General features: G+C 39.5%; 6 protein-coding genes across 8 annotated transcripts; 4 read left to right on the plus strand and 2 right to left on the minus strand.

Annotated features, from left to right (window-relative positions):
• Positions 1 to 59,151: 59,151 nt before the first annotated feature.
• RANBP3L (RAN binding protein 3 like) lies at positions 59,152 to 102,571 on the plus strand. The gene is made up of 15 exons (XM_088152738.1): positions 59,152 to 59,630; positions 73,225 to 73,280; positions 74,473 to 74,509; positions 76,068 to 76,145; positions 76,481 to 76,555; positions 77,304 to 77,375; positions 78,291 to 78,427; positions 80,653 to 80,735; positions 81,776 to 81,860; positions 83,866 to 83,968; positions 85,334 to 85,467; positions 86,946 to 87,066; positions 88,497 to 88,639; positions 89,820 to 90,006; positions 101,891 to 102,571. The coding sequence occupies exons 1-15, from the start codon at positions 59,402 to 59,404 to the stop codon at positions 101,932 to 101,934; spliced, it is 1,584 nt and encodes a 527-aa protein (XP_088008864.1). The 5' UTR covers positions 59,152 to 59,401; the 3' UTR covers positions 101,935 to 102,571.
• Positions 102,572 to 109,957: 7,386 nt separating this feature from the next.
• Positions 109,958 to 156,088, plus strand: NADK2 (NAD kinase 2, mitochondrial). 3 transcript variants are annotated; one of them, XM_088152787.1, is made up of 12 exons: positions 109,960 to 110,641; positions 125,723 to 125,811; positions 126,728 to 126,816; positions 129,572 to 129,653; positions 137,461 to 137,544; positions 139,858 to 139,994; positions 140,326 to 140,404; positions 141,866 to 142,009; positions 144,464 to 144,519; positions 145,277 to 145,330; positions 145,771 to 145,894; positions 151,675 to 156,088. In XM_088152787.1, exons 1-12 carry the CDS (start codon positions 110,222 to 110,224, stop codon positions 151,811 to 151,813), a joined length of 1,497 nt encoding a protein of 498 aa, XP_088008913.1. In that variant the 5' UTR covers positions 109,960 to 110,221; the 3' UTR covers positions 151,814 to 156,088. The 3 variants fall into 3 exon arrangements, with proteins under 3 accessions (XP_088008915.1, XP_088008913.1, XP_088008914.1); XM_088152788.1 differs by having other exon boundaries at positions 109,962 to 110,641; positions 141,914 to 142,009; XM_088152789.1 differs by lacking the exon at positions 129,572 to 129,653 and having other exon boundaries at positions 109,958 to 110,641; positions 126,728 to 126,826.
• On the minus strand, positions 156,088 to 173,945 carry SKP2 (S-phase kinase associated protein 2). The gene is made up of 10 exons (XM_007444306.4): positions 173,233 to 173,945; positions 171,428 to 171,678; positions 169,903 to 170,011; positions 168,371 to 168,514; positions 166,249 to 166,383; positions 163,826 to 163,924; positions 162,778 to 162,905; positions 160,608 to 160,659; positions 159,264 to 159,371; positions 156,088 to 157,700 (listed from the first exon to the last, which is right to left on the minus strand). Exons 1-10 carry the CDS (start codon positions 173,238 to 173,240, stop codon positions 157,487 to 157,489), a joined length of 1,248 nt encoding a protein of 415 aa, XP_007444368.1. The 5' UTR covers positions 173,241 to 173,945; the 3' UTR covers positions 156,088 to 157,486.
• Positions 173,946 to 174,089: 144 nt separating this feature from the next.
• LMBRD2 (LMBR1 domain containing 2) lies at positions 174,090 to 206,968 on the plus strand. The gene is made up of 18 exons (XM_088152786.1): positions 174,090 to 174,448; positions 177,483 to 177,707; positions 180,656 to 180,756; positions 185,753 to 185,848; positions 186,462 to 186,629; positions 187,833 to 188,043; positions 188,765 to 188,839; positions 189,555 to 189,668; positions 191,948 to 192,131; positions 192,448 to 192,629; positions 193,098 to 193,231; positions 193,854 to 193,962; positions 195,209 to 195,306; positions 195,829 to 195,932; positions 197,105 to 197,151; positions 197,881 to 197,986; positions 199,356 to 199,485; positions 202,374 to 206,968. The coding sequence occupies exons 2-18, from the start codon at positions 177,534 to 177,536 to the stop codon at positions 202,432 to 202,434; spliced, it is 2,094 nt and encodes a 697-aa protein (XP_088008912.1). The 5' UTR covers positions 174,090 to 174,448; positions 177,483 to 177,533; the 3' UTR covers positions 202,435 to 206,968.
• A 2,629-nt stretch (positions 206,969 to 209,597) lies between these two features.
• Positions 209,598 to 221,070, plus strand: CAPSL (calcyphosine like). The gene is made up of 5 exons (XM_007440044.3): positions 209,598 to 210,085; positions 215,009 to 215,145; positions 217,822 to 217,999; positions 219,858 to 220,067; positions 220,844 to 221,070. The coding sequence occupies exons 2-5, from the start codon at positions 215,009 to 215,011 to the stop codon at positions 220,943 to 220,945; spliced, it is 627 nt and encodes a 208-aa protein (XP_007440106.1). The 5' UTR covers positions 209,598 to 210,085; the 3' UTR covers positions 220,946 to 221,070.
• A 1,066-nt stretch (positions 221,071 to 222,136) lies between these two features.
• On the minus strand, positions 222,137 to 240,694 carry IL7R (interleukin 7 receptor). The gene is made up of 8 exons (XM_007440045.3): positions 240,505 to 240,694; positions 235,781 to 235,916; positions 233,846 to 234,003; positions 232,765 to 232,919; positions 231,085 to 231,259; positions 228,081 to 228,168; positions 226,760 to 226,835; positions 222,137 to 225,570 (listed from the first exon to the last, which is right to left on the minus strand). The coding sequence occupies exons 1-8, from the start codon at positions 240,602 to 240,604 to the stop codon at positions 225,076 to 225,078; spliced, it is 1,383 nt and encodes a 460-aa protein (XP_007440107.3). The 5' UTR covers positions 240,605 to 240,694; the 3' UTR covers positions 222,137 to 225,075.
• Positions 240,695 to 243,793: the final 3,099 nt, after the last annotated feature.

The raw sequence follows: 243,793 nt of genomic DNA on the forward strand, positions 1-243,793 counted from the left end.
TACTATATTTAAAATTGTTACTAAACAAAGATTCTAGTTGCTGCAATTCTAAGGTTAAAACTAACCCTCACTTTATCTCTCTTTATTGGTTGAGTGGTTAAGCAGTCAGTAAACTGTGTTGTTGCTTTTATAGACCAGAACAGGCACTGCTTTGCAACACATTTTTGCAAATGGTCCCACCCATTTGGCTGTGCATGTCATAACAGACAACTTGTAGCACAACTATGTACTCATCATGTCATGTTTCCTTTTGTTTTCATTCTTTGATGCTTTTTTCATCCATTTCTGCAGGCTATTGGCTGTATTGGCTAAATGCCTACCTTTGTTTCACAATGCAGCCCAATCTGTCTCAAGGTTGACCCATGGTAAGTCTGCTGCCCTATCCGGCAGCTGTTTATTCTGGCAGATATTAGATGATGGCCAAGAAGACTGCTAATTCCTTGAAGTTCTGGAACTTTAGCAGATGCTGCAACACACAGGTAAAACATCCATGTGAGGTAAAAAGACCCATGGTTATAATAAGCCCTTTTCAGGAGATAAGGCTGTATTACATTTTATCCTTCACACAGCATTCATGTGCATGGGGGTTCTGGAACAAGAACTGAATTCCTTCTTTCCAAGTACAGATGACTAAGAGCAGGGAACGCATTCTATCCTTTTCATGGAAGTTTCCTTCTAGCATCTTCTAGGGGGGGTGACCTTACTGATATGGTGGGAGTGTTCAATAACCAAGGATTTTGGGAGTGATCCTAGTGGGAACAAGAGCTCCTGGATGATAGGATCTCCTTTGCTATGGAGACATAGCATCTGAAGATAAGGTCAGCACATAAGGAACAGTTTCAACATGCTTAAGTTATGTGAAATAGAACCTATAGGTAAGAGACAAGGTGAAAATCAAAGCAGAAAAAAGGAAAAGATCCAAGTAGCTGTCAGAACAGGCTATCATGGTAGCCCAAGAAAGACAGAGGATGAATGTCTTGGGCCACAAGAAGTACATACTAGAAATGAATGAAGATTCTCAATAGCAAGCAAGAAAGAATTAAAAAGATACTCAGGGAGAAAAAAATAAATATATAAAACAATTAAACAAGAAAAGGAAAAGTTTGGAGAAAACACAGAAAATTTACTGCTAAGGTAGTAATAACAGTAATTGCAAAAGAGATCTCAAAGCAAATGAAGTGACTGAAAGATTTTTCAAATGGGGTACAGAGTGACAGAAAAAAAATCATGTCTTTTGGAACTGATTCTACTAGAACTATGAATAAAGTAAAGGGAATAAAGTAAAGATACGTATTATCACTGTATCTGTTTAACTGACATGACAAATATATTAAAAGTATAACTGGTTTACAAGAGATGACAGCTGGAACCAAATTTGGAAGCTGAAACACTCACAATTTGAGATATACGGATGCAACTTTTGTTAGCTAAGGGTAACTAAGGTTTAGAAGAGCTCATTATGAAAATAAAAATAGAAAATGAAAAATCCATTATCTTAGATTTTGATAATGTCAGCCTACATATTTACAGAATGAATAGCTAAAGTTCAAGGAATGAAGACACTAGGTAGTTTTGTTTCCTGGAGCTTCAAAATAGATAATGGGATGCAGAAGTAAAGAAGAGATTTCTCCTAGGAAGAAAGACACTAGAAGAGACTTAGACAATGTCATGAAGAATAAAAACATCTTGATGAAAATAAACATCAGTACTTTTAAAACAATGGTCTTTCCAATGGTAAGGCATGGCTGGGAAGCTGGACACTGGGGAAGAGTGATGGAAAGAAGGTGAACATATTTGAATTATAATTTAGAGATGATTACAAAGAATACCATGAAGTGCAAGAAAACTTGTTACTCATCCCTGGACCAAGTAAAAGACTCCTGCTAACAATTTGGGCCTGTGATGTGAGTGGCTGATAAATTGGAAAAAAGGATTGTGTTTGGCAAGGCTGGGGGGAACAGAAGAAAGTTTCAGTGCTTACAGCCATTGTTAAATGAGCTGTTGTAGTCCACCTAGATCAGGGGTTCTCAAAGTACGGCCCGCGGGCTGGATACGGCCCACCAGGGTCATTTATCTGCCCCACCCGCCTGATTGGCCGCCACCGCTGTCTATCAGAAGCGGAAGTGTTGGGGCTGCGTTGGGAGCTGCAGGCGATGCACGAGGAGGGAGATCGCAGAGCTGGACTATTCTACATGACAGGTATGCCGGGTCCGGCGGCTCTCCTCCTCTCATGTTTTTTTCAAACTATAGTCCCGCCGCTCAACATTCTGAGGGACCGTGAACTGGCCCCCTGTTTAAAAAGTTTGAGGACCCCTGACCTAGATGAGTCTGGGTATTTCCATTCTGCATATTTATATCTGTTTGTTTTTACACACAATGAGCTTTAAATGCAGAAGAGCTGCGTCTGTAATGTGGTCGATTCCAGGCCACGATAACAACAAAAGCACTACTGTGTGTCATTCAATGGCAATGCCAGAGCTTTAGCACATGACAGTGTCAGATTTCTAAAGGTGGATAATAAGAGTGAATAAGTGGTCACTGTGTACTACCTGATAGTTGGATGTGCCTGTTGCATTTTGCAGTCTATAAACCCTCACACACACATACTTTGCACTAGCCCAGCTCTCAGCTGTGAACCTGGATAAGAAATACCAGTCAAATTTTTGATGATATATGTTCCTTATGTTAGTTACTTAAAATCACAGCACGGTTCAAAAGGAACAATGTAAACATCTGCCACCAAATAAATGAAAAGAAACTGAAGCATTTGTATTGCACTGAAGACTGATGTTACTTAATGACGAGCCATGCCAACATCTGCAGTGGTATTCAAAAATAAGCCATGTTGTGCTCAGCTAAGCTTACACTGAACAGTATGCCGAAAACTGTTGACTAGTAGCTTGATTTAAGAATGAAGCTATTTTGGATTTTAGGCTAACCCTTTCTCTTCCCTTTGCACTATGGAGAGATAGTAATAGTAATACTACTAATAGTAATGGCTGTGAATACTGCAAAAAGATGAGATTTGTCATATGTTTACAATAGTAGAAATCCTATAAAAATGATTAATCGATCAGTTCTAAGAATCTGCTTAGTTGCAAGTCCAAGCTGACACATACATTGTTTTCCCCCATATTTAAGCAGCTTCCATTTTAAAGAGTATTGTAGAACAATAGTTTAACAAGTTGTTTCTCAAATAAAGCAGGTTAAGGCTGCCAGCTTACTACAGAAGAATTTCATAACTTTCCTGTTTTGTTAATAAATATATATCCATTGGAACAAAATTCTTTTGCAGAAACTGTACTTCAAAAATGCGTGTTTCGTGCCCCACTTGGTCTCAGATTCCATTCTAGCTGTTTAAAGTTCAACCAGCAATAAAATATTCCATTCTTACAGTCACCATTGAATTAAAGTTTTAAAACAATCACCATTTGTGCTTAGTATGCAGATCAGATGAATGCAAACTCCAAAAAACAGCATTAGGATTCTGGACACCTAGTCTTGCCTGGCTGTGAATAGAGAATAGGGTTGAATGTTGAAGTCCAGTTCCTCAATTCTGGTAGTTAATCCTCTTTGTAAGTCAATTTACATGTTAGGAAAAAAAAAAATCTAAAAGACAGGAAGTACAGAGCTTGGCTTTGAATTTTTGTCTTTAGCATTTCTCTTTTTATTTATTTATTTTGGTGACAAGGTTCCAAATTTGTGAAAATGAGTGTAAGTGATGCTGATTTGGCTATGAACTTTTTAAATCCCCCAAATGGGCACAATTAGTTAAAATTAAACAGTTTAAAGTCACATAGCCTTCCACAGAAGATTTAAACATGTGTTTTGATTACTCATCATGAAATTAATGGGATAATTAATACAATTAATGCCTATTTGATTGAGTGGTCCAGTCAAAAGAGGTTCCAAAGTATAATTTCTTTATTAAATAAATAAACCTACAGAAAATTGCACAAAATTTTAAAAATTACAGAATCTCAAGCTGACTCTCAACGTATACCTTGAAATGCAGAATGTCACCTCAGGCTATGATTGAATGCCTCTAGAAGAGCCACAGCTGTCAAAAAATAGCCCTTGCCCTTAGAAAGTATCTCTTAATGTTCAGCCAAAATCTGCTTCTCTAACTTCCACCCATCAGTTATATTCTTGTCTTCAGGCCTTCCTTGGTTGCAATGCAAATCCACCCCCACCCCAACTTCATAAACAGATTTCCTAGGATACAAAAGCTCCAATAAGCCAGTTTATTGGAGAGAAATTATGAAATTGTTATGAAAGAATTCCAGGGAACTGCCAAGCCCAGCCAAAGAACAACAGGGAAACAGTCCAACCAAATTCAGTTCTTTTATTGCTTACACCATATTGCCAGACTAAATGTTACATCTGTACTATACTAACCAAATAGATATATCCTGGGAGATTCTAGGGAGTGGCTATCTTAAGTTTCTTCTGTGGAGTCCTTGGGGTTCTCTGAGGTTGGTTGTTTTCTTGCAAACGTTTTGTTACCCACCTAGGTAACATCTTCAGTGCACTGAAGATGTTACCTAGCTGGGTAATGAAACATTTGCAAAAAAAACAACCAAGTTCAGAGAACCCCAAGGACTCCACAATTCAACCCTGAGCTACACATATTAGCTTCTATTGGTAAGTTTCTTCTTCCCACGCTCCTGCTTTGGACTGTGTTGTCTCTTGTCCCACCCTTCTTCCTGGGAACCTAGATCTCTAGTGCATTCCATCACAGGAACATTGCGTACCAAATGCAAATTCTTTTTACACTCGAATCAAAAGTTTAAAATTCTGGTGCCTCTTTCTCCTGTCTGAGTAATGCAGTGGGCTAGACAGCCCAGTTTCCACCTGTCCATATCACTCTGTTTACTTTTGACCATGTAAGATACAGCTCTCACGTTGTCTTCTGGAGACCAAATACAACATGATAGTCCATGACTATTTGGTAGGTTGTGTAATTCCATTGCCTTGGGAACCATAGAAATGTGTGGTACTGCAAGTATTCAGCAGCAACTTTTAAGAACACACACAGCACCATGTACAACTAACTCTTATAGTGGCTGAGAAATAGAATCAAATTTTGTGGTCCACTGGGAAAAAAACTGTAGAGAAAGTAATATAAGGCAAGAACTCATGCATGAACATGGACTCTTGCAGAAAGCTTTAATTACATTTAACAGGAAATTTAACAAAATGTTACTTTTAAAAATATCACACACTGTCAGCCTTTCAAGGTTGTCCAGATCAGGAAACAGACTCCATAAGAAGAGTAGAACTAAGCTTTACTGAAATAGGCTATAGTAACAGAATCTCACAAGTCTGATTGTGTTTTTCCTCCCCTCTCTCTTATACCCAGTGAGTCAAACAGGAGCCAGTCTCTTCCTAATACTATCTCCTTTCCCAGGGCTCAAGCCATGCTTCCGCCCTTTGGGTTTTTGTAATGACTTCTGAATATTTCCTTCAAGGCCATCTCCATGGCTGTCTGTAGAAGCCTCACACACACACACACACACACACACACACACACACCCCTGTGTCTGTTTTCATAACTCAGTGGAAATAGGATTACAAGGCTCAGTCCCTGTAGATCACTCCTAACAGCCCTATATGTGTGCGGAGTTACCATTCCAAAGACATAGATTTATTTATTTATATTTTGTCCAAAGCCTCGCAATCAATTAACCATCTTGCCAATTTGCTTGTTTTGTTTCTGCCATTACAAGAGAAGGGGGGGGGGGACAGCTAGAAAGTGAACCGTTAGGCGCAGATGGACTGTTATCTGTTTCTCAGGAATGCCCAAGGTCATACCAGCGTGAGACCAGGAGAGACCCAGTAGCATGCATGAGAAGGACTACGGGATGGAAGGGGGGAGGTGAAAGGAAAAGGGGGTAAAATAGAGTTTGGCGCACGCGGGCTTTTAGTCTCAGCAATGGCCTATAACTGTACACTAATCCTCAATAAATGAATTCTTCTTTGAACCTTAATAGGTTTCAATGGGAGTTGCTTTCATTGGGAACTGAGCCTTGCAGCCTCTTACATACTTATTTATATTTCAAATTTGTCACCGCCCATCTCACTGGAGAGTGACTCTGGATGGTTTACAGCAAAAACAGAATAAACATGAATTAAAATAGATAAATATTAATTAATTAATTAAAACTTGCTACAGTAACAAACTTCCTATATAATACTTCCAAGAGGCTGGTGTTAATTAGGTGTTAATAAACTCAGGGAGCGTCTTCAAAGCGCCAGCCATCCCCAGGATTGGTTTATTTTTCCTCGCCCCAGTCAAGTTGGCAGAGCCAAGCCTTCAATTCCCTCTGGAAAATTGGGAGAGTAGGGGCCCGCCTCACCTCTGGGGGGAGAGTATTCCATAGGCTGGGGGCAATGGCAGAGAAGGCTCTCCTCCTAGGACCCATCAGTCAGCATTCTCTCACTGACAGGATCCGCAGCATGCCTTCTCTGTTGGACCAGGTAGGACGGGTCAATGTAATGGGGGTGAGACGGTCCCTCAGGTAACCTGGACCCATGCCATGTAGGGCTTTAAAGGTGATAACCAACATCTTGAACTGGACCCGGAAACAAACTGGAACCCAATGAGGTCCCTCAGCAAAGGTGTTACATGTGCCATCCTTGGGGCACCCAAGATTGCCTGCATGGCCACATTTTGAACCAGCTGTAGCTTCTGTATACTCTTCAAGGGTAGCCCCATGTACAGTGCATTGCAACAGTCTAAATGAGAGATGACCGGGGTGTGAGTGACAGACTGGAGGGACTCCTGATCCAGGAAGGAGCATAACTGGCGCACAACACAAAGTGGCCCTCCTGGCCACAAAATACCAAGCTTCCAGGAATTCCCTTGCATAGGGATACCATAGTTTCAATTGGGAAACCATCAGTATCTTAGACCAAACTAAATCCAAAAATGCAAGGGAATTCCTGGAAGCTTGGTATTCGGACAAGTCAGCCATCAACAGGCACATAGAGATAAACATCATCTACATACTATTCAAAAGAGACAATAAAAAGGAAACAAAAAGACCAGACCATCTCCTTGGCAGCAATCAACACCCAGATAATCAGAGATTAACACCAAGATTAACACCAGACAAACAATCAAGCAGTAAACAATACCCTAATCAAGGAACTACCAAGGGGGGGGGGGAAGCCCACCCCCACCAACATTGGCAGGGCAAGCTACTGTATATAAACAGAGAGCAAACCCCACTCCCTTCTAGCACTGAAGATGCTACCTACCCAGGTAACAAAACATTTGCAAGAAAACAACCAAGCTCAGAGAATCCCAAGGACTCCTCAGTTCAACCCTCAGCTACATACATTCTCTTCTATAGGTATCAGTGAGTTAAATAGAATATTAAAAGTGTAAAAGTAAACAATTATTAATAGCAATAATATAGACATAAATTATATAACTTTATGAAATATAAATATGTATGGAATTTAAAATAAGGGCCTCGTCTCAGTCTCCCAGGTTCCTGGAATATTGGATCATGGAAGCAAGTTGACTTACGCTCCTTCCATTCACACTAATTGTGACTATCTGGGATCAGTATTGTAGCCTTGTATCCTCTTGGTGCCATCAAGTTTTGAGTCTTTGGAAAACTTCTGTCCTTGAACTAATTAACTTGTGGAGACAGTAGTGCACCATTTCCTCTGGAATTGCTGGATGAGCAATTACTTATTTTTGTAGCTTACATGCCATTCTGTTCCAAAAAAGGGCTCAGAGTAGCTCACAACAATATAAAAGTAAAATAGAAGGGAGAAGGTGAAGGAGAAGGAGAAGAAGGAGAAGGAGAAGGAGAAGGAGGAGAAGCAAAACTTAACCCTATAATTGCCTACTGTAGGGAGGGAACCTACCATACCATCAATCTTTCCAAAACAATATTTCCAAGGTCTTGGTGGCTTTCCTGAATGCCAACAGGGTTGATGCTGACTTGTCCTCAGGTGGAGCTCTATTCTAAAGGGTACAGAAAAGGCTGTCCTTTGGTAAGAATTCTTGCATCATCATACTCTGAGTTCCTTGGACCTTCCCCATTCCTGTAGAAATCAAGGACTGTTGAGCTTGTGGCATTTCCCCATGAATTTATCTTGAATGGTAGGATAGCGCTATGGCTTCTTCCCAGCTCAGTTATTCTTTCCCCCCTTTTTCTTCACCACCAAAAACACAGGTAAAAATGATGACAGATGGTAGAGAACTGGCTTGCTGCTGTTTGTGCACCTTACCATGGACCTGCTGGAGTCAGTGCTGGTTGGCTCATGGAGAGCTCTATGCAAGATAAGGAAAGTAAGGGCACTGATGGAGTCACATCAGGTACTTTAGAGGGTTGGAGAGAAGAAACCAGTGGCTGTATTAAAGTGCCCATTGTGATCAATGGCAAGAATTCTGTCTGTCTGTCTGTCTGTCTGTCTGTCTGTCTATATCTATCTATCTATCTATCTATCTATCTATCTATCTATCTATCTATCTATCTATCTATCTATCTATCTATCTAAACTATGGCTGCCATCAAGAAGTGTTGAAGTATAATGTCTGTCATCATCCAGCAGTACAGCCATTATCCATATCAGTTGTGGATGGTGAGACTCATAGTCCAACACCTTGGGTTGCTAAAGATCCCCCCCCCACACTTTTTTTATTTTTTGAGATAGAACTTAAGCATTCAGAATGGAGGTCTGAGCTATTCCAAAAGGGTTTCATGCCCCAAAGATTTTTCTCTTCCTATAAATTTTCAGTTTTCTATAAGAGGTCATCCATAGTTCATCAGTCAATTACTGATTTGCTGCAAATGTAAATCTTGGACTGGAAAACTGCTTCTGCCATTAGGAGAAAGTTCTTCTAGTGATCACCTGGTGATAGGCATCACCCATTTGCAAGTCTTGAAATACCCAAACCAGAAAGGACTTCGAAAGTGATATATCCTAAAGAAACCGCTAATGTACAATCTAAGATCAAGGGGCACACATGTCCCTCAAAAGTCTTGGAAATGGTTCCTGCAAAACCTGCCATTGAATCTCATGTCAATTTTTACTGTCACCAAAGGAGAAAATTATTAAATATAAAGGGAGTGAAATTAAATGCGATTTTTATCCTAACTTCACCCAGTTCTTTATCCTGCCCCTTCTCATTTCAGAATGCAGCCCTAACATACAGTACTATTTAAAAACCGACTGTGATCTTACTCTACCCCCCGCCCCCCACAAGTTGTGAGCCCTGATATAAGCAGATGTATGATTTAGCCTGGAAAGGTTTCTCCCCCATCTTCTGCCTCCTGCCTCAGACCAATGCCATCTTTTCCTGAAACGGATGATTTAAATTACATCATTCTAACTGCTGTTGTAGAGGCTGATGTTTGGCAAGACCTTTTGAACCATGCGATGCAGAAATACAAACCTGCAGAATCCCACATGGCCTGTAAATAAATCTTGCATCTTTTATTTAATCTCGCTGGTTTCCTGAAGATAGGTTAGGGAGTTTCCATCCCCTCGGGACAGAGTTGCATTGATACCGAGATGGAGAATTGGAACCATGTGGGGTCACTGTGAGGACAGACAACAATGCCCACACACTGGGGCTGAATGATTCTCATGGATTAAACTTCAAATGAGCCAAGCCTCTTCAATTATTGTTGAATGGAAAATGACTTCAGTTTGTTCTTACATCTGAGAACAAGAGATCACTTTGGCGAAGCATCCAGATCAGTGACATACATTGTCTTGAGATTATCTTTCTTTTTCTCTGCATACTTAGTCCACAAAATGGGCATTTATTACCATTTTAAATATTTTGTGTGGGGTGGGAGTAGGGGTGGGGAGTATATTTGGCATTGCCGTAGACCCGGGCAACAGAGAGGCTTATCCTCTGCTTTGAGACAGAAAAGACTTGATGTTTTAGAAGTAATTCAAGGCCTGGAATTGGAATTTTTGAAGATCCATTTTGGTGAATTGCTGCAATGAGGAAACCTGATAGCAAGATAAATGAGGTAGGAGACAGTGTGTAATTGCAGCAACTCCCTCATTCCCAACCACTGGTCCTGTTGGGTGGGGCTGATGGGATTTGTGATCCAACTATACTGAAACCCACTTTTTAAATCAACCTTCAGCCAGGCTTCTAAATTTTGCATTCATTCTAAAGCTGGATGTAGACCTCCTACAAAAGAAGTTAAGACTCAAAGATTCCAGGCTCTTAAAGTGGCAGTGCCAGAAACAGGGAAAAGGAAACAAACCCCAAAGCCTAAGGGGACAGCAAAGGAGAGCAGCCAGGACAAGGGGAGAAGGATGACCATTATCATTGAGCTAAAGCATGCCACACCAAAGGATCCAAACTTGCCATCTACCTTAGCTCTCCAGCTCACCTATGTATAGGAGGAGTGCCAATTCAGGAATGTCCCTGTGTGCTTCATCTTCTCTGCCACCCGGAATAGAGTTTTCAGCCAATTCCACTGCTCTGTTTGGTGAGTTGAGTCAGTTTTCGTGAACCAAGAACCTAAGTGTACCTGAAGGAACTTGCAAGAATTGTTCAAAGACTATTTCCTCCAGTGTTCCAACAGAAGTTCAAGCCTCAGGCTCTAGCCCAGCATTTCTCGACCTTGGCAACTTTAAGATGTGTAGACTTCAGCTCCCAGAATTCCCCAGCCAGCTGGCTGGGGAATTCTGGGAATTGAAGTCCACACATCTTAAAGTTGCCAAGGTCGAGAAACACTGCTCTAGCCATTTGGTCGATAAGTCCCATGGCCTACCTCATAACTCCCTAATGCTTTCCTCAAAGTCATAACCTATGCCAATAAACCTTTGTAGGCTGTGTGATTCAAAATATTGTCTCTTTCCAAAATCATTGTTACTTCCTCTATTCTGGGAGAAAGAAAAAAATAAGAATGATTGACAGCTGGAAATCGAATAGAACAAGAAACTACTGAAGAGTGACATGGTTAAGATATCAGGGACACAATTTAGATGTATGCACAAAGGTATCTCTGCCTTCTTAGATATTATCTCTTCCCATTATTATCCACTAATATTATTGTATCTTTACAGTGATCACACAGTGGACTCATGAATGATTAATTAGAAGGATTAAAGGAGATTTACTGTGCTACTGGGGTTAATATGGTCAGTGTTTGAAGGTTAAAAAAAAAAGAAAGTGTCAAGTAAATTGCTGCTTATTAAGATTATCTGATAAGCAAAGAATAAATAGTAACTCCAAATTCTTCTCTGGAATCAGGATTCTCTGAAAATAGCAAACTGTGCAAGTTGCTAAATTCTGTACAAAACTAGGAAACATCTGAATGTACAAATAAAATCCTGTACATGTAATGGAAGGCATGTGCGAGGAGGATACTGGAATGGAGGATCAAGGTTATCAGGAGGGAGGGGGAGCATTCCTGGAGAGGTTACAGAGCAAGCGCTTCCTCAGCCCACAGCAGGACTGTGAGAATAGGAAGAAGCTGAGACTGGCCCCTACCTAGAGTCTCACGGGGTATATCCACTAGTTACTTTAGCATAGGTTTAGTCTGGTGAGATTCTGTCTATTAGGTGCAAGCTAATAAAGGAACTATACTGGACTGGACCGCCCTGTCGTTTTTGGGCTGGGCCTGGCAGTACAAGACAATCTGTTTTCTTTTCAGAATTGATCCTTATTTCTGGCCCACAATAGCTAGAAAATATAATTGTTTGACTTTAGAAGTAGCATCGGTATGCACTTTCCCTGAGATTGGCTTTGATTTTGGTGGCCAATATTTATTTTCATTGGCCACCTTAATTCAACATCTTTGGGGACATCAACACATGGAAGTTTTGCTTGTGTTGTTTGCTTGTCATCCATACTCAGCAAAAACTGTCAAAAAACATGTATGTGGAAAGGACTCCAGTCTGTCTTGTGTGTACAGGAAGGGTCCAACTGCCATGTCTAACATGTTTAAAGGAAAAATGGTGTTAGAGGTAGATGGTGGGAAAGATATATATCTGGGATCTGGGAAAGATGCTACTAACCAGACAGGGGACTACTGAACTGGGTAAACAAAGAGGTTGACATTCTTGGTATAACATGGGAATCCTGGTAGAACAAAATTTTGTTATGTTTCTACACACATAGAGGCTTTGTGGACAGATTCCCATTGATGTCAGTCTTGGAAAATTACTGTGGATAGTTTGCACCTAATACAATCTCAATCAATCCCTAGATATCAAGCATGCACACTACTTGGTTCAGCTAGCAAAAATATAGTTTGATGTTTAAATGCATTAAACATCAGCAAACTTAAAAAAAAAGTTAACTGGCAAAGCAGGACAAGAGGCAGGTAAAAGCAGGGAGAAAGAGACATAAATAACAAACATGAATTACTCTTTTTATCTACATCAAATGGCACAAACTTTTCCAGAGCTAATAGAAGAGAATATATGTTGCTCAGGATTGAACTGTGGAGTCCTTGAGGTTCTCTGAGCTTGGTTGTTTTCTTGCAGACATTTTGTTACTGAATATGAAGATGTTACCTAGATGGGTAACGAAACACCTGCAAGAAAACAACCAACTCAGAGAACCACAATTAGAGCTTTTGGAAATAATCTTGTGGGTAATTAGAATGGGCAGTTGCAATGGGAGCGGCCTTTGGTTATTCCAGCTCTAACCCATTTATGTACGCAACAGCAGCAGAATAGAGATGGGAAGTAAGATACCAGGTGATCCCTACATCAATTGACACAGTTCCTGAAAATTGGTGGCATAATTTCCTGCCCTTTTGAAGTGGGAAATATTAAAAAATGATAGCGTAAGCCCTGAATTTACTTAACATGGTTTCAGAAAGCAAGGGAACCCCCGAACGTCTCCAAAAACAAGGACACAATTCAGAAAATCCCATTTCTATTCAGTTTGTTACATCACTTGCCTATCATAGCCTCCAGCCACCCTGAAAAAATTAATATGCAGCCTCACAGCTGTCACAATGTAGCCCAACCTTATATGACATAAACAAACCTCAGTGCCTGGATGTATTTTACAAGTGAAGCTGAGGCCAAATAAATTATGTAATGTTTTTGTGGTGCAACCTGTAAACTCAGTGCTGCATTTAGGCAGGATCATAAGCACAAACCTCAAAGAAATATGTGACTGGTCCTGTATGTTGCAGCGCTAGGCTTTTATAATCCTGCTGCCTAATGTGACTTCTAGTTTACTGATTTTCCGATATCTGTTTGTTAAATCCTGTTTTTTGTGATGGCTTAGAAATGGTTTTGTAGTAATTTATATATTACTTGATTGTGTTTTTCCTATTTTTTTCCAATTTTAAAATGTTCACAAAGTTACATTTGAAAGACGTATACGTTATATTCTGCTGGAACATAGATATTAGTGAAGTTGAATGGAAATGATTTGGAAAAATAGTCGTAATTATAATAGTAATGTCTAAGAAGAGAAATAGTAATGTCTAAGAAGAGAAATAATAGCTTTCTCCTTCTAACTTTTGTGTGTAAGGACACATCCAAGATAACAAGCAAAAGCCTTCTCATGTAGTCAAAGAAGCAGAGTTATATTTTACATGTACATGTTTCTTTTAATGAAATTCCTTAATTTTTTATCCCATTCTCCAGAGCCAGTTAATAAAACTGTACATCATCATTAAGTATTAATATCTTATCGCTCACATCGCAGCTCAGCTCAATTTGTGTCCCATCACTTACTTTTCAGTAGTTCTCATCTTTTATGTGTGAAGTACTAATGTGTACTTATTCACACATAAGCATATTAGCAACATCCTAATGGGCATTTTATTTTGCTGTGCATCTTCAGGCAAGATTTTGCTGGCCTCTGTTTTGAAAAATCTGACCCTGGTGACCAAAAATCTCACCTTCTCTGTAGGAAACACATGATTCACTTCTTATGTCGGCCAGGTTCAAGGGCTGTCTTCCCCAAGAGAGCTGTCAGAATTATAAATATAGCAAGTGATTATTATTTTGTTAAGGGTTTTCAGCCTGGTAATCCTGTTATTTTTGTCCAGCATGATGGTAAACAGGACTGGTTTAGCAGCACATTGGTGCCACCTTTAGGTAGGATATAAATTTAAATATATTTTTAAGACTGGGGGATGGTATGGGCAGAATTTGGGAAATGGAAACCAGAGACTTGTATTTCAGTACTCATTTTGCCCTGATGCTTATGCCGGACATACCTGGGAAACTGCTGAACTTACTATGAAGCAGTCCTGTTATGCAATGCTCTTATAAAGGCAACATAGGAGCCAGGCACATTCCACCAGAAATATGTTATGCTTAGTAGTTCGGTGATGGGTTCATTGATATGCCTGAATGCTCAGCATGCTTCATATTCTCCCATGCAGACATGACAGTTTTCATTATTTTCAATAAAGTTCAGTGGTAGGAGACTTTTCTGATTCATCTTTCTCTCTTCGAGAAATCTTTAAGGGAAAACTCTGTAACTTCATCTCCTTGGAGAGAAAGTGAGAATAAATTCTGACCATGCTCAGATGGAAATAAATAGTTAACTGTACTAAGCAGAAACCCCATATTTCAATGATATATTTTCAGTAGAATTTTCTGCGTCTTAGGAATACAAAATAATATGCAGTTATAATTACTTACCAAATACTGTGTCTTGCTGCGAAATGTCTTTGAACTGTGAACAAGCAAAGTATACTTGGCAAAACAAAAGAGGCTTTACATATTTCAGCAAACAGGCACACAACAGGGAGCAGATTCTGAAGAACAACAGCCGTTAATGAAGCAGGCAGCTAGATCGCCTCCATCCAAAATACGCCAAGATCCGCCATGTTTTTTTATGAGAAATGTTTCCTTTCATTCCATACTTTTTGCCTGCAAAGAACAGCTGCTCCAGATCAGTGGGACACCACTTTGTTATTCATGCTTTAGCAGGTGGAAGAAAATAAGCAAGGTTTCCAGACAGAGCTAAAGAAAGAAGATTTGGCTTTTTTGAGTAAGATTGGGTAGTCTGTTGAATGTTAATTTCAAGAAAACATTAATGAGTGAGCTTGTACACAAGGATGATCCATTCAACAGTTGTGTCGGCTTTAACACTCTTAGTTACATCATTCCCTTCTATTTCTTTTTGTGCTGATAAATTCTTTTTTCTTGGAAACCTGAAAGCAATTTTTGTTGATTTCCCATGTGTCTCCCATCTAGAGCCTAAACAGCTCCTCCCTTGCAACAGGTTCAACAATACCTAGACCACTGGTTCTTCTTAGGCTATTTTTTGGATGAGTTATATCTGCTAATTTGTTGTCTGAATTTTCTTCTGCAGTGTTTCTCTTTTGTCTGGCTTTCCCTTTCTTTATGTGTCTCTGATTTTCTTTCTCTATTTTCTCTGCATCAAAAATAAAACAAGTTCTTCTCTGTGTGTCCAGAGAAGGAAATTATTGGGGTATGATTGGCTCCATCCTCTCTGGTACAGAAAGCACTTCTACTAGTATAGCTTATACAAAAAGTACCTGGGCATTTACCTTGAGAGATGAACTGAATTGTTACATTAGTTAGGACAGTCTTTTCCCCCCATTTCCTTTACATTAATACATTATTTTTGTTCAGAAAACTCAAAGTAACTTTTGTTGGTCCTCCAGTGGTTGATGTCAGTAGGTTGGCCAGAGCTTGTCCCTTCCTCAGAAGCATTTCTTCAGCCTTTTGATATCAGGTGGCTTCCCAAGAGTCTTCTGAGATCCATCATAAGATAAAGGATCTAAAAGCCTGGGAGATTCTACGTCAAAATGCTTGAAGTGACAGCTCCTGGAGAATTGATTGCTCTGACTTCAGCTTTCCCATTGGTGCTCCAGGGGAAGGATTTAAACCTCACTTGTGACCCTGCATGTTGGATGGAAAGGACTAGTTGTCCAGATCTGGCCTGCAGACCAGAATTTCCCTATCCCTTCTGTATCAGATAAAAAAAATACAAATACAGTGGAACCTCAGGTTACGAACGCTGTTAACGAACTTTTCAGGTTATGACCAGCTCCGGCCGCAAAAATTTACCTCGGTTTGCGAACTCCGCCTCGGGGTACGAGCAGGATACGTGGCCATTCTCCCTCCTGTGACACGGTCCGCGGCCATTTTCCGCCCTGACACGTGGTCCGTGGCCATTTTTCCGCCCCTGACACGTGGTCCGTGGCCATTTTTCCGCCCCTGACACGTGGTCCGCAGCCATTTTTCCGCCCCTGACACGTGGTCCGCAGCCATTTTCCGCCCCTGACACGTGGTCGTAAGGAGGGGGACTCTCCCTCCAAGCAACAGCCGCCTCCCTGTCCTCCATGCCAGAATGGATTAACGGTAATTACATTGAACCTTATGGGGAAATTTGCTTCGGGGTGCGACCAATTCGGGGTGCGACCAGAGTCACGGAACGAATTAAGTTCGTAAACCAAGGTTCCACTGTAGCTTTATTTATTTACTTTATTTTATACTGCCACATCCCCAAGTGATTCTTTGTGGTATACTAAATAAAATATATAATAAAATTACTGTACAGAGTAGCAAGATGAGCTTGATGGAAATATGCAAGAACCATTCCCTAGGCAAAAGGGGCTGAAACTTTTTTTAAGTCCAGAGAGTCAAGATAATATTTGGAAGTGACTCAGGCAGATGCTGCCCTGATTCACTGGAGTAAAAGAAGAAAGAGGAGCTACAGCACAATCCAACTTGCAAGATTCTGTTATTGTAGCCCATCTCAATAAAAGTAGTTTTAGCCTTCCTGTGGAGTTGAGTTTCTGGTCTGGTCCAGCTAGTGGGGCTGACAATTATGTACATTCTTAAGTTACCAGGTTTATATTAATACAGGTGTCTCCCAACCTAACCATCAAAAGCTTTCCTGAACAGCTCTCTTTTGATCATGTCCTTAAATACAGTGGTACCTCGGGATACGAACTCGCCTCGACTTACGAACTGGATCTGCGGCCATTTTTCCTGCTGCCACGCAGCCGCGGCTTCCTGTGGGCAAGGTCGCAGTAGCAAGGAGACGTTCGGTGAGGCTTGTGGTGTGTTTTGCGGTGTTTTGCGAAGGTTTTTGGTGTGCGTGTTAGACTTTAGACTTTAGACAGGTTTTTCCCCAGAACTGAGCCTGCAGCTAAGAGGCAAAGAAGAGGGGAAACCCCTGAAGGGCACTCTCCCTCCAACTAATAACTGCCTCCCACCCCATTCTCCCTCTTCATGCTGTGCCAGTTGCACTGTTTTTCATGTTTTTGTGGTGTAAAAATAAAATGCATATGTTTCAGAACGGATTGTACTTTACATTGAACCTTATGGGGAAATTTGCCTCGGGTTGCGACCAAATTCGGAGGGCGGAACGGATTAACCGGATTTACATTGAACCCTATGGGTACATTTGCTTCGGGTTACGATCAACTCGGGATACGTCCAGAGTCACGGAACAGATTAAGTTCGTATCCCGAGGTACCACTGTACTGATGGGGAGAGGGGCACCATATGCATTTCTAGGGTGAGGCTGATCCCAAATGTTGGGTACTGAGAAGGCTCTCTCCCCATGTATTTCATGGGAAGCTTCAGCTTCTTCACCTAGGATGTGTGAACTAGATGGGCAGGTTGTATAAATTTTCCACATTTTATGAAAAGGCCTCTGGCAGGCATTTTACAGACACTCAAAGCTTATAACTTTGATTATACTTTTCAAAATCAAAGCCATACCTCTGTGTAGGATCGACAACAACAATCATGTTTTGCAGCACTCAGTAGCCAGAAGATGTCAGCATTTTCCTTCAGAGTCTATGAGATTTGTTAAAACACTCCTAAGTCTTAACTGCTAGCACAGAATTGTTATAAACAGATTTTGCTTTGTTAAAAATTTAATCATGCCCTTTGAATAAAAGCATAACATTCCTCTCTTCTCTTCAAATTCAGTTTGGCAACTTTCCAGCAAAGAGTCTGGCAAGTATTTAAACTGTTGTGTGTAGAAGTATTACATTTTCATGTCCGACAGTTTCTGCAGCCAAATTGTGTTCTGTTGCTAAAGCACTAGAAATTTGGACAGTTTAACCTATTGAGTATAATAAAGTAGAGAGAGAATAGGATCACTAATAACTAAAATTAGTATTTCTATTTATTTGTGTCTATTTGGCACAAGTGCATTCTGTGCTACTCTGTAATATAAATACAGCCTACAATAATACCTAAAAAAAGAAAGAAAGAAAATCTATTTAGGTACAAATAGAGCATGAAATTGTAACATCAAAATAGGAGGTGGGTGGGGAAAGAAGGCCGAAAAAAGCCAGGGGTCAGTGCATATGATGAGATGCGGTAGTTTTTGCCAGTGCTGGGAATGGAGCCCATGATAAAAATAGCCCACATAACACAGAAATAAAGTATTTATTTAACAAATAAATGTAAAAAAAAAAAAAATTAAGAAAAAGTGAAGGATTAAGGAAAAAGTGGCTGGATTACTTTCTCTTACTGTACTTGACTCTTTGATTTCCTGATACAGTATTGTCATGAACGTGGTGACATTTTTTTTTCTCCCTGGTAGATTGGCAATCCTTGGAAGAAAGAAAAGGGAAGGGAAAAATAAGACAGATGAAAAACAAAGATGTTTTGGAGAGCCACACAGCTTGTAACCACCCCCCACTTGCAGATCACAGTCGTTCAACTGTATTGGCTGCTTGGTTGGGCTGCTGGTTGCCTGTTGAAGGAAAATACTCAGTTCAAATTCATACCTAGTGGAGAAGTCTGCTGGGGATATTAAAGATACTTCACAGAAAGAGTTGTTTTGAAAAAAAAAAAAAAAGTGTGGTGGGGAGAAGAGCAGTAAAACAAATTCCTTTGAAAAGAGTGAGACATAGCTGTAGCCATAAACACTATGAACAATCCCAAAATAAAGTCCTACTTGCAGCTTTACAAACCAAATTATAATGTGGAATAGAAAATGACAAGAAACTGGTTGCATGACCAAACTTTCAATTCACCAGGTGGAAATTTCTTTACTCTCCACGAACCTTGCAAGTCCTCTTTCACCCAACTGGATCTGCTCCAGAAAGTCTTCAAGTTTCTAGGCAGATCTGAGGGGGAACACATGGCTCCAGGTAGTAAGGGTTATCTGGTCCACTGACAGTTGCCCTACTCTCCAGGGAAAAGGGAGGGTTAATATTGCTCAGGTTGGCTGAGAACTCTGGGACCGTAGACCCAACAGATTTAGAGAGCAACAGCTTGGGAAAGGCTGTGTATATTAATAGAGTATATTACATTCCTATTTAAATTACTGAAGCAATGAGCATGAAACTGAGCAAACTCAGGGAGGCAGTGAAGGACAGGAAGGCCTGGCGCAATATGGTTCATGGGGTCACGAAGAGTCGGACACGACTTAACGACTGAACAACAACAACAAATTTAAATTACAGGGATCATGGCTCAATATACCACCATCTAACTTGGAATCCATCTGTAAGCCCTCACAGGGAAATTTCATCAACCATATGTATGAGTGACATATATGCAATTTCAAAATAGCAGTTTCTCCTCCAGATATCAAACAGACTCTGTTTTGTTTCATTAATTATGCTCCTATAGTGGACCTTCTATACTGATTCTTTAATATAATGGCAGTAAATTTGGGGCCCCTATCAACTCCATTGCTTGAAACCATGTCCTGGGAAACAGGAAAGGGCATGTGTATTGAAGCAGTGCTTTGCAGGGACACCAAAGACTATTCCTGTATTTCATGCTATCCCCTGTGCAGGCTGAATCAGTGGAGGCCAGACGAATATATTTATTTAAGTTCTGCAGCAGAGATTAAAAAGATAAACTATGAAGAAGAAGTGATGGATCATGCATGTCTAGCATTAGTTCCCAGTGAATGCTATCAAGCAAAATAAATAGGCAGTCCTTTCAAAAAGAAAAGCTAAAGTTGAAAGATGGATCTGACCAGCAGTACAAAAAATCAGCTAAAATTAAGCTTCAGTTCTAAGCAGACTTACAAAGAAACACGGTCCTTCTTAATAATAAGAGCAGGTCACCATTACCAAGAGAGTAATGATCTCTCCTTACCTGGATGTCCATGCAAAATCTGGATGTGTTTTCTAGGGTGCTCCCCACTTCATCCTAGGCCTCTTCTCAGCTTGCAACTCATCAGCCAAACTATTTTTGTACACAAGTTTAGCTTTCTTTCAAAACAGCACTAGACTTTATTCAGAATTAGCCCCAAGAACCAAGTCACCAAGATGCTCTCCACTTGTGATCTACTAGACAGGCTACTTGATAGCTGGCTAAACCACCATTCAAAGCTTTCACCTGCACTCACTCAACCCCACCTTACCACACACTGAGGAGAATATTGGTAGTTGTTTTTTTCTGTCAGTAGATGTAGCTTGGTGAGAAGGGAATCCACCAATCACTTTCCTTATTTTATTCTGCATTCAAGTGGTAATTACAGGGCCACTCACTTACTAAGGCAGAGTATGGCTTGCAAATTTGATGCTAGCATACTTTTTTGCCAGATCAAGGATTGCAGTTTAACCCGGCCACCTGACTGTGCTCTTTGTTAATACAACATGTTTCCCATGTTTACCAAATTAACCCCATGTTCTGGATTTGCACAACAGACTAATCCATAAATTAGCCACCCAGATTGGGTTTGTATAACATGCTAGCATAAATGCGGTTGGCTGCTTTGCAGTTCAGAACGTCACATGTTCACATCTTTAATGGTTTTTGGGTCAGGGATCTGTTTTCTTATGATCTCTATAACATGTCAGTGATAGTAAGCTTGTCAGAGAATCCATTGGTATAGAAAGAAGACAAGGCCACCTCAGAAAGAGGGAGGTTTCTTGGATTTTCAGACATATGTAACTTAGGGAAGGATATTATTTTTTAAAAAAGGTCCAGCATGGAACTGTTTTCTTTAAACTGGTCCACTTGCATGCTAAGCCATGTGATTGTTACTCAGCAAGTTATCCAAATCTGCAGCGTGATTCTGGTTAAAGTGAAGAGCCCTAACTACTGTTGAAACCATAACTAATACAGTGAATTATGGCTCTGCATGTCATCAGCACTCAAACAAAGGGTTAATATCCCCTGCCAGTCTTTGGAGACAGAGCTAGATGGAACAGTGGTTGCATAGCAGCATCACAGTTGTTTCGAACAGTGGGGTGTGTGGGAGGATTGCTCAGTGAACAAGGAGACTGGGATAACATTTAACCTTTCAGCATCCCCTACATGAGGCCTAAAGTCACAATCAGACCACAGTGTATCTGTATTTTTCCTTTATTGTTTAGAAAAGAAAATGTGAGCTACTACACCAAGGTGGGGAAGAGGTTAAAAAAAAAAGTTAAAAACTGCCTTGTGGAACAAACTCTTTTCTTACCATTGTTAAAGGGATATTTTAAGAGGAAGTGGAGGAAAGAACACATCAGTACATTTCTCCTCTTCTACATTCCAGGATTCCCTTCCATTCAGACTACTATTTAGCCATAAATGTCCTGCTCAGGGTTATGAGAACCGAACTCATTACAAATGGAGGACATCTGCTTGGTCTTCTGTCCTGTGAAGATGCAGAGAGAGGCTGAGGATGCAGCTAACCAAGGCTGAAAGCTTGTAATTCAGCTCTGCTGTGATATTATAGTCAAAGTATGATCCAAACCAATTCAAAGCCAATAAATGCACAAGCTACAAGAAGAGTCAGACAAGTCAAGTCATGGTCCAGACAAAGGTTGATATATCTAGGGAAACAGGTTATTCTCTCAATGTGGAGTATAACTCCCAACAATCAGCCCCTCCCAGGCTCACCTGGAACACCAACCTCATCAGGGTTCTGATGCCCAAATAAGTGATTTCTCCTAGGGAAGTCCGGGAGCCTGACCATGCAACCTGGTACCTCTTCACCATTCATCCTTTTATGTCCCTGGCTGGCATCAACAGCAGTGCTTAGGGCTCAGAGGTGGGTGATCTGAGTTTGTGGCTTAAGGAGTTAGAGGGACCAGTTCTCCTTCCACCTCTACCTCCACTTCCTGGCCTGAGCTCTGGATCACACTGGGGCCCCTGGGTCCTCATTCTCATCAGTTGGCATCTCCTGTTTTTTCTAAGAAAGTCCATGTTCTGCTACCCAACAGCATAGCATTCGTGCCAAAGTTCATTTTTGTTCTAGCACCTTATAGCACGTTCTAGAACCATCGTTCTGGTTCATCAAATCATCATAATGCCAATGTAAAAGTAAGGCAGGCAGGCTTTACATTACTTTGGAGATGAATGGATAAAGTATAAGTCACTAGTAGGATCAATAACTCCCTTTCCCATCACCTAGTAATCTGTAGCACATTGCCTCTGAACGTAAAGCTCCTTTTAACAGTTTTTGATAAGTCTTCCTAAGGACTATTTATATAAAATGCCACTTAGTTCTATAAAAGAACACAGTAATTGTATTGTAATATCTGTGAACAATATAGCAGCATTCCTGTTTATGAGGCAGTCTGTCTAAGGTTTTTGCTGCATTTATTCCTACCAGCTTTTCCTGGGAATAAGATTTACATAAAGTATCCTTTTGTGGGTGGGAAAATAGCAAAAGAAATGTGAAAAGTAGCTAAACTGGTTCAGATTACTACAGCCAAGTATGCTTCAGTTAAAAAAAGTTGTCAAAAAATTATTTTATTATTAGTCATCTGCAGAAATCAAGTGAAGCCCATTATAAATCATTATCTTTGCTGAAGACAGGGCATTTTAACAACCAACAAAGGATCACAAAATCTTGGGATATTTAGGGTTAAAAGCTAGAGTTGGATAGAGAGTACAGTAACAGTGGAAATTTCCACCGTATACTGTATTGTAAGTGGAACAAACCACATTCATCAAGCAAAGGTGTATAGCATAAGTTATGTGATTTCTTTATAAACACCCTGGAATGTGGTGTCACATTATTTTCCCCAGCTTTTTCATAACTTTTGTGTTTTGTCCTTTCCTGCATTTTTATGAGAGTCACCAAATATCCTGCAGCCTGTGCCCATCTAACACTCCTTTCGCTCTGTTGTTTACTCTGAGTATTGTCTTCCATTCTATAAAGTGTGGAATATCTTTCATGTATAAATATTTTAGTTCTACAGTTTGTTGCTGAACATGAACGACCGCATCATAAATGGGAGAGGTTCAGTGAGCTAGGAAGGGAGTTGATAGAGTTGAATATGCACATACCTCAGGATCTAGAAACTCGGATATTCCATCTGAGGATTGAATGGTTTACAAAACAGATCTGGGACCAGTACATTCAAAAGTAGTAAGGAACTTAAAATAGAACATGTGCCAAGGTCTGCACTGCACTACATTTGGAGCATACTGGTTTCTCTGCACATGTCCTAAGTAGACTGTGAGTCAATGTTCCCTATTACTGTATTGTCGAAGGCTTTCACGGCTGGCATACGATGGCTGGTGCGGGTCTCTTGGGCTGGGTGGCCATGTTCTAGAAGTTTTGTTTCCTAACGTTTCGCCAGCACCTGTGACCGGCATCTTCAGAGTGCAGGAGCACAGACAGGAGCAGTTCTCTCTGTGCCCAGGGTGATGTGACCCTTTTGTGGGTATTTATAGAGATCTGGGGGGAAGGGGAGGATTGGGGGTTGGGTTACTGACACCAAAACAAGCAGCCACTCAGTAACCCAACCCCCCATCCCCCTTCCCCCTCAGATCTCTATAAATACCCACAAAAGGGTCACATCACCCTGGGCACAGAGAGAACTGCTCCTGTCTGTGCTCCTGCACTCTGAAGATGCCAGTCACAGGTGCTGGCGAAACGTTAGGAAACAAAACTTCTAGAACACGGCCACACAGCTTGGAAGACCCACACCAGCCTTCCCTATTACTGTTTGGCACATTTTTCCTTGTGCTGAATGACATGGACACAAGAATGAAGGCAAGAAGTTACATTCTCACTACCAGGCACACAATCAAGCAGTGAACAATACCCTAATCAAGGAACTACCAGAGGAACAAAACAAAACCCCCACCCCCACCAACACCAACACTGGCAGGGCATGCCACAGTATATAACCAGAGAGCAAACCCCATCCCATTCTAACACTGAAGATATTACCTAGCCAGGTAATGAAACGTTTGCAAGAAGACAACCAAGCTCAGAGAACCCCAAGGACTCCACATTCTCACTTTGATTGCCAATAGTTATCTAAGCCTTGGGTACATCTTGACTATTGGCGGTATGTGGAGTTATCCTTGAGAAATGTCCCTAAACTTCAATTATTGCCAAATGTGACAGGGACAATAACTAATGTGCATTATCAGGATCACACAATGTCTGTATTAAAGATCTGCCCTGACTGCCAATTTGGAGGGTGGGGGGCTCTCTGCTCATTTTAAAACCCTGAATTGCTTAGGACTTGATTGTTACATTGCCTGACCATCAAGATCTGCAGAAGAGGCACTAGCCCAGGGTTTCTCAACCTCAGCAATTTTAAGATATGTGGACTTCAACTCCCAGAATTCCCCAGCCAGCATGGCTGGCTGGGGAATTCTGGGAGTTGAAGTCCACACATTTTAAAGTTGATAAGGTTGCGAAACCCTGCTCTAGCCTATCACAGAGACTAATGAGGAAAATCTGCCCATTTTCAGCCATTCTTCTCCAGCATTGCCTTAGGAGTTGCATTTGAACCCACTAGCTCTGCTTTCAAAAATCACTTTCCCTGGGCTTTTTATTGTTAATCATGTTAACACTGGCTATAGTTGCTTACAGAAGAAGAAAACAGCTATTGCCTCTTTGACTATGCACTGCTCATGGAAAGATAGAATTTAAACTAAACAAATAAATAAATTGATGCTAGATACAGTAACCATAAGGCTATGTGACTATATGACTGTGTGACGTCATGAAGCCAAATAAGAGCAAGGGCAATGTTTTGTGGCTGTTACTTTGTCCAGCTGGTGTTGGAAAATAAAGGATGCTAAGTAGGAATGCGAATAGAGTACCCACCATGATCATAAGCAGATGATTAAAAGGGGTCAAGCAAGATGAAAATGGGGAGAGGAACAGTTTTCTAAGAACTTTTCAACTTTAATCTTACTTTTTGTACCTCTTGATATGTAGATTAATCCTCTCTTATACACAAAATGTTTTATGCCATTGCCTTGCATAACTTCTACTCGTATCCCTTGCCATACATTATACATTAACTACAAATATAAGAGCTTCTAAGGAGTAACAACATGGGGCTCTCCTAAACAGCGCATCTAAATGTTCATTTGTGTATTGATTCCATTTACATTCCATCTTTTCTCCAAGGATGTTAGGAAGGCATGCAAGCTTTTCCTGTCCTTCATGTTCTCTTTGCCATTCTGTGCGATAGGTTCGGTTGCAAGCAGATAAACAGCCTCTCTCTAGTTAAAAATCAGAAAAAGTATGTAGCGCCTTTTAAAGACTAACAACTATTATTATAAGTTTCTGTGAGCTGTAAAAGCTCACAAAAGCTTATGTCTTGTAATAAAAACTGTTAGCCTTAAAATGTGCTGCCAGGCTTTTTCTGACTTTTGGCTACCATAAATTAATATGGCTGTCTTACAATGCCTACCTAGTGAGTGGTCCTAAGTTCACACTGAGGAGTGTCACTGAGTTAATGGGACTTTGTATTGTCGAAGGCTTTCACGGCCGGCATACGATGGCTGGTGTGGGTCTTCCGGGCTGTGTGGCCATGTTCTGGAAGTTTTGTTTCCTAACGTTTCGCCAGCATCTGTGACCAGCATCTTCAGAGTGCAGGAGCACAGACAGGAGCAGTTCTCTCTGTGCCCAGGATGATGTGACTCTTTTGTGGGTATTTATAGAGATCTGGGGGGGGGGAAGGGGGGGATTGGGGGGGGGTTGGGAACATGTGAACAGTTCACACAATGAACTTGCTAATCACCCCCAGCAGCCCCTCGTTAACAATTCAATAGAAGAAAAAACCCTGCCTATTCCCCAGGAAGATACACACAGATTCTGACACCAAAAAAGCAGCCACTCAGTAACCCAACCCCCCCCCAGATCTCTATAAATACCCACAAAAGGGTCACATCACCCTGGGCACAGAGAGAACTGCTCCTGTCTGTGCTCCTGCACTCTGAAGATGCCGGTCACAGGTGCTGGCGAAACGTTAGGAAACAAAACTTCCAGAACACGGCCACACAGCCTGGAAGACCCACACCAGCCATTAATGGGACTTGTTTCTCAGTAGAAACTGTATAGGATTGTGCTGTTAAAATATTTATGCAGGATTTTTATTATTTATTTATGGGGTGCCATTGCCTGCTTCTAGGGTGGAGAGAGAGTGAGACACCCAGCTTTGTGCCTAAGGTGGGACTAGACCCCACAGCCTCCTCGTTTCTAGCCTGATGCCTTAAGCACCACACCAGACTGGCTCTCTTTATACACATACACACTATTTCTAGCACTTATATTGTATCCTTCAGCCACATGGGCATTTGGTTTCTGCTTTGACTTAATCCATCTTCTGCTCTCTATTGTAATCTATTGCTAGAATGGGGGAGAATGTTGGAAACTGAGACTCTCTTTCTGCAGAGATGGACTTCCAACCAAATATGCCTAGGATTGCAGTGTTGATAACTTCTTAGACCAAAAAGCATATATTGAGTTTTGTAAGCACTGGCATTATCCCTAAAGAATATGATAGTAATAGGAGTTTTCCACTTCACCCATTAATTAAAGTTACTGGATACCTTTATGTGATATTAATTTTCCCTTAAATATGGTAATTGCAGATGCAATTTACTTTAGCTGGATTCCTGTTGTAAAGTGGAAAGTTACAGGTATGCCGAACTCTATAAACCATGCAAGGGAGGTCAGAGAAATTGAATGCATAACTCTTCTTATAAACTAGAACAAACAAAGCTTTAGCTTGTAAATGTTTAGAAGTGATTTAAAGTTTTCAACTGGCCAGCAGCAGCGTGATTTTTCCCCTCCCTCTCTCATGTTGTTTGCTAAGAATTAAAAAATAAATTGGATAAACAACCCAAACCACTTCAAAAGTTTGGAACTTTTTCCAGACAAAAGCTTTTAACATGACTAGGGTTGACTCAAACTTGTAGAAGAGAAGCAAACCTTTTAGAAAATAAATCTTTGTTTTCACTGAAATTCCACCTGCAGGCAGAGGATTTTTCTGTGTCAATTCTCTCAATGAAACACTTTTGGGTGGTTCTGTCCCCCACCTTGTAACTGCTGGATCCTTTAAGAGCCTAACACTGTAAGTGAAGAATGTTTGTGTGCGCCTTTGAGTAAGTCTTGACTCCTGGTGACAAGCCCCTGCAGTTTCTCTGGCAACATTTTCAGAAGTGGCTTGCCATTGCCTGCTTCCTAGGGCCAAGAGGCAGCAGGTGGCCCAAAGTCACCCAGCTGACTTTTATGCCTAAGGTAGAACTAGAACTTAGGTCTTCCCGATCCTACATATAGGAGCAGTGTTCCTCAACCTTGGAAACTTTATGATGGGTGGACTTCAACTCCCAGAATTCCCCAGCCAGCCATGCTGGCTGGGGAATTCTGGGAGTTGAAGTCCACCCATCATAAAGTTGCCATGGTTGAGGAACACTGTATAGGAGCATAGCAGCAAGCAGTATTTATATCAGGGAGACTCTGAATCTATTAGGTGAATATGTCAGTTGGTGGTTCCCCATCTGGATGATTAAATATTTTCCTGGGATTCTTTGATTCCTTCCCCCCTTCCTTCCCCTCTCATTCTCTCTCTTCCCACCCCCAGACCATGATCTTTTCTCTTACTCTACAGGGAGTACAAAAGGGATTAAGTTCCCAATTCCTGGCTCACAAGTGTGACTAACTGATGGTTAAGACACAGTCCATATCTTTCACAGTAAAGATAACCCCAAATTGTCGAAGGAGAGCTGTGTTAGTCCTTCACATTTCCCCAATTTAAACCCTACATCAGTCTAGCCAGTCTATGCATGCGATGAAGTGAGCTGCGGCTCATGAAAGCTTATGCCTTTTAATAAAAGGTGTTAGTCGAAAAAAGTGCTACCAGATTTCTCCAAATCAAGGGGTTACTAGAAATCCAAATTAAGGGGTTATTAGAAATACAACACATTCCTCTTTGGTTTCTGGCAGAGAAACTGCTATTTGGATGCAACTCCAGAGCTCTTTAAAGCCCATTGTGCCTAAATATTATTGTAAAACTGTGCTTGAAGGCCATGAATTTTCCAAAAAATAAACCCCTAATGTGAGTTCTAGCCTTCAGCATGGGAGAAACCCCAGACTGCTGCACTGAAATACATCACATTATTCCAAATTCATGTTTTCATGACATGACCTTATTCCTTTCCTTTCCTTTCCTTTCCTTTCCTTTCCTTTCCTTTCCTTTCCTTTCCTTTCCTTTCCTTTCCTTTCCTTTCCTTTCCTTTCCTTTCCTTTCCTTTCCTTTCCTTTTTCTGGTAAACATTTCCTGGAATGTTGGCTAAGAAAAAGAAAGTTGCAAAAACATGTGATGTGTACATGTGCATTCCAGGTCTATTATTTGCACTTTCTTATTTCTACCAAAAAAAAAAGTATCTAATAATAAGTATAAAAAGGTAAAAATAAAAAGTATCTAATAATCTCCCTGGAGACATGCTACAGTTGTCAGAGGAAAGGCAAGGGTATTGTCACCTCTAATCAAAGGTGCATTCACTCCTACTGCTCAACTCGTTTCTTACTCTTCATCCCCATTTTAACTCAGGCAGTTTCTCCCCCAGGTTGGGCCCCTTTGCCATACCCACTTCTCCTCAGCTGGAGTCTCCCACGGTATCTCTCCCACGCCTCCGGCTTTCTGCAGGCTGCCTTCGTTGCCCGATGAGTTGCTGTGAAACATTCCCATACAAAATTTCCATCGTCCCTTCTGGAATGTGGAAAGAGGAAACATGGGGCCTAGTAATCTTGTGCATGGAAGCAAATACAAAGAAGTCAGTACAGACTTGACAGAGAAGGGCCAGACAGATGGGGAGTGGCATTTGGCCTGGCCTTCAAGATCAAAGGGGGTCTCCGATTAAGACACTTGATTTTTTTTACCTCAAAAATATTCAAATGATGTCTCACTCTGAGGTACATTATCTTGTTTAAATATATTTTTTTTCCCCTCATGCAGCTAAGACTGGACATATTCTAGCCTCTCTAGACCTCTGAGAAAGCCTGGATGGAGGCATGGGTGGCTCTATCGTTTAGGCAGAGCAACTCAACTGCCCAAGGCAGAAGAGTTGTGGCTATCACAATAGTTACAGTGGATGGCATGACCTCCACCAATCCAGAGGTAAAATTCCTATCAAGTCAGTGTTTGTATGTTGAACTGGGGAAGGGGAAAGTACCTTTCTTTCTTTTATCATAGGAAGGACATTCCTGAGGGTATGATAAAGTGGTTTGCTCCATTCTTAGCTTGGGATTTAATTAGTTGGAATGGAACGCAGAGACCAGTAAGAACCAATTTAGGGCTTTTAAAGAATGAAGGAACTAATTGATGGATTTTTTATGTAAGAGTTTCATTCATTGGAAGTACTACTCACTCACTCTTGTAAGACTCACCTATAAGATGGAGGTCTGGAGTCTTGTGCGATGTACCTGGGATTCTCCACTGTAATTAAGAGTCCTGGTTGATTGACCAGAGTGACCTTTTCCATGTGATCATTCTCAAAATAGCAGTGCAACGAGAGAAACTTTCATAGCAGGTCAAAACCTTGTGTATGTACGATTACATCACATGTACATAACTTGAATTCATTACAGGAACATATTATTCTGTCCTGAGTCAGGATTAGCCGTGGTAAATGTGTGTTACACAGATTGAGGTCAAATTCCCCAAAAGGTTACTGATGGCCAGAGAGGCACACAGAAAAACAGGCAATAAATCAGTCCAGAAATCAAAAGCCAAACCACTTGGAATCAAGTCTCCAGATGGCTGAGATAGGAGAGACAAGATCAGGGTCCAGGCAGAGAAGAATTAGAATGTCAGGCTGGCCTGAAGGGTCGCTGTAGTTCAAAGTACAAGGGAACCCATCACAGCAATAAACATTACTGCTGAGAATTAGTTACTCCAAACCAAGAGCTTTATACTATGAGATATAGCTACTTTTCCTTTAATCAGCTGCTTGTTAAGCCTGATCTGCAAGGTTTTCCATGTGTACTGAGTGAACAGCCAAAGTTAATTGGTGGTCCTGAAGTATGCTTTGCTCTGTATTTCCAAGGCAATTTCCATGCCACATGTGCCCTTGGGGCCAGGACATTTAGGGTTTCCTGCTTTTAGGAATAGTTTAAGGGGTTCGACATGTGTGTGTTTTGCTAAGATAACCCTACTTTAGGGCTTTTGTGTATTTCTTTCCTCAAAATGGAAAAATCTGTAACATCAGTCTTCAGCAATCAAGGTTTGTGGGAAGCTTCATGTGCAAATGCACACAGAACATGCATGCTCAATAATTCAGGAGCAACATGTGATCCTAGGGTATCCAACTGCTCAGACCATGGGAGATCCACATTATTAAGTTAGGTGTTTGGAATAGTGGGCTAGATTAAGAAAAAATTGTGGGGACTCAAGAGAGGTCAGCGCAGCAGTGGGTTTTTTGGGGAGCTAGAGCTTCATATGGTGTTGATTGTGACCCTGTCTAGTTCTTTTGTTACTCTCCCTCAGTGATAAAAAATAGCTAAGCTAAGGATCTTGCTTGAAAAATCACAGGAAAAAAAGGGACAGCTTGCCCTTTCCCATATTTTCTTCCCCCACTCAGATATAGCTAGTCCACATTGACTTTGGCTGGAAAATAATAGCAATAGGAAAGGCCTGGAGAACTTTGTGGACCAATAGCTTGAGACTGAAGATCCCATTAATCAGTTGGCTGTGCAGCTCCTCGGACAGAAGGATCCCATTGTATTTTGCTGAATTAAGCTTTTAGCAAGGAAATCATGGGAAAAAATCTAGGCCATAATCCATTATGCTGCATCTTATATTAAATGTAGATTTTGTCTGAATTAAAATACAAAACAAAAATAAATGCAGTAATTGGATGAATCTCAGATAATCTGAGGATGGAGACAGTTATACAAAAATATTGTATGCAAGAATGTGTGTGCATCAGAGAAGTGTGGCTGTGGTGCCATGTTTTTCTGTCCCCCCCCCCCCCCCCGTTTTTAGTAATATTGCTGTTAGGTTTTTTTACTGTTTTATTGGTTTTAAGCTGCCCAGAGTTGTTTGGGTGGCTATATAAATGTTTTAAATAAATAAATACATTTGCAGAATTATTTCTCATATTCAACTTCAGTGAATAAAATAAGGAAAACTCACCAAATATCTGTGTGTATAATTAATTACTCACTGTGGGGGAAAGGACACGTATGCATTTGGTCCAGACTAGAATTCAGAACTTTTCCCAAAGCTGAAAATTGCACCTGCTCCAGTTTTAGATGACACATTCAGTATCCATCCCTCTTCTTGTGCAAAACAGTTGTGCAAGAGTTGTGGGAAACGAGTTAACATGACAGCACGTATACACTTGTTAACCCATGACAGTGGCTTAGCTTGGAATACAAACACCGACCTTCTCAAGACAGGTGTAGAGGGCTGGGCTGGCCTTTTGAGAATGTGTTTGCAGTCATATCCTTAAAAGAGGGCAGGGCCAAGAGAAAAAACTAAATTTGATTTAGTATAAAATTAAGTTTCGATTAAATCAAATTAAATTTACGTAAATAACTCTGATTGTTTCCCATCAGGGCTGTGCCGCACTTGAATTCAAAGGGAAAAAGATACAGTGCAGCACACGTGGTTATGGACCAAGCACCAGTCTGCAGCTCCTGAAACCAGTGTTTCTTAAAGGGTGGTCTGAGGACCCCTGGGGTCCCCCAAGTTCCTCTCAGGGGTCTGCCAGTTTGGTCTAGTGGTGAAGGCACCAGGCTAGAAAGCAGGAGACGGTGAGTTCTAGTCCCGCCTGAGGCACAAAAGCTGGCTGCGTGACCTTGGGCCAGTCCCTCTCTTTCAGCCCAACTCACTCACCTCACAGGGTTGTTGTTGTGGGGAAAATAGGAGGAGGAAGGAGCTTTAGGTATGTTTGCCACCTTGAGTTATTTATAAAAATAATAAAGGCGGGATAAAAAAACTAAACAAAAAAACTATTTGCCAAATATTGAAGATATTTGTAAACATTTAAAACAATGTCACTCTTCTTCTTCTTATTTATTTGTTAACAAACTATAAGGTTTTTCATGAAAAAGATTTTATGTTAATATCTAATGCGTTTAATATTGTGATTTTTACATGATTCAATACATAAATATCTATGAATGTGTCGATTTTAATTTTTAATATGCTAAACATTGATAAATATAACCCATGCAGACAAAAGCTCTTTTGGGGTCCTCCATAATTTTTTAAAGTGGGAAGGGGTCCTGAGAGCAACAAATTTAAGAAACATTGCCTTAAACCAACATTTCTTTTCCCTGGATTGTGCTGTGGCTGCAGAGGGCAGTTTTGCAATCCCAGGAAAAGACACAGCTGCTTTAAGGAGCTGCTGACAGGCGTTCCATGTGAGCTGTCTCACACACTGAAGCATCTTTTTGCCTTCATATCTGGAATGCGGTATAGTCCATCCCTCTACACATTTAATTATTTTCCCTTTAAAATGTATAATTTGGTGGCACCTTTTGTGAGGCCTTTGGAGAATATGTTAGGATTGCAACTTGAATATTTCCTCACCTCTTCATAATAAGCTGAATTTATTGAAATGTCTTCTTTCATTCTTAAGGATATACCACTCTGCGTTTTTTGCTATCTGCAGGCTTCAATGATAAATAAATCTGCCCCTCTTTTTCTATTGTTAGAACAACTATGTTGCTATAAAACAGGCATGACTTAAGCAAACCTATGACCTGGTTTTACACATAGTATTATAAGAACATGACTAAATGAAGTTTAAAAGGCGCAGTGGCTTAATGTCGCTGAAAGTTGCCGGCCAGAAATGGTCGACACTTCAGCAGTTCGAGCCCAGCTCCACGCAGCAGAGTGAGCTCCTGCTTCCTCCCCAGCTCCTGTCAACCCAACAGATCGAAAACTTACGTGAGTAGAGAAATGGGGACTCTCACTCCGGTGCTGGCAGCGCCTTGCAAAAGGAGTCGGGAGCAGTTGCCGGTAGCGTGGAAGCCGCGCACACCCAAAAAAGCCGCGAAGCAATGGAACCCCGCCTCCTGTGCTCGCCAGCTGGACTCTGCTCTAGGAAGGAGGCAATAGCAAACCACTTCCAAAAACACCTTGCCTTGAAAACAGCAAGGACTCGTCCAAGCAGTCACCGTAGAGTCGGTAATGACTGAGTGTGGATAAAAAAAAAAAAAAATGAAGTTTTCTGCCTGTGTCATGCTATAATTTTAACATTTGCATTTAGGAATTCTGCTTGATGACTTATGGGGGCCAAATTGCCTCCAATTTAGCAGATTAATTAGTTGACCTTAAAATACTTTGATACCATAATAGCAAGATGGTTGGAAAGAACAGAAGACGTTTGTGTGTGTGTATTTCTTCCTAACATTTTCCTGCAGGTACAAGGTCCACTTTTGTTTTTGTTGGATCAACCAAATGTTGATCCATTGGTTGTGACAGGAATTGACTGACTGGCTTGTCACCCAAGCCTGATGTTGTGGGCTGAGAGAAAGTGACTGGCCCGAAGTCACCCAGCCAGCTTTCACGCCTAAGACAGAACTAGAACTCACCGTCTCCCGGTTTCTAGCCTGGAGCCTTAACCACTAGACCAGACTAGCTCTCTAGTAGAAGACACACGCACACAATAATACAGTGGTACCTCGGGTTACGAACGCCTCTGTTAACGAACTTTTCGGGTTATGACCAGCTCCAGCCGCAAAAATTTACCTCGGTTTGCGAACTCCGCCTCGGGGTACGAACAGGATACGTGGCCATTTTCCCTCCCGAGACATGGTCCGCGGCCATTTTTCCCCCCTGACACGTGGTCCGCGGCCATTTTTCCGCCCCTGACACATGGTCTGCGGCCATTTTTCCGCCCCTGACACGTGGTCCGCGGCCATTTTTCCGCCCCTGACACGTGGTCCGCGGCCATTTTTCCGCCCCTGACACGTGGTCCGCGGCCATTTTTCCGCCCTGACACGTGGTCGTAGGGAGGGGGACTCTCCCTCCAAGCAATAGCTGCCTCCCTGTCCTCCACGACAGAATGGATTAACAGGAATTACATTGAACCTTATGGGGAAATTTGCTTCGGGTTGCAACCAATTCGGGGTACAACCAGAGTCATGGAACGAATTAAGTTCGTAAACCGAGGTTCCACTGTACATAATATATATGTGTATGTGTGTATACACACACACACACACACACACATAATATATATATCTATTATATATACACACATATATATAATAGGTATATATAAATATAGTAAATATATATTTATATAAATATATTTATATAAATATAAATATAGTAGAAGACATATATATTTAAATATAAAACATATGTTTATGCTAAAATATGGTAGAGATTTTATCCTTAAAAGGGGTCACTGTCCTCATTTACACAGCCTATTCGGCTACATCTTGTGGCTATCCTGCTCTCAGTGTTAAAAAACAAACTGCTCTCCTCTCTTCTGTATTTGGCTGAGCAACAGCTTGTCGGATTCTTCCGAACAAGTCTGAAAAAAGCTTCCATCGGTTGAAACGGAGCCAAAATATCCATCCAGAGAGAAGCAACTCTCCAGTTACGCTTTTTGCCAGAAGCCTCCTTAGCCAAGCAAATCAAGTGCCACTATTATCAGCTCTAGAATCAGTCCGCTGGAGATTCTGCTACGCTCTGAAAAAATTTCCCTCAGCTATGACACTGTGGTGGAAAATCCCCAGAACTCTTAGATGGTTTGAGGAGAGAAGTAATAATTTACTGGTTGCTGAGTGTTTGCATGGAAGCCTTTCAACCCCGACTTTCCAGGTATGTAAGCTTTCTATGGGACAGAGTGAGGGAAAAAGTAACCTCCTGTCAAAAAACCTAAAATGCCCTCATGCAAATTCACACCTTGTTCATGCTCAGGGGCTCATCAATCGTATTCTTTGGTTAGAGGACAAGAAGGAATTGTCTCTAAGGCAGTGTTTCTCAACCTCAGCAACTTTAAGATGTGTGGACTTCAGCTCCCAGAATTCCCCAGCCAGCATGCTGGCTGGGGAATTCTGGGAGCTGAAGTCCACACATCTTAAAGCTGCTGAGGTTGAGAAATACTGCTGTAAGGAAATAATCCCATTTAAGCAACTGTAGACAATGAATCAAATCTGTATAACAACATGTAGGAATAAAGCAATTCTGCTGAAAAGCACACCCCATCCTCTGCAGGAAGGGATGATCACTTTTAACCCACTACATACGTCTTTGTATTAAAATAATATTTATAAAAACACTTGCCTGGTGTCAGCCTTCCCAGGTAGACCAGACAGGAAACACAACCAGATGAGCTAATTTATTGTAAGGCTACGTTAACAGAATCTTGGAAGTCTGAAAGTACAGATTTCCCACTGTCTCCTTTACAGCCGGAGAAACTAGGGAGGGTCCCTTCTGAGCCTCTTGTCCCACCCACTATACAGCTGCGGGCTGTGCTGTCTCGTAACTGACCATTCCCTAGGCAGCATCTCTTCATCCCATCTCCCAAGGTCTTTTCCACATGCCATTACACCTGGTTAATATGGGAGGGGGGCTCTTTTAAATCTGTAAGAAGTTGGATTGATGAATGCAATCAATTAATCAATGAAATGATTTTATCTTCATTTTTCTGATGTTATATTGGCCAGGTGTTGCAGACCAAAGTTATGTCAGTGTCCTTGATACTTGCTGACACTTGGTAGAATGACCTTGGGCTTCACCAATGGTTTTCCAGTTCCCACTCCTCTTTTTCCCAAGTTCAACTCCTTCTTACAAATTTAAGTTGTAGGCTGTCACCTTCTCAGGTCTTCCCTCTTGACCTCTGAAGAAACTGTGGGCAATTTATTGGCAAGTAGGAGGATGCCATGTTAACTCTTGGGCAATCAGAAAGATACAATCTTCCCGAACTGATTCAAGGCATTGCAGCCAAGTTATCAACTGGGATCTGTTCACTGCAGGTGTTGGAAATCAATCTCCCTATCCCATATGGAACAAAGGTGTGTGGGAAATGGATTCAGTGAGATCTTCAATGACATCAGTCATAACAATCTAGAGACCACCTAGAAATAAAAAATCTACGCATACTTTGATTTACAGTCTAGGACTGGGGACCCAGCGTGATGTCTGTACTCAGCAATATTTTCATAGTCCCCACTGTTGGCTCCTGTCAGGCTCCCTATTCTACCTAACTTTGATGTTTTTAAAAATGGTTTCAAACAAAATAAATAGGGAGCTGGGACAAAACACCATGCTCTAGGACAGTGTTTTTTTCAAATTTGTCCACTTTAAGTTGTGTGGACTTCAACTCCCAGAACTGGGAGCGACCACAGTCCAATACTTTGTTTGCCTACTTGCTGAAGTGATAAACCGAGGATTGTTACAAAGAACACTCCATATTAGTTTGCTTTCATACCATTTTGGACAAGCTTCTCTCTTGGCAGCTGTTTTGGCTGAGCATCCACAACATAGTCTCCTAATTGCAGGTGTTCTGCCTGGCCTTGAAATTTGGGGGTGGGACACAGAGCCTAACTTTGCAAATTTACTGCTAAACATGCAATAAATATTTCACAGATTACATTGCATATAGACTGTTCTATTTGAATACCTGGAATAAACGTAACAAGGCAGTCACTTTGATATTAGGTGGCTTCAACTGTCCGACTGTATCATCAAAAGCAATTGGTCCTTTAGACACTATCAGCAGCAAAGGAGCTTTTGAAGTCAGTTTTATTCGATGCTTTTGCAGAGATACGGAAGTCTGACCAAACAGTGGTTAAGGATCCAAGCCCGGTGTCTCTGCCAATGTCCTACTTGGACTGAAAATGCATTTTAGAATATGACCCAGAATCCTCTGAGATACATAGGAGTCTTGTGGCAAATTATGATTGAAAACCTGTGACAGGTGCCATCTTAATTTGCTTTGCCTTTCTCCTTTATAGCAGAGAAATCAGAGAACTAGTTCACCCATGTCAAATGTCATCACCTAAACACTCCTTCAGAGCTTTATTAGGTTAGTAAATTGTGTCCCCGTAGTCTGTTGAGCTGATTAGCTTAAAGCAGTGTTTTTCAAACTTGGCAACTTTGAGATGTGTGGACTTCAACTCCCAGAATTCTGGGAATTGAAGTCCACACATCTTAAAGTTGCCAAGTTTGAAAAACACTGGCTTAAAGAATTAAGACAGACTGAGTCAGATTAGTTCATTGCATTTATTTGCTGTTACTATAAATGTGAAGTAACTAGATACCAAGGCCTTCTAGCGTAAGAAGAAGACCTGTTCACATTTAGCAAACTGCAATTTATAACAAACAGTTCTATGTAGAAAATATAGCATTGTATCAAACACCTTTGAGTTTCCATTGGTATGGGTTTTTCAAAAATTTAAAATAATGAATTTGTTGAGACTGGTTTGGTTTTTCTATGCAAATAATAGAGCTTGTTCTCTCCTTTTCAACTGCATTCTTCTTCTGGCTACAACTAAATGAGCATCATTTCTCTCTTAGCTGCTGCCTCTTTCTTTTTTATATAGGTTCTAGCCAATGGATGGATAGAGTGAATGGAGATGTCATCCCACGACAAAGCCATGATATCACTGAAGTAATTAAGGGCAGTCAAGAGGAAGGCAATACTATCTGATAATTCACACGCATGAGCCATCCCATGAGACATGGGACATTTCTTCTGGTTTTGCTAGTGAATGGAACAATGTCAGTTCTTGGTATCCTGTGGTATCCATGTTTTTCAGTTGTGCTAGATGACACTGCTTCTCCAAGGATACCCAGAGTATACCCACTTGCCAGATCTGGTAGGATGGACAAACAACATGGCATAGGGTGGTCCCACAAGTAACCTGGCCCTATGCCATGTTAGGCTTCAAAGATGTCAACTCAGAAGCCTACTGAGAGCCAGTGCAGCTCATGTAGCAGCCGTATTATGCCCCAAATTGCACATGCTGCTGCATTCTGGACCAGCTGAAGCTTTTGAATGCTCTTCAAGGGCAGCCCCATGTAGAATGTGTCACAATAGTCCAATTAAGAGGTAGCTAAGTCATAAGCAATGCCTCCCAATTTAGAGACAGGTGCAATTAGCACACGAGATGTATTTGTGCAATGGCTCTCCTGGCCATGGCTGCCACCTACTTGAGCAGGAGCTGTGAGTGCTGCAGGTGATCCCATGCACACCCTTCCTCCCTACGGCTTGGATGATTCCCTAGAGAGGGGGAATGACTATTAAAATAATTCATGTGGTGTTTTTCAAGTATAGTCTGTATCAGGGTTCCTCAATCTTGGCAATTTTAAGACAGGTGGACTTCAACTCCCAGAATTCTGGGAGTTGAAGTCCACCTGTCTTAAAGTTGCCAAGGTTGAGGAACCCTGGTCTATATCATCAGATTACACACAGTACAATTTGTGGATGGTGTTGTTATCACACATGGCAATCTATATGCTGTTTCTCCAATTTTATTCCTGATGTTTTCCACCCTTCCCCTGCTGCTGAAGGCACCATCAAGGGGTCTCCTCCATGGCTGATTCTCACAAGAACCTTGTCTCATGTTGCTATCAGCCAGTGAGCTTTATAGTTCTCTAGTGATATAAACATGGATCTTCCTCAGCATGGTCTCAACGCCTATGTTTTATACCTGGAAATGCCATTCTAGCAGAAAACATGTCAAGAGGTCAGTGTTTTATTAAAAAAAACAAAACAAGGGTTTCTCTTTCCATGGAGACACTTGAAATATTATCCTAGCTGGGAAAGGAATTCAAAATATGTCACATGTTCATTCACACCCTGGGAAGAAAAAAATAGCTTAAAAAGGCAAAGAGAAGCCTCAGTAAACAAACATGTCATCATGCAGGGATACATCAAAAGAAAGTTTTGTTTTAAGGGCTGCAGGCATGGGGTAAGTTTACTGATCTAGCTAAATATTTGCAGCGATCCTAGGTAAGAAAATGATCAGGTTAATGAAAGAAACACCTGAATAAAAATAACACAGATTGCTTTATCAAGCAAAAATGAATGTTTTCATCATCCAGAGAATGTGCATCTGATTTGTCCAGAATGCTGGATTAAATAGGCCCTGGTTTGACCTTCTTACGTTCTTAAAATCAGTGTCTACAGTGCTGCAGTTTTTTTCTTCACATAAAAATGTTGGGCTTGGATTGTTCTGTGATCCAAAAGCATGCAGCCTATTTGCAAAGGATTGGGTGATAAAAAGAACCATACCGCATCTTTTATGAAATAAAGGAATAATTGTTTAGTTCACATTTGAATATGAACTAGGCCTGTGCAAAACATTTGGGTCTTCACTTGCTAGACCAACAGAAGTGTCTTCTGAGCATACACAGACATGCCCAGAAGACCTTGTGAGGGCTTCTCAAAGCAGCCACATTGATGTCACATCCATAGAGTTTCCTTGCCCAATTGTGAGTTCAGCCTACTCACCATTTGCCCCACATATATCTGCACAGCTTTGCTTGGTTCCTGGACAAGCCTGAGAAAGTATTCCATTGTTCCACTGTAGACGTGTTTTCCTCCTTATGCCAGGTCAAGATGCTCCATGCTGGCAACACGGCCCACATCAATGCACATGGGGGAGATGGCTTCAGTTGTTTTCCTACAATTCCCACAGGCATATTGGTTCCTGCACTGCTTCACTGCTCCTTCTCCAGAGTGGTCCCCGGCTGTTCCACCTGCTATGCATTCCTCCTCTGGTAGTGGGGTCACATGGTTCATGAACCAAAGTGGAACATATCCCTGGAATGGCCTCAGCAATGGGGAATGGCTGTTCCCCCAAGGGCTGAGCTGGTTCAGCCCTTTCATAATGGCCCAGTTAATGCCAACAGCTTTCCTACTTTCAAGGTTTTGATTCCTGTACTGATTAGGTAACCAAGCGGACACAGTGCTGTTGTGTGTAGGAACAAGTGGCTGAGAGCTTGATGAAAGGCCATCCAAACAAATCCAAAAACAAAAGGGTCTCTGTGCACTTATTGGCCAACTGGAGCAGCAGGAATTGATACTGCCATAGAGCGGTGGACCTTTAGCTATAGAAAGCACCAGTTAGGAGGCTCCATCGCTACATTTTCTCCAGATGCAGAGTGGAGTTTCCCCATGCAGGGAGCTGCAATTTAAAGGCAATGTGGACTGCCGTCAACATTGGCATGGAAGAAAGCATGCAGCGGGTGGTGTCTAAATCTGCCCTGAGACTTTGAAATGCTGAAGTTATCATTGCTTTAGGGCTTCCCTTATAAGCAGAACCCCTTGTCAAATCATTTGCAAAGATCAAATGCCAATGTCCCTAATTTTGCATTTTTGAATTAATACATGAAGTGTAACATGCCTATCAACCAAAGGTCTCATCTTTCTGAACTGGCAATATAGTTTACCTACAATAAAAACTATGCAATGGAAAAATCTGTACAAAAATTATATATTTAATGAAAACAATGTATGCAATAAGGGAAATCATTTGCCCAAACTGTATTCATTAGGTAAAATTGCAAAAAAAAAAAAAAAAGCAAATGTTTCACAAAATGCGCACCCAAATATGTTGTTTTTAATACCATCTTTTTTTTTAAAAATCAAGTTTATCCCAAACATAATGTATTTAGGAAAATGAATACTTGAACTTGACAGATTCGCCCATCACTATCATCTGCATAAGAAGAGAGATCCCTGTTCCAAGTAGCATAGGATCTAAAGTTTGATCATGAGGACTGAACAAGGAGAAGGAAAAATGTTGAAGTTTGCAGTGTTCTTTCTCTGTGAGTGTTCTTGTGAGCAGGAATCTGACCTGAGCAATGATTAGTGAAGCAGGTTTTATTACTGTAACGGAAAGGAGATTTGTTTATTTATTTATTTATTTAATAAATGTATATGGCTGCATATATCTCATATACATTACTCTGGGCAGCTAACAATTTAAAAAATTGAAATTATAGGGACAGACAAAACTTTTTACCCAGCTAACGACATCGTACCAGAAGGAAAGTTAAAGAGCATGTAGTCTGTGAAAAAAAGGCAGAAGGAAGCGACCTCAGATTACCAACTTTTTGACAAAAAGCAGGCAGAATGATAAAGAGGGGATACAGAGTAAATCCTTAATTTTCTAACTACATCTTATTGCCGGTGTTATGTCATGAGGTTCTGATGAGTCTCTGCCACTGGGTTCACACCTCCAACAAAGAGGAGGGCTGGAAAAAGTAAAACTGATGAGGCAGAAGAAGTAATGGCATTTGAGAGAAATCATGCCTTATTGGTGAAGCAAATATTTTTGATGCAGAAGTTTTAAAATTTAGTTCCATTTATCTCTGGTTTTTTTAAATGATGGTATTGGGAATCAGAAAGTTCCTCCAGAAATGTTGTACTTCAAGATCCGTAATTCCTGGACAGCATGGAAACTAGGGACGGTTCCATACCGTACATATCCCTGTAGCCAGTAGACCAATCATCCATAACTTCACATCCTCTAAATATTTTGGAACTGCAGTTCCCATACATTTTGGAAGTGGTAGTACCCATTCAACTGGAGGATAGCAGGTTGGCTACCACTGCCATAAACCTATGCAAGTCTCAGATTCAAGTTGTATTTCTATACTTATAGGGCATTGTTACTACCTTTTGAGAACTACATATAGGGCAACTTTGATGTTTTGAGAGACCAATATCAGATTGCTACATTTGTTGTCCACCTCAGTTGGCCTGTCCTGTCCTTTGATGATGATCTTTTCAATTTCTCCTCAGTTGACACTGATACCTTTCTATAAACTGGGAAACAGCTGCACCTTAAAAGATCAGGAGGATACTGAGAACAGCTGCCAAAGACCTGTTGTGGATACTAAAGCCTCAGAAAAAAGATCAGGAAGATTGGAGGAGAGTCACGTTCTAAGCTAATGCCACTGAAGGATGGAGACAACTTGCACAGATCTTAGGACTATTGAAAAGTAACCCTTCAATTTCTTTTGAGTTCAAAATAAAACTATTCCCAAAATTGTCCTGGTACAATTTGACAACATTATGCTTTATGCAAACCATAAGTACATTTCTACCACTTTCTGAACAAATTTAAGAGCTCTACCCATTGATCATCCTGGTTAATACTTATCATAATAATGATTGCCCAAAGCATGCATTTAGTAGCTATCCTAATTCTGTTTCAAGTACAGAATCATTTCTCTACTTCAAGTCCCCCTATAGAATAAAATGTGTTGTACAAATTCCATCACATTAAACATGCATTTTCAAATGCCATCTGAATACCTCAATACAGTCTTGGGTGAATAAAATGTCCTGGAATATAAAAATATATATTTTATGAATGATAGTGAGATGAATAGCAGTGCAGAAATAAAACTTGAAATAACCACTGTTCATCCAGAAACCCCATTTTACATTTAATATTCACATCAACAAACTATTGTCTAAACACCATCTATTGAATGACATTTCCATCTACCATATTTCAAAAAAGAGAATAAAACATTGGCTACATTCATGCCATAGCACTATATCTCTCTGAAATATCAGTTAATGAAAGCACACATTGGCAAGATGTATTTAAATGAGTACGGTTGCCATATTACTTGTCCTGAAGTTATTCTTTGAGCATTTTTTTTTTGCTAAAATCTCCGCATGAGAGCATTTAATGCAGTCTGTGTAAATAATCAATGAAGGTGAATTAATCAATGAAGCACAATGTATTTCAGTACTGAGAGATGAGTGGACAAATGCACAGTGAGAAGGCGTAGTGCTGACTGTCACCTTTAAAACTCTTCATGGTTTAGGATCTGGCTATCTTCAGGACCACCTGCTTCCAGTGGGATTCATCCATCCCTCTCTTGTGGTCCCTTCTGTAAGGGAATGATGCCATCAGGGACCTTTTGGAATTCGGAAAAGTCATCAAAACCTGGTCATTCCAGGAAGCCTTTGGAGGTTAAAGTGGAGATGGTCCCCTGCAGGTAATGGCTATTTATGTGGGAGATAGTTTTGGTGATACATTAAGACGTTGGTTGTTAACACTGTTCTGTACATTTTTTTCATCTCTGTGACAAAGATGAAGTGTTTGCTGCTTAGGGTTAGCAACAACTGAAGCAGCCTACAAAGCGTAAGTAATAAAATTAATAAAATGATGACATTTCTTTTAAATATTTTTACAAATGTATTGTAGTAGGAGGTGATAGATACACTGCAGATATTATATTGATAATAAAATATGTGAAAACCTGGAAGAGATTGGGACAGGTATGCTAATTCTTTTGTTAGCAATTAAAGTTCAGTTGACTATCAACTAATTATTAGGGCTGAGTCTCAATTTCGTCATTCTAATCCTCCACTGCGTCTAGTCAGTGATTTAAGATTTCCACTGCTTCCTTGACATGATGGAAAAAGATTGATGGGCTTAGCAGTGTATTGATACAATCAACCTCCAAACTATGAATGATCTCCCTAATGGCCTTATATAATTATTAAAAAGCATAGAGAGCAAAACTGAGCCCTGAAAAACCAACACTGTGTGAAAACGACTGTCTTGGACAAGTCAAAGAGATCTGGTGTAAAGGAATATGGAGACGGCTCTGAAGAAAGTATTCAACAGCTGTTCCTTAGCCACGGAAAGAAGGAGAGAGTGAGAAAGAAACTCAAGATTGTCCTGCCTTGATTCTCTTTAGTATAAATGGGGATGGGGAGAGAGAGACAGAAAGAGAGAGAGAGAGAATCTCTATCAGGCTTTCAGGGTAGAGTTCCAGTAATCCTCATGGAGTCTGTTTCCTGACCTGGTCTATCTCAAAGGGCTGATATCTGGAATCTCTATAAAATGTGTCAGGATGATGCTGTATGGCCCCCAAATCTCATGTTGGTTTCGTGTCTTCTGATGATATCTTGGTTAATGGGATAGCATGCTAGATCCATCAAAGCAACCAAGATGCATTTCCCCATTTAGTTTCCAGTGTGAATAATGTTTTAAGGCAACATAGGTTTCTTTTGCCCTCAAATCAAGCCCCAAATCATGTTGAAAGGGATCCAAATAATATTGAATGAATTTCTCCCTTCATCCAAGAAAATCCATAGTTATGACACCATTGTTCCTCCAGGACCTTACTCAAAAACCCATTTGGCCAACACTCTTCTAATAACTTTTATAAAAATGGTCTTGGCTCGAAGGCATGTATAGATGACCTGAGTCCCCCACCCCACCATAACTTGTCCACTTATTCAGGTAATAAATACGAAAATTGGTATGTTTTCAGGTTCAAACAGAAATTGAGATGAGCAACTTTTTTGATGGCAAATCAAAGATATGCTTATTATTTGCATCTTACTTTTTTGTGCAATTGAAAACGTGTCCCACTGGCTTTTATGGAATTTAATCCTATGTCAAGGCATATGGTATTACAGTATAAGAGTTCAATGTTTTAATTGCTCTTATGCAGTTTAATTTAATAACCCAATATGGTCCTTCTTTTTTAGATTGTGACTATATTTTGTCCAAGGAATACACTTTATTTTACTTATTATGTTTGTGAATTCTTTTTTCAGCTTTTGCTTTGGTACTTGTTAGACGGACAAGATTCATGAGTTTCGATAGCAAAGATATATATTGCAGCTCTCTATTGGATGTCTTGCCAAAATTAAAGCAATTTATAATGTTTAGATTGCAATTATGCCTTTTCTTTGATATACCTAATGCTAAATAATACAAATTAAACTATAAGCAGGCATTTTGTGTTGTGGAAATAGTAAAATAAGGTTGAGTATTTTAAATATTTAGGTTTTTTTCAAAATCACCATTTGGGGAAAGGGTTTTCAGGAAAAAAATTTTTTTTTCCACAGTTGCACATCTTTAAGAAATGAGACTTCTGTATGGAGCACTGAGTGAAAATATGGGCAACCTGGTGCCTTAAGAATTAAGGGGCTTGGACGACATTCCCCAAACTTTTTTCTCACCAAAGAGTTCAGATTCTAACCTTGGTTTTTTTCATATGGGTCAAAGCACAGTAAATCTTTTGCAAGCGTGAGATATAGCTTCATGCTCTTCTGCTTGTTCTGAGCTTTTACAGAGCTCTTCAGATGCTGTCCCTTCTGGTTTCAACAGGCATCCTCAAGTCACTGAGCAGCTTCAGGCATGACCCAAGGTTCAGAATGCGTCCCTCTCTACGTGACATAATACACATAAGAAGCAAGTTCCTGTTGACAAAGCCGAAGGCAGCCATAAAAACTCTCCCTTTACGCTCAAGCTGTAACTGGAGAAGCTAGTAGCATGCCAGTATTTGCTACTAATCATCTTCCCCTCCTGTGGGTTGGTGATATACTGTACTACTTGGGTGCCTCTCTAGAGAAATAGCCTTAGTAAATCCCCATTTATATTTGACTGACACTGTTAACACTGAATTGCTTGGGTGAGCTTTTTGATTTCTCCAGCTGCAATTGAAGTAAATTTTCTTAATAGATAAGCAATGCAAAATGTTAATACTAGGTCCTGATCTGTATCTTTTTCTGATCAAGTTCAGAACAAAATGAAAAGTAAATACAGGAAAATGTACTAAATTTGGCCCAGTATAGATAGAAATGCAGGTGACTTGAACTAAAATACATAATTTCTTTAAGTTCTACTTTTCTTGATTTTTCTCATTCTTCTACCTTGTAAATTATTAGATGTTCACAGATGTCTGTACTTTTACTTTCTTGGCAAATTAAAATAGGAAGATGCTTTGGAATTTTAGTTGCAGATGATATGGACTATTCCACTAACAGACAAGACAAAACAATGTGTTTAATTCATGTGGTTTGTTGAAAGCCCATTCCCAGCCCAACTGTATTTCCTTCCTTCCTTCCTTCCAAAATTGACATTTCCTTCAAATGCAAATTTAAACTTGTTGAAAAAAATAATCTACAATGCAGTGTGTCCATTCAGAATCCATAATGGGATTCTGAAGCAGGTCCATACTCATTTGCTCTCAGAGGTTTGGGTGAACAGGACTGTTTTAGCCCAATATATACTCTATCCTGAGTTGTTGGGAGTCGGGCAGTATATACATTTAAATCATCATCATCATCATCATCATCATCATCATCATCATCATCATCATCATCACCATCATCTTCAGAAATGCACTACAGACTAACACTTTGTAGAGTAACCAAGAAGGCCTTGGAAGACATATTCAGATGCTGTGTCTATATTTACAATGATCAGAACACTGCAAGCCGTGGTATTCCCTGTGACATTCTATGAAAACAAAAGTGGACTTTGAAGAAGCAGGATAGAAAGAGTATTGATGCTTTTGATACTTGGTTTTGGAGAAAACTCTTGAAAATACCATGGACAACCAAGAAAACAAACAAATGCATCACTGAACAAATCAACCCAGAGTTATCACTTGAGGCTCAAATAACCAGAGTCAAATTATGCTACTTTGGACACATTATATGAAAACTTAGCTCTCTAGAGAAGGCTCTAGTGCTGGGAAAGGTAGAAGGAAAAAGAAGAAGAGGACAACCAGCAGCAAGGTGGATGGACTTAGTTACAGGTAGTCCTTGGGTTACAATCATTCATTCAGCAACCATTCAAAGTTACTACAGCACTGAACAAATGGTATTTATGACCAGTCCTCAGAGTTCTGGCAGTCACAGCATCCCTGCGGTCACATGATTGCAGTTTCCAATATTCTCTGCTGGCTTCCCACAAGTAAAGTCAATAGGGAAGCCAGCAGGAAGCTGGAAGTTGCGATCATGTGAGGCCCTCGCTTAATGACCCGCGTGGTCCTCATTTAATGACAGCAACCAGGACTGCCGGAATTGCTATCGCTAAGCTGTGTGGTCACATGACATTGCATTTTACAACTGCATCACTTAGCAGCAAAAATTCTGGTCCCAATTGCCATCGTAACCTGAGGACTACCTGTACAGTGGCAATGGGTGCACCGTTAGAAGACCTGAAAGACCACGTTAGGGACAGATCATCATGGAGAAAATTTATGTGATTGCTAAGATTTGACTGAAAAGGGTGTTAAAACCTAACCCCTCTATTTCAAGGTATCTTGTGTGGTGCAAAACCATCCTGAGGATAAGATTCACAGTATAAGAGAGCAGAGCTATAAAGTTTCTCATTTGTGCTTTCCTCCGTGACTGTGATCCATGAGTATTGATGCTTCGGCTAGCAGGCATGAAGCTGGAGGATGCAGCCAATAAGGAATGAACTCTGTCCACAACTAATGTTGCAAAGGAACAGCAATATTAGTTATGAGTGGCTGGAAATAACCCATGGAATATGCAAAACAATGTACAAGTGGGCAAAATGGCACTGGACATGCCCAAAGTAGTAAAAACTGTACAAATATACAGTAGCAATGCAAAACTCCTTGCTGGCAGAACCATCAATCTTCCTTCCTTCCTTCCTTCCTTCCTTCCTTCCTTCCTTCCTTCCTTCCTTCCTTCCTTCCTTCCTTCCTTCCTTCCTTCCTTCCTTTCAATCTTTGGTGTAGGACAGGATTAGCACTATCTCACAAGAGATTTAATGCATCTCTCTCTTTGTGTTTTAAAAATGTTGAGCACTCTTTCAAAAGAATGCTAAACCCATGTACATAAGGACCCTGTGTAAGTCCTGAGAAATGCTTTGAAAAGCACCAATCAGACATATGAGGGCAGATGCTCCTGAGAAAACCAGGTGTCCAGTCTCTCTCTCCTGCAGACCAAGCCCAAATGGCCACCGATGATCATGCCTAGTACATGAGGGCATATCACTAGCAGTCTAGAGTGGGCAGGAGAAACTAGGTGGATTCCAGCCCCTATATACATCATCATCATGATGTTAATGATAAATCATACCTATATCAACCTTTGTTGGGAGGAGAAATAAAACATTACTTTGAAGCTGAGTAGCTAAAAACTATATTAAGTTGTCTCATCAATAGACGAGGGATGAGACAAAGGCAACACATGAGGACCTGTCACATAAAAATGGTTACTGGGCATGATAAGGCTGGAGTTAGGGGACATGAGGTTAAGTTCTCTGACTCAAGCATATATATATATAAAATTCCCCTCTCACCCCTATGGGTGGTACGTGTCTTCCTCAATCTTGGGTCCTCTACCAGAGGCCTGGGAGTTTGAGGGTTCTCCGCAGTATCTGAGCTGTTCCTAGCACTGCACTCTTCTGCACAGAGAGCTCTGAGGTTGTTCCTGGGATCTGTTGGAGCCACTCTCCCAGCTTAGGAGTCACAGCCCCAAGAGATCTTACCACCACTGGGACCCCTTTGGCCTTTACTTTCCACATCCTCTCTAGTTCCTCCTTCAGGCCCTGGTACTTCTCCAGCTTCTCATGCTCCTTCTTCCTGATGTTGCTGTCACTTGGCACTGCTACATCTATCACTACCACTGTTTTCTGGTCTTTGTCTACTACCACAATGTCTGGTTGATTAGCCAGCACCTGCCTGTCCGTCTGGATCTGGAAGTCCCACAGGATCTTAGCCCTGTTATTCTCCACGATCTTCTGTGGAATTTCCCATCTGGACTTGGGGGGGGGGTCTAGCCCATACGCTGTGCAGATGTTCCTGTACACAATGCCAGCTACTTGTTTGTGCCGTTCAGTGTATGCTGTTCCTGCCTGCATCTTACACCCTGCCACTATGTGTTGGACTGTCTCTGAGGCCTCTTTGCACAATCTGTACCTTGGGTCCTGTCTAGTGTGGTAGACCCTGCTTCTATGGATCTGGTGCTTAGTGCCTGTTCTTGTGCTGCTATGATCAGTGCCTCAGTGCTGTCTTTTAGTCCGGCCCTTTCCAGCCACTGATAGGATTTCCCAATGTCAGCCACCTCAGCTATCTGTCGATGGTACATCCCATGCAAGGGCTTGTCTTGCCATGGCACTTCCTCTGCTTGAACCTCCTGCCTTGTCTCCTGCTGCCTGAGGCATTCTCTCAGCAGCTCATCTTTGGGTGCCATTTTACTGATGTACTCCTGGATACTCCAGGTTTCGTCCAGGATAGTGGCTTTGACACTCATCAGACCCCGCCCGCCCTCTTTGCGGCTGGTGTACAGTCTCTGGGTGTTGGACTTGGGGTGGAAACCTCTGTACATTGTGAGGAGCTTCTGGGTCTTCACATCGGCAGCCTCCATGTCTTCCTTTGGCCAGCTCACTATACCGGCAGGGTATCTGATGACTGGCAGGGTGTACATGTTGATGGCGTGGATCTTGTTCCTCCCATTGAGCTGGCTCTTCAGGACCTGTCTGATCCTTTGGTGGTACTTGGATGTTGCTGTCTTCCTTGCCTCCTTCTCATGGTTCCCGTGTGACTGTGGGACACCAAGGTATTTATAGCTGGTCTCTATGTCTGCTATGTGGCCCACTGATAGTTCCACTCCATCGGTCTTAACTACCTTCCCTCTCTTTACTATCATCCTGCCACACTTCTCCAGTCCGAATGACATCCCAATGTCCTCACTGTAGATCCGTGTCAGGTGGATCAGTGAGTCGATGTCTCGTTCACTCTTAGCATACAGCTTGATGTCATCCATGTAGAGGAGGTGGCTGATGGTGATTCCACTCTTGAACTTGTACCCATATCCAGATCTTGTGATTATCTGGCTGAGGGGGTTTAAGCCTATGCAGAACAGCAGTGGGGACAGTGCATCACCTTGGTATATGCCACACTTGATGGCCACTTGTGTGAGCTGCCTTGAGTTGACTTCCAATGTTGTCTTCCACAGTCCTACTGAGTTCTTGAGGAAGGTCCTTAGTGTCCTGTTGACTTTGTATAGCACCAGGCATTCACAGTTCCATGTGTGTGGCATTGAGTCATAGGCTTTCCTGTAGTCAGTCCAGGCTGTGCTCAGACTGGTCTGCCTAGACCTTGAGTCTCGAGCGACTGCCCTATCTATGAGTAACTGGTGTTTTGAGCCTCTGGTGTTGTTCCCAATGCCCTTCTGAGCTGTGCTCATGTACTGGCCCATATGGTCATGTAGCTTGGCAGCTATGATGCCTGATAGAACTTTCCATGTTGTGGGGAGGCAGGTTATTGGCCGGTAGTTAGATGGTGCTGTTCCTTTGTGAGGGTCTTTCATGATCAGCACTGCCCTTCCTTGTGTTAGCCAGTCTGGGTGGGAGCCTGCTGCTAGCAGTTGGTTCATCTGTGCTGCTAGGCGTTCGTGCACTGCTGTTAGTTTCTTTAGCCAGTAGGCGTGGATCATGTCTGGGCCAGGTGCTGTCCAGCTTTTATGTTCTTGACCCACTGTTGGATGTCTGCTACTGTGATGGGGACTGGTTCCTGTTCTGGGAGATTGCTGTGGTCTGCTTTCAGGTCCTGCAACCACTTTGCACTGGTGTTATGCGTCTTCTCTTTCTCCCATATGTTCTTCCAGGATTACAGCGGCTATAGCATATACCAATTCATTGGTTTCAGTTATGGTGGTAGTAGGGATTGTCTGGAGGGCTCTGTTGGCATCTTCTAGCATACTGTCTGATGGTACTTCTCAACTGAGCCTTGGTAATCGGACTCGAGGGTTGACTGTAGCTAGTTTATCCATGATCTTATGCCTCATATCAGCTGCTGTGCTCTGTAATGGAAGGGGTGGCAGTGACATTCCAGCTTCAGGTATTGGCTGCACATCTGCTTGTTCTTCCAGGTCTGCTTGAGTCCGGGTTGTAATGTGGAGTTGGTCTATCTCAAGTTGTGAGAGCAGCTTCCTCTTCACTATGTTGAAGCGCTGGGTAACTAGTTGTTTCTCAGTTAGTGTGGATATATATATATATATATATATGCGTGCCAGTTTGGTCTAGCAGTTAAGGCACCAGGCTGGAAAGCAGGAGACTTTGAGTTCTAGTCCCACCTTAGGCATGAAAGCCGGCTGGGTGACTTTGGGCCATTCACTCTCTCTCTCAACCCAACTCACCTCACAGGGTAGTTGTTGTGGGGAAAATAGGAGGAGGAAGGAGTATTAGGTATGTCCACCGCCTTGAGTTATTTATAAAAACAATAAAAGCAGGATTAAAAAAATCTTTTAAAAATGTGCTGAATAATACATAGAATTGCAACTTTTGTGTATGGTCAACAATAGACAGACCACTATGGGCTGAGAATGGCTGTAAACATTAAGACAGATTGAATTAGTTTAGAGATGGGAAATAAGGAACTACAGGTGGGCAGCTAACTTTCTCTCACCCCACTAGGTAGACCAGATCAGGAAATCAACTCCACAGGAAGGCTACAATTACTTCTATTGAGACTGGCTCTAATAATAGAATCTTGCAAGTGTGATTGTGCTGAACCTCCTTCTGCTTCTTATATTCCAGTGAATTAGGAAGACATCTGTCTGAACTACTTCCAAATATTATCTTCTTGTTCTGGACTTAAAAAACGTTTCAGCTTCTAAAACGATTCCTACATATTTCCGTCAAGATCATCTTCCTTACTTTCTACGCTTTCTTAATATGAACACTTCCTTTAGGATCAGTGGCCAATTTTGGATGAAGCAGCACCTGATATATCATCTCACATTGTTAATATCATATTTTATTGAATGTATTATGAATGTATGTATTGGAAGGGCCAGTAAAGAAAAGGGAGGTGAAATGGATATGTAGTACACATGTTGAGATAAAATTAGTCACAACTTTTTTGTTTACAGCATACAGAAGGTTTGGCATAGCAGAAGATGTAGATCCATCAACTGATGCTAATCTCCTCCCTCCAGATCACATGCTCGTAACTCCAGGAATGGCAAGAACCTGTGCCCTGTATAGGCTCTCTCCTGTCTACTATGGGAACTTCCAGGCCTGAATAATGGTGTGTCCCTGAAAATAGATCTGCAATAGCTAAATACCATGCCAGTGAGTAGTGATTGTGTAATATTGTTGTAAAACAAGCCCAAGAAATATGAAATAGTATAATTGCATATTCACAACAAATATATCTTCATTGTTAAGGGGGGAGGCAACTCCTTTTTGCATGCTTAGACCAGCTGTTCACATGGACAGAACTCTTTCCCAGAGTAAGTGATAGTATACAATAATATAGGAAGGGTAGGTGGAGACGTTTATTGGCAGACTGGACCATATGGAGAACCATATTTAAAAGTCAGAGACAGAAAAACCTTATTCCATTTAGTCCATTTTCTCTAACTAGTTCCCCAAATGGTTTCTGTCAGCCCAACTAGGTAGACCAGACTAAGAAACCAAAGCCATATAAGTCAGGACTATTTTTATTGTAACAGCTCTAGTAACCGAATTTTGCAAGTCTGAATGTGCTTTCCCCTCCCTGACTTTAACTTCATATGAACTAGGGAAGGGCTTGTCTGAGATGTTTTCTCAAGTTATTTTCTTGGCCCAGGCTCAAGCCCTACTTATCTGACAGTTGCCTTGGCAGCATCTCTTCCTCCTGTCCTTCAAGATCATCCCCTCTTCCCTCCACAGTTTCTTGCCCATGAAGCACAGCAACCATTTCTAGATCCCCAAAAACTCAAAAGGCTATCTGCCCAATTAACAGGCCTCCCAATGCTCTTAACAAGATTAGGATATATAACTTTTATCTAAATTAGTAGGTTTATGATACCACTGGTGTGAAATATATGTTTTGTTGTGTATCTTTACATAGATCCTGGTGTTGTTTCATCCTGCTTGACTTACATACCTATAATACCCAATCATTTGATAAAGTTAACTAGGATTTATAAAGATCAGAACTAATTGGGGAAGGGTGTTTATATAGTAACTGTAACGTTCAGGACAAGATATGAACTGCCACCAATGCAGGAACAATATGTTCCACTGCAAAAGTTGACCTCAGATGATCCCAAATCTCTGCAGGGTACAGACTCACTTGCTTTTCCGAGTCTAGAATGGAAAAAAGAAAAAAAAAGTAGCAATTAAGAAGCCCTGTAGAGACTCTTTACTGGATTCTTAAAAATAAAGTGACTAATATTCCACAATATTATTATGAACAGAACTTATAAAACTCAATTCCTGAAATTTAGCAATACGTATATTACCCATTATAAGTACAATAATAATGTAGCCAAATTTAAGTATGTAAAACGTGTTGCTTTAAATCGGAAGCTACATAGCAAGATTTCATGTGGGTTTATTCCAAGCAAATAATACAACATTTTATGGATTATCTTTTTTCTAAGAGTACAGATGTGATATAATGACTAGGGGTTGAGACTTGGTCCACAGATACCTAAGATAAAATTCTTATTCAGCTATGAGCCCTTGAGAATAGAGAATAGTAATTTAACAAGGCCATAGCATGTGCCTTTCAGCTATGCATTACCAGCAAGGTATGAGTTGTCTGCTCATAACATACCTATTCTGCAAAATAACATTTAGAACAGTATTATCAGATAGGGAGGTGTTTGGAGTGCCTTAAAATTTTGTTAGGAATGTGGTTGTTACAGAAATGGAAAACATAGCAAATAGTCTTACAAGAAGTCATACTGGTCTATCTCTTTCAATATTAACTACTCTGACTTGGACACAGCTTTCCAGAGTTTTAGATGAAAATCTTTCCCAGCCCATCTAGGAAATGTTGGCTTCTGTGTGCTGAATCTGGAATCTTTTGCACTGAGGTCAAACACTTTGTCCCATATTCTACAGATGAGGCTCTCAGATCTTGGACAGCAGTGACATGTCAGCACCCTTTTCGTTGTAGACAAGGAACTGAGGAACAAGAAAACATTGACTTCTCTCTGTCCACTTCTTTAAAAAAAACAAACAAACCTTTCTACTGCTCCTTTCAGCTTGGAATGAGAAGAAAGAGAGCTAGGAGATTATGGGGTCCTTTGGATCTGATGCTTCTTCCACCCTATCCACTGGCCAAGATCCATCATCCCCCTTTCAGATCTTTCTGAGGTCAGAATTTCTTGATCATAAACACTGGAGAGACACAAGGGGGAAATGAATGTCAGATTTCCCACACCAAGGTCATATTTTCTATCTGAGCTTGAAGGCATCTTATTGTCCTGTGTGGGAGCCCGGGACCACAAAACTTCAGTCTAAAAGACTTTATGAAATAAATATATTTAGTGCTCGCTGGGGAAAAAAAATCACATATAGAAACTGTAAAGTCTGGAGTGAATATATATGAAATGCCTATATAATTAAGTAGACCCATAGCTATATTTTTTTCTTCTTGCAACTTGCCTTTCTACTGAACTGGCAAGCCACCTCCAGCTGTTCCCAGTAGAGGATAAATCCAGCCTGCTTTTTCTCCAGGATGTTTTCACTAACAGCATTTGCAAACTGCTTTCCCATGCTGGCAGCTGATTGTCCAACTGAAAAAGAAAAGTCAGGAGTAATGCACAAGCAGCCATGTTGCCTCTGGATGCAAGGCACATGGGGGAAAAGCGTTTTCACTTATCTAGTATGCTACAATGCATGAGCTATGAGACTCTGAAGAGTAGATCACTTGAATGCATTTCTGGATATGCTCTCTTAGAAATTTCCTTCTGCTACCTTGGCTAAATTAATTTTATACACACACACACAGACACATATATATATATGCAGTAGTAAGAAAAAATGTTTATGGGCAAATAAGATCCTGGATTTTCAATTAAATATACTTCTTGCTCAGATAATAAGAAGTTGTTGCAGTACACTGGCAATTCTATAATAAGATTTAAGTGAAAGCTAGATATATAAAGTACTCTTTCTCTTCCAGATACATAGAGATCTCTGTCTGTTTATGGAATCCACCCTGGCCAACAGTGGCTGTCATAAATTCTTCAACTCAGCAGGCTTTATATGCTATCATATAGCAGCCAAATGTTTGCTAAGAAACATCAGCTCTCTTTGATGTGATTTGCTTTTGCTTTCTTCTATTGTGTTGAACAAATAGCATCAATGCCCTGTGTTGTGAAAACTGCCTCCTTCCTATTCTGAATAACTTTCTGAAATCTGCTGTCTTCTTTAAAAGGTATTTATATAGCCCCTTGAGTATATAAGATCTCAGGGTTAGGTTTGTTTTTCTGTCCTTGGTGTCCTTCTTTCTCTTCTTTCATCCTCTCCATAATATCTGATGTTCTGTTCGAAGAGCTCATTGATTCAGGGATTGCCTGCCATTTGTACCTAAACACTTCCTTGAAATTCTGACACACCAAAAGTACAGGAAAAGTTTATTTTCCCTGATTTGAACCCCATTGGCTGCAGGGGGGTAGTGTAGTAATCTGTTACTCTCCTGTCATGTAGAATATGCCATAGGCTTGCATGGCAGGGAGTCATGAGCCAGTTATAGAAGTTCCAGAAGTAGACCTAAAATTCCCCATTGTGTGCTGGGAGATGGCATGTCACCATTGGAAACTACTCCTATGAACAGACTCATCATCTTTGACACATCTCCAAATTTTGAATGGAGTACAGCAATGAACTATCTAAATGATGCTTCTGAACCCATTGAACTGGACAGAACTATTTGGCTCATTACCAGCTAGCATATGTGTGTGTGTGTGTTTAATCCCATAGATCAAATAGAATAGCTGAGTTCCTGCAACATGCTAGCCTAGCCTACATGGGGTTGGGTATTTGTAGTTCAGTATTATGTGAACAGGCCACAATTTAAACCCATAATATAAGTTATGTACTTGGGCATCAATATTATGTGAACCCAGATTGTTTTTTTCAACCCAGATTTAAACATGTTGTGGGAATCCAGCCAGTATGTCCTTTGAAGATGCACTGTTTCTGTTGATCTCTGAAGCCACACACTACATCCAATATGTAAAATAATTCAACTGCTTAATTCAATTATTGTAATGGGATATTGATTTTATTGACAAAATCTATAGAGAAAACATATGCTAACTCACATTAGTCTTCTCCAGAAAAGAAGTAATAGGTTATTGGGGATGGCATTAACAATTATTCCCAACTGAAGATGCTAGATAGCTTGTTTTATATGCCAAAACTTTCTTGTAAATTCCAGTCAACTTACAGTAGTAGGAGCTTACATATTTTAATGCTTGCATAGAGAAAGAGGGACCTTTTGTGGAAGGAAAATTTACTGTGCTAAAGAACAAGGGATTAATGTAGACTTTTTTTCTGATGGACTAAATTTCAACATGAAAGGAGATATTTTACTAGTGAGAGAATCCGAGCATACGTTCACCCCACTGCATTTGAAAACTGAGGTGGCTTTTCCAAAGGAATCATATTGTGTAGTATATTTGCGTGCCGTAACTGACCACTTCACAACAACACCAATGCGGATCCTTTTTTCACGCTTCACAAAATAAGAGAAACATTGATAAAATGAAATAAAGTCCTTCGACATTGCTTCTTAATAGTAAAGCAAGATGGATTCAAGTGGGAAGGTAGCTGATTTGATAACAGTATCATTTTTTAATTTTGGTTCTGTTCCAGCATGGTCCAGATTTCCTGGATTACTCCAGCCAGATTACATGCCGATTCCCTGATTGCAACCTAGGAAACCCTTTGAGTGGCTGGCCTGCATAATTAGACAGTCTTCAGTTTCACCGTAGATTGATCTTTATAATTTTGAATTTTTATTTAAATACATCCTAAGCTACGTTAGTAGGTGTAATTGTGAATGCTTGTGCCTCATTAAGAAGCCTTTTCTCTTTCTTCTTTCTCTTCTCGCACTTTGCTGTCTCTCACATTTGGCCAGGGTTCTAGAAAGATAGCTCTTACATTATGAATAGACTGTTAATTCATTCTGCTCCTTTCAAATGGACTTCTTTTCTGTAGTCACAAGAAACATGAAAGAATCATTCTTTTTATTTTGCAGGCAGGCTGAGCTAAACTGAGCAAATGTGGTAACAAGAGTACCCTTCATCATATATAAGTGAACCTCACTGGCTCTGATTTAAGAGTAATGAATATGGTGTTGAAAATCAGATACCTTAACTGGCATCTCTAAAATCTACATGCTTAGGTGGCCCAGTTCACAGTAACAAGTCTTTCATGGGCTCTTATGGATCTCTAAACTCAAACTGGTATTGATTAACTTTAATTTTTATGTTCTACCTTCTTGCCCTAAGATTGCTATGATTTCAGAGTCACCTAAACTTTATCATTATTGCATTAATCATTATTTTTAAGATTATAGTTTTTTTTACATTTTTTTCCTCTGGACCCAAGTGGATATTTCATAATGCTAGCAGAAGATAGTATTTCATGCATCTGATAGCAAAACATGTCAGGCTGCCTTAATGAACTCATCGAACTATGAACAAATCTGTTCCAAGTATAGGATGCTATTGAATCTTCAGAAGGAACCTCCCACTTGAACTTAACCACAGTTGACAGACACAGGGGCAGTTGCAAGGCAAGGTGGGAGGGGGCACTCCCATTATCCCATTAGCTGTTAGTTGGTCTACTTTTAAATAAGACTCAGTGTTCTAAAAAGAGTCTCAACCCAAGGGTCTAACCAAAACTTATTTCCTCCCTTAGCCCCGTCCTATGGTAGCTAAGGGTTACTTATTTATTTGTTAAATTAATATGGCTGTCCACTCACTCTGCGTGGCTAATATCCATTTAAAAACAACAAAAAGATCACGAGAACAAAATTAAAACACTTCACCTAAGACCACTCATATATCTACATAAACTGTGTGTGTGCCTTCGAGTAAGTGCTTGGATCCTGGCAACTGCCTGGACCAGTCCCTGCAGTTTTCCTGGCAAGATTTTGGAAGTGGTTTGCCAATGCCTCCTTCCTAGGGCTGAGAGAGAAGGACTGGCCCAAGGGTACCCAGTTGGCTTTTGCCTAAGGTGGGACAAGATCTTATGGTCTCCCAGCTTCTAGCCTGATGCCTTAACCACTACACCAAACTGTCTCATATCTACATAAATCAGCCCCCTGAAAACTGGCACACCTAGCATCCTTCTCTGATGCCTGAGGGAAATGCCAGGTCCTCAGTGCCTTATGAAATGCCAGAAGAGTTGTCAGAAGGTGTGCTGTTCCACAAGGTAGATGCAGTGACAGAGAAAGCATGCCTCCTCAGTCCCATCACATTATGTAGTTTAACAGAAGCAAGCTGGAACATGCCCATCCTGTCAGAACTTGTGGGGCTGGCCAAGATAATTGGAAACAAGTGACCCCACCAATAACCCGGCCCTGTGCTATAAAGGGCTTTACAGGTGACAACCAACACCTTGAATTGCACCTGGAAGCTTAGTGGAAGCTAGTGCAGCTCCCAAAGTAGTAGTGCTATCAAGGTGTGCCTGTAATTATCTGTGTTGCCTCATTCTGGAGGCAGCTGCAGCTTCAGAGTAGTCTTTAAGGGCAGCCCCATGTACAGCATGTTATAATCCAGACAAGAGACATGAGTGACCATGAGCAGGGCCTCCTGACCCAGGAATGTGCCCAGTTGGCCAAAGCTGGATTTGTGTAAAGGATCTCCTAGCCATGGCTAACATCTGCTCTTTGAGCAGAAGCAGAGAGTCGAGGAGCACCCCAGGTTGCATACCAGCTCCATTGGGGGTGGGGGGTGGGTTCTACTCCATACAGAATTCATGGTAGAAAACATATCAAAACTGGGGATCCTTAAAACCCACAGCCACTTGGTCTTAACAAGGTCAAGCCTACTCCTGTTCTTCCTCATCCAGACCCCTCAACCTAAGAAAAAATCTTGATGGCATCACAGCACCAGGGTTAAAGAGTTATTTTTTTTGCTAATGAGTACTTCAGTCTTTCTACTCTTAACAGTTATGGTTATATAAATGCACATGAATGATCAGATCATCCCTTTTCAATTTAAGAAATTATTTTGCTGTAGAAATTCCAAGCAAGACACTGGAGAAGCGCATGCTGTCATAACTTTGTTAAAAGTTTCCAATCAGAAATGCTTAGTTGTTTCTGAACGAAGATCTTGCTTCCAACCCATCTGCAGCCCGGGGAACATGAAACTTACTATCCCAGATTCTTGTTGATAAATCCCATGAAAGGAAAACGAAACATTGTTCATTGGCCGCGTTCCCTCTTTATGTTAATCTGGGAGGCTTTACATATCCCCTCCCAGGAGGCCTCTCTTAAGTGACTCTCCAGCTTGAGCTGTCAGAAACAGAGTGGGCAAACTTTACAGGGAAAAGTGTTTCTTTCCACAGGAGCTGCTACAGTTTTTTAGAAAGTGTTTTTGTGCACAGCTTCAATTCAGAAGAAACTGCTTTGGGCTTCTGAAAAAAATTGTGGCATGACTAATATGAAGAGGAGTAAAGTTACGCTTGCCCTGCTGTTAGGACATTTTTGTAACTGCTGTTGGTCTTTCAGAGTCTGCACAGACAAAAAAAAATAAGTATCAATATTGCAGAATTCTGTTGTATGTTTGGATAACTCTATGGACCTTGATTATGAGAATTCAGCAAACCATTGCTGGAAGAATAAATGATGTGCTTTCAGTTATAAGTGTTTTCTGCACAAGGAGTACCTCTTCTCTGGCTATTAGCTTTGAACATCAGATGAAGGACAGACCTCATTTCACAAGAAGAAGAAGCACATGGACCATGGACCAAGCTGGAAGCCCCAGGACAGACATCTATGTGTTCCACAGCTTTGACTGTGACAGGCACAAAGATGAAGGTAAGTTCATTATTTCCTGAAGTTAATGTAAGTGTTATAAAAGCATAACTAAAAAAAATACCAAGTGATGTTAGGGTTATTTTATTACCTGAAGTCAATTTCCAGTCCATGTCAGGCTGATTAAATGTTCCTAAAGAAATCTATGTCCTAGTTCATCCAAGGCCCTGAAGTCTATTTCCTGGGTTCAGCTTAAAAATCCCTGTTACACTGTCTGGGAGAAAAAAATTGCCAGAGACTAAAATCAATAGACTTCTTGGAATTTCTTTTAAATCATAGAATCTTTCTTTAGTTTAAGAAAAAAAACAACAGCTTCTGAATGTGTCCTCAACCCTGCTTCCATTGATCAGTTTTTCTGGGGAAAATGTTATCTGACAAGTTACTTAGGTTGTGAGAAGTCAAAGAAAAAAATTTGCAGGACAGTTGAAGTTTGGTGGAACGTTTTTGTCACAAGCATATTTTATGCACACACAGAACATTTCAAATGCAGGTTGCTGAGATATGGGGACATTGCTTGCTATTGTTTGGATGACAGTGTCTTGGAAAAGACCTCTGAAAATGTCTGTGATAATGGAAGACGGACTGTAACAATCTGGAAGGGGTGAGGATAGGGAACCCTATGTTACCATGGTCCTTTGGGCATAAATTCTGCAATGAAAAATGCACCTGGAGTAGAATTTTGCCCCATCCTTGGTCAAGAATTTTGTCTGTAGATTAAACCTTATATTCTCATGGGAGGTAATTACACTGGAATATTCATAATAAACTCTCTAGACATAGGTGTCTATTACAAGCCATGAAGATGTCATGACCATCATAACATCATGTGCTTTTGTATCCAAACTAAATATAATAATAAGAACACAGTGCCAGTCAGTATATTCCAGAGACAGGTAACTCCCATGATACCTTCCAGATGTTACTCCCACCAGGATGGACAGTTGCATAGGAAGTTTGGAATTGCAGTCCTGAGCATCTGTAAGGCACCAGGGTCTGTCTTTGATAAATCAATTTCCTAAAGATTGTTCACCAAGACTATAGAGCTGTATTCAGCACTCTTAAAAACTAAAAAAAAAAAACCTTTGAAAACATACCTTATGAATAATGCAAATGGCATTAGGAAGTAACAATTATCAGTGTATAATGCTTGATAAAATATTGAGAAATCTAACCTCAGAAGTTTGCCATCTAGTGGCATTTATTGAAAATTAAAGAAAGACTGGATGATCTTGTATATGTTTTAAGATGGTTTTCTCTCTGGGTAGAGATATAAAGGTTTTATATTGTGAGTTTATATTTATAGAGTGAAATCCAAACATGGCATTACTCAGTGTGGACTCATTGAAATCCCTGGGATTTAAATCAAGTCATAGAACCATTTAACATGTTGATTTCAATGGACCTGCTACAATGTAGGACTGAGTTTGGATTCACTCAACATGTAGTATAATTGTGGGAGGGCAGAATGGGGGGAGAACATTATGGCCTTGAATGTAAAGATGGGAGGTGACTACTTGTGCTAAAGCCCTAAGCATATTTTAGTAGAAGAAATGTTGAACATATTTTATTTTATTCATTTGTATATTTATTACTGTTTTTTGGGTGCTGCTCTATTTCAAAATGCCTCTAAGCAGCATATGACAAAAATAAAGTTTTAAAACTTCTGAATAGTGCTAAATAATATATATTACAATAGCTCCACCCTCCTCCCAAAGTTGAGCAACTAGTTATTGCTAGGTCACACAGATTATATTACCCCATAATGTGTGTTTCATTCATTCATTTTTAAATCATATTTACTCCAGAATATATACAAATCCACTCTTTATAGATTAGTAGTATATATGGAGGATGCCAGTATGGCTTGCTCAACAAACTACACTTGAAAAAATCCTGGCTTAAGATGATGCCAAACCAAGCCAATATTGATGGATTCTGTCAGTCAAGCAGAGCTGAAATGAACATACTGCTGTTTACTGCAATGAGAAATTAGTAATTGCATGACTGTAGCTTAATTCTTGATGGCTTCTCCAAAGGTTTGGTGATTGGTGACCGCTGAGCCTGTGCTGAGAGCATTAGACTCTGATTTGGAACATCTGAGACCAACCTAGCCATGGACATCTGAGAAGTTACACTAACCCATTCAAGATGACTGTGCTTGTTGCAGGAAAGATTCATTAGGTTGTTTATTTATGATTTTCTGCTGAGTTGGGGGATATTAGATTTAACATCACCTTTCAGCTAACCTCTTCAGTGGTTTGACAATGTTCATACATTCAAGTAGGAAAAGCTGCTTTCTCATCAAATGTGGAAACTCAGAAGCAAAAATAAAAGATTGCAGCAAATGACAAATGTCAACTTGTTCCATATATTGCAATGCAGTTTTAATTCTGGAGAAGTCTGTGCAATGCTTCAGACTCAGTTTGGAAGAGGTGTTTCAGAACGCACAGGAGTAGTCCCCTCAAACTCAGAGCATTACACAGCTCTCAAACTGAGCTTTTTGTAGGCCCTTCAGACAACTTCAGGGATTTTGAACATGAGCTTTCACCACTAATAAACTGATCCATCAGCCACAACTTGTTACGTATATTTACTTACTTGATGCAGCTTCTGGTAAGATTTTTTTTTAAGCCAGAGAAAGGATTTCATACTTTAAAAAAAATTAACAATAGAAAGAAAAGTTCGCTAATAAAATTATCAGTTTAAGTCACTTGCCATATAATTCCAACTTTTTTATACGAGGACTAGAATCTTTTAAACATTAAAACTCAGCAATATTCTGATACTGAACAGAATATCCCAAAATTTGTTTTATCCTTCTGACCAATTGTTAAAAATAATTTGTTAAGAAACTGTTTTCTCCCAACCTAGCACTAATCCAAATGTGTTGGGAGTGTTGGGAGTAACAATCTGTTACTGTTACAGAGTACTTCGGCTCCTCTTATCACTTTGACTGTATCAGGGATATTTTGAGATAAAACAGAAATTACAATTCAGAATTTCAGAGTGGGGAATCATTTGAAATAGATTTCTAATTTAAGATCTCGGTAGAAGAAAATATTTTTTTATGTCAGAAGTCAGCAATACAGCACTTGCAGGCAATAGGATATCTGTGACACCCCTAAATAATATCTAGGAATCCCCGAAGTTCAGTTTTCTTTAATATTAACTTTTAAAATGGCAAAAATACATGAGATTGCTAAACCTTACAGAACCTCATGAGCTCTCATATGAAACCATCAAGTTCATAAGATGTTGTGCAAGAATGACAAAATCTCATAAGATTTCTCAAGGGTGAATGTGTCACAATCTTATCCGACTTGATGATTTGGGGTATTAATATATGAGGAGGGAAGGGAGGGCTGTCTAGGATTTGTTCAAGCTTTTCTGATGGTACTTATTGCCTAAAACCTGCCCCAAGCAGAATTCTCTTCATGGTTCTATTCTTTTGTTATTACCAATCATTGCAGTCAGTTAAAGGTTGTAGATATCTTGAACATTTGTGGTCGCGCTAATTCATTTACTTTAAAACTTGCATTGCCCTTCTTCCCAAGAGTGGGGGCAATGCTTATATTTTATAATTAAAACTAAGGAGGAGGTTAGTTTGAGACTGCCCAAAGAGATCCACTAAGCTTTTTAATTAACTCAGAATTTAGACCTGAGTGACTTTGATCATTATCCACATCGCAGGTGGGCAACCTAAAACCACCAAACCTCATGTGGTCCATGAAATTCAATTGTTACAGATAATGGACCTCCCTCAAATTGCTTTACTGGATTTTAGAGTATGGTTGCCTAAAATTAGTAGCATGGATCCTTGGTCTGTTGAGTCAAGAAGCGTACAAAAATTGCAGTGCAATCCCTAAAATTGGCTAAAATAAATTTAGAAGGGAAAAAAATATCCAACTCTCCTAAAAAAACAAAACAAAAAAAACCTTGAAAATTGAAAATATGATTCCCCATACATAACTGGCATAACCTTAAATCAGTATCCCCTACTCTCCACTATGGTTCTCTCCCCCGGTCTTCTGCACAAAGTTTGTCTTAGTGTACATTATAGTTTAATACATTCTTGAAATCCTGCTCAGTGTAATTGGAATGACTATAGGGTTTTTGCACTTCCCAGTCTTCAGTGTTTGCTGAAGCTTGGCACCAATAATATAGCGCTATAATGGCAATTCTGGGTGGATATCCGGTTGGAGAAAGATGGCCTCACAGCATCTTCTCTTTTTAGAACATGTTAACAATCTCCTTTGTTCCATATCAGCTCCACGTTTCTATTGAGTCCCCAAATTTTTAATTTAAATTTAATTTAGTTCTTTAAATGAACGTAGATGATGCCATCAACAGCATAGTCACACTTTGAGGAGAAATAACACTTTCTTTAGAGCATGATACTTTTTGGCTGTTTCTAAAATGAAACACATTGTTTAAGTTTCAACAGGTTTAGGCAAGTCCTGTTTTTAGCTCTAAGGCTTTAGTGCTTCTTGGCAATAATACAGGTGTCAGGGGATCAAGCTAAGCATCTCCTATTTCACAAACTATCAACAAGTAGGGCACTGATGGCATGGAAAAGCCATTATATATAAAAGTAATTAGAGATCTTACAAAAGATTTCTATAGATTGATAAGTCATTATGCTAGTTATGGAATTCAGGTGGCTGTAGTCCCAAGAGTATAAACGAACAGGAAATTGTAGTTGACACATCTAAACATTTCAGATTTAAAATAGGGATGGGTGAATCAGTTTTATTCCATTTCTATTTTTTTTGCCCTTTTCTTATGTTCATTTCATCTTCTTTCCATATTAGTTTAGATTTTAAGGCTGCAAAGAATGTTTAATCTATTTGATATGTATATATATACACACAAAAAACCCCACATACATATACATACATGCATGCATGATTTTTTCACTAATATAATGCATTTTTGTGTGTACATTTCCCTATTTTATTAAAAACAACTGCATTGCAAAATTTAGAAAATGCAAATATTAGCATACTATATACAACATTCAGAAAGTGCAAACCTCGTAAGTTGACAGTAAAATATGAGCCAAACCAATTTCTCACTCAAATCTAACTGGATATTAGTTATTACCCTGATACATTATCTACCAACTGTTCACTGTGTGATGACTTTTAGATAAACTCATAAAAACATCAATTTATGCCAAAGATATAAAACAGAGAAAGGAAAAGCCTGCCCTTCTAAAATGCTGAGCAACTCCCAGCATCCCCTATCACTGACCTATCAACTGGGGCTGTGGGAATCGTAGCTCTGCAGCATCTGGAGGGTTGAATGGTTCCTTCTCTGTAATAAAACTGCAAGGACAGCAAAGTGATAACGAAGCACATCACAAGTAAATCATCAAAACACACCATGAGTAGAAAACAGCCGTCAGGAAAACAGCTTAAAAAAGAAAAGAGAAGGTTTGAATGATTGACTGATCCATGTCAATGCTTGACTTCTGTAAGCAGAGGATGGTGGTGGGTTATCCTGGAACGAAGCACTTATGGGTCTCCATCGCTGCACTGTCTCTAGATCAAGTTCTTTATAAACCAGATCAGTTTCACAAACAATGGCTTCATTTTAACAAACCCTTGGGATGGTTAAATCCTGAAGTGTTCTCATAGTTGTTGTTTTTTTCCTTATATGTATAATTTTTCCTCACATTCAGCTGAAACCTGCCATCCTGTAACTTAAGTTCATCACACCTTTTGAGTGGCCTCTTTCAGGTACCTGGAGAGCTGTCATATCCTGGTCTACTCATTAGGTTGCTATATATATTATCAAGGATGATATGAAGGAGGTTAGTGGTCAGAAGGAGGCTGCTGCAGCCATAAGAGTTAAATGAGGAAAAATCAATTTCTCATCAGAAATGAGTCAGTATCCCTTCCCCTGAATTGTTTCAGAAGCATAATCAGAGCAAAGTTGCAAGTTGACTTTATCTACTGTATAGAGGTTACAACTTTCTCTCTGGAGGAGTGGGTCAGTCTGTTTTCAGTCTGCATCAGATTCACACCTACTTATTTGTGGGTCCATTTAATCTATTTTTTTAAATTGCACCCAAAGTTGTATTTATTTAATGAACGTTTAAAGAAATGTTTCAAAATGGTTTAAATTAAATCTTGTTTCATTTTAATTCTGAACTTAAATTATTTAAAGTATTTGTTTCCAAAATAGGCTAAGGCTTAGGCCCTGGGAGGAGAGCCTTGGTCTCGAAATTCGTAAGATTATCGGGCTCACCCTTCTGAGTGTACAGTGAGGGCTCCAACCTCAGACCCTCTTCCTGGCTTCTCCCCTGGAGCATGCTCATGTATTACTTTTCTTCCATTTGTTTCTCCCAATGAAGCAAATGTCGACCCCTTCTCGTTTCTGCTAGAAATGGTGGCTTGTCTCCCTTCTCCCAGAATCAATGGGGCAATTGTTCCGTGCAAGAAACATACTTAGCCATATCCTTATAAAGCTAAAAACACTTGAGCTAGTATTTAACTATGTTAAAATAGCTAAAGGAAGTTGCTTGATGGGCCTCTTTTGGGCAGAGAGAACTACAATCAGGGAAATAAATGTGGGGGAAGGAGGAGGGGAGAGTGGGACATAATGTAAAGATGGAAATTGTGCACTGCTTAAATTATACCTAACAGAAAGTGACAAATTGGTTTCTGCTGCAGTCCCAGAGTGTTCTGTACATACCTAGAAAGTGAGGAGGGAAAAAGAAAATAAGAGGTTTGGTCTGCAGTCATTATTTATGAGACTGGCAGACAAATTTATTGCCCAGTCTCCTTTTGGCAGAAATGCTGGATTATTCCTGTTCTGCTGGCCAGAAGCAGCGCGCTTGGCAGGCTTCGCTAGTGACTTGTCCAGCAGCCTCTTAGTCACAACACAGACCGAGCTGCCCCAGACCAGTGCAACCTAGTTGTAACTAGTTCCTGCCACATCAGCCGGTCAGAGCATGTGTCCTGCTGTTGCTCCTGAAGAGGAGAGGCAAGGAGAGGAGGCTGCTGCCTCAGGTTATTCCACCCTTCCTCTGCCTCGGTTCCCTGTGCTGCCTCTGCCTCTCCATGTGCCTCCCCCCCAAAAAACTGCAGGAGGATGCCATCAAGGGCTGTCATTATGATACCGGTGGGTGCTTTTGGATGAAACTCACAGAGGCTGCTGCCTCAAATGCAGAGTTGTGCAAAGCTCCAGACAATGTGGCTTTCCTTTGAAACTTTCCTCTGTTTTTGTATCTTTTTCTTATTGTGATAAAAGTGGTTGTGAAGGAAAAGACAGAATAGCTGCACATTGACTTTGGCTGGATGTAGGAGAACAGCCCATGGGTAATGGTATGTGGGAATGACCCTGGGAGACGGGAGGATGAGCTGCAGACTAGGCAATGGTCAGAGAAGAGGCAGCTGAGTCCACAGAAGCAATGGGGCCATGGCAAAGGTCTCAGAAGGGACTCTCCCTAGTTTCTTGTAAAGGCAAGGGGGGAAAGAGGCACTTTCAGACTTGCAATACAATAAAGTTTGAGCTAGGACTTCTGGGTGTACTTCTTGTCTGGACTACCTTGCAAGGCCAACGCCGTGTGAGAATGCGTCCATTTGCAGAGGCCACTGACCCCTACCTTTACTTTAACCAAGCTGACAACAATCAATTATATGAACAAGCTCATACCCATAGAAAGACATTAATAATTTCTGAATACATCTACCCAATCCAGATTAATCTGCTTTCCTTCTTGCATCTCATTAAGATGACTTCAAGATGACCAGTTTTTCTATCACTGAATTCTTCTGAATGTGTTTTAAGACACAGCTGTGATTGATCCAGTCTACTTTCATGTTTGTGCATGTCACAGTGTTATGTGCACAAGCATTTTAAATGTTTGCAAGCCCACAGAGCTTACAGAGAACCAGCAGCCAATCAGCAACTGCCTATCTTGACCAGTAGCTGAGCACAAGGAACTGTTAGTGTTTGCTATTGTCCACATATGCCTTCTGCCATTGCTGTGAACTATGGTCATTTCTGCAGTGGCCCTTGTTGCTTGAAACAAGATTTCTTCATAAGAAGAGAGGTCATGACTGGTACAGTGGGAATCCAGGAAATCTGACACTCATAAGGATCCAGTCACAGCATCACCTCATGAACAGGAGGCATATCTCAATCCTTTGCTGGAACCGCATCCTGTCTGGAAGAGCCCTTAATGTTTACATTTCTTTCCTTGCATTTTTTTTCCTGAAATAAAATGCTTCTCCAAATTCAAGGCGTGGGATCGTGTTTTCTGCAGTAAAGAATAAGCTTTCTCAAGCTTGAATATAATTGGCTCTGAAGAAGCTGAACTGCTGCTCCCTAAAATAAGAAATATTGTGGGGTGTTACTATGCCAATTGCCGACAGTTCTCAAGCCCAGGCTTTGGAATCTCTCCTTCTGCCTCAGCAATAATCCTTCAAACTTCTCACTCCTTCTTTCTCAACTTCTTACTGAACTGCTACTGGTGCTCCATCAGCAGGGCACGAAGAAAGGGACAGGCACCCCATCTTTCACATGCCAGTAGTAGCTAATCAAGTAGGTAGAAATAATGCAGGGAGAAGGGAAGATCTGGGCTATTTAAATATGAGCCAGAGAAGGATTTGGGGAATGTAAATGCTCACGAATAATTAGAAGTGAACATGATGAATTCCAAAAGTGCATTTATGAACCAAGTTCTCACCAACTGCTTTAGTTTTGCATGCCAACAACACAAGGCAAGCTTACCGAAAGCCATTGTAGGCTGTCCTACAGTCAGAATAGTTGCTCCTTGAATTTAAGGTGTACAGAACCATTTGTTCCCTATGAATGTGTGTGTGAGTGTAATAAATGGCCTTCACTGAAATGATTTTCATCTGAAAAACAGTTTGGAGCTGATGTGGAACTATATGTTCTGAAGAAATACAGGGAGGTTCTTAAGTCCATGTTTTTCTAATAATGCTGCTATGAGGTTGAAAGAGTTGACTGAGGAGAAATGCATGCTGTTCACACTTTAAGGCTTCCCTTGTTTTGTACTTCTGGACCAATATTGTTCAAAACTAATCTCTACTGTCAAGAAGGCGCCCAAACATTCATATCTAAGTGAGAATAACATGGAAAAATTATATGAAGGAAACACTGCTAATCAAAAAGATGTATGTACAGCCAAGTTGTTTGGATAAGGAAGATGTGCAAGAAAATATCTAAAAATATTATTTTTTAAAATTTTGCATGACAAACTGATGCAGAAATCAGAGGAACAAGATGTACATTTGGAATGATGAGAATCCATGAGAACTGAAATAAACAGTGTCATCACCATTACTGATTCCCTCTCCAAATTTCTCCTGGTCTAGTAATTTTTTCCCCCTTCACCCAGGCTTCAAAACAAGAAGGATGGCTGATGGGAGAGGAAATGGTTGAAGAAGTGGATATTTGCAGGAAAGACTCTATTGGCAGCACCAGGCATGTAGATCTATAAGACGTACTAGGCTCGCGGTCTTGGCTGTGGCTTGCCAACCTCACTGTGTTTGTGATCTGGAGTTATTGCTTTGCATGGACGGTTGGTCCAAGACACTTGGCTTCTGGAGACAGGGCAGCAAATGGCATCCTCTCCAGGCTGAAATCATACAGAACAATGAGCCATGATAGAATTTGTTTAATTCTGGCTTAGCACGTTGTAGAAATGCAGCTACTGCATGTTGTGTATGGACACAATAAAATGTGTGCATCTCATTTCAACACCAAAGGACACAGTTTTTATCATCATCAACATCATTGTCATCATCATCATCAGATGGGGTTCCCATATTTCCTATGCAAATCTGATTGGGTTTAAAGATTGTGATTCCCCCAAATTGTTTGCAACTCCCCCAAATTGCTTGCAACATCCCACAGTTTGAGAACATCTGACCTGAACAAAGGTTCCCACTGAAGGTGTATCTGTATTTCCATGTTGCTTTTGACTTATGACTCATTTAGATCTGGGTGGCCAGAGCTCCACCCATCATTTTTTATGTGGGAAGATTCAAGTTGCCCATGGAAAAAGCCATAAGAAAATCAACATCATCAGGGAAATGTGATGTTCTTGATTTGAATCTCTCACTAAGTAATGCATGGAAACCTGGTACTGAATGAGAGGCCAGTGGCTTCCAGTCAAAGGTTGTGGAATTATTCTGCCTATTCCACAGAATCCTGTTGAGAGGGAACTCAAAGGTTGCTCATTGTTTTTACAAAGTTTTTTTCTTGCCACAGAAAATCTGTTATGGACAGGAAAAAGAGAATGCCTTCTTTGCTGAATAGTGAACGACAAGGACCTCCTGAAAACTCTTGGCATAGAGCCATGTTTTTCAAATTTGGCAACTTAAGATGTGGGGACTTCAACTCCCAGAACATCTTACACTTCTGGGGAACACCTTACAGTTGCCAAGTTTGAAAAACCCTGGTATAGAGCTTTAATCAATGGATTGGTACAGATGTATTGAGCCACAACTCCCAGGATTCCTAACCACCTTGGCCAAAAAAATCAGTCTGTGGCTCTTTAATTTAACACACTGATGCCCCCTGATGTTCATTGCCATTCAGAAATCAGCCAATCAGGGTGACTTCCTCAGTTCCTCCCAACTCAGAGTTTTAGGTATTTAAAAAAATGCTTCTAATTTTGGCATAGAAAAATACTTGACTCTTGCCAATTTTCAGTGGCCTTGAAGCTCTGGTACATAGTAATTCATCAATATCTGACCACACTGAGTCAGGGGTGTTGTTTTTCAAAATCTTTTCTCCTTCCTCCCTCCTCCTCCTCTCCCGCATTTTTTTCAGAAGCATAAGGTCATACCTCTTCTCCACTTTCATTCCCAGTAGAACAATTCTGCAAGGGAGGTTAGGCTGAGATATAATGAGCATCAGGTCATCCAGTTTGGTGTCCTGGCTGAGTGTAGATTTGAACCTGGATTATTCTAATTCCAGCCCAACGTCATAATCACTACCCCATCACTGCTTAGACTTGTTCAAAAGCCAGCACACAGCTTACTCAACTAGAGTCATCTTCTCCATTGTACTGAAACATTATGCACTGGTATTAAAATTATACTAATTAATTTTAATAATTAAATCATACTGTTAATTTTTAAATCTTGTAACTATGTTTATAAATTAGTTCAAGAAGGACAGGGACACCCTGGAGCAAATTAAGATGAGGCTTACTAAAATGGTGAAGCATCCTTGAAGCCAAGTTCCATGAAGAACAGCTAAAGGATCTAAGTACATTTAGCTTGCAGAAAAGACTAACAGATACAAAAGCAGTCTTCAAATATCTGAAGCGTTGTTTCCGAGAAGGGGGAGTGCGCTTAATCTCTATTGCCCCACAGGGCAGGACTTGAACCAGTGGATTAAAATTACAAGGAAGAAAGTTCAGGCTGCACTTCAGGAAGAATTTCCTGATTATACAAGCTGTCAGCCAGGAGAACAGGCTGCCAACATGATGGGGTGGGTTCTCCTTCACTAGAGGTCTTGAAACAGAGCTGGATTTTTATCTCTCAGAGGTGCTCTAGTAGATCCTGTACTGAGCAGGTGGGGGTGGATTACATTATGATCTTTCCAACAGATTTGCATAAATTCACAAGGACTAGAATCCCAGAATGATAGATTCTAGTCCATGTGAATGTATGCAAACCCCTTTCTCCCTCTCTCTTGGTGATGCACAAGGGAAACCACTTTAACTTTCTCCTTTTAGGTAGAAAGGGATGAGGAAGTTGTGGAAATGCCACTTCGGGAAATGTCATTTCTTTGGCTAAGATGGAGTCTCAGAGAAGAGCAAAAAGGTGTTGAAATAAAGTCCTGTTATTGCCCTCTGGTGACCTTGAGTGGCATTACAACTGCTCAAGAATTTATCAGAATCCAGCCCTGAGTCTAGACATTCATCTTGGGAGATCCAGAGAAAGAGTTCAGAATTGATAAAATGTGCAGCTTCTGACATCAAAGGTGCTTCCAGATGCATCACTTATGGGGAGGGGGTTCCAGAAAATGTTATCTTTCATCTGTAATTGTCCAGAAAAGTGCCATACTTTGATTATCATAATGACAGGAAGCCCAACAATTTTCCCCCTTGTATAATTCTTTTCCCAGACCTTCTCAACCAGTTCTGTACATTTTTACCCACAGTGGGATGAAAACTGGAAATATCTGTGTATGATATGTAATTATGATATTTTCAAACGTTTTGGAGGATATGTATACACACACACACACAAAGTGCACTCTTTAAAGTGCCAGTTTGGCACTTGGCAACTGTTTCAGAATATTCTAGCATTAATTAATATACTAGTTAAGCCAAGTTGTATATAAATATCTTAAATGTAAGTGTGATGAATCAGTGAACATATTAATATGTTTTCCTTGAGGTATACTCAGACATGTTATTCAAGTCTTGAGGGATGATGAAATTGAAACTGAGCTCAAATTATACCTTTGTGAGCTATGTTAATCTATATCTCCTGCTTTAAATATGCAGTTCAATTATCAATAACTCCCTCAATCAATAGAATTCTGCCTGTGTTTCTGTAGTTCAGGGCTACAATTATTAATAATTTGGGATGTTTTATTATGTTCTTTTAAATTGAGTTCTATGTACTAGCAAACAGAATGTTTTTTTTAAAAAAAAATGGTATATGGATTACACATACATTTTTATTGGATTTTAACCCTGAAATTACTTCTAGTAAATGTCAAAGGGTAATCCTTTGATTTTAAGATGAGCAGCCAATGGTTTATTGAATACTATGGTCTCCTTCTCTGCTGAAAAAGGGGATGTCTTCTACTGGTGTAGGGATGAAAGTGTTGAGCTAGGACCAGGGAAACCCTGTACTAGTCCACCCTCATCCATGGAATCTCACTGGGTGGCTCTGGGTCTCTCTCAGTCCACCGGGTTGTCTGGAGGGAAAATGGAGTGGGGAATACTATGAATACTACTGGAGGAAAGGGAGGATATCAATTAAACAAACAAATAAATATTAGGTAAATTGGATATCAATCAATCAATTTTATTTAGGTCATAGACAAGCTTATGCACCTGGATAGATTTTGCCTAATCTGTGATAGGCAATAGCTTCCTGACATACAGAAACTAGATGTAATAATAAAAATTGATTTGATCTGATCTGATCACAGTGTGTCTGTGGGACACACTTGTAGACTGAAGCCAGGAGTAGCAGTAACTATATTCTTGGGTTCAAGTGCAGGGAGAAGCAGCCAGCTAAACCAGTAGATGAGATGATGCCACAGTTATAAGGGGGAGCATAGTGGAATTCTGTTTTCATATTTCTTCAAGTTGGAAGCCTATAGAAAGTGCACATATGCATTTTTGTACACATCATCTGAATTATTTAGAAAATTCTGCATGCTCATTAAGTATAGCTGCATCCCTAAAAGGAAAAGGAGACCTTTGCAGATTTGAAGAGGATACAGTTTTGAAGGCCAAATAATTGCCTTCCAAGAAAAAAGAATTACATAGAAATCTGCAGTCAACAAACTGATCTACAGAATAAGATGAACTCTGAGTTCTGTTTGCCCATGACTTAATGTTGGGGCTTCTTTTTTCTTCTTCCAGGCAGTTCAGTGATTGCACAGCCCATGTTTGTTTTCAAGAAGGAACAACCGTACAAAGTAAGAACTGAAACTCCTCCCATTCTTCTGGCATTTGTTCAAGACAACTTACTCAGCATGTGTGGATCCACATAGTGGGGGAAGTGGGATTGCAGCAGCAGGTCTGTGCATGTTTCGTTGAAAGTCTGCATAAAAACAGTGCCTTCAGAGATAGAAATACCAACTGACACAGACCCTTTATGTCTCAGTGAGTCATCTGCACACATATAAACTGTTTATGGTAGGCTCTCTGTGTGATTGAGAAACCATGAATAAATGCAATCTCCTATGTATGTACATGCAATTTGTATGTGCACAGATTTTTTTTCCAGATGTTATTCTACATAAACACAAGGAAGGTATTAGCAGGTTTGATTTCTCTGTCTCCTTTAATTGTGTTCAGAATAATGTCTGAATGGAGCTACTGCTAGTTCATATGCCACACTAACTCAGGGATCCCATTCTGCAGCCAGAAGAAAGTTTTCGCTGAATTCTGGTATGAATGGAAAAAACAAATTCAAAATTATTCAGGATGTTATGTAAACTAGCAATAAGATTAATTAAGTTGGTAGTGTGTGTGGTGGACTGTTGTTCCTTTTGGCTCAAGGGGAGAAGGTATGATTACAGTTCCAAAAATGGTAGAGTTGTCTTCCCCAGGGAGGTACTCTCCAGATGTGTAGGAATTCAACTTCCAACCTAGCCTTTCTAACTGGGAATTAGGGCAACTGAAGCCCACATATCTAGGGAACAGAAGATTATCTGCATTTTGCTGTGAATTGGGGAATCTGGGATAATCTCCAGTGTACTTTCAAAAACTTTGAATGATATGGATATAAACATTCAACAGCCCCACTGTGCAAAGCCTCAACAACTGCTTGGCTCAAGGCTACCAAGTGTTGTGCAGAGACTATTAATTCATGGGAAGGCAGGAAGAGAAAGCTATGGATTTGAACCACTAAAAAAGGCACTTGCAACTTCATGCTGACAGCCGCCAATTAATTTCTTTCTTTGGCTTCCGTCTTGTTTGCAATAGTTAAACTTACATAACCAAATTGTGTCTAGCCTAGGAAACTAGTTTAGCTGCCTTGGGTCAGGAAATCAGTGACAGGTCCTGACAGGAGTCTGACAGTTTGGATGTCCACTCTATCTTTTAAAAAAACTTGACATCCAGTACTTTTCAGTCAAGGACTAACCAATCCTTCTTTTTGTTCAGAGGTCTGCAGAGGATCCAGTGTACAAGACTGAAAATGGTAATCATGATTTTTGTTCATAAATCTTTGTGGAGGGGGTAGGTTTGAGCATTAGAACTCGGCTTTGAAATCCAAATAACCATTTGGTGACAGCAAAGCGATGCAGAAAATTCTAACCTAATTTTTGCAGCCCAGATCTGGCAGCCTAAGTTGAGGTGACTATATTTAGGGCTGGATATTCCCTATGTCACAGGCAACTCCTTGTCACGTGAAACAGGTTTACCATGCTAAGTTGCTGTGCAGTCTTCTCCTACCTTGGCACAAAACCCAAGGATCAGTTATTGGAGAGCTGGTCCTAAAATTAGTTGCATTGAAGTGGATGTTTCAGAGGGGTGGCCTTGGGCAGATAGCAAACCGAGCTTGGTGTCCTGCTGTACTCCCAGAGCAGTCCCTTCATTGCAGCTAAGGCACACAACTTGGGAAGTAGTTGCTGCAGCCACCTCCACACGCTTCTCTCTGGGGATTCTCCCAGAGCAATGCATACACAGTGGGTGTTTTTGTCTGGCTGATGAGGGAGGGGCAGGGCTGTTGTTGCTGCTGGGATGGGAAAATCCATGGGACAGCATGTGTACCCTGCAACTCAAGTGGCAGATTCTCCTAGGCCCCAAGCTCTTTTGGAGCTCCTGTGTAGCTCCTGTGTTCTTCTTCTTTTAAACAGTTTCCATATAGACAGGTGTCTCATATCACTTCATATGAGTGCTTCGCTTTTTCAGGAATGAATAAAGAAGTACTAGCTTCAATTACAAAGTTGGTCCTCCTATATACAAGAAGGTTGGGAACTGCATGATGTTGGAGAAGCTGGCAGTCATATCAGTTTGCCAACATGTTCCCCTGTGTTAGCCCTGCAAGATGGCCAGATAAGAAACATAGCCAGGAGTACTAGCTCTATCTTTATTGTAAGCTTACATTAACAGAATCTTGCATGACTGAAAGTATTTCTTCCCTCTTTTACTGTCCGGAATGCGAGGGAGTATCCCATCTGAAATGTTTTCCCATTCTCTTTCAGTGGGCTGAGATACCTTTTACACGCTGATTGCTCAGTCTGCGGCTCTCCCCCCTGTCTCCCAAGGTCATTCCCACATACCATTATACCCTGCTACTGTCACCAACCCTTCTGCTTAGAACTCATATAATGGAAGAGCTCAGTCCTCATTTTGGGATTAGGAAGAGCTGACAAAGACTTTAGCCCCATCTAGTCCTAGTGCTGCCAAGCTTAGAGTAATTCATACTGCTTCATACAGTTGAACAAGTGATGTTCCTTTCTAACCTCCCTTGATATTTGATATTCCCAAATTTACACACATGCTTTTGCCCTTTATAGCCTTGTGTCGGATTCTTGCATTGCTTTAATGTAGTATTTCTCAACCTTGGCAACTCTAAGACGAGTGGACGTCAACTCCCAGAATTCCCCAGCCAGCCATGCTGGCTGGGGAATTCTGGGAGTTGACGTCCACTCATCTTAGAGTTGCCAAGGTTGAGAAACACTGCTTTAATGTAACACATTACTGGAATTGACAGTCTGATATGATTATCATGTACTGTGTTTTTCCCCCTTTAGTTCCCAGCGGATGCTCCAGAAAACGTGCAAGAGTTTCATATTCTTCTTTTCAGTCCTCTGACTCACAGTCGTATAGAGGTATGGCTTCTCTGTTAAGCCTTTGTCAATTTCTATGTTATACTGTATTTACATTGACAAGTAAAGCCTTCTAAAAGTTGGTTTGGAATGTTACATCCTGAACTCATGTGAAGTTAAGTGCTGGACATCATGCTTTAGTTTTTAACCATTTCAAAATGTGGCTTGACAGTAAGAGGAAATTATATGAATGACAATATACCTAGTATCTGCCTTGTTTGTTAGCAAAAATAGATACTTCTATAACTATGTCAGCATTCAAATATAAATAGCTTTCTTAAGATTATGAAATGTAAAATGCTATCGGGGAAAAAAACCCTTAATTCTTACATTTTCAGAAATGGTATGTTCCAAGAAACAAGCAAGAACGTCATCCTTTATCGTCATTCCAACATTTCCACCTTCCCAGCCAGGTAAGTTAAAGGTTGACCTAAAAAGTGAATACATAAAATTGTTATAGGGACCTATACATTGTTTCTTCTCTCTTTGGCCAGCCAGCCAGCCAGCCAGCCAGCCAGCCAGCCAGCCAGCCGTCCCTCCCTCCCTCCCTCCCTCCCTCCCTCCCTCCCTCCCTCCCTTCCTTCCTTCCTTCCTTCCTTCCTTCCTTCCTTCCTTCCTTCCTTCCCTTTTTCTTTTTCTTTTTTCTCCGTCTTTGAGAGACTGCATTTTTTAAATTATGCTCATTCAGATTAGTTTTCTTCTTGTGCCAGTTTATTGTTCTGACAGAAAATAGGATATCAGTATTAGACTACTGCTAAGATAAATTAAATTATTGTACCACAATTAGTCTCTGGCTGGCTCCAGCTTCCCTGTCATCTGTTATCCCCATCAGCTTGCTGGCTTCAGAGACTGCTTTTGACAAGGGTACTCCATATGTTCAGGCCAGTCCCTTCGGTCAATTATCTCTGTAAGAGAGTTCTGATGAGTTTAAATGGACTGGATGCCAACCTTGCCAAAAAATATTAAAAGTGTTGGAAAAGTTTGAGAAGATGAAGCTTACAGTACAGCAGTCTGGTGCCTTCTGGGCATCCGTTGAGGAGTTTGGGAACTGAAGCATGATATAACTGAAGGGCATCAGGCTAGAGAAGGCTGGTATAATGAAACACATGGGAACAGAACATAAATTTTGTTGAACATTTTGGACAAACATTTGCTTTATAGTAAAGAAGAACAATGTATTCATGACTTCAGGCCTATTAGAAGAGTGTGTTGATGTGAAAGCAACAGAACAAGGTAAGAAGAATTATTTAAATGTAACAATTCTCTCCCCATTCCATGTGTAAAACTGGTAGAGAAGGAAATAGAAAAGGTAAAAGATTGGGAAAAACTGGCAATGCTCAGATATCAATCCATGACCATCCACAGCTCTGGCTGTTTTCATCAAGATGATGGAAGTAGCATTGTACCATTGTGCCATACTGTACACTCTACCTCTTTTGGATGAGTTTGACTTCACAACGCATGTATAAAAGAGCAGGGCTTGTGGTGACACTATGCTGCTTTTATCAGAGTGAGCATTTTGTTTCCTTGGTGAATGCTGCTGTCAACCACTCTTCCCACAGAGAAACAACCAGCTCTTGGTCTGTCACAAACAACCAGGAGAAAGAGACGTAAGATTTCAACTTTGTGTATGGCTTAAATCTTATAGCTTTCAGCTGCTGGTTTTCTATTCCAATTACAGCTTTTTTAATATCTGTCATAAGACTAGCTTATCAAGAACTGTGTCCTTGAATCCTTGCCTGCAAGCCTTCTAGACTGTGTAGCAGGCTGGTGATTCTGATACATGATGCATGAAAGTTCAGTCCTCCTTAAATATCCATGTAGGCATGTGCCATACTTTATTTAAGCAGGTGCTTATTTAAGCACTTGTCTCCTATATATTTACATCTTCAAATAGGGTATAAAAGATGTTACAATGGTGCACATAGGCAAGGAAAAAGAGGACTGCAAAATATTTGCAAAACATGAAGGAAATCCAGCTGCCATGGTCCTAGAGGGAGAATAATAGAGAAATCCAGGTACTACTGCAATCATGAAATTCTATTTTTCACTTGGAAGAGCAATGTTTAAGAAACCCAAGTATAAGAAGACTATACATCAGGAAAGAATGGCATAAATTCAAATCCCTTTTGCTTTCTATTTTTCAAGGTCTTCCAACAAGCACCAGACAAAGAGATGTGTTAAGGCCTGCCCTATTGCAACTGCCACAAGTGACTACATGCCGAATGGAAAAAAAGAGAACTGCTGAAAATCCTCTAGAGGAGAATCATGAAGCAGACAATCAGGTAAAAGATAATACACCATCAAGAGTACATGTTCTTGTTGTCCCATCCATGAAGGATCCAGTTCATGGCAGAAGGCTCTGAAAGATTCTATATTGTCGTTTTTATATGAGCTTTGCCATACGAAAATACTTGGCCCACATTTTTAAGCTGAGATAACATTTCTTTGTTTGCTTATTTATTGGATTTGTTAAGGTTGCCCAATTTTAAAAAGACACTGGGTAGCTTACAACATATCCAACACATAAAGGTAAAAAACACAGCTAAAACAACATGAGTCCCTGGATTGAAACAGCATTCCCCAATGTTCAGAAAAAACAGTCCTCCCCAAACACCCTAACCTCAGGGCTGAGAATAGAACCAGGTCTTAAGGAACTTGTACTTCATCAACTACTGTACAAATCAGAGCAGTAGTTGTTCTTCAGATAATGTACTTTTTTTTTTTTTTTACATTCTCCAGTGCAATTCTTGGGTCAAACAATGCTTATAGCAGTATGTCGATTTGGGATAATAACATGCAAGAATGTGCATCCTTAGGAAAGAGGTGTATAAAAGGTGCATGGTCAGTAGAATAGTATGTGAAAAACGGAACTCTTTTTTTTACACTGAATGATAGGCCGGTTTGAAGGAATGATCACATTTCTGCATACTTGGAAAAGCAGAACAGTCTATGGAACTAGCAAAAATTAGAGAGAAACACTGAATGCTAACTGTGGGAACTCTGATGACCTTGGTAATACAGTATGTCTTTAGTTGGAATGGATTCTGCCAGTTTGAGTGAGACTTCTGGTGATTTCACAGACATATCCATGTAATTTTCTTGGCACTGATACAGAATGAGTTCGTCATTGCCTTCCAGGTGGGAGATCACTGGGAATCTCTAGATACAGCCTAGTCTAAGAAGTAAAAAAACAAAAATTCCAGAAGAGAACAATGGCGAACCACTTCCATATTCTTGAGATATATCTATATATAGATATACAGATATGAGAATGAATGTGACCATGAAATCACTAGGCACAGAAGTAAAGTTTCAAGCTAAAGCTTTGGGTGGAGTTTTTACCTATTCAGGAAATATTACCAAAATATATATATTATCTTAGAGAAGACTTCCTTAGTATTTCTTTAAATTTGCCGTTTTTTCTGTAACAAGTTTGTTTTGCCTTTAGTAATCACATGAATGATCAGCACATGATCAAGAAATATTCAACAAGAGAAATGCATTTAAATAAATAAACTCACTGAAATAAACACCATTCATTAATTATTTTATTATTTACTACTAACATGAAGCATCACTTTCTTCAATTCCAGGAGGGCAAACAGCTATTTAAAACAGTGGGGGGGGGGGGGAAATGCCCCAAAATGTATAAATGAAGCAGCCCAGAAAGTCTCAACGAATGGGCTGGCTGAGTAGAAAGGTTTTCATCTGACACTGGTTGTCAGGCTGAACATGAACTGCATTTGTCTGTGGAAGACATTCCAGAGGCAGAAACAGAATATTCTAGTCAAGAGTAAGAAATTAAAGATGCCCTGTCCTGTTCACAAAAGAGAAGAAAACTGGAAAACATGTGGGGCCACTTCTCTCTGAGGGTATCTGCCCATCCTACTAAGTTAGAAAGGGTGGGTGTGCTCCAGGTCCCCTCCCTTAAATGTCACATGATGGGACCTTGGAGGCACACCTTCTTGGTGACCACCCCAGCTCTTTGGAATAGTCTCCCACCTGAGATCGGAGAGATCCCTACCCTTTTAACTTTCTAAAAGACCACTCTCTTTCCCCCAAGCATTTGGCTAGGATGGGGGTTGAGCTGGGAGGCTCTTTGGTCTGGCACCTGGTGGGGAGGGTAGTTTTGTTTTTATCTCTGTTTTTATTGATTGTTGTGAGCTGCCTAGAATCATTATATGAGATAGGCAGCCATATAAGTTCTATAATTAATTGATTATTAAGTTAAACATTAATTAAAATGGGTTCATGGGGGAACTGAAATTGTTGAAAGCACCTGGAGATCTAAAAAAATATCCAGTCCAAATATTTCCTGGGTTTCCTTCTTTTTGAGGAAAAACAGTTCCATGAAGAGGGCCAATTTGTGCACTTGTGATATGGGTCTCTTTCTTTGGGAAGCCAATGCTCTTGTGGGCAGAATAAAACAGACGGGGAGGTTATCCTAATACGTATTTGTGTTTTAGAGTGCAAGTAGAACAAAGCTGATTTAATGAATTGTTTTTAGATGTCTGAAGATGCTTATTCATGTATTGATATCTCCAAAAAGCCTCCTCTCCCACTTCAGATGTCAAGCTCTAGCACAACACAGTAAGTTAATTGAAATCTATTTAGATGATGATGATGATGATGATGATGATGATGATGATGATGATGATGATTGAAAGAAATATATATTCAATCATTTGGTCTTTTCAATTATTTCTGAATTATAATCTGGGATTGCCTCCTTACCACCTGGAAAATTGGGGCATACTTTCAGATTTTGAAGTGGAAGCAAGGGAATTTCAGAAGGATGCTACCATAAAGAACAAAAGCCAATCCTTGGATATTTAATAGAATTATTATAAAGAGAATTTCATGAGCCTTTTTCTGGTTGTTTTTCTTTTAAAGATTTCATTATAAACAGAATAATTATTTGTGGTCTGTAGTATGACATGGTATGAATCAATGTGTCAGGCCCAATTTAATCACTAGTCCTGTTGTGCCTCCTATCAAATATTTAGATGGGGAAAATAGGGAAGGAAGGAAGGAAGGAAGGAAGGAAGGAAGGAAGGAAGGAAGGAAGGAAGGAAGGAAGGAGGGAGGGAGGGAGGGAAGGAAGGAAGGAAGGAAGGAAGGAAGGAAGGAAGGAAGGAAGGAAGGAAGGAAGGAAGGAAGGAAGGAAGGAAGGAAGGAAGGAAGGAAGGAAGGAAGGAAGGAAGGAAGGAAGGAAGGAAGGAAGGAGTTTACAAAGTTTAGTTATAGTAGTAACAGGTTTACAAGGTAAAGGGTAGCATATACTGTTATTTTTTAAATTATTTACGAAGTACAGTGTAGTAGCTCAGAGTTACAAAATAGAATGTGCAGGTTGAAATGGGGTCAAAAATGTCCCTGTGAGAGAAAGTGGGTGATGTCTTTTTGTGTGTGTGCACGTGTGTGTGTGTGTGTGTGTGTGTGTCTGTCTCTATCATCTATCTATCTATCTATCTATCTATCTATCTATCTATCTATCTATCTATCTATCTATCTAATCTTCACTGTTCATAATATTTTGTAAGCCATTTAGAGCCTTGTTTGGATTAGAGCAGTGTATATATTGTGGTAATTAAGTAGGTAAACAAATATATCTTCCTTTTTTTTAATTCAAGCAATCCATTACCCAAAGACAGAACTTTCTCAGACAGTGAGCATTCTAACTTTGTGTTTGGAGAAAATATAGTAGAAAGAGTTTTGGTAAGTATTAATGAATGCTTCAATACTAATGATTTTATTCATAAATTTAAGTTTGAAGGGTGTATTTATTCATATTTCTTGTTCTGTTGATTTTGAATCTAGATGATCAGGAAACAACAGTTAAAAAGAGATTTTACTCATTTTAGACATATACCTTATAATATTTGCAATACACTTAGTGACAATAAATGATGAATTTAAAACTGACTACTTATGAGTTTGCCTCTTTCCTGGGCTACAAAAACTCATTTTTTTCCTAAAATATTATCTAAACAGCCCTTGATCCAATAATGCAATTTGTGTGAATGCCAGATTTCTTTCAAAGACTTCTGAATAACTGTGGAATTGGGTCGTGTGCTGGTCTTTGATAATCATTTGAGCTGCGTCAGTCAGCAGGTAATAGTCCAACTCAATTCATTAAATATTTCACCTGCTATTTCCTGCATATCTAGTTGCTTTTAAAGTTAACAAATCAAATCTTCAACATGGTTGGAGGTTGAACTGTTCTGTGGAGGTTTTAGTGTCCCTCAGAGAGGGAATCTCACCGGGGCAATCATTAGTGAAGCAGGTTTTTATAACAGAAATAATGTTTATTTCCAAGAAATGGATTTTAAGGATTGAAAGCCTAGCTCCTAGCCAATTATATTCTGCCACAAGGAGAATCAAAGAGCATGTGCTCTACACAGCTGAGCCTTGGAAGAAAGGCAGAATGAGGTGCTTTAAGATTAGCAATTAAAAAAAAAACAAAAGGGGAGGGACACACAATACATCCTTAACTTTTTATCTACACCTATTGCCCCCTTGTGGTCAGTAGGTCCATGAGGTGCTGAAAAGTCAGAGCCATTCAATTCATATCTCCAACAAAGAGGAACCAGATCTGCAGGAAACGAGGCACCATTCATCCATTGGGTAACCCTATAACTGGAAACGAATCACATCACAAATTCAGGATCATTTAATACAGCATGGTTAAAATGCTTTTATTCTCTGTATCCTAAAAATACATAATGGGATATGCACATTTCTATATACCATGCAAGCAGAATGCTGATAAATGTGATATTTAATGGCTTCTTCCAATCCAATGTTCTGTGACAATAGCTCCTGCCTTGACAAATGAGGATTTATGAACCTCAGAATAAGTGTTGGGACCATGTACTTTCCCCTTACCCAATTTGGCACAAAGATCCTGTGCTGCATTAAGTGTGAATTTCATGCTGCTTCTGATCCATGCATTTTAGGCCATAGTATTGAATAAATCAGAAAAATGAACTAGGATCTTGGTATATGAAGTCAAGAATGTCCGTCTAAACCGGGCCAATTATGACAACTTTGGATTTCATCACAGATACTTACAACACAATAAGATTTTGGTAGTTTTAGTCCTCAATCTGTATTAAAGCAGTATACGCTACCTAATTTATGCACAAATATTTATTTTAGATATGTTTTATTACAATAGGCAAAATAAATAATAAATTTAGCATCAAAGAGCACTAGAATCTATTTACTATGGATAAAATCTGGATCAAAATTAATCTTTGAAAGAGAACTTCCACTTGACTTATACAATATTGCAAGGTATTTGTAAAAACTTCACATTAACTTGCTCTATTAAAGACAAGGTATTAATTTATATATCTCTTACCGTGAGACCTTCGGGGCTTGACACTTACTAGCTAAGTTCATACAACAGACTAAACCTTAAGCACAGGTTAAACAAACTTCAGTCATGTGTTCACACAACATGCTAATCCAAAACAAATAAATCATATTATAGCCTAATAATGATGACCTGCACATTGTATAATAATACAATGTCTGGATTCTCACACATACTAAACCACAAACTACCTATTGCTATCTTAGCCTAGCCTAGCTTAGTCTATGCCATTGTGTATATTACAATGCCATTCACATTTTTAAATGTCCGCTCTCAATATCTGATATCTTTCCATACCTAATTGTAATTTATTCAAATCAGATCTTTCTCCAATTTTCCTAGAAGCCTGAGAAATCCCCAGAGCTGCTGTCCAAAGATGGGCAGCATATCAGTGAAAAAGAACCCCTCTGTACCCCAGATTTCCATACCATTTCCCCGTGGGCAGGTAGGTGCTGTTTCTTAGCTAACAATGGCATAAAACTGATGTTGCTCTTTCATGACATTGTGTATGTGGTCATTATGTTGAGCACTGAGAATTGAGCCTTCCCCAACCAGAACTAGGTGGCAGTTCCATAATCCTCTGCCAAAATACCCCCCTCATTCCCAGATGGTGATGGGAGTTGTAGGCCCCAGATCTAGAGGATGCCAGAATGAGGATGGCTGATTTAAGACAAAAGCCAGACTCCAGTAGGAACAAGCCTTATATCATATTAGACTACTTTGTCTTTCCAGCCTGATATATTCTACTCTGACTAACAGTGTGTTGTCATTTATTTGCCCCTCAGAGATGTCCACAGGCTATGGTCAAAAAAGTCAAGGGGGTGTCTGCAACTGTGTGATCAAAGTAGGCACAACTCATATAAAAAACAGGTGGAGTGTCAATCACACAGTTGTGCCCACCATCTCGACATTTTGACCACACCCTGTAGATACCCCTATTCCCAATCTTTCCCCAGGATTGAGTTCATACTCTGCTACCATGTCATCCTTAGCCGTGCCCCAACATAAACCAAAATTTTAAGCAATGTCAGATGTGAAATCAGGTTAAACACCTGATGACAGGTGAAAAGGTGAAATGACCATATAATGACTTAGAAACCATTGATTTCTCTAACATGGTGCTTTCTAGCAGTTGAGTATTAAGATAACATTTGAGATGGTAAGAGCAATTAGCAGTGAGAATGTTTACAGAGGTGGTGGAGGACCTTATTTCTCATAGCTTTGATAGCTTCTGGGGATTTCTTCAAATAAATGGGGATAGACTAGACAGTGGATTAGACTACATAGCCTATAATAGTCTCCTCCAACTCTCAAAGGCAACCTTTGTGCAGTCAAATGAAGACAAGCAACCATTTTTAGAGGGTGAAGGCAATATTGGAGAGGTGCAATAATGGGTCAGTGATGCAAAATAGAGCAGGCCCACAAGAGATCAGCTATGCAGACCGAGCTGGACGTTTGTTTATTTATTTATTTATTTATTTTTAGTTAAGTTGGTTTTAAGGCTCATATTAACTTTCTGTTTTGTTTCTTGCCACAAAATGGCAGAAAACCACACTGCCAAGTTTTGAGAGTTATAATGATGGAGCTAGTGAGTTTGGAAGGATTTAGCATGTATATATGGTAAATTCAGAAAGCACAGATGTGCCTAACTCCATTGTTAATAATATCTATAATAATTATAATAGCTAATTTTGAATCAAAGTTAATTTGAAGAGAATGTATTTAACATCCATAACATTCATTAATTTTGTATGACCTTCCTCCCATAGTAATTTCATCATTTTCTCTTCCTCTCTTTCTTATGAAATAGCACCATTTTTTGCTAAGGGTTCAACGCTAGCAGAATCAGCAGCTGCTTACCTATCAAGCAAAACAGCACAAAGATATTTATTGGAGAAAATAGAAATTACAACAGGAGAAGAAGCAGAACACAACGTATTGCAGGTATATCTTTCTCTGAACAATTGCTGATTTACTGATTTAGCACAGTGGCTTTATGGTTCTCAACTTATACCAATATCTCAATGGAAGTTAGGAACACTGCTGGTTTTTCTGGATTGGAGCTAATTACTGAATCAGGAATATCATCTTCTCATTTTGGTGTCAGTAATTTATTTTAGTTCAGCTGGTAACCAGTTAGTGTGCAAGGTATCTGCCATCTGTTCTTTTTCTTGACCGTAGCTTCTTCAAAAGTTATTTAATTGTAATGATCAATATTCATAGTCATCCGAATTCCAGAACAGTTTCTCAGATGTTGCCAGACTAGCCACAGTAAAAATGGAAACACAGCTGGGAGCGCTAAAAAGCATCAAAGCTACTCCATTTCACACAGAGTCTTAAACTGCCTGAATTGCACAAGACAAATGATACCGTCACTTGTTTCTGTCTTGTGTGTATGTGTTGTTTTAGAAAAATCAAGTGGAAATAAAAGCAGTTAGTCTGATGTTGGGCAAGCTGCTGTTCAAGAAACACATTTTCATTATCCATGTAAATCCTTTTGTAATCTGTCTAAATCAGTGTTTCTCAACCTTGGCAACTTTAAGTTATGTGGACTTCAACTTCCAGAATTCCCCAGCCAGCATGGCTGGCTGGGGAATTCTGGGAGTTGAAGTCCACATATCTTAAAGTTGCTAAGGTTGAGAAACACTAGTCTAAATCATAAAACTAATCCAGTTGTGTACAAGTGCAGCAGCTAAGACTGCTCAAACCAGAAATTCTTGTCAAAGAGCAATTGTCATGTTGACCAATTGTCTGAGACAGCAGGGAGGGGGCTCAGTATAACTGCCCATCTCATCCCTTTGACAGTAGATAAGCACAATCACTGATTGTTATAGACAGTCCTATACACACAAGGCTGCAGCTGGATATGTGCAGAAACCCTTAGCGGAATATGCATACATGTTCCAATCTGGGTATAATTTGTCTTTCAGTTAGGGATCTGCATAGTGAAATTTGCTTTTTCACACACTGGATTAGAATAATCATTCATACCTTGCTAAGTAAGCACACCCTTAGAATAGAGGCCCATTTTTTAAAAGCAAAATCACTTTATACAGCAGGATCTTTCTAATATTGCCATAAGAACAAGAGCTGAAGAGAGTTTTGCAAGTTCACTAACAGCCATCTTCTCCCAAGAAGAGGAGATAACTTTATTTCAAATTCTGAGAAGAAATTCTGTTCTTCCCTTCTGTTTAGGTGTCTAAGTAAATAACACACAGAGCATTCAGTTCAGATCATTTAGCTACCATTTCCTTTTTTTTAATTGATAGCAATGATAGAAATAACATAGAAGCCTGTAGATCATTGTTATTAAACAATTGCTCTAGTAGGTGTCATAGAAATGATGATGATGATGATGATGATGATGATGATGATGATGATGATGATGATGATGATGATGATGATGATTTCTTCTATCTTAGATCAACTGCAGGCTTTTTTTGTTTAATAAAGTATTGTTGTCCTGGACTGAAAGAGGCAGTGGGTCTTTGAGACTTAATGATACCTCCAGCAATCAGCATGGAATGCTGCAGTCAAGACTGGGTAAAAATTAATTTTGCAATTCTGTATTTAAATATAAAGTCTGCTTGACACCTAGGAATCACATGGACACAGCTATACAGTTTTTTTTTTTTGCAACAAGATAGAATTGGCTTATCACTGCCTTTTTCTAGGATTTGCTTTGACTTCTCAGTCTAGCCTACAGCCTTGGCATTCTCTGGTGGTCTTCCATGTACACATAACCCATTATTAGAAAAATATGCAAATACAACCAATCTGTTTAAATTGAACATTTAAAAATCACATTTAAGCAGGGCTTTCACCCCATGAAAAAGATGTTTGACAATTAATCAAATAAGTTTTAATTATTCAGTTTGTATATGACTAAAACCATAGTTCTGAACAAGAGTACAAAGACTAAAAAGTCAAGATATGGATGAACAGTAGCCTCTTGGAAGCCATAAGTTGAGTATTAGGGAGCCCTTCCAGACTATTAGTTTTTCCTCTGTCAATCCTTCTCAACATAGTTAAACCCATTTGACATGGATCTGGATTGTCATCATTCTTTGTAGGTTTATTCTGACATTAAAATGGTTGGTCAGGTTTGCACAGAATCATTGGCCAAGTCAATGCTAGAGAAGAATCAACCAATCAGGGTTCATTCGCTCTCCTTTCAGCTTGACTAATGACTGTCTCTCCTGCCCTTGAGATTCCATTAGATCCATGATTAAACTAACATCCCTTTTTTACCTCCATAGAAAAAACCAAAACCAAAAGAAATGGCTATTCCCCATATTCTGTGCATTTTGGTACGTGTATTTATGTAAATTTCTCCATCATTCTGCAGAAAATTTCAGAGGCAGTTTGAAGGGAAGCTCTGTAAAGATGATTGATTTTAATATATATATAACCCCCCCCCCCCAAAAGCTTTCTATGTACCATAGCACCAAACCTCCAAGGCACGAGTATCCACAATGGGGTTAAAAAAAAGTAAATTTGGTGGCCATATTAGTGCAACTGAAGTTCTGCTTGTGACATGCATAAAAAAGCAGGCAGAGCTTTGATGGTTGCCATTTTGACTTTTTTACCATACCCTGTGGACACCCATGCTCTATTGCATTCCAAGACCCCATGACTCATAGTATATTTGGGCATCTTTCACAACAGCTATATGCATGTTACTATGACTGATCAATCCAGGTATGTACATCTATGGAGAATGAAGGAAGATATGTTCTCTGCAACTACTTTGGAGGCTGGTATATCCCAATTCATACAGAAAAGCGTTTTTCTCTCGTTTGGGAAAAGGGAACCCCTTCAGCATCATCAGAATGAGTAGCAAGTCACATGTTACTCTGCTGGATTAATACCAGTATGTGGAAATTCCAAGAGTTGCTAGGAAAATCTGCTTCAAGACTGGAATGTTTCAATTTCCTTGCCTTCCTTTTTGATAATGTTTCTCATGCTTGCAGTCATGCGAAATCAAGGAAGCATGAGGCTTATTCTTAACACCAAACTGTGGGCTCAGATGGTTATAGAAAGATCAAACCGGAAGAGCGTGTGTATCACAGCAACAGACCTGGAGGATGGTTCCGTCAAAGTTTTCCTAATACAAGTAAGAATGAGAGTAAGAATTCCACGATTCCTAGGCTCTTGGATAAAGCCTGAATTGTTGAAAAATACCTAATGTAAAGACTGTGATGTTCATTGAATGGGTGATGATGATGATGATCATCATCATCATGCTTCACTGTATGATCCTAGAAAAGATGTTTAAGTTTTCCATTTTAATTGATTTACACTGTGATTTGCAAGGGTTTTTTTTAACCATCACTTGAACCAAAAGATATTCCCTGGATTTTGTCAATATTCCATTTCTGCCGCATTCGCTTGCACCCTATTCCAAGATATTCTAGGGAGTCTACTGACCCTTCTTTTTGGACAGCAAGATACTGCAGGAGCAAGGAGGCAAGTTCATGTGAAACCCCAGTGAAAATTGTAGACGTTCTACTTGTTACCCAATTTGTATTTCATAAAACTGCTTTTTGGAAAACCTGAATGGTGATAATTAGTATACTAAATACATAAATAAATAGTAGATCCTTGTCTTTAAAATACGTTGTTGGACTAAGGGTTGGTTGACATGTTCACTACCTGAGGATATTCGATTGCTCTAAGTCAGTGTTTCTTAAAGTGTGCTCCTTGAACCTCTGGGAGTCCCCCAAGACCCTCTCCGGGGTCTGCAAAATCAAAATTATTTGCCAGCCTCTGTTGAAAAGTAATGCAATACTGAAATCCCATCAAACAACATGAGAAACTACGCTAGCAGCCAATGTGTCGATTTTAATTTTTAATAGGGTAAATGTCAATAAATACAACCCATACAAACAAAAGCTCTTTGGGGTCTTCCATAATTTTTAAAAGTGGGAAGGGGTCCTGAGAAACACTGCTCTAAGTTACCCAAATAAAGCTGGTTTTGAGGGCAGCACATCCATTTTAAAAATAAAAAATAAAGTAAAATGGAGCAAATAGCGCATGATATTTTGTTTCATGTGTCAAAAAAAGTGGGAGGAAATGCCAGGCACAGCTGATGTACAGGCATATGTACGAATCTGAGTATCACCTTTATGACATATTTCTTTGAAGCTATGATGGTACCACTCAGGAATCAGTCGCTCTCTCTTCTTGCTATATGGCTCTTTCTTCTTTTTTACTTTCCTGTGGCTTGTTCTCTTTTTCATTGGTGCTCTGGAACACAATACCTCATGGATCCATGCATTCTGTCTATTACATAGGCCAGCACAAAGGACACTGACTCACTCTATGCAGCCATTCATCACCGCCTTGTGGCTCTGAGAAACTTTATGAAGCAGGAATGTGGTATAAATCAAGTCGAATACAAGCTTGATGTTCAGCCAGTATCCTGTGACAGCGATGATGAAGAGAATGAAAAAAGAGCTCCAGGGAGCAACAACAGATCAGGTAAAAAGAGCTTTCATGAGATTGATGCCAACCCTGATTTTTGCAAGTCATGATTCAATATTTACTTTCCCAGAATACAGCAGGCTAAGTTCACTGCAACGTAGATTGGGGAAAATATTTCTGCTGCTGCTTAGTTTGCAAATTTGGTTGGATAATATAATGTCTAAGGAGAAAGTGCATGCATCAAAAGTTAAACCTTCTGCAGCATTTTTTCCACAGCTATGTGAGTATACACACACACACAAGACATGAGATTCACAAGATGGCACAGTGAAGTTGGCAAAGGAATTTCTATGTGCTTGTCTACATTATTGTTAAATATACCCGCATACACAGACACAGACATATATAGGTTTACAAATGCACCACAAGAAAAAGACAGCATGGTGAGATGGGAAGGGAAGCAAAATTATACTTCAGGTTTAGGGACTGGACAGTAGAAAAACTTAACATTGGGCAAACCTGCTGGACAGGTTTGCCTTGGTACCTCCCAGCTGATAGGCAAACACTGATATTATGCTGATATGAAAATTCAGTACATTAATTTTCAAATTATCTCAATATCGTTTTGAGAGATGTTCTGCATAGATCTTTCTCCACCACCTCCAGAAGCAGTTAGGGATTTATCTTTCCATTCTCAGGGCTCTTCCACATGGGCAGCAGCTTCACCTTTCATACCTTCTGCAGCATTTTTTCCACAGCTATGTGAGTATTCTCACTGCTGCCCTCTACACGTTGCTCAGTTCCCTCCAGCTAGTCCATGGGGATGGTGGGGAGCAAAAAAATGGTAGCTAGCTAGAACGTTGCAACCATCTTGGAGCCTCTTGCAATGAGAAGAAAAAGGGAAAATAACTCTTCCTCCAACCAGTTGCTAAGCAAGGGAGTGGCAACCATACTACCCAAGACAATAGGGAGGACAGTGGGAACATACCAATATGTTCTGCTGCCTTGGCTTTAGGAGTGAGGGAGGAACTCTAAGGAGCCAGAAGGTAGGATGAAGTGGGAGTTTCCCTCCATGGTTGCAGAGAAAAAGATTGTAAACTCTTTTCACAATGTTTCTCTGAAGCAGTGGTTCAAGCAAGAATTAATTGTTCCACTTCTGAAAACCTAGGCTAGTCCCTCAGTGTTGGTAGGACATGAGTGTGTACACATGCATATGGAAAGAGTCTCATTGAGCCCTAAAGTGTCTTTGATGTTCTACCATCTCTAGAAATCTGATACAAGAGCATCAATTTTAGCTACCTGTTTTAACATCTGGCTGTGGGCTCCTCCCACTATGTTCAGTTGCTGTGTTTGCAAACAAATATAAATATTACAAAATGGCATGACATCTGCAAGGATCCCCTTGTAAAAGAAACCAGACTTGGATATGTGCTCTATCCTGGAACTGCTTGTCTTTCAATAATTGGGTTGTGTATAACAAAATTACAACAGGTATTTAACTAGTATTTATTTTTTAAATACTCTTGGCAAGAAACTTATATAGTACCAGAATTGTTTAGATTGTTGATCCCTATTAAATCAGGACTTTTAGAAGAGATTCCACAACTTCAGGACCTGTTTTTTGTTCCCATGCACCTTAACCCGAAGTTTGCTTTTTTAAATGCAATGTTCAGTTAATACCCACTTTTTAATTCCCATAATTTTATTTTAAAGGTCAAGTCTATCAGAATCTATTACATATTCTTGGCTATATTGATTTGCTCTAGGCATTATCAATAGTTATAAGTTATAAATAGTACTCATGGATATCAAAACTGTTTGCTAACATGAAAAATTGGCTGCTCACAGAATACTGTTTTTAAAACAATGGAGGGAAAAAGGTTATGATAGCAAGTTGGACGGCTGCAGAGGACAGAGGGGAGCCCAGAAGATGGTACCAAGTCATCCATCACATAGAGCAGAAAGGAAAACAAATCATAAGAGGTGTGAACCTTATTTCATTATGGAGGATACATTCTTGAATCACTGTAGTTGAAGAAATGCTTGGGTTATGGCTTCCTGCTATCTTCCATAAATCCTACTTACCTATTGTTCTTCAATTTCTTGGGAGCTTTCCCAAATGGGGTGAAGCCTGACATTCGGAACACTTGTAAGGGAAATTTGTACTGTGGTTCCAATTAGACTTTGCAGCAGAATCCTACTCTTTGTAATGCATTATCTTCTTACAACTGCTTGTAGTGAAGCTGTCTTATGAACAATGTGATCATCAATCAAGCTGCCACACTAAATCCACTGTACAATTCCATGGCTTGAATCATGATAATGCAATATATTTGATAAGTGGATGGAGAACAGGGAAACTGAGCAAATAGTTAAGTTGTAGTGTTTGAAGGAAATACTTACAAAATCTCATATGTCAAAATATTTCCCTATAATAGTGGCCTCAGTTTTCCTTGCAGACTGAGAATTTCCAGAGATTAATTCAATTAAGCCTTCTTCTTCCTTGGCACAAGACGCACTAGTACGTTCTTCCCTAATCTGATATCCTAGATTTAGTGGGACTGCAAAAGAATGCTTAAACAATTAGAAGAGCACCAGGTTGAGGAACACTGCACCAGGATATGCATAGAATAATAGTAATAATAGTAATATCAATATAACTATGATCAGATGGAAGGAAAGATTATGATGATCATGATGATCATGATCATGATGATAAACTTTCATCCCCTAGTTTGCTGACTCTCATGGTATTGGTAATTTGTTTGTTAGTCATCTTTTAATGCTTCAATTAATATTTGCATTGGTATATAGAGGAAATATGTAGGATTTTCATGTAGGACAATGGTGTGTTCACACAACTGAGACACTAATGTTTGTCTTCCATTTCAAAGTAAGCCTATAGTGATTGAGGAAGAGATAATGTTCCAATGAATCTCTGCAGAAAGCATTTCTGATGCTTTCTAGACACAGGGCTAATGAAGCAGTATTTCCTTACAGAAAAGTAGGGCCATTCAGTTCATCACCAGCACAGGAATCCAGATTAAAGGCTCTCTGATAGATGGCTGTCCAACCTCTCCCTGAACACATCCTTTGAAGAGGAGCCTACTAGCTCTCTGAGCAGCTGATTTCCCTGCAAACTGCTCTCATTATTAGAAAGCTTTTTAAAAAAATCTGCAGTCCAAATATGCATTTCTGTACCCTAAATCAATTAGTGTAGTGAGTGTAGAGGATGGCCTTGAAGGACAGAAGGAAGATCCATTACCAAAGCCATCCTCCGGACCAAAGCAAAGATCAGATAAATGAGGCTTGAGCCCAGGCCAAGAAGGTGGTTTACGAAAATGAGATTGATGTATAAGGTAGACCAGTCTAAGGAACAGACACTGTGCAGACCTAAGCTACTTTTACTAGAACAGTTATAGTAACTGATGTACTTCCCTTCCTTCTTTTATCTTCATGTGAATTGGGGTGGGGTGGGGGCTGTGTGAGATGTTTTCGTAAACCACCATCTTGGTCTGGGTTCAAGCGTTCTTTATTTGATTGCTGCCTTGGTAACAGATCTTCCCTCTCTCCTTCAAGGCTATCCTCTACACTCGCTACAGTTAGTCTGTGTCCTGAACTCTGGGATGATAGAAAATGGGTCTTAGCATTTATCTGTGTGACTTCCTTTCAGGTATTTAAAGATTGCTATCATTTCCCTCTTCAGTTTTCTCAAAGTTCCTTCCCTCTTTTTGTCCATCTCTGAACCTGTTCCAGAGTTTTGAATCCTTAAGAGATAGTGGGGCCCAGAACTAGACACAGTCTTTGAGGTAGGATTTGACCAAAGCAGAATAAAATGCATCGATTGCTGTACTACTGTGATATGGTCTAAAACTGCATTTGCCCTGTTTGCAGCTACAACACTGCTGACACATATTTACTTTGTAATCAGCTACAATTCCAAGACCTTTTTTACAAGTACTGTTGCCAAGCCATGTATCCCTCATCCTCCATGTGTATTTGATTTCTGTCTCCTAAGAAAAGAACTTTGCAGTCGTCTCTGTCAACTTTCTTTCTCTTATTCACAATCCAATTCTCAAACCTATCACGATTGTTTTGAATTTTATTTCTGTCTTCTAGAGTATTAGCTAACCCACCAATTTTGTGACATCTGCAAGTTTGATATCCATTCCCATAATCTTCTCACCCAAATAATTAATACAAATGTTAATCTGACCTCACTTGTATTTAATTTACACCTTCATTGTACAGCTCTTGTATGTTAACTTAAAAGCTGAAATCACTGGAATTTTCTCCCATGTAAGTGTTCACTGCATTACAACCCTGGCTATCTTGGCATGTTGTAATTTTTTTTTCATTTATGCTGAATGTAATGCAACTGAACTTTGTGTCGATTTCTTTTACTTTGAGAAATGCTACACAAATGAAATAAAAAGAACTGTGTCCCAGTGCTAAAGTTTAGCATCCTTTTCATTCTCTGTGCATATACATCTCATTGACTTTGGTCTGATCACATTGGAGACAATCTACTGGAACGTTCTTTGGCATCAGCCCCATTGAAACATCTGGGAGCTGCTCAAGAACAGGAATAAAAAGCTTTCATTTAATAAAGACCTTTGTCCCCTTTTTCTTTTTAACAGCATTGTAGAAATCTTTTTCTTTTCTCTAAACATAATGTGATGTTAGTAGAATAGGACAGAGAGCATTTTTTATGAAATTTCTGTCATAAACATCCTTTGTCTTAAATAATGTGTGAAATAATAATCCTTTCGCATTTGGAGAAGAGAAAATCTATGCAAACAACCAATTGATTTAAACAATATTTTATTTACTGAACTACTTAATTAATTTTAATGGCTTAGGCTTCAATCCTAATAGACTTGAATAGAGATCCACTCATTCGATTGAAAAGAAGTCTTGTCATGGTGGTGGAGGGCTGGTTGGCTGGCTGGAATGTGTTCTGCATATACGTCCAAATGCAAATTTCTGCTCTCCCCTCCCCCCAAAAAGTGAGTGTGCAAGAGGTGGAGATGTTTTGAATCAATATTCCTGAATTTAAATCCTAGAGGTTTTAAAAAATCAGATAGGATGGGGTAGCTACCTTTTGGAGTTGGGATCACACTTAGCAGTTTTTGGAAGAGGGGGCATTTTAAAGTTTTTTGGGGGAGGAAATTGGGGGGTCTGTTCTTTGTTTTTTAACTGTGTTAAGTCTAATTTAAAGCGTTGAGGTCCACATGCAGTCATGCCTCCTATTTATGTAATTTTCAAAGGAAAACAAGCAGCAACTGGAGATTCTGGAACACTTCTAAATATTTTTGACTTATGGACATATTTTTAGGAGTGAATTGTATTGACCATGGTAGAATTTACTTCAACATAAACATGAAGATAATTGTTCTGGCATTGTTGTGTCAGTAAGCATAGAGAATTAGGCATTAGATTTTCAAGCTGTAGAGACAGACTTCCCCAAACTCGTGCCCTTCACATAGATCGGACTAAAGCTTGCATTATTCCCAAGCCTTTGCCATCCTTGTAGAAAAATATGAGGGCTGTAATCCAACATTCTGTGAGGATATCAGGTTGGGAAACTTACTCTTTTCTTTAATCCATGTCCACTTCAATCAGTGTTCATACAGAATCATTCCTCTGAAACTTCTGTGTGACTTTGCAGAAGAACGTAATAAAAGGCTCAAATCTGTTTATCGAGTTGAATGCAATATCCAATCTGTGTGCTGATTTGCAAGTTAAACAATCCTGTGACAAGCAAAGGCCCTTGACCCACATTTGGGAAAAACAGATAAGGGTTACTGGGCAATGATTACTAAGGTTACAGTCCTTGGGAATCTTCCATGCTGTGGTGCAACTTCTTTTCAGTTGATGGGCTTCATAAGTATGTACACATGTGTGTAAATGCACTCATAGGCATGCTCATTTGCATTTGGTGTTCGAGATAAAATAACGGAATAATAGAAAACCTGTGGATTCCTTGAAGCCTGTCAGCTAAACTCTTCTTTCATTTGTCTCCAGGATCTTGCTGACATCATCCTAGCCCCATCTCTTATGAACAAACCTTGGCAGGAGTTCTGACAGTTCCTGCTTCATTTTATTTACTTTGACTCAGTCCACTTCATTCTACTTATCTTCCATGTTAGCTGATCCTGCTCTGATCCCTGCAAGATTTGCAGTTCAATCTTGCTGTTCTTGCTCCCAAACTCATCATTTGCAACATTCTTTCCTGCCATTCTGAACGGCCAATTTGGGGGTTATGGTCTGTGACTTTTGCAGTGGTGTGACAGGTAGAAATGGGTAGGAGCTCCTCTTCCCACCATGCATTTCCTCAACATTTCTTGAATTTGTTCTGTTTGCTGTTTGTTTCTGAATGGCATGAAGCCTTTGTAGTTTTTTCTTTTCTTTTTTTCAGAAAACTCCACACTGCACTGGGTTATGGTAGGCACAAATTGGAGGAAGAGGGCCTATGCATGCCACTTGGAGCTCCTAAATTAAAGTCAGGATATAAATCCAACAGATAAACAAATATTTCTAGCATTAGGACACATCTACTTATTTATTGAATTGACTGTGTACTCATTTTGTATTTTGAAAGGGGCCTGGATATTAGATAATGTTTGAGCCTCCCTTCTTTCTCAGTGTGTTTTCTTTTTAGAAGCCTGAAATGATCCATTGTTTACCTAATCGTACATTAGCAGTGGCTTTGGAAAATGGCCCTACATCTTATTCAAGCACATGTTATTGTTGCTGGCCGTGCATCAGCTGATTTGATCGATTAGCACTTAGAGGATTTTGCCTAAACAGCTTCCATTGGAATGGATGCATCAGACTATTGCAAGCAAAAGGAAGACATCCTACAGACTAGCTGATTTATTATGGCATAACCTATATCAGACTAGAAGTTAATTTTATCAGATGAATAGCATACCCTCTTCACATGATCATCAACAATTACTTTTTGCCTAAAAGTTATTTTCAAATGCTAATATATGAATGGACATCTTTGAGAAACTCGCAGGAGAGCATCTTCACAATATCCTCCAAGTCTTCAAGAATTATTTTCTTCCCGCTGGAAAGTTTTGAGTCACCTCCAGGGATCAATTCAGAAATGCCTACATTCCAGAAGGAACTGCTTTCTCTGTTAAAATCCTCTTTGAAGGCATCACCGTCTTTCTTATTTCTTTTATAAAATATACATATGGTTGTAGTGTAGTCATCATTTATAGGAATGAGCTAGTGGAGAAGAGAATAAAGCCTATAGACTCTCTCCCAAAGTGGCATGAATGTGCCAACCACAGATTCTTTATTGCCATGCATCGTATCTACCACAGAGGAAGGCAAGATTACACGTTTCAGCTTTTCTGTGTTATTCAGTGTGTCAGTCAACCTTGCCTTCCAGACTTAGTTTAAAAAAAACTTGCTTGATTTGTAAAAAAAAATGGTTTGCCGGGCATTTTTAGACAATAGAAGTCATAAGTGGCTCAAATCTAGAAATGACATAGTAGAAACATAGCCATACTCCTTAAAAGACTGAGGTCACCATTTGTGAACATGGGTTCGAGCTAGGCTTTCTGACTAGAGTTCATAACTTGTGAGAATAAAAATCCTAGTGGCTGGTGATGTCAGCCCCACCAGGTAGACCAGACCAGGAAAGATGGGAACCAGAGATGGAATCTAGAAGTTAGGTCCACAACAGAGCTGCTGAATAGATTCTTATTGTTTCTGCTAGTACTGCAGCAAAACATTACAGTTTCTGGCAATTAGCAAATTCCCACCAGCCCCATTCTCAACCCTTTGATTGGAATCTCATTCTGGCCCAAGTAAGCTAAATCTATACCCCTAACTTATACAGTAACATTGCATAGTGTGGGACCTCAGGACAGGAAAGAGTTATACATTTCTTTGAATTTAATGCAGCCATTTTCAATGGGAATTTATTAAGACTAATTTTAATTAAAAAGTGACGATTTCATTGACACAAGGTCAACTGTGTTGACTATATGGAGATATCCATCTTGGCAGCAGTATGGAAATGGATCATTGCTGCCTTCCTTTGGGATATTTTTAACTTCTCAGTTGAGCCAGGGCCCTGTAATTTCTTGATAGTTTTCCATCCAAGCACTAACCACATCCAACTGTTTAGCTTTTTGAGATTAGCTAGGTTGCCTAGGTGCTGTCAGGGCTAATGAACCAATTCTCTCAATCTAGAGTCAATCGTGTATTCTGGTTCCTAGATATTAACTACATGTTAAAATTCAGTATGTTTTTCTCTCATTGTTAGAAGTTCCCACAGAAAAATCAGCCAGCCACTCAGCTGCAAAACACTCTTCCTAAACATGTATAAACAATCATCCTTCACTTCATTTAATGCTAGTGGCATTCAGAAGTCAAATTTTCCTATAGATAAAAAACCAGTTGTGCTGTGAACTTGAAAAAGATTGTGGCTGTTTCTCTGTAACTATAATTTATAGAATTATGAGAATAAGCATAGCTTCACCTTTGGCTGGCATGCTTCTCTTTCCTCCTCTGAAAATCTTCCTCCTTCCAAAATCTGAATGTTTTGTTTCCCTGTTGGATTAAACACACTTTAGTATGTTGTCTGAAGCCTAACCTGAGATCTTACCTAATGTTAGTAAAAAGCTATTCCAAAAAACATGGCACAGCATTGCTTTGTTTCATAGTTATAATTAACCATCATTTGGCTGGGTTTGCACATTTCACCAGGATATGGTTAATTGATTAAGCCATTTTTGTTTGGGTTTGCATAAATATTGCATAGAAAACAGTAATTTACAAAGTGCAATGCCTATGTTCATATTATATCTATCTGTAATATGCTAAGCCAGGAACAAACACACTACATCTTGGCTTGGTGTCTTTGTCTGGCACTTGATTCCCGTCAATCAAGAACAGAAATGGAATCTCCCAAACCTTTCACAGCTGAGCCAGAGATATGGTACTCTTGACCTCATTTTGCAATACTAGATGTTTGCAATGCTTCCTGGTGCCTCAGGAATTTTTTTTTTCATTTTTACTTTTTAATCATCAGAAATGAAGCATGGGATATAAAAGTCTTATCTCTCTCATGCCAGGATTAAGTGGGTGGGCACCAGGTGAGATACCTCTGGAAGATGGATGCTACAGTAGGAAGCACATGTTGCTTTCCCAAAGCAGGAGGCAGGGCTAGGATGCAAAGACCTAGAGGGCTTCTGGGGGAGGAGTTTGAGACTTCCAACTTCTACCCAATGAACTTAACCAAGCTATTTGCTACTGCACCAGCTGCTATACTTCATTGGGTACAGAGAGAATGTGCTTAAAGACCAAGCAATTATCTTGATAAGCACCAAGTAATTCTCTAAGGCAGTGTTTCTTAACCTTAGCAACTTCATGATGGGTGAACTTCAACTCCCAGAATTCCCCAGCCAGAATGCTAGCTGGGGAATTCTGGGAGTTGAAGTCCACCTGTTTTAAAGTTGTCAAGGCTGAGAAACACCGCTCCAAGGAATGCATTCTTTTCAATAAAATGAGCCTTAAGCTTAGGAAAAAGTTGTGTCTGCTCCTACTGCTAAAGATGGCCCCAGTTTCATCTCAAGACCAGCAGGCAGAGAAGTTTTTAACATCTGGTTGAAAAGTTCTTAAGATTAAGAAAACTGAGTTTGGAGGAAGCTCTCTAAGAAAACTGCAGTGGAGAGGTGTAGCTACTCTGGAAATAGACTCCTTGTGTTCTGCACAAATCCACTTTTCTCTCCAGATTCAAGCACAGGGAAAACCAGTTCATGAGTTAGCAGTCCACAACCTGTGCTTCCCAGGCCCTCACCCTAATTGTAACCTACCTGGCCTGATGCAGGTGGTCTATCCTAGACTTAGAATTGCCAAATGTATAACAAGCGAGTTTGTGTATGTTGTAATGAAGAATGGCATTTAATTTTGTAAAAATCATGCAGTGAAAAAGATAGACAGCCGTTCTGAAAGAAAGTGGGAGATCAGGACTGAATGCTCAGTCAATATTTAGACTGTGCACATTTAGCCTGCCAGTTACAGTGCCAAGGTGGGAGGAGACCAGACTCAGCCTGTGGATGTAAATCTGATGTTTTCAGAGGCTGCATTCTCATATCACACTAAGCTAATTGTGGGGTTCACAAATCATGCTAAGGCATGTTGGAATGTTTCCTTTGGCTTTTGCGTGATTTGCAAACACAGTTTATGGCTTAGAATTATGTCTAAACCAGGCCACTGTGGCTTGCTTTAACAACCTTTGATTAAAACAATTCATACCAACAATACAATATGTAAAAATATTTTTGTTGATATGTGTTTTACTGTGATTTTACTTGTGTTTTTCATTAGTTTATAAATGGGTAATTGTTTATTTTATAAACAAATACCCTTTTACTGGAAGCTAATATGGTATAGTGGTTAAAGAACAGAATTTTAGCACGGAGGCCCAGGTTCAAGTCCATCCAGCAATGGAAGCTCACTGGATGACTAAGCCAGCTGTTCTTCAGCCCAGCCTATCTCACAAGGTTGTTACTGGGGGACAAAATGGAGATGTCCATGAACTTCTGGAGAAAAAGCAAGATCCAAATCTCACAAACAAATAAATTAAAAATATTTTATTGCTGTTAATTGTCACAAGCGCTATTTTTGATTGTGGAATCAAAATGCAAAATAATCAAGGCTTCACTGCAGTGTTTATTGAGCAGTACGTACTGCAGGGGGACCCCACCAAAGGTTAGTGGGAGATACTCCCCTAAAGGCAAAATGGGTGCCCTGATATTTATACAGGTCTACAAGAAAGGGGAAGGGAAAAGAACGCATACGTATACATATTCATTTGATGATGCAGGCATACCTAAATGCGCAACGCTTCTCAAGTTACTGTCTGTCCCTGTTCTTGTCTGCTATCTACAAGGACGGAACAACTGCTATCTATAAGGAAAGCAATAGTGTTATTGGTTCAAATTGGTTCAAGGTGCCAACTGCCAGGAAGAAGGCATCCTCTCTTACGTTGCTATGGGGATGTTTGTGATAAGGGGTTTACAATCAGCCTAGTTCATACCAGCTTCAAGGGTGCTGCACATTCCTTTACGTTTCAATTTTATTAAGGCAATCCCATTCATCTGAGACCTCTAAAAACTTGCTTCTTTTACCCAAAGATTCACCCCAAGATATATTTTCTTCATTTTCTTCATAATATAAATATAAATATAACCCAATTCCAACCATCTTTCTTCTCCAAGAAGCTACTTTGTCAGTGGGCAGTTTGCAAAGGAAAAAGTAATGAAGGAGGATGATTCTCCGCTTCAAATTATCCCAGTGAACAGCCACTTCTGGGAGAAAAACACAAGTGGAATTAGGCTGCTTACATATATAGATTTCTATTAAATTAAATAAAATTAAAATTTTACCTTTCTGACCCAAAATAGGTTCCCAAACAGCTAATAATAATAATTTTAAAAAACAATAAAATGATTATTTGGGGCATGCTTTTAAAAAAAGCGTATTGGGGAAAAGGGAAGCCAGAGAGGTTTGGCTATGTAAATGATATTACTTAGACTGTAAAATAAAAACCTGCTGGTAAAAATTTAGCGGCAATGACTTCTGTCCCATTGTTTGTAAATTAATCATTCTATCACAATGATATTGAGAACAAAGGAAAAGAAACTGCTCTTGTTCCCAAAAGTATTTAATTCTTTATTAATTTATATCCTCCCTTTCTACTCAAAGCAAAACTTAAAAAGACCAGAAGAAGCATTTAAAAAATAGCTAGGTGGTTTAACAAACAATCATGTCATCTATCATTCATGATCCACAAATGATGGCTGAATGTGATGAGTGTAATAGTCTGAATTTGAATAGGAGCATTTTTGAAGCTTAAGGAATGTTGATCATCTTCATCCAATTAAGTAACGTTTTACATTCTCTCTTCCAGAGCATTCCCCATGGATTCGCAGACAGCCAGTGGTCTGTTCATGACAACTCACTACCTCCAATGAAAGGGACTTTAGGGACAACACACCATGTTGGAATGAAGATTTGCTACACAGGATGTGGTACAGGAGCAAAGTGGAAAGTCAGTAAAAGAAGCACTTTAAAGGTTCCAGACATTAGTACCTGAAACTAATGTCCGTCCAACAACGGCCTCAGTTCTTTTAAGAGTTATTTAGAAGAATTCGTTTTCAGGTTTTGGATGAACATCTTTAAGGACAACGTTAAAGAAAAGGATAATTCTGATCCGTGATTTTTCATCATACTGATGGCATTCGTCCTTTATGAATTATTGCTCTCTCTACTTAGACAGAGCAATAATTATTTACCAAGTGTGTGCTCGTATGTATGTGGGGGTCTGAAATATTAATCTATTTTGAGGGCTGTTATTAAATTTGCATGAACCTTCAAAGCCTGATATTCTAAGCTGATATTGCCCCCCACCCCCATTAATGCAGTCTTGAATGCAAACAAAAAAATTTTGCAGGCAGATAAGTAATACAGGTCTTCCCAAGCTGGCTGTTTGTGTGTGAGTTTGATTCATAAATGCAAACAACTCCACAGAAAAGCAGAGTTTTATATCATCCCAGGGAAGTACACCAAGAGTCATTACTTCATTCCTGTCCCTTCCCCTAGGACAGTGTTCCTCAACCTTGGCAGCTTTCAGTTGGGTGGACTCCAATTCCCAGAATTCCCCAGCCAGCCATGTTGGCTGGGGAATTCTGGGAGTTGGAGTCCACCCACCTGAAAGCTGCCAAGGTTGAGGAACACTGCACTGGGGGTTGCACTGATCTGGGAGTAGCACACTTCTTTCAATCTCTACTGCACTGTCTGGCTGCAAAGCTAGCATTTCTTCTGGAGTGGTGGTTAGACCGTTTCTCATTGGCAGCGGCTGGTTTTTATGATTAGCTCGCTGGAGGAAATGCTAGACAGTTTGTGGAGAGCTCTGAGGAAGGAGCAGCGTGAGACTATTTCAGAGCATTTGGGGGGAAAAGCCAGTGGTTGTGTAGAAGTAGTGCCTTCTTAGGCAAAGACTGGATTGGTGTGTTTTGTTTTTTGATGCCTTCAAGTCAGTGTTGACTCCTGGCAACTGCCTGTAGTTTTCTTGGCAAGATTTTGGAAGTGGCTTGCCATTGCCTCCTTCCTAGGGCTGAAAGAGAGTGACTGGCCCAAGGTCACCCAGCTGAGTTCATGCCTAAGGGGGGACTAGAACTCACGGTCCACTATGCCTCATAAATTATAGTTTACCATTATATATGAGTCACAGTTCCTTGTCTTATTAAAAAAAAAATGGTTAAAATGTCATGGCACCATATTATCACGAAGCTCACAAAATAATGAGACAGGATCTATGTGTGCAGACGCAACACTGATTCAGAATAATCTTCTATCCATTTTTGAAATGAGTATCTATTTCATATCTTTCAAACTAAAGATTAAGCCAAAGAATTCATTCATTTTCTTTGTAATCTCATCTTCCTTTAGTATATCTTTAACTTCCTCATCATCCAATAGTCTGTCTGCCTCCTTTGGTGGTTTCCTGTTCATAATATTTTGAAAGAATAGATTTCTTCATCCTAATTATTGTGGTACTGTAATGTTTCTCAAATGTTAGTACCATTTTGCCTCTTCTATTTTGCCTCTTTTATTTTGCCAAGTTCATGTTTTTTTTTAATCTTTTCATTTGAGCAAACAATCATCCATTATGTCAGGATTATGTCTCAAGCAGATACTAAGTCTATATTGAAGATTTATCCCTCTTGCATGCCTTAAGAGGTGCGACCGAAATGTTTCTGAGATCTTGCTAAAAATTTTGTTGTGACATATCTTACTGCCAGAGATAATAGCTTCATTATTAACTACTAAAAGCTACTATGTTTGCTAAGATTATGTCTCTCAATCCAGTACACACAGCAGTCCAAAGAGTATTTCCAAAGTTAGCAGGTAATATCAATAAAACCATTAATTGTGGATGCAGGAGAAGTGTTTTTAAAGGAGAAAAACATGCTGTTGCTTCCCAAATAAATAGGTATGACTGTATAGAATTGGTTTCTGTGGGTTGTACAATGTAATCCTCTGAATGTTTATTTGGAACTAAATCCTACTGTGTTCAACAGTTCTTAGCCAACTATTAAGTACACGTAGGATTAAGCCTATTAATATCATATTAAGCCTATTAATATCATACAGCTTCAGATGTCCCCTACGTCACTTTTGTCTCCGCTTTTTTTTCATGGACTGTTCCTACAACCCATTTATCACTCTGCAGTCCCAGAAGAAGGCAATGGCAACACTTCTGTGTTACTTCCAAGAAAACTACATGGATCTGCCCGTGTAATCATCAGGAGCTAAGCTTGTCTTGTCTTGTCTTGACCTTTTGAAAAAAATCCTATTAAAATTGTGTCTTTTCTTGAAAGGGACACGCTTGCATTCTTTAGCCTCCAACTTGGGTTCTTTCGCCCAAGACGTAATGCCTGAATACTAGGCACATGCCTCACCCCTCCCTCCTCTTGCTGCTAAGAGATGTTGGTGCTAGGCCAATGAGGATTATTGTGAATCTATGAGGCCCAATTTCTCTCCAGATCTACAGGATACTGGCACAAAACTGTTCAAATCTGCCTAAAGGTCCATAAATATACCCTCATGTGGAACGTGGCTCCTGTTAAGTGCATCCATGTAGCTTTCTTGGCAATGCTATGGAAGTGATTTGCCATTAATCACTTCTGGGATATTTTTTTTCCAACTTCCTAGTCTAGCCAACAGTTCTAGAAGCCTCTGTTGATGCCCCATCCAAGTATGAACCGGGGCTGATCTGACTTAGGTTTCAAGATCGATAGGTGCTGCTATCTGCTGAGGCTAAATTGGTCCAGAAAATTCATACATTTGCTCTGCCAAGAGCAACACTTTGGATTTATTCAGAAGAGGTACTTCAGGATACTCAGGACCATTTATCTGCAACTTGTGAAAGTAGCTTCTTCATCCTACCTGAACGTTCTTATTGTTAAGGTTATAACAAGTTATAGCAGATTACAGAAAAGGTGTGCTTTAAAGCTGGGGTCTCATAACTACATATAATTCCACCAAAACTAATGGGAGCTCTGTTAGAAGTTGCTTAATCAGTGGTCTTTGCAGGATCTTGCTGCTTTCATTAGAATGATAAAAGCAGCATTGTAGCATCAGGCTGCAAGCTCCGTCCCTTTTGGCTTGCATGCCCAATGTCACAGCACAGGCAGGAAAAGGGCTGAGCTTGTATCACAACTTCACAATGATGCTTTTGTCAGTCTGACCCACTTGGACCCCATGGACAATGTTGTTCCCATTCACACTCAAAGATATACATGTAAACTAATGAAATATTTGAGAGACAACGCTGTGACAATGATCATGAAGTTACAAAAGTTTTCAGAACAAGAGTTAGTGTTCCTATAAAGAAGATTTGACCAAAATGGATGTTTGGCAACAATGAAATAATGTTTTTAGCCTAAGTTGCTGAAAGGATTCAACTCCAGTGATAATCTCCAGCTAACAAAGAACAGTGTCATCAGATTGTAAAAATAAACCCAGAGCCAATCAATGAAATGTGCCAGATCATACAATTATGCTCTTTCCTCCCTGCTTCCAGGATGACACTAGCTTCCTGTTTGTTTGTTTTAAGTATAAAATGGGTGCATTAAGTTGGAGGCACCTATTTTACTAATTCTCCCCACAACATAAAAGGAGGTTTGAAAAGGGCTGAATGCTGTGCTCCTTCCAGGGGAATCACTGTTACACCCCCTGCCATCCTTGGAAGCTGAACAAGTTTTTTTTTGTCTTTAAAGTCCCTGGCTGCAAAAATCAACTTCTTCAAACCTGCCATCCTCTAAATCAGTGTTTTTCAAACTTGGCAAGTTTAAGATGCATGGACCAACTCCCAGAATTCCCCAGCCAGCATGCTGGCTGGGGAATTCTGGGAGTTGAAGTCTACACATTTAAACTTGCCAAGTTTGAAAAAGACTGCTCTAAATGTACTGGACTTCAACTCTCATAATTTTGCCATCCATGCTGGTTGAGAATGCTCCCATAATAGGCAAGGGAGTTCCAGATCAATATTTGAACACTTTTTCCAAAGTTGCAAGTCATTAAATACTTTTGTTTGTAAAGTGCAACAGTGAATTATTTAGCAACTGGTCATACTGTGAATGAGTCCCACTGATTCTCTTTCTTTTTGATCTATTGCTCCACTGTAATCTAGTCCAATTTAAGGCCTTTTAGCCCAGCAAAATGTCTTAAAATAAATGTTTTAAAAACCTAGTGAAGTTACAAATTCCAGCTGCTCCAGTTATAATGATGCTCCATAACAGATGCAGGTTTCGTTGCTGCTAATTATAAGTGCTAATAAGATGACGGTAGGAGTCATCTTTTTCTAAAATTGACATAATAGTATTTATTCCCATGGGAGGAAATGCAGTAACACCCAATATCCAGTGTAATCTTGCTTTAAATTACCGAATGCAGGATCCAAAGTACTGTGGACAATGTATTTCTGATGGTCTTGGGCTGTATGTATAATAAGTTTTTTTTTAAATGGAAGTGGTTTTTCTAAAAATAGCACATTGGCTTACTACTGAAAGAGAGAAAAGTTTTTAAAATCCCACTTTTTTCTGCACTTTAAGCATGAGCAGTGTTGTGGTTAAAGGGTTGGACTTGGGAGACCAGGTTTAAATCTTCATTCAATTAGGGTGTTTACTCAGTAACATTGGGCCAATCAATCTCTGTCACACCATCCCCAAGGGGTTATTGTGGAGATCCCTTGCAAGTCCCTTCAAGCTCTCAGAGAAAAGGCAGGATATGAATAATGATGATGATGATGATGATGATGATGATGATGATGTAAATCTTTAGGTATAAAATGTGTACAGTGATCTAAATTTGGCCTTATAGATTTCAAAAGACTTTATTTCCAGATATATGTCAAATATTTCTATTTAAAAATAATTTTAGCTATTGAAGGATATACGAATAAGCTATTTCTGTTGCCTGTGAATACAAATATTTTATTATTATTTTATTAAATGGGGAAAAACATTTTGCTGAAGAGGACATGTGACTTTGCTAAGATAAATGGAATTTATCCTTTATATCCTTGTTTTATACAATATGCTGTTTAATATTATTATTGCAACATCATGCAGATTAAAAAAACCCTAAAGTGTATTGTTCTCATATAACAACTTAGATATGTATTCCATATACAGGGTTTTAGATATTATTGTACACTAAATAGAGCAAGAAATAAAATTTCCTATATTTGTTAGCTTTTAATCTTAGTGGATCATCTTCTTTTTCTTCTTTAGTGCATGTTTACCAAATATATTTAATCAGAAATAAATCTCTCCTAAATATGCTTAGGTTTGTTGTCCTTCCCCTAGTAAATGTATCAGAAGATCTTCAACATTTTTCTATGAATTACCATGATTTAACATCAAACTATGCATGTTTCCTTTCCTCTCTATAATTGTATTTTAGTCTTTATGTGTGGCAACATTTCAACGATGCCTCAAAATCTGTAAGATGTATACATGTGTAAACTGAAACTAGAAAATATTTATTTTATATTGCAGACTTTAAATTAAATGGGTACGTACACGAGGCCCTGGTTCAACTGTTATTATGCACTAATTAGGAGCAACTCAACATTTACCTGCTGGCAATCCTAAATCTTACATTTTTGCAATTGGGTAATGTACACTTTTGAATTTGCTTTAACAAGTACAAAGGGTTGCCAATCACAGCCATCTGTTAAACAGTCTCCTGGGACTAGTGAGTTAATGTTTAGGGCAGTGTTTCTTAACCGTGACAACTTGAAGATGTGAGGACTTCAACTCCCAGAATTCCCCAGCCAGTATGGGTATTCTGGGGAATTCTGGGAGTTGAAGTCCACACATCTTCAAGTTGCCAAGACTGAGAAATACTGGTTTAGTGTATAGCATGGAAGCTAAAGGCAGCACTTATTTTCTGGAACTTATCAAATTTCTAGAGAAACATTATGCATCTTCTACAATGTTTATGCAGTAAGTAGAAGGCATATAATGAAACTATTGCTCATAAATAGAGTGTTTGGCTGTTGCATACATTATAATACAGGTATTGGGTTATCCAGTTAGTGCCCCTCTGCCAGGGCCCTGTAGGAGGAGAGCCATATTAGTCTGTTATAGCCAAAAATCAGAAAGAATTTGGTACAGTTTTTCCAACTAAGGAATATCAAAGTGTTTCAGCCTCCAAGGACATTCTATTGCAGATCTCAAAGGGGCCATTTTGGAAAAAAAAAAAGAAAGGCAGCACGATTGAGCAACAGATTGCTGAACTCACATACATCAAAGGGTTTTCGGCTATCTCAAAAGGTTTCAACAAACACAATGGGTTTTTAACCAATTTCAGTCCTTGTAATCTGTCTCATACGTAACCTGCATCTGTGTAACCAACCAGTCTTCCCCTCCCTTTCTCCTCCCACTGCCTAATCCCCATTTAAATCCTAAATCAGTCTAGCCACTCTATGTATCTGTTTTAGCTCATAAAAGCGTATACTTTTAAAGAAAATTTGCTAGGCTGAAAAGGAAAAGAAGTCTGTGAAAAGAGGAGATGATTTTAGCAATGCAGTGGCAGGGTGGGGATGCAGTGGGAAAGCAAATGCATTGCACATTTAAATTTTAATTTCCTGCATTTCTCACTCCAAGTGCACCAGCAGAAAGTCTTCTATGAAATCCTAAAGGCACACTTGCCAGCCAGCATATACTAAGAAGATATATCCATGGCCAGATTCTATATAAACCAGTTTCCTCCATTCCTACAGAATCCAAAGTTGGCATTATCAGTGTATATCTGGTTTGTATGCATATACTGTACTATACTAATAGAAGTATAACAGATCTAAAAATCTGCACGTGTTTTTTGTATAGCGGACGGCTTCTTGAGGAAATGAATGGGGCATTTTGCTAGACTCCTCTGTGCTCCATGCTATCTTCCAGAATACATTCCAATTCAATACCTCTATGGGAAACATTTAAAAAACCTTCCCACACAAAGAGTTCATCTGCGGCAGAAGAGCAACATGTTTCAGTGGAACATCAAACATAAAAACATAAAAAGAGCCAGTTTGGTCTAGTGGAAGCTCCAGGCTAGAAAGCAGGAGACGTTCGAGTCCCGCCTCAGGCATGAAAGCTGGCTGGGTGACTTTGGGCAGTCACTCTCTCGGCCCAACTCACCTCACAAGGTTGTTGTTGCGGGGAAAATAGGAGGAGGAAGGAGTATTAGATACGTTCGCTACCTTGAGTTATTTATAATAATAATAAAGGCGGGATCATTTTTTTAAAAAAAACATCCGACAAAGAGCTTGGTAGCTCCATATAGCAGTGCAAATATTAAACTACGAACAGAAAGGGATTTTAATTGACTCACGCAAAAAGCAAACGAGTTCTAATTTGGGGGGTGATCTAATTTTTGGGATACTTGGCAATCAACTGCCTTGGGAAGACCGGTGCGCTTAACATGCACTGTATAGGCTATGCATTTAATTAGCCGCATAAAAATTGAATTCCAAATAAAGCTAGGTGAATCCGGGCAGCATACACAGGCTCAGCCTTTCCTCAAGCTCTCCAAAGCTGGATCTCACGGAATTAAGATTGCATTCCACGCAATTCCTTCCCTAGAAACGCTCGGAGTTGCAGTTCAGTACAAATAAACGGCTGAAGGCTGAGCCACGCATTAAAAGAGTTGCAACCCTCCCGCTCGCGCACAAGCGCAGGAGAAAAAGGCGGCGCTCCATTGTAGAAAGCCGTGGGCCCGCCGTCCACTCAGGTCGTTCTCCTTCCGAATCTCGGAAGGGCAGCTCTCCGCTGATTGGTCAATGCGCGCCCAGACGCAGAAGACAAAATGACGTTCCACGGCAGGCTGAGAACGCGTAGGAGCGGGATGCTCCGAGGGAAGGCGAAAGGAAGGGTTGGTGGGGGGCGGGCCCTTGCGCCGCGCGTGCGCGGAGCCTTCCCTGCTGTTCCTCGCCCCCTCGCGGGTTCGGAGCGTCCTAAGTCGGGCGCGCACGCAGCCACCTGTGCGCGCGTGTGTCAAGTGGCACGCACGAGTGAACGACTGTGCGCGTAGGGGACGCCGCCGCCGCGGGAGCTCGAGCTGCGCCGTTGAGGCGCAAACGTGAGGGAAGGTCGCCGCTCCGCTCCTTCGCGTTCCCCTCCAGGCAGCCTTTGGCTGCGGCGGCGACTCCTGAGGAGCGTCCCGAGCCCGGGCTATGACCTGCCTCCCGAGCTACCTGAGTGGCGGCAACCCCGGTGCCAGCCTCCGCGCCTTGCTCAAATCTTTACGGCGGCAGCCGCCGCCGCCACAGAGGCGGCTCGCCGTCCCGCCCCCCCGCGCCCGCCCGGCTGAGCCCGCGGCTTCCTGTGCCGCCGCCACGGCTGGGCTCCCTCTGCGGTCCCCGGCGTTGGCGGGAGCGGCGTCTTCGCCTTCGCCGCCGCCCTCCTGCCCCCTGCCCTCGCCTTCCCCTTCGCGGCGGTGCCTCGGCTCGGGCGGTTGCTCGAGCCTGTCCTCCAAGGCCGGCAGCGGCTTCCGCCCATCCCGGGTGGTGGTGGTGGCCAAGACGACCCGGTACGAGTTCGAGCAGCAGCGGTACCGTTACGCGGGGCTCTCCGAGGAGGACCTCAAGCAGCTGGTAGGCGGCGCCGCGCCGGGTCGGTTCTCCCTGAGGGAAGGGCGGCGGTGGAGCCCAGAGGTGGGGTGGGGGGGTGCCCTTCTGATGGCTCCCCCCGCCGTGTCCCAGACGGCGAGTTGGGGGGCCGAGGGAGTTGTCCTCCTGGCCGGCCTCGGGCTGGGAAAGCTTCCTTAGGGACATTTAGAGGCTTTGCAGACATACTCGTGCGGAGTAGAAAACTTGGAGAACTTTTACCTCTGGTTGGAGACTCTCCCCCCCCTTTTTTTAATGGCAGGGAACTTGATAATACTGTATCCAGGAGCAGAAAAAAGAAGGGTTTTATAAGGTGTGCCTATGCACATGGTGCAGCTGTTTTTAATGAAGGTTTGATTTCAGCTTGGAAATTTTTATTGACACGGCCTTGAGTTCCGTGATGGAAGAAAGGTGGATTATTGGAGAGGAAGAGTTGCATGAAAAACAAAGGGGAGTTGTTTGATATCCTAGAGTCAGATTCAGTTATTGTGGAATTAACAGTCCTGGGTTGCATTTGAAGAAGTGCAGCTCTGTCTATGAAAAGTTATACCAGAGTTAATCTCCACGTTGGTCTAAGATGTTTTCTCTTTGCAGTCATACATCCAGAGCTTGATTTTCTACAGGCCTTGATATACGCTTAGATATGATTGGAAAGCATAGCAGTAAAGCAAAGAAATCTATTTCATGTATGAGACTGCCTTGTGGTTGAGGAGTATACAGGTAGTCCTTGACTTACGATCACAATTGGGACCGGAACGCCTGTTGCTAAGCAATGTGGTTGTTAAGTGAGTTGCCTCTGATTTTACTACCTTTTTGCCATGGTTGTTAAGCAAATCACACAGTTAAGCAAATCTGGCTTCCTCCATTGATTTAGCTTCTCGGAAGCCCCCTGGGAAGATTGTAGATGGCAATCACATGACCCTAGGATGCTGCAACCCTCGTAAATGCATGCCAGTTGCCAAGTGCCCAAATTTTGATCACATGACCTGGGGATGCTGCAATGGCATAAGTTTGAGGCCAGTCATAAATCACTTGTTTCAGCGCTGTTGTAACTTTGAACGGCCATTAAATGGTCATAAGTCGAGGGCTACCTGTGCAGGCTGATCAAGTAGACCTTGGACAACCAGCTTGAAGAAAGTTATGCCACATGCTCTTCCCAATATTCACTTTCCTTAAATAACCTTACAATTAAGAAAATTGATGTTTTAATCAATATATTGTAGCCAGCACTTAAATCAGATGACTTTACAGTATAATTACTTAATTCAGGGAAGAGACAACTATAATTTATCTGTTCTCTGCTGATGTAGAAGCACCAGTCCCTTGATTACTCTAAGGTTTGAATACTAAATTCATATTTACAAAGAAATACCAATTAGAAGCAGCACCTACTCATTCTCAAGCAGCCTATTGGTCTTACTACAGATGCTACAGTATAGTCTTCTGATGTTTTGGAATCCCAGATTTCAGACTTCAACTATGGTGATTGATACAGTAATTCTGAGATTGTAGTGCAGAGTGTCAGGGAAGACTGTTGAAGCACATCAGTTTCACTGATACGTATTCACAGTTGTATGCTGCAATTATTTCAGCAATATTTAGAACATTCTCACAGGATCAAACTAAAGTCCTGTCTAGTTGGGCATTATGTTCCTGTAAGCAGAACATTATCTCAATAGCATTAACTTGTTCCAGAACAACTGGTATTTAAAGGCGTACAGCTTTTGATATTGGAGATAGCTCTCATGACTGGTACCGATAAGCATACTTGCTCTCCAATATCTTGTTGAATTCTTTTTGAAAGACATCCATTTAGCCATCAGTACATCTTCTAAGAAATTACATTGTTCATGGTATTAGAATTATGCAATATAAGAGGAAGAGCTAAAGGGAATCAGTTAAGTAGTAACATGGAACATTACATTGTTCAAATGTTCATGTTTCAGGCTGGTTCAGTCTTTACCAATCTGGAGGCTTAGAAATGTGTTTGAATTTCAACTTCTATCACTTCCAGGCAGTACACTAGACTGGAGAGCCTTGGCTAGATACGTCAATTGTTAATTCTTTGTTTCCTAAACATGGTACAATTAATTTCAAAAAATACTAATGTGAAATTTAGTTTGCCAGCCACTCTGATTAATTTTAAATATATACATATAGAAAATATATATGAATGAGAAAATAATAACTATCAAATAAATAAAAGATAAAAGAACTTCAAGTGGGTGATATATTGCCATGTGAGTAATTTTCCACGTGTGTGTGTGTGTATAAATATAAATATAAATATAAATATAAATATATATATATATATATATATATATATATATATGAAATTCCATAGCTTTTCAGTTATTTTGTGTCTCCCAGTTCTGTTCTGGGTATCCTCTAATCCTTTGAAGTGGACTGGATGAATGCAGATAGGAGGGAAAATATATTCTATCAAAAGCATTTGTTTTGTTACTGGGTAGGCATTGTTTTTGCAGCCCTGTCCCCATTCAGTCCAGCTTGCTTTTTCTTGGCAGCTGTTTTTCAGAGCCATGTGGATGTATTGTTTACAGTTGCTAGACTACTGTTTTTTCTAAACTTCAAAACAGCTTCTCCAGAATAAGTGGTTTACTGTAGAGCAGTACTTTCACACAATCATCAGTGATTTGTTGTTGGGGAATAGAGTAGAGCCAGATTTTGTGCATGGACATAGTGCTGTTAAGCTCTTGCTTATAATTCAAGTCTTGCTCTCTTTTTCAGATGGCAGCAGAAGAGACTGTAGTGGCAGTTCCTTAAAGTGGTGTAACTGTGCTGATTCTGCTCTTTGTGCTTTGGTTGTGGAAGCAGTGCTTCCTGATCAATTATATTCATTCTGTACATTGGCAAAACCTTCAGTCTTTCTTTTCCCACAGCTTTAGAAATGTTTGTACTCATGTGAAATACTTCTGTCTATTCAGTGCAGGTAAAATAATTACTAAATAACTTCTTTGAACAGTGTTATAGTTTTTGCATCTTTCTACTGTATTTATCCTAAAGGAAGATGACCCTGAATTTGAAACAGTCCCCAAAAGAAAGATTAGATAGAAAAAAATTATAAGCACAGAGAGAATTGTTTTGCGGTGCTCCCACTTCCCTAATTTGTCAATCTAATTTGCCAACTCCTCTGAAATTCTAGAAATTTTCCTGACCCCAACTAATGCACGTGTGACACTTTTGTATATATGTGTTTGTGTATGTGTGTATATATGTATGTATGTATCTGCCAAAATACACCCTCCCAAAAAGAGCAGAGACAAGTAAAAAAAAATGAGTTACTGTATTGACAACTAAATAAAATTAATTGCTATTAAAATAAGATAGCTTATTTATAAAATGAGTTGATTCCCCCATATGCACATACGAACTATTCTGTTTCACACACACACAAGGTCACAAGTGTGTACATTCTCCTCCCTCCTTCTAGCAGTCAGGGTGGAAATGGTATATAAGAGGAAATGGTAGTTGCAGTGGGAGGGAAAGAAAAGGGAATTAATCTAGGTGGAGATGGGGGAAAGGTAACTAGAATAGGAAAAACAAGAAAAAAAGAGGCAAACTCAAAAAGAGGCAAACTCTTTAGCTAATTTCCAAAGTAGGTTTTTTTTTTTTTTACAGGAATCCTTGCAGCCATTTACACATCTCCCATTCACATGTGTTCCACAGCCTCTTATACTTTTGGCTGGCCTAAGACTTCCACCCTAACTCCCCTTCTTAATGAATTATTTGGAGAAAAAACTCAGTTTAGCAGGGAAGTAAGATTGCTTCATGTGCATAGTTTCATAAGTCAATATGGTATTGACCATTTTCACTAGTTCTGCCTTTTCACACTTTATTAATTTTGCATCATACTAGCAGATAATACACTTAATATGTTCCTCATATAATTAGTTTCACTCCTTTCAGAGATGTACTGCTTCAAATATGTGGCCTCATTACTCTACCATACCAAATTTCAGTTTTAGGTTAACTTATTCTTGCTCCACACATACATGAGCAGTCCACTCTGCTTTTGTAAAGAGGAAAATATGCAAATATGTGTATAACTAACTGAAGCAAATACTTGTTTGCAGCCTCAAGTTTTTAAAATGCTTTTTCTCTTTTTACTTCCCACTATTAAAACACCTTGCTTTGAAAAGATGGTACAGGGCTGGCCATTCAGTGCTGTGCATCTGGTTGCAGATTCCATAGTAGCACTCAAGTAGCATTAGTGGCCTTGAGGTTCTGCTGATTTGTAAGCTGCAGTCCTATCTAGAAACAGTAGACATTGTTATATTTTTTCATACCCTTGTTCCTTCTTTATTGAACAACTGACAAGTTGCAACTAACTGAACTTTAGTTTTGTGACTTTACTATTACATTACTACATACTACAATTCTAGTATGGTACTATTCTATTTGTACTTTTAAATGTCTAAATATATTTTTGATGATGGAATAGTGTAGAAAATACTAAAATATATATGGCAGCTTTTAAATATGTTTTGTAAAGTTCATCTACTACAGAACATAATGGTTTGTATTATCAGACTATGTAGTATTAATTCTTCCTGGCTGTAATGTTTGCCATGACCTTTCTAGGCCCTTTTCAGGATTCAGAAATAGGAAGGTATAGCATTATTTGAAGAATGACCACCTGTAAGAAGCTTATGCTTTCCAGTTGGCCCAGTTTTGCTGAAATGTTCATTTTGTGTCTCTAAATTCAATGAGAAACAAGAGGTTGAAACCTCATGTATCTTTTGGATATGGTTGATAATCTAGCAGAGATGACAGAATTGTTTCTGGCAGTCATAGAAATCAAATCCATCTTTTTTCTTGCAGCTCCTTGGACACCCTCAGTATCTATTCAGGGATGTAAATAAAATGTTTGGGGGGTGGGGGGGATAAATAGTGGGCCCTCAAAAAAAGATAAGTCCTTCATGCACAGGAGTGAAGAGACCGGAATCTTCTTGTTTATACTGTTTAATTTGACTATATATAATGTATAGTAGTAGGCTAATAATAAATTTGAATTTTTACTCAGAATAAACATATAAGGGTTTTTTGTAACTCTTCCAGTCATGACTCCATTTCAACATCGTTAAAAAAATAAATCACAGGCTAGAATATAAAAGGACTGAGACACTTATATAGTATCTTTTCAGTCTTTTTTTTTTTTCCTGGAATGTAGTTTTGCTAGGACATTCTTGACCCTATGAGATTGCCTTTGTTGACACATGCAGAGTTCCTGAAAAAGACACTGATAGTGAGTGTTTACATCATGTTCTGATAGCATTATCCAAAGGTCAGACATTTTGGGCACATGAGCTTCAGTTGAAGAAACATTTTCAGTGAACCAAGTTGGTTTCATTGTACAGTTGGATTGAAACACTGTCTTTTGATACATGGAGTTAATAGATGTTAATAGAATATATATATATATATATATATATATATACACACACACACACACACACACACACAGTATATATATATATATATATACAGTATATATATATGATTTTAATTACAGTAATACAAACTAATACAAAGTAAACTCAGAGAAAGAAAGGAAAATAAAAAGAGTAAAAAATGCAAAGCAGGAAAAAGTAAAAGAAAAAAGTGAGATAAGAAAGAAAAATATATAAAGAAGTGACTTCAGTCTTCATCACAAGTATTAACAAATTTGGTAGCTCTTCACCCCCTATAGGGTTACAGACATTTCTATCTCTTCTTCCCATAACCCATCCCTCTTCTATAAGCAAATCCATAAAATATCAACTTTTTAATAATTATATTTTTTTTAAGGATGTCACATATCAAGCTTTAGAATCATGTCAGGTTAACATTTCTTATTAAACTATGTTGTCATTAAACAGCAGAGTTGAACATTTCAGTTAGCTTGGATAAGGATTGCAGTTGCAACATGACTTAGTTTTGTAATAAACTCATATGTACCTAAGATATAGCAGTTGTGTCATTCTAGTTAAGTATGACTTGGTGTGGGGGTCTTTTTCTTTAGAATTCTGATATATAAAAATTTTAAATGTCTAATGTCTTGATTTTTTTTTTTAAATTACATGGTATTTCATAATTCCTAGGGGAAAATACACACGCAGCATTCACAATGTAATATGTAAGTTACATTCATTGGGATGTGCTCTAAGGAAGGATTAACATAGAAATGTATTGTTTTCACATGGTCTCATTTCGTTCTTGGTTGTTTTTTTATAATGCACTACTGTGTAGCTTTTTTGTTATTTCCTGTTCAAACATAGTCAGATATATTGAGTGGATTTGTGTAAATAGTTGATGTTCTAATTCCTTTTTTGATGCATCATTGCATTAACTTGACTATTTAATTAAAATGAAATGTGGCATTGTTCCTCTAGCTTTTTGTGGGCCATATACAAACTGTGCTGTGAATTTATAATGCACATGCCTTGTATATTAAGAATCTAGTTTATCTCTACACCTGCAGAATTGACAATATTCAGACAGTACTTTCAGTTTAGTTAAATACATGTAATTCTGTGCATCCTTCAAAATACTTCCAATCAGCTGAATAGTCTGACCAGCCAAAATTTTGAGGGCTGTAGAGAATTGTAATGAAGTGGTTACTTAAAATGATATGGTTAATTATGTTAAAAATATGGTTGATTCTGTTTTCCCTTTTGTTCTATATTTTCACTGATTTATTTGGATTATTTGAAATTCTATTTTCCTATTGTTTACAAGCATATACAGTGGTACCTCGGGATACAAACGCCTCTACTAACGAACTTTTCGGGTTACAACCAGCTCCGGCCGCAAAAATTTACCTCGATGTGCGAACTCTGCCTCAGGGTACGGCCATTTTTCCGCCCCTGACACGTGGTCCGCGGCCATTTTCCCGCCCCTGACACGTGGTCCGCGGCCGTTTTCCCGCCGTGCTGCGCAGCGCCCAGCCGTTTTCCCGCCGCGCCCGGCCGTTTTCCCGCCGCGCCACACCGGCCGTTTTCCCGCCCGGGGTCTGCGGACGCCAGAACGGATTAATGGTAATTACATTGGACCTTATGGGAAAATTTGCTTCAGGGTGCGACCAAATTCAGAGGGTGGAACGGATTAACCGGATTTACATTGAACCTTATGGGGAAATTTGCGTCGGGTTACGACCAACTCGGGATACGCCCAGAGTCACGGAACGGATTAAGTTCATATCCCGAGGTACCACTGTAGTTTAAAATGTACCCAGAACCCGCAAATGTTCTTCAATTCTTCACATATGTGAAAGGCTTACTAGTAATATATGGCTTACTAGCAATATGTTTGAATGTCTGAACTGAACTAATAGCTAATCTTACATCTATAACTGTGCCTAAAGTTTAAAACTGTAAGGCATCCCCCTTCCAGAGTGCTATACATAGTTGCCTCATAATATTTCATTAATTAGTTAGAAATTGGAAATTGAAAAGTAGTCCTCAATTAATGACCACAATAGGGACCAAAAATTTGTTAAGCAGGGCTGTCATTAAGCGAAGCATCATGTGACCATACCTGATTTTAGTTTTTGTGGTGGTTGTTAAGCGAATCACCGTGGTCATTAAGGGAATCACATGGTTGCTAAGTGAATCACTCAGTTCTTCATTGATTTTGCTCGCCAGAAGCTGGCTGGGAAGGTCGCAAATGGCGATCACATAACTCTAGGACTCTGCAACTGTTGTAAGTGCAAGCTGGTTACCAAGCATCCGGATCGCAATCATGTGACAGCAGGAGTGTTGCGATAGTAATAAGTGTAAGGATCGGTCATACATAGCTTAGCACCAACATAACTTTGAATGGTCTTTAAACCAATGGCTGTTAAGCAAGGACTACCTATATAATGAATATAGCAGAATTACAGGGAATTGTAAGTCGTACTGATATCTGATTCTGTGATGGAATGTGAGGGTAGCCTTGGAAGATAGGGACAAGAGATGCCACCAAGGGAACGATCAGATGGAAGAGAAAGGAGTCCTCAACGGGTTAACGGTCATAAAAAGAAACCTAGGAAAGATCCTCCCTAACTACTGAGGCAGTAAACAGGGAGGGCGAGAGATTTGTGCTTTCAGACTTGCAATATTCTGTTAATGTAGCCTTACAATAATTAATCTAGTCTTGTATCCTGCCTGGTTTACCTGGGAGGGCTGACAGATTGGTTAGGTGTAACTTCAGTAGGTAGGCAGATATCAAAATCATATAGTAGAGATGTATTCATTTTTTTTCTCATCAGCTAAGGGGAAAAGCTAATTATGCAGGTAGTCCTCAGTTAATGACCACATGTTCAGTGACTGTTCAAAGTTGCGATGGAGCTGAACTGTACGTGTGGTACTTATGACTGGTCCTCAAGGTTCCAGCCATTGCAGTGTTACAATCCAGATGCTTGGCAGCTGGCTCACACTTACAATGGTTGCAGTGTCCTGTGGTCACATTGCCATTTGCAGCCTTCCCTGCTGGCTTCCCACAAGCAAAGTCAATGGGAAACCATCAGGGAAAGTTGCAAGTTGCTCCCGCTGCTTTTTCTTCAGAGAAGTCCCCTACAGAGTATGAGATCCCAGAGATTTCACAGTCCATAGTGTGCTTGTACTGCAGCACACCCTCCCCAGCCCACACACACTCACCACAGCACCTGTCAAGTTCAGCCCAAGAATCACACGAGACAGTCCAGAAATCAGCTCAGCTTCTTTATTAGCTTGCACCTAATAGACAGAATCTCATCAAACTAACTCTAACCCTCAAGAACAGCAACTATAACCAGTGTGCTCTTATGGAGGAGCCAATCTCTTTCTCTTGACCTCCACACAGTCCAGCCGGGGGCTGAGGAGATGCTTTCCTTGGAATGTCTCTCCCCTCTCCCTGTAACCTTGAAGCTCCATTCCAGAATCCTCCCCGTTCATGCCTTCCATCACAGCACCCTACCCTGCCTCCCTCCATACTATTCACCCGCAATTGACTTTGCTTGTGAGAAGCCGGCAGCAAATCACAGTCGTGAGGTCCTTGCTTAATATCCCACAACTTTCTCTTAATGACGGCAACGGGGACTGCCAGGATTGCCGTCGCTAAGCAATGCGGTCATGTGATGTGTGCTTTATGACCTTATCATTTAGTGAGAAATTCCAATCCCAACTACCATCGTTAAGCAAGGACTACCTGTAATATACAACAGCAAATCATATGGTACTTCATGGACCGCAGTCAACTTCATAGAGATCACACTCTCTCTCTGGAGGTGAATAGATGATGAGATCAGATGGAAAAAGTCAAGAGATGATAGTTTTCTTCATAGTTTTACTTCACAAAACAATTGTTGCTGGTGTAATATCCATTGTCCATCCTCCCCTATCCCACGTGGTGTATATATTTTATAACAAGAAAATATTCTGTACATCATCTCTGATAAAGTGGGCTCTAATATGTCAATAATAAATTTTGTTAACATTTACAATAATATGACTATTTTTGCTGAAATTGGATAATGCATATTTAGTGAAACTTTAACCACAGAATGCCTTTGGGACTGCTTAAGGTGTATAATATTGACTAGGTCATTGGTCCTTAAAATGCTGCACTAGTTGCATGTTACTAAGCCCAATCTAAGGTTTTGGTTTTAATGCATGAAGCCTGCTCTGTGAATCAATTAATTCAGGCTCTGAATAGGTGTAGAGAGTAAGGAAGATGACCTTCATGGAGATATGCAGGTGCTGTTGCCTAGGCAAAATGGGCTAAAGGATTTTTAAGTCAAGATAACATTCAGAAGCCACTCAGATAGACGCTTCCCTAATTCAATGAACTATAAGGAGGAGGAGGTATATAGCACAATCAATCTTGCAAGATTCTGTTATTATAGCCAATCTCAATAAAAGTAGTTTTAGCCATCCAGTGGAATTGATTTCATGGTCTTGTCTATCTAGTGGGGCTGACAACAGGTATCCAAACACAGGTACAGTGGAAGATGGCCCATAGGCAGAAACTGAATCTGTCAAGTGGCATGGATAGGTAGATACTATGTCTGGGAATTAGAGAAATTACTGCTTTGGACAGGTTTTCACAATCCTTGTAGGAGCAGGCATATAATGGAGGATGTTCTTAGAGTCACGATGATGAAGGCATAAATGTCTGGCAAGGAGTTCTGCTTTCCAGATTTGGCTGGTTTGTTATCTAAAGCCATTCTTGGATATCTTGGTCATTGTGACTGATACACTGGTAACCTCCAGATTGGACAACTGTAATATGAAAAGGTGCTGCATCATAGATAACATGCATCAGATGGTATTGTTGCTATTGTACCAACTTTCCTGCTGCACAGCAACTTCCATGCCTGAGTTGCTTTATGCAACTGGGTTGGTGGTAGAGTCCCCCAGTTTTATGGTACTGGAAGACTTTAATCTGCTTTCCCTAGGTGCAGGTTCATAGGTTCTTCAGGAGTTCATGGCCACCATGGCAACCATGGACGTGACACAGATTATTGAGGACTCAGTACATAGTGGAGATTGCACATTAGACCTGGTTTTTGTCTTGGGGAGGTGGCAATGTGATCTGGAGTTGTAGGGTGTTATGATCAGATCATTCTCTGCTAGCCTTGGAGCTCTCTGCAGCTGCTCCCCACTGGAGGGAGGGAGGACCTATTTGATTGGTCCACCTCAGGTGTTTGATGAACCCTGTTGAGTTTAAGATGGAACTTCTGAGGCTTTAATGTATGGTTCAGTGGAAGCTTAGCAGGTGCTTGGAATGAGAGGCTGACAATTACATTGCACCTGTGTGAGCTCCCTGGTTTTCAGAGCAGGTCCACAAAATAAAATGGCAGAAGAAACACCTAGAGCACTGTTAGAAGAATACAAAGAGCAAATGGATAGGGGGCTTTATTGAGGATTACCTTGTGGGAAAAGAGCAGTAAAATATTATTTTTCTGCCTTTATTACATCCATAGAGAGCTGGCTGGTAGCCCTCTTCAAGGTAGGCAGGGAGGTACCAGAGGAATATTTACAGGGCTGCTGTGAGGATTCTTTGAGGCATCTGTTAGAGAAAGTCTTGTAGATCTGCTTGGAGCTAGATTCTGGATATGCAGCTTTTGTGAAGTTGGCTGAGATATGATCTGGCTTGGTCACTGGAGAAGAGTTTGAGCCTGTTAGTCCTGATGGTGTGGATATGATGTGTGGTTGACTCCAGGCAGTGGTGAGTGCATCCTTGATGTATGGGACGGTCCCACTAGCACTTAGGGAGTGATCTGTCATGAAACCATTGCTGGATTTAATGGTGCTGGAGAATTTTCATCCTATCAACAACCTTCCCATTGTTGAGAAGATTATTGGGTTACAGCTTCGGAGGGCCCTGGAGCGTGTGGATTATTTGGACCCTTTTCAGTTGGGTTTCAAACCTGGATATAATACTGAGACTGCATTAGTCGATGTTCTCTGGTGGGACCAGGATGGATCTCCTTGTGTATTGTTCTATCCCCAGCCCAGCAGAATTGGGTCACAAGTGTTTTTGGATTTAGAAGCAATGACCACGCTAGTATGAGTACTTAAGGCTTTATTCCAAGACCGTAAGGGAAAGAGATACACACCTTTCATTTCTTCCTTGCCAGTCTTCTAGTGAAACTACCATTATTACATCTTGATCTCTCAGCGATTGTGATTAAATGCTTAGCAGGTCTTGGCAATACAAGGGAAGCAGCAAGTTAAGAGAAGAAACAGGGCTGTTAAAGAAGAAATGATTGACTTCTGGGGAGGGGGGTCATGTCAGGAAAAGAGAGTAATTCCACCTTAATTACTCTAGGTATAGTTGTGCGGGAGAATGCATTTGGTAGGCTTTCAAAATTCTGTTAATTAATCCTACTTTCAAAAGTCAGTTAATTAACCCTACTAGCAATGAAGATCTTTCCAGAAATCCAAGTGGTTCTTATTTCCTGAGCTTGTCAGCCTCACAGGGCTTGATATTTACCTTGAATGTCAGTCAGTCTTGCTGCCTCTTCTATGTTCCCAAGATCTATAAATCATTCCATCACAGGGACTTTCAATATCGTCAATAATTTGTTCTCCTGGACCAGTTTCAGGCTGGAAGTGGGAGCCACAGTATTGCAGCAGTTCTCCTCCTTCCTCTAGGCTCTGTTTCACTTGTGGGGGGAGGGGGGAGAAATCTAGTCCTAAGCCTTTGCTTTGTGGACTTCTTCAAGGTACTACTCTTTTCCCACTCCTGTTTAACATCTATGGGAAACTGCTGGATGAAGTCATTGGTCAACACAGCATTAGGTATCATCAATATGTTGATGATACTCAGTATATGTCTCTACCTGTGGCTGCCCAAGTGAGGCTATCAAGGTTCTTTCCCAGTGTCCAGAGGCTGTGGGAGTCTGAATGGGGAAGAACAGACTTTGACTTAATCCTAGTAAGACCAAATGACTGTGGGTTTTAGTCCCTTATCCCAATCTGGGGACTTCCCATATTTTGTCCTGGATGAGGTAACATTCCCTCAGATAGAGCTGGTAGACAATTTGGGAGTCTTCTTGAACTTTCAGTTCCAGTTCAAAGAGCAGGTAGCTCCTGTGGCCAGGAGGCCCTTTGCACAAATCCATCTTGTGCATCACCTGTGCCCATTCTTGGATCAGGAAGCCTTGTTTATGGTCACTCGTGCCTCCTAGTTGAACTATTACCTCTCATCTGGATTACTGCAATGTGCTATATATGAGGCTGACCTTGAAGACCATACAGAAGCTACAATTGGCCCAGAATGTTGCAGCCCAAGTAGTTACAAGTGCACCACCTTGTAGCAATTGACACCACTACTTCACAAGTTTTATTGGCTTTCAATAGGCTTCTGGGTACAATTCAAGGTGTTGGTTACCATCTGTAAAGCTCTTCATGGGGCAAGACTGGATTATATTCAGGACTGCCAATGATTACTGCCCATCTTACAACATCCGAAAGGGTATGCATGCTCCAGTTCTCCTTTGTGAAACAATGGCATCCAATAAGATCCAGGAGGTATGTCTTCTCTGTTGCAACACCTGCCCTATGGAGTAGCATACCCCTTGAGATTTGAATGGCCCTGAAATCTGTTTCTTCCCCTAGGCATTGGGCCAGAGTGTTAGATGTGCCTGTTTGCTTTGCTTTTTTAAGGGTTATGTGAATTGTTCTGGTTGGTCTGTATTGTACTGTAAACTTTTGTTTCTGGTTTTGGTTAATTTTTGTTTATCTGTTTTCAAGCTGATGTTAGCCACCCAGAATCACAATATGCGAATTTGATTCTAAGCCAAAGTTGTTTAAAGTAGAAGTTTGTATGGTAATAATTGAAGTTCTCTGTTATTACAAGAACGTCTCCTTTTTAGGCCTTTGTGATTGTTTTCACCATTTCAGAGTCACCCTTAGCACTGTGATGGGGTGAGTGATAGCATATTCCTTGATCTGATCTACATTTGTGACTAGACATTACCACCAATGGTGATTTTGTAGATGAATTTTGTCTTCCAGTGTTTTCTAGTATGTTAAATTTTCTACCTTTCTTGATATAAAAAGCAGCATCTCCTCTAATATAGCCTTCCCTCTTTTTTTCTATAAAGTTTGTATCCAAGAATGATAATATCCCACTGATCTGTTCCATCAGGTTTCTGTTATACTCACTATATTTATATGCTCTGCAACCAGATTGCTAGATATATAACTTAGCTTAATTCAGGAGCTCAAGTCATATATCACATTCCTTTCTCTCGTTGTTCCACACAATGCAGATAGTAGATGAGAATGTTGACCTGATGTGGGTGTAACTGATGCCCAGATTGGAGAGTTCCTCTTGCCCAAGCATGTATCTCTGTGTACTCAGTACAGTATTAAAATAGACCACAGGTCAAAGGAGTACCAAGTGCTGTAATGTGTAGGAGTTCTCTCCTATGACATCTATCTTGATTTAAAAAAAAAAACATGCTTGGTATTTGGGAGTGATTGGGGATTTTGTTGATTTAGACTGCTGCCTAAGCTGAGTGAAGTTATGTTGAAATTGTGTTGAGGAATAGTGGTTTGGGGAAACTAATATCCCAATGGAGCTACAGTGATTGAAACAAACATGCATGGTTCCATAACAGCTTTGGAGCTGTTCCCATTTGTTAACAGCCATATTCTGTAATTGGGTCACATGTGATTTTGTGTACTAGGTACTACATAGTAGGAAGTTTTTGCAACTATGCCCTTGTAATGATCAAACTATTTCCTGCTGAGGTTTAGACTTAAGCCACTACTCTTCTCTGCAGGATGGGAAGTCTATCAGAATGGTCCATCCAGGAGATTAATAGATTGTTCTCAGAGAGATTTTTCATACTAGTATTAAAAGCCTGGTCATCTGGAATATGGAGATGATCCAGGCAACTGACATGATTGTTCTAGGTTGTGTTTTTCTACTTTGCAAAGCTCATTTACAGTAATGTCATATTCACTAAAACTGAGGAAAAATGAAGAAATCAGAAGATAACTAGAATGCAGATAGAGAAAATTTCATCTTTAACTGGGAAACTATAGATGATGGCTTCCTAATAAGCAAGATATAAAGCCCACTTGAAATCATAGTTTCACATTCTATCTTGCTTTGAAGTTATTAACTATAGTTTCCTGGTTTGAGCATGATGGGAAGCTTATACGATGGACATGTGGTGAGGCAGCTATATGTAGATGCATAGTGTTCAGTTCATACAGTTTATTAAGGTGAAATTTAATTAACTGAACATAATTATTGCTTATATATAAAGTTTATAGTATAGGCTTATAGTTTTAGTCAAATTGACTGGTCTTAATACATTTGCTTATATTAAATATCTAATTTGTTATGTTAGAGTCCACGTGAATGGGATTCAACAGAATTACTTGTAAATTGAAACCTTTTACTGAAATGGTAATGTGTTGCAGATTCTTAGACTGTTTCTTAATTTTAAAATATTTTTACAGGTGTACTTGCTTCAATTAGTTTGAATTAGTTCAAAATCATTTTCAAGTTTTTAATATTCTGTATTCTGTCTTTTTAAAATGCCCAAGTTATTTCAATTTGTTTTGCCAATTTTCTCTTTCACAGCTTGCACTAAAAGGATCTAATTATAGTGGTCTATTAGAGCGGCATCGGATTCATACAAAAAATGTGGAACATATTGTAAATAGTCTAAGGTAAGGGTATGTATTAAGAATTGTGATTATAGCTGAATAGATGTCAGTGAGCAGCGGCTCTGAACATTTGTACATTCACCTAATGTTCCCTGTTTTAAATGTACTATATAATGGCTCTGACCCAGTAGTATGTCATAGAGCTATGAAGCACATTGGATTCACCATCAAAAGGTAGTTCGGAATCCACGGGAACATAAATGTAGCACCTCTCTGCAATATCTTAAAGAAGTTTCTTTGCTGGGATCCTGCATGCACTGAAACACCTTTTGGAAATAAAATCTGAAGCTCTAATATGTAACTTTGCTCTTTGTTTCATGTTCTGTATAGTGGTCTATTATTATTATTATTATTATTATTATTATTATTATTATTATTATTATTACTACTATTATTCCTTTGAGTCAGTGTTGACTCCTGGTGACTGCCTGGACAAGTCCCTGCAGTTTTCTTGGCAAGGTTTTTAGAAGTGGTTTGCCATTGCCTCGTTCCCAAGGTCACACAGCTGGCTTCATGCCTAAGGCAGGACTAGAACTCATGGTCTCCCTGTTTCTAGCCTGCTGCCTTAACCACTACACCAAACTGGCTCCCAATATATCAGTTGGTACTTCTGAAATCTAAAATGCTGAGTTTCAGAGGAGCCTTACTTTCTTTTAGTTTAGAAAAAGTTACATTGCATGTTATTTCTTAACATAAGCTATATATAACACGCAGACTATGATAGACTACTGTTTTCACTCCAAGTTTCAGAATAAATTTTTCTGATTCCAAGTGGGTTCAATTTAATAAAGAATAAACAAAATTCTGACGCTGTTATTTAATGCTTGCTCATGCATGGATTACATGGATTTAACATGGGAGAGAGATGAAAGTAGTAAGTGGATTTTTTAACCATTTACTTTTCAATGCCTGTCTTTAGAAATGAGAAGATTGAAGTTCGACTTGTGAAACGGAGAGAATATGATGAAGAGACTGTCCGATGGGCAGATGCCGTTATAGCAGCAGGAGGTATTAACTTGTGAGTGGGGAAATGTATTCTGAGTTATTGGAAACTTAAGTAAATACTTTTGTAGCAATATGGAAGTCAGATTTGCCATTCCACAAATAAGTCTAAGCTTAAATGTTGATGTGCAATTAAATACATGCTAGTTGCTAAGTGTTGATTTGATCCTAATCAGTGTTTGCTTTGGAGCTCTATTGGTGTAATTTCCAGAAAACTTTAAAAAATGGATTTCACTATTTAAAAATATGGGTTATCCTTCCAAAGGTGCAGCCATTGCCACTGTAATTGAGTTCATCCATCTAACTGCTAGCCATCCTCTTTTTCCATTTCCTTCTGTCTTTCCCAGCATCATACACTTTTCAAGAGAACTAGGTCTTCGTGTATTCTATCCAAAATATGATAATTTGAGCCTGGCCATTTGTGCCTTGTGTGAGAACTCTGGATTGATTTATTCTATGATTTGTTTGCTGTCTTGGCTATCCATGGTATTCTCAGGATCTTCTCCAATACCAATATTCAAAAGTACAGTGACACCTCAGGTTACGAACTTAATCCGTTCCGTGACTCTGGTCGCAACCCGAATTGGTCGCAACCCAAAGCAAATTTCCCCATAAGGTTCAATGTAAATACGGTTAATCCGTTCCGCCCTCCGAACCTTCCAAAACGCCACAAAACACACCACAAGCCTCACTGAACGTCTCCTTGCTACCGCGATCTCGCCCACAGGAAGCCGCGACCGCGTGGCAGCAGGGAAAATGGCCGCGGATCCGGTTCGTAACCCGAGGCGGAGTTCGCAAACCGAGGTAAATTTTTGCGGCCGGAGCTGGTCGTAACCCGAAAAGTTCATTAACAAAGGCATTCGTAACCCGAGGTACCACTGTATCAATACTCATTCTATGCTGTTTCTTCAGAGTCCAACTTTTGCTTCCATAGACTGTCACAGGGAAAGCCACTGACTGAACAATTTTGAACTTTGTATGTATAGACACATACTGGCATCTGAATATATTTTCCAAGGCATTCACTGCTACTGTACAAAGTTGTAGTCTGTGGAGGGTTTCTTGACTGCTGGTTCCTTTACTGTTGTTGTTCATCCTAAAAGGCAGATGTTATCTACCATTTCAGTATCTTCATTGTCAGTTCAAACGCTGATTGCTGTACCTGTTGTCATCAGTTTGTCTTTATAAATTACAGGTGGTTCTCAACTTATGATAATTCATTCAGTGACCGTTCAAAGTTACAGTGGTGCTGAATGAATGGTGGTTACGACTGGTCCTCAGAGTTCTGGCCATCCCAGCCTCCCCTGGTCATATGATTGTGACCTGGACAGTTGGCAACCAATTTGCACTTAGATTGGTTGCAGCACCCTGCAATCACATGATTGCCATTTGCGATATTTCCTGCCTGCTTCCCCAGAAAGTCAATGGGGAAAGCTGGCAGGGAAGGTCGCAAGTCACTCTCCCCAACCCATACATCCTCCCCCAGCCCCTCTGCGCTCATGCCATGCCTCTCACACACCCTCCCTGACTCACACCACACTCTTGGGTATCCTTCCCAACCCTTGCTGTGCCTCTCATGCACCTTCCCTGACCCTTGCTGCACTCTCCCCAACCCAGCAGCAGCCACTTAACTGCCTGCTGGCCTGGGACTTCCAACTTCCTGCCAGCTTCCCCACTGACTTTGGTTGTGGGAAGCCGACTGGAAGTTGCCTCACCTAACAACTGTAGGATTCAGTTAACGATGGCAACCAGGATTGTAGGGACTATTTAGTGATGATGCCTTAACCCAAACCAGCAATTTGATATAGAAATTGATTATAATAGTTACTATATTAAGAAAGCCATAATCTGTTATTGTTCTTACTGTAATTTCTTTTTGTCTATTGTTGTTGTTATACTATGATTTTCATCAGCTGTAAACCACTTAGAATTCCACTGATCACATAAATAAAATATGGATGGATGGATGGATGGATGGATGGGGTGAGAGGACTGTCAGTTCCTCCATATTGGAGTAATCACAGACTTGATGACTTTCCCTCATAATTATTGACTCGAGTTGCCTGCTCAAATAGGAATGGAAACATTGTAAAATAGAACCTCTGACTTCCAAACCTTGTGTGCAGTGAGAAAGATACTATGGTTAATGCTGTGAAACACTGTTGAGAGATCTAATAGGACCATGAGACACATATTCCCCTATCCAAGGGAATACAAAGGTCATCAGAATATTTTCCCAAATGAAGGTTATTCATCGGCACGACTGGGCCTGAATCGAGAAATGGCCTCTTAAAGAGAACATGCACCACCCCCTCTTTCAAGGCAGACTGCCCTCAAAGATGTAATAACAGCCTTCAGATTCAAGCCAGACACACAGAGACATGTATCAGTCCACATTAGTCTTTCTTTTTTCTTAAGATGTTTTTAAATGTAATACAGGTAGTCCCCCAATTAAGAACGCCTGGGTTACAGATGACCCATAGTTAAGAACAGAGCCTATTGTAGCAAAATTTGAGTTAAATACACAATGATTTGAGTTAAATACACAATGGCTCAAGTTCATTATACAATACTACTTATACGGTATTATATACAATAATACTGTTCCAGCTTACATACAAATTCAACTTAAGGACAAACCTTGGAAATGGAACTCATTCTTAAACTGGGGACTACTTGTACCTGTCTAATACTTCATTTTGGAATGTTAAAAAATTATTATATAAACATGCTCTGATACCAAACCATATATTTTGCCTAGGTGATGGAACTATGCTTCTGGCAGCCAGTAAGGTGCTGGATCAGTTAAAACCAGTTATTGGAATAAATACAGATCCAGATAGGTGAGCCTAAGATTTGCTGGCTTCTTGTGTTATAACTTGTGATGGAGTTGGGTGGCCAAATAAATAACACATTACTATATGTGTAATAGCAATTTGACCCCATAGATACTTATGGTGCATTATCTTGTACTCAGCTTTTTCCCCCCCACATTTGATTTAACTTATTGTATGAAAATATCCTGAGAAATATAAATGGTCAGAGCTTGATTCAACAGCAGTATCATGTTAATCTAGGAAAAAATGGAATTGTTATGTAAGTATGCAATCTAAGTATTACTGTAGGTTCATAAATGTAACTGTTTTAAAATCTTTGATGGCAAATATATGCCTAAATAAATCAGATGTTCTGATTTAAGTTCTACAATTCCCAGTATCTATGAATGTATTTTATTTATTTATTTAGAGTTATATCCTGCTTTTTTCCCCCAAATTTTCTCCACAATTACCCTGTAAGTTAGGTTGAGGTAAGAGATGGTAACTGGCCCAAAATGGTTGAAGATGGGCTAGAATATTGGTTTTCCTGATCCAAATCCAACACTTTAAGTCCAATGCTACACTGGTATACATTGGCATCAAAGGGAATTTTTGTCTGATAGCTAATATTATCATTAGAAGTGCATTGATTGGCATTTTTAGCTCATGAGTTATATCCTGAGTCCATTCATAATCTAAATATTGCATTGTCATCTTTTGGGAGTCTTCTGATTAAGATAAACATCCCTATTGCCTTTTTTCCCCATTTTCTTCTTTTAATGCTAAAGCTTTTATAATTTTTTCATTGTAATAGCTGAATCCTCATTGCAGATTTCAGGGATATTGGAGTTAGTATATGGCCTTGAAGCTTGTTTTTCCCTAAGTCTTGTGGTTCTAAGAGTAAATGAGTGTTACTTGATAGTAGCATTTGTTTATCTTGAAGTAGCGGTACTTTCCACTTGGCTGTATGTCTTATCTTGCCTAATGTACTGCAGTTCATTGATTATATATTAAAATGACATCTCATTTTAAGCAAGAAGTGAATTCTGTCTCGTATGTGTAGCTACATTAGACTATACAAACTTCACTTACAAATATCATTTACTACTTTTTCTCCCTTCCTTTGTCTCTAAAGCTGTAATGAGCAGCTTTTTTTTTTTTTTTGCCTTCAAGTCAGTCTTGACTTCTGGTGATTGCCTGGACAAGTCCCTGCAGTTTTCTTGGCAAGATTTTAGAAGTGATTTGCCGTGGCCTTCTTTCCAGGGCTGAGAGAGAGTGACTGGCCGAAAGTCACCCAGCTGGCTTTTTGCCTTAAGGCAGGACTAGAACTCCTGGTCGCCCAGTTTTTAGCCGGGTGCCTTAACCATTACACCAAATAATATAAATAAAATAAATTAATTAAAATAAAATAAATTATTTAATTAAATACAGTGGTACCTTGGTTCACGAACTTAATTTGTTCCATGATTCTGGTCGTGAGCCGAATTGGTCATGAACCGAATCAAATTTTCCCATAAGGTTCAATGTAAATAAGGTTAATCCGTTCTGAACCATATGTTGTTTTTTTTTAACCACAAAAATATGAAACAAAGTATAGTACAGTACAGTATGAAGAGAGAACACTAACCTTGCTTGAGGCGACTTCGGGTGTGGAGGACAGGAAGGTGGGTGGGGAGGCGGTTATTGTTTGGAGGGAGAGTCCCCCTCCATAAGGACATCAGGGAGATCTCCTTCAGGGGTTTCCTCTCTTCATTGTCTCTTAGCTGCAGGCTGTTTTGGTGAAAAATCTGTCTAATGTCATTTGTTTTTTCCTGTGCTGCATAACCCTTCGGAAATGAGAGACCACATTATCGTTCATCAGATTCAACATTCTGTTTGTTACAGTTATGTTGGGGTGGTGCTTCTCAAAGAAATCCTGGCACTCATTCCATTTTTCCCTAATGGATTTTATCACATCACTGCTAACCTCCTCCCTGTCTTCCTCTTCCTCAGTGGAATGCTCCTTGACATTTTGTTTGTCAACAGGTTTTTCCACCTCTTCCAGCACTTGTGTCCTCTGCTTGGTTAACATCGTTACTCCTTTTGCCACATCAGCAACTTTGATGGCATATTTATTCTTCAAAATAGTCGAGATTGTCGACTTTGCCATCTTGTACTCCGAGGCCAGATCAGTCACATGAATACCACACTCATGCTTTTCTGCAATTTCCTTCTTCAATTCAATGGTTATTTTCTTCAAAACCTTCTTCTTACCATTCTTGCTCTGCACTTTCTTGTTACCTTCATTATTGCTCTGCACGTTCTTGTCACCTTCATTACCATTCTGCACGTTCTTGTCACCTTCATTACTCTGCACTTCCTTTTTACCATCATGCTTGCTCTGCACTTCCTTTGGAGCCATGCTGGATGTACTGTATGTGCTAAAAAGCACATCAAAAATCTTCACAGCAAGTGTCTGTCTGCGACCGCGATCTCACCTAGAGGAAGCCACGACCACGTGTCAGAGCAGGGAAGATGGTCACAGGTCGTGTTCGTCACCTGATGCGGAGTTGGCAAACGGAAGCAAAATTTTGCGAACGCTGCTGTTTGCGAACCAAATTGTTCGTGAACAGAATTGTTCATGAGCCAAGGTACAGTGGGGCAAAAAAGTATTTAGTCAACCACCAATTGTGCAAGTTCTCCCACTTAAAAAGATGAGAGAGGCCTGTAATTTTCATCATAGGTATACCTCAATTATGAGAGACAAAATGGGGGGGAAAATCCAGAAAATCACATTGTCTGATTTTTAAAGAATTTATTTGCAAATCATGGTGGAAAATAAGTATTTGGTCAATATCAAAAGTTCATCTCAATACTTTGTTATATATCCTTTGTTGGCAATGACAGAGGTCAAACGTTTTCTGTAAGTCTTCACAAGGTTTTCACACACTGTTGCTGGTATTTTGGCCCATTCCTCCATGCAGATCTCCTCTAGAGCAGTGATGTTTTGGGGCTGTCACTGGGCAACACGGACTTTCAACTCCCTCCAAAGGTTTTCCATGGGGTTGAGATCTGGAGACTGGCTAGGCCGCTCCAGGACCTTGAAATGCTTCTTACGAAGCCACTCCTTCGTTGCCCGGGCAGTGTGTTTGGGATCATTGTCATGCTGAAAGACCCAGCCACGTTTCATCTTCAATGCCCTTGCTGATGGAAGGAGGTGTTCACTCAAAATCTCACGATACATGGCCCCATTCATTCTTTCCTTTACACGGATCAGTCGTCCTGGTCCCTTTGCAGAAAAACAGCCCCAAAGCATGATGTTTCCACCCCCATGCTTCACAGTAGGTATGGTGTTCTTTGGATGCAACTCAGCATTCTCTCTCCTCCAAACACAACGAGTTGAGTTTAGACCAAAATGTTCTACTTTGGTTTCATCTGACCATATGACATTCTCCCAATCCTCTTCTGGATCATCCAAATGCTCTCTAGCAAACTTCAGACGGGCCCGGACATGTACTGGCTTAAGCAGGGGGACACATCTGGCACTGCAGGATTTGAGTCCCTGGCGGCGTAGTGTGTTACTGATGGTAGCCTTTGTTACTTTGGTCCCAGCTCTCTGCAGGTCATTCACTAGGTCCCCCCGTGTGGTTCTGGGATTTTTGCTCACCGTTCTTGTGATCATTTTGACCCCACGGGGTGAGATCTTGCATGGAGCCCCAGATCGAGGGAGATTATCAGTGGTCTTGTATGTCTTCCATTTTCTAATTATTGCTCCCACAGTTGATTTCTTCACACCAAGCTGCTTGCCTATTGCAGATTCAGTCTTCCCAGCCTGGTGCAGGTCTACAATTTTGTTTCTGGTGTCCTTCAACAGCTCTTTGGTCTTGGCCATAGTGGAGTTTGGATTGTGACTGTTTGAGGTTGTGGACAAGTGTCTTTTATACTGATAACAAGGTCAAACAGGTACCATTACTACAGGTAATGAGTGGAGGACAGAGGAGCCTCTTAAAGAAGTAGTTACAGGTCTGTGAGAGCCAGACATCTTGCTTGTTTGTAGGTGACCAAATACTTATTTTCCACCATGATTTGCAAATAAATTCTTTAAAAATCAGACAATGTGATTTTCTGGATTTTTTTCCTCATTTTGTCTCTCATAGTTGAGGTATACCTATGATGAAAACTACAGGCCTCTCTCATCTTTTTAAGTGGGAGAACTTGCACAATTGGTGGGTGACTAAATACTTTTTTGCCCCACTGTATTACTGTAAATAAAAAATAAATAAAATAAAATAAAATAAATGGAGAGCCAGTTTGGTCTAGTGGTTAAGGCACCAGGCTAGAAACCAGGAGACACTGAGTTCTAGTTCCGCCTTAGGCATGAAAGCCAGCTGGGTGACTTTGGGCCAGTCGCGTGCTCTCAGCCCAACTCACCTCACAGGGTGGTGGTTGTGGGGAAAATAGGAGGAAGAAGGAGTATTAGATATATTTGCTACCTTGAGTTATTTATAAAAATAAAGGCGGAATAAAAAAAAATCTAAAAAAAAATTGGCTCTCTTAATCTGCAACCCCTAATCTGAAAATAGCAAAATTAATCTATTTTAAACTGTATTTTAATACCCTGAGTTGATGAGAGGTGGGCAACAGTATGTTGGCTTGCAAAACAGTCTCTATATAAGTTTGCATAGAATAGCATGAGAATGCTGCAGGCAAAACTGGGTATTGATTGCTGGTGATATTCTACCCAAAATGTGTCAAAATTGACTGATATTGTTACCATTAGCAGGAAATGTGGCATAGATATAACTAAGCTGGTAATTTAGTGTCAGCTTGTCTATATTATTAAAAGCATTATGTGAAAGGCCTGATTGACTAAAGTCATGGTGGGTGGTGGATATCAATATCTTTGAGCCAATGTGGTGATAACCATGGCATATGAAGAAGCAAGTGGCAAATAGTGTGAATTATATTTTTTCTTTTTATTCTGTTTGTAAAGAGTTAATTTAGTTGACTTTGGCTACAGTAAAAATGAACTTAAACATGTCATGCATGTCTGTGAAACTAAGAGAAAAGGGGCTGATGTAATAGTACTGAGTGAAGGTGGTCTGATTTTATGCAGTTGATAAATACATGCAGAGAAACATGGTGTAAGTTTAATTGCAAAAGCTCGAATTAAGAATCCACAGATTGATGACAGTGGCATGATGATAATAGAAGAACCAGAGATGAATTTGGGGGGAAATTGTGCAACATTCTGAATAAAGGCCATTCAGGAAAAAAATACTTCGTTAAATGATATGGATAAATAGGAATGAGAGAAGAAAGTACAGAAAAAGGGCAATTTTAAGAATGGTAACATTCGTGATTATCTGCTTGGGCTCTTGGTTTCAAGTAAGTGGTGGGAGCATAAGTTCTTTCATATGTAAACATGGCAAAGAAATTGATTTGCATGTAAAATTGTTGATCATTTATGATGAAAATTAAGAGGATTGGTGCAGGATGCTTGGGGGATGAGGTGTTGGGAATGTAGGACAGACCATTCTTCAGTAGTGTCAGGAGTGAATCTTGGGGAAAAAGTGGACATGGAGGAAGAGGAAAGAAGTAAAAGAAATGAGAGGGAAAGAACAACTACTGCAGGAAGAGAAAGTTCTGTATGAATAATAAAGAAGAAAATAAATAATGAAGAAAATAAATTAATCTCCAAACAGAATGAGTGAAAAGTGGATGTAAGGAAAGGTGATGAAATAAAATGAAAAGAATTAGATTACAAGGTCCCACTGAAGTGTGTGAAGAAGTATTAATAGTAATATTGAAAATGGATGCTTGGTGGAATGGTGACCCTGTGTATGGGGTAAAATACATATAAGCAAATAATTGCTGCAAAAGTTAGGAAGAGACAAAGATTGAATGGCATGTATAGAAAAAAAGTTGTAAAAATGTAGTCAGAGAGCAATTTAATCTGGGGGAAATCTTGGGGAAAAGTGGACATGGAGGAAGAGGAAAGAAGTAAAAGAAATGAGAGGGAAAGAACAACTACTGCAGGAAGAGAAAGTTCTGTATGAATAATAAAGAAGAAAATAAATAATGAAGAAAATAAATTAATCTCCAAACAGAATGAGTGAAAAGTGGATGTAAGGAAAGGTGATGAAATAAAATGAAAAGAATTAGATTACAAGGTCCCACTGAAGTGTGTGAAGAAGTATTAATAGTAATATTGAGATATTTAAGATGAAAAGGCCAAGAGAACATACAAGGCAATTTTGACAGAAATTTAAAAAATGCTTTGAAAGGGGAGGAAGAGAGATAAACAAAGAACCTCCAACAAAATTAATCGAGTTAAAAATAAAAATGATTAAATTATTTGGCATGAAACCAAAGTGAGGAAATGCTAGATGGAGTATTTTAGGGATTTGTACAGAAATGATAGTGGTAAGTCAAAGCCTGGAATTGAACAAATGCTATAAATACTAATGCAGGTCTGGGCAAGATGTCTGGTCTTGCCAAAGATGTAGAAAATCCTTATTTTTGCTCCTGTCCTCTGACCTTCTCTTGCTAAATCTGAACCTTCATTTTTATTAGTTTGGCCTAATTTACCAACTATCTCTCCCATATCTTTAGCTTGCATCCTCGCTTCTGCCTTTTTCTGGGCCTCCCTCTCCCTTGGGTCCTTCCCAATGCTTATTAGGCCTTGGTGTGCCTCCTCAACCTTCCAAACAGCCAAATCTAGGTAGCACTTTTGCATCCAGAAGCATCCTGGCACCAGTAGGATTTGCAGGATTTGCCCCATCATACCTTCCACAGTTCCCTCACCTGTTGTTGTTGTGGGGGTTTTTTTTGGTTTGGGGTAATTTCTTGCCTATGTTGAGGAGCCTAGCCCACAGCTCCCTTACTCCACTATGGATATCATACATGTGTTTCCTGAACTGCTGTTGTTACAAAAATGTGTCTTTTTGCAAGGAATGAATATTTGTCAAATAAAACAAAACTGCTTGTGTATAGGAGCATGCTTCTACCCACTTTGCTACATGGAAATAGGGGCGGAGTATGTCCAGAGAAATATAAAAGTAAGTTGAATGCAGTCAGAATGGGATACTGAAGTGGGGTAGAACAGAAGGAGAAGTGGCCATGCAAGTGCAGGAAAATATGTGATTGAGTTAGATGCTTACAGCGTGTCTATACTTGCTCCAAAGCACCTTGTGACATTCAGTTGGTACCTTAATTCAAACATGTATTACTTTGGACCACATGCATTCTATGTATTTCTTTTCTACTGGTCACTCACTTTGTATTCAGTGTGCATCTGTTCATTCTAGGCCCTGGAGCATCTTTAGCACTGACAGGTGCAACATTATGGAGAGAGATACTGAATGAATGGTATTGGTGTATTTCGCTGTTTTCTTTTAGAAATGTCTCATGCCTTTAATTTCTTTAGCTTGTTATTTCTTATTCCCATTCTGTTCCTTGCTAGCACTGCATACCCCAGAAGGGAACAGTGTGATGGGTATGTTTGTTGTTTGAGAGTTGTTATTTCTGTCCACAGTTTTAAATTTTGGGAGCTGTTACTTCTGTCCACAGTTTAAATTTAAATATTTAAACTTAAGCTGTGAACAAGAATTGTTATGAAATAAAAGGCTTTATCTTATTTGGCAGTCTTTGTGAAATATTTGATAAGTTGTTCAGCGTCTCATATTTGCCTTTTGAAATGAATGAGTATTCAGTTAGTTACAGTAATGTAATCCATTATTATGTGACACATTCCTCTTTTAGAACAGATGAGAGGGAATAAATCTTTGCCTGAAAAATGTAGCAGAGTTCTCTGATACAATGTCTTATTTTTCTGTTGTTATTTTATATACAGATCTGAAGGCCACTTGTGTTTACCTGTACGATATACGCACTCATTTCCAGATGCTCTGCAGAAACTTTACAGTGGTGAATTCAGGTAATATAAGTTTAAATACCTAAAGAATTTTGTCTTTAAAAATAATTTTAGGTTTTAGACAAATATCATTGACATGTACTGGGGACAAAACCTAATGACTATTTTTTTCCATCCCTATATTAATGTAGGAATGTAGGAATCACTGAATACAAAACAGTGCTTAATTTGCACCTACCGTATTTTTCCGTTAATAAGATGCCCCCATGTATAAGATGACCCCCACTTTTCCAACCCCAAATTAAGAAATCAATATTTTAAAGATAAAGCAGAACACATTTTTATTTAGTAATTAGGTAACATTTCCATGATACACTCAGTGGGAGGAGGTCCAAACTGTCTCTCTCCAGCTCTATTTCCATGCTCTTTTGCATAACTGATTACATTCAGTATGAATTTTGCAGAGTAAGACATTCGCTTATTTATTTTTTTATTTTCCGACATCTTTATGGGCTCAGAATGCTCTGACGTTACCGGTCCCTGTCGCATCTGCGCACTGTCTACACGTTCTCCACCTCCAATGGGATGTGTTCCAATTGGTTTTTTCAGCATCAGCTGACGTCAGTTACATAAGGCTCATGATTGGAGGAAGTCTGTCTGCAGAGACAAAGTATGGGCAGTTTCGCTCATGATTGGAGGCTCATAATTGGAGGAAGCCTGTTTGCAGAAACAAAGTATGGGCAGTTTCGCAACCGCACGGTTCTCTCCTCGGCTTACTTCCTTGCATAAGATGCCCTTCAATTTTTAGGGTAACGATTTTAGAAAAAAGTATCGTCTTATAGATGGAAAAATACAGTATATACACATTTTGAAATCTGTTTTAAATGAACTAAAAATATTGTCAAGAAATGACCAGGAATTATGAATATGATTGATTAATGTAACTTGGGAGAAATCGTTGTACTACACCTTGAGAAAGGAAAGTGCAACAGTGTAATCCAATAGTGTAATCAAGTTTAATGTAAGCTATTCCATACACTTAATGATGAAAATCACTATTTTTTTAATGGAGAGTGCCAGCAATACTAGCATTAAAACAAGGCCACTGAGAGATAAAAGGGTGATAATAATTTGTCTGATGAAGCTGCAGCAGGTGCAGAAATACAAAGTATCTTAATGGACAAAGACCTAATGGGATATACACACTTCTCACAGCAGCCAGAGGGCACTGAATGTACTCAATAGACACAACATGCTCAAAGCCTGCTAGAGCAGGAAAATGGTGGGAGGAATGGGCTTGGTGGAAACTTCAGTAGGAACAGTTTGTACAGTTAGGTTAAGGCAAGTTTTAATTATAAATAACTTGAAAATAACGGTGAGTCGTTCCTTCTCTGTTTCATATGACAGCACCCACCACATGTTCCTCCGTGGAATGCAAGTCACTTAGCTTGGAAAAAGGGGAATTGGAAAGAAAACCCTTATTTTTCACTGACTTCCTTATTTTGAAAAGTATGATAAGGAGAGAAGGCTCTAAAATCTTGGAAGAGAATAATCAAAATACCTCTTTTAAAAAAAATGATCAATCTTGTTTATTTTGGGCAGGCTGATCATATACTGTAGCTCAAGCAGAAATTTAATCCTCTTGATGAGATGATAATAATAATTGTGATCACTGTGTGCAATAGTTATCAAACCTACCAGCTATTCTTTGGTAATATATCATCATTCTGCTTAATACTTGTTAGTATTTTTCAGTATTAATTTCTAATTATTCTTAATTAGAGAGGCTAAACCAGTATTTTAAAAAAGAAAGAAAATAAGGGAATGTATAGAATTAGTTATTTTTGATTTTGGTAACATGCCTACAGATTATCTTCTAAATACTGTACATGTGTGTGGCAGTGAGTCTTGCAAGAATAATGAAGGAATTCAGCAAGTCATAGTTTGATTGCAGTAGGAATATACTCATTAAGGATATTTCAAGGAATATCAAAGCAATAATTGCATTTTGCTTTTCCCTTAAATAGATGGTGTAACATTTAGATTGTTTGGTTTCACATTAAATCATCTTGTACAGTTGTTCTGAAAATCCATCTCTTCCAACATCAGAAAACCAGGAAAAGAACATCTTATCTTTTGGATACTTGAAGTTAAATTGCCCCAGTATTTGCAGAGATCATTTAATAATTTGGATAGTGAATAAGAGTATGAATTTCATTTCTATCAACTAAATTTATTTGTGAGTTAAGTAATGTTTATATGAAATACTTAATGATTTTCTGAATGCTGTATAGGTCAGTTGTAGTGCTGATTAATGGAAAAAATTGCCATCTGTTTCAGTTGCTTTAATTTTTGTGTTATCCTTCTCCTTTAAAGATGGCAGTGGAGGCAGCGAATCCGGTTGTACCTTGAAGGAACTGGTATTAACCCTGTCCCTGTAGATTTACATGAACAGCAGCTGAGTCAAGAACAGCATAGTAGGGCCCATGTTAATGGAAGATTTCAGGATCAAAGTAAGTACTGTTTTTCTCCAAAAATGTATTCAACTCTGACTGATGATTAATAGTACCAGTGCTCTCTTAAAACCATCATCTTCAGCTCTTAATTTACCATCTCAACTGAATAGGAGAAACATATTCAGAATAGAAACCAAATGTTTTCATTAAGTGCAGAGCTCTTATGAATTGATGCAGCCAGGTTTGTATAAAATGAATATTTTCATATCAGTCTGAAAATAAGGATCTTCTTAATTTTAGTTTAGAGACATTTTCATATGTTTGAGTGTGTTTTTAGAGACATCTGCTTGGCCTATATTTCACCCATGTAATTTGCCCGTGATTGCAGGATCTCAGATTTCTGAACCACACCTCTTGCCTGTAAGATCATTAAATGAAGTCTTTATTGGAGAGTCTCTCTCATCCAGGTATGCTAAACATCTACTTGGAAGCATTACTGTTTGGCATAGCCTGTAAACATAATACTTAGTATTTACATAATATACATAATATTTACGTAATACATAATATTTATCTTAAAACATTTCTAAACTACTTTATCATTCAGATAATCTCTACAATCAATCTTAATATTCTTTTGCTTTCCTACTGATTAATCTATGGAATTGTATTCACACTTGATTACTGAATCCAAATGATACATTTTTTGCTTCTGAAACCTGTGAGAAAGCAGTTAAGTCCTATTTTTTTTCTTACTGGCATGTTCATTTTATTGTGAGTTGTTGAAAGAAAAATAATTAGCTGGTCTTTAATGCATTTAATTTGCAGCTTGCACATTATGTATTGGTATTGGATCTTCCTTATCACCGATCCACTTACCAGGGTATATTATAGCTTATTAGCTATGTAAAAACTTCTTTTCCAGCATTGTCTGAGAGAACTTCATATTGCAATTAAAAAAAAAAATAAGAGCAATCTTGTTTTAAGGATTTACAGAATTTTTTTTTTCTTAGTGGATTCTAGTGCTATGCAAAACATTCAGAAGTTGCATTTTGCGAAGTGTATCAGTATTAGTGAAGCGCTCCTCAATGAAGTTCTAAAGCAGCCACATGTTTTGGAAAGCTTGAGTGGCTGCTTTGAAAGTAATCTGTACATTGGATTTGATGTGGTCCCCGCAGAAGTGTTGCATGCACATAGAGCTGAAGAGCCTTTGGAGCAGATGCACAAGCATTAGTGTAGGATGTAAGGAAACTGGAAGTTGGTGGAAATGGTTTATTTCCGAAAGTTGAATGGAGCTGTGAGTGAGGTGCTTGGTGAAATAGTAGATCAGAGGACTGAAAAGCGGAATTTTGTTATGTCATATCATGGATTAGGGAATTGGAATGTATTATGTAATAGTAGGAAACATGAAATCATAAACTAAATAGCTGTAGTTGAAGCTGAGTATTTAAGAAAATAGTTCTGACAAGTTAAACTTATTTTGTGTATGCATTCTGCTAGCAATATGATCTGAAAGAGGAAATATTTTTTACAGATTGGAGTGGCAGGGGGATTTCTTCCACTTGCAGCTTAAATTCAGAATTCCATTTTGATCTTAATGACACTAGGGACAAGTATGTAGAGGGAAAAATTGTATGTATTTCTGTTGTGCTGTGTTCAATATTAGTAGACTTCCTGCTAATTGCAAATAAACCCACTAGAAAATTCTAAAAGGCTTTCAAAATGGCTTGCTCTTGTACTAACAACATGCTGGAGTTTTGAAAACTGATCTAAAAAAACTATCCATCAAAAGTATATATATTTTTTTTTAAATCTGCTTTTTAAAACTGCTGTATACAAATTCAGTAGTAAAATTTTCAGCCATGTTTGAAATTAGCCCTTTTAGACTGGTACATGCCTGATGTCGGGCTGTGTTCTGTCTTATTCAGGGTGAACTATAAGTCCTGCAAACCCAGTTTTAAATTCTCCCTTCATAGGGCTTCTTATTATGAAATATCAGTGGATGATGGTCCATGGGAGAAACAAAAGAGCTCAGGTCTCAATATATGCACTGGAACTGGATCAAAAGCTTGGTAAGTTTGGTTTGCTTCTGTTGTATCACTTATTCCTGGAGGTCTTCTAAAAGGAATAATACATAGCACATTTATTTTGATAAAATATGCAATATAGCTGTTATAAGAAATAGGTTCTAGAAGGATTATGTTTACTGAGTTATTTTAAGCCATACTTATTTTATATATGATTCTATACCCAATATTTTTGGGGAAAAAAGCTCTGTTGAACTTATTTGAATGCTTTTTGGACTTTTTTTCTGAGAAATGTTCATTTAAGGTGATTTGCAACAATACAGGTAAAACTCGAAAAATTAGAATATCGTGCAAATGTTCATTTATGTCAGTATGGCAACTCAAAAAGGTGAAACCAATATATGAGATAGACGCATTACATGCAAAGTGAGATATGTCAAGCCTTTCTTTGGTATAATTGTGATGATTATGGCATACAGCTTATGAAAACCCCAAATTCAGAATCTCAGAAAATTAGAATAGTGTGAAAAGGTTCAATATTCTAGGCTCAAAGTGTCCCACTCTAATCAGCTAATGAATCCATAACACCTGCAAAGGGTTCCTGAGCCTTTAAATGGTCTCTCAGGCTGGTTCAGTAGGAATCACAAGCATAGGAAAGACTGCTGACCTGACAGTTGTGCAGAAAACCATCATTGACACCCTCCATAAGGAGGGAAAGCCCCAAAAGGTAATTGCAAAAGAAGTTGGATGTTCCCAAAGTGCTGTATCAAAGCACATCAATAGAAGGTTAAGTAGAAGGGAAAAGTGTGGTAGAAAAAGGTGCACAAGCAGCAGGGATGACCGCAGCCTGGAGAGGATTATCAGGAAAAGGCCATTCAAAAGTGTTGGGGGCTTTCACAAGGAGTGGACTGAGGCTGGAGTTAGTGCATCAAGAGCCACCACACACAGACGGATCCTGGACATGGGCTTCAAATGTCGTATTCCTCTTGTCAAGCCGCTCCTGAACAACAAACAACGTCAGAAGCGTCTTACCTGGGCTACAGAAAAAAAGAACTGGTCTGTTGCCCAATGGTCCAAAGTCCTCTTTTCTGATGAGAGCAACTTTTGCATCTCATTTGGGAACCAAGGACCCAGAGTCTGGAGGAAGAATGGAGAGGCACACAATGCACGATGCTTGAAGTCCAGTGTGAAGTTTCCACAGTCTGTGTTGATTTGGGGAGCCATGTCATCTGCTGGTGTTGGTCCACTGTGCTTCATTAAGTCCAGGGTCAACGCAGCCGTCTACCAGGAGATTTTGGAGCACTTCATGCTTCCTTCCGCAGACGAGCTTTATGGGGATGCTGACTTCATTTTCCAGCAGGACTTGGCACCTGCCCACACTGCCAAAAGTACCAAAACCTGGTTCAATGACCATGGGATTACTGTGCTTGATTGGCCAGCAAACTCGCCTGACCTGAACCCCATAGAGAATCTATGGGGCATTGCCAAGAGAAAGATGAGGGACATGAGACCGAACAATGCAGCGGAGCTGAAGGCCGCTATTGAAGCATCCTGGTCCTCCATAACACCTCAGCAGTGCCACAGGCTGATAGCATCCATGCCATGCCGCATTGCGGCAGTCATTGCTGCAAAAGGGGCCCAAACCAAGTACTGAGTACATATGCATGCTTATACTTTGCAGAGGTCCGATATTGTTCTATTTCCAATCTTTGTGTTATTGATATCATGTAATATTCTAATTTTCTGAGATTGTGAATTTGGGGTTTTCATAAGCTGTACGCCATAATCATCACAATTATACCAAAGTAAGGCTTGACATATCTCGCTTTCCATGTAATGCGTCTATCTCATATATTGGTTTCACCTTTTGAGTTGCCTTACTGACATAAATGAACATTTGCACGATATTCTAATTTTTTGAGTTTCACCTGTACATTACAATCCTTATGGAATATTATAATTTTAGAATTCAGGTGAATGCTCCTTTTCTAGCACAAATTCTATACACAGTCAAAAGTAGACAGTTATGGAAAGAAATAATTGCTTTGTCTTTAACCTGCTGGGTTACTTGATTCAAATTCTACTGATCCCCAGATTTTTCCAGATAAAGAATTAAACATGCTTAACATTATCCCAAGAAATCCTTATGGTTAACATTGCTGGAAATGAACTGAAGGTGAATTCCTTTTGGTTTGATAATTTCCACTGTTTTCCAGTGTTTAGGCAGCCTTTAAGGCAAAAACTTTGTCATATGGTTGAACGAGTTAGTGGTTTCTTAGAATTTTTGTTCCATTCAAACCGCTTTTAAACTTTATTAGGCAACTATTTTATTTTATTTTTTTCTTTCAGCTTCTGAGTCAAACATTTGTTTCTCAAAATAACAGTAATGAATATTAATCGATTAAAGTAATTCAGAATGTTGGAGACACAGAGGAAGGCTTCCCACCTAGAGCTGATCTAGTTACTAAAAGTGTTATTTTTTTTTTAATTTTCTTTTAGGTCTTTTAATATCAACAAAATAGCAAATCAGGCTGTGGAAGAAATTCTTAAGATTGGTGAGTTCCTAACGACACACTTACAATTGAAAACAATAAAAATGTTCAAAGTATTGTCTAATTTAATCTGAACCTGACATAGTTTAAAAGTATGCCATTCTTTCTTCAAAGACTAATTATCTATCTTATCTATCACCTATACATTAATAGAACCACTTTGAAATGCTACTAAAATGACATAAACAGTTATATCCCTGTTAAAACTGTGTTTATATTGCACTTATATTGTAGGAGTCTAATTTCTATAATAGGAAAAATAAGTCGAAGAGCACTGATAAGACTTGAAAAGCTTTTAAAGAACTTCACATGGCTTTAGAAAACAAGTCTGTATTTTATTTATATTTTTTGTTAAACCAAACCATATTTGTTGCTTAACAAGTAATCTTGAATCAGAATGAAGGATGTATTTTGGGAAACTCCTCTTAAATATATCAGGGATGGGGAATCTATGGCTTCCCCATTTTCCTATATGTAACACACATATATATTTACCTTTGATACAGATGAGATTGTCTTATAGGAGATTGTTATATGTTTTAGATATTTCAAAAAACTTTTAAAAGTGGTAATATGTATGTGTGTGTTTCCCTCATTGTTCAGTGATCGGCTGCAGGACAGAAATAGAATTAAGTATCTTTTAGAATTTTGTCTCTTGTTTTTGTACTGAGTAACGTTACCCTTTTTTGTCACGTGTTGTCTAGCAAATGCAAAATACAATTTTCTATAACCAATTTTTTTCTTTTTTTTGGTTCAATAGCTAAAAGTTATGAGAGTTTAAAGCTTCCATTGAACAAGGAACTAATACAGAAAGGTGAGGTATATTTTTAGCATGTTTGAGTCAATCATAGTTTGTAGTTTATCAGTTTGTTTTGTTCTTTAATTTTACTCAGTACTTCAGAGTTACAGAAATAATGTTTATTATTTCATGCATTTAACTTACATACATTAAGTTAAAGATTTTTATATCTGTAAGTAGTAATCAAATAAATTGAATGTAGTTCAAGAGTTTCTTTAAGTATGTTATATTTCCAGAAACTCTGATGGGGCAGGCTAACATAACATTTAATAACCCACAAAACAACAGATTTAAGCAAGTTAATTTCCACAAGCTTTTCAGAATAATTTCCACAAGCTCTTCACAGCTTTTCTGTGTTACGTGAAATCAGAAAGCTTAACTATAAATAAGAGATTATTTGAACACTAACTTTTAGTGTGCGACTTAACCTGATTGTTTGACTTCTGCTTTTTCAGTAACAAATGGATATAATGAATCATTGCTCTATAGTCCAGAGGAACCCAAGTTGTTTTTTAGTATACGAGAACCTATTTCAAACCGTGTTTTTTCAAGTAGTCGGCAACGAGGCTTTGCATCAAAGTAAGTATTAGTAGTAAATGTTTCATCTATTCATAATTTCAGCTGTGCAGCAGCTAGTTTAGACTCAAATTTGGAAAATAGCTTGAATGCTTTCAGCTGATCTCCAGGTTGCCTAATAAAATGTAGGAGTCTGAATTTCAGTTTGGAAATCCAAAGCTGCTTGTCTTCATTAACTATCAGTTGAAATCAGTAAGGCAGTGAAGTGGTTCTGATTCAATACCAAAATCATTTTTCAGAATTTACCTGGGTTTAAATTTAGCGCCTGTCTGCAACTTTTTTAAATAAAGCAGATGCATCTTTTCTTGGATCATGTGGCAGCTGAAGAGGGTGGCTGCACAAAACATGGAAACGATGCAGCTGTTTAAAACAGTTACAGACAGGTGCTACATTTGTGCTCTTGTGCCCATTGATGCATTTTTTTGAACTGAATGCAAAGTGCATTCAGCAAATTCTATCACTTTATAGTGTAACAGATGTAGGAAATTTTCAGGCATTGTAGCCCTTCACAAAGCATACTTTTTCTCAAAAAGCTAAATATAGTTGATTTAAATGAAAGCAAGCAAAACAAAAAATGCATCATAGATTATTTCTTCCCATGGAAACAAAACTAATAGCATTTATAATTTTTGAAAAAGTATGGCCTCTAAAGTGGTGATGGGTTTTGGAAAAGTAGCATTATAATCTAGGTCAGTTAAGCGTTTATTTTCATTTTACAGGAAGGATTATGTTTGGTACAGGTAGTCCTTGAGTTATGACCATTCGTTTAGCGACCGTTCAAAGTTATGACGGTGCTGAACAAAGGGACTTATGACTGGTGCTCGAAGTTCTGGCCATTGCAGTGCCCCCGCAGTCACACAATTTGGGGCACTTACAACCAGTTGCAGCATCCTGTGGTCATGTGATCGCCATTTGCAACCTTCCCTGCCAGCTTCCCCCAAGCAAAGTCAGTGAGGAGCCAGCAAGGAAGGTTGCAAGTTGCTGGGGCACATCCCCCTCACCTTTCTTCACTCGCATACACTGCACCATCCTTCCCCCCTTCACTGACACACACCCTGCATCCTCTTTTCCCAACCTCCCTGCACTTGTACACATGAATGCACTGCATGCCCTCTTTCCATGGCGTCCCTGCAATCACACCATGCGCCCTGTTTCCATGGCCTCCCTGCAATTGCACTCATGCACCCTGCACTACATACCCGCACCCTCTTTCCACAGCCTCCCTGTGATCACATGCACCCTGCGCCCTCTTTCCATGGCCTCCCTGTAACTCTGCACATGCACGCACATACCCCTCTCCCTCTTTCCAGCACCCTCTTTCCATAGCCTCCCTGCGATCGCACACACACACATATGTACCCCACACCCCCTTTCCTCGACCTCCCTGTGATTGCACGCATGCACCCCATGCCCTCATTCCCTGGCCTTTCTGAGCTCGTGCTGCCCAAGCACCCCCTCCCACAACTCACATGTGACCTGTGCTGGGCCTCCCCCACACCCCTGCACTCCTTACCTGGTACTCCCTCTGTTTCCCGCTTAACAACCTGCACATCTTGGGTTACAATAACAACCAGGACTGCCTGGATTGCAGTTGCTAAGTGATGCGGTCACATGATGTTGCACTTCATGACTGCATCATTTGGCGATGGCAATCCAGGTCCCAATTGCAGTCATAACTTGAGGACTACCTGTACTACTTTCCCAAAAGCTACCTTTCCAATGATATAAGGTTTCATTTGTAATTAACAATTCATGAAGATACCCACTGAGAATGAAGAATATTTCCCTCTACCATAGCCTGGAAGAAAACATGATTGCCAAGTAGATCCTCTTAAGAATGACAACATAGTATATGAAATGCAACAATATGCTTCCAGCAGCAAAGGGTATAATATGCAACAATAGCAGCAAGAAATTCTACCTCAACTCTTCCATTTAGGATTACGCAGCAAGAACTGAGCAGCATGACCTTGCTTGAAGGACTATGGTTTTCCACACCCAGTGTTATTTCTTCTTTCTCAGTCTCCCTTGTCCTTGGTGAAAGAAGGAAGTTACACTGTGATTAGAAGATAGATTGAGTGATGATGACAGAAACTTGGTACCCCTGCCTATCCTATGATATATTTAGACTGGAAAAATGCTGATACCAATACAGTTCTTCATGTTTTAGTCATAGCCAAGTTGTATGGTTTCCTGGCAGATCTTCATGTCTTTGTGTGAGTGCAGTGGCCCATTCCTAGAAAATCTAGAAAGCCTAATAGAGTAATAAGTAGAACTTGCCCTGTTTATGAATTCTGGCCTCCAGCAAGAAAATTTTACCTGGCACATTGTTAAGGAACTCCTTTTTCATCTTTTCCCATCTTCTAGATTTCCTGTAGTTCGGCAAGCATTAACAGATTTGTTTCTTAAATTTTTGGTAACATTCATAAAGACCCAACATCTTCTAAACACTCTTTTGATGGTTCCTTTAAATGGAGAGGAAAGCCTGGCACTTCCTAAGCCATTGCCATGCTTTTATATTGATTGACAATTCTGTAGGTTGGTCATGCATAACAATTAATACTGGACTCTTTTTCCTCAACTATCCTGTGAAAGCTAGAATGGAGCCTCTCAGACATAGATAACATCTCCAGATCTATAAAGGTGAAATCCAATTCAGGAGGCCGCCCTGATTTTCCACTTGCCTTTTTATGTTCTGAGTTTTTCATAACCTTGTGGTGGAGAGTTTTTTTTTTTTTTAAAATATTCTGAGACTTTGAAAATAACATGGAGATCTTTCTGCTCTCCATTAAAGTTATTTCAGCAGAATAGGAGAAAGGACACTGAAGAAAATTTGCAAAGTGGCCATTTAAATCTGTGTATTCCTTCACATCTTATGAAAGAGATACCTTTGCCTTCCCATGGCAGTTTTAGACAATTCTGCACACAATTTTTGTAACTTTATCTTGTATTTGTCTTATAGAAAAGAGGGAATTTATCCATCTTGTTGATGACATATCCAGTGGCGTAGCCATCAGTTCTTTTCAATTTCAGAAATGAAGGGAGTTGGTTGGGAGATTTCTTTTACAATTTGAGTAAGGTCCTCATTCTTTCTTTGGTCTTGCTTGTTTCTGTAGGTTCTACAGGGTTTTGAAAAGAGGTCTCCCTCCCCAAGAATGTCTCAGAGACTGAATCTTTTCTGAGCTGTTCCTATTTGTAACAAAACCAGAAATTCAGTAAAATACTTTCCACTAGTTTAGCAACATCTTTCCATCCTGAGGATTAATCATGACCAAATTATTCCATCTTGTTGTTGTTGTTGTTGTTCAGTCGTTAAGTCATGTCCGACTCTTCGTGACCCCATGAATCATATTGGGCCAGGCCTTCCTGTCCTTCACTGCCTCCCTGAGTTTGCTCAGTTTCATGCTCATTGCTTCAGTGATGCTATCTAACCATCTCATCCTCTGCCGTCCTCTTCTCCTTTTGCCTTCAATCTTTCCCAGCATCAGGGTCTTTTCCAAAGACTCCTCTCTTCGCATTAGGTGACCAAAGTATCTGAGCTTGAGCTTCATTATCAGTCCTTCCAATGAGCAATCAGGGTTGATTTCCTTTAAGATTGACTGGTTTGACCTCCTAGCAGTCCAGGGGACTCTTAAGAGTCTTCTCCAGCACCACAGTTCAAAGGCATCAATTCTTCTGCGCTCAGCCTTCTTTATGGTCCAGCTCTCACAGCCATACATTACTACTGGAAAAACCATAGCTTTGACTATGCGGATCTTTGTCGGCAAGGTGACATCTCTGCTTTTTAATATGCTATCTAGGTTTGCCATAGCTTTCCTCCCAAGGAGCAAGCGTCTTTTAATTTCATGGCTGCAGTCTCCGTCTGCGGTGATCTTGGAGCCCAAATAAATGAAGTCTCTTATTGCTTCCATTTCTACCCCTTCTATTTGCCAGGAATTGATGGGTCCAGATGCCATGATCTTAGTTTTTTTAATGTTGAGTTTCAAGCCAGCTTTTGCACTCTCCTCCTTCACCCTCATCAAGAGGCCCTTTAGTTCTTCTTCACTTTCTGCCATTAGGGTGGTATCGTCTGCATATCTGAGGTTATTGATGATTCTCCCTGCAATCTTAATTCCGGCTTGCGATTCTTCCAGCCTGGCATTTCTCATGATGTACTCTGCATATAGGTTAAATAAGCAGGGTGACAGTATACAGCCTTTTCGTACTCCTTTCCCTATTTTGAACCAAGCGGTTGTTCCATGACTGGTTCTAACTGTTGCTTCTTGGCCCGCATACAGATTTCTCAGGAGACAGGTGAGATGGTCTGGTACCCCCATCTCTTTAAGAATTTGCCACAGTTTGTTGTGATCCACACAGTCAAAGGCTTTTGCATAGTCAATGAAGCAGAAGTAGATGTTTTTCTGGAACTCTCGTGCTTTCTCCATGATCCAGCGAATGTTGGCAATTTGATCACTAGTTCCTCTGCCTCTTCGAAACCCAGCTTGTACATCCGGTAGTTCTCGGTTCACGTACTGCTGAAGCCTAGCTTGTAGGATTTTGAGCATAACCTTGCTAGCATGTGAAATGAGTGCAATTGTGCGATAGTTTGAGCATTCTTTGGCATTGCCCTTCTTTGGAATTGGAACGTAAACTGACCTTTTCCAATCCCGTGGCCACTGTTGCGTTTTCCAAACTTGCTGGCATATTGAGTGCAGCACTTTAACAGCATCATCTTTTAGTATTTTAAATAACTCAGCTGGAGTACTGTCATCTCCACTAGCTTTGTTGTTAGCAATGCTTCCTAAGGCCCACTTGACTTCACTCTCTAGGATGTCTGGCTCAAGGTCACTGACCACACCAGCGTGGACATCAGGGACATTAAGATCTTTCTTGTATAGTTCTTCTGTGTATTCTTGCCACCTCTTCTTAATCTCTTCTGCTTCTGTTAGGTCCCTGCCTTTTTTGTCCTTTATCATGCCCATCTTTGCACTAAACGTTCCTTTCATATCTCCAATTTTCTTGAAGAGATCTCTAGTCTTCCCCATTCTATTGTTTTCCTCAATTTCTTTGCACTGTTCATTTAAGAAGGCCTTCTTATCTCTCCTTGCTATTCTCTGGAAATCTGCATTCAGTTGCTTATATCTTTCCCTTTCACCCTTGCTTTTCGTATTCCTTCTTTCCACAGCTATTTGTAATGCCTCATCAGACAGCCATTTTGCTTTCTTGCATTTCTTTTTCCTTGGGATGGTTTTAGTTGCTGCCTCCTGTACAATGTTACAGACCTCCGTCCATAGTTCTTCAGGCACTCTGTCTACCAAATCTAGTCCTCTAAATCTATTCATCACCTTCACTGTGTACTCACAAGGAATATGATCTAAGTCATACCTGAGTGGTCTAGTGGTTTTCCCTACATTCTTCAATTTAAGCCTAAATTTTCAATAAGAAGCTCATGATCTGAGCCACAGTCAGCTCCTGGTCTTGTTTTTGCTGTCTGTATAGAGCTTCTCCATCTTTGGCTGCAAAGTATATAATCAATCTGGTTTCGGTATTGACCATCTGGTGATGTCCATGTGTAGAGTCATCTTTTGTGTTGTTGGAAAAGAGTGTTTGCTATGACTAGCTTGTTCTCTTGACAGAACTCTATTAGCCTTTGCCCTGTTTCATTTTGTGCTCCAAGGCCAAACTTGCCTGTTATTCCATCTTAACTTCTGTCAAATATGTGTTGCTTCTAATCTTTATTATATACAATTGAAACCATTTACTTGATCAGTTGTCAGAAATATTTTTCTTCGATGTATTTTCAGAGTTTGCATTCGCTCTCGTTGTTGGGATGCCTGTATGGTAGTAGATGGAGGAACATCATTTGAATTTAATGATGGAGCAATAGCATCAATATTAATCAATACAGAAGATGCACTGCGTACTGTTTTGCTAGAAGACTGAAGATGTAGTTGAAATTATTCAAAACTCATCACAAAGAAATGAGCTGCATCAATTCAAATGTGAAAATAGTTCTTTACAGACGTTTGGGAAACAAAGTTTGAAATGACTTTTCATTCCTTCTGAATGAAACCCCTGGAAAATCAGTGTTTGTCATTTATTGCATCTTGTAATATGAAATTTAATTGGTTTATATCTTAGACCAACAAAGTTATTAGCCCTTAAAAGCTTGATTCCACAGAATGCTTTTTAAATGAAGGTGAGTCAAATCAAATTGGTATTAAACTGTAGACTTCCATGGAAGTAGTATAGTACTGATTCAGCAAAATACCTTGGGACTATTTCAGTTTTTAAAGCAAATACTATCAAAATTAATTAATCTAAAAATGTTTGGCCATAGTTCAGTGTGTTACCCAAGAATTTTTAGTAACACTTTTGTATGCACAAAGAACTTTAGTTTTTTAATACAGCATGTTTGAAGTAGGATTCATTACTATTCTTCTATTACAGTCTAATATTCATACCTGAACTCCAAGAATATCTTACTTCTAAACTATCTTTCCATTTACAGTTGTGTTTTCCGTATCATACTGAACTGGCTACTGAATTTCCAGTATTCCTCTACCCCAGCCCACACCCAAGCATGTAGACTTAAATAGACTTAACTTAGGCTTACTTAAAAATCAAGAGCTTTTTAAATTGGGTCCTGGAACAGACACGAAACATGTGACTCCTCTTGTATTCTAAGAAATTCTGCCCTAGGAAGGGCAGTTGGTTCTTTGGATGGGGCTACCACAAGAAGAAGTAATGATGGAGCTGAGTGTTGGCTAGCTTAATTGTCTGCTCTACTTCCAAGGACAGATGCTCTGTTAAGTAGGTTCTAAGATAGCAAAGAAACACAGTATCATTCCTTTAAAAGTTTAACTGTATATTTGTGTTATAAAATGAATATAGTAATGTCTACCTATCAAGTGCAAAAATATTCATGCATTTTGAAAACTACTTGTTTTCACAATCTTTAAAGCATATGCATGAACAGTTTCAGGAAATTGGAACATTTTCTTCATAGTATGTATATGATATCCAATATTATACAAACCCCACAGTGTTTTCCCACTCAGGGATAGAATCTTCTCCTTTGCATTCCTCCCAAATCATCTCTAGAAGTTTCCCCTAGTTCTCAAGAACTTTGTGCCTGGGAGATGCAAAATGGAGAGATTTATTTGACCCTCTCCTAGTTCTAGTCATAGAAACTGTTTCTTAGCAGAATTGAATTCCCCTCATCACATTTTACTTGGCAAACTACAGAATTGTGACCACTGCCAACTTATTTTCCTTTGTTAATTTCAGGTAGCTACTGTATACAAAAGTCTTTCAAAGATAGTATTCAGTAGTATATTATGACACTACTTAAACCAAGGTATATTGCAGATTGGCTGCCACTAAAAAGAATCACTCTTGCTGGTTTTAATGGCATTTTGAGAATGTTACAGAATGCATTAGCTGTTTATATTTGAAATAATGATAATTAACATGCAGTGTGAGACAACTAAATGGTGAATCTTTTTTCTAATTACACAGTACTGTAAAATCCTTAAATAACTTTATATCTTCAGGGCTTAACGTGAAGAGTTAAGAAAATTGAAAATTAGTTTTACAAAGGTTGTGTTCAATTTGCTACACCAGAATGACCTCAAGCCTTTTAGAGGACAAAGTGACAGTGAAAAAACCCCTGAAAATACATGTCAGGCTTTTATCATGGAAAGCTTCTAAGCCTTTCAGTTGAAGTGTGAGATCATCTATTTACATGTCTGTGATTGGGAAGCTGAGATGAGTGGGACTTTGTTTCAAGTAAATAACTTTAAAACAGCAAGAAGGAAATAAAACCAGGATGAATATACTCTGTAATTGTTAGTTTGAAATTAAGGAAGTTGTAAAATTTGTTCTGCGTACTCACAGTTTGTTTTGTGATCTTCAGGTTCTAAACTTGACATTGTTAATTTGGGAGTATGGGCAGCTTTAACATGAAGATGTTTTCCTTCTTCCCCAGTATGCTCATAAATCTGTGCGTAAGTCTTGGGCTCTCTGTGGTAGGTTTCCCAACCTTTCTAGATCAGTGGAGGCATTTGGAATTTTGAGACCATGCCAATATCTGCCTTGGATGGTGACTGTTCTCAACATGTCTGCCGTGATGGCCATAGTCAGCCATGTACAAGAAGGCAAATTGGTGAAGTTGCTTTCTTAGGTAGGTGTGCAGATGTTTTCAACAAAACACTTGGCTCCAGTTGCACACTTTCCAGATTGTTTATGTGCCTATGTGCAGCTAAGAGGCATTTTTTGTATGTAAAGATGATGTTAGAAATTGACTCTTTGATTTGCAACTTCTTTTTGTTCTCTCTCTCATTAAAAAGATACATTAAAAATTTAAAGTCAGCTGGAGCTGGGAGCTTTGAGGAGGGAGGTGCTAAGGGAGATGCCTATGGCAAACTGTTGATAGGGCCTACTAAAAATCTGAATGGTAGTGTTCTCACTGCAAATGGATCATCACATTGAAAATTGCTGTCCCATTTTCTTAAATTACGCCAGTGATGAAGGGTTAAGAAGAGTACCATTGTCCATTAGATAAAAAGATGGAAGGAGAAGCTATCCTTTGAAATGATGTGATCTAAAATTTGGATTGTACTTGCTATTTTGTATATGCAGTGTTCTTGGATGCCTTTTAAAAGAAAAAAATAGCAGAGAGAGATATCATAGTGGGCTTTTTGAGTCCTGCCAAAGATTTAAAAACTTTAGCGTTCTTTGTGAATAAGCAGCCATCCTCCTTTATCATCTGGCTCACCAGCTCCCTCTTCAAAAGCCTTACTAGGAGCATCTTTGACCACAAGATGCTCCTAGTAAGCCTCCCATCAGCCTTTGGGAGCACCGACTACTCCTTTTTGGTGTACGCTATCAGAGAGCCATGTCTTACAGGAAAAGCGTTTTCTGAACTCAAACCCTGCTCCCAAACATGCTAAATCACATTTTTTTGCTTTCAAAGGGGTAAAGGAAGGAGAGAGAGACATATGTTGAGCGCTGCTCCAAACGAGATACATCTCACTCCAAAGCCTCCTTTCAGATGCACCTGCCCATCCCTGCTCTGGCTATTCTATTTTGGAGGGGGGAGTTGTAAGACGTCAGTACTCCAAACTAAATGTTAATTTGGGACAGCAATAATTCCCTAATTTTAAAGCAGAAAGCAACTTGGAGGGAAGGGGGGAAAAGGATATTGGCTACTTTGATTGGGAAAAGTTATAAAAGGGTTAAACCTATTCCAAGCTTAGTCTACTTTTCCTTCTCCCTGTTTTCCCCATAGGTTGTTTATGTGCCAAGCAAATAGGGGCTTGTGGGGATTACAGTACAGGAGAGGAAGGGTTAACTCTTTCATCAAATTACGTTCCCCCCCCCTTTTTTTTAGTGGGTGTGTTTGCACAACATGCTTAACCCAGACAGCTGTAGTAGCCCAGTCATAGCTCCTTGCTGCTAATTTGGCAGTACATAACCATGCCAACTGCGTCAAGAGCTGACATTTTGGGGAATACAAAATCCACACTAAATTCCAAGCCTGCCTGATATCACATCAGTGTCTGTACAAGGGTGTTGGCAAAGCTTTATTTTATCTGTCTCCCATTCCCTACTGGTCAGGCAGGCAGCAGTGGGAATGGCTTGTGGGCTGTAGACAATCAGCATTTAGACTATATTTACTGTAGTACATTTTGAAAGAGTCATCTTTGTTTTGGGTCAAATTTTTGGGAAGACTAGAAGTGACTTGCAGTAGCCCAAAAATGAATGGGTTTCTGTTTGCACAGTATGGCCTCACCAGGGAAAGGTGCTTTGGGGCTAGAAAAAGCCCTCTGCTAACCCTCAACTGGCTGAGTTTCTGGATTTGTTGAATAAACTTTCCTAATGATGTAGTTAAACGTGTTGCCAAATGCCATTAATTTTTTTTTTTTTTAATGAGTATCAAAGAAACAGTTGAGCGACCAACTATAGATTTTCCGGCCATGATAATTAACAGTAATGACAATAAGGTGAAAACAAGACAATCTTTAAAAAGATTATTCTATTTTAAGAAAATGCCTTTGTGCCAAAATTACTAAAACAAATAATGTTGGTATGACAAAAATAGTTGAATGTGCACAAATCAAAGTCAACATAATATAACTATGCCCTCTTTTCCCAAAATTGTTTTATTTAAAATAATGTATGCTGTGGTTAGCAAATTAAATCTAATAAATGTGAGTGAGTATTTTCTTGCTTTTTTAACTACTTTGTATGCCACTGACATGTAGAGAAACAGAAAATACATTTTAGAATGTTAGGTTGCTATTTTTTTGCTACTTGGATTTCCCTTATTGATTTGCCTTCTTAAGGGCAATTTAGTTGTATATTAACTAGATGCCTTTATCTTGCTACTGCTTTGTCCGCAGAAGAAATCTTTCAGGTATGCAAGGAAATATGGAGACTCTGAAAAGGACTTTTTTCTCCTTACAATTTTGGTTTATAATAGTTATTTTTTGCTGTTGTGACAGGATGGGCAATAATAATAGCAGAAGTTCAAATTATATTTAAAAAATAGTTCTCCAGATTATATGAATATTGCAGTGCAACCAGAAAAAAGGGAAAGCTCTGATCCTATTTGTGTTAAGCTCTTACATTTACATTCCTATATGTAGTACAGGTCCTTGGTTAACAACCACTTGTTCAGTGACCTTTTGAAGTTACGATGGCACTGAATGAGTGGCGGTTATGACCGTTCCTCGAATTTCTGGCTGTCCCAGCACCCCTGCGGTCATGTGATCACAATCTAGGCACTTGACAACCACCTCCACGGTTGCAGTGTTCCACAGTCATGTGATTGCAATTTGCAGCTTCCCTGCCAGCTTCCCACAAGCAGTCAATGGGGAAGCCGGCAGGAAGTTGCAAAAGGTGCTCGCTTAATGATCCGCAATCGTCACTTAATCACAGCAATGGGAACTACAGGGATTGCTGTCACTAAGTGATGTGGTCTTGGGACGTCACAGTTTACGAATGTATCACTTAGCGATGGAAATTCTCAATTGCAGTTGTACCCATATAACAATTGGCAGCATCTAGCTGGTGTTGGTTGTACCCAATTAGTATTGAGATAGAAGACAACAGGAAATCCCAGGGCTGTAAACTAAACAGAGAAAGCAAAAAATATGTCCATGTTGTTTCCAGGAGATAAAAACCAGAATTAGATTGTGAGATAAAGACCAGAATCTTTATCTTAAGTACATCAGCACAAATACATCCTGCACCCTGCAACAACAACTGGCATGGATAAAACACAGAATATGAAAACTTGAACAAGTTTTATTAACACGAGCTACTTTTTAAAAAATATATATATCCACAAGGAGGGAGTGCATATTTATTGCATGCCAGCTATTTGTGCATGATTAGCATTTCTTGGATAGGCCTCAGTAAAAGTAGTGGAAAATAAAACAGAAAAAATACAACTGGTAAAACACTTGATAGCATTTGGTCATAAACTGATGAAACCAGGTCCGTAACTGCAAATTGTCAAGTTAGAATGGAATGAGAGAACCACACGGTTAAGGCTTGAGGAGCTAATATTGCTGTTGCTAGAAGTCTGAAAGTGTCATTTGGGATGTATTAAACACCAGCTGGATTTCTCAAGTTCAGTCTGCACTGGATTCCCCAAATCTCTTCATTCTTTTTGCAGCCAATGCTGGGTCTTGCAATAGGTGTGAAACAGGAGGTATTAATCTTTATATGAGGAAGCGTCACTTTTAAGAGCTGTAGGGAACTGGGAGTCACTATTCCAAAAACCTGCAGCGTTTTGAGTGTAGCTATCTCACCAAGTTCACTAAAAGAAAAATACATTTAAATCAGCAGAATAATTCACTTAGCTAGTGCAGTTTTTCACAAGTTCAGTACTGAGTGACTGGCGGCATACCCCATAGAATAACAGCTGGGACTTAACTCTTCTCTAAATTCAGGGGCAAGTTGGAAACATGTAATAATTTAATACTTCTGTACATTCTATAAATACTAAGTTATTTGCAAGTGTGTTCATTCTAACATTTATTTAGATGTGGGAAAGCAAGATACAAACAGCATTGCAGATTATCTTTTTATTACATATCTATACAGCACTATAAAACTACTCAGGCAGTAGTTTTACCATTCTCCGGTTAGGCTATGCAGTTTAAAAATGTGCTGTACATCACCTTTGGGGAATTTACCCTAATAAGTGGCTAACTGATCATTTAAGAAGTTATCCACAGTGACAGTGAAAAAAGGGCCTTCTGACCCATGCATCTGCTTTATAATATTCTCTTAAGCATCTTCAACTTCAGACAGCAATCTGATGAGTGGAAGAGTTTAGCAGCAGCAGATAAAGTAACTATACTCTTCAGTAGGGCTGTGCACATTCTGAAGATGGTTCCAAAGAAAAGCTTTGGATCTTACATGCGCATGGTCCAAAGTGCATATTCCAAACCATTTTCAAAGCGTGCACAGCCCCACCCTTTAGTACAACCTAGGTAGTGTTTAGTCAGTTTTTCACTCAAAAAGTAAAAAGAAGAAAAGGTAAGATATCCTGCCCCTTTTTTATACCAAATCCAGTTTTTCCCAGTTAGAAATACCAAAATCTAAAACAACTGTCAGTCATATTTTTCCAGAATGTGCAGAGGGAGGAACGGGCATTCCAGCTGATTTTTGTCACATTTCTTTCTGCCAGTCTCAGGCCAATGTATCCTTCCAACTAATGCATAAAGAACTAAAGCTACCATAAAAATGCTGAGACATAATTGATCTGTGTGGCCTCAGTCCACGCGTTCTGGGTTATATTTCTTAATAAAAGGGAAACTTCCTTCAGTTACACTTTCTGGCATTCAGGAGACCTCTGGTGGAAACTGGGTAAATGACAATGGCAGAAGAAACTAAAGATCCCCTCTTTGAAAGGAGGATCACTAGTGGCCCTAGTCAAAAATAGCAATTAAATAAGCAATAAAAGGAAAGGAAGAAAGCAGATAAAGGCATACACTGAAAAATCAGAAAGTGGAATATTTACGAAGGGCATTCTGGAACCTGGTCTCAAAGTTTTAGATCTGAATAACCTATTTGTTAATGCCAAGAACAGATTTTTTTTTTTACATGCTTTCTTATAAAGAACTACACACATCAGAATACACAAAAAAGTGCCACTTGGATAAAGCTGGAAGGATTTATAATAATCAGCCTGCATTTTTTAAAACTACAATAAACTATCACAAGTTGTTTATATTCACAGGGAAATCCTGTGCAGTACAAAATTTCAACTATAATGACTCACAGAAACTTAGCTTTTGTGGGATTAACTCTCAGACAATTTTAGCACTGCTTAGCTTTTCAAAAATCAATTTTGATATTGTCAAAAATTACTCACAGTAAAGCAACAGGAGGTATTTGATAGCATCGGCTAAGACCTAAGTGTTCAAGGTGTGTGAGCTGGTGGAAGTACACAAAGCATTCGGGCTTCAACATACCAGAGTCACTGTAATGAAAGTATTTAAGAAATTTTTTACTTTCCATTTATTGAAGACCTGAGGCCCTATAAAATAGATTTTATTTAATTCTGAAGGTGCATAGTCACTTAACTAAGTACTATTATTGTCAAACAAGTTTATCTGAAATGATTGGAAGAACAAAGAAGTCTTATGTTTATTGATTTTTTTTAAAGGAACCCAGCTTCCTTCATAATGAGATCATGTTAACTGAACCCCCAAATTGTGTCTTGCTAACTCAGGTTGTAAGGTTTAATGTGTTGTGAGCCTTGGGTCTCAGCCTGTCTTACTGAAGTCTATGAGACAAAGTAAGGTGGTTGCTTTCAGGAACATGACAAAGAAAAAAAATGGGAAGGGAATCTATTTCTCCATCTAGAATCCCAGATGACCCCTAGGGCAAAGCATTTTGCAAACTATTCTCAGTGCCTCTTTCCAACAGACAAGCCTTTCAGCAATAACTGTTTCCTACTTGATACCTATGAATGTAACACCTTGTTTCTGCCCAGTAGAAAATGAAGTAGAGATCTCTGGTTTTATTATGACTGAAGTCACGGCAGATGACAGCACCTAAAGGACCGTGCCAAGCAGGGTTCATGTGGTAAATACTTAATGGCAGTTCACCTGGAGATCCCAGGACTGCAGACAAGACTGGGAAGTTGAAAAAAACATTCCAGAGAAAGGCAATAGCAAACTACTTCTGTTTGGTTTCCAAGAGAACCACATGGTCATATCCATGCAGTCCCCAGGAATCACATTTTGAGGAAGTATTTATTTTTATGATTAATGTGCCATATTACAATCTTCTTCTAGTATTATGATAGATCCTAAATCATATACTTTAGCAAAGTGATTTATAGGTTTTGGTAAGCATGCTTACAATGAGCGTGGTAAGCAAAATGCCTTCCCTTCCAACTTAGAAACTGCAGAGGTGACTGGGGATTGGAAGCATGCTTGCCTTCTCCTTTGCAAGAATAATTTATTTACAGTTGGAGCAAAGACGCTGCTCCAACAAGCAGTGGGTAATTGAGCTAGAAGGACCAACTCAGAACTGTATACTTGTAATACAGACTTAGACACTTAAATGTACTCCAATGTTAATCTATTGCTTACACATGGCATACGATGCATTTTGATTCAATCCAGCATAACTTTTTTATTTATGCTACAGCACAAGGCTTTCAAAGATACAAAAAACTATTCAGTCACATTTGCAAGTAAGTACTTACCTTAAATCTAAATGGATTAGACCAGAACATCTCTCTAGTAATGTTTTAACATCTGAAAATGAAAAGCCAAATATAATCTGTCATTCATACCTACTCAGTAGCACTGTCCAGTGTATGACCTTACAAAAATGCCATAAATTACTTGGCTAGAAATACGTTCTCTACTGGGATATGGGTTTTCTTGAAAGGCTGCTTTAGTTTAACACATTTTACATACTAGAAAACACAACATTTATACAGTCAATTCCCAGTAATTTTCACTGCAGTGGAATTCTGCAGGACAGGGTCCATCAATGCAGCACCAGTGCCATATTATCTGCAAAGCCCTAGGATATCTGAACTATCCAGAAAACAAATACACAAAGAGAGTGATTTAAAATTTGACAAGCTTGCCAGCTGTTGTGAAAGTTCATTATTTTTGCCAGAACTCTTGTGTCAGCAGGCAAAATTGTGTAATGATGCCCCTGAAAAAGCTGCTGTTTCCTACTGTATGAATTTACAGACATTACAGATTTGCCATCTATGCAATCGTTCAGAAAAGTCTAGTTTAGTTGAGAAGCAAACTCTAAGTACAGAGGACTTCTTTGTCCCCTGACTTAGACGGCCATCCAGATTGCCTTCTGGAAATGGCCCAGAGACATGAGTATGAGTTGTAGAGGTGATAAGGCTAATCAAGTATCTGCCACTTCTTCCATCATGAACGGTCCCATGGACACAGCCAAGTGGGCCATTCAACTGGGTGTACCTACAGTCCAACCACCACTTACTGGAAGCAACTCTGACCGTAGCTCAGTGACAGAGCTTGTGCTCTGCATATAAAAGTCTATGGTTCTATACTTGGCCTCTCCAGAAAGATCCAAGATAGTCTTATGCCCAGAATCCAGGCAGCTTCTGCTAGCCAGTGTAAATTATTATTATTGTTGGTAATCTACAATAATAATCTACATCTTTTTAAAGCAGCAGCAGGAAAAAAAAACAAAAACAAATTCAAAGTGATTAAGAAGTGCGGCTCAGTCGAGCTTTATGTCCTTTAAAAACGCTGCGTTAACAACTGTGAGGAAAGATGGTTCCTCCCTCGACTCCCAGCTGCTTGACCCTAGGCAAACTGCAAAATGACTATTCCTGTGGTTTACTCATGAGGAGCAGCTGTGCAGAGTCATGTGAGCTATCTCAAAGATCTCTCCTTAATCCGGAGAACATTTTGGTGGCCAGGATCCTGCATCATCTCTGTCATAATACTGACCCATTGCAAAAAGGGACATATAGCTCGCCATGGCTGTCAACCGGAAGTCATCTCTGGGAAAGTTTTCTTCTTTTGTTGTTGTTGTTGTTATATTTTTATCTCATCTTTTTATTTAATAATATTTTATTTAATATTATCATTATTATATTTTTATCCCATCTTTTTTATATGTAACTCAAGGTGGCAAGCGTACTTAATACTCCTTCCTCCTCCTATTTTCCCCACAACAAAAATTTTGTGAGATGGGTTGGGCGTAGAGAGAGGGACTGGCCCAAAGTCACCCAGCCTGCTTCCATGCCTAAGGCAGGACTAGAACTCACCGTCTCCTGGTTTCTAGCTTGGTGCCTTCACCACTAGACCAAACTAGTTCTCTATTGGAGGAGAACAATATGAATAACATAAATACTATTGAGCTTAAGTGACTTAATACAAGGCAATTTCCTATGATCTTAGGAACGTAGCAATACATTTTTCAGCATACTTCTTTCCTATGTTCAGTGGGGAAAAGAGCTCTACCCACACATCGACATTTAAAACCAAAATGGCATCTTCTGAAATTAACTGGAAAACCACTGCAGTAGGAATATATTTATATGCATCTGCACTTTCATGTGCCTCTATTATCTCTTTTACGTATTGGAATAAAGTAAACCATAACATTGGTTCTGAATGTAGTAGAAGCTGTGTAAAAGCAGTATCCGAATCTCAGCAAGGGTTTGGATTCTGTCAATTTTGCTGACTCAAGGGCTATACCAGACTTTGAGAAGCATGTCAAGAAACCACAGTACAAAAAGCAGTTTAAGGCTTCTTTTAGCAGGTGGTGTCAAGATTTTAAGGAGAAAAATGGGTGGAAAACCAAACCCCAAAAACCTGCTTTATCACAAGATGAACGGTAGGTTATCTGGACTGTTTCAAACCAAAGCTTACCTGACATCAGGAGATTCTCTCTGTACCCACTAAGGTTTAGCTGCAACAGTTTGGGAGGAATGTGACTGACTACGATCTTCAAATGCTCAGCTGTGAAGTCACACCAGCCCAAGTTCAATTCTTCTAACCTACATATAAATGGAGAAGGAATACACTCTAAAAATTATCTATTAAATGAGAGTTTTGAAAGCATCTAAATATCTAGTTCTTGTATGGAAATACAGATATGAGACAGACTACTTTCAGTCTTCTAATTTGAAATCCAAGCATATAATGTCCCACTTTCATTTAATTTTTTATATCAAGAAAACGACAATGGCACTGAGGGCCAGTAGACTCAGAAATGGGAAAGAAAATTCACTCACACAACGCATTGGCTGGGTGTCACTGAGCTAAGCCATGGTTTAATTTAGGTTTGTTAAACCACAATGGCTGGCTTCACACACTGCACTGAACTGTGGCTGCAGCCTACAATGACTGGGTTCAAATTAACATGCTAAACTAAATTCAAACAAATATAGCGTAGCATGATGCATGAACCCAACTCTTCTGTATAAAATTTGCTGTTCTACCTAACAGAGCATTTCTATTAGCAAAACTGGGCTGTGGTGGATTTTTAAATTCCATTCTTCTACTGTCCCTGAAATCTACTCTGAGGTTTGGGGAATCCTTTGAACAGAAGGGAAAGTGGCACCAGGTCTGCAAAAAATGTGGAAATTGGCAAATGTCCTGGAGGAAATTCCGGGGCCATCCCATTTGGTATCATGCTGTAAAAATGATGAAACTCAGTCTATGGTCTCCCTTACACACTGGGCTATTTGTTCTTTCTAACCAAGATATCCTTCATTATGCACCATATGTATGAGTTTCCTGCAGCTGTGCACAAATGACCGTGTGGATGCCTAGATGACCTCTCAAAAAACCCCACAGTCACCTGTTCCTCTAATACAAACTCTGGATTGTTACTAGAGTTTCTACCCACAAATCCAGTTCAGAATGTTTAACCCTAGGCTAAATGCAATGCAATCTCTCATGCAAGTCACATTACCTTGGACAGCTTTTCAACATCACTTCCAAGGTATCTGCAGAGAACCCAGAACATCCAGATAAGTTCAGCCGGACCAAGCAGGAGTTTTGTGCTATACTTCTAAAAGAGAAAGAACAGAACAGAGTGTTCATACACTGCTAAATTAATCTGTCTGATCATACAGAGCAGGACTGCAGGGGAGGCTGAATGTACTCAAACTATTTCTAACGTGCAAGACCGGTTATGAATTTGCTGACTATTTATTTAATTTATATGCTGCTCTTCACAAAATCAAGCAGTTAATAGAATTAACAGAATAGAACAGCTCTTGGGAAGGAGAATGAGGCTTTATCTGTGTCCTCTAAGTGGAAGCAGTGGAGAAGGAAAGATCTAGAAATAAAATGCAAATTGCAAAAATAATTCTAAAAATCCTGCAGATTCAAAATCAACAGCAACGTCATCAAGCCCAAGCTTGAGCAAAGGAGTGTATCTTAAGCAATTGTTGAAACCGAAGGCTTTCCAAACTACTTTCTGAATAATCAGATGAATTATTAGACCAGACGTTTTAGACTGCAATCCTCAATACACTTACTTGAGAGTAAACCTTCCTGAAAATATAAGGGGACTCATTCCTGAGTACGCACACCCATACAATGGATCAGAGTCAGTTTTAGTTAGTTTTAGTCATACTTAAGCCTGGCTAGATGACAGATATCTTAGATGTTATAGAAAATAATCCTGAAAATGCAATCAGAAGTCACAAGATACAGTATGGATGTGATAGCTAGGACTGCTTTTACTGTCATGATCACTGGATTCACAACTACTCTGTGTTAGGAGAAATGCAGGCTATATACGCTACCCGCCAAAGGAGTTTTACATGTTTAGTTAAGGGTTCTTAAACAATTCTTTATTTTCAGTCACCTGGTCTCACAAACAGGTGTTGGGAAGTAGACTTTATCCTTGTCCTTTACATGGAAACACTGGAGAAGGAAAACTTATGGCTGAGATGGAAAGAGCTGGAGAACTGAAATAAACTTTTTTGCAAAAGAAGGGGCACGAAACTTTCTTCTTGCACAAGAAATGGGGGAGAAAGAAGTTGTATAGTACAAGGGGACACCAAACCAAATTTAGCCTGAATTTTTAAACATGGTGCAATTATGAAAGATTCCTAAGATTACCTTAATTGGAAGTTCAATTGCTCAACTGACTGAACCTGCGTACATCTTCATGTCAATGAAAGCAATATAATCCGTGCACACAGACCTTATCTTAAAAGAGGCATTCCCTTGGTGAATGAAAAAGCAGAAAGTCTTGTCTAAGATTATGCCTTTCATTCTCACCATTTATACAGTCTTACATTTCAAAATAATCAGCATTTTTAAAAATGCTGCTTTTTGAATATGATTTATCTACTACTAAAAAGTTTGTTAAGTGGATTAATGGACAGATCAATTCTAAAGAGGAGGAAAAGGAAGTAAGTGAGGTAGAAGAAAGGCTTCCATAAAGCCCTTTTGGCACAGGCTGACAGGATAGATGAGTACAGTAGTCCTTGCTTAATGATTGCCCTGTTTAGCGATTGTTCAAAGTTACGACAGCACTGAAAAAGTAACTTTACGACCTCGCCTTGTACTCACGACTGTTGCAGCATCCCCACGGTCACATGATCAAAATTTGGGTGCTTGGCAACCAGCAGGCATTTATGACCATTGCAGCATCCCGTGGCCATGTGATTGCCATTTGTACACTTCGCAGCAGGCTTCCAACAAGCAGAATCAATGGAGAAGCCAGCAGTAAAATCACAAGTTGTGGTCAGATGATGTTTTGTTTAATGAGTGCAGGTGATTCGCCTAATGACCACAGTGGAAGTGAGGTCATAAGCCTATTGCAGTCACACAATGTCTTGCTTAACAACCACGTCGCTTGGTGACAGAGTTGCTGGGCCCAATTGTGGTCATTAAGCGAGGACTACCTGTATGCAAAATTTTGATTCTGCAACTGAGCTGGGGACTATTTTCTTTCGTACATTTTTTTCTCTCACTGATACAAAAGGAAAGGAAATCAACCAATGAAAAGGCAAACACAGTACTTCCTGTGATCTAAAGCTCAGGGGCACAGGATATGCAGTGGTTTCTGTGGATCCGCATTGTCTTTGAGCTTGCTTCTAGCATACCTCCATCTTATGTTGTTGTTATTATTTATACTATCCAGCCCACTCCAAAGGTCTCTGGGCAGCTTACAACATCCAAAATACAATTTAAAATAATTAAAAACATGACAACAGAGCATTACAAAGCATAGCAGCCTACACAAAACAACCACTGCAATCAAAAACACAGAGTGGACAGAGGCTCCACTAACACACTAACTCTAGGACTTTGTCAAGATTTGTTACAACCTTGCTGAAATCTGTACCCCACATTAACACATTTTTGGTCACTCACTTAACTATATCAGCAGAAAGTACGAGACCTTCCAAACTGAGATTCTGCAGGCTGTGACATTTGCTAAGAATACTCTCGAGATCTGTAACTTTTATTGTAGAATTTGATAAATCCAGATGTTGCACACAAAGAGCTCTAAGAAAGAAAAGACAAACAGACAGAGGTGTGAAGAAAACAGTAGGGTTTTAGAACACAATTCTTTTTTTAAAAAAAGGACAATCAAAATCATAGAATCACTGAATTGTATAGTTTGAAGAGACCACAGGGATCATCTAGTCCAGTTTTCTGCAATGTGCAAGAAAACCAATTAAACCATCTATGAGTTTTACAACCTCCAGAGAGGGAGAACCTACAGTCCCCATAAGTAGATGGTTCGCTGCTATACAGAACTTACAGTCAAGAAGATTTTTCTTAGGTTCTATTAAAACAAAATCTAGGGAGCTACAACTTATTATTTCTGGACCTACTTCTCTGGTCATGGAAAATAGTCCTTCACCATCTTCCCTGTAGCTTTATGTTCTCGAGCAGGACTATCATGACTTCTATCACCTTCTTTTCTCCAAACCTCCCAAGTTGCTCACAGGACACCACCTGAAGTCCCTGTACCATTTGCAATGCCCTCCTCTAAACCTTCTCTAATTCCCATCTTAATACTATCTTAATTTGGAATCCTTCAAAAGCACTATCTTATATATTCATAAAATCTACATAGCACACATATGCAGGATTATGCAATATTTGCTTCACATAAAAACCTTCATACAACATATTTAAAATGCATTAAACCATTAAAAACAACTTGCTCATTTGAAAAAAGAACTTAACATTAATTTTTCCAATGTTTCCCCTACATTCAAGATCTTTTTTCTCTTTTTCCCCCTAAGACCACATATCCCTAAACATGCACATTTTAAACATTTTCCCTACAAATGTTTTAATTACAAATTGCAAATAGAAAGCTGGAACAGAAGATGCTGTCAATGTCTAGTCACAGTGTCCAGAGGGTAACAGACTCTGGATGGGACAAAACAGGCTGAAGTTGAGTGCCGAAGAGATGAAGTTGCTGCTTGTTCTTCAGGGTGCTCTGACTATTCCAGTATTGTCTCTATGGGGTGGCACTGCCCATACTTCAGGCCCTGCTCTGGCTTATAGGTGCAATTCAAAGTGCTGGTTGTCATGTATAAAGCCCTACCTAGCTCCTTCAACTGCAATCAACCTACACAACCCATGCAGTCTGGGAGAAACTGTTAATGGGGGTGTAGGCTCATAAGTGCTGCTTCTCTGTAGCAGAACCTGTTTTATGGAACAGCTTCCCTTTAGAATTAAATTGGCCCCCACCGTCCTAGCTTTCCAGAAAGGCCTGAAAACGGAAGGATTTCAGAGGGCCTACAGTGAATGATAACACATTCAGTTTGGTTTTTTTTAACTGTCCTTGGTGTTAAGGTTTTAGGATTTTATATATGTTGGTTTCTACCATGGACATTTTATTTAAATGATTATTTGCTTGTGATTATTGTAAACCAATGAGAGCCTTGCAGTTGGGGTGGCAGAAATAGAGGGAGGGAGGGAGGGAGGGAGGGAGGGAGGGAGGGAGGGAGGGAGGACCTCAGCCAATCTATTTCTCAAAGCTACATTTCTCATCAGGAGGGATGAAGGATGTGATCTGAAATGGGACTCTACAATGAAACCCAACACATTATACCATGCAAGTAGTAGACAACAGGGTATCCATACACACCAAACCTGACTTTTGAAAAAAGATAATTTTAATAAAAACTAATACTATAAGAAAGCTAGATGGTCCAAAACAAAGCATCAGCCTGTAGCATCATCGTTATTTTGTTTTGTGACTAACCATGCCCATCATGACAGCTGTCTTTTCAGTAGACAACTCTACCAGGGTGACTATTTTTTGCTCTCAGCCAAAAAAAGGTTGCCTATTCACACATTGACTGCACTGACGTCCAGCGCCAAAGTCTAGATCAGCTGACCAAGCCCCCATGTCCACTTGAAAATCTTGCTTTTTTTTTTTTTTGCAAGACAGACTACTGCTTATTAGTAGACCAGCAGGAATGAAACTGAAAAAATAAAGAGTATAATCTCATTTTGGTGCAGCATTTACCTGCTTGTTTCAAACAAAGGTGTCTTAATGCAGGACCTTGGACAGCGGAAGGCGATCACCCCCAAGGGCAGCAATTGACCAATCGCTCCTGGCCGAAGATTTTGATCTGCAAGATCAAGAGTTTGCCAGAGCGACTCATCAAGCCTTAAAAAAAGAAAAGGAAAAAAGGAAATTAATTTAACAGCAATTGAACCAAAAGCATTAGCAGAACTGAGATTGTCATTAGCAGACTGTTATACTACAAATCTATGCACATATAGTCAGGATTAAGCCCACATGTTAAAAAAATTATTAGTAAGGATATTTATGTTTTCCATGTTGGTTATCGCTATGGCAGAGTTGTAGAAAAAATTATCTACAGGCTATGTGTTTCCTCTTTCATGCAGTACTGTATGCATTAATCAAATTTAAAGGTGGAAAGAAATTAAAGGATGGATGAGAAATTTATGATCAGCCACTCATTTCTCAGAAATATCTCCTCCTTCTTTAGAGCAGTAGTACTTGTCAAGTGGCTTCAAGAAAGAAACCCAATTAATTTTTTTATAGGAACAGAGAGCTTCAAAGTTAGAAGCTATTATTTGAAAGTGGAAAAGGAGATTGGCAAGTAACATCTAAGTTATACTATACTCTTTATGGAGTATTAGCATGGACAAGATTTCTTCATTTTTCTAATTTAAAAAGTCTATTTGCTGTTGAATAATAGCTGTTCAAGTTCTTTGTATAAAATATAGTAAAAATCTTTTTTATCTACAATACTTTAATACTAGTAAATTTTATCAGTTTTTAAATGTTAAGCCTATTTACAAAAAAGGTTGAGTTTTTTGTAAATAGGCCTTTTAAGTCTTGGCTTTTTATACAATCCTGGTACATTTTTTATTAAATGTGGAGCCCTAATCAGGGGACTCATGTTCCAAATACATCTGGCAAGCTAAATAAAAGCTCATCTTTCTTATATTAGGGAAACCACTATATTATTTGAAGGGCTGCCTTGTTTTTTGTCCAGAGCTTTTAGAGCCCTGGGGATTTTAGCTGGTGGTTTTGAAGTGTTTGTATATATGATGTGCAATATTTATACACTGCAAACCACTCAGAGCAATTCGGGAGTAGGAGTATAGACATCTGTTAAAGAAAGACATACATATATTCATACATATATATGGGAAACATTGGTAGTAAGACGTATTGCACTATGAAAAGCAAATACATATTGCGTGCATTGCACAGAACTTCACTGAAAAACAGAACAAGAGCAAAAGTGATAGATCTGCTCAGGTCTAGATAGAAAATATTACAACTATTTTACAACCTGAAGCTAAAATTCCATCCAAATATCCTGCTATTATCTTTGCATATGGTGTATCGTTGCATCACATTTGACAAATAAAACTAAGCCCCTGAATTCCTACTGACTGTAATAATTAACAAGTCATATCAATGCTCAGCGGAAAGCCCAATCGATTCCGCAAACGTTAAAAAGAAAGTGTTTTTGTACATTTATATAGATTTCTATTTAGAAATCGACAGCCACTTACGAAAGGCGACGCCATCTCTGACAAACTCTGGAAACTTTCCGCAAATCAGTCAAGGTTAGATATGAAAAGATTCCCAACAGCAGCTCATCGGGCAAGGTATCCCAAGAACCTTTTGGGGATGAGAGGAAAGTATTATTGCACAGCGTGGCTGGCTGGGGAATTCTGGGAGCTGAAGTCCTCACATCTTAAAGCTGCCAAAATTGAGAAACACTGCTTTAACTGGCCCATTGCCTGCTGAACAAGGAGGCAGATAAGCAAACTTTCCAGCATCTTTTGCACTTTTAGAGCAGACCCTACTGGATTTGTCCAACTCATGGAGAACATTGTACTTCTTCCTTTCAGCAAGATATACCTGGCGCATAATTGTGTGAATCTGCATCGGTCAGTTAAGGTCACTCTACTATTAAAAAAGATGGGTAAGAAGTTTGATTTCTCTCATTTCCATCTTAGCTGGGTCATGCAAATTCCAGAAAGCAAGTGTAAGAAGCCTACAGGACTGGTGGTGTTCTCACTTCAAATGTACCTATTCAGACTTTGAGATATGGGTTAAGTGGGGATGTCATTCACTGGATGAGCGACAGGAGAGTACAAAAGGAACAGCCCTTTCAGATGCGGCACCACAGCTAGGACAACGGTCTGGTGCCCAACGTGTTTTATTTTAGCACTGGGGAAAACCCTTTCTATCTTCTTGGGCTGCTATCACAATTTATACTTGAGTAGTGTATGTTTTATTGCTATGAATTTTACACTCTATATAGTTGGGCTTTCAGAGCTCTATTTTGGGGTGGTCTATCAACATTGTTCATAAAACAAATGGAAGTACTGATCTCAAGTCCTTTATTTTGGATCCTACATGGTTTGAAACAATAATCCATACAGCACACACATACAGCACAATCCAAGACAGCTTTCAGAAATAAATCTTACAGAGCTCCACGTAACTTTCTTTAAGGTAAATAAAATGGGACTGCAACCTATGACAAACTTTCAGTAAGACTAAAGGAGTGAAACTCAGTCTCCAGAAAATGGAATAGTCAAATGTTGCCCAGGGTATTAAATTACTAAATTAATTTGCCTTTTTAATTATTCCCAACTGATAAATGTATTTGCATGCAAATTGTGACTAATATAAATCTAATTTTGAAGAAGTGCAGTCAGCCAGGAAAATAAATCTTTCAACAAAGAGTAAAGGCTTAAACTGAAAAATTAGGCATTAATTTTCTGCTCAGTTTAAGAAATACACTGTTCAGGCCCTGCACTGAATTAGTGTGTTGAGTGAATTCAGCCACTCTGGTTTGCAAATCATGGTTTACAGTTAGACTGTTATGTGAATCCAGCCAACTATTTCTTGTCAACAAACCAAGGTTAAGGAAACATAACCTACAATAGGTGAATCCAACCAGTCAGCTTGCTTTTATAATAAAAAGAAAATAAAATACTGCTATCAATTTAAGCTTTATCATTATCCATTAGCTAAGGATAGAATCCTGAATAGCTTTTTCAGGGGAGCAAGAAAAGGTCTTACCTGTTACTGTCTCTTGAAGCAGTCTAGGCTGGTGGACAATCACAAATGTGTTTTCCCTCACTTTCTGCCGTTTGGTGGGTGGACCCACATACATCAACAGATCCTGGGGGGTGTTCTCGCTGCCCAGTTTATCCTTAACAGCAGGCACTTCCATGCCCGAGAGCAGTTCTGAAGTCTTGCTGGGACGCCAACCCCATGGAACACTTGCAGTGACGTTACTGCCCAAATCTGGAATGTCCTGAAGATGTCTCCTGCCAGGATACAAAAGGCCCACAGCTACCATTTTAGATGCAATCCATAATAGCTCTTCAGCCAGCACATGAACAGAGACAGAAGCTCAACAGAAAGTGCCACAAATATGCTTCCTAAAATTACAGCTTTTAAAAATGATGCAAGAGGCACACACAGTCGCTTCTCCTTCAGAAAACTGCTGAGGACAGGGATTGCTCTATTCTGACAGGATGGTCAAAGATTTCAGTCAGGATACAGGAAGGATTTTTTTTGAGCCATGCAAGTTGGACATGACCAAAATGATCTTGCTGGAAACTTAGCCTGTCTGTACTGTATTCTGCTTGAACAGATCCTACAGTACTAGGAATTCACAATACAGGTGGCTCTGTTTTCCAGAGAACTGCACAACTGATATGACAAACACTGCCCTAATAAGGAAGCGGCCAGATGTCAATACCAGGACTAATAAAACTCAGAAACATTACTACTATAGAAGCAGAGAGATAAAAGTTCAAGAGATGTTTACTTTATCCTTTACTTGACTGGGATGCCTTCATACATTACTAAGTCATATTTTTTTATTTTTGACTCAGCATGTTGTACGAAGCCAACCACTGTATTGTAGAAAACATAGGTTTATTACTTACCGTTACAAGTAAATCAAAATAATTGTGGCTTTTTAATAAACTAGGGCTTATTGTGTGATGGATGAATTAAGCCAGGGAGATCTCATGCAACCAAAATAATACCATAAAAATACATACTGAATAAGGTACACAAATGTGTTTAGCAATGTAATAGGTATATTGGAGGTATATTGGACTGGGAGACTCTGACTCTCTGCTGGTTGTAACTGTCACCAGAATTTGTGTGGATGGATGGAAGCCTTGCATGGAAGAATAGAGCATTGTTTCAACAGAAGACCACAGAGATGGAACCAGAGGATGGCAACCACTAACTCTTCTAAGCTGTTATCAAGAAAATAAATGGACAGGTTGATGTAGTCATCAGAAGTCAAGGTTGAGTCAATGGAACTCTTGAAAATACCTAAATGATATGTTGCATCATTGTGCACAGATGCAACAACCTTTGGCACAAAGTACTTTTGCATTCAAATATAACATTTCCAAATACAACTCAGCAATATCTTGCAATACTACAAGATGACTCCTGATTAGTGGCTTGGTTAATCCAATTGCCACGTATACAGTATGCGTATTTTCAGCTGGACTCAGAGAAAAAGAGAGGTCCATATTTAGTTCATATGCACACCTGCACAGGTTTGCTGAAGCTTTGTTCAGATCCGCGTGGTAGCACATCTGTTCATCTATGCAATTGTTCATAAGGAGTATGTGCCAGTACCCTAACTTTTCTAACTTTTTTGCATGTATTGGAAACATTGGGGATCCTCCTTTAAATTAAAAAAAGAATCGTCTGCAGTAGATAAGCGTGCCGTTATCATCTGAAAAGTGCATGACCGATTGGTGAGTTGCGGCATTGCGCGCGCGAGCCGATCCGCCGCTCCTAATATTTTCTTCGCATCCACCCACCCGGCTGCATCCATTCACCTTTACCTGTGCATGATGCTCAAAAGTGTGACGTACTAAGAACGGGGACCTCCGATCCCTCGGTTTCTCCGTTCCCGCGCCTTGCTTTGCTTTGTTGATCGAGCTAAGGCGGCCGCAGCTCCGGAAATTCAGCAACAGAACCTCGCGCGCTCGACCCTCCCGGGCTAACGTTCTCCCGGGCCTCGCAGTGGCTCTCGGGAGTTGTAGTGCCTTGTGGTGGAAACAGTTCTCAGATGCTTTTTTTTTCTTTTGCTGCTACAGTCGTATCTTCTTAGATGATTGACGAAACGTTCATAAACATTACTAACGGCAGTGCTTTTCCAGTTCTGGGAAGGTGCGATTTGGGGGATACGAATTTGCAGTAAAAATAACTTCTATAAAATGTACCAATAAAAGTAGCATCTATAAAAGCATCTACTTTTATGGCAAATAAAGATCAGCAATTAGTACCGCATTTGGTTTGAAGCAGTGTTTTTCAAACTTGGCAACTTTAAGATGCGTGGATTTCAACTTCCAGAATTCCCCAGCCGGCCATGGGTATAGCATTGCAACCTTCATAGATCATAGATTAGTAATTGCAAAAACAGCTCATGGAGTCATAATGTTCGTTCTCTGTTTGATTGACTGATTAGGTACCATCAAGTGTGCGTCAATCATGCGCCACCCAGTACCTAGACTTTCTTCATGACGATCTGTCCCTACCCTATTTATCAACCTTGACTCGGCTAGGTAAACAAAGGAAGCCTGGCTTTCGCAATGTCTCCTGGGTGCTGTAGTCCACCCGTAAAATGACGGGCGGTGAACCCTGCCCCTGCGCAAGCGCGGAGCAAAGCGCGGTACCTTCTGGGTACTGTAGTCTCCGTGAAGGAAGTGATGTAGCAGTTGTGGTAGGTTTCTGCAACGTGGATATTTTCCCCCAGGCTTCCTCGCGCGCGTGAGGGACGAGCCGCGCCTGGCGACGCCGAAGAGCGACTGCGCGGAGGCGGAAATGTCAGACCCGTCCGGGGCTCGGCTGGTGGCCGGCTCAGTCGCTTCCTGCGGAGAGCCGGGCCTCCTCCGCCTGAGGAGTAAGCGGCCGGGAGTCCCTGGGAGCGGCGGCGGGAAGGAGCCCTACTGAACGGGAAGCCCGGAGTCGGTTGGTTCGGGGCCCAGCAGCGACCCGGCGAGGAACGGGGACCGCGGGAGGATGCAACCGGGGAGTGCCCAGCCCCGCCGCTGCCGAGTAAGTCCAGGGAGCCTCGTCCTCCCGCGCTGGTTACATTTCTTCTCTTCGGCCGTCTCAGGCCGGGTTCTAAATGCTGCCTCAGGCCGGCCTTCCCCGACCCGGCGCCCTACCGTGGGTTGGACTACAGTTCCCATCATCCGCAGGCCCACGCTGGCTGGGAATTTGGAGATTCCGACAGATCCGGAGGGCACCAAGTTGGGGAAGGGCACTTCTTTGAAAGTAAGTAACCAGCATATCCCGGAGGCGACTAGGGTAGAATTGGAGTAATAGCTTAATTCTAAGGAACACTTTTTAAATAATTACTACAACAAATTATTGTAACAGGATGGGTGCTTTAAGGTCATGGAAACAGGGCAGCCCACTCTGGTTCTGCAGGATTCTCCGCTCCATTTTTTTTTTTTACTTGTGTAGACCGGATATAGAAGTGTGCTAAATAAATATAGGGCGTGTTTATGAATAATTACCAATGGATAGGTATATATTCTGGCCTTATCCATTGCCAATCCTACCCACACATGCTGATGGAAACTTTTTTATCCATAAATTATTGCCTGTCTATGTCCTCCAGTGTTAGATGAATGGAAATGGTAGAATTCAGTACTGCAGCACTTCAGATCTTAGGTGGGGTAGTGGTAGTCAAATGTATATTTTTTATGTATCCACACATGAAAAATATATCTGTGGTAAAGGGCAAAATAATGGCAAATGTGCCTGAATTTGAAAAGGAAAGATTCTGACCCAGACTGTAGAATGGTGATTGGTATGTACAAAATTAGCAGTGCCGCTTTTAAAAAGTTCATTTTAAAGTAGGGAAATTTCAGATCAATTTCTGAAAGGCAAGCTTGGGATGCAAAGGGAGCTGAATGTGAAATGCGCCATTAGGTCTCTGTAAACTGCCAACTTGAATTCACTGGAATTTATAGCTTCATTTTAACATGTTATCTTGTTTTTCACAGAAATTGTAGAGAAGGCAAGTTTACAGATACAGTTTATAGTGTTTGCTTAAAGTTTTATCTTACTGCTTTTGAAAGCTGCTATGCTTTTTGGCGTAGCAGTTGCTTAAGCTTTTCTCCCTAGATGCCTTAACTGATTTAACAACACTTTAAAATTGTTAAGATATCCTTGATGGAAGATTTTGATGTTTAGCTTTTTCTCAATCCCCCTACCACGTGTCTAGTAAAAATTATGGGGTAAAAGTTTACTATCAGATTTGAATCTTTCCACCTCTGCTTATAAAGCGATATGTATTGGCTGGTGTGGGTCTTCCAGGCTGTGTGGCCGTGGTCTTCAAGAGAGTTTAGATTGTTGTTTCCTGCTTGTTTTTCTCTTTTTAGCTGTTGTTTTATTGATTTGTGCTATGACTGTTTTGGATGATATTATGTCAGCCACTTTGAGTGAGTCACATTGTGGCAGAAAGGTAGAATATATTTTAAAGAATAAATAAGATCCGGAGTGACTAACTATTAATTTTATCTTGAAGACCACGGCCACACAGCCCGGAAGACCCACACCAGCCATTGTATGCCGGCCGTGAAAGCCTTCGACAATACAATGATATGTATTGCTTACGTGATTGTGGTTAGAAATCCATTTCTAATGACTTAATAAGAGTTGGCAGATGAAATAATGAACGATAAAATTAATAGTTAGTCACTCCGGATCTTATTTATTCTTTAAAATATATTCTACCTTTCTGCCACAATGTGACTCACTCAAAGTGGCTGACATAATATCATCCAAAACAGTCATAGCACAAATCAATAAAACAACAGCTAAAAAGAGAAAAACAAGCAGGAAACAACAATCTAAACTCACTTGTAGGAGTAGAGAGACAAAACAGGAACAGAAACTAATCATTTGAAAGGCCTGTGATCTGCTAGAACAAATGTTCTTGAATGGGACATCATAGAGGAGAGAGTTCTGTGGCAGGATATCCCAACCCTTGACACAACAACAAAGACGGCCATGTTCTGCATTCATGTCAAGAAGTCTGAAACTGATGGGTTATGCAGAAGAATCATTCCAGATGATCTTGGGAGGAAGAAAGAAGGCTCATCTCAGTAGGAACTGGTTCCTCAGACATCTTGGTTGCAAGCCATTTATAATCTGTTTATATTGCATCTTTTCTATAAGGAGCATTGACCATGTTTTCTTTAAAAACTCCAGTGCTGTCTCCTGTGTGAGGATAGAGATACGTATGCACGTAGACCCTCGCACAGATGCCATAAAGAGAAGAATGTTAGAAATGCACAGAAAAAAGGGGAAGGTCTAAAAGACAAAAGAGAGTATCCCAAGCATTGCACAGTTAATCCCCAGACACTATTAACATGTGATTCCCTATAGATTAGTAAAGTAGGAAATGTGGCCCTCTCCTCACCCAAGTTGCCTCTTTTCTCCTTCTTTAAAGTTGCTTTTTTTCTTGTGACAGAGCTTTGTAATTAGATAGCTCCTGCTGGAAGAAAAACAGTTCAAAATAAGTGGGGTTGTAGGGTCTAGCTGTTCGTGTCCTTCTCTTGTATTCTCTAAAGCAACCACAAGTTCCCCCAACTCCATATGGATTTACTCCCATCAACCTCAGCCAGCATGACCATTAGCCATTTGTAGAAGGGGACAGATTTTACTCAGGAACTGAAGCAGTGTTTAGATTAGTGCCTTTGCTCTTTGGATATTAAAATACAGTGAAGTCTGATGGCATGGATCAGGGTCCAATGTGGTAGGCAAGTGAAATGGATTTATTTTTAACCTTTTCAACTGAATAGCAGAGCCATACTGAGCTTTCTTATTTTAAAATTTTAGTTTCTTCTGTGACAGATGAGCTGCTCTTTGAGAGACTGAAGCTCAGAATTCCTCCTTTATTTGGAAAAATCAGAGTTCTTTAAACACAATCTTTTTGTATGAGGGAGACCTACTATTGGCATGTAGTACTGTCTTTACGTGTATTCTGTCTAGTAGTACTCAGTAAATTATACATTTATTGCAAGCCATATACTACAGTATTTAAATCATTGCTTTTTGCTTTTTTTTATTATAGCTGTAATCCTCTTACAAACCAATACATGCTGGTTGGAATCAGTGGACAATAATGAGTGGTGCCGCTTTGGGCATTGAGATAGTTGTCGTCTTCTTTTTGGCATTAATCATACTACATCGATATGGTGACTTCAAAAAGCAGCACAAACTTGTGATTGTAGCAACACTATTAGCTTGGTATCTTTGTTTTCTCATAGTCTTTATACTGCCTTTAGATGTCACTACGGTAAGAATTTTCATATTTATTTTCTCCATTTTTATGAAATTGGATTATAATATTTCCATAGAAAATTAACTGATAAGGATTTTCTATTATTTAGTTGTAATAACTTATTTTCAAAAGTTACATCAAAACTGGTTTCCAAATAATCCTATTTCATCAAATATCTAACACAATTAAAACAAAAGCATAATGTAAATTCAGTCATTTGCTGATTTTGCTTTACAGGTAGTCCCCGGGTTAAGAACAGCCAGTTTACAGATGACCCATATTTAAGAACGGAGCCTATTGTAGGAAAATTCAAGTTAAATACACAGTGGTTCAAGTTAATTACACAACACTATTAATGCAGTATTATACTGTACAATAATACTGTTCCTGTCAGGCCTAGCCCAAGGAACTCCAAGAGACCATATAGATTCAATTCAGCAATGTTTATTAGCTACAACCTCTAGCAAGAATCTTCCCAGACTGAAACCCCAGTTCCCAAAGTCAGCCAGTCACAACAGTGTGAATTCCTCAGGGAGGTGCCAGCCTCCTCCTCTTATCTCTCCCTCGCTCCTCAAGAGACAAAAGAGCATGTTTTCCTCCCTGAGTTTGGCCTTCATAATTCCATTCCATCACAGTTCCAGCTTACATACACATTCAACTTAAGGACAGACCTTAACTTAACCAAGAACTTGTTCTTAAATACTTGAAGTACTTGAAATAAAATGAGTAATCACATTCGCTCCACTTTGATCATTCCATATTTACACTCCAGCCTCATTCCAAGAGTAGCTCCCGTGGCCGCAAAAGGTACAAAAGAGTAATTCTCTTCAGCTATGTCTTTCTCAAGACCCTGTCCAGCATGATCCTAGGAAAAAAAACTATTTTAGAAGTTACCAGCAGCTGCTTTGGGTGTGCCCCTGTGTACTCTGAAGCGCCTTTTTACCTTGAAATCCAAGGCACTGCATAGCTTCACCAAGTTATATTACTACAAAGAGGTGGAACAGATCCCTTAGTTTAGGAAATGGCATCCAGGGCCTGAAGTAAGGCTTTGGTCACTCTTGGTTCCCTTCTCTTTCATACATACATACCCATCATGCTATTCTTTTTGGGGCTAATGGATGTTATATAAAGCATAGAAAGGTAATAAGTAGTAAGCCAAAGAAATTAAAGACACAAGGTGAAAAATATAGCTAAATGTAGTTTATATTCTAAACTTTCACATGCTTCTCTATCCTTGCAAATTATCCTTCCTTCCACCATGCCCATATATCCTTTCTTACATTGCTATTTGTTCTTTCAGTTTCCCACTTTTCTTTCTGAAGATCCAATTCATCCAGCTCAACTTTCTTGATCTCCCTTTTCCTCTCAATCTGTTTCGTTCTTTCATATATTTATTTTGCAGTTTGATCCTCATTCATTCTTTCTACATGACCAAACCTCCTCAACATACAGTGGAACCTCGGTTTACGAACTTAATTTGTTCCGTGACTCTGGCCGCAACCCAAATTGGTCACAACCCGAAGCAAATTTCCCCATAAGGTTCAATGTCATTACCGTTAATCCGTTCTGGCGTGGAGGACAGGGAGGCGGCTATTGCTTGGAGGGAGAGTCCTCCCTACGACCACATGTCAGGGGCGGAAAATGGCTGCGGACCACGTGTCAGGGGCGGAAAAATGGCCGCGGACCACGTGTCAGGGGCGGAAAAATGGCCGCGGACCACGTGTCAGGGGCGGAAAAATGGCCGCAGACCACGTGTCAGGGGCGGGAAAATGGCCGTGGACCACGTGTCGGGCGGAAAAATGGCCGCGGACCACGTGTCGGGGCGGAAAATGGCCGCGGACCACGTGTCGGGGCGGAAAATGGCCGCGGACCACGTGTCGGGCTGAAAATGGCCGCAGACCACGTGTCAAGGGTGGGAAAATGGCCGCGGACTGTGTCACGGGAGGGAAAATGGCCGCGTATCCTGCTCGTACCCCGAGGCGGAGTTTGCAAACCGAAGCAAAATTTTGCGGCCGGAGCTGGTCGTAACCCGAAAAGTTCGTGAACAGAAGCGTTCGTAACCTGAGGTTCCACTGTACCTCTTTCTTCTTGACCCCATCTTTTCTTGTTTTATCATACACCCCTCTTAAGTACCCCTTTTCCACTCATTCAGTTTACTTTTATGTTTCTCCTGATGTCTCTAACTTGCAAATAAAATATCTCAAATGTTCTTCCTATACTGCTTCATCTTTAGTAAACATTTTGCTAAGGTATACAAGTTAATCTGCTTGCTCTAGATTGTTGCTATTTATATAACTTGAAATCGTTCACTGTATTTTCTCTGTCAAAAAGAACTGCCTCGCTCTTTGATACATAATTTGCAGTTACATATTCCTTACTGGACCACACAATTTTCTAACATTTGGTGCAGATCATTCAGGTTCTTAACAACACGGCCACTGTTGAATACAAAAGTACATATATATTCATGTACTTAATCAACACATCTCAACCATCACCACAAGCATTCCTTATGGATTTTTTCATGAATACTTTGAATAAACAAGTAGACATCATATATTTTTGTCTTACTCCCTGCTCAGTGTTCCACCACTCTTATGTATTCTATCTATTTGCATGCATGCTTTATTTCTATCATGTGCTGCTCTTACCTCTTTCAGCAACCAATCTTAATGTGGAATGTGCCTATTCCATAATTTGAGCCTATTCACTTTATCATACATTTTCTTGAAATCAACAAACATACAGTAAGGATACATTCTCACATTGCATACATTTCTCAATGATCTGCTGAAAAGCAAAAGATGGTTGGCATATGCCCTATTCAATATTAACATATGAAATACATACCAGAACTGGTGGTTTACATGTTGAGAATCTGATGTATATGATGAATATAGTAGGCCAGTAGCCTTATCACTTTTATTTTACTTTTGTCCAATTGCTGACTTTTTGTTTTCTAGACTATATACAATCGGTGTAAGCTTGATATCAATGGGTCGTACATACATCCCACCAACAGTGGATCGGCAGTACAACAACAAGACTCTAATCCCATTCAGAGGTAAATGTTCTTGTGCATATAAAAGTTAAATTCTTTTTTGATCTGAAAATCCCTTGACAGCCTTGTAACATTGGGGGGGCGGGGGAGGAAGTTTCTCTTCTAGCAAAAATGTGAAAATTGTCATGAAAATGTGAAGTCCTTAGTGAGATATGAATAAAAGTAAATATTTAATTGAAGGTGCTGTAATTTGTTTTAAAGATGTGGTTTGTAATTTTTTTAATATTACATAGTATGTTAGAAAGCTTGGGATTTGTTTAAAAACAAAGTGAAAATATAAAAGTATCACTATAAATATTTCCTCTTCTGTTTGCTTAATTACTATGTATTAATGCAAGTACAGTGGTACCTCGGGTTACGAATTTAATCCGTTCCGTGACTCTGGTCGCAACCCGATTTGTTCGCAACCCGAAGCAAATTTTCCCATAAGGTTCAATGTAATTACCGTTAATCCGTTCCGGCGTCCGTGGACCACGCAGCAGGGCGGAAAAACGGCCGTGGACTGCGTGGCACGGGTGGAAAAACGGCCGCAAACCGTGTGGCACGGGCAGAAAAACGGCCGCGAACCACGCGGCAGGGTGGAAAAACGGCCGTGGACCACGTGGTACGGGCGGAAAAATGGCCGCGGACCATGTGGCACAGGCGGAAAATGGCCGCGGACCACGTGGCACGGGCGGGAAAATGGCCGCAGACCATGTGGCACGGGCGGAAAATGGCCGCGGATCCAGTTTGTACCCCGAGGCAGAGTTCGCAAACCGAGGTAAATTTTTGCAGCCAGAGCTGGTCGCAACCCGAAAAGTTCATAAGCAGAGGCGTTCATAACCCAAGGTACCACTGTATACTTTATTACATCTTTCAGTTATAAATGCCTAGGTTTTTTCTTGATAGTTCTCTAGAATAGAACATTTTATAGTTCTGGCATAGATCAGTGGTCTTACTCAAAATTAATCATATGGATGGGAGTATGAAGGGAAGCAATCATCATATTCTTCTAAGCCAAAGGGCACAAAATTCAATTTATCAGTTTATAATGCTTGCTCAAGCCTTTGTTGATGACGCTTTTCATGACTCACGTTAAAGCTTTTTTTTGGTGGTGGTGGTGGGGCCTAGTCTGAATAATCCAAAAGTTATACTGTAATCAGTAACTTGTCTTTAGAATGGTGAATATTTGAGGTTGGGTCTGATGGTGGAATAATTACAGATGAGTTCATATTCTGAGCCATTTTTTTACTTTGAGTAATCAATTTAATTTGCATGTATGATCTTATGATGTTGAATAGTTTAATGAGCTCTATTTTATTATATTTTTTTTCTACAATATTGGTAGTCCTCGAGTTATGACAGCAACCGGGACCGGAATTTCCATCGCTAAGGGAGGTGGTCATAAAGTGCGACATCACATGACCACATCACTTAGCGATGGAAATCCCAGCACTCCACATTGCCATCATTAATAAAATCCCACCAGTCGTTAGCCAAGGACCCACCCCAATCCAAGCCATTCCTGGCTTAGTCCCTCCCAGCCCCGAGTCTCAGTTCTTCCAAGGTGAGGGACTGCCTACCTTTCAACACCCACCATCACCTATCCCCTCCCATCTCTGCTCTTTTGGCTGCCCTGCACCTTGCCTTGTGGGGCAGCAAGCAGCCCCAGAACCACGCGGCTCTGGGGCTGCTTGCAATGCTGCAGCTTGGGGCTTCTTGGTGCATCGTGGCTCTAGGGCTACAAGAAGCCCCTGAGCCACAGCACAAAGCTGCAGCCACCCAGGGAAGCCCCAGCTGCCCCAGCCCAGCAGCATGGCATGAAGCCACAGCTGCCCTGCACTCCAAGGCCCCCACCACCCTGTGGTCAACTACCCCAGCTGACCTTCTCAGTCTTCTTGCTCCTGCTTCTGAGGAGGCATGCCTGGCCTGGCCCTTCATGAGGCAGCTGCTGGCCACATGAAGCCGCCTTCCCCAGATCTCGCGAGGAGCTAGAAGACGGCAAAGGTCAGCAGGGGGCAGCGGAGTGCAGGGCAGCAGGGGTCTCAGCGGAGTTCAGGGGGCAAAAAGGCCAGAGATGGTGGTAGATAGGCAGGTGGGGGGAGTTGAAGCGCCCCTGCGGTCGTAAGTGCAGGCAGGCTCCCAAACACCTGAATTTGATCACATACCACAGGGGCGCTGCAACAGCCATAACTTCAGGAACCGGGTATAAGTACCATTTCTTCAGTGCCACCATAACTTTGAATGGTCACTGAATGAATGGTTGTAACTTGAGGACTACCTGTAGTTGTTACTATTGTTGGTTATAAAAGAGAGGTTAAAAGGTTATTTGAATGTTCTTGTGCTGGTGTATCAGGCCTTTGAGATAGGCCAGTTTAGGAAGCAGACTCCATACGTTTGACTGGAATAATACTTTATGGTTATAGGCTACACTAACAGAATCTTGAAAGCCTGGCTGTGTTTTCCCTTCCCTCCCTCTTGTACTGCAGTGAATTGGGGTGGAGGCAATCTGAGCTTCCTCTTTCTAACACTTTCTCTGTTTCCTGGGCTTAAAGCATGCTTCTGCTTTTGACATCCTCTGCATAGTTTCTCCAAGGGATGATAGCTGAAGACAGGTGTTCCTTTAGAACAGGCAGTGAAGGGAATCATGGTCATTAGTTTCTATAGCACTTACGTCACAAGGACAGCACTGTGCTGCAAAGGGAATTTTCCTGTATTTCCCTTCCAAAACTACTGTGGGAAGACATTGAAACAGGCCAGAGTTACAACTCTTCTAAATTTAGGAATTGAGATTTGATATAGATAAGATGCTGAAAATTGATTGTTTGTAAATTCATCCAGGGGTGAACAGCAAATTCTAATCGACCTTCTGGGTTTAAAATCTTTTGCTTCAAGGTTAATTTAGCTTGAAGTGGTGCAAGTGGCAAAATGCCGTCCCAAGAAAAGCCATTAAATATCCTCAGGGTAGCTTTTTGCAAGAAGCATTAAAATTATGGGCCAAATTAAGCTAGTTGAATCCAACTGGGTTATGGAAAGGTTTCAGCTGATAAGTAAACATATTTAGCCAAAGGCTGGATTCAACTTTACTAACTTCCCCCTGGAGAAAGGAAATTTAGATCTGACCCTGGGAAGGGAGTGAGAGAGCCATTAAGGGGAGGAAGAAGGAACAAGCTGTTAAGGGGGAACTTGGAGAAGAGATTACACAGTCCTGAAAAGGAAGGAAACCTGAGAAGCTCAAAATGAGCCCACCTTCATTTTGTTAATATAAGATGGGTCAGAGAGGAACCCAGACAGGCCTTCAGTTTTCTGTTATTCTATCTTACTACAATAAAGAATATTCCTGGTATTCCTGTCCTGTCTGTCTCTTGACCTGGCCTACCCCAGCCTGACAGCACCTTGTTTGGAACAGAGTGGCTGATCTGGAAGGTATTTCTCAGAACTTTGGTTTGGATTCAGGCTCTAGAATAGCCATATTGTTATCTGGCCTTGGCTGAGCCCCGTACAGCAGCTGTGCTTGGGCTTTAGCTGCAGATAACTTAATTGCAGCACGTATAAATTTGCATCACAAGCAAAATAGTAAGTTTGGATAGCTGAGGCTAATTTCTGTGCATTTTGAGATATATAATCCAGGTGAGCATTTCAACTTCCAAGAGCTTAAAACACTCCTAAATATTTGAAGGTTATAATCTGCTCAATAGTATGTTAGATAACTGCTAGATTTGCTGTTTTGGACATTTAGGAAAGATTAGGATCTGGGCGCTGGCAAAATGTATTATTAATTCCTCCTTGTTGCAGTAAGAAAGGAGAGAACATAAAACTCTTTTAAAGCCAACAGAGATCAAGGACAAAACTGCTTCATCATTTGTATTCAGCAAAGCATGGATATGCCTGTGGGCTACTTTAGGAGGATGAAAAGTGAGACTGGTTAGTTGAGACACCAAGGAATTTATATAATAGCATTTGCTAATAAATAAATAAAACTGAAGCCATACATATTGCTGACTAATTCCTTTCCTTACAGTTATTTCTTTAGTAACATCTCCTGACTTTCAGTCTTGAGTTCTCAAGATTTTTAAATATCTAAAGCAGCAAACCTTTATCTACTGAAGGGTTTTTAAGTTTGTGCCATAGTTTAGTTCTATTTCAGGTTCTTTCTCTAGGCATTAGGGAATGCTGTTATTTTCAGTTAAATGCTTCACTGAATGTACTCCTATACTACTAAAACTTCGTTTTGAATGGTCTTATTTGATTGGATTTGGATATCCTTTATCCTATTTGAACTACTGGATGCAGCCTGTCTTCCACTGAAGGCATAACACAGTATGTGACCTAACCAATCCACTAAACTATTAAAGCTGCATATGGATAATACTAATATTATATGTGTATGTGATATATCATGCAATAGAGACTGCCCCTGACTCAATGACATCCCCTTTTAGATAAGGGAATATGCAGCACTGAGTTTTGCTTATATAACACCTTGCAGAACTTCTTCATAAGATTACAAGGCAACACATTTGTACATCAAATTGGGCCAAAAACCTATTCTTACACTTGTATGCACAGGTAGTCCTCGCTTAGCGACCACAATTGGGACCGGCAACTCAGCTGTTAAACTAAGTGGTTGCTAAGTGAAACCGCAGCTGTGCTTATGATCTTACTTGAGTTTTCCTTTCCTTTACAGTCCTGTGAAAGTCGTAAATGTGAGGTCATAAAGTTATTTTCATCACTGTCATAATTGCGAATGGTCACTAAACAAGGACTACCTGTACTGTACATAATGATGCTAGGAGTTCAGTATATGCTTTATGTAGCTGTCTTTCAGGGTATCTTCCCTCAAGCACCTTTTTCATTGTGCTTGCAGTTTGTGGGGCTTCTGTGGGCTATGTGAGAGGCTCATTATTACTTTGCAGTGCAATATAGCCTTTCCTAGAACATTGCTTCCCAAAACAAGAACCAATGCTGTGTTTTTTGTATCATGCACATATTACTCTGTTAACTTTGATTGTCTTTATAGTAAACGCGAATGCTTCAAACCATGGAGTTACATCCCTGATAGAATTATGCCCATTTTTTGGCGTGTAGTTTACTGGACGTCACAGTTTTTAACATGGTAAGTACTGCGGAAATTTCTGGAATGCCTGAAACAGCCTAAACTAAAGTGTTCCAAGGAACAACAGTTTATATGTTTGCATATCTTACCCCTTGAACACTCATCATTAATGTGAAAACTTCAGGACATTTTAATTGAAAGGCAGGCTTGCCCAGGAAGTACCAAACTTCTTTACATTAGGTCATGTAGGTTTTAAGGCAGTTCTTCCCTCCAGTCTAGCCAAGTGAAATAATCTTACTTAAGCCATCAAAGAAGCTAAACTGAGGGAGGGACTTGGCTTTGCTGTAAAGTAGCTGCTCTCTTCACTGGTGAGTCACCTGGATGTACTTTTTCGTCACAGATGGTCCCTGTGAACTTACTACCTGCTGCCAACGCTAGGCTTCCTTAACAAATGCCAATTCTGTTGCAATTCTGAAATCAGTTCTGTGAAGTAGTTTCTTTCCTTGTGATTTATTCTCTGGCCTTTAGAATAAGTGGTTTCAGAATTACTATAGCTGCCAGTTTTTTCTAAAATGTAGAACTCTGTGTATGTGTGTATAAGTGCCAAGTACTTACTTCTGACCAATGAATAAGATGAAACTCTTGCAACATTCATTTTGCTCTTCCTTCCTAGGATTCTGTTACCCTTTATGCAGTCCTATGCTAGATCAGGAGGCTTTTCCATTACTGGAAAGATTAAAACAGCGTTAATTGAAAATGCTATATATTATGGAACGTACCTTTTGATTTTTGGAGCATTCTTGATATATGTAGCTATAAATCCAAACATCAGCCTGCAATGGTAAGATTGCTAAGCCTTTAGTACTTTAAAATGTTAAATATTTAGATTGTTATTTAGTGATTGGAGGACTGTAGAGTTTATAGCTATGTTGTTGAAATTGATTTTGAGGGCTTTTAATTTCATACCTAGTTGCAGGTAGTATTTACTTACTGTAGGTTTTTCTTGTGGATGAAAGTAGTCAGCCTTCACTCATCCAATACGGGGCTTGCCTCGTAGTGGTTAAGCATGTAGGATTGGGTTAGAAGTTCTACACTTTGTCCATCTAAACATCCAGAAGGAAAGCTTTGTTTAGAAATTGTCCCAGTTGGAAGGGTTTCTTTACTAGGCTGGTCCTAGTTGCTTCTGTCCTCAGTGGGCCTATTTCTAACAGAGACTGAAGAAAGGTAATAATGTGTTTTTTTACTGGTAGAACAAGTTGCTTCTTTCACACTAATTATGGAAAACCATTATTATTGATCATGAGTAGATGTTCCAAAAATTCAGCACTAAGTTTGAACATTTGCTGAGTAGCTTAATAAATTTGTACTGAGAATGTAGGCTAACAAGAACAGTTCCTTGATTGACTCAGTAAGGAATGCTTTTGCTGGCAGAAATAGGTGTGTCTTTGTTTTGATATACAATGCTTCAGCTGCAAAAACTACAGGGTTCTGGGCCATTCCTGATTGGATTATACACTAAGTGTGTATAAAATGTTTCAAAGCATTCCATTTCAAGTTTGAAACAGCAATTTGCTCTTACGAAGAGTCTTCCAAAGTTGTTCCCGCTATAAAAGTTGGTTCCAACTCATAATACTTCTGGTTTTGGTATAAGAGCATTAGAACACTTCTGGTAAAGTCAAAACAACCATTTCAAACTCAAAATATTTCAGACTCAAAATGTTTTACATATTTCTAGAAATCATCAAATTCATATGAACTTTTTGGAGAAAGAAGGAGGTAAAATATAACAAATTATTGTACTTAATACAGAGTGTTCACAATGTATGAAAATACACTCTGGAAAAGGAATCATTAGTAAAATAATAAGGTAGAAAAAAGATTTAATTTCTGTATTTTTCTGATAAAATATTTTATTTAATTGATTGATTTTGGGCCATCAAGTTGGTGTGACCATATAGATGTTCTCCAGGATTTTATAAAATGGTGGTATAAAATCTTTAGTAATTGCTGCATGTGACATTGCTGGCCACTTTTTCTATTTTAGGAGTCAGCTTCAGACAATTGGAATAGCTGCTGCCAATACCTGGGGCCTCTTTCTGCTTGTCCTACTGTTAGGATATGGTCTAGTGGAAATTCCACGCTCTCACTGGAATGGAGCTAAAAAGGGCTATCTTCTCATGAAGACTTATTTCAAGGCTGCTAAACTGATGACTGAAAAGGCAGATGCAGAAGAAAACTTGGAGGATATTATGGAGGCAAGTAAATTCTGCAGCTAAGTGCAGGGATACACAAGGAAGTACTATAGATAAAATATTTTGAGAAACAAAATGCCAAAGGTACATAAAATTTCTTAACGTCCAGGGCACTAAGAAAGTTATCAAGCCTATCGGATTATGTCTACTGTAGTGCTGCTTAGTGCTTCTGTGTAAAGGGAATTTCCTGCTCCCTTATGGTTCAGTATCCTAACTAACTAGAGTTAATATAAACCATAATTACTTGAATTCATACATAAAGAGGAGTTATAATTTGGTAAAAAGTAAAAACAAGCTTTCACAAGGAGAAGAAGGGAAAAGGAATACACGTCTAATAAGCTTGTGTTTCAGACAGTTGCTAAATGATTGTGGATCTCAGTAAGATGATTATACTAATATAGTTGTCTTTCATTTTAATGTATCATATTTAAGGCTACTTTTAATAATTTTAACTGTAATTTTTAGACATAAAACCTCCAGGCCCCAGAGTCAAAGAACATAAATGGTGCATAGTAAAAAGAAGACTCCATTGCAGATTAGGTTCCACCCTTTTACTAAAACAGGTTTCAAAATAAATCCCTCAGTGAGACTGTTGCTGCTTGTAGAAATCCAACTCTTTTGTAAAATATTTTAAACGTAACTGATTTTCATATTAAATGTTTGAGACTTAATTTCCCTTTGCATAGAAAATATATTTCTGATTTTTTTTTTCTCACATAAACAGGAGGTTCGCAAAGTAAATGAAAGCATCAAATACAACCATCCTTTGAGGAAATGTGTGGATACAATATTAAAGAAGGTAGCTAAACTAAGCAATACTAAATCTTGTCACCGAGTTATGAAATTATCAGTGTAGCATGAGAAGGCTAATTCAGGTCTGGGTAAAAGGATATGTTCCCTTGCTTTTTTCAGTAGAGACAATAGCACATCTTGACTTTGTCTCGGTGGTACATTGTGCCAAGTCATATCCACAATTACTAGTACTTGTACTCAACCACATAGGAATGAAGGCTCTTTGGGCGCGCGCGCCCACACACACACACACAAAACCAACAGCAATCAGGAGAAAAATTACTACAAATAGCCATGGAAAAGAGTGGGAGAAAGAGTTTTTACAAATTTCAATATTTTCACCAACATGCTGCCATCAGCCACTTTTACAGAAAAAAAGTCAAGCAACACAAAAGCCTAGTACTTTCAGACAAAAATATTCCTGCATGACTAATCAGAACCCCATCTGTGTGAAGTGATGTAATTCTATCTTTCTAGTAGGAACTGTTTAGATTCCTTTGCTAGTTTTAATGGATCAAGGAAAGAAGATAACCCCACTGCTGTCTTCTTAGCTAGAGAAACTTTGGATAGAAAGAAGGAAGAGGAGCTTATGCATAATAAGAGAGGAGCAGACAATTTTTGTTCTGTTTTTAAGGCTTCTGTTATCTTTTCAAATGAGCTCACTGACAGGCTTTGTTACAGAGATTTGAGATATATTGCAATATATTTTCTTTTAATTTCAGTGTCCTTCAGAATATCAGGAGAGGATGGGTAGAAACATGGATGATTATGAAGACTTTGAAGAAAGATCCAATAGTTATCCAACAGAGAAAAGCCTAGTGAAGCTCCATAAGCAGGTAGTTAGATAATGTAAATGGCATATGTTCAATACATGTGAAGTTGTAGTAGATGTATAAGCAGAACACCCAGGCAAGAGAACAATATTCCTGGATCCAAATAATCCAAAAGTTCCCTTCGTTGATAGACCTCCTCAAAGACACCTCTGGATAATTGTGTATACCACTGTGTTTGTTTTACCTTGAATGTATTATAAGTTAAAGTCATAGTGCAAGAGGGCAAGACTCCAGTGAACAAACTACTTTTTGTGTTGGGCTTCCTACAATCACTTCAACTTTACATAATCATGTTTATGTTCAAATCAACTACCCCAAAAATGTGAAGAAGTTTCTTAAGGATGTATAGAATAGTTTAACGTGCTCTAGCACAGACCAATGTGATTCCGTCTTTCAGTTCCTTCCTAAAAAACACCCTTACTAGATGAAGAGGTTGGTCTCCATCCACAACATTGTCCCAGTGTCTGAGGCATTTGTGGTGGTTAAAATAAACAGTTTGTCTAGAGCTTGAAACATAGAGCAGATGACTGCTCAAATGCAGCCTGATACTCCTCAGGCCATACCACTGCACTGGATCTGTTCTGGATTAGATCCAACAGGGGTGTTGTAATTTGGCTATACCAAGATGCAGACATCTTCCAACAACTGCACCTGTCTTTTCTTTGTAGGGACTGCCCATTCCTGGAAAATCTGTACATTGGACGATGTACATTGAAATTCTGTACATTGGAAAATCTGTACATTGGTATTCAAAGGTGATAGAGTCCTGGGACTCACACAGTGTTCTGTAGAATACGTGATTTAGGCCACTTTGGCAATTTTTGGCCTTGATTGAAAGTCTGGCCTCCCTGGTGTCCAGAACATATTTCTAGGTAGTCTAGCCACTGCTCTGGTTGAAAAAAAACAGTCACACCATTCCAACATGTCATGACAAAGTCATTTCAACTCCTTAGCACCTCATTGGCCAGTCTCTGGAAAGTTGCAAGCATATTTCAGGAATCAAACAGGAGCACATTACATTCAAACAGACTAAGATGTGATAAATGCTGACTTGTCCTAATCCTTATAGTGTATACAGATACAGATTTCTTTCCCAGCCTTGGGAACCAGTAACAAGTGCTTGGGATTTTAGACAAGTGCTAAGTTGTCATCTTGCTGTCTCTTACTCTACTATTTGCTCCTAAGGCTTACTCCTAACATCTCAATAGATTCTCTGCCTTTCAGAGGATCTACTTCTGTGCTCTCTAACTGCTGTAGGTACTCTGGGTGGATATGTTAATCTCAGGTTCCAGAGGTATCTGCCCTTCCACTGTAACCCAGACCTGGACTTGATTCCTCTATTTCAGCAGCATCTCTCGCATGGGTGTCCTTGGTTTTAGGGAGACTCCAGCTGATCCCTTATAGTCAAGATTAAGAGATTCATCTTGGCTGACTCTTGTTCCTTCTTCTTGAATCCTGTTCCTTCTCCTTCTACTGAAAGAGTCTTCCTCTGCTTCTTGGAAATTCCAAAATTTTATTTGGAGACTGCAGGGAGGTGGCAACCCTATTATTTTTCTGCTCCAGACCACAACTTCCCTGGAATTCTGCCTCCAGTTTCCAAAGGTGCACAATATTTCCAGCAGGGGAATGGGCTGGTTATCTGACAAAAAACATCTCTTCCTCATGGATGTGAATTGCATGTCTGAGTCTGCAGCGTACAAGCCTGGCATGTAATCTATATATTTCTTTTTCCTAGGTGTTTATTATATGAGCATAAGCATTACCAAGGAATTAAGTTAATTTGTGCTGTCTTTCCAAACTTTTTCTGTTTATTTTGCTAGAACAGTTGGGTACCTGAACTCAGTTGTCTTAGTTATTCACAGATACAAAATATTTACTATATAATTATTTCCAATCTGGTTTTTAAACATGAACTGTATTGTAAGCAGGTGTGATGGTGCTGAGTGCATGAAAATATGCATAATTGCAAGGAAGGCAGAATATTGCTATGCTAATCAAGGAGTAAGAAATAAGAAAAGTGATGGTGGAAGACAAGTTCCTATGTGTTTAATATTATGTATATGCAGGAAGATACTTGTAACCTGAGCCATGCTCTTCATAGAAATTACTCCTGTTTTTATTTTGGCACATGCATGCATAAATACACACACATACATACCGTGGAGTGGAGTGGAAGTGTATTCTGTTTATTAAGGAAGCCCTTGTTGGAATTTTTGAGCAAATCGTCTCTTATTCTGACCTTATTGCCATAAATAACTAGAATATTGCTTTTGTTTTGTTAGGTAATTTATTCCGTTCAAAGGCATCGTCGTACGCAGGTCCAGTGGCAAATTCTTTTAGAGCAAGCCTTTTATCTGGAAGATGTGGCAAAAAATGAATCCAGTGCCACTCATCAATTTGTTCATACGTTTCAATCTCAAGAATCTGAAAACAAAATTATCCAATATCTCTATACACCAACTCTTGGTATGTTTTGTCATACTCTCAATAGAATACATGTTTTAAACAAAGCCTCTAAAACATAATTAAAAGGATTCAACCCAGTCCATCCTAAATCTATGGCATTAGCATTATAAATCATTCAAACCTTGTTCCTCATCATCATTTTCCATTTAGGCTTAATTTTGTATGTATCAGAATTCATCCTGTGTCCTCTTGCCACCTGTCTTACCTTGGTACAGGTACTTCAGGTCAAGAGGTGCTACTAGAAAAAATACGCAATTTTGAAATGATTTTCATATTTTCTCCCCTTTGTCATTTATTTTGTTTGGTTTTGTTTTAGAGTGGTATTGGGAGTGTCTTCTGCGACCATGGTTTCATAGGGTTCTCGCCATTATCTTGGCCATCTTTTCCATCATTGTTGTGTGGTCAGAATGCACGTTTTTCAGCCCAAAGCCGGTTCTGTCGCTGTTTGCAGTCTTCATACAACTAGCGGAAAAGAATTACAACTATTTTTACATAGAGGTCAGTTAAAGTGATGGCTTGCCAATTCCTGTCATCTAATACTTGTATATGAATGTATGGTTAAATTCTGCATTCATTGACTTTGAGGAAACTGCTTAGATTTAAGCTTATTTATTAGGGCTGTGCAGGTTTTAGATTAGAAGGCAATGCACTGCCTTCACATAGCCATTCACACAGCACCTGCCTGCAGCTGCACAGGGTGCCTTACGCGGCAGCAGCAGCATAATCTTGAGAAAAGGCAGGTGCTATGTATGAGTCCTCACACGTGCTGAAGAAACATTTTGCCTTCAAATCTGAAATGCTGCATAGCCATGTTACTTACGCCCAGTAAAGTTAGCAAGAGTAAACCGATTTAAATCCGAACACAAAGTTTTGCTCAGTGGGATCTGAATACTGCGTTAAAATGTATATATCAAAGATATCTATTCCATTTAACATAAATAAAAGCTGTACTTTCTTGTTTTGCAGATGGCTTGCTTCTTTACAGTCTTTTTCCTCAGCATCTGCGTTTATTCCACGGTCTTCAGGATCCGTGTATTCAACTATTATTATTTAGCTTCACACCATCAGACAGATGCATATAGTTTGCTTTTCAGTGGCATGTAAGTAAATATTTTGTGACTTAGATAATGTGCTGTTTAGCCAATTCAAAGCAATGTGAAGGGAATCAGTGAAATATAATTAGATCTTAGTCAAAGTCCAGATCCACAATAGCTCTTGATTTAATTTTTTAATCAGATATTATATCATCCATTATTGTATATAATATAATAATTATGTTATCAGCAGAAGGAGAATCCAGAAGCTGCTCCCTGCTGAGTAGAAGGATCTCATTCCTCGGAGACTAAGGAAGAAGCACTGAGAAACTGGCCCAGGCATCTTCTGTACTGTATCTCCCTTCTTCCTGTGCCGTAGTTCATTCCATTCAACAGAGACTCCAAACTCTCAGAAGAGGGTTTTCTGGAGGTTGCTGGGAACAGAAAGAGTGGGGAAGTCTCCTTTGATTCATCTCCTTCCATTAGCACATATCTAGATCCAGTCCAAACACTGTTTACAGTTATGTGCAGAATAGAATAATGTGTAAATGTTAACTAACCTCCTATGCATGAAAAGAATCAACTAAGTACAATGCATACAAATATGGTTATATGAACACATACACTCTTAGTAATATGAACGGAGGGGTTTGAAATTGCTTTGGAACTGTCGCTACTTTTCATGCAGGTTGTTCTGTCGTTTGACTCCTCCATTGTGTCTGAATTTTTTGGGCTTGACTCATATGGATTCAGCAATTTCTCAGAGAACTACAGAACAGCCAACTGCATATACATCTGTAAGTTAACAGTATTTTTATTATTTTTGTGCGGGGGGGGGGGGGGGGGCTACAGTATATTTAAACATTCGATACTAAGAGATTTCCCCAAAGCAGTTGAAAGCAGGATTATTAAGGGACAGGATAAATGTATAGAGGGTAAATTATTAGCAAGTAGAGTTTGTGACCTTGACAATGTATGATGATGGGGCACATCGGTCATAATCAGTTTCTATGTGGAGCTTGAGCCAGCATTAGATGGGCCATTAATGCTTTGGCAGTCTTTTTTTCAAAAACCAGAAAAATCCAAGGGCCGAAATTAAGGCAACCTCATGTTCTCTTTGATGTGTTTAAGCCTGTTTTCTTGGAATTGAATTATAATTTTAAAAGAAAAGGTTTAGATTTGTGGAATCCCTCTTTTTAGTTTATAATGGAACGTGTTGATTCCATTCTGATATCGATGGTCTCATTTAACAAAATTTAGTGTACATTTTAGTAAGAAAATTGGGGAATTGAAGGCTCCTTCCAAATGCTGTGGGTTGTGAGTTGGGACCATGTTATCCTGATTGCAGAACCTGCAAGGCTCCTGGTCAGAAATGAAGATGGTTGAGTCCAGCCAGTTTTCCAGCACTGCATGTGAATACTTTTGCCTTAGCGTATCTCATCTGAGCCCAGGGCTTGCATACAGCTGTTGAAGGGCAGTCTAGCCTTCTCTGTCTCAGATGAACCCTGCTTCAGAGTACTTAGCTGCGGTTCTCCACTGTTGCCCATTATCTTCTTTCTTATACATTCTCTTCTTGTATAGTGAGATGGGCGGCATCTATAAATTTGAAAAATAAATAAAAGGTATACCTTATCATTCCATCTGGGTATTAAAACAGCAGTCAGGATTAAAGCATACTATGCCATTTTCTATTGGCAGGTAACGGCACAAACCAAAGTGTTAACTTATAGCTGCAATTTTGAATGTGTGCAATTGTTTTAACTTCTTTAATATACAGTATTTGAAGATGAATATCAGACATAAACTATTCTTCCATTCTTAACTATGTTGATACAGATTTATTAAAAAAGTAAATGAACTATTCATTCTCATCAGTATCAAATTACAGTCTAATTTTGTCTAGTATAATGAGCTGTCCACAGCACATATATTGCCTAAAAATTACGGGTAATAACTTTATCTTACCATCAGTATGTAAAATATTTTGAATGAAAAGAACAAAAGAAAACTTGGCTTTGCTAACTGTTACTTTTTGCCTTCCAGATTATGGGATCGATGAAAGTGTTGTCCTTCATAGCCGATGGTTTTTATATCTATTATCCCATGCTGGTTGTCATTCTCTGTATTGCTACTTACTTCAGGTAGGAAGCAGCTTTCTCAGATTTGTGTTGTTGTTGGGATATTGAGTGTTCTGAAATTGCTCTTCCTTTCTCAAGTGAACTCTCTTAATAGATACATTGGCCTTTCCCAGCAGGTTCAGGAAATGTTGAAAATGTTGAGTTCACTTTAACATCAGCTTGAGGTCTTTCCTCTCTTTTCTTGGTAGAGAAATTTTAGAGTTGTAAACCCAATAAACAAAGAGCCTCCTAAGTTCGTCTGGCTGATGATACATAAAACAAATTCCAGGTCCCTGAAAATGCTACATAAAGTGTCCTCTAGCACAGGCGATTCTACAGTTAGCACATTGTTTCATTATTGACAAATCACAGCATTCTTGGAGGAGATCAGAAGGTGGCCTCAGTTTCAGAAAATCTGTCCCCTTCCACTTTGGTAATATTGCGAGTATTTATTTGATCACCGGTCTCTTCCAGTTGCTGCAAGTAATGTCTCTGTTTCGTTTTGTTTTGTTTGTTTTTATTGTTTGGCAATTATTTTTTTTCCAGTTTAGGAACTCGGTGTTTGAATCTTCTGGGATTCCAGCAGTTCATGGGAGACAATGAGATGACCTCGGACTTAATAGATGAAGGAAAAGAGTTAATCAGAAGAGGTAAAAGAGAGGGGCTGTTTGTGATACATTCGAATACATAACTTTGGAATTTTAAACATTACTCCTTCATTCACATTTTTTTAAAGAATTATCTTCCTGGAGAATATCATATGTATATCTGGACTGTACTCTGTCTCCAAAAACAGATCAACTGAGTGCTCTTGCAGAGCAGGACATGATGAATAGAGTCTTTTCAGCTCTGTCAGCACCACTTAATGGTTTTTAATGGCATGCAGCTTCCTTGATAGTTATACTGTCAATAGCTGGTGCCAGAACTAAGAAGCAGGCCTGTTGTGTTTTGCAAATAGGTAGGAGAGTCCAACTCTTCTGAAAATTCTATTTCTGTATCCGCCTTCCAAGCTGCTCTATATTGACATTTGTCTCCAATGTTTGTTTATGCTCAGCTACATGAGGATACATTACGTGCATCCAGTGTTGTTTGGTACATTCCCTAGTTTCTGCGTAGCTTTAATGTAAAAATAATCTCTCCACCCTTACACAATCAAGAAATGCAGACTCCTAATTCTTTTTTCTGCATCTTTGACTTAAAACATAAATGACTCTTCTAATATAGATGTGCAAAATCTATACTAGAAAAATAGAGGTGAGCAGTGGCTTAACCTTAGATTTCGTTCTGCTTGCAGCATGAGTTTTTATCGATTTTGATCCAGTTTTGGACCTGGTTTTGGCACTGTAGTCACTTGTTTCTCATGTGGAAATTTTTTCCTGAGCAAAAATAGAGGGATTTAACCCTAATTCCCCCTGCTCGATGTTCAGCATTATTGCCTGTGTAGGGAAGGAAAGGAGCAGAAAGACAGAAAGTTCTTAGATTAGATTAGACAGATTTGGGAAAGGGTTAGCAGGTGTGTGCTTTGGATCTGTTCACTTCCTAAGCATGTCCAATTTGCACTTACTTGGCCATACTACTCAATAGTGCCTCACGTGTTTTCTTGATCAGGGAACTTCAACCTATTCTTCCAAAAAGCAGCTACCACATGACTCCTGCAACCATGATGCAGTTACAACAGAAAGGGGATGCACTAAGCAATCGCGTATCTCTTCTGACCCCAAAATTTGTAATTCTTAATTTAAAAAAACTGACTTCATTGAAAATGCTTAATTTTTTTTTTTAAATCCACTGTACCTTTAAATGAAAACATTTTTCTCCCTAGAAAAGAGAAGACGGCAGAGGCAGGAAGATGGTGATAATAGAAGAAGGGTATGTGGGACAGTTTAGTTCGTTTTCTCTAAGCAGTAGAAGTTTAGTAATTTTAACTTTGGAGAATATGAAAATTTCTGTAGGGTGCAGTCCAATCCTAAACAGGCAAAAATAAGTAGCACATTACATTTTGTGTAAAACACTGACTTTTTTTTTGTGGCATATTAAAAAATAATAATGTTTAATTTCTTCAGTTAAAGCCATAGGCTTGTTCAAGGGAACAAGAACATTTATTCTGAACTTGAAACAAATAGTTCTGTTCCATTTGGTTATAATGGCTAGATTTCCCAGGTATTTTATATCTAATCCTTTTTGGCACCAGGTGCTACTATTTTGAACAACAGCACGGGTGCCTTTCTTTTTCACAAATGCTCCAGATATTGAAGCATCATTAAATCTCACAAGATTTCAGCTATCTCATGTGAAAAGACCAAACTCTTGCACAATTTGGCTTTCTTATGTGAGATCTTACAAGATTTCAGCCATTTTAAATTTTTTATTTAATTGGTACATGGAGCATGGTCACCATCTTGGGTGCAGTAGACTTATCGATACTGTGTTGTTGAACCCTTCCGTGAATGCTACATTCTTCCACTGAGTTCATAGAACATATTTTGGAATATCAGACATAGTGATATCATTGAAATAAGAATGTGCTGATAATAGTTAAAATCACTGTGTTAAATAGTGCGTGTGTGTGTGTAGTTTACTCTGTGTATTTTTGGACAGGAGTGGAAAGAACGGTATGGAAACAATCGTGAACCTTCAACAAGAAACAGAAATATTCAAGCAGACCAAAAGGAATCTAGTTTCACGGAGATCAGTACAAACAGATGTAAGAATAGTACCAATAATTTAATTTCGCTTTTTGTTTTGGATCTGGGAATTTCATTTTTTTTAAAACTCAGAAATAACTTTATGTAATTGAGGGGGCTCATTTAATTCTTTTACTTGCCCTGAGGACATTGTATATTTCTGAGGATCATGGATAATATTTGATTCCACTATTTCAATCAGTTCCAGGAGGGTTGGTGCAACTTTCAGTGATGTTGGGGACACCAAACTAGAAATATGTTGGAGTCATTGGGAATTAATTGATCAAATTTTGATTTGGTGAATGTTGCTTCCTTATTTACATTGCTTGTATGCTGTTCATTCCCACAGGCTTTAAGCGGCTAACAACATAAACATATAAAATACCCCAAGAAACCTCATTTACATGTAAGCAAAAAAATAAAATCAGATACAAATAACCCCATCTTTCAGTCAAAGAATGCTCTGCACAATGGAACAAAGTTGTCCTGAAGCCTAGGAAGATGAGACTGATTGAATTTCCCCTAGGAGGGAGTTCCAAAGTGTGGGAGTGGACACTGAGAATGCCTGCCTCCAGAGCCCCAGCAGTAGGGACCCTATTTATTTACTAATCCAGTTGATATTGTTGTCCATCTATCCAGAAACTCTGGGGAGTGAACAAACAAAAACAGAGAATTACATTAAACAAAACCCCACTAAAACTGCATTGAGGCTTAATAAAACACAAACCACTGGACACATACACCCATGCCAGATGTCCCAAACTAACATCCTGCCCCCAGTACCCAGGGGAAGAGCCAGGTCTTTACGGCCTTGCAAAAGGCCAATAAAGAAGAGGCTGTCTGTATTTAAGGGGGAGGCCCTGTTCTACAGGTGGGCACCATAACAGAAGATATACTTCCAGGAACCCGCTAGATGACATTGATTTATCAGTGGTACTCAGAGCATAGCCACTGTACCAGATCTGGTGTGGCAGCAGAAACCATTGGGGAGAGGCGATCCTGCAACTATCCTGGTCCCATGCCATGTAGGACTTTAAAGGTGACAACCAGGACCTTGAATTGCATCTGGAAGCCAGTGCAGCTCATGTCACATGGGCATATTTGATCCAGTTGGATGGATACAGGAGTATATAGCCAATCTGTCTCTATTCTTTTTCATTGTGTATAAAAACAATTATGTAACTTTAGAAATGGTGTTTGAATTTGCTTGTTCTGACTCTTCCTTTTCTGTGTTTAAAAATATGTGTATTATATATTAATCTTCTTAGTAATGAATATCCTTGAAAATATTAGACCATCTATATATTCCAGATCAAATTCTTTCCATTTCAGCTATTTGCTGTAGTTCAACATGCACCTTGACTATATTGTAAAATTTTCTTGCTGCAGTAACTTCCAAGTACACTAGGTCAAATGGAAGGAATGAAAGGGACAGAGTAGAACTTCTGCAGGATGCAGAACCTCTGGACTTCAATGCAGATTCAATTAATGAAGATCCTCTTGACTCTGAGTCAGGAAGGTAAGAAATACCTAGAGTTTCAAGTTCTCTGTTAATAATTTTTAAGTCAAAGTAAAACTGATGCCAGGAAATTCATGTTCAGATTCCCCATCAATCATGTTCTAGGGAATGGAGTAATAAAATAAGGGACCATAGCATACTGAATTTCCAATTCCTTTATTTTCTTCACCTGCAAGACAGTTAATAAATTCAGGATTTTGGCAGAGATTTCTTTGAAAAACAACATGTTCCAAAGAAAAGGAAGAGCAAAGATAACAAATTTTCTTTTGACCTTAGGTGTGAATGCAGAAGTTTGCTCTTTAAACAATGAGATTCTAGAATATCTATAGTTTTGCCCTGGATATTTCAAAGACCTTGGAAGCAAACTGAGTCCACTAGATGGCCAATAATTTTTTATTATTATTATTATTCTTATTCTTATTATTATTATTATTATAATGAAAATATAATCATCATCATCCCAGGTCCTTGGGAAGGACTCAATAGGTGGATAAAAATGCCAAATCCAGTCTAAACATCTGGCTGACTGTGTGACCAACAATAATAAATGAACAGTAATGGGATTGAAATACTGAATCGCCAAACCATCAGGAGCCATCAGGATGAAGCCTACAAGTATCTGGTCACTTTACAGTTGGATAACATCAAGCATGGATAAGTTAAAAATGTGATTAGTAAAGAATATATCCAAAGAATGAGAAAATTGCTAAATTGAATGGGGGAAACACCATCAAAAGCCATCAATACCTGGGCCATACCTGTTGTACAATACACTGCTAGAATTATTAATTGGACACAAGCTGAACTGGACAGTTTGGACTGAAAAACAAGAAAACTCTTATTCACTATGCATTACATCCCCGTAGTGATATTGATAGATTATACCTGCCCCACAGAAATGGAGGCAGAGGTTTACTTCAAGTCAAACAAACTGTTGAAGAAGAAAAGCATGCATTGGCGGCTTATGTAAAAGACAGCTAAGAACAAGCACTGATGCAAATTAAAAATTGGAACTTAATATACAGGAAACAAAACATGAATATCGAAATAATGTAATAAAAACACAAACAGAATGTTGGCAAGGAAAAGCATCATATGGTCAATTTCTACAAAAGATTGAGGAGAAAGTGGATAAAGATAAAACCTGGCAATGGCTTACAACTGGAACATTAAAAAAAGAAACTAAAGCTTGATTTTGGCTGCTCAAGAGCAACCTATTGAAACTAATGCAGTCAAGGCCAGAACTGAAAAATCGTCGAAATACAGATTGTGCAAAGAACCAGAACAAACAGTAGAACATATACTCAGCTCGTGCTAGAAGATCACACAAACCAGCTATAAACAACGACATAACACAGTTGCCAAAATGATTCACTGGAACTTCAGTAAAAATTATCATGTGCCAGTAATGAAAAATTGGTGGGAACATATAGTTGAAAAAGTAGTTGAAAATGAGCAGGTTAAAATATTGTGGGATTTCTGAATACAAACTGGTAAAGTCTTGTCACATAACACACCAGATTTAACTGTGGTTGAAAAGAAGAAAATGGATAAATGATGTGGCAATACCAGGGGATAATAGACTAGAAGACAAAGAATTGGAAAAGATCACAAGTATCAAGATCTGAAAATCAAAGTTGAAAGATTATGGCATAAACCGGCAGTGGTGGTCCCAGTGTTATCAGCACACTGGGTGCCATACCAAAAAGCCTTGGATGACACTTAGAAAATCTGCACATTGATAAAATTTCCATCTGTCAATTACAAAAGGCCACGCTGCTTTTGTGGATCTGCACATATACTATGCCAATACATTACGACATCCTAGGTTCTTGGGAAAAACATTAGGTGAATGAAGGCCAACACAAGAACTGGCAGCTGTGATTTCATATGGATGTGTAATAATAATAATGATAATGATAATAAAAAAAACTGGGTTCTGAGGGCTTAAGAATTATTTTTGTTCACAACTCCTATCTACCTTGATTCGCAGCCCTATGGTCAGTCCCATGAATATGTGGAAACGTATTTTTGAAAGGCCGTGGAGGTAAAGAATTCCATGGTCCTCTCCTGCGAAAACTGACTCTTTGTCCTAAGCAAGAGTATCTGAGCTTTGGTTGCCAGCACTTGGGAAGAAGCTTCAGAAGAAACTTTAATAGCAGATTTCTGATCCTTGAAGGGCTGTCATGGAGAAGAAGGTGTGGATCCTTGTCCAACCCTATAACTCTGTGAAACCAGAGCCATTTTGCTGAGGCTCTAATGCAAATTAAGGAGATCATAGCTGCATTTGTCTATTAGAAAAACATAAACCAAAGCAGGAGATCTCATTACAGGTTTCCAGTATCTGGTCCAGGAAAGAATTAATTACAGAAGCTTGATCTTAATATCCCAGAACAATTGCACACTAAATTTCGAGTGCATGAGTATTCATGGCATTGAAAGACAGTTGTTTCCATTACTAGTATCGGATATTATTAGCTGCTTATAATATATATGTGCATTGTCAGTTGTGTAAACAATATAATAATAATTTCTTGGCACAGAGTTCTTACACTGAATGTAACCTTAGACATCCCATATTTTATATGGAAAAATTAGAAGTTTGAATATTGCAGATGTATCATTATTATCTGGTCTTTTGTCATTTTGTCTTTAAAGATTTACACAACTCAAAGTATCACTCCATGCATCTCCATTCATGTGAAGAAATGAGCTGTAGTTCACAAAAGCTTCTACCTTTTAGTAATATTTGTTAGTCTGAAAAGGTGCTACCGGGCTCCTTCTGATTTTTGGCTACCCCAGCTAACATGGCTCTCCTTGTACAATGTCTACTACTCAAAAACAGTGCCATGTAAGTTCTACATTTAAAGTCTTTTTATATTCTGCAGGTACCAGTCTGGTGGGAGATACTTGTCAATGTCTCGAAGTAGAATATTTGATGATGTCTAAAGCCCCAGAATGCTCGGATCTCACTCTGGAGAATGCCCTTTCAGGATCTCATTCTGCAATCGAATCAGCTTCAGTTCACAGGAAAGAAAATGAAATGTGAGAAATAAGGAACTTCTTTCTTCTTCAAAATGCACTTTGTAGAATTAGTTGCCCAATTCAAGATGGGCTAGAGCATTGGTTTCTAAAATGGGGATAACCCCAGCAGCGGTGCCTTTCCCACCTTTCCCCTCACTCCTTCAAACTCTTCTGGAGAGAAGAGATTTAAATAAGAAGAGAAGGGGCACAAAACAGAATGGGATGCTAGGCAGCCGGGAGATAAGCCGCGTGCTTGACATTTGGGTTGGTCTTATCTCTGAATGAAGAGGCCTCGTCTTCTGTTATGAACTGGAAACCTAGTATTGTAGGAAAAAAAGTCAAAAGCCTCTCCTAATTCCAGACATGTTTTAGAAGCTGTTGATACATAAAGAAGTATGGTTTTGACTTTTAGAGTTGGATCAAGGTAAAGTTAATGCAGATGCCATTTTAAAACAACAAATGTTGGGCCCAAATAAAGATGTCATTTGCATGTATTGGAAGTTAAGTTTTCTTTTTGGGTGATGGGGGGAAAACTTTCTAAGGATTAATACAATTGGGTCTTCCGAAATGTACTTCATTAGCTTAGTCCTATTTGATGCAAACTTTATGATTACCTTCTATTCCAACTTTGGTATGATTCAGAAAAGGCCATTTGGACAGGTTTGAGCGCTCAGCTCAAGTTCTTGAAGACCTGAAGAGATTTTACAAATCTGTACAAAATAGCTTTTCTTCAGTGCCTGCCTAACAGTCACTGAATTGAAAACAATTTGCATTTTCATTATCTATATATTAATGACATTTGCACGCATAATAGCATTGATAACAAAACCTTAATAGAATCTTAACAGTTTGAAAGCACTATATTTAAAATCATATACTAGCACATGGTTGGCTATAAGGGAAAAACTCATCACAGAAACATCTTTTAACATTTATTGATAAAAGCTGCTAGTGAAAATTATTCAGCTGAATTATATTTTTGCCATTCTGAATTGCAAAGTTCCAATTTTCTCTGTCCAAAAGTCCATTGCTTTAAAAGTAATTTAATAGTTCTTGTAGTCTGGATTTTGTCTTTTGAAAAAATGAACTATTCTAGTATGAAAATAAAAAATAAAGATGACATCCAGCTACATTGCCTTACATAGGAAATCCATGTTTTAATCAAGCCTGCATTTTTGCTGCTAGAACAGTTTTTTCACTACAGGGGGAAAAAAAATCCTTACCTTTTCAAATAGAGACCAAGAAATGTTGCCTGGCAAACAAAATTTATCAAAACAATTTTCATAGGTATTTCTGAATGCTATATGGAAAAGTGTACAGTATTATTGGAGCCACATAATGTCAGAAGCTTTTAAGAAAAATATGCATTTGTCATTGTTTGTTTTCTTGAAGCCAAATCTGGTGATTAGATATGACTGCTGATTGTCAGGAGGATGTAAACATCTGTCCTATCACTGTACTGTGTTTCATACAGGAGGGGGCTTTGTTCGACATGTTACAACGTTTTTATACATTTTAGAAAAGCAAGGTATGTGAATATTTTGATTACTGAATAGTAATGCTGCACAACAGAGAGGTCTTTAGGTTTTATTGATTTGGATAGCTTTTAAACATCCCAGAAAAGTGCAGATGTAAAGCTACAGTGCCTGGCAGAATTTTTCTGGGCACAGAGAGAAGTTTTTGCGTTCTTGTTTGTAACAACTGGATAAATAATGTGGGATAATTTATTGGGCATTTCCTCACAGTGTCCAAGTTCAGGTGCAGCATGACAAAGTTACAAGGAAGAGATGGAAGCAAATAAACGTGGTAATGGTTGATCCATGTATTTTATAACACTTAAACCCAGCATTCATTTTGGGGGGAGAAAGGTTAAATGTGATTCACAGTAGCTTCAATGAAGCGTCATTTTATGCAATGTGTATCTTGAAAGTGAATGGCTATTAAAAACACACCATCTTCTGTTCACCCTGACTTGGGATATTATTTTCATGAATGCCGAAATTACATTCAGTGCTACGACATACTGAATATGTGGTTATGGAATTAAGTGGAATGTACTAGCAAAGGAATTTACAAACAGTTTCATCAACACCAGTTTAACATTAACTTTAGAATTTAGAAATTATCTTGATGCCATAAATTGATCTAGGCTTCCCATGTCTATTAAGAAAAGCTACTTTGGAGTTATCAAATTTCTTCAGAAAGTTTTTTGATCCCCAGAAAAAGTTCTGATATTCTGAATGCCTTATTCCTTTTGATAAATAAAAATTTTGTTACTAGGAAATTAATAACCTACAGTGAGACTTCTGAAAGGTTATTCAGTTTTGATTCAGAAGTTACTGGCTCAAATGCACAGTTACAGACGAGGTGCTCTTTTGCTTCGGGGGGTGAGCTGGAAATTCACAGATAGTTTTCTGACAAGTTTGGACATGGACCTGCCATGGGATATTCTCAGGTGATTGACAGCTCAAGTGACGGAGATTTGGCATAAAATAGTACTTTTTTCTTGTCGGAATTCTTTTTGGGAAACAAACATGTTTATATCTGGAATCACTTTCAAAATGAAGTCAGGCTGCTTATGGAAAAGCATGCAAAGCCTTCCAGTCCCAGCTATTCAAACTGCTTGATGCATTGATTATTAGGAGTTCAGTGTCTTGCTCTTGCACGCTGCTGTGGAACTTCATGCCAAAACAAAAATATTTAAAACATTTCTATATATTTGTGAAGCTGACTAGTGTTTTGACTTGTAAGAATGTCACGGTCACATGCTTGTTGTGTAAAGAACTTAGATTTCTTCTTTTAACGCAAATTGGAAAATGTGGCTTTTTTAGCAGTTACATTCCTGCAAAAACTTGTATTTGCCATTGAATTCTTTGTTTATACCTAATAGTAAAGTTGGAACAGAAATAATTGCTTTGTAAATAATATTGGGGTTTGGAGTCATGAACAATGAGATATATATTTGCTGCCAGTAAGTAATTGTTATTTATATCTAACTAGGGATGTGTGGATTACTGTAGTATAAATTAAATTAAAATGTAATGCTGTATATGAGTTGGAATTAAAATGAACTTTATCATATGTTTCTCTAATTGTCAGTGTTTGATATGTAACTGTGAAATGCCTAAGGAGTTCCCTGAACTAAATGCAGAGAATTCAAAACATTAATACAGTGTGTGGCTTTAGAAACTATGAGAAGGGGATTGGATAGGATGCATCTCTGTGTTAGATAAATTGTTTTTTGGTTGTGGAAAACATTACAAAATGTGCAGTACTACTAAAGGAATTATTTTCACAATAATATTACTTTGCACAAAATTATGCTGCTAATGGTATTGTCAAGGAACAGTTGGAATATTTTTTTTCTTTTTTCACATGGCTTGAAAACAGGATCTACTAGTGAAGAACAGCTAACTGAATGTCATATTGCAATCTTGGTTTACAACTGTATATATTACAAGATGCCATGATTTTCATGTTTCCCATTATTAATACTTTGAGATATAAAGTTTATTTAATATTAAAATAAGCATTTATGGAATAAAGTGGAGAATTATGTTTAAAACTGTGTTCTGAATTTAGCAATTCCAGTGCTAATTTTTCTTCTGTGATTACTTCTAAAAATGAAAAAAAAATAATAGGTGTTTAGAGAATATGTCTGTCCAACCGAAACTTTCTTTAAAGGCCCTTTTCCTCCTTCATTCTTTTCTCTGTTACTGCTTTCTCCAATTTTGTCTATACTTCATAAATCAGAAAACAATGCAACTACATCATGACCCCTTCTCTCTAACCAACATGAATTTTGAGTGTGTTAATTTCTTACTTTACCAATAAGTGCTCATTTTGCTGTAATGTATAAACTGCTATTGGTCATACTACAAACTCTCTGTGTTAAGAAAATCTGTGAGAATTATACCCATTGTAAATATAGAAGCTATGCTGGATCTTTATTTGTATTCATGCATGACGTGACTATAGATCAAAAGAAGCCAAGAGAAATCAAGAAAACGTGATTTATACTACCAATGGGATAAATACTACTCTATTGCACTAATAAGAGAGCAAGTTTGTGTACCTTGAATGATGTAATATGCAATCAAAAACACTGAAGCCTGTGCATTGTGTTTTTGTATCAATGATCCTAAACTGTATATTTAAAAAGTGATGTGCCCATTCTGGTTTTTACTCCATTTGTTTTTGTTTCTATAATTTATTTTCTCTGGGAAGACAAAGGAAAGTTTGAATGAATTCATAAAATGCTTTACAAGTGCATGTTACAAATGGGCTTTGAGAGCATTACAAAGTGAACTCCCTTTGTCTTCATCACTTTAGCGCAGATATGTATATCTTATTTGGGTACTCAGAATTGCAAACCTGTAAATTAATTATGTACTGATCTTTTTTAATGTACATTTAAATCTAATTAGAATAAAGTTTGCCTGAATGGATTTTTCTCCAATATTTTGTTTGTATATTAATAAGAATACATTTTAGATTAATACTAGGGTGAATGGGCATGAATATTCACATAAATGTACAATTCCTTTTTCTGTATTTGGAAATCACCTCTAAATTGAATCTGCTGCCTCTGCATAGCTAGGTTTTTTGTTTTAATGCCAGGATTAATGTTAAACACTAAAACACTAGAGCCTGAACTAGGTGAAAGAATCAATTATGAAGCTTTCGTATAATGACGGCACTGAAATTATTGTCTCCCATCCCATATCCAGTTGTTTCATCTACATGAACTTTCTCCAACCTGGTGCCTTTGGGTGTGATTTACTACAACTTCCAGGCTGAAACAATAATGTACATAATTACTTGGAAATAAATCTTTAAGTTTATTCCCACAATGATCCCAGGGTTGACTGACTGCTAGATTTTAAAGGGAAAAAATGCTCCTAATTAATATGGCTTTTAATTGTTTAAAATGTTAATTTATTATGTTGAATTACAAGCAATTATAATTATTTATATGGAAATATGTGTGGAATATTCCAGAAGAGCATTCTACTTTTATTACTGCTTCTCCTACCTTCTACTTTTCACCCTGGGATGGCATCTGCTTGATATAGGCATACTGATGAACATATTTTAATTAGAACTATTGTTTTATTTGTGCACACAATGTAATTGATTTAATTCATTTAATCTCAATTGAATGGTATTAATTGAATGATCTGGGTGTTCATTGTAAGGGATGCTTATGAATTCTATAATTACTTTAAATTATAATTTAAATTGAATTATAATTAAATAATTGTTTTCATTTTAACTCTGTTCACTGCCCAGAGTCATTTGTTGAGATGGGCGGCCATATAATTTGGATAAATAAATAAAGTTAACAGGGGAACAAAGGACCTAAATAAAATTATGTATTTTATATAACTATTTAACTTGGAAAGTTTATATTCCTCCTTTTAATCAGTTGAATCTGAGATGGCTTATAATAGCTATTTGAACACTGAACTCTGACACTGATTGGAAGCAGGCCCCTTGCATTTCAGGCTAGCATATTTCTGTCCTTACCAGGAAATATTATGGATCAAACCTAGAACTGTCTACATGGGAGGTGCAAGTAGTAACAAGAGCAAAACTGATACACTTAATTTCATTTAGATTGTTTTAAAGTAGGTTTTATGCTACAAAGACCTAAACAGTACAAAGAGAGATGAAAATTAAAAAGGCCCCTCTGACCCACCCCCCCAACCACACACACACACACAAAGCTGGTCCTAACCTGGCTGCTTGTCTTAGCCTTCCCCCCAAGGTTCAGGATCTGGAGCTTCCAGTGCATCTTCCTATAAGTATTGTTTCATCCCCCACTCCCAAAATAATCACCAAAGGAACATGCAGACATGGTCAAAACTCACCTGGTTGCAAAATTGCCAGGCAGCTTCCATTTCACATACACAACTCACAAAGACTTTCAAATACAACCTAGGAAATGACAGGCAGCTGGGAAGCCTTGAATGATTTCAGTAATTTGATTGATGCTCTTTTATAATCAACCTTGCCATACCTACCCCCCCCCCCCAATATTTTGGAAACCACTAGACTAGTGTGCACAAATACATGTACAGAAAAACATCTATGGGGTGGGTAGCTGCTAGCAATTTATCTTCATGTGGAGCGAGAAGTGGGCAGGGGGTTCTCCATAAGGGTACCTCAGGGGGTGGGACACCGATGTGACAATATTTGCCCTTTCAGATTGGCCATCTGCAAAGAAAGATGGTGTTTTCCACATTTCGAGGTCAGCAGAAATAAGTTAATTTGGGGATGATTTCAAACTGCTTTGTGAAGGATTGTACCAGGGGTATCCATAGCGCATGGTAAAAGAATTCAAGATGACAGCCATGGTGGTGCAATCAAAGTTCTGCTTGCTTTTTATGTGTGTCACATGTGTATAAGGCATATATGGATATAAAAAAACAAGTAGGTCTTCTGTTTTGATTTTTTTTTTTAACCACAACCTGCAGACACTTCTGGATTGCACGTTGGAAACTTGGGTGATGTGGCAATTTTCTTATACTGCGGAAACGTTTCACTGCATTCTTTCTGCAGGAGGAAGCTAAATCTGCAAACCTACGGGGGAAAATGCAGACAGAAAAATCACTTTAAATTGTTTTTATTTGGTCTCTCCATTTGTTATTTCAGAAACAAGAAAGAGCATATAGATTACAGCAAATAATACATCAATAATATTCATGGAATTATTATAATTTAAAACTAAAAAGTATTTGTGCTCTTGTCACTAGTAAATTAAATCTTGATCTAGCTCCACCTAAAAGTATATGCTCTCTGACTGAAAGGCACCTAAAATCCTATATTTGGTACAAATATACTATTTGTCTAAATAATGCTGAAGCAGATTACGTTAAATATTACAAAGAAATCTTTGTTTGCTTAGAAGTTACCTTTCTTTCCATGGCAGTGGTTAGAATACTTTCCAGTAAACCACACACACAAAACTAGCATTTCAGGGGCATATGTAGGTTCAAATCTTTTCCCTTGAAATCTAACTTCCCACATTTTTTCTCCCCTCCTCTTTCTTTTCATGTGTGTGTGTGCACACAAAAGCAGGTTCAAGGGAACTACCTTTTCTTCCTCCACACAGAAATGTAAAAAGCCTGTCCCTTGCAGCAAAAACAATTCTAAAGTATTTCCTGAGACACTGTGATCCGCAGTCTTCCTGAAAGCCACATCCAAAGCAGAGGGACCGAGCCTGAAAGAGCATCTCCAGCCACAGAAAGGACGAATCCAAGCCCAGCCAGGTTGCACCAGGCCCTTCTCGGCAACCCGGATCTCCTTGGAAACAAGGTGGTAAACACAAGGTTCGAGGCAGGGGAGCGATACGTAAACAAGTAACCTGAGATGGATGGACAGCTGAGGTCTTCCAGTCAGGCGTTGTGTCCGGTTGGCGTTTGCATTTGTTCTTTCCAGCAGCCCAATCAGGGGAGGAGGGTGTAGGCCAGAAGAAGGGAGGAAACCCAAGGAAGAGATAGGCCTGTTTTCCCCCAACTCTACAAGGAAGCATCCATAGTTTCAGGTGGAAGCAACAGGTAACAGATTCAAGGTAAACAAATATTTTATTCTCATCCCCTTCATCCGTGGCTTCCAAAAGTTATCATGCCATTTATATCCCTGTCTTTTCCTCCTCTGCTATTGAAGACATTGCCTTTTATAAAGTTCGTGCAATTAAAAAATAGGACCTGGGATTATAAATAATGTGGGTTAGTGGAGAAGCAAAAAAGGAATACACAGCAAACTGGGAATAATTGGATTTGCTTGATATGCAGCCTTGATATTCAAGAGAACACCGAGCGGGGTGGTCTGAGAGAGCCTTCGTTGTAGGTAGCAGATCCGTTTGTGATGATTATTGTCAAGTTAGGATTAAAGTGCTTTTCGGCCAAGATGGTGAACAACAAATTAAAATACAGGACAGATACTGTTTTATAATGTGCAGAAAGCGAAAAGGGTAGCTCATCATAGTGGTATAAAATAAGAAAGATCATGATGTCTTTTTAAAGGCAGAAGAGCATTAAATACTGTATTAAAAAAAAAAAATTCCTTCACTGACTTTGCTCATTTGAGCTCCCTTTGTGCTTTAAGGGAGAAACCAAGTGCTCAGATCTACGTTGGGATTGTCCATAGGTTTAGGTAATATAGTACCTGTCTGGAGGGTGGTTGCTATTCAGGACACAGAGCTCACTGGTTTTGAACATCATACAGAAAGGTGTTTGAAAGGGATTTTGACTGTGAGAATTTTTCTATGCCAGGACAATCTCCAGCAAAAGGAGAAATCATTTCATGAAAATGTTAGCTGCCAAACTGATTGCTGCTTCCAACTGGTTCTCATCAAAAAAATTCTTGCTTTCTGCCACTAACAGCCTAAGTGGATCAATCCAGCTTCGTTGTTCAAGATAGGGGAGGTTAAATCTGATTTTATTTGGATCTTATCCAGATACCGCACTAGTTTGGTGTTATGAAGGTAGTTTTAAGAGCAAGAGATATGCTGTTAAACAGTGAGATACAATTCAGCAATAACTTTATAAATTGCAGCTGACCGAGCAAAGATCTTGACTTCATATGGATCATAGATCCATGGATGTTAGTGTTCTATAAAAATAAAAAAAGTTATTTTTAATGGAAAAATTTATTTAGTGCAATGTTGGGAATTTCCAACTATTGACACTAAACAAAAAAGAAAATCAGGAATGGATTTCTGTACTTCATAGGGAATGCTTGATTTTAGACTGTCAGCTTGAAACTCCTCCAGAGATGGTCAGGTTCTATATAACATCTCCAGAGAGCTTAACTAGGGTACAGTAGCTAAACAGTGACACATCATCAAGCCTCTCACTCAACTTTTGAAAAATTCTGGGTTATTAATTTACAACATTCTGTAGCCATTCACAGCCTGCAGCTGTCAGGCACTGCAGTCCTTAACCCAATAAAACAGAAACATTCTCCAGAGACTCAGCAGGTCCAAAAGAAAGTCAGTTTATTGATGATTAACATACAGTCCTTAGCAAGGAATTGCTGAAACTGAAAAGCCCGTGCAAAGCAATGCTTTCTTAACCCTTCTGCTTGCTCCCCTTTTCCCCTCATACTTTCTGACACCTTTCTCTGCTCTCACGCCAGTACGACCTTTGCATTCCTGAAGACTAGATAAGGTGAAGCCATCTGTACTAACTGTTATGCACCTAACTGGCATTACACGCCCCCCCCCCCATACAATTATGGCAGAACCGAGCGAGCTAGCAAGTACAATTAACGCAGTTAATTGTGAGGTTCTGACAGTAGCATCAGTCTACACACGGCAGTAAGACTACTAACCTATACCTAATCTGGCCAGAGGGAATACTTCCTCTTGGACAATTGCTAATCTAGCTGGAAAATTTGGATGTTGCAGTCCCAAAATATTAGAGGTGGGGAGTGCCACGTTGGGGAAAGCTGGTGTTGAGGATTTTGCTCTGGAAAATGGTCACCAGCTAGGAGAGTAATCAATTGCATACAGTATATTGATTCAAGATTGTTTGTAGAGAAAGCTCTATGATACACTTCAGATTGAAGTGTCTCCTATGGAACCAATTCATATAGTTAGTTGCATATAATTTTATAGGGGTAATTCTTCCCACATTGGATGCTGAAAGACTTGATAGAAATGACAACTACATAGGCAATTGATGCTAGAATTGCAAGGGGAGAGAGGGAAATTTGGAAGAAGACTTGTTTTCTTTCTGGAGACCCAGGACTGGCGTCCTCCATACCTTTTGCTATGACTTCCTTATCTCTCTCTTCTATTGGCATTCCTAGAAGTAAAGACCTCACACAGTTTCTGAATGTTAATTGAAATATGTGTTCCTTAATAAGAGACTTACTAAGCCCTTCGTGACCATTTTTTAAAACTTCCTTTTCCCTTGCTCCCAGAAAAGAAATAAATCCATCTCTAGGGATTTAGAGAATGACTTATTTGGAGGATATGTTAGAGAAATTTCCTGCAAAACCATCGCCTTCCCAACATGCTCCTTATATGCCATGTTTTGTTCTCCCCAAAGCAGGATAGAATAGCCCCAAGGAGGAGGCTGGGACTATCAAAGGCGTTAACATTTTTTTTCATCTCAGGGAGAGAGGGTAGATCTGAAAAATCCGTGAGCATTGGACATGCTCCATACATGTGCTTATATTCTAAGCTGGCACTTGTGTTTCCTCTCAAGAGTTGAAATTCCAGTTTTACATAGTAACCTTTCAGACTGATGCCATTAGATAGTATCAAAGCCTTTACTAAAGGCATTTTGAATAATTGCTCCACATTTCATTGCTGCTGTGGTTTTACACACACACACACTCCATGAATTGTAATAAGCATAACTGCTAGAATGTACTTCTTGTTTTACTTCAGCAAAGTGTTGGCTCACACTTGTTATTTCATTTTGGGTTATTTGGTAGAGGGGATTTTGAGGGGGGGACAGAAGGCTGCACTCCAGATGCCCCCCCCAAAAGCAGCAAATCCAGGGGCCACCTGGATCTGGGAATTTACCATTTTGGTTCTGGAAGGGGTTGCACTTCCCCAGACAGACGCAGTGTGCAATCTGGGGGTCCTTCTGGACTCGTAACTCCTGCTGGAAGACCGGGTAGCAGTTGTGGCTAGAAGGCCCTTTACACAGCTTCAAGTGGTGCACCAGTTGCGCCCATACCTGGATCAGGAGGTTCTACCCTCAGTCACTCATGGCCTGGTCACCTCCCAGTTGTATTACTGTAATGCACTCTACATGGGGCTGCTCTTGAAGAGCATCTGGAAACTTTAGCTGATACAAAATGCAGCGCCACAGGCAGTTATGTGCACACCTAGATCTACGTACATTATACCTCTACTCCGCAAGCTGCACTGGTTACCAATTTGCTTCCAGGTTCAATTCAAGGTGCTGGTGATAAAACCTTACATGGCATGGGACCAGGTTATTTGAAGGACCACCTCTCCCCAGTGACATCTACCATCCCATCAGGTCCAGCAGAAGAGGCTTGTTGCGGGTTCCGTCCACTAGACAGTGTCACTTGATGGGACCCAGGAGGGCCTTTTCTGCTGCTGCACCCACCCTATGGAATATCATCCCCCCCCAAGGTCGTGCTGGCCCCAACCTTGATGGCCTTCTGGAAGGGCCTGAAGACTTCGCTTTGCCATCTGGCCTGGGGATCAGAGATTGGTGTGGAGCCCATAAAATGGCTGTACTGCCCTTGAATGACTGTGCTCCCCCAGTGACTACATTGTATGCTTTTAAATTGTTTTAACATTTTGTATTGCTTGTAAGGTTGTTTTATTTTTTTACTTTTTGGCATTGTTTATGGCTTAATTGTAAGCTACCCAGAGTCACAAATGTGAGATGGGCAGCTGTATTAATTGAATAAATACATAAATAAATAAATCATATCTGCAATGTAAATACATCTGGAACCATTGGGAGTGCAACTCTTTGCAAAGTGAGCTGAAAATGAGCTGCAGTGAAACAGAAGAGATTACTTCCAAGGAAACATCCTTAGGATCTAGTTGCTAATATCATATTTGTGTGTGTGTGTGCGTGTGTGTGTTTTCACCACCTCCTATTATTACATCACTGTGTGGTTGCTAAGAGTCAACCCCAGATTGACAGCACGTAATCAGTTGATCGATTTGTAGATGAGGAACCAATACTCAATACAAAGCTACTTACCTTCTCTGCGGTAACCAGATGCAAACACTCCTTTTCTGCTGCTGCACCTACCCTATGGAATATCATCCCCCCCAAGGTCATGCTGGCCCCAACCTTGATGGCCTTCTGGAAGGGCCTGAAGACTTGGCTTTGCCATCTGGCCTGTGAATCAGAGACTGGTGTGGAGCCCATAAAATGGCTGAGAAGGAAATTTTAGCTGCTGCCTGTGCTTGTTTTCCCTCAACTTTATTTAGCCAATTACACACATCAGCATTTTACATAATGTTTACATTTTCAAGCAGTGGTTGAAATTTGTTTGACTCCTCTGTTGTCTGACCCATGAATGGCAAATATGCATGAGTTAGCTTAACATAAATATGCGTCAACTGTCTTACTCATCAAAAGGGTTTTAAACATTGAAAAATGTCATCTTAAATTCCCCTTGCCAAGATCTTCCCACTCATATCTACATATTGATATTCTAGAAAAAGCTCTTCATTTAGGTGGCAAAGTAGCCTCTTTTCTACAGATAGGATGACCAGCACTTTTGCCCTAGTTTGCTCAGGTGCCTTCAACAATACCTGAATCTGCAGCCTAGGAATGCTTGTGTCCATAAGTGCAGTTCCTGGAGATGCTTGGAAGACAGGAAAGGCATGTAAGACCATTTTAAAGATTTCAGAGTAGATGTCCTAAATCTCTCTCTTTGGACTTTTCAAAAGATTGAGATCTCTTGTTCAGCACAGCTCCATCAAGATAGAGATGGCTCGCCTTTTATCTTTTTGTAAGACGACTGACCTCATTTCTTCTAGATGCCGGGCACAGCACGACATGACAGGGAAATGGCAATCCAGGCCAAGAAAAGGCTTTCCAATACCACTGATCCAATCGAGAAGCTACGCCTTCAGTGCCTGGCAAGAGGTTCAGCAGGCATCAAAGGCCTGGGCAGGTAATGGATCCATGAGATAAATGATGAAAGCAAGCTGTGGCCAGACATTCATGGAGGTGAAGCCTGCATCCCTTTAAAACTGAACTAGCTAGTTCAGCCTCTTTCAACTCTATTTCAACTGGCCCGGAGGGGTTAAGACCATGAACCAGCCATTCAGTCTGATGTTGGGTGAGGATCTGCTGTTTAGCTGCGCTCCTTTCAGACTGTAAGTCCTCTTTGCACGGCACATGTTTTAACGCATTCAAGAAACACGATTAAGAAAAAGGTAAGAAGGCCTGAACGAGAAGGAAGGAAGAAAGGATTCTAGTGCTACTATTCATGTTGTTATATCTGGGTGGAAAATTCCAGATGACCACAAGATGACACCAGAGAGATCCGGAAACAAATTGCCCTTGCTGCCATCTAGTGGTTGTACAAATATTTGCAGCCTAGATATGGCAACCTTACATTAGGCAACTATGTCCATCTTTTTCTCCTTCTCAGATTACAATTGGCTTAGATGCTGTTGACAGCTCCATTAATACTGCCAGCTCTCTGCCCTAAAAAATTAGATTCTAACATGGTGCAAAGAGAAGCATCAGTTGCATGTATAATTTATTCTGCAGCAATTCCAGGGGCCTGTTGTACGTCCAGATGCATCCTTAGGCTATAAATGGTAGAGGCTACAGGCTACAGGGGCTGCAGGAAGAAGTAACTTTAAAAAAAAAGGTAAAGGTGAAGTTCCACATTCTGGAAAGTGGAGAGGAGGACCATCGCACTGGGCTACCTTGTAGGAAGTGAGTGTTTTGTGATTGGCCATGTCTGCTCTGGCAGCCATTTTGTGAGAGTGCCCATAACAAATTCTCAAAATCGCAAATGTTCCCAGTGACCACAACAATGTTGGAGACTCCTAATCTAAGATAAGTAGTAATGGAGAATGAGCAGAGGAGGAATACAGGAAGGGGACAGAGGAAAGCTGACATCTGCACCCCTTGGAAAAAATTACATGGTCAAGGAAGGGTAATTGCACAATAAGTTCTCATCTGGAAACTCTGAAAAAGATCAGGATGACATAATTGGCATAGGCCTCAGTCATAATTTTAGATTGCAGGGATTCCAACTGTCAAATAAAGCAGTGCATTCTGAGAATAATTGTTATGCTTATTGTCTATTGAACTATATTTAACTTTTTAAGATCATTCTAAAGTCTTGCCTTCTAGAATAGGAAGAGATAAATAAACACATCACATTCAACATGAGCAGTTAAAACACAACAGACAGTTGAAATCCAGTGAATGAAAGGGAAGATATCCTAAAATAGCCTAACAAAGGAAAAGTTGCTCCTTGTGTGGCAAAAGAATCGAGACTACACAAGCAAATGTCTTGATGGGGAAAATTTCATTAAAAGGTATTAAAATTGAAATGCCTGGAATTTACTCATCTCCTAATTTATATCATCTCTCAAGGAACGCGAACAGGATCTAAAGCCAATCTCAATGGATGGATACCATTCCTACCATTCTGTAGGAAATGATCCTTGAGAAAATGATCCTTGAGATACTCCAGCCCAAGGCATTTTTACTGTTACACATTAAAAGCAGCATTTTGAATTATGCTTGGAAATAGACCTTTGGTTAATATAACTACTTCAAAATTGGCATAATGTGTTCCATATGAACCATCTCATTTAGCAATTGTTGTATTTTGCATCAACTGCAGTGGTTGAACTATTTTGTAAAGGCAGACACACATTTTACCCTGAGATGTGGTGCTGACTACCTCCTTAGCTGGCTTGAAAAAAGGACTGGACCAATTCATGGAAGTCATGGGATCTATGGCTATTAGCCTTGAGGGCAATGTGACTGCCTCTGAAGGCCATCTGCTGGGAGACTAGTGGGCTTCCTTGGGCAGTTGCTCAGCCACTGTGAGAACAGACTACTGGACTAGATGGGCTGTGGGTCCAATCCAGCAGAGTACTGCTTATGTTCTTATAGACCACATAGCAGTCAGCTAAATCAGATGTTACCAGTTCAAAGGTAATTTGCCCAAGCAGTCTCTGTCCAGGAAGATTGCAATTAGCTCATCAGCTATAGTAGAATGTGTGGGAATTAGAAGTAAGGGTGACATTAATATATACACTCATATCCAGGATTGCCAACCTGACCTTTTGAGAGCAAAGCCATTATATCCACATCTAGGTGGATACTGGTTCCTAATCCAAATGCATGATTTGTCCGTGCTACATCAATCTTATTTTAACTGATTTTTCAGTTTATTGGTTCCTAGTCAATTTGTTTATACGTGTGTATGTAACTGTCCAATTGCTGTTTTGGTCCCAATTCAAGGATGTGCAAGTCTACCCAAGTTTATTGTATCTACACACATCTACTTTTCAGTTAAGAGTGGAAATACCAATCAGGTGAAGATGAGGGTTGCTTATGTAAGAGTTACTCTAATTTGATGTAGAAGTGAGATAAACATTCAAACTGAACAATATTCAGCACCTGAAGCTGCAAGCTTCCATCGTGAAATTTGGAAATGAGGTCAGATGAGAAGTCTTTATATTTCTCAGAAACAAGGCTCTTGCTGTTTTTTCCTTAAATGTGTCTTTCCTAGATTTTGTACGTCATTGTCCTATTTCTCTTACTCTTTGATCTTTGTAACTCTTTTCTTTACAGTCACCCTTCTTTTCTTCAGGGTTTTCCACATCATGGATGACGATAATAGCAGGACCCTTGATTTCAAAGAGTTCTTGAAAGGACTCCATGATTATGCTGTGCTGATCGACAAAGAAGAAGCTGAAAAAATTTTCAAAATCTTTGACAAAGATGGAAATGGAATAATTGACTTTGATGAATTTCTCCTCACATTAAGAGTAAGTTTTAAACAACAACAACAATAGTTTCCCACATTATTGTGTTTTGTGAAATATAACATGCTGGATCCATGTCCAAATCTGTAATGGTATGTGGGTATGTACCTTGGGAGACCCTGTCTAGGGAACAGTAAGATAAGAGACAGCACAGCCCACAGCTGGATAGTGGATGGGGCAACAGCTCAGAAGGGACCCCCTCTAGTTTTTTGGGTGGTAAAGGAGACAGTGGGAAATGTGTACTTTCAGACTTGCAAGATTCCATTAATGTAGCCTTACAATGAAGTAGAATTAGCTTATCTGGTCATGTTTCCTGTCTGGTCTACCTGATAAGGCTGATGAAATCAGTGCCTTCACTGGACAAGCTTGTTCATGGGTATGGGGAAATAACTTGGGGAAATCCCTAATATGAGCTAACTGGAACATTTGAACCCCAGTGATAGTGCTGTAGTGTGTACAGCATGTTCAAAGAAATCAATTTATTTAAAACAAAAGAGTATGGTTAGGAAGTAGCAGTTAAATAAGCTTCAAATTAACTGGTTGATATGTCTGCCAAATGGGTTGGAATTGTGTAGGGAAACATAGATACCTGGTATCTATCAGGTACCTGATTATATGAAAATTACAGACAAGACTCTTAGAGCCCTTAGTGTCAAACAGTACAACTGTGTGGCTTTCAACTCCTTAATGAGGCCACAGCAGATGGAGGCACTTGGTAAATAAAGGGGAGATTTTTGTAAGAATTTGTGTCTGCCACATGGTATGTGTGTTTCAGAGGCTGCAATTGTATCTGAAGAGGAGAGGATTAAACTTTCCCTTCTTTTATGTCGTGGTTCATATTGCATCTTCATCTTGGGGTCAAGGAAACTCAAAGCACATTAGGAAAATGCATGCCACATTTCGTGTTTTGTAAATTAATACTTTATTACGCTGCTATTATATGGGGCTTTCATGAGTTACTTTGTGTTTTGGTTGGTTGGAAATGTATTTTTGTATTAAAACATTATATATTATTGTTTATATATTGTACTTATATTGTTCAAATCCCAGCCAGCTGCCGAGAGTTGCATTTGGGAGATGGGCAGCCATATAAATCAATTTAAACAAACAAACAAATAAAAACCTGTGATAGCCCCTCTGCTCTCCCCCACATGCTCTTTTTATATCTCCCTACATCCTATCCATTCTGCTTTCCATCTACTTCCAGCCTTCGGTCCTACAGTGCATGGCACACAAATCCCATTCCAGCACCGGCAGTGCTTCTTCCTCACCTCCAACTCAGAATCACTGTTCTCAGTTAGAAGGGAAATGAGATGAGTAGCTAAATTCCAGCAAGGAACAGCCAGCAGATAGTGGTGGAGTATAAGCCAGGAGACAGTTGCTCTTTTCAAATACAAGTAGCAAGCTTCTGGAGAAGTTTTGGTAGCCAAAGGCACCAGATTAAGCAATTCAACACCAGTTCATAGAGGAGCGGTGACCTGTGCACAGCTCCACCTGGTTTAATTCTTCTACTTTGGCTCACAAATAATATGGTGTATACCATAGTGAACATCTGGAGGCATCCAGGTGGCCAAAAGCACCATATGGGAAGGTATGAAATTAGCCCAGAGATGAATAATGATCCGCACATGGGTTCCTCTGCTTTAATTCAGTTCCATTGTTTTTTTCCACAGTGCATCTGCTATACTCCTGCATGTTCTTTTTTGAGAATCCATGTTCACATCCTTTTCTTTAATGCTCTGAAAACGTTAGAGGAAACATAGCTCATCAAGCCCACTTTTGATATTAAGAAACGTAGAGTAATAGGATCAGCTGGAAGGAAGGTGACCTTATAATGACATTGCTTTGTGCTTTTTCTTAGCCTCCTATGTCTAACGCAAGGAAAGAAGTCATCATGCAAGCTTTTCGAAAGCTAGATAAGACAGGGGATGGTGTCATCACCATTGAAGATTTGCGAGGAGTCTACAATGTAAAACATCATCCCAAGTACCAAAATGGAGAATGGACTGAAGACCAAGTTTTTAGGACTTTCCTGGAGAACTTTGATTCACCCTATGATAAGGATGGACAGGTAAGTGAGGAGGAGATTAAAAGCAAACAAAAACTAAGCCAGTCACGCCAGACATGCCAGAAACTCTGTTGTTCTTTTAGGTGGACTTGCTGAAATGATCAATAGAGATCTCTTTTCTTTGTCCCCCTACTGGGCAGCCATTGGGCATGGAAGGGAAGCACCGTGGACTTTATACTGATACTCATACTTCTGTCTCTCTCCATCCCCCAAAGCCCTGGAATGCAAGTTAATCCTCCTGTAGGAAAATGGAATATATCTTACATTTCAAAAGAAATTCACTGAAATTATGCATATCACGTTCCTATATCACTAATCATGCTTAATTTTGTTCTGGATCTGCGAAATAGAATGCAAACTCTTTGTGGTTTTAATAGGAAAAATATGAGAGGGCTCTTATATTGATCTAATGTGGCAGCTCTCTTTGGATCTTGCATCCCAGTAAAACATGTTTCACCAGTATCTTTCAGTGGGGCTGTTCCTCATGCTTCTCATTAGAGCAACGCAATTGGGCTGTACAATGGCAAACCGAGGCAGGTTTTAAGATCAAAGTAATGGCTGCACCGTCTACATGAGATGCCCAGGAGGGGGAGAAAGTGGCTCCGTAATGCTCTATAGGAACACTTTCATTCATATATTTGTGAATGCAAATGTCCCTATAGAACATTATGTATATATTCCACTAGAATTTAATTCCCCCCAGATTTCTTGCACATAATAGTTTATACTTTTATTTAAATACATGCATTATTTCTCTTTTCCAAACTTTTCTGCTGTAGGTCACAACAGATGAATTCATGAACTATTATGCTGGTGTCAGCGCTTCAATAGACACTGATGTCTATTTCATCGTGATGATGAAAAATGCTTGGAAAATCTGATAGCATAAAATGATTCTTTGTCGTTATTCTGCTTTAAACATCTCCTTCATCCAACATGTAGGACAGTGATTATACTATGTGGAATTACTGTTAGCAGCTTTTACTGAAATAAATTAAAATGTCTTATTGTTACTGTTACTATTGTGTCCATTGTTTTAGCACCACCAATGTCAGGGAAGAATTGATTTTTACATTCCTTCAGCAAGCAAGGTTTCTCAGAGTAAATAGCAGGGCAAGTAGGTTGGTGACATCCCCAGGGACAAGTGGTGGTGGGATCAGAGCTTTTAAAACCTTTCTCCAGCTACAAACCTAGCACTGGAAGAGGCTATTTAAGCTACCAGGTCTGATGTGCTCCTCTGTGCTGGAACTCAAAGCATCTCCAACAGAGGACCATCCAACCTCAGCCTGGATATGTCTCATGAAACACTTAGATAACTGCCCTGTTAGGAAGTTTTTGATAACATTCAATTAGAATCTGTCTCTCTGTATCGTAAGACTCCTAACCTATCTACTCCATCTACGTTTGTCTTATTCTTTCTTCCCCAAAAGACTTTCGTAGAAGTTGAGGGAACAACGTGTAGGAGTTGTTACAGGAAGAAAAGAGGATTTGTCTGTCTGTCTGTCTGTCTGTTTATTGAAAGATCTTCAGGAAACACAGAACTGAAAATTGTAACTAATGGTCTCATTGCTATACCTTATTTTTGAATGTTGCTCGAAAAAAATTTGCTAGTCCTTCCAATCCATTTAAATCTCAAAAATTCTGAGATTGCATGACATGATGCACTAAATAGTCTGGAGGGGAACAATTAATTCACCACCTGGCCCTTTCTGCAAAGACAAATGTATGATTGGATACAATCCAGTATTCATTTGCAAGTTGTTGTTCTAAGTAGGTGAATAACATAATGCAACATAAATAACTGAGAGCTTACATGAAAGTAGACCATATATACCATTCTGATAGATTCTAGATATGCCTTTCTGGTAGACACCTAAGCACCAGGCCCTGGATAGCTCCTAAAGCTAATTCAATGTATATGATCATCTAAAGTGTAATGGTCCATGAGTTCAAATCCCAATATAGGGTTTAGACCCCATGGAATAAGATGTGGCTATGTACAAAAGGTGACTCAGGGAATCTTCATTCTACAGCATTTCTTCTTTATTCAGCGTTCTGTGACTAGTTAGAACAAGATGGATGGATTTTAATTGCTGGCTTTACTCTAGTCCACAATTTTGTTGCCAGTAAATATTTGAATATGATGATTTGCTGGCAAGAGAAATGGAAGAAAGTGGTAGTTGGTACTCATAAGTAATGCCCATGGATTAAAACTGTATCTACTAGCTGACACTGACACCAAGACTATTTCTTAATTAACTTATTTAAATGCTACTTCAGCACCCAATTCAAAGACATTTACTATGTTTATACTAAAATCATAACTATCATTCCATCAAAATAAAAATTAACCATATGAAGCCACCCCATATAAAAATGAAACACAGCAGCAAATAGTATGACAAGTACATGGCAAGATTATACATCCATTGTAAGAGCATAGAACACATAATGGTGACAATACTTTTAATTTTTTTTCGCATCCTTGAATATTTCTTGTGAAAGCCAAATGAAAAACAGCCGTGATTTAGGGTGGAATTCAAGTTTTATTATTATAGAAACACCCAGTGAACTGATCACTATACTAGTTAATAATATAAACATACTGGTGGAGTAACTTTTATGAAATTAATATTCCAGACAAAATAAAGTACTACTTCACATAATATACAGTTTATGTTACTCATATCCACAAGGCACTGTGTGGACCAAGATATAAAGTTGCCTTAGGAAGGAAGTTCTCTAAGAAAGGAGAAGTCTACCAATTATCATAACTACATAGAAGATCTTGGAAAATATTGGGAAGCAGCAAAGAAGGTGAATTATTGTCCTTCTTCTGAATATTCAGATCTTCTCATTAGTTGCTCTTGAAAACCATGTGCTAGATTGGTGGTCCTTGCGCCAATCCAGTAGGATTTATCTTTCATTAAACAGTCAGGAATAACAAGATAGGTCCACAAGAAAGAACCACGAAATGAAGTGCTCCAGCACTATCAGACTATTGCTGAATCATAATAAGGAAGATGTGGACATTCTCCAATAGCTGCACCTTCATAATTCCTGTCCAGTCATTGAGATCTGGGTTCTTGGACCCAAATAAAAATTGCAGTAGATAGAAAATCAACGCCCACAGATTTTATCCTGAATCCTAATTCATACTACTGTACTTGATAGAATAATATTAAAATTGTAATATATGATGTTTAATCTTACTCTGGATTTCATGATGTAGTTAAATTTATACAAAATGTGTACAATGATATACAGGTAGTCCTCATTTAGCAACCACAATTGGGACCAGCAACTCAGTTGTTAAGCAAAGCAGCCGCTAGATGAAACTGTGGCTGTGCTTACAATCTCACTTCAAGTTTATTTATTTATTTATTTATTTAATAGACTTGTCCCCACCCATCTCACCACAATGGGGGACTCTGGATGACTTACATCAAATTAAAATCATAAATACATGATTAAAAGTTATAAAAGAACCACACTTACAGAGATAAAAAAGAGATTTAAAAAATCCAAGAGGCCGATAGAGGCCACACCAGGCCACTAAGGGGCTAGCCAACCCCATTTCTGACATCCTCCCTCCCCGCCCCAGGCCAGATGGCAGAGCCAAGTCTTCAAATCCCTCCGAAAGGCCTGGAGTGAGGGGGCCTGTCTCACCTCTGGGGGCAAGATGTTCCAAAGGGTGGGGGCTACAGCAGAGAAGGCCCACCTTCTGGACCCCGCTAATCAGAGTTCTTTTACCGTGGGGGTCCGGAGCATGCCCTGTGAGATCGGGTGGGACGGGTTGAAATTGTGGGGGCGAGGCGGTCCTTCAGGTAACCTGGCCTCATGCCATGTAGGGCTTTAAAGGTGATAACCAACACCTTGAATTGGACCCGGAAGCAAACCAGTACTCAATGCAGCTCACGGAGCAAAGGTGTTATATGGGTCCTTCTTCGGGCCCCAAAAATTGCTCACGCGGCTGCATTCTGGACCAGCTGAAGCTTCCGGATACTCTTCAAGGGTAGCCCCATGTAGAACGCATTGCAGTAGTCTATCCGGGAGATAACAAGGGCATGAGTGACCGTTCGAAGGGCATCCCGATCCAGGAAAGGGCGTAACTGGTGCACAACCCGAAGCTGTGCAAAAGCCCTCCTGGCCATGGCTGCCACCTGCTCTTCGAGCAGGAGCCGTGAGTCCAGGAGGACCCCCAAATTATGCACTGGGTCTGTCTGGGGCAGTGCTATCCCATCCAGCTCCAACGATGACAATGTCCCGGATACAGAGGAGCCATTAACCCACAGCCACTCTGTCTTGCCAGGGTTCAGCTGGAGCCTGTTGTTCCCCATCCAGACCCTCACAGCCTCCAGGCACCATGAGAGGGTGGTCACGGCATCACTTACTTCACCAGGGATGGAGATATATAGTTGAGTATCATCAGCATACTGATGATACCTCATCCCATGATGACGGATGATCTCACCCAGCTGTTTCATATAGATGTTGAAAAGGAGCGGAGAGAGAACCGAACCCTGCGGCACCCCACAAAGGAGGTTACTTTTTCATCACCATTGTAACTGCGAACAGTCACTAAACAAGGCAGTCGCTAAATGAGGACTACCTGTATGTTTCAAAGAACATAATTTGGCTTTAGGCCAGAGTTTTTATTTTCTCAATGTCATGGAAGCCTCTCTAAACAGAATTAAACACAGAAAATTCCCAAAGGAGGAAGAGCAGAAGCTGGTGACTTCCAAACGCTTTGGGATGGTCCTTAAATGCTCTGACGCAATTTTGAATGAGGGAATAAATACAGTTGCAGTGGAAAAGGAGGTATGAGGAAAACTCTGCTTTTTTGTCTGCAAGAGAATTTCATTTTCAAATAAAACTTTATACAGTTTTTTACAAAATACCTGCAGACTGATGCTGAAAATCAGCATGGAAGAAGGAAAGATAATGGAACAGATGTTATAGACCTGTGCAATATCTAGAAATGCCTCTTGGTAACATATGCTTGCAACTATTAATTTCGTAATTTCCCCTTATTTTCAAAAAAGCTTGCCATTGTGACATAGGTTTCTTCGTTATTTAATAACCTTTTCTCACCATTGGGATAAGCTTGGCAACAAGAGCCTGTCTTTAATTCAGGGAGAATAATATGGCCCATTAAGCTGTTGGAATTTTTACCCAGATCGTTGTTCCAGCCATGTTGGTCAGCAACTCTGCTGTCATCACATAGACTGATGCTGGGGAATGAGTCATCAGCAGAGGTGTCCTCACTTCCACTGGAGAGCTTGTCCTTCATCTCTGTTGGCAACATTCCTTCATATGCCAAAGGCAGCTTCAACCAACCATGATGAATACTGTCCTTTCGTTTCACCAAATTCTCAACATCTGCATCCAAATTATGTGATGGGGGCTGAAGGTGGCCGATTTCTGATTTAGCCTGAATACTGTCCACCTTATGAATGTGAGTATATCCCAAACTCTCAGGATTAAAGAAACTTGCGTCTGAGTTCTACACAGATGACAAGATATTTAACAGGGAATTAGTTCAATACATTTTGAAAGTTGTAAAGCCAATGCACCAATCTCTAAAAAATGTATTCAACACACTTTTTTCCTAGCAGTTTCCCATGCTGTTTCCAATTTTATATTTCCACCTTCATATCTATAAGAACAAATCAGCATTTGCTCCCAGCATTCCTTTCTATTGACCATGCTGGTCACAGCACCATGGGGTTATAGTTCAGCAACATCTACAATATTCTATGTTTCTTACTTGTAGCATAGCTGGAGCTGGGTGAGTCAATTGTCCAACCAGGTAGAAACAGCTTCCTAAATGGAGTCTGAAATCTATACGTGCCATAGAAGTAATGATGTTGCTGAAGAAGCAGAATGAACTATATTACTTCAAGGCAGAATACGGGTGGGGGGTGGGGGTGGGGGCTACTACTTGAGAATGCAGAGCATTCTATGTGCAGATGGATATAATCCAGTCAATTCTAACAATATTCTGCCCTTTGGTTCTATGGCATGACTAGGTCAGGCCTCCTCGGGAATCTTAGGAAAACTATAGACTCTCATCTAGTTTACTGGAAATGTCATAAAGAATAGAACTCTGTTGTTAAGGTCAGGCCCTGTTTGGCCTAACCCTGGCCTACTTTATAGGCTTGTCACTAAGGGAAGATGGATATAAAACACTCAAGGTTCTTGGCATAATCAAAGGTCTAGACAATGTCACCCATCACTTCCCTGGATGGCAATTAAAATATTAAATGGCTATATCCTTCAAGACTGCCAAATCTTTGAAGATGCCAGATGCCAAGCGAGATTATGGGTAAGACTACAAAAATCTTGTGAGATGTCAGGATTGATTGACTGGTTGATTGGATGCTTGCCACCATGCTCACTATCATATAAGGTTTCTAACTCCTGGCAAAAGTTGTAGAGTGCTGAAGTATAGGTTCTGTCTTTCAAGATGTACTTGCCATAGTAGGAACAATCTTCTCCCATCCTCTAATGCCCAGAATTTCAGAATTCCCAGGCAGACTGCTTTAAAGCTAGAAATTCCTCTCCCAGCATATTGAGAAATGCTGTTGTCACATAGTTGTTTGAAGCATGGTCAAAACCTGGTAATAGAGGATTATTTCTTTTTCATGTTGAAGACCTGCAAGGCTAGTTTTTCCTGTAGTAAAAGTACTAACCTTTCTTAGTTTGTTGCAGAATTTATCCAGAGTTTTTTGATGGTTAGGGATGCTGGGCCATAACATTTCTTTGATCCTAAAGAAGATAAAACAACAACCATGTTGATGAGGAAGAATCTTTCAACATCCTTTGTGAATGAGTCTTACACAAGTTAGAACTGTGCCGCTGTCCTGATGTGGTTACTAAAGATAAGGGTGAAGATACCCCAAAGTCCAGTTGATGACTACATGGATACAACTGTGCCATTTTCTTGGCAACAATAACAAAACAGTTACTGTCAATTTCCAAAATATGTTTTTCAATGTCCTAAACTAGACTATAGCCCTGATATTCATTTAGGATTTCCTATCGCCAACCTGACTCTGCTTTGCTTCCATGCCCCACCAAAGTTAATCAGGTATTACCACTGGCTTAAACACAACTAATGTTGGCTAAATCAGATATTTTGTTCATGGAACTTGCTTTGCAGTACCTGTGTTTGTGGACAAAACAGAACATGTGAAACTGGAAGCCAGAAATTCAAGAAGTCTTTTTGAGAAGTGTTTAACTAGATTTTAACGGCTAGGTTAAAAGTGAAGCTTCTGAATTTATTGATGATTCATATCATTGGACATTTTGGCAAAGAATTACAAGAGTTGAAACCTAATACATATGAATGGGTCCAAGTTTTAGGATTGTTCCATGTGAGATTCTCATTGTTACATTAATTAATATTTTTTTCATCTCCCCAACCTGACAAATTGACGTACCTTCTTAAACTGTAAAAGCCTAAAAAGTGAATTCTGAAGAATCCACTGGGAATCTCTTTTGGGAAACTCAATCAAAAAGTATTATTTTTCCATAAAGAAGGACAGCTGAATTCAGTATTATGTTTCCCGCTCTAGACTAAGGATATTCAAAGCATTCCCAGAAATGTAGAGATAATTCAGTGAAATGGATCCAGACTTAAGCAAACATAAAACAGGCCCATTAAAATCAATAGACCTTAAGTAAATATTTGCTCACAACTTTGTTAGTTTAATTAGTTTACTTTAAATATGATGAAGTCTAAATCCAACCCATTCTCCAGAACCCACCATACTGTGAACAAATTACATTGAAAGCAGGAAAGATTGAACATGACTCCAACTCTTCTCCTAATAAATATACATTTATATATTTATTGTGTCCTAAACAATAAGCTAAGCCATAAACTATGATTTACAAACAACAATGGCTGGATTCACACATGACTCTAAGTCAAAACCCAACAAATATGTTTTAGCTCATTGTATGAACCTAGACTGATCATTTTCTTAATTGAAAGTTTTTTAAAATTACCTGTTTTTCCAAAATACTGGGACCAGAAAAATTACAATGAGGAGCACAAAGAAGGTTGTGACGGATACTGTTAACAGGACAAGTTTGTCTAAGGAAAGAAATCTTAGCTTTAAAAATAGTAGATTCTTCATTGGGAATCAAACTCAACATGACATTACAGGTAATACACAAATCTTATATGCAACTTCCATTAACTAACCTCCAGAAACTTATTTCCTGCCTGAACAGAGTTCTGGTTCTGGACATCCTCTACTCTATACCACTAGCCTAACTTCTGACCATTTAGCTTGTGATGTACGGACATACCAGCATGAAGATGTTTACAAACCAATTATGGCTCCAGGTCTCACCTTAGCAATGCAAAGTCCTGTGTTCATCCACCATCTGACCATTGCCCACCCACAATCAAACAAATCCTACAAAGAAAGGTTAGAAGTATATTCCTTAGCAAGAAAAGAAAACTGCAGAGGCAATTCTTGCAGTTTTCTAATTCTTAAAAGGCTATTGTATAAAAGAAGAACAAAGTTTTGTTCTTTGCTACTTTAGAGGGGAAGACTAGATTTAATGGGATTAAGTTACCATAGAGTAAATTGTAATTGAACACTGGGTGAAAATTCTTGACCAAGCAATTCAGCAATGGAATCAATTCAGTTGGTGAATTTGCCTCCACCAAAGTTCCTGCAGCACAAGCTGGGGATGTCCAAGCTCCAAAAATTCTGATTATCAAGGATAGTCTTGTGCTTCATGGTCTCATGAAGTTCTTATGGTTCTGTGGTGATACCTCTGGCCCCTGATCCTTGTTTGCCTGTCTTCCAAATGACCTAAAACCAAGTGTCCTGCTTCTGACCAATTTCTTCTGCTTCTCTCTCTATATATTGAAAACAGATCCTAAATTGTCCACACAATACAATTGCTCTGTGCAGTACATATTCTTCCAGACACCATACTTTAAAAAAAACAGCTGTAGGGAAGAGGGATCTGGAAATGAGGCATGGCATTGTTTTCCTGCCAAAAATTATTTCCATAGCTATTTGCTTCTTTGAAAAGTACATGGTGAAAGAAACATTATTCGTTTAAGATCATATCTGATAGGACCTGGATTTTGATCATGGTACATCAGCTACTATTGTCAATTAATACCCTGTATTGGTAGGAGTTATAAAAACGGCATGTTATGTTCAGAAAGCCTTATTGAAGTTAATGCATAAAGTTTTTGACCCTAATCCAACTATACCGCATTTTATAAAAGTTTCAGGTGGAAATGCAAATCTCCAGCTCTATCAAAAGCATCCATTAAATTCAGTGGAGATCAGTATAAGGTATACTACAGAACTGTCTTGCTGGACTAGGATGAATGAAACTAACAGAAATCTGCCAATATATTCTGAACCAAACCTTGCTTCCAGTTTCCCATTTTTCAAGACATCCTTTTAAAGGTCATTTTACAATAAAATCCACATCTTGGGTTCTACAGCCCAAGAAGACAAGCACAATGGAGGCCAGGCAAAGTTCCCTCCTGCCCTCCAGTTTTTTGCCCCACATGATTGCTGTATGTCACAGGTTGGTCATTGTAGTTTCTATCTGTGGAGTACTGTAGCAGGTAGCTCAGTCCCAATACTTGCCAACCAGAAGGATAGAAGAGAAAACAGCCAGAACAAAGCTTTTCATTAATGGGAAAAATTAACTACAGCTAGAAGAGGAAGGATGGCTCAGTCAAATTCTTGTGACCACTAGAATGAGCAAGGGAAGAAAAGAAAGACTGTAAAGATATGAGTGAAAGCAGAGTGTAGAGACCAACAACAGGCACTGGGTATGGCTTATGTCTAATCAATGGACTGAGGTCTCTGAACTCCATGCACATGGGAGTGGACTACTAGATAAGCAAGTCAATAAGCAAATCCCCTCACTCTGTTAAAAGATGAAGCCTTCAGAATGGAAAAGCAATGCGACCAAATATGTAATGCTAGGAGAAGACCATACAGTAAAACAGCAGTTTTATAGTGTCCATGTACCTGTGCTTGTATCGGTAGCGGAAGGCTTTATTTGTTTAATATAAGTGAGATCTCATCTGGCTTTGGTGTTGTACTAAAATTCTTTTGTGTTCCCATCAGGAGGCCACTGTAAATACTTGTTCTAGATGCTAATGGTCAGAGAACTGTGACTTCAAAGGCTTGGCTTGAAAATAAGCCAGTGTATAGCTCTCCCCCACATCAGGAAACTGTGTTGCTCATTTCCATGCTAATCCTTGAAACTACTCCCCTCCCGAAACTATCTAAACCATTCTCATACTATTCTTCAGACTGGCATAGTGGCCACAACCAGGAGAAGCCAACCCCCTCTCCAGTTTTTCACATTCTGTTTCGCAGTGTCTCAGGGTACAATGGCATTGTCTGGCAACGTTGACCCTGGTTGTAATGCCATCTGCAGCAGTATAATAAAATAAGGCACATAAAAAGGGGGCAGGACCACTTCCACCATCCTGCCTTTTTTTGATCACCCTCACCCCAGTCCATTCCTGGAAGATACCAATGTCTGGTTGAGCTACCAGTTTTTTAGGCTTAGCCACCAAATATCAGAAACATACTGTTGGATCCATGATTACTTACATAGTATACTTTTTCTCAATAAGAATTTTGGGAACATAATCCAAATGGAGCTATTGACTGGATTTTGATTCCTCTTTTGTATTTAACTGCTGGTATATTGTACATTCATAAGGCATTTTTTTCTTTAGTAAAGTTTTGATTGCATTTATATCTTCCCTTTTCTCTTGTAAGGTCAAGGCTGCATACATATGGATCTCTTCCTATTTTATCCCTGGGAGGCTGTTGGGCTCACAGAGACAAAGGCCCAAATTCACCCCATGAGTTCCATGAACAAACAGGGACTTGAAGCTGGATGTCTTTGTCAAGGTCCAACAGGTTTACCACTGCACTAGGCTACAGTATAAACATTTCTAATATTCTTGATTTGCAATAGGAATAAAATAAAAATCTGGACTTACTTATTCCATTTGATATTCCGGCGGAAGTTTTGAAATATTGGGACGAGCTCCATTCACTCCAGTGGCCTTTGAAATAAGCTCCATTGGGTTTTGACCGAACTTTCATCTCATATGTTACTTCTGGCTGAAATTTCTTTCCCAGAAGTTTTAATATAAGAAAATAAGATTCGATTGTCTAAGACAGGAATAAATGTGAGGATTTTTTTTTTAAGTAAAAAAAAAGAAATCAAGATCACTGTAAGTATGTTCATTCATCTGTACACAGTGAAATCTTTTTTACCCTATTAACAGATGGGAGTGTGATGACATCCTATACTGGCATCCAAAATGCAGCAGCTTATTTTGCATCAAAAAGATGTACAGAATCATTCATGGGAAATGATCTGATTGGTGCACCAATGAATGTTTGCCTGAATTCATGTGCCACCATTGAAGCACGGAAGACAATTTTTTATTTAAGTCCATTGTTCATAGTCTGTTCTCCAACATGGAGAAAGGTTGGAGCCTGGTGACAGACCACATGCTTCCATGTAAAAGATCCCGGTTCTGTCTCTGGCAAATTCAGACAGAGCCGGGAAGAACATCTAACTGAAATTCTAATGAGCCAAAGCCAGTCAGTATAAATAATACTGAGTTTGTGAATCAGTATGGTCTGATATGATGAAGAACAGCTCCCTCTGCTGTAGCATTATAAACAGGAAATGTGAGCTTAATTAATTGTATAGACCAGTGTTTCTCAACCTCAGCCACTTTAAAGCATATGGATGTCAACTCCCAGAATTTCCCAGCCAACATGCTGACTGGGGAATTCTGAGAGTTGAAGTCCACACACCTTAAAGTTGAGGTTAAGAAGCACTGGTATGTTTCTCATCCTCAACTTTGAGGTTGAGAAACACTGGTATAAACACATCCAAAGCTATATCATGTGTCTCTGGATGATATTAAGTGAGAATTACAAATGTCCCTATTACTCATCTGGGACTGAACCATGTACAAGTTCACGCTCTGGAGTCATAATATGCAAATGTAGTCCTGGATTCCAAGCAGAAGGAAATCAATCACTGGAAATTGGATCTGTGTTAGCTGAATTCCTTCTCTGCATATCCTGCTAGAAGCAGAATTTAAAGTAAGCATCCTCTAAACCAGAAAGTTTAGGTCAAATCAAAAGCATTGCCCAAACAGTGTTGGTAAGCTGAATTACAAATCTGCTTTGTTGTAACCAAGTTTGGTTTGCATCTAACAGAAACATTTCTGGAGAGGAAAAAAAAAATCCCCAGAAAATCAGATGTTTCTTGTTGAGCTCTGCATGTTCCCAGCCAGTTAATTATTTTCATCATGAACTACTATGAGTGAAGTTGGATGTAGGGGTTGTGGGGAGCATTTCTAATGTTAACAAGGAATAATATCTGATGCTCTGGAAGATTGATATTAGCAAGAACAAACATTCAAATGTTAATTTTCATTGGCTTTTGAAAATAAAAATCTATGAGGTACTCCATATTAGAAATTAAAAGCATTGGCAACTGGTTATTTATTCATTCTAAACACTTTCAATTTAGGTTAAAAAAAACCCAGCCTCTCAGATAATAGTTTGCATGACAACAGACACAAAACAGCCCTCACCTGCAGGCGTACAACTGAAAACAAGTAGAAAATGCAAAACTACTCATTCTTACTCACAGTCCAGTCTGCATTTTCTTGTCGGTAGGCTAATTGATGTATTAATTTGTTTTCAAGGAATGAGTTTGCTATATGGGGAGTTGAGAATTGGACAAGATACTCATTTGCCGTTTCCTGGTAGGTGATATTTAGATCAAATGGTGCTTCAGGTTTAACTGCAAATGACAACGTAAAGAAAACGATAAACAACATCTCACAGACGCACACGCACACCTCACTCCAAAATACAATCAGGCAGCATGATCCTTAAACTGCTGCTGTTTAAGGAAATTACAGAGTGAACTGATTCAGATTCAAATTATTCTGTGCAGTACATAAAATGTGGATGACTCATTTGAGGGGCGGAATTAATATTTCGACCTCCCCTCCTTTACTCAAACTTCATCACCTCCAGGCTCAAAATCCAGCTTAAACCCAACAATTATTAAAAGAAATCATTTCCACCACATATTAGAATGTTTGTTTTCATGCTTGTAAGCTACAACTTATTAAAGCTGCAGGGATATAAGCGTGGCACCTGAAAGCCTGATTAAACAGTGGGGGTTCCTTCCAAGTAGTTATGCATATAATAGTGTGTTAAATTAATCAAACTTTTTTTTTTTTGCATGGAGTCCATCACTGCAGTGTTATCTTGCTGGCTAATATATATGCCTAAATAGTTAAGGAAATGATATATTAGACTTATTTTCTATTTGTGGATCTAGAACAGTGTTTCTCAATCTCAGCAACTTTAAGATGTGTGGACTTCAGCTCCCAGAATTCCCCAGCCAGCATGCAATTCTGGGAGTTGAAGTCCACATATCTTAAAGTTGCTGAGGTTGAGAAACACTGATCGAGAGGACAGTTACTTTGAACTATGTAAAACCTTCCACTTGTGCAAGCAGATTCCCTTCCATGACTTGGATCAACACCACAACATCCTCCTGGCAGGATAATTCCCATCTTTTTCTTCTAAATTTGGAAATGGAAGAACATGAGTCTTTGGGCTGTGTACTGATGTAACTAAACTTCATTTTGCTCCTGTTTTGAACAGGTTCCAAAATGAACCCAAATGGACATCACACCATACATATATGCTTACTGATATGAGTTGCTTTCATTTTCTGGCAGTCTTTGCAAGGATTTATCAATGTTATGGTCAAGCAAACTTCAAAAGAACGAAGAAGATCACTGTTGTCTATAGAACAATTCCTTACAAGGGGGCCTTTCATGAAGCAGAGCTGGGGTTGGATCCCATACCTGTGAAGAAATTGGGTGTAGCGGTGACATTTTGGAAAACCAAAATGGTTCTGGGAACTGGAGATGTAAAAGAATTGAAAAGCAGGACAACATAGCCCTTCACAGAGCTAGTGAATTCAGTAGAACTTACACCTTGGTTAGAAAGCTGCTGTAAAGTCTCATGGCTAAGAAGCTGTTGTCACTGGAAGCTTAAGAGGAAGCACTGTGATTGTTTTGGTCATGTAAATGAGAGAGAGGGTGAGGACTTTGGGCAGGAAATCACTTTCATTGTTTGGCAGAGAGGTACAGAAAAGCAGTGCTAAGTTTGTCTACCCTTACAGAACCAAACATAGTCTTTAGCTACTCAAATAACCATCTTACACTTCCTCATATTGGCACACTTACTCCAAACCTTTCCTGATTCACTATCTTCCAAAGTAACGGGACATTAACTTCTGTTGATGAAAAAAGATTTCTGCCTTCTAATTTCCCAATTATCTTGTGATCAGATAATATATATGATGAATCAATCCTCACTTTCTACATTGCAGTATTGTAAAGCGTTCCACAAAGGAAGTCGTGCTATATATCTGTATTTGAAAGAGAAATGGTTTGGGTTGTGTTACTTGCATATGCCAACCCTAAAAAGATCAACAGGTTAATTAGAGTATTCTTGGGCTAGAATTATCAGCATTAAAAAATATTTTCTCTATTTTTAACATCTATCCATTTTTATGGCAAAGTTCATCTTCCCTTACAAAAACTTTATAGTCCTGGAAAGCTAGGAAAAATCATGTGCTTAATCAGCTAAGTAAGGTAAAAGTAAGGGCCAACTTAATAATCAGCACCATTATGTTATATACAACTTTCCTGTATTTTTTCAGTAATGTTAGCAGGATCACAAGGAGTCCCCTCTCCAATCTTTGTCAAAAGATCTCAATTTCTACCCTTTTTGTTTCTCAAAATGATCAAGATGCAGAGGCTAAGAAAGTTACAGATATAGTATGATCAGAGCAGTGTTTCTCAACCTTGACAATTTTAAGATGGATGGGCTTCAACTCCCAGAATTCCCCAGCCAGTATGAGGATCAGAGGATTTATGGCCTAAGATAGGGGTTCTTAACCTGCAGTCCAGAGACCTCTTGGGGGGGTCTGCGAATAGATTTCAGGAGGTCCATGAATTTGTATGTGAAAAAGATTAGAACTTCATTTTCACTAACTAACTGAAAGTTAGCTTTTCATTCTGTAATGAATGTAGGCAACAAGGTAATTTATGGCCTCTAGACTCCAAAAATGTTCATTAAAATTATTATACCCCCCAAAAATCGAAACCAGAATACATGTGATTATGTGAAGTATTGTTTTCTCCAAAAACATGTAATTGATCATGGTCAACACAGCTTGCATTTCAAAGGTTCTTTTGCACTTATGTCCATGCAAGACATTAATCCTACAATTCTAGAGATCTAGAATTAATTGAGTTATCGCTCCATTAAGTCTTTTCTATATCTATGTATTTTATTTTATGCATTTAAATACATTTTTCTGAGAAGTGGTCTGTAAGTTTCATCAGACACTCAAAGAGGTCCATGACGCAAGAAAGGTTAATTCCTCTTGTCTAAGAGTTGTGAAAACACCAATCTACAGGCCAAATGCAGTAACCTCTGACCAATTTTTGAAGCCCCAGAACCCCCTAAGATCGCATCCCGCAAATTCTGCAGCCAATTTTTTTTCTTTTCAATGGATTAATCTTCTGGTACTTAAGTAATTATGTTTGCAAGCATTAGAGAGGTTCTTACACAGAAAAACTGGCATTTGCCTCATTCAGGTTCATCTCGGTCCCAGTAGCATCACAAATTAAGAAATTGCTTTGGAATACTGGCATTTGAATGAAACATTTAAAGCCGTTGTCCTGCTCAGCGTCTGCACATGTGCCTAAGGAGAAAGAACCACAAAATAAATTCTTCAAATTTCAGACCAGCAGATGCAAAGCACTTCAGAAGAAGTATCATCAAATAAAGCACATAAATTGTTTATGTCAGTTTCTGGATCCTTCTCAGTTCTACATCATTGCAATAAATAAATGGGGAAGAAATGGAGGAAGAGAATTAAATTTCCTTTTAAGGAATGAAATTAAGTAAAGGGGAAGGGATGTTTTTGACTGGATCCAGCTTTAAGTGAAGTGCAATTTCCCCTCTGACAACAGATGTCTCCGCTTCCAACCCAATTCAAAGTGCTCCATCTTCTTTATGACCTTATGTGACTTACCACCAAGATCCCTGAAAGACCTCCTCCTTTCATATTGGTGTGATCAAGTTAAAAGAAAGTCCAAGAGTTGAGGTCTGCCTTGCAGGGTTACCGAAAACCTTTTCTGTGGCTGCGCGTTGCATTTGAATTTCCCTTTCCAGAGACCAGCTTTTCCCTCTTTTTGCTGGTCTTTCAGGATCCTATAAATGTCTTTGCTTTTCTTGTAACTATTTTTGTCTGTGGATCTGACTTTATTTTAATTAATTAATTAATTAATTCACTAGCAAGTCGGTTTTTTTCCCTCTCTACAGTGCATGGGACGTTTTTAATTTTTCTCACCTTTTTTTCCTGTTTGCAAAATGAGCTATAAGCTGCCCTTTTGGTTTACTAAAAAGAAAAGTACAAATATATTTTTTTATATCAAAAAGGAAGCAACAACTTCCTGGTTAATAAGGGCATAAGCTTGGATTTAAAGGAAGTTGTCAATTGACACATTTTCTCTAGACCAAAGAATTCAGAATACCAAGAAAACTTTTGAACAGCTCATCTTTTTTTTATGACTCATGGTAATTGCCCTTCTTACTTCATCTGCATATTCCTTAGAATGATTGCACAGCACTATCATTACTATCGTTACACTTTTCAACGCTGCCGATTGCAGAGATCATAATGTGATCTATGCAGTACAGGATAGTGTAGGAAATAGTTTGCGCACTCCATATGAAGCAGACTTTTGTGAGAATTTCCCTTCTTACATTAAGTAGACATTTCCATTAAACTTTGTTCAATTAATGTTTCACTCATAAGTTGCTGAAAATCATCTATAAAATAGAATCATTCAGGAGATCCACAAAGACTAAATTATGATGGCAATTTTTCCTTACACTAAAGTAAATATTTAAAGATCCACTCCATATTGAAAGTACCATGAGAACGGAGGGGACTTCAATCCTTCCCTGAAGACCACTTGTGATGCCAACAAATTCTCTTTTTAAAACTGGGTGTGAATTTACAAAATCAGTGGATTAGAAATGGGAAGATTCTATTTCTCCTAGGGATGGTGGTTTCTCAGTCCACTATGAGCTTACCTTAGCATGGTGTTTCTCAACCTTGATAACTTTAAGATGTGTGGACCTCAACTCCCAGAAGTCTGGGAGTTGAAGTCCACACATCTTAAAGTTGCCAAGGTTGCGAAACACTGCTTAGCATAAAGACCAGCAATGCCAGCTGTTTGATACATATCTGATGTATCGTGTTGTTTATCCCACAGATGATTGATCTTATAGACAACATCATCTAAATAAAACTGCCACTTACTAGCAATAGTTTCAGGATTCCTTCAGGATATTATGTTCCTTGAACCCCACGGAGCAACTCATACCACAAGACTTTCCATGAGAAATGCATCCAGTTCTGGCCAAGAAAATCAGGCGTATAAACCAGGTAGATGGAAACACACAACCGCCCACCGCTACCCCAAGACAGGCCTATTTTAAACGGGTTGGTTAGTTTGAGATTCGGCATGTTATGAAAACCAACTCTTCTCCTAGCTTTGTGTGTTCTAGATCGTTACAGTTCGTTTGCTTGGGTATAGCATATTACGGTATTTGAGCACAGCAATTGTGCTATTTTTATTTATTTATTTATTTATCAATCAAATTTCTACGCCGCCCATCTCACTGTCAGTGACTCTAGGCGGCTCACAAATGAGAAAGACAAAGCTTTCAGCTTTAATTTTTAGCTTTAAATTTTAAATTAATTTTTAATTTTAATGTTTAGCTTTAAGCACATGGTGTGAATGAAACCAGTATGTCTAAAGTTGGATCAAGCCACGTCTGGTTAAACATGTAGTCCAGACTTACATCTGTAAGGGTTTTTCTACTGACATCCATAGCGCATTGGTTGAACTCTCCTCTTAGTTTTAAGAGATATCTTTTCATGTTTGTAATGCTGCAGTTTCAAAGAGGGAGTTTCTTTTAAATAATAAAGGTGTAATTTTAATTTTATTTTCTACTTATTTCATTCTTCCACACCTTCGAAACAGCACTCTTCTCTTGGTTTGGAGAGATTTGGGGTTAGTCTGAGGTAAAAAGTTAGTGTCCTCCACATTGATGAAACCACAACAAGCAGCTTCAGAGATTCAGAAAGACACAGACATAGTTTGAATGAAAAACAGAAACAAAAAGTCCTCCAAATTCCATTTAAAAGAAAACACTGGTTTTAATGGCCCTCCAAAATTACACAAGTGTTGGAGCTGAAGTAATTTCAAGAGAAAAATTCTTTCGGGGTGGGGGTGGGGGGACAATTCAGAAGGCCTACTTGTAAGGCACCTGATGGTAACATTCTCTTAGAGTAGGGATCAGTCTCTTAAGAGTAGGGAGTCTTCCTCCCCTAGTCTTACTGGTGTTTCCACACTACTGGGAGCATGGAGTCCTGAAGATACCTAGCTCTTAAGCTACGTAGGGCTTTAAAGATGACAACCAGCACCTTAAATCACACCTGGAGGCCCATCAGCAACCAGTGCAGCTCTCAGACTGGTATCACATGGGCAAAATAGGGAGTGCACATAACTACTCAAACTGCTGCATTCTAGTGCAGCTGTAGCATCCAGATGCTCCATGTAGGGTACATCTATCTGGGATGTGACCCAGACATGAATGACTATGCACAGTGTGGTCATAACTGGTACAGGAGATGAAGTTGTACAAAGGCTCTCTTGGCCACAGCTGCCACATCCTGTTTAAACAGGAGCCATGAGTCCAAGAGGACCCCCAGATTACAAACCAGTTCCAAATGAGGGGGTACAACACCATCCAGAACCAGAGATGGAATATCTTAGGCTCAGATGGTCTCTGAACCCAAGGCCACTTGGACTTGCTGGGATTGAGCCTGAGTTTGTTCTTCCTTACCCAGACCCTAGCAGTCCCATGCACTTGGACAGCACTTGACCTATTCAGCCTGGGATCAATATACAACTATATATCATCAGCATAATTCATGAAACCTGACCCCATGTCAATGGATGAGCTCCCTTAGTATTCATGTGGATGTTAAATGGTAGAGGAGAGAAAGTTGAGCCTTGTAGCACTCCACAACAGAGGGCCTTAGAACTTGACCTCTCTCCTTCCACCATCACCACCAGAACCAGTCCCACATGAGGGAGAAGGACCACTATAAAACAGTGCTTCTTACTGCCAATCCCCAGAGACAGTCGAGGATCAGTTTTAAGGGTTATTTCAACTTGCTTTGTATTTTTATTACTTCGTTAACTGCCTAGGAGAAGGAGAAGGACTTCTTTTTAGTTTTTTGTTGTCTGTTTTATGAATTAAGTTTATTGCTTTTGGCTTTAATAACTGGACATTCTATGCAACTACTGTTTAACATTTGCTAAATATAATCTAGTATGGGAGAACCTTTCAGAAAAGGGAGCCTAAATCTCCAAATTGCAGCTTGCCTTTGCATAAAATCCCTCGCACCTTGTCTGAAATTTGTCAGGAATCCTCTGCACAGAAAAGTTTCTTATGCCTGCATATTTCATCTAATTATGTATGAAGTTATACAGTTATAGCCATTTGTTGATTCTCCCCATTGTAGAGAGAGAGACACATAGTTTTGTATTTTCCAAAATCAGGTTCTTATCTGAGCCCAAGAAAAATAACCTTTAAAGCAACCCAGGTTAAATGCACATTTCTAATTAAGGAGAAAGTGCTTTTTGCTTCCTCCGCCCACTGTCTCTGACCATCTTAGTAAGATGATATGGGTCTGGAAGAATATGACACCCAAATGAATAATGGAAAATTCTGGCTCTTGCTACACAGTAGAATTCAGATCTTATTTAGCAGCTTTTTCCAGCTAGTGTCTTGAAGCTTTTTAAGAAAGCTCATTTATGAAATAACAAGCAATCATAAAATCCAATTTTACCTCACTTTTTGTTGGCAACATTCAGGAAAACAAGAAACAGCTTTATACTCTCAAAGACAAACTAACTCTGTGGTATATTTCTAATGAATGTTGGTTGAGAATTAGAATACCGAGACCCATATCTGATAATTGTGCAGCAGTCTGTCTGTCGTATCTACATACACTCGTTATAAACTAAACTAAAAAATAAAAATATAAAATAAATTACTACATCAAGCTGACAGGACATTTATCTTTCAAAATACATAATGCTAGCAAACATGAGTACCAATGTTCTTTGCGTTACAAGTTTGGAATGCTTGAACTTCCATTTTTTGGAATGTTTGCTAGAAGGAAAAAAGATGGAATGACTCACCATATCCCACTGATGTTTCTGACCCAGAGCCACTTTCTGCAGAGATGGAAGGAAGGAAAATAAAGAAGTAAGAATAGACCATCAGATTTGGCTTTGCCATCCTCTCAAGTTCATGTTCTTTCTATCTCGCAGGAGAAAAAGAGAAACTAAGGCTGAGAAAAGCCGCTTGCATTGTGCCTTTATAGCTCCTTCTAGAGTGTACTCATCAATAAAGTAACCACAGGCAAGGGGAAGTATAAACATGCAGACGAGTGGGCACAGGGTGAAACAGGAAACACCCCCCTCACCAAAAACAAGGGGTGGTGAAACAGTGATGTAAGATCAAATGATACTACCACAGCCTATGCAGTCTTAGGAACTATGGAAGGTGCTCGTTCTCCTAATTCTACTTGTTTTAACTGAAGTTCCCATTCTGAAGACCACTTTGAGGTGGAACTAAGATTTACAACTACCAGTTGGACAAATCTATCAACTTCCTTTCCTCAAGCATGCTGTTTCTCTCAATTAATTTTGAGGTTTTTCTGTCTCATCCATGAAGAAACTTTATGGAGACGCCTACAGTTGTTAAAGAAGAGCAATGTTTAGGAAAAAAGACACATCTAATTCAACAGGAGTATAGTTCAATAGACAATGATTTGAACTCAGATGATGCACACAAAACCCTCCCTTTAAATTTTGGATCTGTTTTGTTTTTTCCCTATTTGTTTGTTTGTTTTTAAGTCTCACGTTCTTTCCATCCCACTTGGCCATAATAATTAATTTTGTCTGCGCTCAGTCATTGCTGACCCTGCAGTGACTGCTTGGACGAGTCCTTGCAGTTTTCAAGGCAACTGTTTTTCGGAAGTGGTTTGCCAGAGCCTCCTTCCTAGGGCAGAGCCCAGCTGGCGAGCGCAGGAGGCGGGGTTTCCGTTACTTCGCGCCCTTTTCGGGCGAGCGGGGTTTTTCGCGCTTATCGGCAACTGCTCCCAACTCCTTTTTTGCAAGGGGCCGCCAGCATTTTTCCTCCCACCGGAGTGAGAGTCCCCATTTATCTACTCACGTAAGTTTTTGAACTGTTGGGTTGACAGGAACTGGGGAGGAAACAGGAGCTCACCCTGTTTAACGCGAAGGCTGGACTCGAACCACTGAAGCGTCGACCATTTCTGGTCGGCAACTTTCAGCGTCATTAAGCTGCTGCGCCACCGCGTCCCCCTTCACTTGGCCATACATTTGCAAAAATTTACTGTACTTTTTTAGAGTGATGGAAAGAGCAGCTTCTGCCACACCAGTTCATATATGGGAGAGAGAGCCCAGAACAGGGTTCCTCAACCTTGGCAACTTTAAGACGGGTGGACTTCAACTTCCAGAATTCCCAGCACTGGCTGGGGAATTCTGGGAGTTGAAGTCCACCCGTCTTAAAGTTGCCAAGGTTGAGGAACCCTAGCCTAGAATATCTGTCAGTAGAATGTATGGAGGGTCATGAGGGGGAGAATGGCCCAGTCCCTCCTCTCCCTGACTTTGCTGCATTTAGCTGGCAATATGAAGGTGAGTTTGCTTTATTAAGTCCTGTTATCATACAGACAAGTGTACTTATATTCAAATCAATGGGAGATTACTTCTCCTTCAGACATCCCATGAAAGTGGGAAGGTCAAGAAGAGTATGGGGCAAATGTTCCAGGTCCAGCACCTATCTCTAAAGTCCTTTAGAATGCCTGGACAATGCACTCGCATAGCCTTCTTTAATGGTAAGTTCTATGAAGTTTATTGGACTACAGCCAAAGATGTGAATATTGCTATCGATTCACAGGCTGCTTCGTAGCCTTTCCTGTCAGTCAAATAATGACAGGTCTTCAGGGCAATCAAATAATGGGGACAGTTTCAGAAAGAGAATGGTTTCTCACTGAAAATCACTTCCTTCCAACAATTTTTATGCATGCTTGGCCAAAAATAAATATGTGGTCCTCTTTTTCCCAGGAGATCATAGCAATCATAGATAGGGAAGGATAGTCAGATGTCCTTCTCACACTCTTTCATTTTAAACAATAGCCTTAGAAGCTGCATAGTAAAGAAAAAGAATGGAAAACTACATGTAATATGTAGTTCTGTCCTCAGATAAGTACAGTAATGTAACATTTTTTTATAGGGACTAAAAAACTAGAAGACTTCTTTACCCATTCCCTAATACTGTCGGTACAGATCTGAGACCGCTTATGCAGCACATGTGTGCTTTGCGATACATATTTACCTGTGGTTTATAATTTTGCTTACAATTACTTTATCAGAAGAACCACAGGGCTGAGAAGTTTAAGTAAAACAAATCAGCGTATGAGGCCCACGTTTTTCACCTAGGCCATATTTCTGTAATCCTTTCACAATCTGATCAGAAAGTTTTCTTTAAGACCTAACTAGCAGTCAGAACCCATCAATGTAGCTGATTATTTTACATCAGCAAGCTGGATTTCATGACCCCTGAGTTCTGCTTATATTTCCCCTCTATCCATTTTCCCTCCTGGTCCCTCATCACCTAAAGCTTTTCCCTTCAGCTGTACATCCCCAATCCATCCTCTTTTCCCATCACTCATTCAGAGAAGTCCTATTCCCAAGAGTGTTTGCAGAGAAGAGGAGTGATCCACAACAAATTGAGAGAGCAGCTGCAATCATGCAGTCAAAGCCCCGATCCTTTTTAATGTGCGTCTCGTGCAACACATGTAAAAAAGATGCAGGGATTCAGTTGTGAGGTCACCACAACCATCTTTTTTTTAAACACTTGCCTCCCTGCTGCTCCTGCCCATGGAGGTTCCTGCATGAAACTACTTGGAGCAAGCCAGGGTAGATATACTTCCCTTTACTACACCCTTTGTTTTAGCTTCTCACACAAGACAGACAGATTTACATGATGGGAGGGTCCACAAGACCCTTAAAGAGCCAAGAAGGAATGGCATTAGCATGTCTTTATTATTAAAAAAAATAATTGGCAACTGCTTGTTCTGCAGAGAGAAGGCAGCCGCAGCATTGCCATTTTCATTACACCATTGCCTCTGGGCTTGGTTACCAACATTCACTATTTTAGTTTCCAGATATTAATATAATCCAATTTGATTTACATCTCAGAGAGAAGGACTATAGCTGGGTAATCAGCATACCTCCTAGAACTACTTTTCAGATGCTAACAATTGATGAGAAAGCACAAAGTCCATGCTGCTGTTCCTAACTCATGATCACCCTTTAAAGTAGAACACACAGAGCTGGTTCATGGGAATGGTGGTTTCAAACTGTGCTTTGACTTGCAGGTTACTCTAATCAGTCTAAG

Source organism: Python bivittatus, unplaced genomic scaffold, assembly GCF_059951505.1.
Source record: "Python bivittatus isolate LINGU-HERP-01145 unplaced genomic scaffold, Pbiv_v1 ctg000570_np1212, whole genome shotgun sequence".
In the NCBI taxonomy this organism is placed as follows: Eukaryota; Metazoa; Chordata; class Lepidosauria; order Squamata; family Pythonidae; genus Python; species Python bivittatus.

Coding starts and splice junctions, on each gene's coding strand:
- RANBP3L (XM_088152738.1), top strand. CDS start 59,402: ATGAGAATTCAGCAAACCATTGCTGGAAGAATAAATGATGTGCTTTCA. Junction 85,468..86,945: donor CAGAACACAACGTATTGCAG/GTATATCTTTCT, acceptor CTTCTATCTTAG/ATCAACTGCAGGCTTTTTTT. Junction 88,640..89,819: donor TCAAAGTTTTCCTAATACAA/GTAAGAATGAGA, acceptor TCTATTACATAG/GCCAGCACAAAGGACACTGA.
- NADK2 (XM_088152787.1), top strand. CDS start 110,222: ATGACCTGCCTCCCGAGCTACCTGAGTGGCGGCAACCCCGGTGCCAGC. Junction 125,812..126,727: donor CATATTGTAAATAGTCTAAG/GTAAGGGTATGT, acceptor GCCTGTCTTTAG/AAATGAGAAGATTGAAGTTC. Junction 142,010..144,463: donor GGAACTGGATCAAAAGCTTG/GTAAGTTTGGTT, acceptor ATTTTCTTTTAG/GTCTTTTAATATCAACAAAA.
- SKP2 (XM_007444306.4), bottom strand. Junction 170,012..171,427: donor GCTTCAAGAGACAGTAACAG/GTAAGACCTTTT, acceptor CATCCCCAAAAG/GTTCTTGGGATACCTTGCCC. Junction 160,660..162,777: donor AGAGAATCTCCTGATGTCAG/GTAAGCTTTGGT, acceptor TTTCATTTTCAG/ATGTTAAAACATTACTAGAG.
- LMBRD2 (XM_088152786.1), top strand. CDS start 177,534: ATGAGTGGTGCCGCTTTGGGCATTGAGATAGTTGTCGTCTTCTTTTTG. Junction 193,963..195,208: donor AGCCAACTGCATATACATCT/GTAAGTTAACAG, acceptor TTTGCCTTCCAG/ATTATGGGATCGATGAAAGT. Junction 197,152..197,880: donor ATGGTGATAATAGAAGAAGG/GTATGTGGGACA, acceptor ATTTTTGGACAG/GAGTGGAAAGAACGGTATGG.
- CAPSL (XM_007440044.3), top strand. CDS start 215,009: ATGCCGGGCACAGCACGACATGACAGGGAAATGGCAATCCAGGCCAAG. Junction 215,146..217,821: donor GGCATCAAAGGCCTGGGCAG/GTAATGGATCCA, acceptor TCTTTTCTTCAG/GGTTTTCCACATCATGGATG. Junction 218,000..219,857: donor AATTTCTCCTCACATTAAGA/GTAAGTTTTAAA, acceptor GCTTTTTCTTAG/CCTCCTATGTCTAACGCAAG.
- IL7R (XM_007440045.3), bottom strand. CDS start 240,604: ATGGCAAAGCCAAATCTGATGGTCTATTCTTACTTCTTTATTTTCCTT. Junction 235,917..240,504: donor AGAAACATCAGTGGGATATG/GTGAGTCATTCC, acceptor CTTTCTCCTTAG/GCACATGTGCAGACGCTGAG. Junction 232,920..233,845: donor AATGAAAGCAACTCATATCA/GTAAGCATATAT, acceptor TGTCATTTGCAG/TTAAACCTGAAGCACCATTT.